Consider the following 288,358-nt stretch of genomic DNA (forward strand, 5'->3'; position numbering starts at 1 on the left):
GCTGTCTGTCTGCCTACCATCACATTCTGTATGGCTGCTGCTGCCGCATGCATCGTACCAATGCTGTCTGTCTGCCTACCATCGCATTCTGTATGGCTGCTGCTGCCGCCTGAATCATGCCAATGATGTTTGTCTGCCTACTGCCGTGTTCTGTACGGCTGCTGCTGTCTCCATCATGCCTAATGTGACCTGCCTACCACCACATTTTGTAAAGCTGATGCCACCTGCATCATGCCACTGCTGACCATCTTTTTTCACAAGGCTGCTGCTGCCTTTATGCCAATATGTACCATATGGCTGCCTCAACTGCTGCTACTCTTCACTGTTAACACCCTACTCCCACCATCATTAATGCAAAGCATTTGCAGCCACTATCACTACTATTACTATTGCTACTACTATTCATAGACAGCCTTGTATGTTTCATGCCATACTGCTGCTGCCATCATTGCGGTCACATGCCACCATATCCGTACTGTACCCTTTCCACATCTACACTGCACGGCTGCTGCTCCCATTTAAAAGGTAGAATTTTTTTAGGCTCGTGCACAACAAGCCACTTGGGGAGGACCCGACCGATCCTTACTGAGCACCAAGAGAATACCTTCCGATAAATATGCTTCTATTTCCAAGGATGAGCAAACCAGTTCGGACCGAGTCAGACTCGGTCCATACGTTGCTATTTTTCGGACAGCAGACGAAACTAAATCTTTTCAGGTTTGTTTTGAACAAATTTATTAAAATGGCGCGTAGTGCCATTTTAGTGTGCATGTCAGCAGGATAAAACCACTGGAGAGGAAGAAAAAGGGTTCTCATATGACCCTGAGAGGAAGTGGGAGGGGCTTGCCCTGATTGGCTCCAAGGCTGACAGACAGCCTGGAAGAGCGAATCAGTGCTGCAGCAGGCAGGGAAGTGCCCGATCAGAACGTCATTCTGTGCTAGGCTGTGAAGGAGGGTGAATGGGTCTTACAGTATTTGCCAGAAAAACTATCTTAGGAAAAGGCTAGGATTTCAAAGAAGAATTGTGTGTGTTGTGTACAATAGAGAGAAGCAGGGCAGCTGACAAAGAGAGAGGAGACAGGATATGTGGCTGTGCCTTCTATCAGAAGTGCAGGTGTAGCAGTGCAGACCTCAAAAGCGGCTAACTACAACACATACTTTTATTTTTTTCTGCATTTTCACAGAAATCCTTTTTTTGTGGGGTTCATTTTAATTAAGCAGCATATATACATGATTACTGCAGCAATACACATGATATAGCCGTAATCTACCTGTAAATGTTAACGTGAAATTGAGCATCAAGCCTCAATCTTCTGTTTCAGTATATTCAGTTTCCACACAGTTGCAATTTAATTAATTTTTTTTTATTTTTTTGGGGGGGGTCATTTTAATTAACCAGCATATATACGTGATTACTGCAGCAATGCACAAGGTATAGCAGCAATCTACCTGTCAGTGTTAACGTGAAATTGAGCGTCAAGCCTCAATCGTCTTTGTGTTAATTCAGTTTCCACACAGTTGAAATTAAATTTTTGGGGTGGGAGGTCCCCACCACCAGAGAGGACGTCAGTTTTTGCTCTTCCTTAAAGTCTATGGCAGCTATGAAAAATGATCAGTTTTTCATTCAAAGTCCTAGCAGTCTCTCAGTATTCATTAATAGAGTTGAGCGGACACCTGGATGTTCGGGTTTGACGGGTTCGGCCGAACTTGAGAAAAAAGTTTGAGTTCGGGACCCGAACTTGACCCCGAACCCCGTTGAAGTCAATGAGGACCCGAACTTTTGAGCACTAAAATGGCTGTAAAAATGGCATGGAAAGGGCTAGAGGGCTGCAAATGCCAGCAAAATGTGGTTGAGAGCATGGCAAGTGCTCTGCAAACAAATGTAGACAGGGAAATGACTTTAAATAACATAAAATAGGTAAAAATATAAAATAATAATCTTGATCTAGGAGGACAAGGTCCATATGGAGTAGGAGGTTGAGGAGGCGGTGGATGTGGCGGTGAAGGAGGAGGAGGAGGCTTTTTGGTTTTAATTTTTTTTTTTATTAGGGTACACCCCAAAACATTGGGAAATATAACCTGTGATAACCCCCTCCAGTCGTGCTAAACACACGTTCAGACAATACACCGGCTGCAGGGCAGGCCAGAACCTCCAAGGGGTAAAGGGCAAGCTCAGGCCATGTGCCCAATTTGGAGACCCAGAAGTTGCAGGGGCTGACCCCTGTCAGTCAGTTCGTGTAGGCGTGTGCACACTTACTGCCCCACCATGTCGCACGTCCCCGTGATGTTCACGATCCAATGTGATATCTGCTCTATCAACTTTCGATGTTCTTTTCTGTGCCTACCATGGTGATTACAGGTGGCGAGGAATCAGGGGTCCAGACCAGAGAGGGAGCGTGAGAAAGAGAGACCACATCCAAGGGAGGATTCATTTTTTCAAATTTAAAATTATAGAGTTGAAATATGGGAGAAATTATTAAAGCATAAAAGTGAATGAAAGGACGTGGTGCGCATTAATTACTGAATAATATATTAAAGGGAACCTGTCACCAGGATTCTGGGTATAGAGCTGAGGACATGGGCTGCTAGATGGCCGTTAGCACATCCGCAATACCCGTCCCCATAGCTCTGTGTGCTTTTATTGTGTAAAAAAACCTATTTGATACATATGCAAATTAACATAAAAGAGTCATATCTTACTTGTTTGACCAGAGAAGAGTCATATTTTCAAGCTCTGACTCATCTCAGGTAATTTGCATATATATCAAATCGTTTTTTTTACACAATAAAAGCACACAGAGCTATGGGGACTGGATATTGCGGATGTGCTAGCGGCCATCTAGCAACCCATGTCCTCAGCTCTATACCCAAAATCCCGGTGACAGGTTCCCTTTAAATGTTATTCCCTGTCACCTATCTGCAGAGCAGGTGTTTAGTCAGGTCTAAAATTGTATAATGTCAACCCAAGAATGTAACAGAAAAATTATTGAAATTTATTAAGCTGTCAACTAGGTAGAGGATATTACTACAACTAGTATATTACACCCAAAAATTGGTGAATTTCACCAAAAAATGTAACTGACAAATTATTATTTTTTAAACCTGTCTAATAGGTATAGCAGTGGTACATCACACCCAAAAATTTGTGAATTTCACCAGAAAATGGAACTGACATTTATTTTTTTTAACCGGCCTACTAGGTATAGCAGTGGTACTATACACCCAAAAATTGGTGAATTTCACCAGAAAATGTAACTGACAAAGTAGTGAAATGATATAAAATAAAATACGTACAAATAAAAAAAAAAATGATTTATGAGGTGGAGTTCCACATGGAGTAGGAGTTTGAGGAGGTGGTGGACGTAGCAGAGTAGGTGGAAGCAGCGGTATTATTAAAGCAAATATTTTTTATTAGGTTACACTCTAAAAGAGTGTGAAATATCCAAAATACAAACATGAGCAATTGCGCTGCAGTATAACAATGGCTGCTTAGTGCCGGTATACATGTCTATTCTGCACAAGGTACGGACAAGTCCCGAGGGATCCAGGCCTGGTTCATTTTAATGAACGTGAGCTTGTCCACGTTGGCTGTGGACAGGCGGCTGCGCTTGTCTGTGATGACGCCTCCTGCCGTGCTAAACACACGTTCAGATAATACACCGGCTGCAGGGCAGACCAGCACCTCCAAGGCGTAAAGGGCAAGCTCAGGCCATGTGCCCAATTTGGAGACCCAGAAGTTGAAGGGGGCAGACCCGTCATTCAGTACGTGTAGGCGTGTGCACACTTACTGCTCCACCATGTTGGTGAAATGCTGCCTCCTGCTAAGACGTTCCATATCAGCTGGTGGTGCTGGTTGTTGTGGCGTGCTGACAAAGCTTTTCCACATTTCGGCCATGTTAACCCTGCCTTCTGAGGTGCTGGCAGTGCCCCAGCTGCGTTGGCGACCTCTTCCTCGTCCTCTGACTTTGCCTTGTGCTTCCACTGTGCCCCCGCTGTCAGGTGGGAATGCCACCAGCAGCGCATCTACCAGCGTGCGCTTCTACTCGCGCATCTTACGATCACGCTCCAGTGACGGATCTAAGGACGGTACGTTGTCCTTGTAACGGGGATCCAGCAGCGTGGCCACCCAGTAATCAGCACAAGTTAGAATGTGGGCAACTCGGCGGTCGTTGAGGAGACACTGCAGCATGTAATCGTTCATGTGTGCCAGGCTGCCCAGAGGCAACGAAAAGCTGTCCTCTGTGGGAGGTGTATCGTCTGTGTCCTCTGTATCACCCCAGCCACGCACCAGTGATGGCCATGAGCTGGTCTGGGTGCCACCCTGCTGTGAACACGGTTCCTCCTCCTCCATCTCCTCATCCTCCACCTCCTCATCCTCCAGAACTGTGCCCTGGCTGGACAATTGTGTACCTGGCGTTTATGGGTGCAGGAACTGACTGGCCGGAAACCCTACGAAATGATCCCTCTTTCTCCTCCTCCTCCTCCTCCTCCTGTGCCAGATCCTCTTCCATCATTGCCAGGAGTGTTTTTTCAAGGAGGCATAGAAGTGGGATAGTAACGCTGAGAACGGCGTCATCGCCACTGGCCATGTTGGTGGAGTACTCGAAACAGCGCAACAAGGAACACAGGTCTCGCATGGAGGCCAGTCATTGGTGGTGAAGTGGTGCTGTTCCGCAGAGCGACTCACCCGTGCGTGCTGCAGCTGAAACTCCACTATCGCCTGCTGCTGCTCGCACAGTCTGTCCAGCATGTGCAGGGTGGAGTTCCACCTTGTGGGCACGTCGCATATGAGGCGGTGAGCGGGAAGGCAGAAGTTAAGCTGCAGCGCTGACAGGCGACCAGCAGGGTGAGAACGCCGAAAGCGCGCACAGACAGCCCGCACTTTATGCAGCAGCTCTGACATGTCGGGGTAATTTTTAAGGAATCTCTGCACCACCAAATTCAGCACATGCGCCAGGCAAGAGATGTGCGTCAAACCGGCTAGTCCCAGAGCTGCTATGAGATTTCGCCCATTTCGCACACCACCAGGCCGGGCTTGAGGCTGACTGGCACAAACCACTCATCGGTCTGTTGTTCAAGGCCCGTCCACAGCTCCTGCGCGGTGTGGGGTTTGTCCCCCAAACAGAAAAGTATTAAAACTGCCTGCTGTCGTTTACCCCTGGCTGTGCTGAAGTTGGTGGTGAAGGGGTTACGCTGACCGGATGAGCAGGTGGTAGAGGATGAGGAAGCGGAGTAGGAGGAGGAAGCAAAAGGAGGCAAACTGAAGAGCCCTGCAATCCTCGGTGGTGGAAGGACATGCGCCAAACTGCTATCCGCCTCAGGCCCAGCCGCCACTGCATTTACCCAGTGTGCTGTTATGGAGATATAACGGCCCTGACCGTGCTTACTGGTCCACGTATCCCTAGTCAGGTGCACCTTGCCACAGATGGCGTTGCGCAGTGCACACCTGATTTTGTCCCCTACTTGGTTGTGAAGGGAAGGGATGGCTTGCCTTGAAAAGTAGTGGCGGCTGGGCACGACGTACTGTGGGACAGCCACCGCCATAAGGCCTTTAAAACTATCCGTCTCCACCAGACGGAATGACAGCATTTCAAAGGCCGGTAATTTAGAAATGCTGGCATTCAGGGCTAGGGATCGCGGGTGGGTAGGGGGGTACTTCCTCTTCCTCTCCAGCGTTTGGGATATGGAGAGCTGAACGCCTCCGTGGGACATTGTGGAGATGCTTGGTGACACGGGTGGTGGTGTTTCTGGCAGATCCTCTGGGTTTGCGGGGTGCCAGGTGGCACTGTCACTCCAGAGGTGGATGAAGAGGCCGCGACTGCAGCAGAAGAGGAAGCAGGAGGAGCCAGAGACCTTTCTTGGTTTTTGAGGTGTCTTCTCCACTGCAGCTCATGCTTTGCACTTAGATGCCTGGTCATGCAGGTTGTGCTCAGGTTGAGAACGTTTATGCCTCGCTTCAGGCTCTGATTGCACAGCGTGCAAACCACTCGTGTCTTCTCGTCAGCACATTGTCTGAAGAACTGCCACGCCAGGGAACTCCTTGGAGCTGGCTTTGGTGTGCTCGGTCTCTTGCTGCGGTGGGCAGTAGCAGGCGTACTGTCTAGAGGACGGCCGCTCCGCTTTTGCACCCTGCTCCCTCTTCTGCTGTGCTGGTGGCTCTGTGCGACCACCGCCTCTTCCTCCAAACTACATAGGTCACTCGCATGACCTTGATTCCATGTGGGGTCGAGGACCTCATCGTCCTTCACATCATCTTCCACCCAGTCTTCACCCCTTACTTCCTTGTCGGTCTGCACACTTTCGAAAGCTCCAGCAGTTGGCACCTGTGTTTCGTCATCATCCGAGACGTGCTGCGATGGTCCTCCCATGTACTCATCTTGAAACATAAGTGGTTGGGCATCGGTGCACTCAATCTCTTCCACTTCTGGGGCAGGGCTAGGTGGATGGCCCTGGGAAACCCTGCTAACAGAGTCATCAAAAAGCAGAAGAGACTGCAGCATGACTTGGGGCTCAGACTGCTTAGCTGATGTGCAAGGGGGTGAGGTGAAAGACTGATGGACATCGGCTGCAGGTGCCAACTGTGGTCTTTCAGCAGGAGACTGGGTAGGAGACAATGCGAAGGAACTGGATCCACTGTCAGCAACCCAATCTACTATCGCCTGTACTTGTTCTGGCCTCACCATTCATAGAGCCGCATTAGGTCCTACCAAATACCGCTGCAGGTTCTGTCGCCTACTCGCACCTGAGGAAGGGGTTTCACTTGTGCGTGTAGCTGGCACAGATCAACCACGTCCTCTCCCTGCAACAGGAGCTCCACCAGCAGCACCACGAACTGGGCCACGTCCCTTATTTGACGCTCTCCTCATATTACTCAAATTTAGGATCTTGCCCTAAATGGGTGTTTAATTAATAGTAGAATAGAACGACAGTATGTAAAGGGTGTATCTCACACGGCCTGAACCAGACTAGGCCTGAATTAAAGATTTCTTTGCCCAAAATGGCTGTATTTCAAATGCCTGAATCAAACCCCTGTATGTAGAGGGGGTATCTCACACGGCCTGAACCAGTGTAGGCCTGAATTCAATATTGGTGCACCAAATGGCGGTATTTATGTTTGTTTAACAACTGAATTTGACAGCAGTATATAAGCCTGTAATTTCACACGTGCTGATGCTGCAAGGCCTGAAAAAAGTGTTTTTTGGCAAAAATGTGTGTTTTTAAAACCCCAGAAAATGATGGGTGTATTTCTAGCTTAAATTGCACACTGACTAATCCAGATGTTGTAGTTTGCCCAAAAAATTGCGATTTTCAATGTCCCAAAAGCTCAGATGCAGTGCTGGTGCACTGAGCTTGCATAAAATGGCCCCCGCCGCCCACCTAACTGACTTATTAAAGTTATTTTTTTTTTCGGTCACTGGGCTCAGGGCAGGATAAAAAAAATTGTGCCCTGCACCCACAAAACACCATGTATGTAGATCGCTGAGTTAGATTCTGATTTTGAGCAAAGAGTCTCTCCTATTCTCTCCCTGAAATCACAAGTCTCCCTACACTAGTAAGAGCAGAGTGACGTGCATCGCTACGTGACTCCAGCTTATATAGAGGCTGGGTCACATGCTGCACTGGCCAATCACAGCCATGCCATTAGTAGGCATGGCTGTGATGGCTTCTAAGGTCAGACAGTTAACCGCTTGTTGATTGGCTGCTCTGCAGCCTTTCAAAAAGCGCCAAGAAAGCGCCGAACACCGAACCCGAACTTTTACTGAAATGTTCGGGTTCGGGTCCGGGGTCCAAAAATCCTAAAGTTCGGTACGAACCCGAACTTTACAGTTCGGGTTCGCTCAACCCTATTCATTAACCCTTTACATAGAGCCTTGCAAATACAGTGATAATAAACAGGATATACACTCACCTAAAGAATTATTAGGAACACCTGTTCTATTTCTCATTAATGGAATTATCTAGTCAACCAATCACATGGCAGTTGCTTCGATGCATTTAGGGGGGTGCTCCTGGTCAAGACAATCTCCTGAACTCCAAACTGAATGTCAGAATGGGAAAGAAAGGTGATTTAAGCAATTTTGAGCGTGGCATGGTTGTTGGTGCCAGACGGGCCGGTCTGAGTATTTCACAATCTGCTCAGTTACTGGGATTTTCATGCACAACCATTTCTAGGGTTTACAAAGAATGGTGTGAAAAGGGAAAAACATCCAGTATGCGGCAGTCCTGTGGGCAAAAATGCCTTGTGGATGCTAGAGGTCAGAGGAGAATGGGCCGACTGATTCAAGCTGATAGAAGAGCAACGTTGGCTGAAATAACCACTCGTTACAACCGAGGTATGCAGCAAAGCATTTGTGAAGCCACAACACGCACAACCTTGAGGCGGATGGGCTACAACAGCAGAAGACCCCACCGGGTACCACTCATCTCCACTACAAATAGGAAAAAGGGGCTACAATTTGCACGAGCTCACCAAAATTGGACTGTTGAAGACTGGAAAAATGTTGCCTGGTCTGATGAGTCTCGATTTCTGTTGAGACATTCAAATGGTAGAGTCCGAATTTGGCGTAAACAGAATGAGAACATGTCTCCATCCTCTGATGGTTACTTCCAGCAGGATAATGCACCATGTCACAAAGCTCGAATCATTTCAAATTGGTTTCTTGAACATGACAATGAGTTCACTGTACTAAAATGGCCCCACAGTCACCAGATCTCAACCCAATAGAGCATCTTTGGGATGTGGTGGAACGGGAGCTTCGTGCCCTGGATGTGCATCCCTCAAATCTCCATCAACTGCAAGATGCTGTCCTATCGATATGGGCCAACATTTCTAAAGAATGCTATCAGCACCTTGTGGAATCAATGCCACGTAGAATTAAGGCAGTTCTGAAGGCAAAAGGGTGTCCAAGACCGTATTAGTATGGGGGCACTAATAATTCTTTAGGTGAGTGTATATCACAACATACATATAAAATGCAGTAGCACAGTATTAAACAGTGCAAGTTAACACTTTTAAGTGAAATAAAGTAAGAAGTTTATAACTTTGCATAGGGGAAATAGGCAAATGTCCACAAATGTACAGCCGTCAAAGTACCCCTGCTCCAGGGTGCTACACTACTACCTATAGACAGCCTTGTATATTCCATGCTATGCTGCTCCTGCTGCTTCCCCTGTGTTTAAACATCATCTGCCCCTGATAAGGGACAATTTTTGGAAGCTTTGGAATATAAAAAAGAATAACACGTGTGGCCGTGCAGTGTGTTTTTTAAACACGCTGTATGTTAATGCCATCAAAAGTGCGTTTCCCCATACCTATGTATGTCAGATTCACTCAGTCATCATTTCAAGGGATCATCTCATGAGGACTGCTCCTGTCTATTCTGTATGTTTTAATCCGGTGTATGAGCGTTATAGAGGTGGGCTTCTGTACAAGCATGTCCTGACATAATGGAGTCAAGCATCCCTTGTATTATATAAGAACTATTAGTTGTCTGAATGGCCTCCATGTAAACTACTGTGATGGACAATGGGTGTGGACCCACTGTGCCAACTAACCAGTTTGGCTTTGGGCTAAACCTAAGGGCATTGTCCTGGTGGTTTCCTGGTATTCACCATTCAACCTCTTTACAGGGGTTTGGACTTCACTGAAGGAAATCCAAATAGGCCACTACCTTTTGGTAGCTGACCTTCAGGGGTCAGAGGCATCGGTGCAAAGCACCAAGGGATCAGGCACAAGGTGTAGTCTGAATACAGTCCAGGTCAGGGCAGGCTGAGTATCTGCCTAATCCTGGGCAGGTGGCAAAAAGCAGAATCACTAGTCAGGCAAGGTATGGTACACAGGTAATCAGACAAGAGATCACACCTTCACTGGTTACTAGACACTAGAAAACCTCAAAGCTCAGGCAAAGAGGTGGAATTACCACCCATCTTCACTTTAATCAGCAGCTACACAGGGAGCAAGAGAAAAGGATTACATCTCACAAGCTGAAAGGAAGTTCAGTGAGCACCAGTGCCAATACACCCAGGGAGAGAGGAGCGATGCCCGCTCCTGACCAGGACCGCAGGACAGTGGTGGGTATGGATTGCTAGCCTAACATCACCCCTTCAGGGGAAAAGCATGACTGGCTTTGGGTTCATGTGCCAATTTTACCTATTTGCTGGGGGTGCTGGAAGTGGGACCTATAACAAATACCTTATCCAGTGGCTGCATTTGGCAATAAACACCTTTAAATATTACTGTAGCTCAAAAAACTAAAATTATTTTATATCATAAAATGCAGAAATAAAATGGTGTTGTCTGCCTTAAATAATCCTTCTGTCAGCACAGCAGGCAGGAAACACGCACACAGTAAGCCATGACTGGAACCCAACCTGCAGTGCAAGCCCTAAGCGGCAAGTCTGCAACTGGTTGATGTTCCCTGTTCTGCTAAGTTCAAGACAGACAGACACAGAGATGCAACCACACAGAGAAGGGTAGCACATGCTCGCTGTGGAGAGTGCATTGCATACTGTTGCTAGGGATGCTGTCGTGTCACGTGGCTTCGCGGTGTCACGTCTCTCCCGGTGTAGTTGCGCCGAAGCTGGAGATCTCTCTGCTGGAGCACAGACAGGTCAGTTAATGACATCTTCCTTCTTAAAATGGTCATTATATCAGGCTATCCTGCTCCAGAGACATCTACTCATCTCATAACTGTGGAGAAACTTCCCAGCAAGTGTTCAATTCTCCTGCAGCACCTCCACAGGAGAAATGAGGCATTGCATCGTGTCCATTGAAATCAAAGGACTGTATAAAATACAAGCAAACTGGGCCATCTAGAGGGACAGATACTCTTTATACTCCTTCTTATTGATGAGAGGTCATGAATGTGGAATCTCGTTTATTAACTCAGAATCCTCTAATGGGGTATTTAAAAATGAATTTACCAAAGCAGACCACCCCTTTAAATGAAGCACAGAGATATCGGATGACTTGTGCGGCATCATTTTTTATTCATTGTGAAATGCACTACTGACCTGATAACAAGCTGGTCATAATCATACAGAAATTTTTACAAAATAATCCCAGTGTCCGGACCAGAGTCTGGTAGAATCAGCCGTCATAGTGTAAACCTCATGCAGGTAAAGGTGGATTGTAGTTTTGTTTAGTTTTTTATCAATGTGATAGTTTTTTGTCTTTTTCTTTCTAAATCTTCAAGTTGCTGGTTGAATGTAAACATGCGTTGGTGATGGTATCGTTCACAGTACACAAGTTTCTGAGGGTTCTGTACATCATCATGAAGATGTGAGGTCATAATTCATCATATATCAATGTGATATACCATACGTATCCATAACACAAAAGACAAACCGCAGCCGAGAAATCATACAACAGAAATATGAAGACAATGCAGTGGTCACATTCTTCTAAGTTGCTTTTGTTACAAATGTATCAGCTTTAAAGCAATGTCTTATAATGTTAAAAGAAAAAATCTCTTGTTCCTGATATTTGTAAAATTTTAAATATTTATATATATTTTTCTTAGCAGGATACGCAGTCAGTGTTTACACGTAATTCACAGTATATTAGAATGCACATTGCCCTTCCTTTTTTGGAAATTATATATTTTAGTAAAAATCAAACTGTAAAAATGAATATGTTTTACGAATTTTCATCAGTTTCCGTTTGAAAATGCACCTCACTCTTCCCTTTATGAACAATTCGAAATTTTAGTAAACAAAAACAATTAATAAACAATAAAATTATCAAAATGAATATGTTTTGTGACTTTTCATTGCTTTTTTTTTTAATACACCTCATTCTTCCCTTTATGAAAGATTTAAAATTTTAGTAAAACAAAAACAATTAATAAAAAAAATCTAATTGTCAAAATGAATGTTTTGTGACCTTTCATCAGTTTTTTTTTAGAATGCACCTCGCTCTTCCCTTTATGAACAATTCTAAATTTTAATAAAACAAAAATGATTAATAAAAAAAAATCTAATTGTCAAAAAGCATACATTTTGTGACTTTTGATCAGAATTTCACTTTCTTAAAAAAAATCGAAATTTTGGGAAAATAAAACCATACAAAGAAGAAGAAATAAGAAATAAAATTGTCAAAATGAATACATTTTGTGATTGTTGATCAATATTTTAGAATGCACATCACTTCCTTTTTGTAAATCTGATATTTTAGTTTAAAAAAATCAATAAATATATGAAATCGTACTGTCAAAATAAAAGATTTTATGATTTTTCCCATGGGAAACTCATTACCGACGCCAGTGGCATACTGTACATAAAGAGGGTTGATTCGTCACAGTCTGATATTTGTTTCCCCTCCATTTGATATTTGGCTCATTCCCATATGCCCAGGTTTGTAATAATAACAGTTCCTCGGAGGAGGGGATACCTGCACGGATTCTTACCATGCAATAGTTAAGTGCCCTATCTCTTCATGTGCCATAGCAGCTGCATGGTTGGCCCCTATTGTATTTATATACACATGTAAAATGGGTAAAATGTTTAAAAATATATTTATATTTTTTATTTGCTAGATGATTTTGTAGATTGTGTAGAATTTTCATTGTATGTAATAAGTTATGATTGTTGGACACACGTGCAGATCTGCATTGTGTGGGTCGTGGATACAGAGCAAGTAGATGAGCTCTCGGCAATTAAGAATTTGCTTTTTCCAATTAAAGGAGTTGTGCGGTGTCATCTATGGCATATGACTAGGATATGGCAATAAGGCTTTATGCACACGTTTTCCGTGATTTTCTGCGGACCCATTGACTTTTTAATGGGTCCGTTGAAAACTCGGAAAATGCACCGTTGTTCATCCGCGGCCGTGATCCGTGTTTCCTGTCCGTCCAAAAAATAGGACCTGTCCTATTTTTTTGACGGACAACGGTTCACGGACCCATTCAGGTCAATGGGTCCGTGAAAAAACACGGATGCACACAAGATTGGCATCCGCGTCCGTGATCCGTGGCCGTAGGCTACTTTCACACATACGGATCCGCAGATCCGTCTGCATAAAAGTTTTTTCAGAGCTGAGTTTTCAGAGTGAAAACTCAGATCCGACAGTATATTCTAACACAGAGGCGTTCCCATAGTAATGGGGACGCTTCAAGTTAGAATATACTATGAACTGTGTACATGACTGCCCCATGCTGCCTGGAAGCACCCGATCTCTTACAGGGGGCTGTGATCCGCACAATTAACCCCTCAGGTGCCGGACCTGAGGGGTTAATTGTGCGTATCAGAGCCCCCTGTAAGAGATCAGGTGCTGCCAGGCAGGAGGGGGCACCCCCCCTCCCTCCTCAGTTTTAAATTCATTGGTGGCCAGTGTGCCCCCCTCCCTCCCTTTCCTGTATTTAACTCATTGGTGGCCAGTGGGCCCCCCTCCCTCCCCTGTATTACTGTACATTCATTGGTGGCCAGTGGACCCCCCCTCCCTCCCCCTAATTAAAATCCCCCCCATCATTGGTGGCAGCAGAGAGTTCCGATCGGAGTCCCAGTTTAATCGCTGGGGCTCCGATCGGTAACCATGGCAACCAGGACGCTACTGCAGTCCTGGTTGCCATGGTTACTTAGCAATTTTTAGAAGCATTATACTTACCTGCGATGTCTGTGACTGGCCGGGCGCTCCTCCTACTGGTAAGTGAAAGGTCTGTGCTATGAGCATTGCGCCGCACAGACCTTTCACTTACCAGTAGGAGGAGCGCCCGGCCGGTCACAGACATCACAGCTCGCAGGTAAGTATAATGCTTCTAAAATTGCTAACTAACCATGGCAACCAGGACTGCAGTAGCGTCCTGGTTGCCATGGTTACCGATCGGAGTCCCAGCGATTAAACTGGGACTCCGATCGGAACTCTCCGCTGCCACCAATGATGGGGGGGATTTTAATTAGGAGGGGGAGGGAGGGGGGCCCACTGGCCACCAATGAATGTACAGTAATACAGGGGAGGGAGGGGGGCCCACTGGCCACCAATGAATGTAAAGTAATACAGGGGAGGGAGGGGGGCCGTACTGGCCACCAATAAGTTAAATACAGGGGAGGGAGGGTGGGGGCACACTGGCCACCAATGAATGTACAGTAATACAGGGGAGGGAGGGGGGTCCGCACTGGCCACCAATGAATTTAAAACTGGGGAGGGAGGGGGGTGTGCCGGCACCTGAGGGGTTAATTGTGCGGATCACAGCCCCCTGTAAGAGATCGGGTGCTGCCAGGCAGCAGGGGGCAGTCATGTACACAGTTCTCAGTATATTCTAACTTGAAGCGTCCCCATCACTATGGGAATGCCTCTGTGTTAGAATATACTGTCGGATATGAGTTTTCACTCAAATCCGATGGTATATTCTAACATAGAGGCGTTCCCATGGTGATGGGGACGCTTCGAGTTAAAATATACCATCGGATTGGAGAAAACTCTGATCCGATGGTATAATAGGGACTACTGAGTTTACATTGAAAGTCAATGGGGACAGATCCGTTTGCAATTGCACCATATTGTGTCAACATCAAACGGATCCGTCCCCATTGACTTGCATTGTAAGTCAGGACGGATCCGTTTAGCTCCGCACGGCCAGGCGGACACCAAAACGACTTTTTTCATGTCCGTGGATCCTCCAAAAATCAAGGAAGACCCACGGACGAAAAAACAGATCACGGAACAACGGAAATCCGTTTTGCGCACCGCAAAAAAAAACGTCCGTGTGCATGAGGCCTAAATGTGAGATAGGTGCTGGTCATAGAGGTGGGACCCGCACCTATCTCCAGAATGAGCACCCTGAAGTGAAGGGAGAGGAAGCCAAGCATGCGCAACCAGCCTCCATTCACTCCTATGGGAGTTCCAGAAATTGCCAAGCAATTGCACAGCTTAGGTGGCTTGCACGACTTGCTCTCATTCACTACTATGAGACTTCTGCAAATGTGCGGTGTGCTCTCTATTCACTGGAGATAGGAGCTGGTCTTAAAGGTGAGACCTTCACTAATCTGATATTTCTACCATATCCTGGAGATACTGTATGCCATAAATTACCTGAATGGGACAATCCCTTTACGACAACCCTGTGTTTAAAAATACAGGGACCCTGATCAAATGACCGACACCCCCTTCCACCCCAGGGTCCAACTTCTGGAACAGCCATGAATTTCCATGGTCATTACAATACATGGATGATCCGTACGTCTAATATTTTGAGATGTCAAATGTTTGATTTATGGAAGAAAGCTATAACATTTTTATATATTTTTTATGATCTGGATTGATACATGTGTTACATATTGTATTACACTATTTGCCATTTGCTTTGATTATACTGATGCAATAAACTCACTTTGTGGATCTACCAACGACAAAAGAAATTGTGCCATAAACCCTACATGGAATGTTTTTCACACTTGGATGGATTTTTTTAGCGGTTCTGCTGACCAGGCAAATAAAAAAAAAATCTAATAGAAAAATTGCTCATTTCATTTCAATTTGGTTGCAGTTAAATTTACAAATTACAAGTAAAAATTGCCTTGAAAAAATATTAAGAAAAGGTTTATTCTGTGTATAGTTTACATTACATGCCAAGGACGACAGGAAGTGTCATTTATTTTTTATTAATTTTTTTTTAATTTTCAGGATGGCTTCTTCTGCAAATGGCATTTATTTTTGGCCTCTTGGCAATTCCAGTGCTGTCACAGTAGATGTGTCTCTGCACCAGCATAGTCAATTAATTGGACTTCAATGTCATGGATGAAGGCCATATGGAAGCACAATTAAAAAAGTTTGTGGGTTTTTTGGTCTTTTTCATGCTTAAGTTAAAAAGATGCAAACCGTTTCAATATTAAATGTTGCTTAAAGGGAATGTATCATCGGAAAACTTATAACGTCTGTTTTTTTTTTTTTGTAACAAGAAAATAATCCTGAATATTACAGTTTTCCTATTGACCAATGGAGCATATAAAACAGGCTGACCTTCCCTGCTCCTTGTATCTCACTCTTCAGCTTTGCTGTGCAGACTGGTGCAGAGTCAGCAGAGTCATCTCATTATTATTAGAGGGAAGGATTAACAGAGTCGCCTCTTTGCCATTGGACTTAATAACCATTCTGTTGTATCACTCAAGCCTGTATATGGAGGACAGTAACATTATGCACCCACATAATTATATGTATGTACCCCCCTCCTGTCTCTGTGAGAAGGGGCTGCACTTCATCTATTCCTAGGCTGTAATAGTCTATCCATTGCAACTGCCATAAAGAGCACACACCCTGCTGCATTGTGTACATTATATAGGAATTAACTGCATGGGCCTCCAATATAGCCGCCCACAACGATGTTTTAAAAAAATCTATTTTTAAAGAAGAACAAACACATTAGTTCCCCTCTAGAGACTGAAATTTCCTTTAAAAAAATCAAAGTCTCATCCATGAGACATTCCCTTTAAGTGACTTGTTCCTGCATTTTCATTCTTTGACATCACAAGATGTATTTAATAATTCTTCTTATTATTCTGCACAAAAAAAAAGTTATGGGCTAAAAATGCAGAAATCTCATGAACAGGAGAAGAATATCCATAAAGTCTGAGTCATAATCTTCACTTTGATCATTTTCTTCTCCTTAATAAAAACCCTCCCTTTAATTACTTTATAGAATTCAATATTAAAATATAAGGCGCCGTCTCCTCTGGGTTTCTATAAGGTTACATAAAATATATTTAAAAGACAACGTTTTTTTTCCTTACATGTAAAATGTGGCCATTTCCCAGTGTATTTTTTTTTTTTACTTTTAAAGTTTAAAGTTTTTTATTTTATTTTATTTCGCTTTCCTGATTTTTTTAAAATTAGTTTAGCTTTAATATAATTTTCAGTGTACAACAAAGTTTTGCCCAAGATATAAAATGGCAGTTTCATCAATCCAGACTTTATCCGGAGGACTCCTTCCTGTCGGCCACGTTGATAGAGTCAGTCAGTGGTTTCAGATCCACTAATGAATCTTCTTGACCTTTTTTGTGCTGTCTGTCCCAGGGACACATTAGAAACGCTCATGGCAACTTTATGACCACAATGCACGCTCCGGCCCGTCCAATGTTCAGAGGGACTTCCTGCAAACAACAGAGATTTCACGTTTCCACTCTTGCTGCAATCCTACGTTGCCACTAGAGGGCACTATAGGTACACAATGAAAAAGCAATCAAAAGTCACATTTTAAGTCCAGGGCTACTACAATAAGTCGCGCGACAAAAAGGGGACAGCTACATTGTGACATATGTCGAGCAAAATTTTTTGTAACGATACTCAGTGGTGTTGCACTGTGACATGCGACAGTTGCACAGAAATTCAACTAAAATGGATTTTTTGCGACAATCGTGCCGCAGCATGTTACACTATAGACTATTATTATAAAAAATGTTGCACGACTTTTCTGCGACAAGAAGTCACGTGACCCATGTCGTCGTTTAGCCCTAGCCTAAGGGTAAGTATGAACAGTAATCTTATCACAGACCTGCTTTAGGGATGTTTCATCTTTCTTTATGGGGTGTCAACTGAACTTGCCATAAAATGATGACTCATTGGGGTCTCATGTCTGATCACCCTCCCCCAGCAATGCCAAAAATGTAACTACAATGCCATTAAGGGAGCTCACCGGTATACAGCTCAGCCTGCTATACTGAAAATGTGTAATTAATGGCTTCTTATAGGGAAAGACAAAAAAAACTAAAGAAACAATATATATAAAACACATAGACCTATTTATTCCTATTATTGTCTTAAAATCAACATATATTTCAAAAGGTTCCAATATTTTACATACAAGACCTTATGTAAACCTTAAAATATAGACTTAAAATGGCCAATTTAATAAATTGCTCCTATAGGGCTGGTATTGCGATGCTAGACAGTTACGGTCCCTCTCTTAGTTCCGTGTGCGGAGCTCTCGCACTCTTTGGAACAAAGTTGTACTCCACAGCGGTATTAGAATTAATTGCACAATATCTCATCATGTGTTGTTTTCTTGTAATATATTAATTGTCAAGCAGTCGTCTCGTTATTGCCACTTTCTGTGTTGTGTTCCCTCTTCACAAGACGAGGTCGATACGTAGTGTGTTCATTCAATCAGCACTTACATTGGATAACATACAGTACTTCTCCTCCTACCAGACTCCCGACATGTGGTGTCACTAGTATCAGGGCACATACGTGTTTGTATCTCTCCCGTACAGCTGCGGATGTCTTGCGCTGCTGATTCCCGTAGTTGGTCTGCGCATCGGTGCCGGCACTTACTTCACCGCGCCGCGCATGCGGGTTGAGAGTTCCGAGACGCTGATTGTATTCAGGGCTTTTCCAGAACAGATTGTGTTTTGTACAAATGCGATTTTTCCTGCTGCCGCAAGTTCTTTGTATCGCTGTGTTCAGATGTCGGCCAGGCGCGTTTCGAAATCTCACTGGTTTCTTCCTCAGTGGTCAGAAAGTTATATGAAAAACAAGGGACAAAATCAATCTTTATATTGGCTTGCCCTGATCTATAGAAAACCTGTGTCGAACTAATGCATTTATATAAAACCTGGACCGGACCGTATATTCACAGCCATCTTACATGCACTAGTCAGACGGTGCGGTTTATGTATTCAAAACATATCAAACTGATTTTATCAAATATTTAAATAAAATGATACACTGGTTCTCGTATCGCCATTTGGCTGTAGATAATTTCTCTCCATATGATACTCTGACATATGCTCATAGTGTTCATATCTGATGATATTTAATGATTTATCCTTTATAGGACTTTTATATACCGTATTTATAGTCCACAATTGAATTTCTTATTATTATTGATTATTTAAAATTTTTATTCTTCTTCTTATTTTTTTTTTTATTTTTTTATTAGCATTTTTTGCATTATTTATTTTTGCATTTTTATATGTATTTTTATTTTTATCTTATTATTTTTTATCTAATGTCTCTTTCTATATATAGGGAAGTGCAATAATGTTATATGTAGGAGGTATAAGTGTATAGATTCTGCAGAAATGTGGAATATAAATACGGTATATAAAAGTCCTATAAAGGATAAATCATAAAATATCATTAAATATGAACACTATGAGCATATGTAAGAGTATCATATGGAGAGAAATTATACGAGAACCAGTGTATCATTTTATTTCAATATTGGATAAAATCTATTTGATATGTTTTGAATACATAAACCGCACCGTCTGACTAGTGCATGTAAGATGGCTGTGTATATATACGGTCCGGTCCAGGTTTTATATAAATGCATTAGTCCAATCTAGTCCGACACAGGTTTTTTGTAGATCAGGGCAAGCCAATATAAAGATTGATTTCGTCCCTTGTTTTTCATATTTGATTAGATTTTTTTGATTTGATTCAACTTTATTGTCATTACACATGTATAAATACAGGGTAACGAAATAAAGTTTGCATCTAATCAGAAGTGCAATAAAGTTATATACAGATAAGGAGAGTGTAGAAAGTAGGAATAGTTATTTACAGATTATGTACAAATAAGATAGATATACAGGTGTTTATATTGTTATATAGAGAGCAAATATACAGATGTACTATGGACAAATATACAGATGTGCTGATGTCTACATATATACAGATAAACTGTTCCATTGCTATACAGACGGCGAATACACAGATGTACTAGATGCGCTACGTATATACAAATTTACAGATGTATAGTAAACAGAAACTTTCTGACCACTGAGTAAGAAACCAGTGAGATTTCGAAACGCGCCTGGCCGACATCTGAACACAGCGATACAAAGAACTTGCGGCAGCAGGAAAAATCGCATTTGTACAAAACACAATCTGTTCTGGAAAAGCCCTGAATACAATCAGCGTCTTGGAACTCTCAACCCGCATGCGCGGTGAAGTAAGTGCCGGCACCGATGCGCAGACCAACTACGGGAATCAGCAGCGCAAGACATCCGCAGCTGTACGGGAGAGATACAAACACGTATGTGCCCTGATACCAGTGACACCACATGTCGGGAGTCTGGTAGGAGGAGAAGTACTGTATGTTATCCAATGTAAGTGCTGATTGAATGAACACACTACGTATCGACCTCGTCTTGTGAAGAGGGAACACAACACAGAAAGTGGCAATAACGAGACGACTGCTTGACAACTAATATATTACAAGAAAACAACACATGATGAGATATTGTGCGATTAATTCTAATACCGCTGTGGAGTACAACTTTGTTCCAAAGAGTGCGCGAGCTCCGCACACGGAACTAAGAGAGAGACCGTGACTGTATAGCATCGCAATACCAGCACTATAGGAGCAATTTATTAACCCCTTAGTGACCACACACAATTTTTTTTTGAAAAGCATTCCAAGAGCTATAACTTTTTTGTTTTTTCCCCAATGAACCTGTTTGAGGGCTTATTTTTTGCCAGACAAGTTATAGTTTTCAATGCACCTTTTTTGGGTACGTATAATCATTGATTAAAGCCAGCTGTTTAGCTTAAACCCCCTTTGTTTACACCAGTAAAATGGTAAATTAGTGGTTACTAAAGGGTTCATTTGGCCATTTTACGTCTATATTTTAAGGTTTACTTAAGGTCTTGTATGTAAAGTATTGGAACCTTTTGAGATATATGTTGATTATAAGATAATAATAGGAATAAATAGGTCTATGTGTTTTATATATATTGTTTCTTTTCTTTTTTTTTTCTCTTTTCCTATAAGAAGCCATAAATTACATATTTTCAAAAATTTAATTATCTTGATCCAAGAATAAAAAATTGCTGGTCATCTGTAGATATTCTCTAACACAAAGAATATCAAGAATGTCACAATATTATTTGAAATATAAAAATCGCAACATTGCTACAGTTCACACATTCCTACTGCTACATTGTTTCAAGACGGGACTAGCAGTTTTTTGGCTGCAGTGTCTTGGAGCCCAGTCCTATTAAAAATATCTGAAATTCTACTGCACTTTTCTACTTATATAATTATAATTGCAATACAAGGAAGATGAACTTAAAGGGGTTGTCCTGGTTGATTCTAAAAACAGTGCCGCACCTGCTGATAGGTTGAGTGGGGTATTGCATTGAAACCTCTTCCACCTTAGACACTTTACAGGAGGGCCGTACGACGGCTGCACCACTGAGGCTGGGGAGTGCCGAGGATGTTCTATGAGCATTGTAATTCTTATTGTTGGACAGAAGATGGCGCTATAACCATTACAGTAATAAAGCTGAACTGTAATCACTAGGTGTGGAGACTCAGGGATCATAGATGGGATTTGAAGGGGTTAATGATTGTTCCTGGGTGTTTGAGAGGACCCTCTATTAACCCCTATGCAGACTCCACAGCCCCCTGGGATGTGGGGATTACACATTACCTGCGTCCACTCATTGCTTTGTGCATCATAAGATTCCACCGTATTAAGATATGTCTGTCCATCGTATCCGCCCACAGCGTACAGTCTGTCACCAAGAGAACAAACGCCAACTGCATCCCGAGGAACGCTCAGCGGCGCCACCGTCGTCCAGATGTCAGTTTTAGGATCATATCTACAATGAGAAACAGAGTAGAATACAACTAACACAACACTTGGGGTACAGGATAAGGACACTGACACTCGGGGTACAGGATAAGGACACTGACAGTCGGGGTACAGGATAATGACACTGACACTTGGGGTACAGGATAATGATACGCTGACACTCGGGGTACAGGATAATGACACTGACACTTGGGGTACAGGATAATGATACGCTGACACTTGGGGTACAGGATAATGATACGCTGACACTTGGGGTACAGGATAATGACACTGACACTTGGGGTACAGGATAATGACACTGACACTCGGGGTACAGGATAATGACACTGACACTTGGGGTACAGGATTATGATACGCTGACACTTGGGGTACAGGATAATGATACTCTGACACTTGGGGTACAGGATAATGACACTGACACTCGGAGTACAGGATAATGACACTGACACTTGGGGTACAGGATAATGACACTGACACTCGGGGTACAGGATAATAACACTGACACTTGGGGTACAGGATAATGACACTGACACTCGGGGTACAGGATAATGACACTGATACTTGGGGTACAGGATAATGACACTTGGGGTACAGGATAATGACACTGACACTTGGGGTACAGGATAATGACACTTGGGGTACAGGATAATGACACTGACACTTGGGGTACAGGATAATGACACTGACACTTGGGGTACAGGATAATGACACTTGGGGTACAGGATAATGACACTGATACTCGGGGTACAGGATAATGACACTGACACTCGGGGTACAGGATAATGACACTGACACTCGGGGTACAGGATAATGACACTGACACTCGGGGTACAGGATAATGACACTGACACTCGGGATACAGGATAATGACACTGACACTTGGGGTACAGGATAATGACACTGACACCCGGGGTACAGGATAATGACACTTGGGGTACAGGATAATGACACTGACTCTCGGGGTACAGGATAATGACACTTGGGGTACAGGATAATGACACTGACTCTCGGGGTACAGGATAATGACACTGACACTTGGGGTACAGGATAATGACACTCGGGGTACAGGATAATGACACTGACACTTGGGGTACAGGATAATGACACTGACACTCGGGGTACAGGATAATGACACTGACACTCAGGGTACAGGATAATGACACTTGGGGTACAGGATAATGACACTTGGGGTACAGGATAATGACACTTGGGGTACAGGATAATGACACTTGGGGTACAGGATAATGACACTTGGGGTACAGGATAATGACACTTGGGGTACAGGATAATGACACTGACACCCGGGGTACAGGATAATGACACTTGGGGTACAGGATAATGACATGCTGACACTTCGGGGGCAGTTATAATTTTCAGGTTTTTCTCTTTAAATCTTTTATTTTGGTTGGTGTTCAGAAATCTTTTGGGGGACACATGTAATAAAAGGGGCTTTGGGGGGTGAATATTATTTCAGACTTTTCGCTGGACTTTGGATATTTTTATATCTGTTATACTGTATAACAATCTGCCCCGATGAAATTTGGAATCTGAAGGGGGGGGTAGCAGAATTCACCCGATCCAGGACCCCGCCCAGTGAACATATATCTGCAGCCGGGCGGCTCTGGTCCGGTGACCGGCTCCTGCCTGTGGGCGCTGCCTCTGCTCCGCTCACCTCTCCATGCAGTCTGACAGCCGAGAACATAGGTTTGATGCTGGCGCATCATGGCCCCCAACGGCGTACAAGAATCCATTGTATGTAGCCACCCCAACGCCTCCCCGCCGCTTGGACATGGGCGCACACATGCTCCACTTGTTCGTGTGAGGATCAAAACATTCCATGGATTTAAGACAGGAGCTGCCGTCTCTACCCCCGACAGCGTACAATCTGGGGGGGCAAGAAAAAAATACATGTAGAAGACATCAGAGACCCCAAAACATTAGAAAACATATCACACTCATCACTGAAAGTTCTGCGACATTGTCAATATTGCATTTCAATTCCTCCATCAGTAAATGGGAACATAAAGGCTATGGACACCTTCCGAGGCAATTTCTTTTTATTATTGCATTTTACCCATTTTGGGCTAAACATATATTTTTTTCAATTGGTCTTTAATAAGAAATATTCAGCCGTTCTATCACAAAGGTTTAACTGTTTTTCTAGCTGTTTGAATCGTACTTTCACTTTCACTTTGTGCCGATCATCTAATAATCTTTATCTCTAATTTACTAAGTAAGATAAGAATGAGTGATAATGAGTGTTTATAATGTCAGAGATAAGGAGCCGTCAGCTGAGCTGCCTGACGGAACAGTATAAAAAGTCATATCCTGCTACTACAGCATCTCAGCCCTGTGCAGAGAAAAGGGCTCCATATTTTTAATAAAGACCAATTGGAAAGATGATTTTTAGCTCAAAATGAGTACATTACAATAAAAAAAAAATGGCCCCAAAGGTTTATACATTTACTGAACTAATATTTCTCAGAGCTGAGGGATTGTTACAATTTGTGCTCGGATCGGCTCATGCTGAGAGGGTCCCCTGCCTAAGCCTATACTCCACCCCCCCAACCTAGAAGCAGCAGAGTTATGCCGGAACTGCTTATCGAAGGGTAGCCTAAAGGGGGCTACCCCAATGATGAGACCTGAAAGAAGGGAGGGCTCCTGGGTGGGTTGAAATCGTTCGAACCGACAAGTGGGGGGAGGAGGGCCAGGTTTAAATAGTGAACGCCCCGCCTCCCCTCACACAAATACGGCACTCTTAATTGCCTACCACTTGTGCTCGGATCGGCTCATGCTGAGAGGGTACCCTACCCAAGCCTATACTCCACCCCCCCAACCTAGAAGCAGCAGAGTTATGCCGGAACTGCTTATCGAAGGGTAGCCTAAAGGGGCCAAAAGAACCATGCATAGGAGTTTGAAAACTAGATAACAGAAACTACAGACCAAAACTCGAAAGCCAATGATATTTCGTATAAGGATCCGGGATATTACGCATGGAACACGTGGAACTGCGACGACCCAAACGTTTGATGACATGTACTGGCACCTTATGCATGGACGCCGCCGCTGCCGCGCCCATGCGGAAGGAATGTCCTGTGATCCAGCGAGGACCGACCCCTGAACCTGTCAACTAACCTGAATGTACCTAAGAAAGGCCGCGGTGGTTAGCCGGGCATTGCCTAGTTCGAGTACGGGAGAACATGCCGCTTGGACTAAATACTACGCAGCCAAGCCTCCAAGGCCTGCACCGGACACCATCTGCTGTCCGTGGGAAAGTATCTGACCGCCACTGATTGCCCCGGCCGTGACGTCTTGGACGAGGCCAAGGTGAGGACATAGATGGACCCGTGCCGGATGAGCTGACCTTTCCGCAATCACCCAGCCAGCGTATTGGTGCCCATGAGCTCGCCTGACCTGAGGAATCCATGGAAAGCCAGGTACAAGGCTGTTTCTGCCAGAGCGCTAACCTGCGGCCCGAACGGTTTACCCTGCAGTTTGCCTGTCACGGCCTGAACAAGCTACCGGTAAATGGCTGACGCCCATGTCATTTCACAACAGACATCTTGCGCAAACCCTTCAATGCCGCTTTGATCGGGTGGGCGGAGAAGAGTGACGGTAGGTCCGGATGTAGCCTGTACCAATGGTGCTGAATACCTGCCAGGTATAGTTAACAATGCTATAGGACAGGTTTAATTGAGAGTGGCAAAAACCCAGACAAAGCCCAATAGGTGAGTGATAGGCCCCCGGCCAGCGGCCGGGTAGGTGTTCTCATATCTCTGAAACAGGCGCCAAGCTGTCTTGTAAGCCCTCAGAGTATTACTGGCCAAGGAATTGGCCATCAGTCTCTTAGCTATGGTGAGATGGGAGACTAGTCCCAGCGCAGCTGGGCCTGGTGAGGAATTTTTATTTATTTATTTATTTATTTATTTTTTACCTCCATGCGCGAGAGACTAATGGCGGAGTCATATGTGTAACCTAAAACGGAGAAGCCATGCGTGGGAGACTCTAATGGTGGAGTCATATGTGTAAACCTAAAACGGAGTAGCCATGTGTGAGAGATTCTAATGGCGGAGTCATATGTGTGAACCTAAACGGAGAAGCCAAGCGTGAGAGACTAATGGCGGAGTTGTATGTGTAAACCTAAAACGGAGAAGCAATGCGTGAGAGACTCAGATGGCGGAGTCATATGTGTAACCTAAAACGGGGAAGCCATGCATGAGACTCTAATGGCGGAGACATATGTGTGAACCTAAACGGAGAAGCCATGCGTGAGAGACTAATGGCGGAGTCATATGTGTAACCTAAAACGGAGAAGCCATGCGTGAGAGATTCTAATGGCGGAGTCATATGTGCCAACCTAAAACGGAGAAGCCATGCGTGAGAGACTCTAATGGCGGAGTCATATGTGTAACCTAAAACGGGGAAGCCATGCGTGGGAGACTCTAATGGCGGAGTCATATGTGTAAACCTAAAACGGAGAAGCCAGGCGTGAGAGACTAATGAGGGAGTCATATGTGCCAACCTAAAACGGGGAAGCCATGCGTGAGATACTCTAATGGCGGAGTCATATGTGTAACCTAAAACGGAGAAGCCATGCGTGAGAGACTCTAATGGCGGAGTCATATGTGTAACCTAAAACGGAGAAGCCATGCGTGAGAGACTCAAAAATGTATTTTTTATTTTTTTTTCACTATCAACCACTTAAGCAGCTCCCGTATGGGCACAGCTCTGAGTACGAGCATGAAGAGCATGGTATAACGCAGATCACCTGCACGGACTAACTAACATCCTGTGCCTAAATAACCCCCTTGGAACCTTATCTACGGCCGGCAGCAGGAAGCCAGCCACCGCCTATGATCTGCTCCCCCTGACCGAGCCTAGTACTCCTTCCCCTGATCCCCGCCTACCTAACGGCACGGCGGCCCATGCCAGACTTTATTGAAGATGAGGAGCCTTACCCCCCAGCCGCGTGGGGAGCTCACGCTGCTCCCTGGCAGAATGCACCAGTGCGGGGGAGCCCCCCTCCTCAGCTAGGGCCGACCCACCGCCGGCTGGACACTCGTACCACGTGGGGAGCAGCGCCACTCCCTGGCAATGTGCACCGGATCAGAGGGAGCCCTTCCTTTACCGTGGGCCCCGGCCCCCGCTGGGTTGAACAGTGTGCCGCGTGAGGAGCCGCACAGCTCCCTGGCATTGTGTGCCGGTGCGGGAGTGCCTCACCTAGGGGCTGGTTATTGTGACTGGAACCCGCTGGGAGACTGAAGCCTAACTGGACCTACCGGTGACCGTGAAGGCTGACCTCCCAGGCCGTGGCTGACCCACGTGCGTAGTTGTGACGCAACTACCCGTAGATGCCCACCCAGTGCCTGTAGTTAACGGGAGTGCGACCGAGTCTGTGGATGTGACCGACTAGCCCCTGTAGTCGTGAGGGGACCCTACATCGAGAGTAGCGGTAACGGACCATCGCCTGTAGACGTGGTAGTATTACCTCATGAGTCTGTTGACATGAGACTAATGCCTGCAGTCGTGGCCGGTCTTAATAATGAGTCTGTAGTCGTAACGGATTTGTGCCTGCAGTCGTGGCAGGGCTTTAGAGCGGGTCTGTAGTCGTGACAGACTGATGCCTGCAGTCGTGGCAGGACTTTATAACGAGTCTGTAGTCGTGACAGACTGATGCCTGCAGTCGTGGCAGGGCTTTATAACGGGTCTGTAGTCGTGACAGACTGATGCCTGCAGTCGTGGCAGGGCTTTAGAGCGGGTCTGTAGTCGTGACAGACTGATGCCTGCAGTCGTGGCAGGGCTTTATAACGGGTCTGTAGTCGTGACAGACTGATGCCTGCAGTCGTGGCAGGGCTTTATAACGGGTCTGTAGTCGTGACAGACTGATGCCTGCAGTCGTGGCAGGACTTTATAACGAGTCTGTAGTCGTGACAGACTGATGCCTGCAGTCGTGGCAGGACTTTATAACGAGTCTGTAGTCGTGACAGACTGATGCCTGCAGTCGTGGCAGGGCTTTATAACGGGTCTGTAGTCGTGACAGACTGTTGCCTGCAGTCGTGGCAGGGCTTTAGAGCGGGTCTGTAGTCGTGACAGACTGATGCCTGCAGTCGTGGCAGGGCTTTATAAGGAGTCTGTAGTCGTGACAGACCTGGCAAAGCAACATTCCTATCTATACCATTATATATATATATATATTTTTATTTTTTTTCCCCCCCACCAAAGGCCACGACCAGCGATGGACTGGCCATCGGGAGTACCGGGAGAATCCCGGTGGGCCGATCGAATTATGGGCCGGCCAGGGCCGCCATCAGGGGGGTAAAGCTCGAGTAACAGCAGGCAGTGTGGGGGCGGCGCTCACTCACTGACGTCACACGCCTGCTCCTCCCACTAGGCGGCGCAGGCGCGTGACGTCAGTGAGTGAGCGCTGCCGCCCGCACTTGTTACTGGAGGCTGGAGGCGGGAGCTGAATGTAAGGTAGTAAAGACTCTTTACTAAAGAGATGAGCGCTGTGCCCCCACGTGTAGTAGAATACCTACCTGGAGCCAGACTGTGCACAGAAAGGGCACTTTGTCACTGTGGACAAAGTATGGCACTTTCTGTGCACAGATTGGCTCTAGGTGGGTACAGTGTGGCACTGCAGTCACTAAGGGCACTATTTATCTGGGCATAGTAGGGCACTATCTGCCCACATAGTCAACATATGGCGCTCTGGGCACTGCCATATAATAGTGTGGGTACGGCGATATTTGGTTCTATGTGGGCACTGTATGATTGTGGGCAGATAGTGCCATACTATCCACAGATAAATGGCGCATTTAGTGCCTGTCGTGCCCACATAGTGCCATATAGAACCCATACTCGGAAAGCGCCATACTTGTGTAGACAGAGTATAATTATAGGCAAAGTATGGCACTTTCTGCCCACGTTTTAGCTCTAGGTAGGTATGATATGGCACTTTGTGGGCACTGTAGACACTAAATACACAACTTATCTGAGCATAGTATGCCCAGGTCTTCCCACGGTCATACAGTGCTCAGATAGCGCCATGTTATGCACAGATAAATGGTGTATTTCTTGCTTATGGTGCCATACAGTACCTACCTAAAGTGAAAACCTACAGTACTTTGGCCACAGTCATACAGTGCCGACATAGAGCCAAAGTATGGCACTTTCTATGCACCTAGGTAGGTACTATATGGGTACAAATGCGCTATTTTTCTGTGAATAGGAGGGCACTATCGTGCTCTATGTGGGCACTGTATCACTATTAGGGCAAATAGTGCCATAGAGACAAAATGTCTCCCAGCACATTATACATGGCTCATCATCATGGTTACGACCTCCCTGTAATCCAGCATTGGTGGTCGAAAAAAGCACCAAACTATGTGCACTCCCACAATCCCGGCTACTCCTATAGTGTGCAAGCATGACCACCGCTGCTGGATTACAGGGTGGTCAAAACCATGGAAACGAGCAGTGCATAATGTGATGGAAAAATGACTCCCGCCAGCAAAGGAAGCAATATGGACAATCACAATACATTAGTAAGTGCCTTGTATTAACTTTCAAGATAAATGCCACTTGCTGAAGAGACATAACCCCTTTTTTGAGTGTGTTTGGGAAAAATAAAGTGGGCCGGTCTGGCTGAAGTCCAGGGCCACTTTATTGTCCCAGTCCATCCCTGGCCACGACTGTAGGCGCCACCCTGTAAGAGATGCGCCAGAGGCCTGGACATAATAGTCCACCATCCCCCGTCCCCCAAGCCTATGCAGGAGAAAAGAGGGGGTTGGCCCCCGCATGCACCACCCCTGACTCACCTGGCGGCCATGACAGCCACGAACCCCACAGTATCGTAAGTTAGCCCACCACCTGTGGACCTGAATAACCAAGGACAGACGTGTGAGTGAGCGCACGCCAGCTGGGCGACCCTTCACTCATGCCACCGCTCCCTAGCTAGCCACCGGATTATTGTGACTGCGCCCGAACCAACCCCCTGACTGACCGTATGGGCTTACGGGCGGCCCGGCTGCGTGCGCAAAGTGACGTGGCCAGCCCCCCTCCTTGAAGCCCTCTTTATATTTGATCCTTGAACATATTCCAAATTTATTTAAATTTTTTTTTTTTTTTATACTCCTGCCTTAGTACCTAGCCACTGTGCCTGAGCAGAGGAGCCCTGCACCTGGACTGCAGTACCAGTATGGGCCTGTAGGTGTCGACCATCCCCCGCCCTCTCTCAAGCCAGGACCTGCTTGAGCGTAGCAAGCCAGTGATTCCCTTCTAGGTTAGAATTAACCATTGAAATCCTAACTTGTTATACAGTGCACATGTCTGAGTATCTGCTTATCTTGTCTTGCCTGAGTTTGGCGCAGTAAAGAAGACGAGTTTATTCTGCAGCGGATTCCTAGACATGAATAAGCATGTCCACCTTCACAGCCTCGCTAATTGTAATTACCAGGAGAACGTGCATCAGGATCGGCTGCGAGGGATTTGCGCTCCGCCATGTGGAACATTGCATCCCGTGCCCACCGCTATCGACTATTTGTACAGGGAAAGCCGCGGCGTATAAATCGCCTATAGGTTTCGGCTTCCGTCCCCTGATCCTGCAGCTGGACCTCCGCTTACTGATTGCAGCTAATGAATAGATCCCTGTGTGAGCGGACGGCGTTTTCCTCTACGGTGGAACGAATGTTTATGTTCTGATACGGGATTGAGTGATATATAACGCTGCGTCGTGGAGCCGACGGCCGGCGTGACCGAAGCTCAGGGTATGCGAGCGGACGTCGGGACCCGTCGCTGCTGAGCCACAGGTGAGGGGTGCCCGCCTGGGGGACGCTGCATGTGGGAGCGGGGGTGCTTAGCGCAGGGCCTGGAGCGGATCGGGGTGCCTGTCTCGGGGTGCCGGAAGCGATCGGGAGTGCGGGCAGTCTCCAGCGCAGCTGGGGACCGGCGGCACGCTCGGCAGCCCCACATGTTATACATAGCGAGACGGGTGTGCAAGCCACCCTGCCTACCTAATCACCGTAGCGACGAGCCCGACGCAGCCGATCCCCCGATCCTCCAGTGACGCACGCCCTTCTCTGGCACCAACCCACAAGCCGATTCGAAATCGTTCGAACCGACAAGTGGGGGGAGGAGGGCCAGGTTTAAATAGTGAACGCCCCGCCTCCCCTCACACAAATGCGGCACTCTTAATTGCCTACCACATATCCAGCCTAGACAATCCTCTGTAGGCTAGACACAGCAGCAGCTGAACACTTGCCTCTGTCCTGGTAGTCTGTTACAATGTATCAGTGCAGGAGAAATGTGTCATTCTTCAGTTCAGGCTGTTTAGCTCTTAGTGGAGTATATGTATGGATACATTGTAACAAACCTATTGTGAACAGTCGAAGAATTTAAAGTCTAATACAAAGATGCAGAACTTGTTTCATTATGTAATAATTAAAGGGGTTGTCTTAGTTTTTGATATTTCTGGTTAAGGCCTCTTGTTCACGAACGTTTTTTCCCCCAGTTTTTTGGCGTTCCGTATACGGACCGTATACGGAACCGTTCATTTCAATGGATCCGCAAAAAAACGGAAGGTACTCCGTATGCCTTCCGTTTCTGTATTTCCGTTCCGTTCAAAGATAGAACATGTCCTATTATTGTCCGCATAACGGACAAGGATAGTGCTGTTTTATCAGGGGCCAGCTGTTCCGTTCCGCAAATAACGGAATGCACATGGACGTCCATATTTCTCAGCATTCCAAGCACCATCGCCGATCAACTTAAGAGTTACATGGCCAGTGATGTCACCTTCATCAGTCACATGGCCAGTGATGTCACATTCATCAGTCACATGGCCAGTGATGTCACCTTCATCAGTCACATGGCCAGTGATGTCACCTTCATCAGTCACATGGCCAGTGATGTCACCTTCATCAGTCACATGGCCAGTGATATCACATTCATCAGTCACATGAGCAGTGATGTCACCTTCATCAGTCACATGGCCAGTGATGTCACCTTCATCAGTCACATGGCCAGTGATGTCACCTTCATCAGTCACATGGCCAGTGATGTCACCTTCATCAGTCACATGGCCAGTGATGTCACCTTCATCAGTCACATGGCCAGTGATGTCACCTTCATCAGTCACATGGCCAGTGATGTCACCTTCATCAGTCACATGGCCAGTGATGTCACCTTCATCAGTCACATGGCCAGTGATGTCACCTTCATCAGTCACATGGCCAGTGATGTCACCTTCATCAGTCACATGGCCAGTGATGTCACCTTCATCAGTCACATGGCCAGTGATATCACATTCATCAGTCACATGAGCAGTGATGTCACCTTCATCAGTCACATGGCCAGTGATGTCACCTTCATCAGTCACATGGCCAGTGATGTCACATTCATCAGTCACATGGCCAGTGATGTCACATTCATCAGTCACATGGCCAGTGATGTCACATTCATCAGTCACATGGCCAGTGATGTCACGTTCATCAGTCACATGGCCAGTGATGTCACATTCATCAGTCACATGGCCAGTGATGTCACATTCATCAGTCACATGGCCAGTGATGTCACATTCATCAATCACATGGCTAGTGATGTCACCTTCATCAGTCACATGGCCAGTGATGTCACCTTCATCAGTCACATGGCCAGTGATGTCACATTCATCAGTCACATGGCCAGTGATGTCACCTTCATCAGTCACATGGCCAGTGATGTCACCTTCATCAGTCACATGGCCAGTGATATCACATTCATCAGTCACATGGTCAGTGATGTCACCTTCATCAGTCACATGGCCAGTGATGTCACGTTCATCAGTCACATGGCCAGTGATGTCACGTTCATCAGTCACATGGCCAGTGATGTCACGTTCATCAGTCAAATGGCCAGTGATGTCACATTCATCAGTCACATGGCCAGTGATGTCACATTCATCAGTCACATGGCCAGTGATGTCACATTTATCAGTCACATGGCCAGTGATGTCACATTCATCAGTCACATGGCCAGTGATGTCACATTCATCATTCACATGGCCAGTGATGTCACATTCATCAGTCACATGGTCAGTGATGTCACCTTCATCAGTCACATGGCCAGTGATGTCACATTCATCAGTCACATGGCCAGTGATGTCACATTCATCAGTCACATGGCCAGTGATGTCACATTCATCAGTCACATGGCCAGTGATGTCACGTTCATCAGTCAAATGGCCAGTGATGTCACATTCATCAGTCACATGGCCAGTGATGTCACGTTCATCAGTCACATGGCCAGTGATGTCACATTTATCAGTCACATGGCCAGTGATGTCACATTCATCAGTCACATGGCCAGTGATGTCACATTCATCATTCACATGGCCAGTGATGTCACATTCATCAGTCACATGGTCAGTGATGTCACCTTCATCAGTCACATGGCCAGTGATGTCACATTCATCAGTCACATGGCCAGTGATGTCACATTCATCAGTCACATGGCCAGTGATGTCACATTCATCAGTCACATGGCTTTAAGATACATTTATAAAAAACTGGAGAATCCCTTTTGGGTTTTTAGAGCTGCTTCTGGGCAGCCTGTGTTGACTCATGAGGTGGAGTAGTCTTTAGTGCTGCCCTGGCTTTCCTCTGCCGCTCTTTTAATTACTAGAAACTGTGCAAATCTGCTCATCTGGTACCCGCTAGTCTCAAAAAGCTGGAGTCACCATCAGGCGCTGGATTACCGGAGTCCATGTTTCCGCAGTGACGGGATTTACTGCGTCGGGGCTGGAGAAAGTTATTTTGGCGCGAGACCTTGGAGAGTGCGCCAGCCATGGTGGTAACCTCAGAGGGGCACCAGATGGGTGAAGTACATTCCGTAGTATAATGAGTGGTCAATTTACTGACGCCTTCCCCGCATACAGATGTCCCTGGCGACCGTTTCGTATATTTGGCGGTTTCCTATGTTAGAAGCAGTGATGAATGGCGGGTGATTGTGATATTGTTCTGTATACACTGGAGCGGGAGCGAGACGACACAAGTGCACATTCAGTCCGCAGCTGCTCACAATGGGCGCATGTGATCTGCAGCTCTGAGGGAAAATAAAATCTGCTGTCATTGCGTTTCCGGAAAACTGCTTAGCGCAGGAATCTTCAGCCATTATTAAATAACCTCCTATATTTATCGCTGCCGCGGACTCCACCGCAGCGGGAGGATTCCACCATCTGATATGCCGGAGGGAGTCAATTAAAAGTGGAAATATTTGGCATCTGGTCCTTAGAGGGCTGGCGTCAAGTCTTCTAAAAAAGAAGCTCTACTCTTCAACTTAAGACACCTGCTTCTTGTCAGTGAATGGGGAATGGCCCACAATCCACTCATGGCGTATTTGTCACAGCTGGGGATCTGTTATAATGCATCAGTGAAGACCAGGGATCAGCAACCTTCGGCACTCCAGCTGCCGTAAAAACTATAACTCCCAGCATGCAAACATGCTTGGCTGTTGTTAGGAGTTGTAGTTTCTGAACAGCTGGCGTGCCGTAGGCTGCTGATCCCTGGTATAGACAATCCTATGGGAGCTAAACTAATCTCTCTCCTGCCTTAAACTACTACCTCACACAGCTGAAGGTTTGTTGCAGTGTATCAGGGTGAGTTAAAGACGGCAGCCAAAGCACAAAATTCTCTTCTGTCTTTGGCTATAGACTATTAGCTCTTTCAGAAAGTGATACATTGTAACAAGCCCATCAGCTGTGTGAGCAGTAAGGCCTTATTCACACGTCAGTGTTCGGTCAGTGATTTCCATCAGATGTAGGTCTAAACACAGAACAGATGCCGATCGTGAACAATTACTTCATCATGAAACGCAATTCTTTGTAATTAGCGCTTGCAATGAACGGTGATTGCGCCGCCCCCGTCATTGAACCCCTTAGGTGCCACATTCATCACTGATCGCGGCAACTGAGATGAACATTGTGGGCTTTCAGGGGTTAATCCGGTGTAAAATAAAAAAATACTCACCTTATCCACCCTATTGCGTAGAGGCTGCCGTGGCCATCTTGATTTAAGACACCGCGCTGTGGCCTGTACGCAGCAAATGGATGAGGTGAGATTTATCTTTTCCCTCCATTTCAGGGAAAATCGATTAGTTAAGACAAAGCACAAGGAAATTCGACTCAGCAGCGAATCGAATTTTCCCAAAAATCCGGATCGAAGTCCACTTCAGATACTTCAATTCACTCAAACCCTACTGATGATGTCACCATGCCCGGCCAGCACGATGACGTGGTGATGTCACACGTCAGCAATCGCGAGATTTGGTGCATTTTCCTCAATCAAGATGGCCATGGCGGCCTCTCCGGGATCAAATAGATGAGATATGTTTGTTTTTTTACCGCCATTTCAGGAAAAATGGATTTTGAAATCACAAAGCGCCAAGAAATTCAGATTCGTGGCCAATTGAATTTTTCCTGAAATTTGGATTGAATTCCACTTTGTCAAATTCTATTTGCACGCCACTAATTGTGAGCCAAAACCGGGAGCGGAGCCTCCAGAGGAAACGGAAGGATTTCCTCCTGTTCCGTGTTCAGATTCGCACCTGGTTTTAGCTCAAAATCACTGATGGTAATAACTGAGCAAATAACTGAAGTGTGAACTCAGCCTAACGAGTTGGCAGCACTTGTTCCTGGCTCTTTTTTCTACAGTTTTGCGGCACATTTCTTCTTCGGATGCGCAGGATTCCTGAGTTCATCTGTTTAGCTGAAAAGGATTTGCATCCAGTATTTCTGCTCTGACTTCTCAGGTGAGCGCCTGCCTTTACATCAGTACGGTATAGCTGTATATGGCGCTCTGCTCTAATGTTTTCTACACCAGTATTTCACCACTAGGTGTCAGCATTGTCCTAAGATCCATCCTGATCCATCCCAGGAACTGCCCTTGTAGCAGTCGATGGAACCACCATCAGTCCAGTGGTTGCTAATGTTGCCGTTACATCTCTGATCCCATTTGCTCCAGTGACACATTGTCAGTGTTTTGCAGAAAAGTGTCAATTGTTTTTTTGTTACAAACAGACCAAAATAAACAAAAGCAACTTGTGAGATCTGAAGGGTTAACTAGATGTTACATAGTATACCAGTTAGGGATGAGCGAATCGACTTCGGATGAAACATCCGAAGTCGATTCGCATAAAACTCTGTTTCAATACTGTACGGAGCGAGCGCTTCACACACTACTATTATTATTATTATTACTACTATTATTATCCCACCTCATCCCTAACCTCAGCACAGGGTTTATCCCACTCATCTCTTCTTTCCATTCAATCTTCCCCTCTGCTTTTAAACACGCTACCATTACACCCATCCCTAAAAAGCCTTCACTTGACCCATCTTCTTTGTCCAGTTATCGCCCCATATCACTTCTTCCGTATGCCTCAAAGCTACTTGAACAACATGTCCATTGGGAACTGTCCTCTCACCTCTCCTCCGGCTCCCTCTTTGACCGCCTATAATCTGGCTTCCGACCCCAACACTCAACTGAGACTGCCCTCACCAAAGTCACCAATGACCTACTGACAGCCAAAACCAAGAAACAATACTCTGTCCTCCTTCTCCTTGACCTGTCCTCTGCCTTCTCCATTACTGTGTCCTCCTTCTCCTTGTCCTGTCCTCTGCCTTCTCCATTACTGTGTCCTCCTTCTCCTTGTCCTGTCCTCTGCCTTCTCCATTACGCTGTCCTCCTCCTCATTGATCTGTCCTCTGTCTTCTCCATTACTGTGTCCTCCTTCTCCTTGACCTGTCCTCTGTCTTCTCCATTACTCTGTCATCCTCCTCATTGATCTGTCCTCTGTCTTCTCCATTACTGTGTCCTCCTTCTCCTTGTCCTGTCCACTGTCTTCTCCATTACTGTGTCCTCCTTCACCTTGACCTGTCCTCTGCCTTCTCCATTACTGTGTCCTCCTTCTCCTTGACCTGTCTTCTGCCTTTGACACTGTTGACCACTCCCTTCTGTTGCAAACTCTCTCATCTCTTGGCATCACTGACCTGGAACGGCACGGACAGCCTTCAATATAAATGCCTATTCTTGTCCACAAAGCGAGGACAAGAATAAGACATGCTATATTTTTTTTAGCTGGGCCACAGAACGGAGCAACGGATGCGGACAGCACACGGAGTGCTGTACGCATCTTTTGCGGCCCCATTGAAGTGAATGGGTCCGCATCCGGGCCGCCAATACAGCGGCTCGGATGCGGACCCACACAACGGCGATGTGCATGAGGCCTTATGCTGACGACACACAGATCTACCTCTCTGGTCCAGACATCACCAACTTACTATCCAGAATCCCACAATGTCTATCTGCTATATCATCCTTCTTCGCCTTTCGGTTTCTAAAACTCAACATGGATAAAACTGAATTCATCATCTTCCCCAACAGACCTATCTATCACGATCAATGGCTGCGCACTCTCCCCGGTCAACCAAGTCCGCTGCCTCCTTGAAGTGACCTTGGATTCTGCCCTTTCCTTCCGACCGCACATCCAAGCCCTTTCCACCACCTGCCGCCTCCAACTCAAAAATATCTCCCGCATCCGCGCTTTCCTTAACTTTGAATCTGCAAAAATGCTTGAACATGCCCTCATCATCTGCCCCCTAGACTACTGCAACGCTCTCCTCTGTGGCCTTCCATCTAGCACTCTCGCACCCCTCCAATCTATCCTCAACTCTTCTGCCCGACTAATCCACCTCTCACCCTGTTACTCCTCTGCCTCTGCAGCGTACTCAAGTTAGGGTTAATAGTGTTCCTGGGTGTTGTAGTGCAATTGTGACCACTAACCTGAGACAGCTGACTCTCTGCAAGGGCAAGTAGTGAAAGGTAGTGTTCGTGACGCCAGTGCCAAGTAACGGTGGCCCACCGTTTGCTGATAGCAGGAATAACTGAGGAACCACGCAATGGTAAAACAGAACTTGAGCTTTACTGGACTTTTTTTGTAGTCATCATACAGGGACATAGTTGGAAACGCAGTTCCGTTGAAGACAGTTGATTTCGGTACATTTAATGCAGGCAATATATAGCAAGGTGATCTCAGAGGGTGAAAAAACAGGACTTGCAGTACAGGCGGCTTGCACTCTATTCCTGACTGATCCTGGAACATGGAAACTATTCTCCAAGGTCCGATGCCCTAGCTCTGGCGTATATCCTTGGGACTGTATTCATCAAGTACCTCCTCTGCTGTCTTTAGTACCTCTTGCTTTACTAGACTTGTCTCTGCCTCCCTCAGTTTCTTCAGGCTGGTTAACTGTGGTGTTCCTGCTTCTGCAAATATGGACTCAGGAGGGGAACCTTCTCCTTGGATCTGGAAACCGGTTACAGGGACTGCAATACCCTCTCCTAGTCTGCAGGCTCTAGGCCTGCTCTGCTCTCACAGGCCCATGGCCTGGCCTTTTCTCAGACACGGTCTAAAACTAACTTTCCCTTCCCTGACTGGGCCTTATATAACCTAGGGCTCCCTATCTCCCTCTAGTGACTTAGAGCTGGAATGACATCCCTAGCAGGCCTGCGCATGCAAATTTCACAGTAACAGGGAAGTACATAGCATTACATTATGAAGATGACTTATACCAACCTCCCCATAAATAAGGGGAAACGACAGCACCACCAGTGACCCTTCTGTAGTGACGGGCATTACAGCTCCCGTACACTACACCTCTCCCCTCTGCCATTCCCTTCACTGCCTCCCCATTGCCCAACGAATTCACTTCAAAGTACTAACAAATACATACAAGGCTGTCCATAACCCGTCCCCTCCCTACATCTCTGAGCTACTTTCCCGATACACCCCCACACGCACTCTCCGATCCTCACAAGACCTCCCTCTCTCCTCTTATCGCCTCTTCCCACAATCACCTCCAGGATTTCTCCCGTGCATCCCCCATACTCTGGAACTCGCTACCCCAACATATCAGACTCTCACCGACAGTGGAATCCTTCAAAAGAAACCTGAAAACCCACCTCTTCAGACAAGCCGACAACCAGTGACCCTGCTGCCTCTATACCGCCATGACCAACTTCACCCGCACCTACTGTGTCCTTCTCCCATACCATGTAGATTGTAAGCCTCACGGGCAGGGCCCTCTCTCCTTCTGTACCAGTCTGTAACTCGTCCTGTTTATGATTAGTGCAATGGTCTGTATTATGTATGTGCACCGCTTATCATATGTACAGCGCTATAAAAATAATAATATTAGAATGTATTGGCTCAGATGAGCCAAAGTTATTACTTCATGAAGACTCATGAGACTTTGGGTAATAATTAAAAAAATTAATTTCTACTGTAAAAAAACTTTTTCCGAACTCGGGTTCAGTTCCAATGTACCACTTGGAGCCGCACCCGAGTTTGGGAAATGTTTTTTTACAGTACAAAATAATATATGAAGTTATTATTAAAGGTCTTGCGAGACTTCGCGAAGTAATAACTTTGGCTCATCGAATACTGCACAGAGCGCTCGCTCGCTCCGTACAGTATTCTGACTAAGTATTATGAGCATCGACTTCGGATGTTTCATCTGAAGTCGATTCGCTCATCCCTAATTATAACCTTGCCTGTCTTAGGCCTTATTCACACATCCATGTAGGTGATGAAATCTATAATAAGAGGGTCAGTGATTCAACCATGAAGATTTCCGTGAAGAATCCGTGTTTAGGGCTCATGCACACGGCTGTGTTTTGCGGTCTGCAAATCGCAGACACTACACAGCTGAAAATGTATTTTCAGAGCACCTCCTATAAATGGTCTGTAAAACATGGACAAAACACGGATGGTGCCCAAGTCGGGTCCCTGTTTTTCCATGGACCCATACGATATAATGAGGGTGATGGTTCCCTAAACACAGATACAAATAGAGCATGAATCCGTGCTAAAACCACAAACCCACAGAGCGTGCTAAAACACGGATGTGCGAACACACCCATTAAATGAATTTGTGCACGTGTGGTTTCTTTGGAGAACATGGACAGCAGCACACATCCGTGACTTAGGCCGGGTTTACTTATTTTTTACATTTTCTGATCCATCAATAAAAGTCCTGCATGCAGAAGAATGGAAAAATAAAGGGGGATGTGAACCCGGCCTTACTGATATGTGAATAAGGCCTTAGAGGGGATTAGACGGGTGCAGCTGATTATCCAAGGAGAGGAAGAGCAGCAATTAAACGGAAAAAGTATAATATTTTTATTTCTTTGGCACAACTTGGCCGTTCCATGATATGCATGTAAAGAAGGTTACAAGCTCCTCTTCCATGAGACGATGTGATCCTGAGTCTTGAGTATTTAAGGGCACCTGTGGAACGTGCTATCTTCCATCTTCAGTTCAGAGTGTGAGCTGGACCCTGGGGAAGCTACTTGATACCTCCGAGGGTTTTTCATTTGCTGTTATTTTGTTTTTATTTTTGCTCAAAATAAATATAAACGTTTTTTTCGCCAAAAACAGAGTGAAGACTTTTTACAACAGCAAATACACCCAGATCTCAACAGTGCTTACTATGATGGACTGCCAGGAGGACCAGCAAGAGGGATGGAGAGGAGTCTCCACGTGAAAGACAAGAAGATGATGTCTGGAGCACGAACGGCTCAAAGAGAAACTGCACAAGAGGAAGAGACTGCAGAGAGCAGCCTCGATTTACTAAGGTATCTGCGCCGACACTCTCTCTAAAAAGTGGTGCAAATCGGAAGCATTTTGTTGCAACTCGGATTCTGCATTGTAATTCTGAGTGAAAGTGAAGATCCTTGGAAATGGATGGATGAAGTGGTTGTGACCAAAGATACGCTGTTTTGCACCAAAACGTGCTACAATGCATGAAGCTCTCTGTTAGGCCTCTTGCACACGACCGCATGGCTTTTTCAGTATTTTGTGGTCTGCAAAAAATACAGATGACGTCCGTGTGGATTCCGTATTTTGTGGAACGGAACAGCTGGCCCCTAATAGAACAGTCCTATCCTTGTCCGTTATGCGTACAATATGAAGGAGTAAAGGTGTACTCCGAAACGCGTCTGGTATGAACTAAGTCACTCACAAATATCTCTGCTCTTTAGACAATTAGATTTTTAAACAAAAAAAAACGCTTCACAATATTTTTTCCCCTCTCTCCCGAGAGCCACGAGATTCCGAATCTACAGCTGGAGGTACTGTAGTGATATCAGCAGCCGGCGAAACTTCTCTAATACCGCCGAGATTTGGACTCAACATTTGGCATTTTAAGATAGAAACTACTCACAAGAGAGATACAAGAGTGGAGGTAAGACGCTAAGTGCCGAGGACCACGTGGGACGCCACGGCAGACAGCGTTTCTTTCACTTACCCGCAACAAACAGTGAGTAACTTGCAACAACTCTATATGCCGGTATATGCATATAATAACGAAAAAACATGGCTAATATCTATTGAAGATTACCAAAGATTTGGAAAGAGTCATTTATTGGTCCAAACCAACAAAGGACATATGTTCCGTCCTGCGACATTCTGCTATACTGCGTAACTCACTGCGGTAACGCAACTACTGTACATGCTGCAGTAAAACACATCAAGGATATTTATACAACTCAGCATAATATGTTAATAAACAATCTTTAAAAACAAGATTAGATACATTTAAATATGTTGTATGAAACAACATAAAGCCTCATGCACACCACCGTGCCGCTTTTTGTGGTCCGCAAACCGCAGATCCGCAAAAAACAGAAGCCGCACGTGTGCCTTCCGCAATTTGCGGAACGGAACGGGTGGCCCATTAGAAATGTAGAAATGCAAAATGGACAAGATTAGGGCATGCTAGATTTTTTGGGCCGGGCCACGGAACGGTGCAACGGATGTGGACAGCACACAGAGTGCTGTCCGCATCTTTTGCGGCCCCATTGAAGTGAATGGGTCCGCACCCGAGCCGCATGTCTACGATGGGCGGATCTGCAAAAAACGGAAGCCGCCCGTGTGCCTTCCTCTATTTGCGGAACGGGCGGCTTCCGTTTTTTGCAGATCCGCGGTTTGCGGACCGCAAAAAACGGCACGGTCGTGTGCATGAGGCCTAATTAAGAGTCATATGCAGGAGTAGTTTTCCATTCATTAGTGGAAGTCATTAGTGGATGTTACTTTTTTTCAATATCTTAGATCACTGATGTTATATATTTTCAGTTTATATATTTTTACTCTTTGTATTTTTAATAAACTTTGATCTTTTATTCATACGGCCCCGACTGTTAGAGCGCCAATCTACATTTTTGACTTAATTCTTTGATCAGGATGTATCAAAAGATTAGAGCACCTTCCCATAGTAGGAAGGGGTGAGCCGTCCTTTAATTTTTCTTTAATAATAGGACATGGTCTAACAGAACGGAAAAATGGAAATACGGAAACGGAAGTCATATGGAGTACCATCTATTTTTTTGCGGATCCATTGAAAAGAATGGTTCCGTAAACGGAACGCAAAAAACGGAACACAAACGGAAAAAAAAAACGTTTATGTGCAAGAGGCCTTAAAGTGTGAAAACGAATAGTTCTATGGAGTAACATAAAAGGGTCTGCATCAAATGTATCATCAGCCGGGGCCCCTGTGATAGATCTGGTGCAGGACTAGACCCCGCTATAAGGAGGTAATGTATCATCAGCCGGGGCCCCTGTGATAGATCTGGTGCAGGACTAGACCCCGGTATAAGGAGGTAATGTATCATCAGCCGGGGCCCCTGTGATAGATCTGGTGCAGGACTAGACCCCGGTATAAGGAGGTAATGTATCATCAGCCGGGGCCCCTGTGATAGATCTGGTGCAGGACTAGACCCCGGTATAAGGAGGTAATGTATCATCAGCCGGGGCCCCTGTGATAGATCTGGTGCAGGACTAGACCCCGGTATAAGGAGGTAATGTATCATCAGTCGGGGCCCCTGTGATAGATCTGGTGCAGGTCTAGACCCCGGTATAAGGAGGTAATGTATCATCAGCCGGGGCCCCTGTGATAGATCTGGTGCAGGTATAGACCCCGGTATAAGGAGGTAATGTATCATCAGCCGGGGCCCCTGTGATAGATCTGGTGCAGGACTAGACCCCGGTATAAGGAGGTAATGTATCATCAGCCGGGGCCCCTGTGATAGATCTGGAGCAGGTCTAGACCCCGGTATAAGGAGGTAATGTATCATCAGTCGGGGCCCCTGTGATAGATCTGGTGCAGAACTAGACCCCGGTATAAGGAGGTAATGTATCATCAGCCGGGGCCCCTGTGATAGATCTGGTGCAGAACTAGACCCCGGTATAAGGAGGTAATGTATCATCAGCCGGGGCCCCTGTGATAGATCTGGTGCAGGTCTAGACCCCGGTATAAGGAGGTAATGTATCATCAGCCGGGGCCCCTGTGATAGATCTGATGCAGGACTAGACCCCGGTATAAGGAGGTAATGTATCATCAGCCGGGGCCCCTGTGATAGATCTGGTGCAGGTATAGACCCCGGTATAAGGAGGTAATGTATCATCAGCCGGGGCCCCTGTGATAGATCTGGTGCAGGTCTAGACCCCGGTATAAGGAGGTAATGTATCATCAGCCGGGGCCCCTGTGATAGATCTGGTGCAGGACTAGACCCCGGTATAAGGAGGTAATGTATCATCAGCCGGGGCCCCTGTGATAGATCTGGTGCAGGACTAGACCCCGGTATAAGGAGGTAATGTATCATCAGCCGGGGCCCCTGTGATAGATCTGGTGCAAGACTAGACCCCGGTATAAGGAGGTAATGTACCATCACCCGGGGCCCCTGTGATAGATCTGGTGCAGGACTAGACCCCGGTATAAGGAGGTAATGTATCATCAGCCGGGGCCCCTGTGATAGATCTGGTGCAGGTCTAGACCCCGGTATAAGGAGGTAATGTATCATCAGCCGGGGCCCCTGTGATAGATCTGGTACAGGACTAGACCCCGGTATAGGGAGGTAATGTATCATCAGCCGGGGCCCCTGTGATAGATCTGATGCAGGACTAGACCCCGGTATAAGGAGGTAATGTATCATCAGCCGGGGCCCCTGTGATAGATCTGGTGCAGGACTAGACCCCGGTATAAGGAGGTAATGTATCATCAGCCGGGGCCCCTGTGATAGATCTGGTGCAGGTCTAGACCCCGGTATAAGGGGGTAATGTATCATCAGCCGGGGCCCCTGTGATAGATCTGGTGCAGGTCTAGACCCCGGTATAAGGAGGTAATGTATCATCAGCCGGGGCCCCTGTGATAGATCTGGTGCAGGACTAGACCCCGGTATCAGGAGGTAATGTATCATCAGCCGGGGCCCCTGTGATAGATCTGGTGCAGGACTAGACCCCGGTATAAGGAGGTAATGTATCATCAGCCGGGGCCCCTGTGATAGATCTGATGCAGGACTAGACCCCGGTATAAGGAGGTAATGTATCATCAGCCGGGGCCCCTGTGATAGATCTGGTGCAGGACTAGACCCCGGTATAAGGAGGTAATGTATCATCAGCCGGGGCCCCTGTGATAGATCTGGAGCAGGTCTAGACTCCGGTATAAGGAGGTAATGTATCATCAGCCGGGGCCCCTGTGACAGATCTGGTGATGGTCTAGACCTCTGTATAAGGAGGTAATGTATCATCAGCCGGGGCCCCTGTGATAGATCTGGTGCAGGTCTAGACCCCGGTATAAGGAGGTAATGTATCATCAGCCGGGGCCCCTGTGATAGATCTGGTGCAGGTCTAGACCCCGGTATAAGGGGGTAATGTATCATCAGCCGGGGCCCCTGTGATAGATCTGGTGCAGGTCTAGACCCCGGTATAAGGAGGTAATGTATCATCAGTCGGGGCCCCTGTGATAGATCTGGTGCAGGACTAGACCCCGGTATCAGGAGGTAATGTATCATCAGCCGGGGCCCCTGTGATAGATCTGATGCAGGACTAGACCCCGGTATAAGGAGGTAATGTATCATCAGCCGGGGCCCCTGTGATAGATCTGGTGCAGGACTAGACCCCGGTATAAGGAGGTAATGTATCATCAGCCGGGGCCCCTGTGATAGATCTGGTGCAGGTCTAGACCCCGGTATAAGGGGGTAATGTATCATCAGCCGGGGCCCCTGTGATAGATCTGGTGCAGGTCTAGACCCCGGTATAAGGAGGTAATGTATCATCAGCCGGGGCCCCTGTGATAGATCTGATGCAGGACTAGACCCCGGTATAAGGAGGTAATGTATCATCAGCCGGGGCCCCTGTGATAGATCTGGTGCAGGACTAGACCCCGGTATAAGGAGGTAATGTATCATCAGCCGGGGCCCCTGTGATAGATCTGGTACAGGACTAGACCCCGGTATAAGGAGGTAATGTATCATCAGCCGGGGCCCCTGTGATAGATCTGATGCAGGACTAGACCCCGGTATAAGGGGGTAATGTATCATCAGCCGGGGCCCCTGTGATAGATCTGGTGCAGGACTAGACCCCGGTATAAGGAGGTAATGTATCATCAGCCGGGGCCCCTGTGATAGATCTGGTGCAGGTCTAGACCCCGGTATAAGGGGGTAATGTATCATCAGCCGGGGCCCCTGTGATAGATCTGGTGCAGGTCTAGACCCCGGTATAAGGAGGTAATGTATCATCAGCCGGGGCCCCTGTGATAGATCTGGTGCAGGTCTAGACCCCGGTATAAGGAGGTAATGTATCATCAGCCGGGGCCCCTGTGATAGATCTGGAGCAGGACTAGACCCCGGTATAAGGAGGTAATGTATCATCAGCCGGGGCCCCTGTGATAGATCTGGTGCAGGTCTAGACCCCGGTATAAGGGGGTAATGTATCATCAGTCGGGGCCCCTGTGATAGATCTGGAGCAGGTCTAGACCCCGGTATAAGGAGGTAATGTATCATCAGCCGGGGCCCCTGTGATAGATCTGGTGCAGGACTAGACCCCGGTATAAGGAGGTAATGTATCATCAGCCGGGGCCCCTGTGATAGATCTGGTGCAGGTCTAGACCCCGGTATAAGGAGGTAATGTATCATCAGCCGGGGCCCCTGTGATAGATCTGGTGCAGGACTAGACCCCGGTATAAGGAGGTAATGTATCATCAGCCGGGGCCCCTGTGATAGATCTGGTGCAGGTCTAGACCCCGGTATAAGGAGGTAATGTATCATCAGCCGGGGCCCCTGTGATAGATCTGGTGCAGGACTAGACCCCGGTATAAGGAGGTAATGTATCATCAGCCGGGGCCCCTGTGATAGATCTGGTGCAGGTCTAGACCCCGGTATAAGGAGGTAATGTATCATCAGCCGGGGCCCCTGTGATAGATCTGGTGCAGGACTAGACCCCGGTATAAGGAGGTAATGTATTATCAGCCGGGGCCCCTGTGATAGATCTGGAGCAGGACTAGACTCCGGTATAAGGAGGTAATGTATTATCAGCCGGGGCCCCTGTGATAGATCTGGTGCAGGTCTAGACCCCGGTATAAGGAGGTAATGTATTATCAGCCGGGGCCCCTGTGATAGATCTGGTGCAGGACTACACCCTGATATAAGAAGGTAATGTACCATCAGCCGGGGCCACTGTGATAGATCTGGTGCAGGACTAGACCCCGGTATAAGGAGGTAATGTATCATCAGCCGGGGCCCCTGTGATAGATCTGGAGCAGGTCTAGACACCGGTATAAGGAGGTAATGTATCATCAGCCGGGGCCCCTGTGATAGATCTGGTGCAGGACTAGACCCCGGTATAAGGAGGTAATGTATCATCAGCCGGGGCCCCTGTGATAGATCTGGTGCAGGTCTAGACCCCGGTATAAGGAGGTAATGTATCATCAGCCGGGGCCCCTGTGATAGATCTGGTGCAGGTCTAGACCCCGGTATAAGGAGGTAATGTATCATCAGCCGGGGCCCCTGTGACAGATCTGGTGCAGGTCTAGACCCCGGTATAAGGAGGTAATGTATCATCAGCCGGGGCCCCTGTGATAGATCTGGTGCAGGACTAGACCCCGGTATAAGGAGGTAATGTATCATCAGCCGGGGCCCCTGTGACAGATCTGGTGCAGGTCTAGACCCCGGTATAAGGAGGTAATGTATCATCAGCCGGGGCCCCTGTGATAGATCTGGAGCAGGTCTAGACCCCGGTATAAGGAGGTAATGTATCATCAGTCGGGGCCCCTGTGATAGATCTGGTGCAGGACTAGACCCCGGTATAAGGAGGTAATGTATCATCAGCCGGGGCCCCTGTGATAGATCTGGTGCAGGTCTAGACCCCGGTATAAGGAGGTAATGTATCATCAGCCGGGGCCCCTGTGATAGATCTGGTGCAGGTCTAGACCCCGGTATAAGGAGGTAATGTATCATCAGCCGGGGCCCCTGTGATAGATCTGGTGCAGGTCTAGACCCCGGTATAAGGAGGTAATGTATCATCAGCCGGGGCCCCTGTGATAGATCTGGAGCAGGTCTAGACCCCGGTATAAGGAGGTAATGTATCATCAGCCGGGGCCCCTGTGATAGATCTGGTGCAGGTCTAGACCCCGGTATAAGGAGGTAATGTATCATCAGCCGGGGCCCCTGTGATAGATCTGGTGCAGGTCTAGACCCCGGTATAAGGAGGTAATGCATCATCAGCCGGGGCCCCTGTGATAGATCTGGTGCAGGTCTAGACCCCGGTATAAGGAGGTAATGTATCATCAGCCGGGGCCCCTGTGATAGATCTGATGCAGGACTAGACCCCGGTATAAGGAGGTAATGTATCATCAGCCGGGGCCCCTGTGATAGATCTGGAGCAGGTCTAGACCCCGGTATAAGGAGGTAATGTATCATCAGCCGGGGCCCCTGTGATAGATCTGGAGCAGGTCTAGACCCCGGTATAAGGAGGTAATGTATCATCAGCCGGGGCCCCTGTGATAGATCTGATGCAGGACTAGACCCCGGTATAAGGAGGTAATGTATCATCAGCCGGGGCCCCTGTGATAGATCTGGAGCAGGTCTAGACCCCGGTATAAGGAGGTAATGTATCATCAGTCGGGGCCCCTGTGATAGATCTGGTGCAGGACTAGACCCCGGTATAAGGAGGTAATGTATCATCAGTCGGGGCCCCTGTGATAGATCTGGAGCAGGTCTAGACCCCGGTATAAGGAGGTAATGTATCATCAGTCGGGGCCCCTGTGATAGATCTGGTGCAGGACTAGACCCCGGTATAAGGAGGTAATGTATCATCAGCCGGGGCCCCTGTGATAGATCTGGTGCAGGTCTAGACCCCGGTATAAGGGGGTAATGTATCATCAGCCGGGGCCCCTGTGATAGATCTGGTGCAGGTCTAGACCCCGGTATAAGGAGGTAATGTATCATCAGCCGGGGCCCCTGTGATAGATCTGGAGCAGGTCTAGACCCCGGTATAAGGAGGTAATGTATCATCAGCCGGGGCCCCTGTGATAGATCTGGTGCAGGTCTAGACCCCGGTATAAGGAGGTAATGTATCATCAGCCGGGGCCCCTGTGATAGATCTGGTGCAGGTCTAGACCCCGGTATAAGGAGGTAATGTATCATCAGCCGGGGCCCCTGTGATAGATCTGGTGCAGGTATAGACCCCGGTATAAGGAGGTAATGCATCATCAGCCGGGGCCCCTGTGATAGATCTGGTGCAGGTCTAGACCCCGGTATAAGGAGGTAATGTATCATCAGCCGGGGCCCCTGTGATAGATTTGGTGCAGGACTAGACTCCGGTATAAGGAGGTAATGTACCATCACCCGGGGCCCCTGTGATAGATCTGGTGCAGGACTAGACCCCGGTATAAGGAGGTAATGTATCATCAGCCGGGGCCCCTGTGATAGATCTGGTGCAGGTCTAGACCCCGGTATAAGGAGGTAATGTATCATCAGCCGGGGCCCCTGTGATAGATCTGGTGCAGGACTAGACCCCGGTATAAGGAGGTAATGTATCATCAGCCGGGGCCCCTGTGATAGATCTGGAGCAGGTCTAGACCCCGGTATAAGGAGGTAATGTATCATCAGTCGGGGCCCCTGTGATAGATCTGGAGCAGGTCTAGACCCCGGTATAAGGAGGTAATGTATCATCAGTTGGGGCCCCTGTGATAGATCTGGTGCAGGACTAGACCCCGGTATAAGGAGGTAATGTATCATCAGCCGGGGCCCCTGTGATAGATCTGGTGCAGGTCTAGACCCCGGTATAAGGGGGTAATGTATCATCAGCCGGGGCCCCTGTGATAGATCTGGTGCAGGTCTAGACCCCGGTATAAGGAGGTAATGTATCATCAGCCGGGGCCCCTGTGATAGATCTGGAGCAGGTCTAGACCCCGGTATAAGGAGGTAATGTATCATCAGCCGGGGCCCCTGTGATAGATCTGGTGCAGGTCTAGACCCCGGTATAAGGAGGTAATGTATCATCAGCCGGGGCCCCTGTGATAGATCTGGTGCAGATCTAGACCCCGGTATAAGGAGGTAATGTATCATCAGCCGGGGCCCCTGTGATAGATCTGGTGACGGTCTAGACCACGGTATAAGGAGGTAATGTATCATCAGCCGGGGCCCCTGTGATAGATCTGGTGCAGGACTAGACCCCGATATAAGAAGGTAATGTATCATCAGCCGGGGCCCCTGTGATAGATCTGGTGACGGTCTAGACCCTGGTATAAGGAGGTAATGTATCATCACCCGGGGCCCCTGTGATAGATCTGGTGACGGTCTAGACCCTGGTATAAGGAGGTAATGTATCATCAGCCGGGCCCCTGTGATAGATCTGGTGACGGTCTAGACCCCGGTATAAGGAGGTAATGTATCATCAGCCGGGGCCCCTGTGATAGATCTGGTGACGGTCTAGACCCCGGTATAAGGAGGTAATGTATCATCAGCCGGGGCCCCTGTGATAGATCTGGTGACGGTCTAGATTGCTGATCTAGATTTACGCCATCTTGAAAATTAGTAAATCCCAGTCAATGACTGCACAGGAGGAAGAGACTGCACAGGAGGAAGAGACTGCACAGGAGGAAGAGACTGCACAGGAGGAAGAGACTGCCCCCGGTACCGGATTTGCTCTTACAATACTTTTGCCTGTGATTCTTCTATCAGTGAGTCCTGCTCTGGAGGCAGCAGATTACTGCTGTCACTGCATTGTGAGAAGTCCTTCTCTGCTGCCTCCTATAAATCCATCCTCTGTATCCAGATCACTATCAGGCGCATCCAGCATCCCGCCGATAAAACATGAGACCGGCTGCCATAAATCTCCTGCACTCACTTGTTATTCAAAGCTGCCACCCCGACCGTACTCCTGGGTGTGGACATACTGGCCACGTAATTCCACTGCCGAGCCTGCGGGTCCCAGCGCTCCACTGTGTTCAGGTAGCTCCATCCATCATGGCCGCCTACGGCATACATGGGACCTTCCAGCACGGCCACTCCTGAAAAGACAAGTGTTACCAGTACCAGAAACCAGCGGCAGCGCGTTGTATGATACACAATGGGCTCCCCAGCCGTCCGCCCCGGCGCGCAGCCTCATCAGTTACTCTTCTTATATCGACACTGATGGATTTACATCCTGTGAAGACATCTGAGATATTAATTGTATATTTCCCAAAATAGCAGCTCCGGAAAACCGCACGCTCTGCGCTGACTGACGGAGGCGAGCGCGGCCCAGAGGTCACAGGGACCTTCTGCTGAGCTGGAGAGTTTTACATTCAGTGAGATCAGATGGATACAAAGTAACTGCCAAAACATTAGCACTTCCTGCAAAGAGAAACAATGTAACCAACGAGCAAGTCAGTGAGATCTCCAAAACCGGAAGGCAGCCCTGAGAAGGCACCATACATGGTAGGCTCAGGCTATTTTCACACTAGCGGCATGGACGTTCGGCAGGCTATTCCATTGGGTGAACATCCTGCCGCTAGGGACCGCGTGCCTCCGGACTGCCGCTCTGTCCCCCATTGACTATAATGGGGGCGGGGGCGGAGTTCCAGCGAGGCACGGCAGCGCAGGGCAAGAGGCTGCCGGAATAAAACTACAACATGTCCGACATTTATTCCGGCAGCCTCTCGCCGTGCCTCGCCGGAACTCCGCCCCCATCTTGGATCCGTTTTGCTCCGCACCACATCGCGGACAGAAAACTGCTGCTTGCAGGATTATTCTGTCCGCGATGGGGACGCAACCAAAAGGAACGGAATGCATCCTGCAGTGTTCCGTGTAGTTCACTTTTGTCCCCATTGACAATGAATAGGGACAAACCGGAATCGTTTTCTTCCGCGATCGAGATCCTATAATGAAAGGGAAAGCGCGAGTGTGAATGTATCCCTAGATACACAGCTCAGCAGGCAGTATCACACATGGCAGGCTTAGATACACAGCTCAGCAGACTGTATCACACAGGATAGGATTAGATACAGGGCTCATCAGACAGTATCACACAGGATAGGATTAGATACACAGCTCAGCAGGCAGTATCACACATGGCAGGCTTAGATACACAGCTCAGCAGACTGTATCACACAGGATAGGATTAGATACAGGGCTCATCAGACAGTATCACACAGGATAGGATTAGATACACAGCTCAGCAGACAGTATTACACAGGATAGGATTAGATACACAGCTCAGCAGACAGTATCACACAGGATAGGATTAGATACACAGCTCAGCAGACAGTATCACACAGGATAGGATTAGATACACAGCTCAGCAGACAGTATCACACAGGATAGGATTAGATACACAGCTCAGCAGACAGTATCACACAGGATAGGATTAGATACACAGCTCAGCAGACAGTATCACACAGGATAGGATTAGATACACAGCTCAGCAGGCAGTATCACACAGGATAGGATTAGATACACAACTCAGCAGGCTGTATCACACAGGATAGGATTAGATACACAGCTCGGCAGACAGTATCACACAGGATAGGATTAGATACACAGCTCAGCAGACAGTATCACACAGGATAGGATTAGATACACAGCTCAGCAGACAGTATCACACAGGATAGGATTAGATACACAGCTCAGCAGACAGTATCACACAGGACCGGATTAGATACACAGCTCAGCAGACAGTATCACACATGATAGGATTAGATACACAGCTCAGCAGACAGTATCACACAGGATAGGATTAGATACACAGCTCAGCAGGCAGTATCACACAGGATAGGATTAGATACACAGCTCAGCAGACAGTATCACACAGGAGAGGATTAGATACACAGCTCAGCAGGCAGTATCACACATGGCAGGCTTAGATACACAGCTCAGCAGACTGTATCACACAGGATAGGATTAGATACAGGGCTCATCAGACAGTATCACACAGGATAGGATTAGATACACAGCTCAGCAGACAGTATCACACAGGATAGGATTAGATACACAGCTCAGCAGACAGTATCACACAGGATAGGATTAGATACACAGCTCAGCAGACAGTATCACACAGGATAGGATTAGATACACAGCTCAGCAGACAGTATCACACAGGATAGGATTAGATACACAGCTCAGCAGACAGTATCACACAGGATAGGATTAGATACACAGCTCAGCAGACAGTATCACACAGGATAGGATTAGATACACAGCTCAGCAGGCAGTATCACACAGGATAGGATTAGATACACAACTCAGCAGGCTGTATCACACAGGATAGGATTAGATACACAGCTCGGCAGACAGTATCACACAGGATAGGATTAGATACACAGCTCAGCAGACAGTATCACACAGGATAGGATTAGATACACAGCTCAGCAGACAGTATCACACAGGATAGGATTAGATACACAGCTCAGCAGACAGTATCACACAGGACCGGATTAGATACACAGCTCAGCAGACAGTATCACACATGATAGGATTAGATACACAGCTCAGCAGACAGTATCACACAGGATAGGATTAGATACACAGCTCAGCAGGCAGTATCACACAGGATAGGATTAGATACACAGCTCAGCAGACAGTATCACACAGGATAGGATTAGATACACAGCTCAGCAGGCAGTATCACACAGGATAGGATTAGATACACAGCTCAGCAGACAGTATCAGAAAGGATAGGATTAGATACACAGCTCAGCAGACAGTATCACACAGGACAGGCTTAGATACACAGCTCAGCAGACAGTATCACACAGGATAGGATTAGATACACAGCTCAGCAGACAGTATCACACAGGATAGGATTAGATACACAGCTCAGCAGACAGTATCACACAGGATAGGATTAGATACACAGCTCAGCAGACTGTATCACACAGGATAGGATTAGATACACAGCCCGGCAGACAGTATCACACAGGATAGGACTTGATACACAGCTCAGCAGACTGTATCACACAGGATAGGATTAGATACATAGCTCAGCAGGCAGTATCACACAGGACAGGATTAGATACACAGCTCAGCAGACAGTATCACACAGGATAGGATTAGATACACAGCTCAGCAGACTGTATCACACAGGATAGGATTAGATACACAGCTCGGCAGACAGTATCATATGGTTAGACACATAGCTCAGCAGTCGGTATCACAGGTGATCGGATTAGATACAGCACGTGTCTCCACTTGTCCTTCTGCTCTTACCCAGTCCATGTCGGTGGGTTGACATTGGTGGCATTATTGTCCACACTTTGGTGATGGGGTTGAAGCACTCCACAGTATTTGATGTCTTCAGTCCGTCTCTTCCTCCGACCACATAGAGCTTGTTGTCAATCACGGCCACCCCAAACTGCAGACGCCGGCCGTTCATGGTGCTGACCTGTATCCAGCTGTTTGTCCTCAGGTCGTACTTCTCAATTGTTGTGGCCCCTACAATACAGAAGAAGCTGCCATCATTGAGTGCACGAGCGGAGCTGAAATCAGGTGTAATCCTGCGGCTCTGCTCCTCCTGCTCACTCTGCTGCTCCTCTGTGTCCCAGCTGCTCATACACGGGAGATAAGGTCTCGGCTCCTGATTGTTACCCAGAGTAAGACGTGCCCGTGAGCACTTAGGGTTCGGCCCACGCCGTCAGGTTCCTGATGCAGCTTTGGAAGCCAAAATCCTTAGTGGATCATAAGAGGAGAGAAGGTATAAAGGACAGATACGACTTCTCCTGACCGTGTGGCCGCTGCCCTAAGGCACATGTTGCAGATTTCGTGAGGTTTTCCTGCACTGATTTTCATGCAGCAAAAAACACAACCTGTCACATCACCAGCAAAGTGAATGAGATTTGACTAATTTCATGTACACGTTTGCCTATATTTTCTGTGTGGAAATTGAGCTGCTATGCAGATTTTAAAATCCGCAGCATGTCATTTCATTGTGCGACTCTGCACCTTCTGTATAGTGGTTTTCCCTATAGATTTCAGGCTGATCAAAAACAGCATAAAGAACTGCTCAAAAAAGCACCAAAATTGAGATAAATAGTGCAGATTTATGTACAGTTTTCCTTCATTTTTCATGCTGATTTTCTTAAAATCTGGACTGTGTGCAGGTACCCTCATGTAGGAGAGAAGCGTGATAGACCCTCAAGCACTGATTGTCTCCAATGTGGGATCAGGGAAGTAAAAAGTGGTGTCAGTATAATTGCCGCAGGACCCGCAGCTCATAGACATAAAAGATCATTACCGAAACAATAAGAGCAAATCCTCTCTGCAGCTTTCTGTCTGTTCTTTACTGCCCGACCTTTCCTGAGTAGTTGCCACAAACATTTACTTTTCTCTGTATACAATCTGCTTACTATTCTACAGATATAACTTGATATTTCTGATCAATATTTTGCAGTTTACAAATGTAATTTATCTCCCCCAAAAGCATAGTACTTATCCTGCTGCAGTCACTGTGTACAGACATTACTTATCCTGTACTGATCCTGAGTTACATCCTGTATTATACTCCAGAGCTGCACTCACTATTCTGCTGGTGCAGTCACTGTGTACATACATTACTTATCCTGTACTGATCCTGAGTTACATCCTGTATTATACTCCAGAGCTGCACTCACTATTCTGCTGGTGCAGTCATTGTGTACATACATTACTTATCCTGTACTGATCCTGAGTTACATCCTGTATTATACTCCAGAGCTGCACTCACTATTCTGCTGGTGCAGTCACTGTGTACATACATTACTTATCCTGTACTGATCCTGAGTTACATCCTGTATTATACTCCAGAGCTGCACTCACTATTCTGCTGGTGCAGTCACTGTGTACATACATTACTTATCCTGTACTGATCCTGAGTTACATCCTGTATTATACTCCAGAGCTGCACTCACTATTCTGCTGGTGCAGTCACTGTGTACATACATTACTTATCCTGTACTGATCCTGAGTTACATCCTGTATTATACTCCAGAGCTGCACTCACTATTCTGCTGGTGCAGTCACTCTGTAGATACATTACTTATCCTGTACTGATCCTGAGTTACATCCTGTATTATACTCCAGAGCTGCACTCACTATTCTGCTGGTGCAGTCACTGTGTACATACATTACTTATCCTGTACTGATCGTGAGTAAAATCCTGTATTATACTCCAGAGCTGCACTCACTATTCTGCTGGTGCAGTCACTCTGTACATACATTACTTATCCTGTACTGATCCTGAGTTACATCCTGTATTATACTCCAGAGCTGCACTCACTATTCTGCTGGTGCAGTCACTGTGTACATACATTACTTATCCTGTACTGATCCTGAGTTACATCCTGTATTATACTTCAGAGCTGCACTCACTATTCTGCTGGTGCAGTCACTGTGTACATACATTACTTATCCTGTACTGATCCTGAGTTACATCCTGTATTATACTTCAGAGCTGCACTCACTATTCTGCTGGTGCAGTCACTGTGTACATACATTACTTATCCTGTACTGATCCTGAGTTACATCCTGTATTATACTCCAGAGCTGCACTCATTATTCTGCTGGTGCAGTCACTGTGTACATACATTACTTAACCTGTGCTGATCCTGAGTTACATCCTGTATTATACTCCAGAGCTGCACTCACTATTCTGCTGGTGCAGTCACTGTGTACATACATTACTTATCCTGTACTGATCCTGAGTTACATCCTGTATTATACTCCAGAGCTGCACTCACTATTCTGCTGGTGGAGTCACTGTGTACATACATTACTTATCCTGTACTGATCCTGAGTTACATCCTGTTTTATACTCCAGAGCTGCATTAACTATTCTGCTGGTGGAGTCACTGTGTACATACATTACTTATCCTGTACTGATCCTGAGTTACATCCTGTATTATACTCCAGAGCTGCACTCACTATTCTGTTGGTGCAGTCACTGTGTACATACATTACTTATCCTGTACTGATCCTGAGTTACATCCTGTATTATACTCCAGAGCTGCACTCACTATTCTGTTGGTGCAGTCACTGTGTACATACATTACTTATCCTGTACTGATCCTGAGTTACATCCTGTATTATACTCCAGAGCTGCACTCACTATTCTGCTGGTGGAGTCACTGTGTACATACATTACTTATCCTGGACTGATCCTGAGTTACATCCTGTATTATACTCCAGAGCTGCACTCACTATTCTGCTGGTGCAGTCACTGTGTACATACATTACTTATCCTGTACTGATTGTGAGTAAAATCCTGTATTATACTCCAGAGCTGCACTCACTATTCTGCTGGTGCAGTCACTCTGTACATACATTACTTATCCTGTACTGATCCTGAGTTACATCCTGTATTATACTCCAGAGCTGCACTCACTATTCTGCTGGTGCAGTCACTGTGTACATACATTACTTATCCTGTACTGATTGTGAGTAAAATCCTGTATTATACTCCAGAGCTGCACTCACTATTCTGCTGGTGCAGTCACTGTGTACATACATTACTTATCCTGTACTGATCCTGAGTTACATCCTGTTTTATACTCCAGAGCTGCACTCACTATTCTGCTGGTGGAGTCACTGTGTACATACATTACTTATCCTGTACTGATCCTGAGTTACATCCTGTATTATACTCCAGAGCTGCACTCACTATTCTGTTGGTGCAGTCACTGTGTACATACATTACTTATCCTGTACTGATCCTGAGTTACATCCTGTATTATACTCCAGAGCTGCACTCACTATTCTGCTGGAGCAGTCACTGTGTACATACATTACTTATCCTGGACTGATCCTGAGTTACATCCTGTATTATACTCCAGAGCTGCACTCACTATTCTGCTGGTGGAGTCACTGTGTACATACATTACTTATCCTGGACTGATCCTGAGTAACATCCTGTATTATACTCCAGAGCTGCACTCACTATTCTGTTGGTGCAGTCACTGTGTACATACATTACTTATCCTGTACTGATCCTGAGTTACATCCTGTATTATACTCCAGAGCTGCACTCACTATTCTGCTGGTGCAGTCACTGTGTGCATACATTACTTATCCTGTACTGATCCTGAGTTACATCCTGTATTATACTCCAGAGCTGCACTCACTATTCTGCTGGTGCAGTCAGTGTGTGCATACATTACTTATCCTGTACTGATCCTGAGTTACATCCTGTATTATACTCCAGAGCTGCACTCACTATTCTGCTGGAGCAGTCACTGTGTACATACATTACTTATCCTGGACTGATCCTGAGTTACATCCTGTATTATACTCCAGAGCTGCACTCACTATTCTGCTGGTGGAGTCACTGTGTACATACATTACTTATCCTGGGCTGATCCTGAGTTACATCCTGTATTATACTCCAGAGCTGCACTCACTATTCTGCTGGTGCAGTCACTGTGTACATACATTACTTATCCTGTACTGATCCTGAGTTACATCCTGTATTATACTCCAGAGCTGCACTCACTATTCTGCTGGTGCAGTCACTGTGTACATACATTACTTATCCTGTACTGATCCTGAGTTACATCCTGTATTATATTCCAGAGCTGCACTCACTATTCTGCTGGTGCAGTCACTCTGTACATACATTACTTATCCTGTACTGATCCTGAGTTACATCCTGTATTATACTCCGGAGCTGCACTCACTATTCTGCTGGTGCAGTCACTGTGTACATACATTACTTATCCTGGACTGATCCTGAGTTACATCCTGTATTATACTCCAGAGCTGCACTCACTATTCTGCTGGTGGAGTCACTGTGTACATACATTACTTATCCTGGACTGATCCTGAGTTACATCCTGTATTATACTCCAGAGCTGCACTCACTATTCTGCTGGTGCAGTCACTGTGTATATACATTACTTATCCTGTACTGATCCTGAGTTACATCCTGTATTATACTCCAGAGCTGCACTTACTATTCTGCTGGTGCAGTCACTGTGTACATACATTACTTATCCTGTACTGATCCTGAATTACATCCTGTATTATACTCCAGAGCTGCACTCACTATTCTGCTGGTGCAGTCACTCTGTACATACATTACTTATCCTGTACTGATCCTGAGTAACATCCTGTATTATACTCCAGAGCTGCACTCACTATTCTGCTGGTGCAGTCACTGTGTACATACATTACTTATCCTGTACTGATCGCGAGTAAAATCCTGTATTATACTCCAGAGCTGCACTCACTATTCTGCAGGTGCAGTCACTCTGTACATACATTACTTATCCTGTACTGATCGTGAGTAAAATCCTGTATTATACTCCAGAGCTGCACTCACTATTCTGCAGGTGCAGTCACTCTGTACATACATTACTTATCCTGTACTGATCCTGAGTTACATCCTGTATTATACTCCAGAGCTGCACTCACTATTCTGCTGGTGCAGTCACTGTGTACATACATTACTTATCCTGTACTGATCCTGAATTACATCCTGTATTATACTCCAGAGCTGCACTCACTATTCTGCTGGTGCAGTCACTGTGTACATACATTACTTATCCTGTACTGATCCTGAGTTACATCCTGTTTTATACTCCAGAGCTGCACTCACTATTCTGCTGGTGGAGTCACTGTGTACATACATTACTTATCCTGTACTGATCCTGAGTTACATCCTGTATTATACTCCAGAGCTGCACTCACTATTCTGCTGGTGCAGTCACTGTGTACATACATTACTTATCCTGTACTGATCCTGAGTTACATCCTGTTATTATACTCCAGAGCTGCACTCACTATTCTGCTGGTGCAGTCACTGCGTACATACATTACTTATCCTGTACTGATCCTGAGTTACATCCTGTATTATACTCCGGAGCTGCACTCACTATTCTGCTGGTGCAGTCACTGTGTACATACATTACTTATCCTGGACTGATCCTGAGTTACATCCTGTATTATACTCCAGAGCTGCACTCACTATTCTGCTGGTGGAGTCACTGTGTACATACATTACTTATCCTGTACTGATCCTGAGTTACATCCTGTATTATACTCCAGAGCTGCACTCACTATTCTGCTGGTGCAGTCACTGTGTACATACATTACTTATCCTGGACTGATCCTGAGTTTTACATCAAGACACGGAGGCTTCGTATTGCTTACTCCTTCTTTACTTCCACCAATAGCAGCAAAGGAGAAATTAACATAATCAAAACAACAATGGATCCTCCCCTAACAGATCCTATAATAAGCAGTGTCCTCTTTATATCTTCCTCTTTCTTTGCTGCTCCACCAAAGCTAAGTGATCTATATGTTCAATTATGTGATTTTAGATTGGGAAGCAATTATGTATTTGCATGGTATTTTATTACTTGCCTAGTATATATAGACTTTTCTGCCTGTAACAGGGTCTCCCCCTTGTTCCCTCATTTGTGGAGTTTTTATCGCTGTATTACTGTATTCCCATACACCTATTGCGGCCTTCATATGGGGGCTGTCCCCCCCCCCCCTCTCTTTCCCCTCTGCTTTGTTTCATCGGCGATTTATCCCCTGAATTGTTTCCTCTTTGGGGTGTTTTGCCTTGACCCCCCTCCTCTCCCACTACCTTAGTCGCCGCTCCGATTCCTTCCCTCTGGTCCCCGGCGGCAGAGGTTCTCGGCGGCATATTTCTGTAACTTCCCGCGGCTCCGAGATCTCGCGAGATCTCGGCGGCCATCTTGGGAGCTCCCGCCCGTCCTATCGCGGGATTTGGGAGCGCTCACCAGTGCCTTGCTACTCTCAAGCGGCTCCGGATCGGCTCCTGCTATAGTGCGGCGCTTGGGGTGATTAACCCCTGTTTAGGTTAGCTTCTGCCTCAATTTAGGCACCTTTAGATTAGGTTCCCCCATTGGTTACCCTGCATTTAGATTTTAGCTATATAATAAACTAAACCATGTCCTCAGACCGCTCTCCCTCTGGGCCTAATCCACCCCCACCCACAGGGGACCCCAGCTTGTCAGTCATGAGTTCACAGGCCCTGGAGCTACAACGCTCAGTGTCTAGTGCCATTGTAGAGGCCATGGGATCCATGTCCTCAATGATCTCTCAGACCATATCTCAGGCCTTATCTGCCCATGCTCCTGGCCCCTCTAATCTAATGCCTACACCCACTATCCCGCAGCCTACCATTGAACCTCCTGCCCAGGAGACTTTGACTGGTGTGATCCAAGCCACCCATGATAGCGCGCTTAGTTCGCGCAAAAGAGCCTTACCGCGCCAGGCAGAAAGGGCGCGAACGTGGAAATGTGCTAGAGCACAAACTGATGATATAGATTCTGATAATGAATCGGACATGGAGGCTTATGCGGAGGCAAGTGACCACTCTGAAGGAGTGTTAGAGATGGAACCTGAGTTTCCAAGCACCTCAGGCCCTAGGCCTTCCACATCTGGGTCCGTGGGCGCATCCACCTCTGCCCCTAACACGGCATCTGCCCTGGTGGATCCTTCTGGCAACCCACTATTTGACCCTGATGCCCTCCACCACCCTAGGTCGGCGGAGTGGATGCCGGTAGCTCATGTGAGCGACTACCTGGAGCATTGGGTGCGTCGTCCTCTCAGCAAAGAGGCGCGCAGCAAGCTCCGTGCAGAATGCCCTAGGCCATTGATCCCCAACAAGGTCTGTGAGACGCCATCTGTGGATCAAAAGATGACGCAGTTTTTGGCAAAAACCGGCTGGAATCCCCGTAAAGGGCTGGATTCCGCTATAAAGAGTTGTCAGGACAAGCTCCTCGACATTTTTGGCCCCCTTGCCAAAATCTTTGAAATGGCCGAATCGGCCAGAGTGGACGGCTCTCCGATTGATCCGGAGGAGCTTACTGGCTGGATACAAAGAGCCATTTGCATTGCGGGCAGCACCTATTCCTCCCTGTCCATTGAAAGGCGTAAAGCCATTCTTTTTAAGATTGACCCAAAATTGGCCAACCTGGCACTCACTGAGACAGGGAAGGATGCCCAGGGTCAGCTGTTCGGGGATTCCTTCATTAAGGACCTCAGCAGGTACGTTGGAGCATTTACCGCATTGGACAAGGCCCAGTCCTCCATGAAAAGGGTATTTCAGGGACGGGTCTCCACTAGGGCCGGCAGTAGTAGGGGCCGTCTGTCCGGCCGCTCCAGTTATCAAGCCCGCAGCTCGGGCAGAGGCTCCTTCAACCAGAGGCCTCCTTTCCAGGACCAAAGGAATCCTCCCTCGTTCTTCCCGGCCAGAGGCGGCCAATGGCGTTCCAGGTCGGTTAGAGGAAATCCGAACTACAGAAAATCTTTCGGTAAGTCTTTCCCCAGTGGGGACTTCTTTCACTCCTTGTGTAGGGGGCAGACTCCGTCTATGTTCCCACGTTTGGTCCAGCATCACATCAGATCCATGGGTGCTGAACACTGTGCAGGGGTTCCACATAGAACTTACGAGTTCGCCAGATCTCGTCCCTTCTCCCCCTCCCCTGGCACTACCGGACAGGGAGCTAGTGGACGTAGAACTTTTTTCCCTCTTGCACAAGGATGCAATAGAAAGGGCCCCTCCTACCCAAAGGGGCGTTCTCAGCCACATTTTTCTAGTTCAGAAAAAAGGGGGACAATTTCGTCCGGTCATAAATCTCCGGGCACTGAACTCTGTGGTGCGCTACCGCCACTTCAAGATGGAGGGGATTCACCTCCTTCGGGACTTGCTGATTCCGGGGGACTGGATGGTGAAGCTGGACCTCAAGGATGCCTATCTGACGGTCCCGATTGCCTCCTCCTCCAGGGATCTTCTGCGCTTCCTGTGGAAGGGCGAAGTGTGGCGCTTCACTTGCCTACCGTTCGGTCTTTCCTCAGCGCCTTGGTGCTTCACCAAGTTACTGCGCCCAGTCATGGCCTGGCTTCGGAGCCGTGGGGTTCGTCTTGTCATTTACCTGGACGACATCCTCATTATGCACCAATGTCAGTCGTCTCTGCTGCAACATCTCCAGTGGACCTCGGATCTTCTGACGGGTCTGGGTTTTCTACTCAATCTCGAGAAATCCTGCCTCACACCGGCTCGACGTATGGAGTTTCTGGGCTTCACGGTGGACTCTGTCGCGGAATCTCTCAGCCTCCCTGCAGAGAAATTGAGGACGATACGCAAGGAGTTGAGACATGCTCTCTCAACTCCCTCTCTATCCCTACGCCACCTGGCTCGCATCATTGGGTTACTTGCCTCCTCTATCCAGGCAGTCTTTCCCGCTCCGCTCCATTATCGGGCTTTACAGCGCCTGAAGATCGCCCACCTCCGTGCCGGGGCCTCGTTTGCAGACACTGTGATTCTGGATCGAGAAGCTCAGGAGGAACTTCGTTGGTGGTTGAGCAATTTGGAAGCCTGGAACGGCAGAGCAATCTTCGGATTCCAACCGGAATTCACGGTAGAGTCGGACGCGAGTCTCCAAGGATGGGGTGCCCACTGCGAGGGTATCTCCACTGGGGGTCGATGGTCGGAGTCAGAGACCCATCTGCACATCAACGCTCTGGAACTTCTAGCGGGTTCGTTTGCCATCAGGAGTTTCACCAAGGGCATAGCTCATGCATGCATCCGTCTACGCATGGACAATGTGTCGGCGGTCCGATACGTCAATCACCTAGGCGGCACTCAATCGGCCACCTTAGCCCGACTGGCGAAGGAGTTCTGGTCCTACTGTCTGTCCAGGGACATCATGATTCAAGCGGAGTACCTGCCGGGTCTTCACAACTACAAAGCGGATCGGAGTTCCCGATGCTTCACGGACGGCAGCGACTGGAGGCTGAATCCGGAAATGTTCTCCACAATCTCGGACATCTGGGGTCCTTGCTCCATAGACCTTTTTGCTTCCCGGCTCAATACTCACCTGTCCAGGTTCTTCAGCTGGCGGCCGGACCCGGAGGCAGAAGCGGTGGATGCGTTTCTACAGGACTGGTCCTCAGGCCTACATTACGCGTTTCCACCGTTTGCCATGATTCCGAGGATGTTGCTACAGACTCGGCGTCAGATGGCGGAACTGGTGGTGGTGATCCCCTTCTGGGGATCTCAAGCCTGGTACCCGATCCTCCTAGAACTCCTGGTCGATGTACCTCTCCTACTCCCGACGCGGACGGATCTCCTCCAGGACCCTCTGGGTGCCCCACATCCCCTGCTGGTCGAAGGCTCCCTTCAACTTCTTGCGTGCCGAATTTCAGGACTCCAGGAGAGGTCGAGGGAATTTCGGAGGCAACTAGACGCCTCCTGGACAACGCTTGGGCTCCCGGCACCCGAAAATCTTACCGGGCAGCTTGGGGATCTTGGGTTAGCTGGTGCATGGAACGGGACCTGGATCCCGTTTCGGCATCTGTAACCCATTTGTTGCAATTCCTGACTTCTCTCTTTGAGGCAGGGAAAGCTTATCGGACCATCAATTTGTTCCGTTCTGCGATTTCCTCGACTCATCAGGGATTTGATGGCGTTCCTGCTGGTCAACACCCTTTAGTGTCTCGACTTTTACGTGGCTCACGCTTGTCTCGGCCTCCTCGGCCACGTTTCACCACTACGTGGGATGTTTCCCTGGTCCTTTCTTTCCTCTCTTCCTGGCCCGACAACGCGGCTCTTTCCCTCCGTCAACTGTCAGCCAAGTTGCTGACCCTTTTTTGCCTGATTTCCTGTAAGAGGATTTCTGATGTCAGGGCTCTGGATCACGATGCCAGATCCTTTACTCCCGAGGGTGTTACTTTTAACATCACGCGGCGCACCAAGACCAATATTCGGTCTGTGTCCTATCCCAGTTTTCCGTCTTCCCCGGCACTCTGTCCTGTAGCTTGTCTACGGGAATATGAGTTGCGCACTCGTGCTCACCGGTCTGCGGACGCTCCGCAGCTTTTCCTCTCTATTCGCCATCCCTTTGGTCCGGTTACCAGTCCCACTTTGGCGCGTTGGATGAAGTGGGTCATGTCCCTTTCTGGGATTGATACGACGATCTTTACCGCTCACTCGGCCAGGGGCGCGGCTGCTACTGCCCTGGCGGTTTCGGGGGCTCGTTTGGAGGACATTCTGCGTCTGGCTGACTGGTCTAGGGCCACGACGTTCACAGAGTTTTATTTCCGTCCTCCCCCTCATGTGTTTTCATCTATTATTGAGCAGCTTTGAACTTGCAATACGAAGCCTCCGTGTCTTGATGTAAAACTTAATGATTTTCCTATTTCATGACGTAAAGTCATAGTTTTATTAAAGACACGGAGGCGAGTATTGCCCGCCCTAGGTTTCTCCTGCCCACCCTATTATTATTACTGTTATGGTATTATTATTGACTATTACGCTGTATCTGTTGTTATTTATGTTATTTTACCGTTGAGGTTTGTTATGGTTCTATTTCAGCGACCTTTTTAATGTACGACCGTTATAGGGTCGAGATTGCGTATTTTTACCCATGTGTTTACACTGGCTATATTATTTATTCTGTTTCAGGTTGAAAACTCCTTGGCAGATGGAATTCCAAGTTGTTCCAGGTTTCCTGAGATGTTAGCCATGTTGGCTTGAGTTCTTCAGTTGGAGGGACAAGAATGGTCGGTGTCGGAGCCAGTTCCAGTTCGGTTCGTTTTCAGTTAGGGTTTGACGGTTGGTGTCGTGGATTCAAAGAAAGAGGAAGATATAAAGAGGACACTGCTTATTATAGGATCTGTTAGGGGAGGATCCATTGTTGTTTTGATTATGTTAATTTCTCCTTTGCTGCTATTGGTGGAAGTAAAGAAGGAGTAAGCAATACTCGCCTCCGTGTCTTTAATAAAACTATGACTTTACGTCATGAAATAGGAAAATCATTAAGTTACATCCTGTATTATACTCCAGAGCTGCACTCATTATTCTGCTGGTGCAGTCACTGTGTACATACATTACTTAACCTGTGCTGATCCTGAGTTACATCCTGTATTATACTCCAGAGCTGCACTCACTATTCTGCTGGTGCAGTCACTGTGTACATACATTACTTATCCTGTACTGATCCTGAGTTACATCCTGTATTATACTCCAGAGCTGCACTCACTATTCTGCTGGTGGAGTCACTGTGTACATACATTACTTATCCTGTACTGATCCTGAGTTACATCCTGTTTTATACTCCAGAGCTGCATTAACTATTCTGCTGGTGGAGTCACTGTGTACATACATTACTTATCCTGTACTGATCCTGAGTTACATCCTGTATTATACTCCAGAGCTGCACTCACTATTCTGTTGGTGCAGTCACTGTGTACATACATTACTTATCCTGTACTGATCCTGAGTTACATCCTGTATTATACTCCAGAGCTGCACTCACTATTCTGCTGGTGCAGTCACTGTGTACATACATTACTTATCCTGTACTGATCCTGAGTTACATCCTGTTATTATACTCCAGAACTGCACTCACTATTCTGCTGGTGCAGTCACTGCGTACTTACATTACTTATCCTGTACTGATCCTGAGTTACATCCTGTATTATACTCCGGAGCTGCACTCACTATTCTGCTGGTGCAGTCACTGTGTACATACATTACTTATCCTGGACTGATCCTGAGTTACATCCTGTATTATACTCCAGAGCTGCACTCACTATTCTGCTGGTGGAGTCACTGTGTACATACATTACTTATCCTGGACTGATCCTGAGTTACATCCTGTATTATACTCCAGAGCTGCACTCACTATTCTGCTGGTGCAGTCACTGTGTATATACATTACTTATCCTGTACTGATCCTGAGTTACATCCTGTATTATACTCCAGAGCTGCACTTACTATTCTGCTGGTGCAGTCACTGTGTACATACATTACTTATCCTGTACTGATCCTGAATTACATCCTGTATTATACTCCAGAGCTGCACTCACTATTCTGCTGGTGCAGTCACTGTGTACATACATTACTTATCCTGTACTGATCGTGAGTAAAATCCTGTATTATACTCCAGAGCTGCACTCACTATTCTGCAGGTGCAGTCACTCTGTACATACATTACTTATCCTGTACTGATCGTGAGTAAAATCCTGTATTATACTCCAGAGCTGCACTCACTATTCTGCAGGTGCAGTCACTCTGTACATACATTACTTATCCTGTACTGATCCTGAGTTACATCCTGTATTATACTCCAGAGCTGCACTCACTATTCTGCTGGTGCAGTCACTGTGTACATACATTACTTATCCTGTACTGATCCTGAGTTACATCCTGTATTATACTCCAGAGCTGCACTCACTATTCTGCTGGTGCAGTCACTGTGTACATACATTACTTATCCTGTACTGATCCTGAGTTACATCCTGTATTATACTCCAGAGCTGCACTCACTATTCTGCTGGTGCTGTCACTCTGTACATACATTACTTATCCTGTACTGATCCTGAGTTACATCCTGTATTATACTCCAGAGCTGCACTCACTATTCTGCTGGTGCAGTCACTGTGTACATACATTACTTATTCTGTACTGATCCTGAGTTACATCCTGTATTATACTCCAGAGCTGCACTCATTATTCTGCTGGTGCAGTCACTGTGTACATACATTACTTATCCTGTACTGATCCTGAGTTACATCCTGTATTATACTCCAGAGCTGCACTCACTATTCTGCTGGTGCAGTCACTGTGTACATACATTACTTATCCTGTACTGATCCTGAGTTACATCCTGTATTATACTCCAGAGCTGCACTCACTATTCTGCTGGTGCAGTCACTGTGTACATACATTACTTATCCTGTACTGATCCTGAGTTACATCCTGTATTATACTCCAGAGCTGCATTCACTATTCTGCTGGTGGAGTCACTGTGTACATACATTACTTATCCTGTACTGATCCTGAGTGACATCCTGGATTATACTCCAGAGCTGCACTCACTATTCTGCTGGTGCAGTCACTGTGTACATACATTACTTATCCTGTACTAATCCTGAGTTACATCCTATATTATACTCCAGAGCTGCACTCACTATTCTGCTGGTGCAGTCACTGTGTACATACATAACTTATCCTGTACTGATCCTGAGTTACATCCTGTATTATACTCCAGAGCTGCACTCACTATTCTGCTGGTGCAGTCACTGTGTACATACATTACTTATCCTGTACTGATCCTGAGTTACATCCTGTATTATACTCCAGAGCTGCACTCACTATTATGCTGGTGCAGTCACTGTGTACATACATTACTTATCCTGTACTAATCCTGAGTTACATCCTATATTATACTCCAGAGCTGCACTCACTATTCTGCTGGTGCAGTCACTGTGTACATACATTACTTATCCTGTACTGATCCTGAGTTACATCCTGTATTATACTCCAGAGCTGCACTCACTATTCTGCTGGTGCAGTCACTGTGTACATACATTACTTATCCTGTACTGATCCTGAGTTTTACAGCAAGACACGGAGGCTTCGTATTGCTTACTCCTTCTTTACTTCCACCAATAGCAGCAAAGGAGAAATTAACATAATCAAAACAATAAAGGATCCTCCCCAAACAGATCCTATAATAAGCAGTGTCCTCTTTATATCTTCCTCTTTCTTTGCTGCTCCACCAAAGCTAAGTGACCTATATATTCGATTATGTGATTTAGATTTTGAAGCAATTTTATGTCTTTTCATGGCGTTTTAATACTGGCCTAGTAGATAGATATATATATGCTGTTCTGACCTATATCCAGGTCTCCTCCCCCCTTTTTTCCCTTCATTGATGAGATTTTATCACAGTATATTCTGTATTCCCTTCATTTGGGGGCCGCCCCCCCCCCCCTCTCTTCCCCTTTGCGTTTCTTCATCGGCGGTTTTATCCCCTGTAGCCTTTCGTCTTGGGGGTGAGTTCTTTTGACCCCCCTCCTCTCCCACTACCTTAGTCGCCGCTCCGATTCCTTCCCTCTGCTCTCCGGCGGCATAGGTTATCGGCGGCAGGTTTCTTTAGCCTCCCGCGGCTCCGAGATCTCGCGAGATCTCGGCGGCCATCTTGGGAGCTCCCGCCCGTCTTCTCGCGGGATTTCGGAGCGCTCTCCAGTGCATTGCTGCTCCTCTCGGCTCCGGATCGGCTCCTGCCTTACTGCGGCGCTTGGGGTGATTAACCCCTGTTTAGGTTAGTTGTTTTCTACCCGAGATTAGCACCATTAGATTAGGTACCCCATCGGCCACCAGGCATTTACTTTTTAGATCTTTAATAACTAGATCATGTCCTCAGATCGCTCTCCCTCTGGGCCTAATCCCCCCCCACCCACTGGGGACCCCAGCCTGCCAGGCATGAGTGCACAGGCCCTGGAGCTTCATCGCACAGTGTCTAGTGCCATTGTAGAGGCCATGGGATCCATGTCCTCAATGATCTCTCAGACCATATCTCAGGCCTTATCTGCCCATGCTCCTGGCCCCTCTAATCTAATGCCTGCACTCACTAGCCCGCAGCCTACCATTGAACCTCCTGCCCAGGAGACATTGACTGGTGTGATCCAAGCCACCCATGATAGCGCGCTTAGATCGCGCAAAAGAGCCTTACCGCGCCAGGCAGAAAGGGCGCGAACGTGGAAATGTGCTAGAGCACAAACTCATGACATAGATTCTGATATTGAATCGGACATGGAGGCTTATGCGGAGGCAAGTGACCACTCTGATGGAGTGTTAGAGATGGAACCTCAGTTTCCAAGCACCTCAGGCCCTAGGCCTTCCACATCTGAGTCCGTGGGCGCATCCACCTCTGCCCCTAACACGGCTTCTACCCTGGTGGATCCTTCTGGTAACCCACTATTTGATCCTGATGCCCTCCACCACCCTAGGTCGGCGGAGTGGTTGCCGGTAGCTCATGTGAGCGATTACTTGGAGCATTGGGTGCGTCGTCCTCTCAGCAAAGAGGCGCGCAGCAAGCTCCGTGCAGAATGCCCCAGACCATTGATCCCTAACAAGGTCTGTGAGACCCCATCTGTGGATCAGAAGATGACTCAGTTTTTAACTAAAACCGGCTGGAATCCCCGTAAAGGACTGGATTCCGCTATTAAGAGTTGTCAGGATAAGCTCCTCGACATTTTTGGCCCCCTCGCCAAAATCTTTGAAATGGCCGAATCGGCCAAAGTGGACGGCTCTCCGATAGATCCGGAGGAGCTTACTGGCTGGATACAGAGAGCCATTTGTATTGCGGGCAGCACCAACTCCTCCCTGTCCATTGAAAGGCGTAAAGCCATCCTTTTTAAAATTGACCCAAAATTGGCCAACCTGGCACTTACTGAGACAGGGAAGGATGCTCAGGGTCAACTGTTCGGGGATTCCTTCATCAAGGACCTCAGCAGGTACGTTGGAGCGTTTACCGCATTGGACAAGGCCCAGTCCTCCATGAGAAGGGTATTTCAGGGACGGGTCTCCACTAGGGTCGGCAGTAGTAGGGGCCGTCTGTCCGGCCGTTCCAGTTATCATGCCCGCAGCTCGGGCAGAGGCTCCTTCAACCAGAGGCCTCCTTTCCAGGACCAAAGAAATCCCCCCTCGTTCTTCCCGGCCAGAGGCGGCCAATGGCGTTCCAGGTCGGTTAGAGGGAATCCGAACTACAGAAAATCTTTCGGTAAGTCTTTCCCCAGTGGGGACTTCTTTCACTCCTTGTGTAGGGGGCAGACTCCGTCTATGTTCCCACGTTTGGTCCAGCATCACATCAGATCCATGGGTGCTGAACACTGTGCAGGGGTTCCACATAGAACTTACGAGTTCGCCAGATCTCGTCCCTTCTCCCCCTCCCCTGGCACTACCGGACAGGGAACTAGTGGATGTAGAACTTTTTTCCCTCTTGCACAAGGATGCGATAGAAAGGGCCCCTCCTACCCAAAGGGGCGTTCTCAGCCACATTTTTCTAGTCCAGAAAAAAGGGGGACAATTTCGTCCGGTCATAAATCTCCGGGCACTGAACTCTGTGGTGCGCTACCGCCACTTCAAGATGGAGGGGATTCACCTCCTTCGGGACTTGCTGATTCCGGGGGACTGGATGGTGAAGCTGGATCTCAAGGATGCCTATCTGACGGTCCCGATTGCCTCCTCCTCCAGGGATCTTCTGCGCTTCCTGTGGAAGGGCGAAGTGTGGCGCTTCACTTGCCTACCGTTCGGTCTTTCCTCAGCGCCTTGGTGCTTCACCAAGTTACTGCGCCCAGTCATGGCCTGGCTTCGGAGCCGTGGGGTTCGTCTTGTCATTTACCTGGACGACATCCTCATTATGCACCAATGTCAGTCGTCTCTGCTGCAACACCTCCAGTGGACCTCGGATCTTCTGACGGGTCTGGGTTTTCTACTCAATCTCGAGAAATCCTGCCTCACACCGGCTCGACGTATCGAGTTTCTGGGCTTCACGGTGGACTCTGTCGCGGAATCTCTCAGCCTCCCTGCAGAGAAATTGCGGACGATACGCAAGGAGTTGAGACATGCTCTCTCAACTCCCTCTCTATCCCTACGCCACCTGGCTCGCATCATTGGGTTACTTGCCTCCTCTATCCAGGCAGTCTTTCCCGCTCCGCTCCATTATCGGGCTTTACAGCGCCTGAAGATCGCCCACCTCCGTGCCGGGGCCTCGTTTGCAGACACTGTGATTCTGGATCAAGAAGCTCAGGAGGAACTTCGTTGGTGGTTGAGCAATTTGGAAGCCTGGAACGGCAGAGCAATCTTCGGATTCCAACCGGAATTCACGGTAGAGTCGGACGCGAGTCTCCAAGGATGGGGTGCCCACTGCGAGGGTATCTCCACTGGGGGTCGATGGTCGGAGTCAGAGACCCATCTGCACATCAACGCTCTGGAACTTCTAGCGGGTTCGTTTGCCATCAGGAGTTTCACCAAGGGCATAGCTCATGCATGCATCCGTCTACGCATGGACAATGTGTCGGCGGTCCGATACGTCAATCACCTAGGCGGCACTCAATCGGCCACCTTAGCCCGACTGGCGAAGGAGTTCTGGTCCTACTGTCTGTCCAGGGACATCATGATTCAAGCGGAGTACCTGCCGGGTCTTCACAACTACAAAGCGGATCGGAGTTCCCGATGCTTCACGGACGGCAGCGACTGGAGGCTGAATCCGGAAATGTTCTCCACAATCTCGGACATCTGGGGTCCTTGCTCCATAGACCTTTTTGCTTCCCGGCTCAATACTCACCTGTCCAGGTTCTTCAGCTGGCGGCCGGACCCGGAGGCAGAAGCGGTGGATGCGTTTCTACAGGACTGGTCCTCAGGCCTACATTACGCGTTTCCACCGTTTGCCATGATTCCGAGGATGTTGCTACAGACTCGGCGTCAGATGGCGGAACTGGTGGTGGTGATTCCCTTCTGGGGATCTCAAGCCTGGTACCCGATCCTCCTAGAACTCCTGGTCGATGTACCTCTCCTACTCCCGACGCGGACGGATCTCCTCCAGGACCCTCTGGGTGCCCCACATCCCCTGCTGGTCGAAGGCTCCCTTCAACTTCTTGCGTGCCGAATTTCAGGACTCCAGGAGAGGTCGAGGGAATTTCGGAGGCAACTAGACGCCTCCTGGACAACGCTTGGGCTCCCGGCACCCGAAAATCTTACCGGGCAGCTTGGGGATCTTGGGTTAGCTGGTGCATGGAACGGGACCTGGATCCCGTTTCGGCATCTGTAACCCATTTGTTGCAATTCCTGACTTCTCTCTTTGAGGCAGGGAAAGCTTATCGGACCATCAATTTGTTCCGTTCTGCGATTTCCTCGACTCATCAGGGATTTGATGGTGTTCCGGCTGGTCAACACCCTTTAGTGTCTCGACTTTTACGTGGCTCACGCTTGTCTCGGCCTCCTCGGCCACGTTTCACCACTACGTGGGATGTTTCCCTGGTCCTTTCTTTCCTCTCTTCCTGGCCCGACAACGCGGCTCTTTCCCTCCGTCAACTGTCAGCCAAGTTGCTGACCCTTTTTTGCCTGATTTCCTGTAAGAGGATCTCTGATGTCAGGGCTCTGGATCACGATGCCAGATCCTTTACTCCCGAGGGTGTTACTTTTAACATCACGCGGCGCACCAAGACCAATATTCGGTCTGTGTCCTATCCCAGTTTTCCATCTTCCCCGGCGCTCTGTCCTGTAGCTTGTCTACGGGAATATGAGTTGCGCACTCGTGCTCACCGGTCTGCGGACGTTCCGCAGCTTTTCCTCTCTATTCGCCATCCCTTTGGTCCGGTTACCAGTCCCACTTTGGCGCGTTGGATGAAGTGGGTCATGTCCCTTTCTGGGATTGATACGACGATCTTTACCGCTCACTCGGCCAGAGGCGCGGCTGCTACTGCTCTGGCGGTTTCGGGGGCTCGTTTGGAGGACATTCTGCGTCTGGCTGACTGGTCTAGGGCCACGACGTTCACAGAGTTTTATTTCCGTCCTCCCCCTCATGTGTTTTCATCTATTATTGAGCAGCTTTGAACTTGCAATACGAAGCCTCCGTGTCTTGATGTAAAACTTAATGATTTTCCTATTTCATGACGTAAAGTCATAGTTTTATTAAAGACACGGAGGCGAGTATTGCCCGCCCTAGGTTTCTCTTGCCCACCCTATTATTATTTTTAATGTTATGGTATTATTATTGATTATTACACTGTTTCTGTGGTTATTTATGACATTTTACCGTCAAGATTGATTATGGTTCTGTTAAGCGACCTTTTTAATGTACGACCGTTATAGGGTCGAGATTGCACATTTGTACCCATGTGTTTACACTGGCTATATTATTTGTTTTGTTTCAGGTTGAAAAATCCTTGGCAGATGGCATTCCGTGTTGTTCCAGGTTTCCTGAAATGTTAGCCATGTTGGCTTGAGTTCTTCAGTTGGAGGGAGAAGAATGGTCGGTGTCGGAACCAGTTCCAGTTCGGTTCGTTTTCGGTTATGGTTTGGCGGTTGGTGTCGTGGATTCAAAGAAAGAGGAAGATATAAAGAGGACACTGCTTATTATAGGATCTGTTTGGGGAGGATCCTTTATTGTTTTGATTATGTTAATTTCTCCTTTGCTGCTATTGGTGGAAGTAAAGAAGGAGTAAGCAATACTCGCCTCCGTGTCTTTAATAAAACTATGACTTTACGTCATGAAATAGGAAAATCATTAAGTTACATCCTGCATTATACTGCAGAGCTGCACTCACTATTCTGCTGGTGCAGTCACTGTGTACATACATTACTTATCCTGTACTGATCCTGAGTTACATCCTGCATTATACTCCAGAGCTGCACTCACTATTCAGCTGGTTCAGTCACTGTGTACATACATTACATTACTTATTCAGTAACTATACAAGTGCACGAAAAAAATTAAAGAAGAGAAGATACAAAAGATTCTTCCGGCATCAGGATTATCCAGAGATCAAACTGCTTCTCGACTGGAGGCCACATTATTAATATTCATCCCGCTCGCCCGGCGGACAGTGCTCATCCGTCTGGAGATCTGCAATTAATTATTGGCGCCCCCCCCCCCCTCCTCCCTGCCTCCCTTGTTATTCTTTTCAAGAACAATAGAAAGTTAAACCTAAATGGTCATTAACATTTATAGTTTCTGGACTTGGAGTGGAAATTAAGACTCCGCTCCTGCAGCAGTAACATCGCTCCTCCAGTCCTCCTGACATTTAAGGATAGTAATGGACGAACATCGGCGAAATGTTCAGGAACCAGGCATTCGCAGCGGACCCTATTGACTTTAATGGCAGGCGAACCTGAAAAACCTTCAGTTTATTTTTGCAGCCACCAAATACTTAGTAGAAGAGCACAAATAGTCCCACAACATGGACAGTGACATACCAGAGGGGATCAATGGCAAAAATTCCCACAAAAAATATGTATTTTAATCATCAGGGGCCATTTTTATGCGTCTTGAAGAGAAACTCTCAAAAATGTACCTTGCTGGAGCCTAGAAATTTTTTATTTTAGGCCACGGTAGTACAGGCCCCAAAAATTAGGCATTCACCTGACAGAAAAGGTATTTTATGCTGCTGTATATACAGTACAGACCAAAAGTTTGGACACACCTTCTCATTCAAAGAGTTTTCTTTATTTTCATGACTATGAAGGCATCAAAACTATGAATTAACACATGTGGAATTATATACATAACAAACAAGTGTGAAACAACTGAAAATATGTCATATTCTAGGTTCTTCAAAGTAGCCACCTTTTGCTTTGATTACTGCTTTGCACACTCTTGGTATTCTCTTGATGAGCTTCAAGAGGTAGTCCCCTGAAATGGTCTTCCAACAGTCTTGAAGGAGTTCCCAGAGATGCTTAGCACTTGTTGGCCCTTTTGCCTTCACTCTGCGGTCCAGCTCACCCCAAACCATCTCGATTGGGTTCAGGTCCGGTGACTGTGGAGGCCAGGTCATCTGGCGCAGCACCCCATCACTCTCCTTCATGGTCAAATAGCCCTTACTTTCAACGTTTTCCAAATTTTTCGACTGACTGACTGACCTTCATTTCTTAAAGTAATGATGGCCACTAGTTTTTCTTTACTTAGCTGCTTTTTTCTTGCCATAATACAAATTCTAACAGTCTATTCAGTAGGACTATCAGCTGTGTATCCACCTGACTTCTCCTCAACGCAACTGATGGTCCCAACCCGATTTATAAGGCAAGAAATCCCACTTATTAAACCTGACCGGGCACACCTGTGAAGTGAAAACCATTTCAGGGGACTACCTCTTGAAGCTCATCAAGAGAATGCCAAGAGTGTGCAAAGCAGCAATCAAAGCAAAAAGGTGGCTACTTTGAAGAACCTAGAATATGACATATTTTCAGTTGTTTCACACTTGTTTGTTATGTATATAATTCCACATGTGTTAATTCATAGTTTTGATGCCTTCATAGTCATGAAAATAAAGAAAACTCTTTGAATGAGAAGGTGTGTCCAAACTTTTGGTCTTTACTGTACATCGTAAAAAGATTTGTGGATAGCTCACCACCCTCCTCAGTCAGGTAAAGGTGCTCTAGTCGAGGGGCTGCTCACTCAAACAGTCCAATAGTGCAAGGTAAAATAGGTGAATGAACGACTGGCACTCACTATGTGGTACACATCAAACAACTATTTATTAATTACCCGTCCGCTCACGGTGGAGTGGTGGCAGGAAAGCATATAATTTAAAACAACATTACATTCAATATAGTTTAAAAAACCCCTAAAAGAATAAAATGCAATATTGTAAAATACAATATAATGCTCTGGTTATAAAAGGAAACGCATATATCTGGACAGAGTTTCCTGAAAAACTCTATGTAGTGCAGCACTATCGATTTGCAGTAGATGTCCTAACAATTCATAAAGAGGGTGCTGTCTCTTTAGATCGAATAGCACTTAAGTCCACTCACATCAAGCTCAGTGTCCACAGTATAATATTGTATGGATATGTAGAGAGAATCTCTAAATCGCACATCCTCATACCTATGCTTCTGATATACAACTGTTTTCAATTATCAGCATTTCTTATGATAAAACATGGCTATACAGCGATGCTATCAATCATTTGCTGTGCACTATAAAGAGGCAATTAGTATACAGTTTGATCAAAGCGCATAGGCCCACTTACCGCGACAAGGTTGCCTCTTGTTTAAGTGGGAACCTACTCTAACCATGGCGCAGAGCCGTGCGGCGACCACCACGCCTCCAATTGTAAACAGTTGTATATCAGAAGCATAGGTATGAGGATGTGCGATTTAGAGATTCTCTCTACATATTCATACAATTTATGCTATAAACTTCTTTTCCCCCCTCCCCTGAATCAGCGCTCCTCCCCATGTGGCTCAGGTGCTTTTTAATTAGCAGAAGTCTGCAAAGGGTCTATAAATTCCTACCACATCTCAGTTGGAGTTCCTGAGAGGCTGTGAACAGGTGAGCCATTTGCACCAGTTCACATGCGGCGCTGGACGGCGGCCGTCTCTGCTTCTGTGCCGTGCCGGTGGAGTGATGGGACCCGGGGCCCAGGTGGCCTCACTGTACAGTGGGGCCGCTGTGCGGCTGCTGGGTCCTATTGCCTGCTGGAGCGGTGTGGAGGCGCGGTGGTCGCCGCACGGAGCCGCGCCATGGTTAGAGTAGGTTCCCACTTAAACAAGAGGCAACCTTGTCGCGGTAAGTGGGCCTATGCGCTTTGATCAAACTGTATACTAATTGTCTCTTTATAGTGCACAGCAAATGATTGATAGCATCGCTGTATAGCCATGTTTTATCATAAGAAATGCTGATAATTGAAAACAGTTGTATATCAGAAGCATAGGTATGAGGATGTGCGATTTAGAGATTCTCTCTACATATTCGTCCACAGTATAATAGTTCAGTTGATCCGGATCCAAAAGAAACTACAATCAACAATGACTTGTGAGGGTAATATTTAGGGAATATAGTATCCTTATATTTAGAATAATCTTCAGCAGTCTTTTCACCGATTTATAATACGGCCTTCAGTAGTTAAATAAGTAATCTATTTCAGGGAGATATCGCTTACCCCTATAGAAACGTCTTCAGCCGTCGGGTTTGACCGCTCACTGCACCGCTCGCTGCTCGGCGTCCTCGCACTCTGGTTTGAACACGTGATAACCCAGAGGTATCGCGGGACTTGAAGACTTACTTCCGCTATTCCTGCAAGAGGGTGCTTGTGATGAGATGAACAAATGGAGCGCTCCACTTATGAAGAATAATCTGAATCCTTTAGATGATATCCAGAATGATGCTGTAGACAGGGATATAACGCTAAACGCGTTTCGAAGACTTCCGTCCTCTTCCTCAGTAGTAGGGGTATAGCTACTGAGGAAGAGGACGGAAGTCTTCGAAACGCGTTTAGCGTTATATCCCTGTCTACAGCATCATTCTGGATATCATCTAAAGGATTCAGATTATTCTTCATAAGTGGAGCGCTCCATTTGTTCATCTCATCACAAGCACCCTCTTGCAGGAATAGCGGAAGTAAGTCTTCAAGTCCCGCGATACCTCTGGGTTATCACGTGTTCAAACCAGAGTGCGAGGACGCCGAGCAGCGAGCGGTGCAGTGAGCGGTCAAACCCGACGGCTGAAGACGTTTCTATAGGGGTAAGCGATATCTCCCTGAAATAGATTACTTATTTAACTACTGAAGGCCGTATTATAAATCGGTGAAAAGACTGCTGAAGATTATTCTAAATATAAGGATACTATATTCCCTAAATATTACCCTCACAAGTCATTGTTGATTGTAGTTTCTTTTGGATCCGGATCAACTGAACTATTATACTGTGGACACTGAGCTTGATGTGAGTGGACTTAAGTGCTATTCGATCTAAAGAGACAGCACCCTCTTTATGAATTGTTAGGACATCTACTGCAAATCGATAGTGCTGCACTACATAGAGTTTTTCAGGAAACTCTGTCCAGATATATGCGTTTCCTTTTATAACCAGAGCATTATATTGTATTTTACGATATTGCATTTTATTCTTTTTGGGGTTTTTTAAACTATATTGAATGTAATGTTGTTTTAAATTATATGCTTTCCTGCCACCACTCCACCGTGAGCGGACGGGTAATTAATAAATAGTTGTTTGATGTGTACCACATAGTGAGTGCCAGTCGTTCATTCACCTACTTTACTGTACATCGCGTTATCTTGAAACAAAAGCCATCGAAAAGCAATTGAAGGTGTTTGCTTAACGCATTTAGTTTAGATAACATGTGTCATAAAGCATGTGTGTTAACTCTACTACATCTGTAAGACAAGGACCATTCTTTGTTCTGGGTGATGGCGGATATGTGTGGGCTGGCATGAGGAAATTCAATTACACGTGGTCGTCACAGGTGTTAAATTCCTCCGAGATCCATGCCTCATTCATTTTTAGAAATGTGAGGTAGTCCACACTGTTGTGAGCTAGGCGAGTGCGCTTATCGGTCACGATATCCCCTGCTGCGCTGAACGTCCTTTCGGACAGGACACTCGACGAGGGACAAGCCAAGAGTTCAATGGCAAATTGTGCCAGCTCTGGCTACAGGTCAAGCCTGCCCACCCAGTAGTCCAGGGGTTCCTCACTTCTCAGAGTGTCCACATCGGCCGTTAACCCGATGTAGTCGGACACCTGTCGGTCAAGGCGTTCCCTGAGGCTGGATCCGGAGGGCGGCTGTCGATGGGTTGGCTGAAAGAATGATCTCATATCCGAAGTTACCAACACATCTTCAAACCGCCCTCTTCTTGCAGACGCGGTAGGATTGGTACCCGCACCTGTTTCGCTGTGGTTGGCAATTCCTCTGCCAGTGCCCGCAACAGAAGAATGCAGCATCTTTTACAGAAAGGCCTGGAGATGCTGCATTCTGCGGGCCCTCTGTGATGCTGGTAACATGTCCGCCATTTTGTGTTTGTACCGGGGGTCTAATTACTTTGCCACCCAGTACTGTGCCCTTTATGCTTTTTATATGGTGGTCCCTCTTCAAACACTGGAGCATGAAGGCCCCCATTTGCACTAAATTGGAAGCGGTGGAGCGCCCTGGCTTCTGCACATAGATGGAGTAGCCCCCCTGAGAATTCATCCAGCATTGCGACTTCCTCATCTTCCTGCTCCTCGGCTTGATCAATGACACGACGCAATGCATGCTCCAGAAAGAAGGCGTGATGTACGATGTCACTGATGTCGCCCTGGCTGCGACTGACCAGTTTGATCTCATCAAATGGCCGCAGAAGTCTGCATGCATCGCGCATGAGCAGCCACTGGCGCGGAAAAAGAAACCAAGCTCCCAGAACCTGTCCTGCCGCAGAGTTTGCACAGGTAGTCGTTAACGGTGCGTTTCTGCTGGAGCAGCCTATCAAACATATACAAGGTGGAGTTCCATCGCGTCAGGCTGTCACAAATCAGACGTCTGACGGCAGGTGGTGTCGCCGCTGAACATCAGCAAGGCGAGCCATGGCCGTGTAAGATCTTCTAAAATGGACAGAGATTTTCCTGGCCTGCCGCAAGACGTCCTGGACCCCGGGGTATTTGGCAATGAATCCCTGCACGACTAAGTTCGGGACGTGTGCCATGCACGGCACGTGTGTCATTTTGCCCTGTTTCAGCGCGCTCAGCAGATTGGCACCGTTGTCGCACACCACTTTACTAACTGTCAAATTGAGCAGGGTTAGCCACTGATCGGCCTGTGACCGCAGAGCTGAAAGCAGTGCAGGACCGGTGTGGATCTTGGCTTCTAGGCACAACAGCCGCAGCACAGCATGGCAACGTCTTACCTGGGACGTCGACTAGTTTCTAGGGAGCTTAGGGTGCGCAGCGGAAGAGGCAGTAGCAGTGGAAAAGGAGGAGTCAGCCGAGGAGGAGACGGAGGATGGAGTAGGAGGAGGATAAGAGGCAGTCCTGCATGCAATCCGTGGTTGCAACACCAAATCCACACGGGAGCCACGGGTTACTTGCTTGACAGCCGTCAGAAGGTTCACCCAGTGGGCAGTAAAAGTTATGTACCTTCCCTGCCCGTGTTTGCTAGACCACGTGTCTGTGGTCAGATGTATCTTGGCACCGACACTGTGTGCCAGAAATATATTCACTTGCCGCTGAACGTGGCCATATAGCTCTGGGATGCCCTTCTGGGAGAAATATTTCCTTCCGGGGACTTCCATTGCGGTGTTCCAATGGCCACAAATTTTCTAAAGGCCTCCGAGTCCACCAGTTTATATGGCAGTAGTTGGCGGGCTAGCCGTTCCAACAAGCCAGCGGTCAGCCGTTGGACAAGAGGGTTATCCGGTGTCGTTAACTTTTTACGCTCGAACATTTAGGCCATGGAAGCCTGCCTTGTGCCAGATGAACGTGACGATGGCACGGTGGAAGGTGAAGTGGAGGACAAATGGGAGGAGAGAGGAAAAGGAGAAGAGGCAGGACGTGGAGCACCGGGAGTGTGGCTTTGTGGGTTCTGACGGTGTTGCTCCCACTGGGCTCGGTGATGGGAGGCCAGGTGCCTTCTTAAGGCGGTCCTCCCTAGGTGAGTGTTGGGCTTACCGCAACTTATGCGTTGACAGCACAGCCTGCAGATGGCAACACTATTGTCAGCAGCTATCACGTTAAAAAAAGCCCACACTGCGGAGCCATGTGCCGGTGTCCTGGGAGCACCAGATGTGACTGTGCATTGTGGATGGCTTGCTCCAGATACATTTGCAGTCTGCTTTTTGCCTCCTGTGCCCTGCGAGCTCTGCCTGCTTCTCCTCCCTATCTGCTGGTCTGTCTCTCCCTCTGAACTCCCCTCCTCTTCCTCTCTTGTGGGCACCCACGTGGCATCCATCGACACGTCATCATCGTCACCTTCACCACCACTGACATTTGAGATCTCAGAGTAGGCAGCAACAGCGGGGACCACACTCCTTGGGCTGATCTGGGTACTGTCATCGGACCGCTGGGTGGCAGCCGTTGCTACCTCCTCTTCCTCATCCAATGTCAAGAATGGCTGCACATCGGTAAGGTCTGGGAATGGATGGGAAAATAATTCCTCGAGTGGAGAGGTTATGGTGGTGGTGGTGGTGGTGTCTTTGGGGGTGCACACAGCAGAGAGTGAGGAGGGTGCAGATACAGAGAATTAGTAGGGTGCAGAAGGCTAAATGAGCCACTCAACCCACTCTGGTGCGTCTTTTGAAGTAATCACACGTGCCTTCTCCAACTTCCCACTTAGGCTCCGGCCTGGTGCACCTGCCCGACCCTACCAGCCCTGTTGAACGGCCTGCATCTTCCTCTGCCTGTCATTTTCAAAATGATCCTGTGCCAAAGTCCCTAGAGAAAAGCAGTATTTTTGGAAGCAGGTATATCGCAGGCCTCAATCAGTATTTGGTGGAAACAGGTATATCAAACCCCTTAATCAATATTTTGTGTAAGCAGGTATATCAATCCCCTTAATCAGTATTTTGTGGAAGCAGGTATATCACAGGCCTCAATCAATATTTTTTGGAAGCAGGTATATCAAACCCCTTAATCAGTATTTTGTGGAAGTAGGTATCTCGCAAGCCTCAATCAATATTTGGTGGAAGCAGGTATATCAATCCCTTTAATCAGTATTTTGTAGAAACAGATATATCACAGAACTCAATCAGTGTTTTCTGGAAGCAGGTATATCAATCCCCTTAATCAGTATTTTGTGGAAGCAGGTATATCGCAGGCCTCAATCAATATTTTGTGGAAGCAGGTATATCAAACCCCTCAATCAGTATTTTGTGGAAGCAGGTCTATCAATCCCCTTAATCAGTACTTTGTGGAAGCAGGTATATCGCAGGCCTCAATCAATATTTGGTGGAAGCAGGTATATCAAACCCCTTAATCAGTATTTTGTGGAAGTAGGTATCTCGCAAGCCTCAATCAATATTTGGTGGAAGCAGGTATATCAATCCCTTTAATCAGTATTTTGTAGAAACAGATATATCACAGAACTCAATCAGTGTTTTCTGGAAGCAGGTATATCAATCCCCTTAATCAGTATTTTGTGGAAGCAGGTATATCGCAGGCCTCAATCAATATTTTGTGGAAGCAGGTATATCAAACCCCTCAATCAGTATTTTGTGGAAGCAGGTCTATCAATCCCCTTAATCAGTACTTTGTGGAAGCAGGTATATCGCAGGCCTCAATCAATATTTGGTGGAAGCAGGTATATCAAACCCCTTATTCAGTATTTTGTTGAAGCAGGTATATCAAACCCCTTAATCAGTATTTTGTGGAAGAAGGTAAATCAATCCCCTTAATCAGTATTTTGTGGAAGCAGGTATATCGCAGGCCTCAATCAATATTTGGTGGTAACAGGTATATAAATCGCCTCAATCAGTATTTTGTGGAAGCAGGTATATCAATCCCATTAATCAGTATTTTGTGGAAGCAGGTATATCACACCCCTCAATCAGTTTTTTTTGGGGGCAACAGGTATATCACACCCTTTGCAAATAGTTGTTCCAATAGTGCTTGGCCCTCTATATAGCTGTGGTATCGCAGCAGAACCGCGCACAACTTCTGCACAATACAAATGCACTATAATATACTTCCTATGTTAGAAAGTATATTATAGGTATATCACACCCTTCAATCAGTTTTTTTGGGGGCAACAGGTATATCACACCAGTTGCATTTAGTTGTTTCAATAGCATTTGTCCCTCTGTATAGCCGCGGTATCGCCTCAGAACCGCACACAACTGCGGCACAATACAAATACACTATAATATATTTTCTATGTTACAAAGTATATTATGAGTATATCACACTCCTCAGTATATCACACCTATCGATAGCGCACCTATACCAGTCCTTATAATGACTTTTGTGGCCCTATTAGCTAGCGTTCGGTGTCCCTAACAGCCTGTCCCTGCTCCACAAAGCAACTTCCACAAAGCAACAGAATGTAAAATGTCGGCCAGATCGGGATTATTTATAAGGTAGGGGTGTGTCCATGTGCTGAAACGTCTCAATTGGCTGTCCTGTACCACCTGATGCAAAAGAATATGGCACCGGCGGACATCGCCATATGTTCGCATGCGCCGCCAAACGACCGCCGGGCGAACCGCAAGGCCATCTCTATTTAAGGACCTTAAAATTGTTTTTTGACATCAAAGCATTTGTCTGAGACCCTGTTTAGTTGAAGGGCGAGGACACTGAGCTGCGGTGGCATTTATAAATAAAAGTCAGTGTAACCTGTGAGCAGCGGCTCCTCGGTGACTTCTCATTGATTGTTTTCGTCTGTCACTTTGGATGAAGGTGACACCACTTGGGGAAATGAATAAAGCCAGCAATCGATGAGGGGCCACCAGAAGAGCATTTTCTTGATTGGATGACTTATTCTCTTGTCTTTTCTGGACATTTATAGACATTGCTCTTCAAAACTCAGTGAATATAATCCCTGAGGTCTCCGGGATGAATCTGCTGGCCTCCTCTACACAACAAAGAACAGACCTTCTATAGGAACGGAACACTGAACAAAAATATAAAAGGAACTCAAGACCCTTCAACTGATAATCTCTATCAAATGGAAGTTCCATGATCTCATCCATAGTAGGTGGGTCAGGATAATAAAGTCAAGAAAACCTTTAAAGCGTCTTTATTGTTCGGATAAGGTGACATTTTCCTCCTCCTCCAGCAACATGTAGACCTCCCTCCCTGCAAGATCTCTGTAAATGTCCTCAGTCACCCAATAATCCATCTAGTGTAAAACAGCAAGAGAAAGGAGGAGGATACAGCAAGATGTGACTGAGAGACTGCATGCTGTGAGAGGGGCCGAGGGGCAGAGCTCTGCAGGAGGAGCCCGTCCACTCAGCAGGCACGGGGACACTAATTACAACATTTTTAAATGACTCCCTATCTTGTCCACATCTGCAGGAGGAGGGAGGGGATATTTTGGCAATGTTCCACAGTGTTTATACTCATCCTGTTCAATCACTTTCTACATTGTATCATTTAGTAACAATTGTATAAAACCCAATGATTCTTGATAATTGCAATTCTTACCTTTGGTAGCATCCATTCCACCCACTGCATAAAGAGCCCCGACCGTGGATTTTCGTGGTTTGGTCCTAGGACTTTGCATCATCGATCTTCTTTCGGGTAAGAGATGGTATTTCATGGCTTCCATCAGAAGTTTCTGACACTCCAGATCATTGGTGAACATTGGGCTGTTTTCTAAATCTGCAAGTAACTGAACCCAAGATTTAGTCAGAAGCAGGAATCACTTCTCGTTTGGAAGGACTACCGACTGGACCTCCCGTTAACGCAGTCCACCCACAGCGACTGCATAAACTCATTAGCACAAAGCTAGGACACGTCCACTAATAAAAAATAATGCTTCTACTTGCTGACATCAAGCAGAGCTCCTGAAAACTTCCATAATGACCTAAATGTCTATAAGAAAGCAGTAGAACGGCTGATTAAAAGACTCACATTAATTTAGAGGGCCAACTATGATTTTTGATTTATTTTTCTGATACAGAGCGCCAAATCCCCTGCCTAGGCAAAGAGTGACAGATGTGCCCTTCCTTACTTGTCCTCTTGGCTTGTCACATCATGAAATGAGAGCCGGGTGCTGATCAGGTTTAAAAAACATGAATTTGCGATGCTCTGTCAGGAATTGTTCATGCTATATGTGTCTATGCAGCGCCACCCTGTGGTTGTGATGTAAATCACAGATGGGCTCGGGCCTCCCATGCATGTTACAGTGGGCTCCTGACCACAGTCCCCTGTGATTGGTCTTTATTACCTCACTAGCTTTCTACCTACTCCTGGATATCGGACCTTGGATTGCCCTGATATTGCCTCTGACTTCTGTTTCTGTTATTGACATTATTTCCTGGTTCTGCCTTGGTGTGGTAATTTGGACTTTGTTTCTCATGCTTTGGTTTGGACCCTGGCTTGTACTTGTATCAGATCTGGTTCTTGTCTGGATCTGACCTGCTTTGTCTAACTATCCTTTTTATCTTGGTTTCTGTGCCTTAGCAAGGTAGGGGCCTTTGCCCAGTTGGAGGCCGCTGTTTATGGTGGGTTGTCCAAGAAGGCAGGGGTGGTGGTAGGTTGGAGACTTGGGGATGCATGGACAGCTACAGTACCCTACGTGACAGAATCACAGGACATAGTTTTACTTTTTGCGGTGCTTGTTCCTTTTTGGAATGGATCCATTGGAGCAATGGAAGGTAAGTACATGAAAATTAAGCTCCTAAGCTCAGTCTAGCGGTAGCTGTATATATATGTATATGATAAACTCCTACATTTTCTATAGTGGTGATTGTACCACTTAGTAGAAGCTCCCACTAGGGGCGATGCTCTGTTGGATCTGGTAATCTCTAATAATGCAGAGCTTGTTGGAAATGTTACTGTTCGAGAAACACTAAGTAATAGTGACCACAATATAATTCTATTCCCCCTAAACTATAAGAAGCAAACTCTGTCAGGCAGAGCAAAGACACTGAATTTCAAAAAGGCTAAGTTCCCTGGGTTGAGGGCAGCATTTCAGGGCATAGACTGGGAGCAGCTATTGTCACATAATACTACTGAGGATAAATGGGAGAGCTTCAAATCCACATTGAGTAATTGCACTAAAAAACCTATCCCTTTATGGAACAAGTATAAACGGCTAAAATTAAACCCCCCATGGCTTACAGCTACTGTAAAAGGGCAATAAAGGACAAAAAGAGAGCATTTAAAAAATACAAATCTGAGGGGTCAGCTGTAGCGTTTGAAGATTACAAAGGGCTTAATAAAATCTGTAAAAAGAAGATAAAATTTGCAAAAATAGAGAAAACGAAAAGTAGGTGGCAAAAGAGAGCAAAACAAATCCCCAAAAATTCTTTAAATATATAAATGCTAAAAAACCTAGGTCTGAGCAGGTAGGTCCCCTAAATAATGGTAAAGGGAGGTAGTCACTGAAGATAAGGAAAAGGCAGAGCTACTAAATGTTTTTTTTAGCTCTGTATATACAAAAGAAGAGAAAGGAGCTGATATCTGTGGTGCTGAGGCTGTTAGTACATCCAGTAATATACTCAATTGGCTAACTGTAGATATGGTCCAAGAGAAGTTAAATAGGGTAAATGTGAACAAGTCTCCGGGTCTAGATGGATTACACCCAAGAGTTCTTACAGAGCTCTGTTCAGTCATTGCTGTGCCCCTGTTTATAATTTTTAAGGATTCTCTAGGTACTGGTACAGTGCTAAGTGATTGGCGCAAGGCAAACGTGGTGCCCAAATTCAAAAAAGGATCAAGGTCCTCCACGGGTGATTATAGACCAGTTAGTTTAACTTCTGTTGTGGGAAAAATGTTTGAAGGACTCTTAAGGGACTATATACAGGAGTATGTGACTGTAAATAATTGTAACCAATTGATTTTTGTTTTGTGATTTTCCATATATCTTTAGGAATTTTGCCCCCTTTTTCGGTTGAATTTGTGTGGGATCTGTGTTGATGTGACATATATTCTAAGGATCTTTATGAGTCCGTTTGAAAGTAGCAGAATATTGGGGTTAACCTGTAACCAATTGATCTCTTTATCATGTGTGATCTCTATTTATTATTATTATTATTATTTTTTTTTTTTTTTTTATATATCTGTCTCACCTAATCAGTTGAATTATAGTTCATCCCCTCCCACTTCATAGCTGAGGGGAGGCGACCCTGTATCGGCCCTGTTGCCTCCCACATTATCGCATTAACAGGAGGGCGGGATTACTGCTTACCTTTGGTACGATGAAACCCGCAGTGAGATTATTTGCGTCTCACCAGCCGGAAGTGTGGTGCATTCCACGTTGGAACGCACCACCTGCCGGAAGTGGTGTGCGTTCCAGGCTGGAGCGCACCTCACAACCGGAAGTCCGGACGTCAGTGGCGCGATTGCAGCACATCAAATGCCAGCTATTTAAATGGGCGCCTTCAGTCTCACCATAGGGCCGCTTCATCTTGGCACCTCCGGTGGGGCTGGACGTATGAGGATATGGACATAAGTGTAAGTACCGTTGGGTTTTCTTTTCGTTTATCACTTCAGATTGTTATGTTCGGACTTACCTATTGACTGTGGTTTCCTCCATTTATCTTTTAGGAGGAACCAGGTCATTCATACAATTGATCACATGTCTACTTCAGATATCTAAGTATCAACCAGCCCCACCTTCTTGGCGTGACCTGTCCCCTGTCCTCCACAGGTTTGGAGACGTGGGGGGTGGGACAGTCACTGCCTTTGACTAGCTCTTTTTTTACCCTGTGTATGTACCCCCTGAGGAACCCAAATGCTGGGGGGAAACGCGTCGGTGTAACAAGGTATTTATTGGCGTTTAGGGCGTTTAAGGGTTATCCAGGGTAGGTATGGGGACAGGGGATCCCCACCATCAGGGGATACCTCCGGGCTGAGGATTCGTTAGGACCTATGTAGGGAAAGAACCTTGCCTTGCATGGTTATATCCTCACATATACCTGCTCCTGGACCCAATGTTTATCTGAATAAGGGTTGATCAATTAGGCTCTTTTTATAGATATCAAGTATATATTTTTTAAGGGTTTCAATATTTTTTTTGTTATTTTCTTTACTCCTTCCCAACACATTCGGAAACCAGTTTTGCTCCTATTTTATATTTTTAACATAATATATATTATTATGGTTGTTATTTTCGTATACGTATGAGGGAGCTTATACAAAATTCATAACCCTGGAGGCTGCAAATATTAACGGCCATAAAGACTTGTGTTGTTGCCACTACCTGAGGAGGGAGCAGTGGGAGCCGGATGTAGGAGAGCAGCATTCCCAGGTCCCTCTGCCGCATCTGTATGTCATGTTTCACCCACTGCATTAACGCCTGGAAAATGGTCTCCTCATCTGGCACGTTGATGTCATCATTTGTGAGCAGTTTGGCGATTTCAGTTGCCGGTAGAAGGAGAAATTCCTGATTCCGGATTACTTCAATAAAATGTTCCTGGAAAAAAAATATTATAGTGGTGCATAAAACAAAATAGAGGTTTTTAGCATTTACACAGCAAGATAAGGATTCAGAGCTCGGCTCCCAGTACTGACGTTTATATGTTCTGCTTTACTAGAAAAATGAGGAAGTAAAAGCAAAAATCATTCAAATTGAAAACGTAAAATTGAATTTTTATCATAAATATGTTCATGAAAACAAACTGCTAGAAAAAAGTCAGAAAATACCACATTACCAGAAAATATGACCAGACACTGGCAGTCTGATTCCAGCGATGAGCTCCCGACTGGACCAAAAGTGTGATGTGCTGTGCAACAAGGTATCAACTGCCGCCCAATAAGTCCATCAGTGGTCTCAGCAGAGGCCGCAGCCCGGTGCCATACTTTTATCATCACCGCTCAGACACCAACTTGCCAGCAGCAGTGATGTGCATATACAGTGCCTTGAAAAAGTTTTCATACCCTTTGAGCTTTTCCACATTTTTTCACGTAACACCCACAAACCTAATGTACTTTATGTGATAGACCAACACAAAGTAGCAAGTCTGTGTGAAGTGAAAAGAAAATGATACATGGTTATAAAAAAATTTAATAAACAAAAATCTGAAAACTGTGGCGTGAATTTCTATTCAGCCTCCTTTACTCTGATACCTGTAAATATAATCCAGCATGACCAATTGCCTTCAGATGTCACCTCATTAGTACATCGAGTCCACCTGTGTGTAATGTATTCTCAGTATGACTCCAGCTGCTCTGTGAAGGCCTCAGAGGTTTGATAAAGAACATAAGCGATCAAACAGCATCATGAAGACCAAGGTACACACCAGACAGGTCAAGGATAAAGTTGTAGAGAAGTTTTAATGCAGAGTTAGGTATAAGAAAAATATCCCAAGCTCTGAACAACTCACGGGGCACTGTTCAATTCATCATGTGAAAATGGAAGGAGTATGGCAAAACTGCAAACCTACCAAGACAAGGCCATCCACCTAAACTGACAGCCCAGGCAAGGAGAGCACTAATTAGAGAATCGGCCAAGAGCCCCATGGTCACTCTGGAGGAGCTGCAGAGATCCACAGCTCAGGTGGGAGAATTTGTCCACAGGACAACTATTAGTCGTGCACTCCACAAATCTGCCCTTGAAAGAGTGGCAAGAAGAAAGCCATTTTGAAAGCCATAGGAAGTCCTGTCTGCAGTTTCCACAAGCCATGTAGAGGACACAGCAAACATGTAGAAGAAGGTGGTCTGGTCAGTGGAGACCAATGTTGAACTTTTTGGCCTAAATGCAAAACGCTATGTGTGTAGAAAATGAACCCTGCACATCACCCTGAACACCATCCCCATCGTGGGAAATGGTGGTGGCAGCATCATACTGGAGGGAGGCTTTTATTCAGGGAAACTGGTCATAGATGATGGGAAGATTGATGGAGCTAAACACGGGGCAATCCTGGATGAAAACCTGGTAGAGGCTGCAAAAGACTCGAGAATGGAGCGGAGGTTCACCTTCCGGCAGGACAACAACCATCAACATCCAGCCAGAGCTACAAAGGAAGGGTTTATATCAAAGCATCATCATGTGTTAGAACGGCCAAGTCAACGTCCAGACCTAAATCCCATTGAGAATCTGTGGAAAGACTTGAAACCTCAGATGCTCTCCATCCATTCTGACTGAGCGTGAGCTCTTCTGCAAAGAGGAATGGGCACAAATTTCAGTTTGTAGATGTGCAAAGCTGGTAGAGATCGACCCCGACTTGTGGGTAGAACTGCAGTGAAAGGTGGTCCTACAAAGTACTGACTTGGCGGGATGAATACAAACACACGTTGTACTTTCAGGATTTTCATTTACTAAACATTTTGAAAACCATGTATCATTTTCTATTCACTTCACACAGATTTGTACTTTGTCTATCACAAAAAATCCCAATAAAATACATTGAAGTTTATGGGTGTAACGGGAAAAAATGTGGAAAAGTTCAGGAATGTGAATACTTTTTCAAGGCCCTTCACACTGTTCCAGCAGGGAATGGAAGCAGAAGAGAAAAGAGCTCAGCAAGGAACTGAAGTGCATAAAACAAAATAGAGGTTTTGAGCATTTACACAGCAAGATAAGGATTCAGCGCTCAGCTCCCAGTACTGACATTTATATGTTCTGCTTTACTAGAAAAATTAGAAAGTAAAGGCAAAAATCATTCAAATTGAAAACGTAAAATAGAATTTTTATCATAAATGTGTTCATGAAAACAAACTGCTAGAAAAAGTCAGTATTATAGACGGTAGTTATATTCTTGTACATAGGAGGCAGTATTATAGTAGTTATATTCTTGTACATAGGAGCAGTATTATAGTAGTTATATTCTTGTACATAGGAGCAGTATTATAGTAGTTATATTCTTGTACATAGGAGCAGTATTATAGTACTTATATTCTTGTACATAGGAGCAGTATTATAGTAGTTATATTCTTGTACATAGGAGCAGTGTTATAGTAGTTATATTCTTGTTCATAGGAGGCAGTATTATAGTAGATATATTCTTGTACATAGGAGGCAGTATTATAGTAGATATATTCTTGTACATAGGAGCAGTATTATAGCAGTTATATCCTTGTACATAGGAGGCAGTATTATAGCAGTTATATTCTTGTACATAGGAGCAGTATTATAGCAGTTATATTCTTGTACATAGGAGCAGTATTATAGTAGTTATATTCTTGTTCATAGGAGCAGTATTATAGAAGTTATATTCTTGTACATAGGAGCAGTATTATAGAAGTTATATTCTTGTACATAGGAGCAGTATTATAGTAGTTATATTCATGTACATAGGAGCAGTATTATAGTAGTTATATTCTTGTACATAGGAGCAGTATTATAGTAGTTATATTCTTGTACATAGGAGCAGTATTATAGTAGTTATATCCTTGTACATAGGAGCAGTATTATAGTAGTTATATTCTTGTACATAGGAGCAGTATTATAGTAGTTATATTCTTGTACATAGGAGCAGTATTATAGTAGTTATATTCTTGTACATAGGAGCAGTATTATAGTAGTTATATTCTTGTACATAGGAGCAGTATTATAGTACTTATATTCTTGTACATAGGAGCAGTGTTATAGTAGTTATATTCTTGTACATAGGAGCAGTATTATAGTCGTTATATTCTTGTACATAGGAGCAGTATTATAGTAGTTATATTCTTGTTCATAGGAGCAGTATTATAGTAGTTATATTCATGTACATAGGAGCAGTATTATAGCAGTTATATTCTTGTACATAGGAGCAGTATTATAGCAGTTATATTCTTGTACATAGGAGCAGTGTTATAGTAGTTATATTCTTGTTCATAGGAGCAGTATTATAGTAGTTATATCCTTGTACATAGGAGCAGTATTATAGTAGTTATATTCTTGTACATAGGAGCAGTATTATAGTAGTTATATTCTTGTACATAGGAGCAGTATTATAGTACTTATATTCTTGTACATAGGAGCAGTGTTATAGTAGTTATATTCTTGTACATAGGAGCAGTGTTATAGTAGTTATATTCCTGTACATAGGAGCAGTATTATAGTAGTTATATTCATGTACATAGGAGCAGTATTATAGCAGTTATATTCTTGTACATAGGAGCAGTATTATAGCAGTTATATTCTTGTACATAGGAGCAGTGTTATAGTAGTTATATTCTTGTTCATAGGAGCAGTATTATAGTAGTTATATCCTTGTACATAGGAGCAGTATTATAGTAGTTATATTCTTGTACATAGGAGCAGTATTATAGTAGTTATATTCTTGTACATAGGAGCAGTATTATAGTACTTAAATTCTTGTACATAGGAGCAGTATTATAGTAGTTATATTCTTGTACATAGGAGCAGTGTTATAGTAGTTATATTCTTGTACATAGGAGCAGTGTTATAGTAGTTATATTCTTGTTCATAGGAGCAGTATTATAGTAGTTATATCCTTGTACATAGGAGGCAGTATTATAGCAGTTATATTCTTGTACATAGGAGCAGTATTATAGTCATTATATTCTTGTACATAGGAGCAGTATTATAGTAGTTATATTCTTGTTCATAGGAGCAGTATTATAGTAGTTATATTCATGTACATAGGAGCAGTATTATAGTAGTTATATTCTTGTACATAGGGGGCAGTATTATAGTAGTTATATTCTTGTACATAGGAGCGGTATTATAGTAGTTATATTATTGTACTTAGGAGGCAGTATTATAGCAGTTATATTCTTGTACACAGGAGCAGTATTATAGTAGTTATATTCCTGTACATAGGAGGCAGTATTATAGTAGTTATATTCTTGTACATAGGAGGCAGTATTATAGTAGTTATACTCTTGTACATAGGAGCAGTATTATAGTAGTTATATTCTTGTACATAGGAGGCAGTATTATAGTAGTTCTATTCTTGTACACAGGAGCAGTATTATAGTAGTTATATTCGTGTACATAGGAGCAGTATTATAGTAGTTATATTCTTGTACATAGGAAGCAGTATTATAGTAGTTATATTCTTGTATATAGAGGCAATATTATAGCTGTTATATTCTTCTACATAGGAGGCAGTATTATAGTAGTTATATTCTTGTACATATGAGCAGTATTATAGTAGTTATATTCTTGTACATAGGAGCAGTATTATAGTAGTTATATTCCTGTATATAGGGGCAATATTATAGCAGTTATATTCTTGTACAGAGCAGGCAGTATTATAGTAGTTATATTCCTGTACATAGGAGAAGTATTATAGTAGTTATATTCTTGTACATATGAGCAGTATTATAGTAGTTATATTCTTGTACATAGGAGCAGTATTATAGTAGTTATATTCCTGTACATAGGAGAAGTATTATAGTAGTTATATTCCTGTATATAGGGGCAATATTATAGCAGTTATATTCTTGTACATAGGAGGCAGTATTATAGTAGTTATATTCCTGTACATAGGAGAAGTATTATAGTAGTTATATTCTTGTATATAGAGGCAATATTATGGCTGTTATATTCTTCTACATAGGAGGCAGTATTATAGTAGTTATATTCCTGTACATAGGAGAAGTATTATAGTAGTTATATTCTTGTATATAGGGACAATATTATAGCAGTTATATTCTTGTACAGAGCAGGCAGTATTATAGTAGTTATATTCCTGTACATAGGAGAAGTATTATAGTAGTTATATTCTTATACATAGGAGCAGTATTATAGTAGTTATATTCCTGTACATAGGAGCAGTATTATAGTAGTTATATTCTTGTATATATGAGCAGTATTATAGTAGTTATATTCTTGTACATAGGAGCAGTATTATAGTAGTTATATTCCTGTACATAGGAGAAGTATTATAGTAGTTATATTCTTGTACATATGAGCAGTATTATAGTAGTTATATTCTTGTACATAGGAGCAGTATTATAGTAGTTATATTCCTGTATATAGGGGCAATATTATAGCAGTTATATTCTTGTACAGAGCAGGCAGTATTATAGTAGTTATATTCCTGTACATAGGAGGCAGTATTATAGTAGTTATATTCTTATACATAGGAGCAGTATTATAGTAGTTATATTCCTGTACATAGGAGGCAGTATTATAGTAGTTATATTCTTGTATATAGGGGCAATATTATAGCAGTTATATTTTTGTTCATAGGAGGCAATTTTTATTGTGAAAACAAACAAAAAAATACAATTAAAATACATTCTTACAAAAACAAAAAATAACAGGCATTGTACACACAATGACTACTCAACTAAAATGACTATAGAATCATATTAAACTTAGAAAGTCCACATTTGCTGGGGAGGAAAAAGAAGAGAAAAAAAACACACAAAATAACATCATATTTTCTGTTTTAAACCAAAGACACATTTCTCCATAATTTCCTATTATTCGGGTTACTCTTTATCTCTAATGACTTAACCCACTGGAGCTCAGACATTATTTGGCTTACGGCTGTGGTGTGGTGGAATGGCTCATTGTGTATAGACACGCGGGTTCTCATGTGCCAATGGTAGTATTTTATGACAGAAATGATCAGGTACATTGTCCCCCTGTCTACATTCCTATTTCTGGATGGAACAGCATAGATTATATCAGCATAAGTCAGGGACTGCAGTAATGGGATGTTTAGCTTTTGCGACACCTCTTCCCATATTCTCCTCCCACCCCTGCAGTCAGATATTAAGTGCTCCATCGTCTCCTCCTGCTGACAACCGAGAGGACAGTTCCTATCTGAAACACTTAAAAATTTCAGGTTACCCCTAACAAATAGCTTTCCATGTAATGACAACCAAGCTATGTCAAATAATTTGGCGGGGAGTCGTTTCCCATTGAGAAGCTTCAGACTTTCTTGTAAAGTGCTAGTCACACAATCCCTCAAGATAAGTGGAGAACAAAAGAAAGCCCTACAGACCCTCACGTATAGATCTTTCCTTGGCTTACCCTCAATGTAGGACTTCTCTATCTTCCACCTTCTCACACACTTCAGCCCATAGTCCAGGTACTGGGGGAGGTAGTCACTCGTCCATCGACCCCTCTTGAGACTGCCGCCTCGCACCCAAGACTCTGCAAAAGGCATTATCCAGTCCCTGATACTATTCACCCACAGGAAGCTGTTCTCTGAGTCCAGGCAACCAAAATTAACTTTTAGAAACATGGAGTCAAAGAACACCCTTGGATTCAGCATATCCAACCCACCCTCTCTCCTCTGTAGGTAGGTGATCCCTCTTTTTATCAGGTTCAACCTGTTCCCCCACAACAGTTGGAAGAACAGGCTAAAGAGCCTAGCGGAGAAAGATTCCGGCAAAGGAAAAACGACAGACATACAAGAAGACAGGGACCAGGTAAGTCTTCAACATTTTAACCCTTTCTCTATAGGTCAGCCTCCAGTTCTTCCATCGCTGAACCTTTGCATTTCCGGCTTCCAACTTCTCTTCCCAATTTAGTTTGGCGTTATCATTCCTCCCAAATTTGACCCCTAGGATTTTAATATAGGTGGAGGCTCTCACAAATTGTGGCAGATCAAAGTCTGGATCACTGTCTGATATCCAGAGAGCTTGACTCTTCTCAAGGTTGACCAGAGACCCCTAGGCCTCCGAGTAACTTCTGATGGCCGCAGACAACATCTCCACCTCACGAGGCTTAGATATCACTACAGTCACATCATCCGCATAGGCAACAACACTCAGGGGCAGGCAATGGGGGACTGGCACCCCCTGAAAACCACACTCCTGCAGTGACCTCAAGAATGGGTCTAAGGCAAATACATACAGCAGTGGACTCAGTGGGCAACCCTGTCTCACCCCTGCCTCAACCCTGAAGGTATCACCCTGCCAACCATTGACCAGAGGAAAGCTCTCAGCCTCGCAATACAGAGTCTTCAGCCAATCGATGAAATGCCCCGGAATACCGTACTTTGACAAAGTGGCCCATAGATACTCATGATCTACTCTGTCAAAGGCTTTAGCCTGGTCAAGACTCACAACATATCCCCCACCCCTCAGGGCTTTACATCTCTCAAACATCTCCCTTATCGAGATGACTGCTCCAGAGATGTTCCGCCCTTCTACTGTGCCAAACTGACAGCCTGCCAACAGTGCTGAGGACAGACAAACTAATCTAGAAAACAGAATTTTTGCCAGAATCTTTCTGTCGACATTCAAGAGGGCAATCGGCCTCCAGTTCTTGATGTCACTCGGCTCTTTACCTTTGGACAGCAGAATCAGCGAGGACACTCTCATGGATGGAGGCATCAGGTGACTTTCTAGACAATTTGTATATACATCCACGAGGATTGGGGCAAAGAGGTCTCTGAATGTCCTATAGAATTCTGCTGTTATCCCATCTGGACCTGGTGCCTTCTTCAGATGTAACTTATCAATTGCCTCTTTAACCTCCGCCACCGTCAAATCTGCTGTCAAAGGAGAAAAGTCCAAATCATTAGTATCAGGGAGCGGAGTTGCCTCCAAGAATTGGGTCATCTTGTCTCTATCCAAAACCTTCCTCTGAAACAAGTCAGCATAGTAAGATCTCACCACCCCCAGGATACCCTCCCGAGATTCTTGCAAAACACCCTGGGGGTCAGTGAGACCGGTGACAGATTTATTTGCCACTCGCTCCCGGCAATTCTCAAAGGGATCAGGAGACCCTAAGGTCCCATAATCCCATTCAAGAACCAGGGAGGTACAGTATACCTGCTGTACTGATACTGCCTTATCTCAGATTTCAGCCGGTCTATCCTTTGTTGGTCATCCCCTCCCGCCGAATATAGTGACTCCAATTCTTTCCGCAGCTTGAGATACTGGCCATACTTACTCTTCCCCTTTATAACTGACAGTCTCTTTAAGAGGGATCTGATCTCATCCTTGACATCCTCCCACCAGTCGGCCATATTGTCATAAAAGTCCACTCTCTCTAGCTGACTCTGTATAAGAGAGTGAACATGACTCTAAACCGAAGGGTCTTCTAATAGACTGGAATTAAGTCTCCATAACCCTCTACCTGTCCCAGAACACTTTGTGACACCCAAACAGAAATATAAGGCCAGATGGTCTGAATAAGGGACGATCTTCTCATCTTTTTCACCAATGGTCTCTGTGGGACTCACCAGAGCTAAATCTATCCGACTTCTTCTTTCACCACAAAAATAAGTAAATTTTGGTTTCCGACCACCCTGCACAAACACATCTGACAAGCCGGCCTGTTGAATAATTCTGTTTAAGACCTTGGAGTCTCTGGTAAGAGGCCTATTAGAGGTCCTGTCACAAGATGTCCTGGTGGCATTGAAATCTCCAGCCATGATGACAGGGATAGATGTGAAGAGATATGGCTTCACTTCATTATAAAGGTTAACCCTTTCAGTCACTGTCTGCGAACCATAGATATTTACAAGACGGAGCCTCCTACCCCGAATAGTAACTTCCAGAATTAGGCACCTTCCCATCAATACCTCTGTCAACCTCTGTATAGTTACATCATTGGTGTTAAAGAGGATAGAGACCCCGGCACTTGGTTCTACAGCCAGTGACCAAAAGGATGGACCAGACCGCCATTCACGCTTGGCTTCCCGTAAGAGACCTAGAGTATTCAAACGTGTCTCTTGTAAGAAAAAGACATCAGCATCAAGAGACCTTAGATGTTCATAAACCGCATGCCTGGTCCTCCTCACTCTGACACTGTTCACATTACTGGAGAACACTTTAAGGGTAAAGTCAGCCATCAAAGCAAAGCAAAGCACAAGTAGCAGAGATATTACCCCCATCATCATAGAGCTGAGTCTGAGCCCACCTGCCGACCACCTGTCTCCATGTCTGATTCGGACAGACGTTTAGCTCGCGGGGGTTTCCTTTTTGTGGGGGGATCGCCCTCTTGGTCCTCATTAAATTCATCTACCACCCTCTTTAACTCTCTCTCCATCTCTTCCTCAGCGTCTGACTCTGATAGGACACCGTACCTATTTGTGATAGTCATGACACCTGACCCGGGGTCTACTTTCTTTTTGGAAGGTTTTTGGACAGTGGTCCATTCCCCCTCAGGCTTACGGCTGGTTTTGTCCTTCTTCCGTTTCTTCTGCGGATTTATTGATGCAGGGGCAGAAGATGACGTGCCCACAACCTGCTCAGTGACCTCCCCGTTCCCCTCAGTGTCTCCTGGCTGGGACTGGTCAGGCACTATGTCACCTATATTGTCACCCATGTTGTGCTGAGGCTCGGGCGGTGTCCCTGCTGACCCTGACAACAGCGTCTCCTCCTCTAGGTCATCTGCCACTTCCAGCAAGTCCTCATCAGGGAAGTCCTTACAAACATTATGCCAGGCGTCTGGACAGTCCCTGTGGGAGTGACCGATCCTACCACAGAGGTTGCACCGGATGTTCTGGCAGGTGGCGCTGACATGGCCGATCTCCCCGCATAAGTTACATTTTACCAGGGTGCACACACTCGCAATATGACCGGCCTTTCCGCATTTAAAACATTTTCTAGGCTGACCCGCATAGAAGCATACCCCTTTCTCCCGGCCAATAAAGAATGAGTTGGGCAGATGTTGGGTGATGTTGTTAACCTGCCGTAACTTTACCAGGACCTTCCACCCCCCAGTCCATATGCCATCCTCGTCCCTGGTCTTGGTCAGATCTGACATTAGGTCACAGTGTCTTTTTAGCCATACAACAATATCCTGGTGTGGTACCGACTCGTTCCAGAATATTATGATGACGTTTGCTGTGTCTGGTCTAGAGATGGGGATGAGGCTGAACTTATTCCAGCCATCAGCATCTCTCACCCGGGCGAAATGAGCCCAGAAGCGGTCCAGGTCAGACATGAGTTTAAAGCTGACGTCATACCCCTGCCTGTCAGGAAGGTTTATCACTGCCAGGATGTTAGATGGCAGGAAACCCATTTGGTGGCACAGAAGTTCACGGACCACAAACCTCCATTCAGGCAACTCCTCCTTGGCCCCTCTATGTTTGAACCTGACCACGTTCTTCCTCTTAAAAGCCTGACCTGTATAGTTTACATTAGACCTGAAGGATGGTGACCCACGGCTCCAGGCATTACCAGAGGAGACACCACCAGTTCCACCCTCCTGCTGTACTTGGGGGCGCTGTGGTGGCTGCTGACCGCCTGCACTATGAGGGTCTGACACTCCTGGTGTAACTAAAGGGGGGAAGTGCTGTGCATCAGACTGTACAGCCCCCTCCCCACCATCATCCATAATACTCTGCGGGTCACAAGCCTCTGAAGGCTGATCTAATGGTGGACCCAACTCTAGAGATGACCCCAAATCCCACACAGACGGTGAAGCGCTCCCCTCTGCAGAAACATCATCAGTAACATCACATACAGTCATATCAATGCAGTCACTAGCAGTATGATCCTGCTCTACAGAGCCCCGACAGTCCTGCTGAGCCATGACCTGTGAGCTCTCTGCTGTACTGCTGCCTTCAGGCGAGAGTCCACAGTCCTGCTGCTCTCTACTGCCCCCCAGGGCTAGTGGTGACTGCACTGCTACTGCAGAGTTACCTTCAGGCAAGAGTGCACAGTCCTGCTGCTCTCTACTGCCCCCCAGGGCTAGTGGTGACTGCACTGCTACTGCAGAGTTACCTTCAGGCGAGAGTCCACAGTCCTGCTGCTCTCTACTGCCCCCCAGGGCTTGTGGTGACTGCACTGCTACTGCAGAGTCACCTTCAGGCGAGAGCCCACAGTCCTGCTGCTCTCTACTGCCCCCCAGGGCTTGTGGTGACTGCACTGCTACTGCAGAGTTACCTTCAGGCGAGAGCCCACAGTCCTGCTGCTCTCTACTGCCCCCCAGGGCTAGTGGTGACTGCACTGCTACTGCAGAGTTACCTTCAGGCGAGAGCCCACAGTCCTGCTGCTCTCTACTGCCCCCCAGGGCTAGTGGTGACTGCACTGCTACTGCAGAGTTACCTTCAGGCGAGAGTCCACAGTCCTGCTGCTCTCTACTGCCCCCCAGGGCTTGTGGTGACTGCTCTGCTACTGCAGAGTTACCTTCAGGCAAGAGTCCACAGTCCTGCTGCTCTCTACTGCCCCCCAGGGCTTGTGGTGACTGCACTGCTACTGCAGAGTCACCTTCAGGCGAGAGTCCACAGTCCTGCTGCTCTCTACTGCCCCCCAGGGCTTGTGGTGACTGCACTGCTACTGCAGAGTTACCTTCAGGCGAGAGTCCACAGTCCTGCTGCTCTCTACTGCCCCCCAGGGCTTGTGGTGACTGCACTGCTACTGCAGAGTTACCTTCTGGCTTGAGTCCATAGTCCTGCTTCACAATACAAACCGCTGGGACTTGTGGTACCTTTTGAGGAGTCTCTGCAGGTCTTTGCTGTTGCTGGACACTTTCTCCCACTTCTCTGTACAAATTCCCTTTCTCAAAAGGGAAGCTGGCTGGTCTGAGGACTGGTCTTGCACAGGCCTGCTGGGTGTCATCTGGACAGGTTGGAGACTTGGGTTTAGATGGAGATGGTTCTGGCGCAGGTCTTCCCCCATGTCCCTCAAGTCTTTGCTGGTTCCTGAAGGATTCAGCGACTGGTCCCATCTGCTCCAGTACAGCCTCCATGTCCTGCACAGTCTCAGCGAGCTGCACAGCGAGGGAGCTCAGCTTCTTGTCATGGACAACCTGATTGTTGGGGTTTGCTGCCTTTAGCTTATAGACACAATCTATCTGTTTCTGCAGCTGTAGTTTTGTCCTTTTTAATGTTTCTAGTCTCTTGACCAGAGCTGGGATCCGCTCGGCCAGACATAGTTCTGGTGCACGCTGAGTATTGGGGGGTTGTGTACTCACAGAATGGCTCCTTACAGGCGTCCCTCTGCTTGGTCCTTGCACTGGACTTGGTGCAGCCGTGGTCACTGCTGCGAGGTCACTATCTCCAGATTGGGGACTGGGCCCCTGGTTCTTCTCAGTAACTGCACTTGTGGCCCCATGAAGCCTTCCTTCAGTATTCCCTCTGGTCTCATCTGTCGTGTTGGCGACTTTTGCGCTGTTCCCACTCCCGTCACGTGTGCGGTCAGACCGTATCAGGACAGGCTGCTGCAGATTCTCCTGCATGGTCTGCTTCTCCAGGGATGTTCTCCTCTGTCTGCCTGCGGGTGGGGTGGATTGCACACCTGAGCCATGGTCTTACTCAGTGATGTCTCCTTCTTTACTTCAAACATTTTCTTTTCATCTTTGCTTCCTGCTGCACTGGGACTGGCAACACTCGGAACATTCCTTCCTTCCAAAGAAACTTCTGGATAATTATCCATGGAGTGAGAGGTCTGGGAATTATTTCCCAGAATAGGCCTTGGAGCCTGGGCCTTGCTTGGGGAGCATCCCCACCCAGAGTGACCCCGCCCTGGGCTTTCTCCAGACATCCAAAGCCTCAGGAGAGCTACTGACACACGTCCTCACAGCTAGGAGGCAGTATTATAGTAGTTATATTCTTGTACATAGGAGGCAGTATTATAGTAGTTATATTCTTGTACATAGGGGCAGCAGTATAGTAGTTATATTCTTGTACATAGGAGCAGTATTATAGTAGTTATATTCTTGTACATAGGAGGCAGTATTATAGTAGTTATATTCTTGTACATAGGAGCAGTATTATAGTAGTTATATTCTTGTACATAGGAGGCAGTATTATAGTAGTTATATTCCTGTACATAGGAGAAGTATTATAGTAGTTATATTCCTGTATATAGGGGCAATATTATAGCAGTTATTTTCTTGTACAGAGCAGGCAGTATTATAGTAGTTATATTCCTGTACATAGGAGAAGTATTATAGTAGTTATATTCTTGTACATATGAGCAGTATTATAGTAGTTATATTCTTCTACATAGGAGCAGTATTATAGCAGTTATATTCTTGTACATAGGAGCAGTATTATAGTAGTTATATTCTTGTATATAGGAGCAGTATTATAGTAGTTATATTCTTGTATATAGGAGGCAGTATTATAGTAGTTATATTCTTGTATATAGGAGCAGTATTATAGTAGTTATATTCTTGTACATAGGAGGCAGTATTATAGTAGTTATATTCTTGTACATAGGAGGCAGTATTATAGTAGTTATATTCTTGTATATAGGAGGCAGTATTATAGTAGTTATATTCTTGTATATAGGAGCAGTATTATAGTAGTTATATTCTTGTATATAGGAGCAGTATTATAGTAGTTATATTCTTGTACATAGGAGCAGTATTATAGTAGTTATATTCCTGTACATAGGAGAAGTATTATAGTAGTTATATTCTTGTACATAGGAGCAGTATTATAGTAGTTATATTCTTGTACATAAGAGCAGTATTATAGTAGTTATATTCTTGTACATAGGAGCAGTATTATAGTAGTTATATTCTTGTACATAGGAGCAGTATTATAGTAGTTATATTCTTGTACATAGGAGCAGTATTATAGTAGTTATATTCTTGTATATAGGAGCAGTATTATAGTAGTTATATTCTTGTACATAAGAGCAGTATTATAGTAGTTATATTCTTGTACATAGGAGAAGTATTATAGTAGTTATATTCTTGTACATAAGAGCAGTATTATAGTAGTTATATTCTTGTACATAGGAGAAGTATTATAGTAGTTATATTCTTGTACATAGGAGAAGTATTATAGTAGTTATATTCTTGTACATATGAGCAGTATTATAGTAGTTATATTCTTGTACATAAGAGCAGTATTATAGTAGTTATATTCTTGTACATAGGAGCAGTATTATAGTAGTTATATTCTTGTACATAGGAGCAGTATTATAGTAGTTATATTCTTGTACATAGGAGCAGTATTATAGTAGTTATATTCCTGTACATAGGAGGCAGTATTATAGTAGTTATATTCTTGTACATAGGAGCAGTATTATAGTAGTTATATTCTTGTACATAGGAGCAGTATTATAGTAGTTATATTCTTGTACATAGGAGCAGTATTATAGTAGTTATATTCCTGTACATAGGAGGCAGTATTATAGTAGTTATATTCTTGTACATAGGAGGCAGTATTATAGTAGTTATATTCTTGTACATAGGAGCAGTATTATAGTAGTTATATTCTTGTACATAGAAGCAGTATTATAGCAGTTATATTCTTGTACATAGGAGCAGTATTATAGTAATTATATTTTGTATTATTGGTGAAGCTAAGTATAAGGCCTCTTTCACACATACGTGTATTTTCACGGACCACTGTCCATGAAAACCCGTCCTGCTGAGTGCACGAGTACACGGCGTCCTTGGTTGCTATGACGCCGTTCGCTTCGTGTCGCCGCCGCTGTACAGTAATACACTCATATAGATCATACAAGTGCTCCAGTGCACAGCGGCGGCAGCACGAAGCGCACAGCGTCACAGCAACTAATGACGCTGTGTGCTCATTCACTCAGCAGGACGGCAGGACAGGTTTTCATGGTCCGTAAAAATCCACGTATGTGTGAATGAAGCCTAACACTCAGTATTGCCCCCCCCTTCCCTCCCCTCTTTCTTTGCTATTTTCATTGTAGCACATTACAGGATTTCAGAGATGAATAATGTAATCCTTTATATCATTATGTAGTTCATTCTTGCATCCCCCGGACTATCCCATTGTCAGCTCCTTTGTCTTTTTTCCACTGTTGGTTTGTTGATGGCGCTTTACACGACACATCACATATTATAGGTGACGTCTATCTGAACGTCATCCCTCTCTGCCAGCTGCCCGCAGGGCATCCTTTACCCCAGAGATAAGATTCACAGCCGCTCTCTCTATAATCACTCTCTGCTGTTACATTGTTACTTTTTTTTTTTTGCAACATTCTTCTCGCTTTATAGAGTCTTTGTTTCAATTTAAATTTAAATTATTAATTCCTGGCTTTGTTCTTATTCCTTTGACCTAAATGTAAATGAAATCACTGAATGCAGTCTATGGAATGTAACTGTATTAATACAATAGGTAATGTAAAAGTAATAATAAGATAATTATGCTATTGTTGTGCACTGTAAATATATCATTTTTTCTGTATTCAGAAGCATTGCTTTTTCTCTGTCTTATGTCAAGTACAAGCAAGGCTACATAAATGTAACACTGAGTAGATAGGAGGCAGTAGTGTCTACAAAACCACAGCAGAATGTCTGCTTGCTTCGAGCAGGTGTAGATTTGTGCTAAATTTGGGCCATTTTCCTACTTAACCCTTCCTTTTTTTTTCTTGCCACTTTTGAAAAGAGCTCCAGAAGAAATCTCTGATTGTGTGCCTGCGGATGATGATGATGATGGTGCCGCGGAAATGAGGGAAGGCAGATCTTACGGCGTCTTTTCTCTGTTTTATAATATTTGACATAAATATTAAGAGACGAGTTTTAGCAGAATCTTCTTGGTGAACGGTAATCCGGGAAAACATGGAATTGGCGCTCCGCGTCTCGTGTAATTTCTCAAATGTCATCTTGGTATTAAATGTTTTACTGAATCTCCTTGTGACATTTCAGGGAATGGAAACAAAGTTTTCTCAGTTTCTGAACTGGAATATCCAGGAAACGTTCAGTTCTGTCTGGGGACGGAGGAAGGTTTTCTTTATTAATGCCCTTTAGATCGGCTTCACACAGTCTTAATACGACCCCAGCCCCTCCGAGGCGTAAGTCCTGTCTTAGAAGAATGGAGGGTTACATAGGACTGCAAGCAATGTAAACTACATTATCTGTACTCAGAGAGTTATCACTGTTATCTGTGGTGTTACATAGGACTGCAGGCGAGATCTACATTATATGCACTCTGAGTTATCATTGTGTTATCTGTGGTGTTACATAGGACTGCAGGTGACATCTACAACATTATCTGTACTCAGAGGGCTATCACTGTGTCATCTGAGGTGTTACATAGGACTGCAGGTGACTTCTACTACATTATCTGTACTCAGAGAGCTATCACTGTGTTATCTGTGATGTTACATAGGACTGCAGGTGACATATACTACATTATCTGTAGTCAGAGAATTATCACCGTGTTATCTGTGGTGTTACATAGGACTGCAGATGACATCGACTACATTATCTGTACTCAGAGAGCTATCACTGTGTTATCTGTGGTGTTACATAGGACTGCAGGTGACATCTACTACATTATCTGTGCTCAGAGAGTTATCACTGTGTTATCTGAGGTGTTACATAGGACTGCAGGTGACATCTACTACATTATCTGTACTCAGAGAGTCATTACTGTGTTATCTGTGGTGTTACATAGGACTGCAGGTGACATCTACTACATTATCTGTACTCAGAGAGCTATCACTGTGTCATCTGTGGTGTTACATAGGACTGCAGGTGACATCTACTACATTAGCTGTGCTCAGATAGTTATCACTGTGTTATCTGTGATGTTACATAGGACTGCAGATGACATTGACTACATTATCTGTACTCAGAGAGCTATCACTGTGTTATCTGTGGTGTTACATAGGACTGCAGGTGACATCTACTACATTATCTGTGCTCAGAGAGTTATCACTGTGTTATCTGAGGTGTTACATAGGACTGCAGGTGACATCTACTACATTATCTGTACTCAGAGAGCTATCACTGTGTTATCTGTGGTGTTACATAGGACTGCAGGTGACATGTACATTATATGCACTCAGAGTTATCACTGTGTTATCTGTGGTGTTACATAGGACTGCAGGTGACATCTTCTACATTATCTGTACTCAGAGACTTATCACTGTGTTATCTGTGGTGTTACATAGGACTGCAGGTGACATCTACTACATTATCTGTACTCAGAGACTTATCACTGTGTTATCTGTGGTGTTACATAGGACTGCATATTGTGTTCCTTGTCTCTGTGTCCAGCAGTGTTGGACGTCTCTTTTTTTCTTGTGTTTTTGAAAAGCTGCTAATTTAGAAAGACAAACAGGCAGATGTCTGGAGCGAGTCTGCGGCTGTGGAGATGTGCTGCGGCTGTGGAGATGTGCTGCGGCTTCCTGTCTGCTATCTCCTGGGGTCTGATGTTTGTGTCTGATACAAGTGACTATTTTCATGCTTTCCAAAAGGATTTCACTTCCTGCCTTTATAATGGAGGTCAAGGAGGAGGCAGGATGTGCTGTAGATGTTTCCGATGGTATTTGTATGTCCATCCTTGGTGTCAGGGGCTCCACATCCCCCCCCTTCCCCCATGCTCCTCCATGTACAGGGTCCCAGGGTATCGGCGCCATGTAGCGGGGTCCTTACTGCCTGAATGTCCTTGTTTAAAGGCTTCTTGACATTTCCTAGGTCAGATTCATGACCTTTTAAGAACCCAGGAAAAAAAATGTTTACTTAACATCATCCTGTCTTCTGTAAGTCACTGTATAAATGAAACATACCGATTCTTTCTAATGCTTGCTGTCAGTGAATGCGAAGATTTATTTACATTCCAAACATAAATATAGGATGTCCTGAGCTAATCTTATTTATTGACTGCAGATTGGGGCAATAAACTGTGAACTAAATACAGCAGCAGAAATGTTTCCTGTCCTGGACCCCAAGGAACATTCTTACTGTTACATTGTAACAAGCCATGTCTGCCACTGCTCTATGTAGGTTACTAAAACATTCAAATAAAAACCTTCAGCTGCATGAGCACAACTAGGTGAGTAATGGGCTACCGCCTCTAATTTCAAGACTGTTTCCATTCACTGACAGTAAGTGCAAATCTTCCCTTATCATATTCTAAACTTTTTTTATTGTAATTGACATGCTCTGCTTGACTGTGACATATTAATTTACTGAGCACCACAAACCTACTGTTGAAAGAGACCAATGACCTAAATGAGATCATAACTGACCCCACGGGGGTCCCACCCTGTACAGAAAACAGAATCAAGCAGGTGGAAAAACCCTTCATACACAATACTGGCACACAGCTGACTTCTGTTTCATTGTATAGAAGTTCTAGGAATCTTACCATAGTGTAACTGTGAGCCACCCGCAGGAGCTCCACGCAGCCTTGTGCATCCCCAAATGACCGAATGCCCAGGCAATTAGAGGGATGAAGCTGCTTCATAAGAAAGTTACAGCAAACTTCTATAACTTGGGAAAGCTGAAGAAGGCAAGCGGCGGCCAGCAAGCTCTCTATGGTGTCTTCCTTGAGTTCTAAAATACCTAAAAAAATAATAATCAGTATTACAAACAGCAGCTGTGAGAAAAGGGGACAATCTGGGCAAAAGAAACAATTTATAGTGCAAACCCTTACAAGAGGATCTGTTTTCCAATCTATTTGTATCATTTATCGTATCAGCAACATCAGGATGAACATATATCACATTACTTATGCTGTACTAATCCTGAGTAACATCCTGTATTATACTCCAGAGCTGCACTCACTATTCTGCTGGTGCAGTCGCTGTGTACATACATTACTTATGCTGTACTAATCCTGAGTAACATCCTGTATTATACTCCAGAGCTGCACTCACTATTCTGCTGGTGCAGTCAATGTGTACATACATTACTTATCCTGTACTGATCCTGAGTTACATCCTGTATTATACTCCAGAGCTGCACTCACTATTCTGCTGGTGCAGTCACTGTGTACATACATTACTTATCCTGTACTAATCCTGAGTAACATCCTGTATTATACTCCAGAGCAGCACTCAATATTCTCCTGGTACAGTCACTGTGTACATACATTACTTATTCTGTACTAATTCTGAGTTACATCCTGTATCATACTCCAGAGCTGCACTCACTATTCTGCTGGTGCAGTCACTGTGTACATACATTACTTATGCTGTACTAATCCTGAGTAACATCCTGTATTATACTCCAGAGCTGCACTCACTATTCTGCTGGTACAGTCACTGTGTACATACATTACTTATCCTGTACTGATCCTGAGTTACATCCTGTATTATACTCCAGAGCTGCACTCACTATTCTGCTGGTGCAGTCACTGTGTACATACATTACTTATCCTGTACTAATCCTGAGTAACATCCTGTATTATACTCCAGAGCAGCACTCAATATTCTGCTGGTACAGTCACTGTGTACATACATTACTTATTCTGTACTAATTCTGAGTTACATCCTGTATCATACTCCAGAGCTGCACTCACTATTCTGCTGGTGCAGTCACTGTGTACATACATTACTTATGCTGTACTAATCCTGAGTAACATCCTGTATTATACTCCAGAGCTGCACTCACTATTCTGCTGGTGCAGTCACTGTGTACATACATTACTTATCCTGTACTGATCCTGAGTTACATCCTGTATTATACTCTAGAGCTGCACTCACTATTCTGCTGGTGCAGTCACTGTGTACATACATTACTTATCCTGTACTGATCCTGAGTTACATCCTGTATTATACTCCAGAGCTGCACTCACTATTCTGCTGGTACAGTCACTGTGTTCATACATTGCTTATCCTGTACTGATCCTGAGATACATCCTGTATTATACTCCAGAGCTGCACTCACTATTCTGCTGGTGCAGTCACTGTGTACATACATTACTTATCCTGTACTGATCCTGAGTTACATCCTGTATTATACCCCAGAGCTGCACTCACTATTCTGCTGGTGGAGTCACTGTGTACATACATTACTTATCCTGTACTGATCCTGAGCTACATCCTGTGTTATACTCCAGAGCTGCACTCACTATTCTGCTGGTGGAGTCACTGTGTACATACATTACTTATCCTGTACTGATCCTGAGTTACATCCTGTATTATACTCTAGAGCTGCACTCACTATTCTGCTGGTGCAGTCACTGTGTACATACATTACATTACTTATCATGTACTGATCCTGAGTTACATCCTGTATTATACTCCAGAGCTGCACTCACTATTCTGCTGGTGCAGTCACTGTGTACATACATTACTTATCCTGTACTGATCCTGAGTTACATCCTGTATTATACTCTAGAGCTGCACTCACTATTCTGCTGGTGCAGTCACTGTGTACATACATTACTTATCCTGTACTGATCCTGAGTTACATCCTGTATTATACTCCAGAGCTGCACTCACTATTCTGCTGGTGCAGTCACTGTGTACATACATTACTTATCCTGTACAGATAGATAGATATGAGATAGATAGTGTGAGAACTGGTTGTGTGCAGTTTGGATGCTGCTCATGAATATACATTGTTGCTGTTGCTTGGTTCCCATCACATTGTTGCAGAACGTCCTGGATGTGTTGTTTCTCCTCTTCCTGCTCCGGTCAATAGGTTTCTTCCATCCTTTACATTCTAATTCACAGATGCAATGTAAGTGAAAGGCAGCGACCGCCGCTGTGCGGAGGAGAGGGGGCAGCCGCTGACTGACAGATGAATGCAGCTGCCCTCAGCCTCCACATCTGGCTGCACTGAGCGCATGATGAATAATTGGCCTCCTCCATTATATCCACAGATTAAAGCCCTCACCTCATGAAATGGAAATCCAGTGCTGGACTGTACTGTGATTATTCTGCTACAGTGTGTCAGCCACTCCGGTCTGTGCCCTCTACGGCAGGAGCGTGCTGATATGTATACCTAACACTGATTCTAGTAACAGCGCCACACGTGCCCACAGGTTGTGTGTGTTACTGCACCTTAGTTCTATTGAAGTGAAATGGGGTAGAGCTGCAATACCACACACAGCCTGTGGACTGGTGTGGCACTGTTTCAGAAAAAAATAGCCATGTGTCCAGCTAATCCTGGACAACACTTAGGACTCAGAGCTGAGTAGCAAAGAGAGAAGGATCCTGCAGGTATCTGCTCTGGAAATACTTGGTTCTTGGATGCAGAACGGTCAGGGCACAAAATGATGTATGCCACAAGGACGGCTGAAGTCCTATGAGATGGAGGGACAGCCTGTGGATTATTACAGCAAATGTCTGATAATGTGGAATGTATGAGAAGGACACCAACCAGACACTGAGTGCCAGACTATTGGAGATCCAGATACAGGACCTGCAATACTTCAGAAAGTGCCTATAGCTTGGAGTTTTATGAATCAGATCCAATAATCAAGAAGATGTAGAATTCAAATAACTATTACTGAATCGCCTGTGACTTTATAAGAATGTCGCTGTTAATATTCTTTATTCTATTATTATTATTATAGGTCTGTTGCTGTTGTTATTAGTTACATCCTATTCTTTCCTGATTCCTATTATCATATTGATACTTCTGTTATTCTTAGATATTGTGATTACTATTGTTACATTCTAACATACACTACTCACAAAACGTTAGGTGAAATGTCAGGATGAACCTAAATCCCTGAATCGCCGGATACTTTTCTTTGTTTAATTAGAATTGGTACTAAACCGTCCTCCTCATCATGCTGCTCACATTGTGAAATCATGAGACCAAGACGACACCTAACAATTAATGGACAGTACCTCGCCATTGTGAGGCTTCAAGCAGGATGTTCTCAGACGGAAATGGCCCCTGCGATTAGAGTGTCACAGAGAGTCATCAGCAGGTTGTATCTGAGATAGAGAGACTGGAAGAGTCACGAAAGGCAGAGAAGTGGGCGTCCTTTGTCCACATCCCACGCTGATGAACAATGCCCTGCTGAACTGGATGATGAATGCCACACAACTCCAGGTGCATTTAAGGGTGAGAGGCACCCAAGTGTCACGTCAGACCATTAGAAACCGTTTACATCAGCGTGGTCTGCAAGCTAGACAACCTGCAGGGTACCTGACCATACCACACAGGCATCATCATCTTGCATGGGCCAGGGAGCATGTACACTGGACGAGGGACCAGTGGGCCTCAGTGCTGTTCACTGATGAAAGTCGATTCACACTGAGCGGAGATGATGGCCACCAACGATGTTGGAGACATCCAGGAGAGCACCATGCATCAGCCACTGTTATCACCAGACGAGCCTGTGGTGGTGGTGTCACAGTGTGGGCAGGTGTGTCTACTCTGTACAGAACTGCCCCACACTGTGAATGGTCCACTGACAAGCCCAGACCACCTGAAGAACATCATTAATCCGGTCATTGTGGTCACATCATTAGGGAACAGCTGCTGTAGACTTGGGGACCTCACATTGAGCGGCCTGCACTTTCTCCAGAACTGAATCCCATTGAAAACCTATGGGATCAGCTGAGTCTCCTGAAGAGGCTTGTAACTCTGTACCTCAGAACCTCAATCACCTGAGGGCCGCCCTTCAAGAACAGTGGGACGCCATGCCTCAGCAGACAATAAGGCGACTTGTGAACAATAGGAGATGTCGTTGTCAAGCTGTAATTGGTGCTCAAGGCCACAGGACAAGTTCCTGAGACACTGACATTTTGTGGCGGTGTACCCAGCACTGGGGTCGGTGAGACACTGACATCTTGTGGCGGTATACCCAGCACTGGGGTCGGTGAGACACTGACATCTTGTGGCGGTATACCCAGCACTGTGGTCTGTGAGACACTGACATCTTGTGGCGGTATACCCAGCACGGGGGTCGGTGAGACACTGACATTTTGTGGCGGTATACCCAGCACTGGGGTCGGTGAGACACTGACATCTTGTGGCGGTATACCCAGCACTGGGGTCGGTGAGACACTGACATCTTGTGGCGGTATACCCAGCACTGGGGTCGGTGAGACACTGACATCTTATAACAGTATACCCAGCACTGGGGTCGGTGAGACACTGACATCTTGTGGCGGTATACCCAGCACTGTGGTCTGTGAGACACTGACATCTTGTAGCGGTATACCCAGCACTGGGGTCGGTGAGACACTGACATCTTGTGGTGGTATACCCAGCACTGGGGTCGGTGAGACACTAACATTTTGTGGAGGTGTACCCAGCACTGGGGTCGGTGAGACACTGACATCTTGTGGCGGTATACCCAGCACTGGGGTCGGTGAGACACTGACATCTTGTGGCGGTATACCCAGCACTGGGGTCGGTGAGACACTGACATCTTGTGGTGGTATACCCAGCACTGGGGTCGGTGAGACACTAACATTTTGTGGAGGTGTACCCAGCACTGGGGTCGGTGAGACACTGACATCTTGTGGCGGTATACCCAGCACTGGGGTCGGTGAGACACTGACATCTTGTGGCGGTATACCCAGCACTGGGGTCGGTGAGACACTGACATCTTGTGGCGGTATACCCTGCACTGGGGTCGGTGAGACACTGACATCTTGTGGCGGTATACCCAGCACTGGGGTCGGCTTCTAAGTTGAGGAAATCACCATTGCTGCTTCTACTTAAATGCCCGACTGTCATCATATAATATCACTGGAGCCGGAACGTTATACGTTTTCGATACGTTTCGCCCAAAAGCCAAATATCCCGAACTGTTTGTGAGTTGTGTAAATGTTCTTTCCTCGGGTCCTTCCTTTGACCTCTTCCCTTTTCTCTACATCATTTCAGCTCTGAGAACAGGAAGCAGCAATTTCTAGGTGTAAAAAATCTCTTTATGATAAGAGAGGAAATGTGTGAATCCGGCAGAAGGTGAGAGTCGTCCTGGGGGGGGGGGGCAGAAGAAAACCTTTCAGAATCTACCCGGGGGATCAGACACCGAGCAAGGCGAGAAAGTGGTGAGGAAATGTGGATATTATTGTGTATTGCCTGGAAGGGTTAAAACAGGACAAAGCTGAAATGAAGGAGTCTAAACTAGGTGTGTGTTATCTGTGGTGTTACATAGGACTGCAGGTGACATCTACTACATTATCTGTACTCAGAGAGTTATCACTGTGTTATCTGTGGTGTTACATAGGACTGCAGGTGACATCTACATTATCTGTACTCTGAGAGTTATCACTGTGTTATCTGTGGTGTTACATAGGACTGCAGGTGACATCTACTACATTATCTGTACTCAGAGAGTTATCACTGTGTTATCTGTGGTGTTACATGGGACTGCAGGTAACATCTACAACATTATCTGTACTCAGAGGGCTATCACTGTGTCATCTGTGGTGTTACATAGGACTGCAGGTGACTTATACTACATTATCTGTACTCAGAGAGCTATCACTGTGTTATCTGTGGTGTTACATAGGACTGCAGGTGACATCTACTACATTATCTGTACTCAGAGCGTTATCACTGTGTTATCTGTGGTGTTACATAGGACTGCAGGTGACTTCTACTATATTATCTGTACTCAGAGAGTTATCCCTGTGTTATCTGTGGTGTTACATAGGACTGCAAGTGACATCTACTATATTATCTGTACTCAGAGAGTTATCACTGTGTTATCTGTGGTGTTACATAGGACTGCAGGTGACATCTACTACATTATCTGTACTCAGAGCTATCACTGTGTTATCGTTGGTGTTACATAGGACTGCAGGTGACATCTACTTCATTATCTGTACACAGAGAGTTATCACTGTGTTATCTGTGATGTTACATAGGACTGCAGGTGACATCTACTACATTATCTGTACTCAGAGCGTTATCACTGTGTTATCTATGGTGTTACATAGGACTGCAGGTGACATCTACTACATTATCTGTACTCAGAGAGTTATCACTGTGTTATCTATGGTGTTACATAGGACTGCAGGTGACATCTACTACATTATCTGTACTCAGAGAGTTATTACTGTGTTATGTGTGGTGTTGCATAGGACTGCAGGTGACATCTACTGCATTATCTGTACTCAGAGAGTTATCACTGTGTTATCTGTGGTGTTACATAGGACTGCAGGTGACATCTACTACATTATCTGTACTCAGAGAGTTATCACTGTGTTATCTGTGGTGTTACATAGGACTGCAGGTGACATCTACATTATCTGTACTCTGAGAGTTATCACTGTGTTATCTGTGGTGTTACATAGGACTGCAGGTGACATCTACTACATTATCTGTACTCAGAGAGTTATCACTGTGTTATCTGTGGTGTTACATGGGACTGCAGGTAACATCTACAACATTATCTGTACTCAGAGGGCTATCACTGTGTCATCTGTGGTGTTACATAGGACTGCAGGTGACTTATACTACATTATCTGTACTCAGAGAGCTATCACTGTGTTATCTGTGGTGTTACATAGGACTGCAGGTGACATCTACTACATTATCTGTACTCAGAGCGTTATCACTGTGTTATCTGTGGTGTTACATAGGACTGCAGGTGACTTCTACTATATTATCTGTACTCAGAGAGTTATCCCTGTGTTATCTGTGGTGTTACATAGGACTGCAAGTGACATCTACTATATTATCTGTACTCAGAGAGTTATCACTGTGTTATCTGTGGTGTTACATAGGACTGCAGGTGACATCTACTACATTATCTGTACTCAGAGCTATCACTGTGTTATCGTTGGTGTTACATAGGACTGCAGGTGACATCTACTTCATTATCTGTACACAGAGAGTTATCACTGTGTTATCTGTGATGTTACATAGGACTGCAGGTGACATCTACTACATTATCTGTACTCAGAGCGTTATCACTGTGTTATCTATGGTGTTACATAGGACTGCAGGTGACATCTACTACATTATCTGTACTCAGAGAGTTATCACTGTGTTATCTATGGTGTTACATAGGACTGCAGGTGACATCTACTACATTATCTGTACTCAGAGAGTTATTACTGTGTTATGTGTGGTGTTGCATAGGACTGCAGGTGACATCTACTACATTATCTGTACTCAGAGAGTTATTACTGTGTTATGTGTGGTGTTACATAGGACTGCAGGTGACATCTACTACATTATCTGTACTCAGAGAGTTATCACTGCGTTATCTGTGGTGTTACATAGGACTGCAGGTGACATCTACTACATTATCTGTACTCAGAGAGTTATCACTGTGTTATCTGTGGTGTTACATAGGACTGCAGGTGACATCTACTACATTATCTGTACTCAGAGAGATATCACTGTGTTATCTCTGGTGTTACATAGGACTTCATGCTGAAACCTCTGTGTTTTATGCTCCTGTTCTCTGAAATAAAGCTTTGAACCCTTCTTTTCTCTGTTGTCTTGGACTTTCTTACATCTGGGGAGTCTTCTCATCTAGCCGCCATTCTTTGCTCTGCTGCATGTTTCCTTTGCTCAGTGCGGTGTAGATGACTATTTCTGCTGTGCAGCTGTGTCGTTGCAGTGTATAATATTCTAGTTTCCTCCTGCTCTGTCTTGCAATCTTCCTATTGTTCCGGGATTGTATCATTTACTAATCGGAGAAGTCCAGCAGGTGCTACGTCGCGCATTCATCACAAAGCAGCTGAATTCACACTTGATGGATTTTTTTTAAAGAAGCGGGCCAGTAAAGAATCGTTCCAGCGAGATTTCTCTTGTCTGTATTGGACCATTTCCGGAGCGGCTTTTCCGTGCACCGTCATACTTTTCCGGGATTTCGACCTTGCACAGTGGTTGGGGGGAGGGGGGGGGGGGGAGATCTAGAGTTGTACTGAGCTCCTGTAATACTCCATAATGTGGCTGCGATTCATTAATTTCAATCTCAGTTTTCATTCTTTAGCATAAACTAGAGCGACTCTCCTGTGATTTTTTTGGCGGATGCTTTGAGGCTCGGTTTGCCTTCCTGCGGCCATTTGTTTAATCTCTTGTAGAGATGAATGGGCGACGGCGGCTTTTCTGCTGATATAAATCCACAAAGGTTCAGTCCCGGGAGACTCCTACAAGATCCGAAATAAATCTGTGATGTCGGCAGCGGGATGAGATACTTGTGATTGAAAAACAGCAACCGAGGCTTTTCTGTCTCATGGAGCTGTCTCTTATGTAATGGAGTGTCTCTGCACCGAGTGTCTCTGCACCGAGTGTCTCTTATGTAACTGAGTGTCTCTGCACCGAGTGTCTCTTATGTAACTGAGTGTCTCTGCACCGAGTGTCTCTGCACGAGTGTCTCTGCACCGAGTGTCTGTGCATCGAGTGTCTGTGCATCGAGTGTCTGTGCATCGAGTGTCTGTGCATCGAGTGTCTGTGCATCGAGTGTCTCTGCACCGAGTGTCTCTGCACCGAGTGTCTCTGCACCGAGTGTCTCTGCACCGAGTGTCTCTGCATCGAGTGTCTCTGCTCTCTATCCAAGCCTTCATCTACACTCTTCACACTCCATTTGTAATGGTAATTCAAGGGGATCTCATGGATCTGTCTCTTATGTAATGGAGTGTCTCTGCACCGAGTGTCTCTGCACCGAGTGTCTCTGCACCGAGTGTCTCTTATGTAACTGAGTGTCTCTGCACCGAGTGTCTCTGCTCTCTATCCAAGCCTTCATCTACACTCTTCACACTCCATTTGTAATGGTAATTCAAGGGGATCTCATGGATCTGTCTCTTATGTAATGGAGTGTCTCTGCACCGAGTGTCTCTGCACCGAGTGTCTCTGCACCGAGTGTCTCTGCACCGAGTGTCTCTTATGTAACTGAGTGTCTCTGCACCGAGTGTCTCTGCTCTCTATCCAAGCCTTCATCTACACTCTTCACACTCCATTTGTAATGGTAATTCAAGGGGATCTCATGGATCTGTCTCTTATGTAATGGAGTGTCTCTGCATCGAGTGTCTCTGCACCGAGTGTCTCTGCATCGAGTGTCTCTGCACCGAGTGTCTCTGCACCGAGTGTCTCTGCATCGAGTGTCTCTGCACCGAGTGTCTCTGCACCGAGTGTCTCTTATGTAACTGAGTGTCTCTGCACCGAGTGTCTCTGCTCTCTATCCAAGCCTTCATCTACACTCTTCACACTCCATTTGTAATGGTAATTCAAGGGGATCTCATGGATCTGTCTCTTATGTAATGGAGTGTCTCTGCATCGAGTGTCTCTGCACCGAGTGTCTCTGCACCGAGTGTCTCTGCATCGAGTGTCTCTGCACCGAGTGTCTCTGCACCGAGTGTCTCTTATGTAACTGAGTGTCTCTTATGTAACTGAGTGTCTCTGCACCGAGTGTCTGTGCACCAAGTGTCTCTGCAACGAGTGTCTCTTATGTAACTGAGTGTCTCTTATGTAACTGAGTGTCTCTGCACCGAGTGTCTCTGCACCAAGTGTCTCTGCACCGAGTGTCTCTGCACCGAGTGTCTCTGCACCAAGTGTCTCTGCACCGAGTGTCTCTGCTCTCTATCCAAGCCTTCATCTACACTCTTCACACTCCATTTATAATGGTAATTCCAGGGGATCTCATGGATCTGTCTCCACAATGACCCGGTTTCCCCAGGCTCTATATACAACCCCATTTACAAAGTCAATACAATGTTGCAAAAGAAATTCTGACTTTTCCCCTTGGGAATCTGTCATCACAAAATGCAGTGCAATCTGCAGGCACCAGGTTATAGAGCAGGAGGAGCTGAGCAGATTGATGTAGAGCTTTGTGGGAAAAGATCCAGCAATTTATCCCTTTAAGTCTTTACATATCAATCAGCTCAGCTCCTTCTGCTCTGTGCCTTCTCCCTGCAGTTGGAATGCATTTTGTGGTGACAGGTTCTCTTTAAATCCCATCACAAATGAAACACGACCCAGTTTAGCCTCTCACACAGCTGGTCTTTATCTACCAGATTTAGGGGCAAATGACTAGGCTACTTTCACACTAGCGTTTCTATTTTCCGATAATGAGATCCGTCATTGGGACTCGATACTGGAAAAAAAACGCTTCCGTTTTGTCACCATTCATTATCAATAGGGACAAAACGTAACGGAACAGAACGGAGCGCTCCAAAATGCATTCTGTTCCGTTCTCATACTGGAGAGCAGTGAATGGAGGACGGATCCGTCTTGACCCACAATGCAAGTGAATAGGGACGTTTTCTCTGACACAATAGAAAACGGAACCGTCCCCCATTGACTTTCAATGGAGTTCATGATGGATCCGTCTTGGCGATGTTACAGATAACACAACCGGATCCGTTCATAAACAGATGCAGATGGTTGTATTACCAATAACGGAAGCGTTTTTTTCTGAACCATGATGGATCCTGTAAAAAACGCTAGTGTGAAAGTCGCCTTAGAAGTGACTTGAATGAACCTCAGCACAGTAGAAGTCATGATAGTTCATCCTCCCAGTTCAGTGTAATGGTCTATCTGGAAACGTCTCCTATTTAATGTATCCACTTTATGTTACATTGTAGCCATGACACCAGATTGCCATTGAAGATCCCAAGTCAACGGAGTTAGAAACATTTGCCTATAAACACACGTACTTCACGCTGAATTGCAGCTTTCTGATTCTGAGCAGAAAATCTCATGGTTTATATCACATCTACAGGTGAAACTCGGAAAATTAGAATATCGAGCAAAGTTCTTTCATTTCAGTAACTTACAAGGTGACACTAACATGAGACTCATCACAGGCGAAGCGACACATTCCAGGCCTTTATTTGGTATAATTTGGATGATTATGGCTCACAGCTTATCAAACCCCAAAGTCACAATTTTGAGGTCCCCTTTGCTCAGGGAGTCTGGAGTAATTATCTGACTAGAGGGCGATACTTTGAGCCGAGAATATTCAACCTTTTCACTAAATTCTAATTTTAAGCTGCATTAATGCAATTCCTTTTAATTTGTATTACTGAAATAAATGGACTTTTGCACAATATTGTAATTTTTCGAGTTTCACCTTAAGGGTATAGAAAATTTCAACAAGGCGTCAAGTGGTCACTACCTGTATAAGCATAATGTACAAGGGATTTAAGGGCATCGGGGTCCACTCCTTCCATCTTTACCTCTTCTTCTTTAGCTTCGCGGACATCACTGGTGAACATAGCGGCAAAATAGTCTGAAACTGCGCTGAGAACCAACCTGAGGGCAGAAATTGACAGGACTGAGCGATTGTGTGCGCGCCTGCAGGAGAGAAGCAGCCTAAGGGCTCAGTCACACGTCAGTGTTCGGTCAGTGTTCGGTCAGTGATTTTGAGCCAAAACCAGGAGCGGCTCTAAACACAGAACCGGAGCCGATCTTCCCATTAAACCTTATGTCTGTGGAGGCTCCAATCCTGGTTTTGGCTCAGAATCACTGACGTGTGAATGAGGCTTAATGCACAAAAGTTTATGGTTTCCAGAGGATGATGAGGGTGGTCATTCTCTGTAAAAGCTTCTGCTCCTGTTTGGCCTCCTCCACTGACAGTGACCATTGCACAAGGGGTCCTCCATCTGCATGGAGCTTGTGCGTCCTCCTCGCGTTTGCAGCAGCTTCCTCCATTTCCCTCTCACATTCCAAAAACATACAGACCGGCTAATTTGGGATTTAGATTGTGAGCTCCAATGGTAACATGTAAAGGACTGCGGGATATGTTGGCGCCATGTAAAATGAATATGAAAAATAAATCCTAATCCTAATTATGATAATGAAATCCATTTTAATGAATATTTCAATCTTGCGGCCATCAGATGGCATTGCATTAATATAAAGTGCTGCCATATGGCGGTATATTGCAGTCCTTGGATCATGGGATGTTATTAGGGCAGGACGGATACAGGGGCCCTTCTAATGCTCAGGTGTAATAGGACTTAAGAGGTCCATCATCGGACAGCCTCACTGACAGGAATCAGAGGAGATGACTGATTGCAGAAGGAGATGCACCTAAATATGGGCCCCTACTGGACTAAAGGTGCCCCAGTCTGACACCACCTTAAAGGGGATGTCCAACCCCAAAACAAATTTTAATGAGGACTGGGAGATTGATTAAATTAAGAAACAAAAGTGCATTCAGTAGACCGGCAGTTACATGCTGCTTGGGGATACATCACTGCTGAGGCCAGAGAATGGCTGCAGCAGTGTAAGTGCAGTAAGCAGTAAAGTTTGCTACATCTGTATAGTCTGCATTATAATTATTATTGCAGAGACTGCGTTAGACGGGAGCTTCATGTGAATTTATCATTTTACATATCATAAAGACATCTGGAATCCAAAAATGAGAGGCTCGAAGGGATTTACAGGACCCCCGCCTGCTATGTGCCAGGTATAACACTTATGTGGTACCAAGGTCCGGATGGGCCTATTATTATATTTTGCAGCCCTACAGGCGCTGGTTTCCTACCTGTGCGCTGGGATTTTGTAGTTTCCGGCAATCAGGAGGACGTCGCACAGCTGCTTCTGCTGGAGGTAGCTCTCCATCTTGCGGAAGGTCTGTTCTGCATGGTTCAAGCTTTGAAAGTATTCATCAGAACCAGTGGGGTTCATTCTATTGGGGGAGACACTCGCCAGCGGAAGCCTGTGAAGCCCAAACCCAGAAGATGTTAGTGAGTGGTCGGCCCGACTGCGCAGATTTATCATCTCCATTGGTTGCTACAACTTAATTACAATGATGTCCCCAGAAGTTTCACTTTCTAATTGTAATTCCCCGACTAATAACGGATGGCAAATGGTCCGGAACTGTTTCCCCCTTTACATACAATAAATGTTCCTCCAGTATATGAAGCTCTGCTTGTTGTCAGTGAATAGGAGCATCTGTTTACCTTCTCCCATCTAAGGCTACTTTCCCACTAGCATTTCTTTTTTCGGTATTAAGATCCGTCATAGCCATAGGATCTCAATACCGGAAAAAAACACTTTCGTTTTGTCCCCATTCATTGTCAATGGGGACAAAAAGTAACTGAACAGAACAGATCTTTCCGAAATGCATTCCGTTCCGTTCTCATACCGGAGAGCAGCGTGCTGCGGATTGCTTTCCGCTCCGTCTGACACAATAGAAAACGGATCCGTCCCCCATTGACTTTCGAAGGAGCTCATGACGGATCCATCTTGGCCATGTCAGAGATAATACAACCGGATCCGTTTATAACGGATGCAGACGGTTGTATTATCAGTAACGGAAGCGTTTTTGCTGAGCCCTGCCGGATCCCGCAAAAAAACGCTAGTGTGAAAGTAGCCTAATACTTCTCACAGCAGAGGGTTTGTTAGAATGTATCCAGTCCATAACTCCTCTGTGAGATATACTCATCAGTAAGGAGATCTCCCCTGTCCTGATAGCTTGTTACAATGTATCAGCGCAGGTAAAAATGTATCAGACTAGAATCACAGAGGACTGTCTAGTCTGGATACAATTGTAGCAAATACCTAGATAGATGAATGGAAACCATAATACTGATATTCACTGAGAGATACAAGAGAAGGCAGCAAAAAACAATCAAAATCATCAAGAAGGGATAGTAACAAAGTAACAAGTGATCCTGGTTCTCCAGACCTCAGTATTGCACAATAGAGGGAACCACCGCGCTCCGTATGCTCACACCATCGGGTACAGCAAGGTATGGACCATGAATGATTGAAAGTCTGCAGAGATGTTGAGGAATTGCAATATATGAAGTCTACTACAAAGCTTAAATTGCTATCAATGAGACGGGGTCACTCCGAGTCACATCCGTGCTACCAACACTGCTAAAACATATTCATTCATTCTCTCTAAATGCCAGGAGGGTCACAGAGGTCACAGTCTGACCTGATGACGGAGGGGGCCCTAAAGACCACATTTTTCACACGGACGATACGGATTGTGTAAGGATCTAACGGTTTTCCATGCAAGATCAGTCAGTTTTTTCTGTGATTGCATTCAGTGTGTGCGGTTTTTCCGTCCGGATTGCATACGCTTTTCACGCGCATGAAGAAAAACTATTTACATCTCATAGCAACCATCAGTCAAAAATGCACTGCATCCGGAAACCATTCATTTCTACGGGGCCAGGGCTTCGTGAAACACGCACAATATAGAACATGCTGAGATTCTCACTGAATGCAAAGATGAGACCAGTACACAGATCACTGGGAGGAATGGTCAGGATTCAGCAAGGACGCTCAGGTACACAGATCACTGGGAGGAATGGTCAGGATTCAGCCCGGACACTCATGTACACAGATCAATGGAAGGAATGGTCTGGATTCAGCCCGGACGCTCAGGTACACAGATCACTGGGAGGAATGGTCAGGATTCAGCCCGGACGCTCATGTACACGGATCACTGGAAGGAATGGTCAGGATTCAGCCCGGACGCTCAGGTACACGGATCACTGGGAGGAATGGTCAGGATTCAGCCAGGACGCTCATGTACACAGATCAATGGAAGGAATGGTCAGGATTCAGCCCGGACGCTCAGGTACACAGATCACTGGGAGGAATGGTCAGGATTCAGCCCGGACGCTCATGTACACAGATCACTGGAAGGTATGGTCAGGATTCAGCCCAGACGCTCATGTACACGGATCACTGGGAGGAATGGTCAGGATTCAGCCTGGATGCTCATGTACACAGATCACTGGGAGGAATGGTCAGGATTCAGCCCGGACGCTCATGTACACGGATCACTGGAAGGAATGGTCAGGATTCAGCCCGGACGCTCATGTACACAGATCACTGGGAGGAATGGTCAGTATTCAGCCCGGACGCTCATGTACACGGATCACTGGAAGGAATGGTCAGGATTCAGCCCGGACGCTCATGTACACAGATCACTGGGAGGAATGGTCAGTATTCAGCCCGGACGCTCATGTACACGGATCACTGGAAGGAATGGTCAGGATTCATCTTGACCGCTCATGTACACGGATCACTGGAAGGAATGGTCAGGATTCAGCAAGGACTCTCATGTACACAGATCAATGGGAGGAATGGTCTGGATTCAGCCCGGACGCTCATGTACACAGATCACTGGGAGGAAAGGTCAGGATTCAGCCCGGACGCTCATGTACACAGATCACTGGGAGGAATGGTCAGGATTCATCTTGACCGCTCATGTACACAGATCACTGGGAGGAATGGTCAGGATTCAGCCCGGACGCTCATGTACACGGATCACTGGAAGGAATGGTCAGGATTCAGCCCGGACGCTCATGTACACAGATCACTGGGAGGAATGGTCAGGATTCATCCCGGACGCTCATGTACACAGATCACTGGGAGGAATGGTCAGGATTCAGCCCGGACGCTCATGTACACAGATCACTGGGAGGAATGGTCAGGATTCAGCCCGGATGCTCATGTACACAGATCACTGGAAGGAATGGTCAGGATTCAGCCCGGACGCTCATGTACACAGATCACTGGGAGGAATGGTCAGGATTCAGCCAGACGCTCATGTACACAGATCACTGGGAGGAATGGTCTGGATTCAGCAAGGACGCTCATGTACACAGATCACTGGGAGGAATGGTCAGGATTCAGCAAGGACGCTCATGTACACAGATCAATGGAAGGAATGGTCAGGATTCAGCCCGGACGCTCATGTACACAGATCACTGGAAGGAATGGTCAGGATTCATCTTGACCGCTCATGTACACGGATCACTGGAAGGAATGGTCAGGATTCAGCCCGGACGCTCATGTACACGGATCACTGGAAGGAATGGTCAGGATTCAGCCCGGACGCTCATGTACACAGATCACTGGGAGGAATGGTCAGGATTCAGCCTGGATGCTCATGTACACAGATCACTGGAAGGAATGGTCAGGATTCAGCCCGGACGCTCATGTACACAGATCACTGGAAGGAATGGTCAGGATTCAGACCGGACGCTCATGTACACGGATCACTGGGAGGAATGTTCAGGATTCAGCCCGGACGCTCATGTACACAGATCACTGGAAGGAATGGTCAGGATTCAGCCCGGACGCTCATGTACACGGATCACTGGAAGGAATGGTCAGGATTCATCCTGACCGCTCATGTACACGGATCACTGGAAGGAATGGTCAGGATTCAGCCCGGACGCTCATGTACACAGATCACTGGGAGGAATGGTCAGGATTCAGCCTGGATGCTCATGTACACAGATCACTGGAAGGAATGGTCAGGATTCAGCCCGGACGCTCATGTACACAGATCACTGGAAGGAATGGTCAGGATTCAGCCCGGACGCTCATGTACACAGATCACTAGAAGGAATGGTCAGGATTCAGACCGGACGCTCATGTACACGGATCACTGGGAGGAATGTTCAGGATTCAGCCCGGACGCTCATGTACACAGATCACTGGAAGGAATGGTCAGGATTCAGCCCGGACGCCCATGTACACAGATCACTGGGAGGAATGGTCAGGATTCATCTTGACCGCTCATGTACACGGATCACTGGGAGGAATGGTCAGGATTCAGCCCGGACATTCATGTACACAGATCACTGGGAGGAATGGTCAGGATTCAGCCCGGACGCTCATGTACACAGATCAATGGAAGGAATGGTCAGGATTCAGCCCGGACGCTCATGTACACAGATCACTGGGAGGAATAGTCAGGATTCAGCCAGACGCTCATGTACACAGATCACTGGGAGGAATGGTCTGGATTCAGCAAGGACGCTCATGTACACAGATCACTGGGACGAATGGTCAGGATTCAGCAAGGACGCTCATGTACACAGATCAATGGAAGGAATGGTCAGGATTCAGCAAGGACGCTCATGTACACAGATCACTGGAAGGAATGGTCAGGATTCATCTTGACCGCTCATGTACACGGATCACTGGAAGGAATGGTCAGGATTCAGCCCGGACGCTCATGTACACAGATCACTGGAAGGAATGGTCAGGATTTATCTTGACCGCTCATGTACACGGATCACTGGAAGGAATGGTCAGGATTCAGCCCGGACGCTCATGTACACAGATCACTGGGAGGAATGGTCAGGATTCAGCCTGGATGCTCATGTACACAGATCACTGGGAGGAATGGTCAGGATTCAGCCCGGACGCTCATGTACACGGATCAATGGGAGGAATGGTAAGGATTCAGCCCGGACGCTCATGTACACGGATCACTGGGAGGAATGGTCAGGATTCAGCCCGGACGCTCATGTACACGGATCACTGGGAGGAATGGTCAGGATTCAGCCCGGACGCTCATGTACACGGATCACTGGGAGGAATGGTCAGGATTAAGCCCGGACGCTCATGTACACAAATCACTGAGAGGAATAGTCAGGATTCAGCCCGGACGCTCATGTACACAGATCACTGGGAGGAATGGTCAGGATTCAGCCCGGACGCTCATGTACACGGATCACTGGGAGGAATGGTCAGGATTCACCCCGGACGCTCATGTACACAAATCACTCGGAGGAATGGTCAGGATTCAGCCCGGACGCTCATGTACACAGATCACTGGAAGGAATGGTCAGGATTCAGCCCGGACGCTCATGTACACAGATCACTGGGAGGAATGGTCAGGATTCAGCCCGGACGCTCATGTACACAGATCACTGGGAGGAATGGTCAGGATTCAGCCCGGACGCTCATGTACACGGATCACTGGGAGGAATGGTCAGGATTCACCCCGGACGCTCATGTACACAGATCACTGAGAGGAATAGTCAGGATTCAGCCCGGACGCTCATGTACACAGATCACTGGGAGGAATGGTCAGGATTCAGCCCGGACGCTCATGTACACGGATCACTGGGAGGAATGGTCAGGATTCACCCCGGACGCTCATGTACACAAATCACTCGGAGGAATGGTCAGGATTCAGCCCGGACGCTCATGTACACAGATCACTGGAAGGAATGGTCAGGATTCAGCCCGGACGCTCATGTACACAGATCACTGGGAGGAATGGTCAGGATTCAGCCTGGATGCTCATGTACACAGATCACTGGGAGGAATGGTCAGTATTCAGCCCGGACGCTCATGTACACAGATCACTGGAAGGAATGGTCCGGATTCTTCCCGGACGCTCATGTACACGGATCACTGGGAGGAATGGTCAGGATTCAGCCCGGACGCTCATGTACACGGATCACTGGGAGGAATGGTCAGGATTCAGCCCGGACGCTCATGTACACAAATCACTGGGAGGAATAGTCAGGATTCAGCCCGGACGCTCATGTACACAGATCACTGGGAGGAATGGTCAGGATTCAGCCCGGACGCTCATGTACACGGATCACTGGGAGGAATGGTCAGGATTCACCCCGGACGCTCATGTACACAAATCACTCGGAGGAATGGTCAGGATTCAGCCCGGACGCTAATGTACACAGATCACTGGGAGGAATGGTCAGGATTCAGCCCGGACGCTCATGTACACAGATCACTGGGAGGAATGGTCAGTATTCAGCCCGGACGCTCATGTACACAGATCACTGGAAGGAATGGTCCGGATTCTTCCCGGACGCTCATGTACACGGATCACTGGGAGGAATGGTCCGGATTCTTCCCGGACGCTCATGTACACGGATCACTGGGAGGAATGGTCAGGATTCAGCCCGGACGCTCATGTACACGGATCACTGGGAGGAATGGTCAGTATTCAGCCCGGACGCTCATGTACACGGATCACTGGGAGGAATGGTCAGTATTCAGCCCGGACGCTCATGTACACGGATCACTGGGAGGAATGGTCAGGATTCAGCCCGGACGCTCTTGTACACAGATCACTGGGAGGAATGGTCAGGATTCAGCCCGGACGCTCATGTACACAGATCACTGGGAGGAATAGTCAGGATTCAGCCCGGACGCTCATGTACACAGATCACTGGGAGGAATGGTCAGGATTCAGCCAGGACGCTCATGTACACAGATCACTGGGAGAAATGGTCAGGATAGAGGGCTGAGGACAGTGACACCACACAAAGTCTGGGGACGTGTTCTGCGTAGAATTGGGGTCTCACCAAGGTCTCTGCTCCCCACATTGTATTTTCCTGGAGACCATTGACTCTGGAAGGTTTCTGCTCCTCCGCGGCTGACTTATCTGTCCATGGCTTACAGAAGTAATAATTCCCCTGAATGGCGGCGCTCTACTCATCGGACGGGGAGAGCAGCCTGGAAATGATCGGCCGCAGGGAATGCAATTATTTTTTAAATTAAAGTTTAAGCTTTGGAAACTGGAAGCCTAAAATCAATTGGACGATCAATCAGTTATTTGGCGCCTCAGAAGCCGGGTGTAGAGTGGATCATAGTGTTAAATAGGAGGCGCTCTGCCCGCGGCTCGTGGTGCGGGGCTCTCACTGCTGACTCCTCATAGAGAAGTAATAATCTGGAGAAGAAACATTCGCCTCGTATCGCACAGAGAAGACGCCCTCCTCCTCGTAGATGCGTACCTCCGGGCCGGCTCGCTCCAGCTAACAGCACTGACGACATTTTGCAGTACACTAATTATTTCGCCTTTAAGCGCACCGCCTTCCTTTTCGCTGCAGCGTTACTCTTTCTCGACGTCGATGAATATTTATCTGGCTAAGTACTCGTTCACACGAGCGGGATGGATTAGATCCGGATGCGTTCAGTGAAACTCGCACCATTTTGCAAGCGAGTTCAGTCAGTTTTGTCTGCGATTGCGTTCAGTTGTTCAGTTTTTTCCGCGCGGGCGCAATGCGTTTTGATGTGTTTTTTACGCGTGTGATAAAAAACGGAAGGTTTACAAACAACATGTCCTAGCAACCATCAGTGAAAAACGAAGCACCATTCACTTCTATGGGGCCACGGCTGCGTGAAAAACGCAGAATATAGAACATGCTGCGTTTTTTCACGCAACGCAGAACTGATGCGTGAAAAAAACGCTCGTGTACACAGACCCTCTGAAATGAATGGGTCAGGATTCGGTGCGGGTGCTATGCGTTCACTTCACGCATTGCTCCCGCACCGAAAAGTTTCCCGTGTGAAAGGAGCCTTAGTGTCTGTGCAGCGATGTGGTGAAGCTGGAGGCCGCGTTCTCCGCCTGGGTCTCAGGAGACGCTTATTACGCAGATACAATAAACCTGCGGAATTTACATCAAACGAAGAAAAATCGCAAATTCAGCAGCATTGAGCTCATTAATAAAGTATGAAAACATCCACTTTAAAGGGACGGTGTCCAGAATCCTGACATCTGCTCATTGTGTTTAACAACTTCCCAATATTCTTTGTGCTTCGATTTCTCATCCTATTCAAGATCTCTGCTTGCAGTCAGTGCATATTTGGGATATTCACTGTTTTGATCCTGGGTCTAACAATCCATCCGGACCTTGTCCTCCTCAAACAGCTGAAATCTTCTTATCAGTGACGTAACTAGAGCTGCCTTGGGCCCCACAGCACACTTTGGAATGGGGCCCCCCCAGCAACCCCCTCCTCCCGTGGAGCCCTCACTCCTGTGGCTAGTCAAAGTAACTCTCTCAGACCAGGCCACGGCTCCATCGCTTCCTATACGTATATGTACTGTATGTCCCTGACAATAACATCCTTCAGTCTCCCTCCTGGCTGGGCCCCTGCTGACTTTGGGCCCCATAGCTGCCTCCACTATAGCTATGCTTCTGCTGCTTGCAGAAAATCCTCTGGGGGAGAGAACAGCAGAAATGTGTCTGGAATCCAGGCTGCTAGCTTCTACCTACACTGATACATTGTAACAAACTCATACATCATTGTTCTATAACTACATACAGCAGGCTGCAGTCAGAATAATGCAGAATTCAGAGCTGAAATCCGTCAGCATCCCCTGCTGCTACAGAGTCTGGAAAGATTCTTCTGGTGACTTACATTCAGCAAAGTGTTGTCTTTACACCGGAATCTTTAAGTCATGTGATGTGGGACATATTAACGGCTAGAGATGGCCTTGCAGTTCGCCCGGCAGTCGTTTAGCGACGAACTTTGCTTGTTCGCGATTCGCCAAACATGCGAACATATGACAATGTTTACATGCGCCATATTCTTTAGCATTGCGCCAAACTTTGACCCATGACACATCCTTCAGGTGGTACAGGACAGCCAATGGAGACGTTTCCGCACATGGACACACCCCCTACCTTATAAATAATCCCGATCTGGCCGCCATTTTACATTCAGTGTTTTGCCAGTGTAGGGAGAGGTTGCTGAGTGGAGCAGGGACAGGCTGTTAGGGACACCAAACGCTGGCTAATAGGGCCACAAAAGTCCTTATAAGGACTGGTAACGTTGTGCTATCGATAGGTGTGATATACTTATAATATACTGTCTAACATAGAAAATATATTATAGTTTATTTGTATTGTGTGCGGTTCTGCTGCGATACTGCAGTTATACAGAGGGGCAAGCGTCATTGGAACAACTAAATGCAACTGGTGTGATTTACCTGTTGCCCCAAAAAAACTGATTGAGGCAGGGGTGTGATATACCTGCTTCCACCAAATACTGATTGAGGCCTGCGATATACCTTCTTCCACAAATTCTGCTCTTCTCTACAGACTTAGGCCTCATGCACACGACCGTTGTGTGCATCCGTGGCCGTTGTGCCGTTTTCCGTTTTTTTTCGCGGACCCATTGACTTTCAATGGGTCAGTGGAAAAATCGGAAAATGCACCGTTTTGCAGCCGCATCCGTGATCCGTGTTTCCTGTCCGTCAAAAAAATAGGACCTGTCCTATTTTTTGGACAGACAACGGTTCACGGACCCATTTAAGTCAATGGGTCCGTGAAAGAACACGGATGCACACAAGATTGGCATCCGCGTCCGTGATCCGTGGCCGTAGGTTACTTTCATACAGACGGATCCGAAGATCCGTCTGCATAAAAGCTTTTTCAGAGCTTCGTGAAAACTCATATCCGACAGTATATTCTAACACAGAGGCGTTCCCATAGTGATGGGGACGCTTCTAGTTAGAATATACTACGAACTGTGTACATGACTGCCCCCTGCTGCCTGGCAGCACCCGATCTCTTACAGGGGGCTGTGATCCGCACAATTAACCCCTCAGGTGCTGCACCCGAGGGGTTAATTGTGCATATCATAGCCCCCTATAAGAGATCAGGGGCTGCCAGGCAGCAGGGGGCAGACCCCCCTCCCTCCCCAGTTTTAATTTCATTGGTGGCCAGTGCGGCCCCCCTCCCTCCCTCTATTGTATTATTTTCATTGGTGGCACAGTGTGCGGCCCCCCCGGCCCCCTCTCCCTCCCTCTATTGTATTATTTTTATTGGTGGCACAGTGTGCGGCCCCCCCTCCCTCTATTGTATTATTTTCATTGGTGGCACAGTGTGCGGCCCCCCCGGCCCCCCTCCCTCCCTCTATTGTATTATTTTCATTGGTGGCACAGTGTGCGGCCCCCCCGGCCCCCCCTCCCTCCCTCTATTGTATTATTTTCATTGGTGGCCAGTGTGCGGTCTCCCCTTACTTAGCAATATTAGAAGCATCATACTTACCTGCTGTCTTGTCTGTGACCGGCCGGGAGCTCCTCCTACTGGTAAGTGACAGATCATTAAGCAATGCGCCGCACAGACCTGTCACTTACCAGTAGGAGGAGCTCCCGGCCGGTCACAGACAGCGCAGCAGGTAAGTATGATGCTTCTAATATTGCTAAGTAACCATGGCAACCAGGACTGCAGTAGCATCCTGGTTGCCATGGTTACCGATCGGAGCCCCAGCGATTAAACTGGGACTCTGATCGGAACTCTCCGCTGCCACCAATGATCGGGGGGGGGGGGGGTTGAGGGGAGGTCGCACACTGTGCCACCAATGAAATTAATACAATAGAGGGGGGGGCTGGGGGGGCCGCACACTGTGCCACCAATGAGAATAATACAATAGAGAGAGGGAGGGGGGGCCGGGGGGCCGCACACTGGCCACCAATGAAAATAATACAATGGAGGGAGGGGGGGCCGCACACTGGCCACCAATGAAATTAATACAATAGAGGGAGGGAGGGGGGCCGAGGGGGTCTGCCGCCTGCTGCCTGGCAGCCCCTGATCTCTTACAGGGGGCAATGATACACACAATTAACCCCTTCAGGTGCGGCACCTGAGGGGTTAATTGTGCGGATCACAGCCCCCTGTAAGAGATCGGGTGCTGCCAGGCAGCAGGGGGCAGTCATGTACACAGTTCGTAGTATATTCTAACTAGAAGCGTCCCCATCACTATGGGAACGCCTCTGTGTTAGAATATACTGTCGGATATGAGTTTCACGATCTAACTCAAATCCGATGGTATATTCTAACATAGAGGCGTTCCCATGGTGATGGGGACGCTTCAAGTTAAAATATACCATCGGATTGGAGGAAACTCAGATCCTATGGTATATTAACTCCTGACTTTACATTGAAAGTCAATGGGGGACGGATCCGTTTGCAATTGCACCATAATGTGTCAACGTCAAACGGATCCGTCCCCATTGACTTGCATTGTAAGTCAGGACGGATCCGTTTGGCTCCGCACGGCCAGGCGGACACCAAAACGACTTTTTTTCATGTCCGTGGATCCTGTAAGAGATCGGGTGCTGCCAGGCAGCAGGGGGCAGTCATGTACACAGTTCGTAGTATATTCTAACTAGAAGCGTCCCCATCACTATGGGAACGCCTCTGTGTTAGAATATACTGTCGGATATGAGTTTCTCGATCTAACTCAAATATGATGGTATATTCTAACATAGAGGCGTTCCCATGGTGATGGGGACGCTTCAAGTTAAAATATACCATCGGATTGGAGAAAACTAAGGACGTTCAGTGCAGCAGGGGGGATCGTGACCGATAAGCGCACTCGCCTAGCTCACGACAGTGTGGACTACATCACATTTCTAAAAAATAAATGAGGCATGGATATCGGAGGAATTCAACACCTGTGACGACCACATGTAAATGAATTTCCTCATGCCAGCCCACACATATCCGCCACCACCCAGAACAAAGAATGGCCCTTGCCTTACGTATATACAGCGGCATAACGGCCTTTTTGGGGCCTCTACTCCAGTGGCCTACAGTAAAATGTTTATCCAGTGACCGCCTAATGTACCTGCAGCCACATAATCACTTGTTCTTTTCTGTACATTGAATGAATAATTTTTGGGGCCTGTACTCCCCTGGCCTGAAGTAAAATTGATATCTAATATACCTCCAGCCACATAATCACTTGATGTTTTCTGTCCGGTGAATGCCTAATGTTTGGGCCCTGTACTCCCGTGGCCTAAAATAAAAATTTTCTAGGCTCCAGCAAGGTACATTTTTCAGAGTTTCCCTTTAAGAAGCATAAAAATGACCCCTGATTAAAATAATTTTTTTGGGGGGGGGGGAATTTTTGCCATTGATCCCCCTCTGGTATGTCACTGTCCATGTTGTGGGACTATTTGTGCACTTCTAGTAAATATTTGGTGGCTGCAAATATGAGCTGAAGATTTTTCAGGTTCGCCTGTTGTTAAAGTGAATAGGGTCCGCCGCGACCGCGCGGTTCTTGAACATTTGAACGCGAAACGTCCAGGCCGATGTTCGTCCATCACTATTAACTGCCCGCAGCATGGTAGAAGTGCAGCTAAGCTGTGTCTCACCCCAAGCTTGCTGACGGTTTCCAACCTGTTGTTCTCTTAGTCGCAGGCAGTCGTTGCAACGGCTTTGTCATCAGTCTCTGCCATCCATTCCTAACATAAAATAAAGCAATAGGAGAGCTGACAGATGATTGTGACGGGAGGTTTGTACCGCTCTGTATTCCTGCTGTTCCGCCACTCACTGCAGGATAATTAATTAAATCTAACGAGACTTCTCCCAGTTTCGTTTTCTGCCACATGACATTTGATGTGAGCTCAGCAGCTCCTCGTCTGTACAGTTTATGTTGAGAATATGTAAAAATAGTGGCACATTAACATAATGTCTGCTCGGCACAGGCCGCTCCGACACCGCGCCTCTATAGAAAACATGTAAATAATCCGCTGCCCATATACATAATCGCCTGCAACCGGCCCACTGCGCCATTTACCACATTATGTTATACAATACATATGAAATCTTATCAGTCACTAGATACTCCGGGAAATTAATGTCTCCAGCCCCAAATGATCTGTACAGAGAGTCCACTGAGGAGGCAGAACATATAACACGTTACAGAGAATGGAAGCCATGATGGCTATTACAGTAGTTATATTCTTGTACATAGGGGCAGTATTATAGTAGTTATATTCCTGTACATAGGAGGCAGTATTATAGTAGTTATATTCCTGTACATAGGAGGCAGTATTATAGTAGTTATATTCCTGTACATAGGAGCAGTATTATAGTAGTTATATTCTTGTACATAGGAGCAGTATTATAGTAGTTATATTCTTGTACATAGGAGCAGTATTATAGTAGTTATATTCTTGTACATAGGAGCAGTATTATAGTAGTTATATTCTTGTACATAGGAGGCAGTATTATAGTAGTTATATTCTTGTACATAGAAGCAGTATTATAGTAGTTATATTCTTGTACATAGGAGCAGTATTATAGTAGTTATATTCTTGAACATAGGAGCAGTATTATAGTAGTTAAATTCCTGTACATAGGAGGCAGTATTATAGTAGTTATATTCTTCTACATAGGAGCAGTATTATAGTAGTTATACTCTTGTACATAGGAGCAGTATTATAGTAGTTATATTCTTGTACACAGGAGCAGTATTATAGTAGTTATATTCTTGTACATAGGAGCAGTATTATAGTAGTTATATTCTTGTACATAGGAGCAGTATTATAGTAGTTATATTCTTGTACATAGGAGCAGTATTATAGTAGTTATATTCTTGTACATAGGAGGCAGTATTATAGTAGTTATATTCTTGTACATAGGAGCAGTATTATAGTAGTTATAGTCTTGTACATAGGAGCAGTATTATAGTAGTTATATTCTTGTACATAGGAGCAGTACTATAGTAGTTATATTCTTGTACATAGGAGCAGTATTATAGTAGTTATATTCTTGTACATAGGAGAAGTATTATAGTAGTTATATTCTTGTACATAGGAGGCAGTAATATAGTAGTTATATTCTTGTACATAGGAGGCAGAATTATAGTAGTTATATTCTTGTACATAGGAGCAGTATTATAATAGTTATATTCTTGTACATAGGAGCAGTATTATAGTAGTTATATTCTTGTACATAGGAGCAGTATTATAGTAGTTATATTCCTGTACATAGGAGCAGTATTATAGTAGTTATATTCTTGTACATAGGAGGCAGTATTATAGTAGTTATAGTCTTGTACATAGGAGCAGTATTATAGTAGTTATATTCTTGTACATAGGAGCAGCATTATAGTAGTTATATTCTTGTACATAGGAGCAGTATTATAGTAGTTATACTCTTGTACATAGGAGGCAGTATTATAGTAGTTATATTCTTGTACATAGGAGGCAGTATTATAGTAGGTATATTCTTGTACACAGGAGCAGTATTATAGTAGTTATATTCTTGTACATAGGAGCAGTATTATAGTAGTTATATTCTTAACCAAATCTCTTTTTATTGAGACAGCAAATAGTTAGAAAGTGCAACAGTACAGCATACGCCATACGCAGATGGCGTCAAATTAGTGCAATCATATATAACCGCAGCCAAATAAATGAGGGGGGGGGTAATAAACCCAAATAGACATACAAGACATCGGATAGAGATAACGAAAACACAAACAAGAAGAGGGGAGGAAAAAGGGGGGGGGGTGGGAAGGGAAGGGGGTAGGTACAATGATGGCAGTATCAGTCAGACCCCTATAAGGTTGTTCAAGGCGTTAGGTGGCGATATGCTTTCCAGGGGCTCCATATCTCTAGGAAACGAGGGCGAGTGTGAGATTCCCAGTGAGCCAGCTCTTCAAAGCGACATATCTGATCCACTTTCTCTTGCCACATCAGCAGCGTAGGCGCAGAATCGTTCTTCCACAGCAAAGGGATTAGCAGACGGGCAGCAGTAAGAAGTAATGTTGGTAGGTTGTTCTTAGAGGGAGTAAGGGACATATTGGGGCACCAAAGCAGAACTAATTGTGCATTTAGACTTATATGGGAGTCACAGATGTGCCTGATTAAGCTCTCAATCTGTGTCCAAAAGGGACGGATTAGACTACAGGACCACCATATGTGAGAAAGCGACCCCTTCTCTGTTCCACACCTCCAGCACCGATCGGTAATTTCCTGATTGAGATTATGAAGGAACTCAGGCGTTTTGTACCAACGTGTGAGTAGCTTAAAGGAGTTTTCCTGTATTTTGATACAACGACTGAATCCATGAGAATTGGAAAGGATAAATGCCTTTTCAGGTTCTGAGAGGTGAAACGAGAGCTCCTTTTCCCAGGCAGTTAGAAAGGACAGTGCCGGGGGTGTGGAAGAGAGGAGTTCCCTGTAGAGAGTCGACAAGGGCTTCTTCGGGGGGACCGGCATAACTATCTTCTTTTCTAGCCATGTGGGTTCCTTCGAGCAGAAGGGAGGGAGTTTCAGGTTCGCAGTATCTTTGCGAAAGGCCGCAAGAGCCAGGAAGGATTGCTTTTGAACCTCCGGTAAGGCCCAAATTGTGTCCCATGCCAAGTCCCCAGCCGCAGATACAATGTCCTGCAGTTTGTGGTTAGACAATTGACGCCAGACCCCGGTAGAAGTAGTGGATTCAGGGTGAGCTAAGTTTTGTAGTAGGTGCAGAGGGAGGTGGGGATTGGGGAATCTTAGATCTTTAGCTCTGTATAATTTGGCCCACTCAACGAGCATGCCCTTCCAAATGGGGGAGGCAAAGGAATGTGAGGGCGTGCAGCTACGGAACCCCCATAGGACGAGAGTGTCCTTATGTGTAACTAGGCCACGCTCTAGAGCTGTGCACAGGTTTGGGGAGCTTCGCGAAAGGAGAGAGAAGCACCTATTCAGGTGCGTTGCAGTGTAATACAGGTGGACATCGGGAAGGCCGAAGCCACCAAACCTCTTTTCCCTCGTCAACGTGGAGTAAGCTATCCTAGATGGTTTATTCGTCCAGAGGAAAAGGGAAAATCTTCTACGTAGTTCTCTAAAGTACGAAAGCGGGAGCCATATGGGTAATGTCTGCAGCAGGTATAGGAGCTTGGGAACAATGAAGGTCTTGAGATAATTCTTCCTGCCTATCCATGATATGAAAGGAAGTTTTACTGACTGTAGATGGGATGTAATTGAGTTAAGCATAGGGGTGTAGTTAAGGCTGAAAAGGTCGTTCAGGTTAGCAGAGATGTGGATCCTCAAAAATGTGATGTCCCGTGCAGCCCAGGTGAAGGGGGTGGAGCGTTTAAGCGACGCAACGAGAGCGGGTTTACAGGTGACATTCAGGGCAAGGGATTTGCTATAGTTTATTTTGAAATTGGAGACCCAACCAAACTCTTCAAAAATAGAGTGCAACCGGGGGAAGGATTTCTCCGGGTTGGTGGTCATAATAAGGAGATCGTCTGCAAACGCAGCCGTAAGGTGGGTGTGGGAAGCTTTCTGGAGACCTTCAATATCGGGATCTTGCCTGATTTTGCACAGGAGAGTTTCCATGACTATCACGAATAACGAGGGGGAGAGAGGGCAACCCTGCCGAGTGCCATTAGTAATGGCAAAGGCAGGTGAAAGAGTGCCGTTGACTTTGACCCTGGCAGAGGGGGCCGAGTATAGAGAGAGAATAGCTGAAATAAGTTGATCAGGAAAGCCAAATTTCGACAAAGCCAGTGACATATACTGCCAGCTCACTCTGTCAAAAGCCTTCTCTGCATCCGTACTCAGCAGAGCTAGTGGAGTTGAAGTAGTCCGTGCCCAGTTCATAAGATGAAGGAGGCGAACGGTATTCTCATTGCCCTGTCTGCCAGCGACAAAGCCAACTTGTTCCTTGTGGATAACATCCGGGAGAACTTTTTGAATCCGTTGAGCCAGGATCTTAGCCCACCATTTAATGTCCGTATTAAGTAGGGAGATAGGGCGGTAGCTACTACATTGCAACGGGTCTTTATTCTCCTTATGAATAATGGTGATATGGGCTGTGAGTGATTGGGGAGGAAGGTGGCCACCCTCCAGGAGATAATTACATAAAGAGCTAAAGTGAGGGACTAGAACAGATTTAAAAGTTTTATAATAGGAGATGGTGAAACCATCAGGGCCAGGGCTACGTCCGGAGGGAATAGTGGCTAGAACTTTAAGGACTTCTGGGCCGGAGATGGGAGCTACTAGTTGGGAGGACTGGTCTGGGGATATGGAGGGAAGCTGAAGGGAGGAGAGGAACTTATTCGAGGCCTCCGCGATGGAGCAAGGAGATGAACCAGGAGGGGCCGGGAGGTTGTAAAGGTCTTCATAAAAAGCACAGAATGCTTTGGCTATGTCAGGGGTGGATTTAAGATGATTGCCCGCAGCATCTTTAATTGCCGGGATGAAGGAATCAGAAAATTGTTGTTTAGTTAGTGCCGCCATAAGCTTGTTCCCTCTCTCACCGTGTGCATATGACTTAAAGCGCGCACGTAGGAGCAACTTAGCCGAGGTAATGTTTAACATATCTTTTAGTTGAGATCGCGCGACCGAAAGCTCCTCCGCGAGGTTTATCGCTTGGGATTGCTTATGGCTGAGCTCGAGAGTAGCGATACGGGATAGGAGGGTAGACATGGCCTGGGCTCTTTGTTTTTTAATATGGGAGCCGAGAGCGAAAAGCTCTCCACGGATTACCGCCTTGTGGGTTTCCCAGATTATAGCAGGTGAGGGAGGGGAGGGACCTGCGGAGTTAGTACTGAAAAACTCCTGGAGGGAGGTAGCTATTTTCTCAGATGACACCTGGTCCTGGATGATGGTTTCATTAAGACGCCAGTTCCGTTCCCGTGTAGGGAGGGCGGACAGCGATACCGTCAGGAAGACGGGGGCATGGTCCGACAACGTGATGCTGCCTATTCGGGTGTTTACAATTTGTTTGACATGTTCAGAGGAGAGAAAGACATAGTCTAACCTGTGGTGTGAGGACTTGGCATGGGAGTAGAATGAGTAGTCACGACCAGTAGGGTTCAGGGTACGCCAGGTGTCAATAACACCTAATTTACGTAGAGCCACCCTCAGGCGTCTAAGACGGACATGAGTGATAGCCGATCTCCCCGAGGAGGAGTCCAGGAGTGGGTCTAGAGTTACATTAAAATCTCCCCCTAGTATTACCATACCCTGTTTGAATGCAGCAAGCGCCGAGAGGGTCTGAACCAGCCATGCAACCTGTCCCCTATTAGGCGCGTAAATATTGGCCAGTGTAACCGGTGTGCCTGCTATAGAGCCCTTCACAAATAAGTACCGGCCATCAGGATCCGAGGAGGAGGCTGTAACCGCAAAGGGCACCTGCTTGTGAATGGCAATACTGACACCCCGGCTAGCAGAGGTCTGCGCACTGTGGTGCCACTGAGTGAACTTTTTGGAAGGAAGATTAGGAATCTTACCTGCCCGAAAGTGCGTCTCTTGAAAAAAGGCGATCGAGACTTTGTCTTTCTGTAGCAAGGAAATCACTTGGGATCTTTTGCACGGCTCGTTCAGGCCCCGGACATTAAGGGATGAGACTACAAGAGAAGCCATTTTAAATCAGTGGGAAAGCACATTGCAATCAAGGTCTGAGCGAACCAAGCAAGAACATTAAAGTGGGAAAGGAGGACACAAGAGGGGAAACACATGAGGGCAAAAAAGGGTAGACAAAACGGCAAACAATTATTCAAAATCACATAATGCAATTCTAAGAGCTCCACGGAGCGCCTGTGAACCAGAGGATCCTTTCTCATCACGGACTGGTGCCGGGATCCATCAGGCGGGGGGTCTCGTAGAGCCGGAATAGGCCAAGAAAAGGCCATCAGGTAACAAGGAAGTCAATGAGGGAAACATTGGCAAACAAATCCCCTGTGCAGAAGGGGTGGGAGGGGAGAGGTGAATAAAACTCAGGAAGGTAAGGTCCACAGGGAGGTGAACAAAGGCCTGAGTACATCCAGAAAGGCCTTATCAAAAAACTAGGCGGCCCTGATGCATGTCCTGAACAGTAAAACAGAGGAAATCTTCAGGAGAACACCGGAACTATGGCCGGCAAGAGATGACAACTTTCACAGCAGAAAGGCTTCAGCGATGAGGAGAGCGTTCCGCAGCAGTGGAGGCTTGAAAACCCAGGCTGGAACGGGATTTCTTCCCGGCCGGTACAAGGGACCAGGTTTCTGCAGTCGGAGGCGAGGGTATAGGGTCTCCCTGGTCTGCTGGCATCCAGGACGGGATTTCAATCGGGGCTATACCCAGTGAGACCCAGGCCCCGGACAAGTCCTGGGGTGTGCGTATGGTGATCTGCCTTCCGTTTTTGAAGACGGCCAAGCCAAAGGGGAACAACCAGCGAAACTGGGTCCCGGAGGATCTAAGCGCTTCTAAAAGTGGACGCAAAATACGTCTTTTTGTCAGCGTGGAAGGTGCCAGGTCTTGAAAGAACTGCAGCTGCGAGCCTTCATATTCTAGACGGTCTGTCTCTCTACTGGCCTTCAAAAGAGCTGCAGTGTCCACAAAGCTGAGGATACCACAGATAACATCTCTCGGAGGATCTGAAGCTTTTGGCTTGGGACGAAGAGCACGGTGTATGCGTTCAATAACAATATTCGCTGCTCTTTCTGGATTCAAAAGATTCGCGAATATTTCTTTCGTGACTTTTTCGAGCGCTTCCGGTGCGAATATTTCAGGTATGCCTCGGATACGAATATTACGTCTGCGGCTGCGATTTTCCTGGTCTTCGATTCGCAGGAGGGCATCGTTAATGAGATCTTTATGCGCACCCAGGGTAGAGCATGTTTCCTCACTAAAGCGAATAATCGCATCTTGCGAATTTTCCAGTGCCGCGACTCTCTGGCCGATGGAACGGAGATCGGTCTTTATTTCCGCCAAATCCTGCTTCAGGGGAGCCAGAGCAGAGTCCATAACTTCGCGAAGGATCGCTTTTGAAAGATTTGGTCCCCGTCGTCTGTTTTTATATTCGGAAGCATCCGAAATACTTCCCGCTTCTGAGCAGTCTTCCGCATCGGAGTGGAGTGAGGGAGCCGGCGCCATCTTAGGCGTCCCTGCAGCGGTGCCCTTGGCAGCTTTCCTCAGAAATTGCTCCATGTCAGGCTGTTTGGAGCGGTTCACAGGTGGGTCGACAGGTTCCCTGGGGCGATCTCTCCCCGTTTTGCCCATTTTTAGCTTCTGAAAAGTGCTATTTAAGGGGGTTTGTGCCGATTAGGAAGAGGAGCTCAGTCACCAGCAGCCATGCAGCTCAGCGGCCAAACTCCGCCCTAGTAGATATATTCTTGTACATAGGAGCAGTATTATAGTAGTTATATTCTTGTACATAGAAGCAGTATTATAGTAGGTATATTCTTGTACATAGGAGCAGTATTATAGTACTTATATTCTTGTACATAAGAGCAGTATTATAGTAGTTATATTCTTGTACATAGGAGGCAGTATTATAGTAGTTATATTCTTGTACATAGGAGGTAGTATTATAGTAGTTATATTCTTGTATATAGGAGGCAGTATTATAGTAGTTATATTCTTGTACATAGGAGGCGGTATTATAGTAGTGATATTCTTGTACATAGGAGGTAGTATTATAGTAGTTATATTCTTGTATATAGGAGGCAGTATTATAGTAGTTATATTCTTGTACATAGGAGGCGGTATTATAGTAGTGATATTCTTGTACATAGGAGGTAGTATTATAGTAGTTATATTCTTGTACATAGGAGCAGTATTATAGTAGCTATATTCTTGTACATAGGAGGCGGTATTATAGTAGTTATATTCTTGTACATAGGAGGCAGTATTATAGTAGTTATATTCATGTACATAGGAGCAGTATTATAGTAGTTATATTCTTGTACATAGGAGCAGTATTATAGTAGTTATATTCTTATACATAGGAGCAGTATTATAGTAGTTATATTCTTGTACATAGGAGGCAGTATTATAGTAGTTATATTCTTGTACATAGAAGGCAGTATTACAGGGAGTGCAGAATTATTAGCCAAGTTGTATTTTTGAGGATTAATTTTATTATTGAACAACAACCATGTTCTCAATGAACCCAAAAAACTCATTAATATCATAGCTGAATATTTTTGGAAGTAGTTTTTAGTTTGTTTTTAGTTTTAGCTATTTTAGGGGGATATCTGTGTGTGCAGGTGACTATTACTGTGCATAATTATTAGGCAACTTAACAAAAAACAAATATATACCCATTTCAATTATTTATTTTTACCAGTGAAACCAATATAACATCTCAACATTCACAAATATACATTTCTGACATTCAAAAACAAAACAAAAACAAATCAGTGACCAATATAGCCACCTTTCTTTGCAAGGACACTCAAAAGCCTGCCATCCATGGATTCTGTCAGTGTTTTGATCTGTTCACCATCAACATTGCGTGCAGCAGCAACCACAGCCTCCCAGACACTGTTCAGAGAGGTGTACTGTTTTCCCTCCTTGTAAATCTCACATTTGATGATGGACCACAGGTTCTCAATGGGGTTCAGATCAGGTGAACAAGGAGGCCATGTCATTAGATTTTCTTCTTTTATACCCTTTCTTGCCAGCCACGCTGTGGAGTACTTGGACGCGTGTGATGGAGCATTGTCCTGCATGAAAATCATGTTTTTCTTGAAGGATGCAGACTTCTTCCTGTACCACTGCTTGAAGAAGGTGTCTACCAGAGACTGGCAGTAGGACTGGGAGTTGAGCTAGACTCCATCCTCAACCCGAAAAGGCCCCACAAGCTCATCTTTGATGATACCAGCCCAAACCAGTACTCCACCTCCACCTTGCTGGCGTCTGAGTCGGACTGGAGCTCTCTGCCCTTTACCAATCCAGCCACGGGCCATCCATCTGGCCCATCAAGACTCACTCTCATTTCATCAGTCCATAAAACCTTAGAAATATCAGTCTTGAGATATTTCTTGGCCCAGTCTTGATGTTTCAGCTTGTGTGTCTTGTTCAGTGGTGGTCGTCTTTCAGCCTTTCTTACCTTGGCCATGTCTCTGAGTATTGCACACCTTGTGCTTTTGGGCACTCCAGTGATGTTGCAGCTCTGAAATATGGCCAAACTGGTGGCAAGTGGCATCTTGGCAGCTGCACGCTTGACTTTTCTCAGTTCATGGGCAGTTATTTTGCGCCTTGGTTTTTCCACACGCTTCTTGCGACCCTGTTGACTATTTTGAATGAAACGCTTGATTGTTCGATGATCACGCTTCAGAAGCTTTGCAATTTTAAGAGTGCTGCATCCCTCTGCAAGATATCTCACTATTTTTGATTTTTCTGAGCCTGTCAAGTCCTTCTTTTGACCCATTTTGCCAAAGGAAAGGAAGTTGCCTAATAATTATGCACACCTAATATAGGGTGTTGATGTCATTAGACCACACCCCTTCTCATTACAGAGATGCACATCACCTAATATGCTTAATTGGTAGTAGGCTTTCGAGCCTATACAGCTTGGAGTAAGACAACATGCATAAAGAGGATGATGTGGTCAAAATACTCATTTGCCTAATAATTCTGCACGCAGTGTATAGTAGTTATATTCTTGTACATAGGAGCAGTATTATAGTAGTTATATTCTTGCACATAGGAGTAGTATTATAGTAGTTATATTCTTGTACATAGGAGCAGTATTATAGTAGTTATATTCTTGTACATAGGAGGTAGTATTATAGTAGTTATATTCTTGTACATAGGAGGCAGTATTATAGTAGTTATATTCTTGTACATAGGAGGTAGTATTATAGTAGTTATATTCTTGTACATAGGAGGTAGTATTATAGTAGTTATATTCTTGTACATAGGAGCAGTTTTATAGTAGTTATATTCTTGTACATAGGAGCAGTATTATGGTAGTTATATTCTTGTACATGGGAGCAGTATTATACTAGTTATACTATTATACTTAGGAGCAGTATTATAGTAGTTATATTCTTGTACATAGGAGCAGTATTATATAGTTATATTCTTGTACATAGGAGCAGTATTATAGTAGTTATATTCTTGTACATAGGAGCAGTATTATAGTAGTTATATTTTTGTACATAGGGGCAGTATTATAGTAGTTATATTCTTGTACATAGGAGGCAGTATTATAGTAATTATATTCTTGTACATAGGAGCAGTATTATAGTAGTTATATTCTTGTACATAGGAGGCAGTATTATAGTAGTTATATTCTTGTACATAGGAGGCAGTATTATAGTAGTTATATTCTTGTATATAGGAGCAGTATTATAGTAGTTATATTCTTGTACATAGGAGCAGTGTTATAGTAGTTATATTCTTGTACATAGGAACAGTATTATAGTAGTTATATTCTTGTACATAGGAGCAGTATTATAGTAGTTATATTCTTGTACATAGGAGGCAGTATTATAGTAGTTATATTCTTGTATATATGAGGTAGTATTATAGTAGTTATAGTCTTGTACATAGGAGGCAGTATTATAGTAGTTATATTCTTGTACATAGGAGCAGTATTATAGTAGTTATATTCTTGTACATAGGAGCAGTATTATAGTAGTTATATTCTTGTACACAGGAGGCAGTATTATAGTAGTGATATTCTTGTACATAGGAGCAGTATTATAGTAGTTATATTCTTCTACATAGAAGCAGTATTATAGTAGTTATATTCTTGTACATAGGAACAATAGAAGTATTACAGTAGATGTATTATTTTTCCTCCTAATACCCGTGACTGTACTATAGTGATGGATGAGTTGCTTGGTTTCACTTGTCTATTGTTCTGCAGCGTTCTTGATGTCCATGTTTTTGCTGAGAACTTCATGTGCTGATGTGATGTGGGGGCGAGCCTGACACGTGTTTTCTGCGGCACCTACATGAACTCAGTCTGTGACAGTGGAGACAAGATGCGCTTCTTTGAACAAACATTGTGAAATAATCAGATGTATTTGGGTAAAAGTATCAGTAAGTACCGCCATCTTTAATGCACTATGCACACACATATTTTACGTGTCTGGAAAAACAGAAGATACGTTTCTTTTTTGTAACCCAGTAATTCTTCCTGGATACATATGAATTGCAAATGCAGATCTGTTTACTTGTGATTGCTTTTATCAGGGAGATGGATTTGGTTTAGATGACTCATCGGCCAATGCAATGAGAGGATGAATCCTGGGGAAGCAGAGGCGGGCGGCCGCAGACAGCCACAATGTATTAGATCTGATATCCGGTGACTTCTGGAAATAATAAGATCGTAAAGTGAATGATACTTAGAGAGATGAATGACTGATGAGCAGCACTGGAAATTGCAAATGTTTCAGTTTTTTCAGGTGGGTTTTATTAATTTTAGGTGCGGCATCATAATTAAAGGGAATGTGTCATCAGAAAATGACTTGCTGTTTAAATCACTCCATATTTTGTAATAATTTTTGATGATGTTTTTAATTTTCCATGTCAATTTTTATATTTAAACTAAAACAAAAAAGTCCTGCAGTTTTTGCACTGGCCACTATATCTAATAATTGGCGCCACTTCTTAGTCTGTACATATCACTTTACTGCAGTTACCTGCTTATTTGCCATTCTAATCCTGCCTGTAATGATACCACCTCTGTGAATAGATAAGACATGATCCACCATTCACAATAGGTGACTGTCAAAGCTTATCAATTCCCTCCCTGTACAATGACCTCTGCACAGGTCACAGAGCCCAGAAAACTCTCCCATAGAAGTCAGTGACGTCCCCTCCTGACCATTGTGAACCCCATAATCATGTTCAGGAAATAAAAAAGAATAAATCTACAATCAGAAAATAAACTCAGATTAGAAAAAAGGAGATGTGTCACTATCTGGTTTTAACTGGAAGATAAAAACTGGTGACACATTTCTTAAATGTTGAAATTGTGGGGGATAATAAGTGAATGGAATCATCCAGTGTTCTGTAATGAAGCTTAAACAAAAGTTCTCCAACCTTGTCAGGACCTCTGCTTGCTGCTTGTGTATAGGAACACTCTCATTTACATCCATAGGCTGACAAATTGTCTTGAGCTAATATTTCTTACAGCAGAGAGTCTGTTACAGTGTTTGATTACAGTCTCATGATTATTGGTCTAGAGTAGAGATGTATTATATACCATGGACAGAGGGAGGGGGCGCCTTCTCCCCACAAGCACCTCTACCCCCCCCCCCCCCACTGACGGGGGCTTGCCAGGTCTGTCATCTCAGAACACCCATTACAACCTGCTGCAGGATACCCCTACACAAGATTTACACAAGCAACTAAGCAAAACTGTATCAAGTTCAGACCTCTAAGGGGATTAAAAGAAAATAGGTAAAAATAAAATATATATATATTTATATAACCCCGCAATATTACAAAAAAAAAAAAAAAATTCCCATTTATTGTATAAATAATAAGAAATTAAACATCATTAATGTTGCCACGTGTATCATGTATTATGAGGGCAGGGTCGCCCCCGGAAAGGTGAGGAACTGAGGTAAATAAAACTCAATTTTTTTTTTAGAATGACTGATTTTCATAAAACAGGTATATTCTCCTCCAGTGCATGTGGCGGGCGACCTCACCGCGCTTCTCTCCTCCAGCGCATGTGGCGGGCGACCTCACCGCGCTTCTCTCCTCCAGCACATGTGACAGGCGACCTCACTGTGCTTCTCTCCTCCAGCACATGTGACAGGCGACCTCACCGCGCTTCTCTCCTCCAACACATGTGACGGGCGACCTCACCGCGCTTCTCTCCTCCAGTGCATGTGGCGGGCGACCTCACTGTGCTTCTCTCCTCCAGCGCATGTGACGGGCGACCTCACTGTGCTTCTCTCCTCCAACACATGTGACAGGCGACCTCACTGTGCTTCTCTCCTCCAGCACATGTGACAGGCGACCTCACTGTGCTTCTCTCCTCCAGCGCATGTGACGGGCGACCTCACCGCGCTTCTCTCCTCCAACACATGTGACAGGCGACCTCACCGCGCTTCTCTCCTCCAGTGCATGTGGCGGGCGACCTCACTGTGCTTCTCTCCTCCAGCGCATGTGACGGGCGACCTCACTGTGCTTCTCTCCTCCAACACATGTGACAGGCGACCTCACCGCGCTTCTCTCCTCCAGCACATGTGACGGGTGACCTCACTGTGCTTCTCTCCTCCAGCGCATGTGACAGGCGACCTCACCGCGCTTCTCTCCTCCAGTGCATGTGGCGGGCGACCTCACTGTGCTTCTCTCCTCCAACACATGTGACGGGCGACCTCACTGTGCTTCTCTCCTCCAACACATGTGACGGGCGACCTCACTGTGCTTCTCTCCTCCAGCGCATGTGACAGGCGACCTCACCGCGCTTCTCTCCTCCAGTGCATGTGGCGGGCGACCTCACTGTGCTTCTCTCCTCCAACACATGTGACGGGCGACCTCACTGTGCTTCTCTCCTCCAACACATGTGACGGGCGACCTCACCGCGCTTCTCTCCTCCAACACATGTGACAGGCGACCTCACTGTACTTCACTCCTCCAGTGCATGTGGCGGGCGACCTCACCGCGCTTCTCTCCTCCAGTGCATGTGGCGGGCGACCTCACTGTGCTTCTCTCCTCCAGCGCATGTGACAGGCGACCTCACCGCGCTTCTCTCCTCCAGTGCATGTGGCGGGCGACCTCACTGTGCTTCTCTCCTCCAACACATGTGACGGGCGACCTCACTGTGCTTCTCTCCTCCAACACATGTGACGGGCGACCTCACCGCGCTTCTCTCCTCCAACACATGTGACAGGCGACCTCACTGTACTTCTCTCCTCCAACACATGTGACAGGCGACCTCACCGCGCTTCTCTCCTCCAGCACATGTGACGGGTGACCTCACTGTACTTCTCTCCTCCAGTGCATGTGGCGGGCGACCTCACCGCGCTTCTCTCCTCCAGCACATGTGACGGCGACCTCACCGTGCTTCTCTCCTCCAGTGCATGTGACGGGCGACCTCACCGCGCTTCTCTCCTCCAGTGCATGTGACGGGCGACCTCACCGTGCTTCTCTCCTCCAGCACATGTGACGGGCGACCTCACCGTGCTTCTCTCCTCCAGTGCATGTGGCGGGCGACCTCACCGCGCTTCTCTCCTCCAGCACATGTGACAGGCGACCTCACCGTGCTTCTCTCCTCCAACACATGTGACGGGCGACCTCACCGCGCTTCTCTCCTCCAGTGCATGTGACGGGCGACCTCACCGCGCTTCTCTCCTCCAGCACATGTGACAGGCGACCTCACCGTGCTTCTCTCCTCCAGCACATGTGACGGGCGACCTCACCGCGCTTCTCTCCTCCAGTGCATGTGACGGGCGACCTCACCGCGCTTCTCTCCTCCAGTGCATGTGACGGGCGACCTCACCGCGCTTCTCTCCTCCAGTGCATGTGGCGGGCGACCTCACCGCACTTCTCTCTTCCGAAGCATGTGGCGGGCGACCTCACTGTGCTTCTCTCCTCCAGCGCATGTGATAGACGACCTCACCGCGCTTCTCTCCTCCAGTGCATGTGGCGGGCGACCTCACCGCACTTCTCTCTTCCGAAGCATGTGACGGGCGACCTCACTGTGCTTCTCTCCTCCAGCGCATGTGATAGACGACCTCACCGCACTTCTCTCCTCCAGCACATGTGACAGGCGACCTCACCGTGCTTCTCTCCTCCAGCACATGTGACGGGCGACCTCACCGTGCTTCTCTCCTCCAGTGCATGTGGCGGGCGACCTCACCGCGCTTCTCTCCTCCAGCACATGTGACAGGCGACCTCACCGTGCTTCTCTCCTCCAACACATGTGACGGGCGACCTCACCATGCTTCTCTCCTCCAACACATGTGACGGGCGACCTCACCGCGCTTCTCTCCTCCAGTGCATGTGGCGGGCGACCTCACCGCACTTCTCTCTTCCGAAGCATGTGGCGGGCGACCTCACTGTGCTTCTCTCCTCCAGCGCATGTGATAGACGACCTCACCGCGCTTCTCTCCTCCAGTGCATGTGGCGGGCGACCTCACCGCACTTCTCTCTTCCGAAGCATGTGACGGGCGACCTCACTGTGCTTCTCTCCTCCAGCGCATGTGATAGACGACCTCACCGCACTTCTCTCCTCGAGCACATGTGACAGGCGACCTCACCGTGCTTCTCTCCTCCAGCACATGTGACGGGCGACCTCACCGTGCTTCTCTCCTCCAGTGCATGTGGCGGGCGACCTCACCGCGCTTCTCTCCTCCAGCACATGTGACAGGCGACCTCACCGTGCTTCTCTCCTCCAACACATGTGACGGGCGACCTCACCATGCTTCTCTCCTCCAACACATGTGACAGGCGACCTCACCGCGCTTCTCTCCTCCAGTGCATGTGAACGGCGACCTCACCGTGCTTCTCTCCTCCAACACATGTGACAGGCGACCTCAATGTACTTCTCTCCTCCAGCGCATGTGACGGGCGACCTCACCGTGCTTCTCTCCTCCAACACATGTGACAGGCGACCTCACCGCACTTCTCTCCTCCAGCGCATGTGACGGCGACCTCACCGCGCTTCTCTCCTCCAACACATGTGACGGGCGACCTCACCGCACTTCTCTCCTCCAGCGCATGTGACGGCGACCTCATCGTGCTTCTCTCCTCCAGTGCATGTGACGGGCGACCTCACCGCGCTTCTCTCCTCCAGTGCATGTGACGGGCGACCTCACCGCGCTTCTCTCCTCCAGTGCATGTGACGGGCGACCTCACCGTGCTTCTCTCCTCCAACACATGTGACGGGCGACCTCACCGCACTTCTCTCCTCCAGCGCATGTGACGGCGACCTCATCGTGCTTCTCTCCTCCAGTGCATGTGACGGGCGACCTCACCGCGCTTCTCTCCTCCAGTGCATGTGACGGGCGACCTCACCGCGCTTCTCTCCTCCAGTGCATGTGATGGGTGACCTCACCGCGCTTCTCTCCTCCAGTGCATATGGCGGGCAACCTCACCGCGCTTCTCTCCTCCAGTGCATGTGACGGGCGACCTCACCGCACTTCTCTCCTCCAGCGCATGTGATAGACGACCTCACCGCGCTTCTCTCCTCCAACACATGTGATAGACGACCTCACCGCGCTTCTCTCCTCCAACACATGTGATAGGTGACCTCACCGCGCTTCTCTCCTCCAACACATGTGATAGGCGACCTCACCGTGCTTCTCTCCTCCAACACATGTGACAGGCGACCCCACCGTGCTTCTCTCCTCCAGTGCATGTGGCGGGCGACCTCACCGTGCTTCTCTCCTCCAACACATGTGACAGGCGACCTCACCGTGCTTCTCTCCTCCAGTGCATGTGGCGGGCGACCTCACCGTGCTTCTCTCCTCCAACACATGTGACAGGCGACCTCACCGCGCTTCTCTCCTCCAGCGCATGTGACAGGCGACCTCACCGTGCTTCTCTCCTCCAACACATGTGACAGGCGACCTCACCGCGCTTCTCTCCTCCAGTGCATGTGACGGGCGACCTCACCGCACTTCTCTCCTCCAGCGCATGTGACGGCGACCTCATCGTGCTTCTCACCTAAAGTGCATGTGACGGGCGACCTCACCCCACTTCTCTCCTCCAGCGCATGTGATAGACGACCTCACCGCGCTTCTCTCCTCCAACACATGTGATGGGTGACCTTACCGCACTTCTCTCCTCCAGAATATGTGACGGGCAGATGTGTTATCTGTGTATATATTGGGGGGTGAGCCTTGTGCAGGGGGGGCACCATTTTATGCAATGCTCATTGCGGCTATGCGGTAACACTTCCAGTAATTGTGCCTCACACTTGCAGCTCATTCCTTCGCCTCTCTGAACACACGGCTCTGCCTTAATCTATATTCAGTGCAGACGCTCATGATAGTCGCTCGTCTCTGCCAAGTAGAATCTCATACAATGTGCAGGGACTAATAGCGGCTCCTAAGCTACAGGTTTACAGAAAGTACAAGGAAGATTATGAGGATCCTTCTGGCTCAATGTCTACTGCGTTAACAATGGCCGATGACTGAGGGGGGGGGGGGGGGATTATATTATACAGATGATTCAAACCTCCCGGACAATAAAGATAAACACTCTGCATTGTAAAGGGGTCATCTGTACACAGCGCAGGCGTGAGAGACAATGTGTGTGCAGCTCGGTGGTCACAATGTGGACGCTGGAGTCTCCAAAGACAAAGATCTGAGGGAGATGATCGGCACAAAAAGATAACAAGATTCATTGTGTGTTCTAATAAATCATGTAATCATCAGAACAAAGCTGGGAAAGAATACAAGATATCAGCAGAGTCCTTCCAGCATCTGGACAGAGAACAGTACAGGATAAGTAATGTATGTACACAGTGACTGCACCAGCAGAATAGTGAGTGCAGCTCTGGAGTATAATACAGGATGTAACTGAGGATCAGTACAGGATAAGTAATGTATGTACACAGTGACTGCACCAGCAGAATAGTGAGTGCAGCTCTGGAGTATAATACAGGATGTAACTCAGGATCAGTACAGGATAAGTAATGTATGTACACAGTGACTGCACCAGCAGAATAGTGAGTGCAGCTCTGGAGTATAATACAGGATGTAACTCAGGATCAGTACAGGATAAGTAATGTATGTACACAGTGACTCCACCAGCAGAATAGTGAGTGCAGCTCTGGAGTATAATACAGGATGTAACTCGGGATCAGTACAGGATAAGTAATGTATGTACACAGTGACTGCACCAGCAGAATAGTGAGTGCAGCTCTGGAGTATAATACAGGATGTAACTGAGGATCAGTACAGGATAAGTAATGTACGTACACAGTGACTGCACCAGGAGAATAGTGAGTGCAGCTCTGGAGTATAATACAGGATGTAACTCAGGATCAGTACAGGATAAGTAATGTATGTACACAGTGACTGCACCAGCAGAATAGTGAGTGCAGCTCTGGAGTATAATACAGGATGTAACTGAGGATCAGTACAGGATAAGTAATGTACGTACACAGTGACTGCACCAGGAGAATAGTGAGTGCAGCTCTGGAGTATAATACAGGATGTAACTCAGGATCAGTACAGGATAAGTAATGTATGTACACAGTGACTCCACCAGCAGAATAGTGAGTGCAGCTCTGGAGTATAATACAGGATGTAACTCAGGATCAGTACAGGATAAGTAATGTATGTACACAGTGACTCCACCAGCAGAATAGTGAGTGCAGCTCTGGAGTATAATACAGGATGTAACTCGGGATCAGTACAGGATAAGTAATGTATGTACACAGTGACTGCACCAGCAGAATAGTGAGTGCAGCTCTGGAGTATAATACAGGATGTAACTGAGGATCAGTACAGGATAAGTAATGTACGTACACAGTGACTGCACCAGGAGAATAGTGAGTGCAGCTCTGGAGTATAATACAGGATGTAACTCAGGATCAGTACAGGATAAGTAATGTATGTACACAGTGACTGCACCAGCAGAATAGTGAGTGCAGCTCTGGAGTATAATACAGGATGTAACTGAGGATCAGTACAGGATAAGTAATGTACGTACACAGTGACTGCACCAGGAGAATAGTGAGTGCAGCTCTGGAGTATAATACAGGATGTAACTCAGGATCAGTACAGGATAAGTAATGTATGTACACAGTGACTGCACCAGCAGAATAGTGAGTACAGCTCTGGAGTATAATACAGAATGTAACTCCGGATCAGTACAGGATAAGTAATGTATTTACACAGTGACTGCACCAGCAGAATAGTGAGTGCAGCTCTGGAGTATAATACAGGATGTAACTCAGGATCAGTACAGGATAAGTAATGTAAGTACACAGTGATTGCACCAGCAGAATAGTGAGTGCAGCTCTGGAGTATAATACAGGATGTAACTCAGGATCAGTACAGGATAAGTAATGTATGTACACAGTGACTGCACCAGCAGAATAGTGAGTGCAGCTCTGCAGGATGTAAATCAGGTTCAGCATACATAACTGTGTGTTCACACTGATTCCTGGTTTGATAGTTAGAGATTCAGCCATTTGCTCTTCTTTTGTTGTAACTATGTTATAATAAATGAACTATAAGGATAATTTGTAATAGTGCAATATTTAATCCCACAGATTTTATGAGCGTTCCTGCTGATATAGTTAATGCTCTGGGTGATCTGTGATACTGCAACAATAAAAGTAAAAAGTGTGAAGTCTCATAAAGCACCAGCATGATATTATTTTCAGTGGAGACGTCAATAGTGCGGTATTTCCCTGCAGTAGACGATGATACAGGGAATATTAGTGTTTAATTACCTTCACTGATTTGGTTAATTACCTGAATCTGTCATTAAAGTATTTTTATTGGTTTGGTGATGGCAGCCGGTGACATTGACGCCTGGAGATGAGAGCACTGAAAGGCACAGCCTGCAGAGCGCGGCGGTATGTCCGCAGACAGTACTGTTTATATGGTCATCTATCCGTGACTGTACAATGGTGAATATTTCCTCCATTTCTGCCCGGCAGGAGATGGTGTAAATTAATGAGGCCTAATACTGAGGAGCTGGGAATCCAGTTACATGAAATATGAAGGGCCAATATCTCTGCCGCACTGACCGCTTTCCCGCCATGTTGGATCTGGGAATGGAGCATTGTTTCCTGCAATCATTTGGATCAGATGAGAGATCAGAAAGGTGAAGGTTTCCCTCCTCAGACCCGTTATAGTCATTCAGGGGCCGCCACTAAAAACACTCAAACCTGTAGTTGATTGTGAAGCCCAGAAATAATTGTCTGCCTGTAGGGGGCGCTGTCTTCAGTGGATTTACCAGTGAATCGTCCCTGCTGATTGGTCGCAGCTTCCAGCCAATCAGAAATGAGACATTGTATGCCAGAAAGATTTCCACCTCCTGGGAAAATTCGATAATAAAAATGTCACAAATCCTCTCATCCCGGGTTCAGGGCAATGAAGATTCATTATCAATGCATCAAATGATTGAGAAGTTATTACAAATATAATGTAAATATCTCACTTTGTTTCAAAACTGTGTATAAAATGTATCATCGCCAATCAATAACATGCACGATAGAGAAGGGCCCCGCTGCCTCCTGACATGTACAGCAGAGAAGGGCCCCGCTGCCTCCTGACATGTACAGCAGAGAAGGGTCCCGCTGCCTCCTGACCTGTACAGCTGAGAAGGGCCCCGCTGCCTCCTGACATGTACGTCAGAGAAGGGCCCCGCTGCCTCCTGACATGTACGTCAGAGAAGGGCCCCGCTGCCTCCTGACCTGTACAGCTGAGAAGGGCCCCGCTGCCTCCTTATATGTACAGCAGAGAAGGGCCCCGCTGCCTCCTGACATGTACAGCAGAGAAGGGCCCCGCTGCCTCCTGACATGTACAGCAGAGAAGGGCCCCGCTGCCTCCTGACATGTACAGCAGAGAAGGGCCCCGCTGCCTCCTGACATGTACAGCAGAGAAGGGCCCCGCTGCCTCCTGACATGTACAACAGAGAAGGGCCCCGCTGCCTCCTGACATGTACAACAGAGAAGGGCCCCGCTGCCTCCTGACATCTACAGCAGAGAAGGGCCCCGCTGCCTCCTGACATGTACAGCAGAGAAGGGCCCCGCTGCCTCCTGACATGTACAGCAGAGAAGGGCCCGCTGCCTCCTGACATGTACAGCAGAGAAGGGCCCCGCTGCCTCCTGACATGTACAGCAGAGAAGGGCCCCGCTGCCTCCTGACATGTACAGCAGAGAAGGGCCCCGCTGCCTCCTTACACGTAGAGCAGAGAAGGGCCCTGCTGCCTCCTGACATGTACAGCAGAGAAGGGCCCCGCTGCCTCCTTACACGTAGAGCAGAGAAGGGCCCCGCTGCCTCCTTACACGTAGAGCAGAGAAGGCCCCCGCTGCCTCCTATGATAGAATCTCCTTTTTTGCTACTTTGTAAGATTCATCTTTCTTTTCACTCTAGAGGTCGGGTAATCGGGCAGTTTAATGGTGAGAGAAGCTTTTATTATGAATTATAAATATCGCCCGCGTTTTTTCCTTACATATTTGATCAATCTTATAAAAATTTCACCAGGTCTCTCTCCTAAATAATTCAGTTTCAAAGATAAACTTCAACATCAGGGGTCTAAGAATACAAACTCCTCCAGAAATCTGCGAGAAGAGGACGGAGGAGGAGGCGGCCGACCGAGAGAGAAATCAGCAGAAAAGCCCATTCTATAAAGTAATCGACAAAACGGAACTCCTGTAACGCAGATCATCGGAGCAAGCGCCGCGCAGACCCTGAACAAGCAGAGAATGGTGGAGGCCTCAGTTCTGAAGCTGCTGAATTTTGTGTGCAGCTCTGGAGTATAAGGATGTAAATCAGGATAAGTAATGTAATGTATGTACACAGTGACTGCACCAGCAGAATAGTGAGTGCAGCTCTGGAGTATAATACAGGATGTAACTCAGGATCAGTACAGGATAAGCAATGTAATGTATGTACACAGTGACTGCACCAGCAGAATAGTGAGTGCAGCTCTGGAGTATAATACAGGATGTAACTCAGTATCAGTACAGGATAAGTAATGTATGTACACAGTGACTGCACCAGCAGAATAGTGAGTGCAGCTCTGGAGTATAATACAGGATGTAACTCTGGATCAGAACAGGATAAGAAATGTATGTACACAGTGACTGCACCAGCAGAATAGTGAGTGCAGCTCTGGAGTATAATACAGGATGTAACTCAGGATCAGTACAGGATAAGTAATGTATGTACACAGTGACTGCACCAGAAGAATAGTGAGTGCAGCTCTGGAGTATAATACAGGATGTAACTCAGGATCAGTACAGGATAAGTAATGTATGTACACAGTGACTGCACCAGCAGAATAGTGAGTGCAGCTCTGGAGTATAATACAGGATGTAACTGAGGATCAGTACAGGATAAGTAATGTATGTATACAGTGACTGCACCAGCAGAATAGTGAGTACAGCTCTGGAGTATAATACAGGATGTAACTCGGGATAAGTACAACATAAGTAATGTATGTACACAGTGACTGCACTAGCAGAATAGTGAGTGCAGCTCTGGAGTATAATACAGGATGTAACTCAGGATCAGTACAGGATAAGTAATGTATGTACACAGTGACTGCACCAGCAGAATAGTGAGTACAGCTCTGGAGTATAATACAGGATGTAACTCGGGATAAGTACAAGATAAGTAATGTATGTACACAGTGACTGCACCAGCAGAATAGTGAGTGCAGCTCTGGAGTATAATACAGGATGTACCTCAGGATCAGTACAGGATAAGTAATGTATGTACACAGTGACTGCACCAGCAGAATAGTGAGTGCAGCTCTGGAGTATAATACAGGATGTAACTCAGGATCAGTACAGGATAAGTAATGTCTGTACACAGTGACTGCACCAGCAGAATAGTGAGTGCAGCTCTGGAGTATAATACAGGATGTAACAGGATCAGTACAGGATAAGTAATGTATGTACACAGTGACTGCACCAGCAGAATAGTGAGTGCAGCTCTGGAGTATAATACAGGATGTAACTCAGGATCAGTACAGGATAAGTCATGTCTGTACACAGTGACTGCACCAGCAGAATAGTGAGTGCAGCTCTGGAGTATAATACATAATGTAGTTTGAGAACATGTCAGAGACAGGCAGCAGTTGTAAGAATGTTAGATAAGCAATTCTCTATAATTATGATTTCACTTTCTTCCTGTGACTTCACTCAAGCTAGTGTTGATACTAATGAGGTCACTTGCATTTGATACGTCTGCATTATTCTCGGCGCCCTCCTCCATTTCCAGCTCCTGATATTATGTTTCCCTCTTCAGTAATAAAATAAATGAGCATCAAAACCGGTTTTATTTACAAACCAATTATCCTTGTGAATTGATGACTCCGCCATTGTAATCTGTCTGTGCTGCTTCTACGTCTCCATATATTTCCGCTAATTGGGTATGATAAGTGATTTATTACCTGCCACGCTCGTTTTTCATGATAATTGTGCGCCAGGATTCCTGCACATGATCAGCTGTGGGACCTGCAGTTCCCTCTGAATTAACGACTCTGTTTCCTTTAATTACTTTAATTTTACTGTTAGGAACGGATCGTCTACTGTTACATCGGCAACAAAGAGGCTCCTCCTGTCCTGTAAACAAAGCCTAATCTGGGAATAAGGAATAAGATCTTCTGCTACTTTCTGATATCCTTTGGGACTCAAGTCCCCACGATTGTCAAGATCTCTGCTTGTTGTCAGTCAACGGAAACATGTTTGTGAGACTGAAAGACTTTCTTAAAGACATTTCTGAGGGTTTGTTACAGATTTGTCCAGTTTAGAGAATGCCTCAGCAGTACTAATCTCTCCTCTGTCCTGATAGTTTGCTACAATGTATCAGTGAAGTTTAAACGTATCAATTTGAAGTCCTGTTGTGGAGTGACGTTTTTTTCCTCACAGAGACTTGCGTAGACTGGATTGAATTGTAGCAAACCCTCAGCTTTGGAAACATGAGCCCTGCCATTTAATCCTGTAATGTCGCATGTCACGACGGGGTGAAAACCAGTACAGCTCCTGTAATGGGGAGAATTTTGCAGCTTCTTCGTGGAAGGTGTATTCTCCTCATGGATATAAGTAATGTGTCTATTCATTCACAACAAGCAGAGATATTGAGAAAATGGAATACAAATGCTATCAGTAAGTTGCAGAACTTTTCATTATATTATGATAAAGATTTATTCGCGCTGGCCCTTTAAAATGGAGTGTGGTTTGTAGGGGTGAGTTCTGAACATCTAGTGCAGGGATCAACAACCTCTGGCGCTCCGGCTGTTCTGGGACTACAACTCCCAGAATCCTCCTTTCCCTTCTGTGGTACTTACAAGAACAGCCGCGTAAGTTTGCATGATGGGAATAGTAGTTTTGCAGCAGCTGGAGTGCAAAAGGTGGCTGATCCATGTTCTAGACGAGCACGGGTCAGCAACCTCTAGCACTCCAGCTGTTGTGAAACTACAACCCCCAGCATGCTCCATTCACTTCTATGGGAGTTCTGCGTACAGCCAAACAAGTGTGCATGCTGGGAGTTGTAGTTTCACCACACCTGGAGTGCGGAAGGTTGCTGATGCCTGCTCTAGAGCCTCCGGATGTGGTGCTGAAGGACAGCTCCTCCTCACACTGAGCATGTCCACCGCCATGAAACCTTCAGCAGAGACTCTTTACTGCAATCCTTTCACATACTTCAATTTTCTAAGCATGACTAATTTCTTCTCCTTTCACATCCAAAGACAAAGCAAGCCTCCTATTATCCAAGCGGAGGCTCCAATGATAGGGCAGCAAACATTCCAGGCAGAAAGCAGCAGGGGAGCATCAGACATAAACCTCGTTTTTGCAAAACTCGAGTGCCCCTTTAAATCTACATACAGTGGATGGTTGGGAAACAGTGAAGATCTTTATTTTATTGCAGTTCTCCTCCACTCACATCCAAAGCAGAAGGTAAAACTGGCCATAGGTGCTGCTTGGCTAGTCATGTGGCCGGTACTGTCACTTTGGTACCACGAAGCCGCTCCTGAATTTTGGTTTGGATGTGAATGGAGAAGTGATATGTTACACTGGGACAAATGTTTTGTACATTTTCATATCTCTCACTTTGCGTCTCCGTATTTAGAGGACCGCGCTCACATAACTGACAATGTTCTGCATTCTTCACCGGACTTAGAGTCCAGATTTGAAGCTTCTAATTTGCTTGCGATAATGAAGCGCGTGAAGCTGACAGCAGCGTAATGTCCTAATCGTTCTCCCTAAGTCAATAGCTGATCGCGGAGCGAGAAACGCCATTATCTGCGGGAATTTGATTAAAAAAAAGAGAAGAGATTCTGATCTAACAGCAACTGAGCGCGAATAAAACATGCGACTCATGTCAGGTCAGTCCTGCAGATTCACAGGAAGGTGGATGACCTGCAGTAAAAATACCCGAGTACAGAATCAATAAACAAAATCCAGAAAACAAGTCAATGTCACTTCAGTTTTGCAGGTTTTATATAAAGTAAGTCTGGAGCTGCACAGAGATCTTCGCTGCAACAACCATCGCACGACCAAAGATCGCTGTGCAGCCATTGTACTGAAAGAGATCAAACCATGACTTGGAAACAGATGTGACGACAAACGCAACATGACAAAAAAAAATCAAACAAATCGAACGGTAATAGATAGTCTGGGGCCCAGTTACATCAATCAGATCAATAGCTGCACTGCTACACAGCGATCATAAATGTTATAGAAAAGATATCTGTGCAGCTCTAGCATTAATTTACAAAAGGAATACTCATCGTATTCAAACAATATTATATCCTGCATCATGCTCCAGAGCTGCACTCACTATTCTGCTGGTGCAGTCACTGTGTACATACATTACTTATCCTGTGCTGATCCTGAGTTACATCCTGTATTATACTCCAGAGCTGCACTCACTATTCTGCTGGTGCAGTCACTGTGTACATACATTACTTATACTGTACTGATCCTGAGTTACATCCTGTATTATACTCCAGAGCTGCACTCACTATTCTGCTGGTGCAGTCACTGTGTACATACATTACTTATCCTGTACTGATCCTGAGTTATGTCCTGTATTATACTCCAGAGCTGCACTCACTATTCTGCTGGTGCAGTCACTGTGTACATACATTACTTTTCCTGTACTGATCCTGAGTTACATCCTGTATTATACTCCAGAGCTGCACTCACTATTCTGCTGGTGCAGTCACTGTGTACATACATTACATTACTTATCCTGTACTGATCCTGAGTTACATCCTGTATTATACTCCAGAGCTGCACTCACTATTCTGCTGGTGCAGTCACTGTGTACATACATTACTTATCCTGTACTGATCCTGAGTTACATCCTGTATTATACTCCAGAGCTGCACTCACTATTCTGCTGGTGGAGTCACTGTGTACATACATTACTTATCCTGTACTGATCCTGAGTTACATCCTGTATTATACTCCCGAGCTGTACTCACTATTCTGCTGGTGCAGTCACTGTGTACATACATTACTTATCCTGTACTGATCCTGAGTTAAATCCTGTATTATACTGCAGAGCTGCACTCACTATTCTGCTGGTGCAGTCACTGTGTACATACATTACTTATCCTGTACTGATCCTGAGTTACATCCTGTATTATACTCCCGAGCTGTACTCACTATTCTGCTGGTGCAGTCACTGTGTACATACATTACTTATCCTGTACTGATCCTGAGTTAAATCCTGTATTATACTGCAGAGCTGCACTCACTATTCTGCTGGTGCAGTCACTGTGTACATACATTACTTATCCTGTACTGATCCTGAGTTACATCCTGTATTATACTCCAGAGCTGCACTCACTATTCTGCTGGTGCAGTCACTGTGTACATACATTACTTATCCTGTACTGATCCTGAGTTACATCCTGTATTATACTCCAGAGCTGCACTCACTATTCTGCTGGTGGAGTCACTGTGTACATACATTACTTATCCTGTACTGATCCTGAGTTACATCCTGTATTATACTCCCGAGCTGTACTCACTATTCTGCTGGTGCAGTCACTGTGTACATACATTACTTATCCTGTACTGATCCTGAGTTAAATCCTGTATTATACTGCAGAGCTGCACTCACTATTCTGCTGGTGCAGTCACTGTGTACATACATTACTTATCCTGTACTGATCCTGAGTTACATCCTGTATTATACTCCCGAGCTGTACTCACTATTCTGCTGGTGCAGTCACTGTGTACATACATTACTTATCCTGTACTGATCCTGAGTTAAATCCTGTATTATACTGCAGAGCTGCACTCACTATTCTGCTGGTGCAGTCACTGTGTACATACATTACTTATCCTGTACTGATCCTGAGTTACATCCTGTATTATACTCCAGAGCGGCACTCACTATTCTGCTGGTGCAGTCACTGTGTACATACATTACTTATCCTGTACTGATCCTGAGTTACATCCTGTATTATACTCCAGAGCTGCTCTCACTATTCTGCTGGTGGAGTCACTGTGTACATACATTACATTACGTACATTGTGTTATGAGGACAGTTTGCTGTCTAGAATGCAGGAAATGCTTCATAAACTTTCCATCATTTTCATATAATTTTCACCTTTAGTTCTGTCATTTCTTATTCTCTGGTGAATTTGTACATTTATGGGGTAGTTACTTTTAGGTAATTGGGTTTCTTTGGCTGCAGATCTCTAAATGGAGCAGCAGAGAAGCAGTTAATGGGGGGTATTCAGCCGCCTGCCCTGTATTACATTCTCTATTACCTGTTGCTCCTCTGATCAGTATATTCTATATTGTTTGTCTAGTGGAGTTTGGTTATCACATCACATGTGGGAGATTTCCGCCAGGGTCGCTCTCCTGCTTCTGAATCTTGGGTTGTAATTCTATCATATATTAAACAGATACATTGTATCCTGTTGTTGTTTAATACACAGGATACATTATGCAAATCCTGTTACTTTCCTTCTATTATAATCTGCTTTATAAATCCTGACAAATCCTCTGATCGCGGACTGTGGGATGGCGGCGGCTGATCCTCTCCTCTGAACCTTCACGTGTTTAGCCTTTTATATTTCATGTCATTATAGATTTGATCATCTTAGGGTACTTTCACACTAGCGTTGTTAGAATCCGGCATTGCTGGAACTGCCCGCCGGATCCAAAAATCCATATGCAAATAGATATCTTTTTTTTCCCGGATCCGGTATTTAATTTTTTCAAAGCTAGAAAGAACTGCGCATCCGGTGATGCAGCAATTTCCGGAACACTTTTCAATGGAAATTAATGCTGGATCCAGCAAGTGCGGTAGTGTTCTGGAATTTTGGCCGTAAAAAATACTGCAGCAAGCTGTGGTATTTTGTCCGGTCAAATACCGTACAAGGGACGGAACGGAAGACATCCTGATGCATACTGAACGGATTGCTTTCCATTCAGAGTGCATTGGGACAAAACAGAAGCGTTTTTTCTGGTATTGAGACCCTTTACCGAATTTACAGGAAAGGAATAACGCTAGTGTGAAAGCGCCCTTATGTACCATGCAACTTCCTAATACATTTAGTGCCTGAAGTTCCAACCATTTTTAAGATCTTTTCTTGTTGTCAGTGAATTCTTGTTTACAAAAACTTAGCAAAGTTGCATTAGCAGCTGATGTGCTTGTTACAATGTATCAGTCTCCAATTCTCCACACAGCGCAAGTCATCAATCCTCAGATTTCAGGCCGATAACCGTTTTCTTCACTGACACATTGCTTGCATTCACTTACAGCAGGAAGAAAACAGATTTATCCTTCTAAAATATTAAGGAGGTTTTTCTAGATTAAAAAGTGTCTGCTCTTTTTTTAGGTAGCCATCACTCTTCCCTGTGGACTGTGCCTGGCGTTCACTTAAATGGGGTTGAGCTGCAACACCAGACAACGCCATAGACAAGAGTAGTGCTGCTACTAGGAAACTACTAATCTATGGCAGCCACCTTCAGTCACCACCTCTGCTTTACCTAGGACTTGGCTTACTGACGACCTTCCTTATATTGCTTATGTGAAGGGCTGATCGAGATACCGAGACCCTGGTAGTCAGTTACACTCATCACTATTAGCAGTCTCGCCTATAGAATTTGCAGTCTATGTGACTGATCGTTCAGGGGATCTGCTCCTTGTGGGCGCTACCAACTCTACATTTCCAGCTGTCAGGTATCTAGACATTTTCCATAGATGGCTTTATAAACTCTTGCCAGTATCTAGAATTTGCCCGATATCCACAAATTCTATGTATTTGAGAATAAAGTGGCTTCTTCTCACCTCTTAGCAAACTGATACAATGTACAGTACAGACCATAAGTTTGGACACACCTTCTCATTCAAAGAGTTTTCTTTATTTTCATGACTATGAAGGCATCAAAACTATGTATTAACACATGTGGAATTATATACATAACAAACAAGTGTGAAACAACTGAAAATATGTCATATTCTAGGTTCTTCAAAGTAGCCACCTTTTGCTTTGATTACTGCTTTGCACACTCTTGGCATTCTCTTGATGAGCTTCAAGAGGTAGTCCCCTGAAATGGTCTTCCAACAGTCTTGAAGGAGTTCCCAGAGATGCTTAGCACTTGTTGGCCCTTTTGCCTTCACTCTGCGGTCCAGCTCACCCCAAACCATCTCGATTGGGTTCAGGTCTGGTGACTGTGGAGGCCAGGTCATCTGGCGCAGCACCCCATCACTCTCCTTCATGGTCAAATAGCCCTTACTTTCAAAGTTTTCCCAATATTTCGGCTGACTGACTGACCTTCATTTCTTAAAGTAATGATGGCCACTTATTTTTCTTTACTTAGCTGCTTTTTTCTTACCATAATACAAATTCTAACAGTCTATTCAGTAGGACTATCAGCTGTGTATCCACCTGACTTCTCCTCAACGCAACTGATGGTCCCAACCCCATTTATAAGGCAAGAAATCCCACTTATTAAACCTGACAGGGCCCACCTGTGAAGTGAAGACCATTTCAGGGGACTACCTCTTGAAGCTCATCAAGAGAATGCCAAGAGTGTGCAAAGCAGTAATCAAAGCAAAAGGTGGCTACTTTGAAGAACCTAGAATATGACATATTTTCAGTTGTTTCACACTTGTTTGTTATGTATATAATTCCACATGTGTTAATTCATAGTTTTGATGCCTTCAGTGTGAATCTACAATTTTCATAGTCATGAAAATAAAGAAAACTCTTTGAATGAGAAGGTGTGTCCAAACTTTTGGTCTGTAGTGTATATTCCCAAACTGCAAGGAACAATGGGCAGCATGGTGGGTCAGTACTTAGTCCTGGTGCCTTGCAGAGCTCGGGTCCTGCTGGGCTTGAATCTGACCAAGGACGACAGCTGCACAGAAGTTACATAATCTCCCCGAGGTTTGTGTGGGTTTGCCCTGGGTCTTCTAGGTTTCTCTAGAACTCAAAAACATATTGATTCGAACAGATATAATTCTATAACCTTATGTTTTGGAATAATGCACGTATAACCTACGCTGCGGTTGTAGCTGGAGTGACGGCTTCACCAAATGCTATCTCGGTCTCTAATTGGAGAAGACAATTCTTAACAGAAGTGAAAGGAAAGGTTACAAAAAATGAGATGTGGAAACGAAGAGGATGAAATGAAACAAAGTCTTCATTCTCTCACTGTCTCATTTAAGGAAGGGGTAACTAATCCAGAATCCTGAGCTCATGAAGGCCTCATTTCATTTGATGCCCCTGGAAGACGACGCATCTCATGTTCTTTTACAAGTTTTCCTTTCACTTCTTGTAATTAACTCGACTTGTTTTTCGCCTTATCTGTCGGCAATGACTTTGTAACGGAGAAGGAAAAAAATTGAAGATTTTATAAAGAAAACTGTCAGAAGTTTCCCTCTTGCCCTGTCCTCGTCTCCCATTGGGTTTGCCAGAAGTCGCTATCAGACTCACCAGCTGCAAGGATTTCAATGGACACAATTAACTGAGGAAATTAATGACACAAGAAAGGAGAAGGCATAAAGACGCTCCAGTGACTGAGACGAAGGTGGAACAAGAGGCAACGAGCTCAACCCTTGTACTTTCTGTGTGATAAATATATATTTCCAGAACTGTCTTATAGCAAACTCCAAATTTAAAACCAATAAAATTTACCAAAACAGTTGAGAAAAAAAGGTTTCAATTTTTCATGATAAATTGCTAACTGTACAATTTACTATATCTCTGCTTGCTTTTAATGAATACCAGTCTATCCTTTTTAGACACTGAACATATTATTTTCGGAATCATACACAATACAGGATATACAAAGAAATTCCTAGGTTGCAATATTTGGGATATAAGGTAAATGACGAAGAAATGCCACAAAGTTTCAGTTTTGTGGTCGCATCTTTCACGTTTGTTGGCAAATTTATAAAGAACTTACAATTTTCTGCTTCTCCAAAGTACCTGGTCGGAGCAGCAAGGTGTCCCCCACATGCAATTAGTGTCCCATATGGATGAGTAAAATCGAAACGGGCCCCTGTTATGATCCTTGGTTTATATCTAGTGCTGATCTCCCCCGACACTTCCTTTCCATGGACTTTAGGTCAATTTCCTCTCCTTTGGCTAACATGGAGGTTCCACTGGAGAAGGGAGTCCTGTGGAGGTTCTCACCACCAGAAGCAAAGAGTGGGAGATACTAAGACTAGGCCCCTGCTCTCCAGGGGCCCCATAGCAGCTGCTTATCTCTGTGGTACAGGGTGCAATATGAAGCTCGCTTTGCATCTCTTGGCCTCATTCCCATTTGCTTTTATCCAAAACGCCGTCATCTCATTCAGACGATGCCCCTGATCCGGGTTTATTATTCTGACAGCCTTCACCCCACACTGGACTCGTGTCCGGAGGAAGAGTCCCCGGGTGACGTTTCCTGTTTGTATGGCGGAGCTGCTCTGCAGTGATGTGCGCACTTCAACTGCAATTACCAAGCTGGCGGCCTCGGCGGGACGGCAATTAGATTGCATTTATTTAGTAGAGACTCCGCTAATTTCTCTGTGGACAGAAGATATTAACACTTCAAATACTATCGAAAGGTCAAAAAAATTGGGATTTGTTCAGATGTTATTTTAAATGTCAGAAGCTGTTACTGAACCGCGAGACGTTAAGTAATAGATAAACGGTGGCTTAAAATAACCCGAAAACATATCCTATAAATAAGAGTGTAGAACGTGCGCCAATCACTGTCCTTAAAGGGACCGCGCAGCAGAACGGACATGAAGCATCTTCTAATGCACTTGAAGCAGTTCCCATCCTGCATTTCTCTAGTGCAGCTCTTTCAAGATTCCTTAACACGTAATAAGGAAAATGTTTGCTGCCTTGAGCAACCACTAGGGGGGGGGGGTGATATACGGTAAATTCTCAGTGGCGCAATGCAAACCACAATGGGACCATGAAGAACATCCCCCGGCCAGCAGTGAAAACAGGTAGACTATATAGGACCAAGCACTGGAGCCTGAGGAGGAAATCAAGTATCACAATAAATGTTAGAAGGTGCAGCATCCCCAGCAGCACAGAGGATTTCAGGAGAGGGGTGTGCGGATCTTGTGGAGGTCACAGGTTGAGAGTTACATAGTGTAAGGAGCAGGGTCCCAGCAGCACAGAGGATTTCAGGAGAGGAGTGTGCTGATCTTGTGGAGGTCACAGGATGAGAGTTACATAGTGGAAGGAGCAGGGTCCCAGCAGCACAGAGGATTTCAGGAGAGGAGTGTGCTGATCTTGTGGGAGGTCACAGGTTGAGAGTTACATAGTGGAAGGAGCGGGGTTCCTCAGCAGCACAGAGAATTTCAGGAGAGCAGTGTGCTGATCCCGTGGAGGTTACAGGTTGAGAGTTACATAGTGGAAGGAGCGGGGTTCCTCAGCAGCACAGAGAATTTCAGGAGAGCAGTGTGCGGATCTTGTGGAGGTCACAGGTTGAGAGTTACAGTACATAGTGGAAGGAGCAGGGTCCCAGCAGCACAGAGGATTTCAGGAGAGGAGTGTGCTGATCTTGTGGGAGGTCACAGGTTGAGAGTTACATAGTGGAAGGAGCGGGGTTCCTCAGCAGCACAGAGAATTTCAGGAGAGGAGTGCGCTGATCCCGTGGAGGTTACAGGTTGAGAGTTACATAGTGGAAGGAGCGGGGTTCCTCAGCAGCACAGAGAATTTCAGGAGAGCAGTGTGCGGATCTTGTGGAGGTCACAGGTTGAGAGTTACATAGTGTAAGGAGCAGGGTTCCTCAGCAGCACAGAGGATTTCAGGAGAGGAGTTTGGTTATCTTGTGGAGGTCACAGGATGATAGTTACATAGTGGAAAGAGCAGGGTCCTCAGCAGCACAGAGGATTTCAGGAGAGGAGTTTGGTTATCTTGTGGAGGTCACAGGATGAGAGTTACATAGTGGAAGGAGCAGGGTCCCCAGCAGCACAGAGGATTTCAGGAGAGGAGTGTGCTGATCTTGTGAAAGGTAGTAGAGTAAATTACACAGCGGAAAGAGTCTGTTGCTTTTTCTGTGCTGCTCACTTTGTATATTATTTATGTAAATTACTCTCGGATTGATCTCGAGTAATTGCTTAAAAATAACAGGACATTCAGAAATAGTCTTTTATTCTTTGCTCACAAAACAAAACTGCGATGATGTCACAAACATCGGAGGTTTACGTCTCTCCTTCCTTCTCTGTAAATGTTTATGAAGACGTGATCTACGCCACAAAACGTATATGACAAGGACGTGGAGCAGAGAGGATAAGACTTGAGGAGATTCAGCAGAAAGTATAAGAACGAGGTCTGAAAATAATGACCAAGGATGTGTCTGTATTGATGATGAACTATCACATCCAGATATATATAGGTTTATATAAACCAGAATCCAACATTCATAAATAAGAAACAATCCCAGTCACTGCAAAACATACAGCGCCTTTCAAAAGTATTCACCCCCTCGACTTTCTCTTGTTTTGGTGCCTCACAACCTGGAATTCACATGGATTGTTTGAGGATTTGCATCATGTCATTTACAGAAGATGCCGGCAACTATGAAGATGTTTTTTTTTTATTGTGAAGCAAACAACAAATTGGACAAAATAACAGAAAAAGTCAATGTGCAGAACTATTCACGCCCCTAAGTCAGTACTTTGTGGAGCCCCTTCTGCATCAATCACAGCTCCAAGTCTCTTTGGATAAGTCTCTATGAGCAGTCGCCACATCTGACCGCTGGGATTGTTGCCTGTTCCTCCTTGCAGAACTGCTCCAGCTCCTTCAGGTCGGATGTTTCTGCTTGTGAACAGCAATCTTTATGTCTGACCACAGATCTTCTATTGGACTGAGATCTGGGCTGTGACTCGGCCATTCCAACACATTTACATGTTTCCACTTAAACCCCTTGAGTGTTGCTGTAGCCGTGTGTTTGTGGTCATTGTCCGGCTGGAAGGTGAGCCTCCTTCCTAGCCTCAGATCACGCACAGACTGGGGCAGGTTCTGCTCAGGAATATCCCTGTATTTAGCACCATCCATCTTTCCGTCAGCTCTGACCAGTTCCCCAGTCCCGTCCCCCCAGTATGATGCTGCCACCACCAGGTCTCACTGTGCGGATGGTGCTCTTTGGGTGATGAGATGTGTTGGGTTTGCACCAGACATAGCATTTTCTTTGATGGCCAAAAAGTTCAATTTTCGTCTCCTCAGTCCAGAGCACCTTCCTCCATACATTTTCGGAGTCTCCCACAGGCCTTTCCTCACACTCACAACGTGTCTTATTGTTTTTTAGCTGAAAGTAATGGTTTCTTCTGGCCGCTCTGCCATAAAGCCCAACTCTATGGAGCGTGCGGCTTATTGTCGTCCTATGTACAGATACTTCAGTCTCTGCTGTGGAACTCTGCAGCTCCTCCAGGGTCACCTCAGGTCTCTGTGCTGCCTCTCGGATTAATGCCCTTCTTGCCCGGTCCGTCAGTTTTGGTGGGCGGCCGTCTCTTGGCAGGTTTGCTGTTGTGCCATGTTCTTTCCATTTGGTTATGATTGATTTGATGGCGCTCCTGGGGATCATCAAAGATTTGGATATTTTTTTATAATCTAACCCTGACTTGTACTTCTCAACAACATTGTCCCTTACTTGTTTGGAGAGTTCCTCGGTCTTCATGGCAGTGTTTGGTTAGTGAGGCCTCTTGCTTAGGTGTTGCAGCCGCTGGTGTGTATATGTAATGACAGGTCATGTGACAGATTGCAGACAGGTGGACATCATGTCACTAATTATGTGACTTCTGAAGGTAATTGGTTGCACCAGAGCTTTTTATGGGCTTCCTAACAAAGGGGTGAATACATACGCACGGGACAATTTTCTGATTTCTATTTCTGAACAATAGTTTTATTTATATAGTTTTTTCATTTCACTTCACCAATTTAGACTATTGTGTTCTGATCCATCACATAAAATTCAGATTTAGGGTCCATTCACACGTCCGTAGAATGGGTCCGGATCCGTTCCGCAACATTGCGGAACTGATCCGGGCCCATTAATTTTCAATGGGGCCGGAAGAGATGCGGACAGAACAAAGTGTGCTGTTCGCATTTTCGGTGCACGGCCCCGATCTTCTGATCCACGGCTCCCCAAAAAAATAGAACATGCAATGCTTGTCCGCAATATACAACGGACGTGTGAATGGACCTAACAAAACATTGAACTCAAGGCTGTAATGTAACAAAACCCTAAAAAAAAGTCAAGGGGGGTGAATACTTTTGCAAGGCACTGTATCAAGGTAAACATCTATTCAGCTACAAAAACATGTGTCCAGAACAAAAGCAATAACCCGTGAATGTGAACCACACAAAGAGAGCAAGAGAACAAAAACCCTCCTAGCTGATAATAGCTGTAAATACTTCAAAGAACTAAATTTCAATAACTAATAATTCCAAGGTTTTACATATTTTTTTTACAATGAAAAGAGATTACATTTATTCCAAACAATGTCCATAGTCAAACAGAGGCTACAACTATTAAAAAACCTGCCTTCTAAAGCAAGAATATAACTACTATAATACTGCCCCTATATACAAGAATATATCTACTATAATACTGCCTCCTATGTACAGGAATATAACTACTATAATACTGCTCCTATGTACAAGAATATAACTACTATAATACTGCCTCCTATGTACAAGAATATAACTACTATAATACTGCTCCTATGTACAAGAATATAACTACTATAATACTGCTCCTATGTACAAGAACATAACTACTATAATACTGCTCCTATGTACAAGAATATAACTGCTATAATACTGCTCCTATGTACAAGAATATAACTACTATAATACTGCTCCTATGTACAAGAATATAACTACTATAATACTGCTCCTATGTACAAGAATATAACTACTATAATACTGCTCCTATATACAAGAGTATAACTACTATAATACTGCTCCTATGTACAAGAATATAACTACTATAATACTGCTCCTATGTACAAGAATATAACTACTATAATACTGCTCCTATGTACAAGAACATAACTACTATAATACTGCCCCTATATACAAGAATATATCTACTATAATACTGCCCCTATATACAAGAGTATAACTACTATAATACTGCTCCTATGTACAAGAATATAACTACTATAATACTGCTCCTATGTACAAGAATATAACTACTATAATACTGCTCCTATGTACAAGAACATAACTACTATAATACTGCTCCTATGTACAAGAATATAACTGCTATAATACTGCTCCTATGTACAAGAATATAACTACTATAATACTACCTCCTATGTACAAGAATATAACTACTATAATACTGCTCCTATGTACAAGAATATAACTGCTATAATACTGCTCCTATGTACTAGAATATAACTACTAAAATACTGCTCCTATGTACAAGAATATACCTACTATAATACTGTGTCTATGTACAAGAATATAACTACTATAATACTGCTCCTATATACAAGAATATAACTACTATAATACTGCTCCTATGTACAAGAATATAACTACTAAAATACTGCTCCTATGTACAAGAATATACCTACTATAATACTGTGTCTATGTACAGGAATATAACCACTATAATACTGCTTCTATGTACAAGAATATAACTACTATAATACTGCTCCTATGTACAAGAATATAACTACTAAAATACTGCTCCTATGTACAAGAATATACCTACTATAATACTGTGTCTATGTACAAGAATATAACTACTATAATACTGCTCCTATATACAAGAATATAACTACTATAATACTGCCTCCTATGTACAAGAATATAACTACTATAATACTGCCTCCTATGTACAAGAATATAACTACTATAATACTGCCTCCTATGTACAAGAATATAACCACTATAATACTGCCTCCTATGTACAAGAATATAACTACTATAATACTGCCCCTATGTACAAGAATATAACTACTATAATACTGCCCCTATATACAAGAATGTAACTACTATAATACTGCCCCTATGTACAAGAATATAACTACTATAATACTGCCCCTACATACAAGAATATTACTACTATAACACTGCTCCTATGTACAAGAATATAACTACTATAATACTGCCTCCTATGTACAAGAATATAACTACTATAATACTGCTCCTATGTACAAGAATATAACTGCTATAATACTGCCTCCTATGTACAAGAATATAACTACTATAATACTGCCTCCTATATACAAGAATATAACTACTATAATACTACCTCCTATGTACAGGAATATAACTACTATAATACTGCTCCTATGTACAAGAATATAACTACTATAATACTGCTCCTATGTACAAGAATATAACTACTATAATACTGCTCCTATGTATAAGAATATAACTACTATAATACTGCCCCTATGTACAAGAATATAACTACTATAATACTGCCCCTACTTACAAGAATATAACTGCTATAATACTGCTCCTATGTACAAGAATATAACTACTATAATACTGCCTCCTATGTACAAGAATATAACTACTATAATACTGCCTCCTATATACAAGAATATAACTACTATAATACTGCCTCCTATGTACAGGAATATAACTACTATAATACTGCTCCTATGTACAAGAATATAACTACTATAATACTGCCTCCTATGTACAAGAATATAACTACTATAATACTGCTCCTATGTATAAGAATATAACTACTATAATACTGCTCCTATCTACAAGAATATAACTACTATAATACTGCCTCCTATATACAAGAATATAACTACTATAATACTGCCTCCTATGTACAGGAATATAACTACTATAATACTGCCCCTATATACAAGAATATAACTACCATAATACTGCCCCTACATACAAGAATATAACTACTATAATACTGCTCCTATGTACAAGAATATAACTACTATAATACTGCTCCTATGTATAAGAATATAACTACTATAATACTGCCCCCTATGTACAAGAATATAACTACTATAATACTGCTCCTATGTACAAGAATATAACTACTATAATACTGCTCCTATGTACAAGAATATAACTACTATAATACTGCTCCTATGTACAAGAATATAACTACTATAATACTGCTTCTATATATTAGACTATAACTACTATGATACATATTATATACGTGTACTGATGTGGTAGAGTTCTTATACGTCATCAGCTGTGCTCAGGTTTTCTCCACAATATCGCCTATTATTATTATACTGGGATCTTGTAGATGTCTCCAGTTGATTCCAGTGTTTTGTATAATGTATCACTTGTTTCCTCTTCATATAAATAGATCCTCCCGGGGCTCCTATTGATTTCAGTGTAATATCTCTTCTTTTGTTGGTTTTCTCAATCACTCCTCTCTATATCTCTATTATGCAGTTCTGGATACTCGAAGAATCTTTCTCTATTTTCCACTGATCAATGGTAATATGATGAGTGGGGTTTGTATATTGTTGGGGGTCATCTTCTTTGCGGCTCCTAGGGTTCTGTTCAGAACTGATGACTTTCTATATAAGAGGCTGTAATGTGATTTTGCTGCCTGATTGTTCTCTTTCATTTCATAACTCTCTGTAGATTGTTGTATGGAATGTGATACTTTTATTTGATTTTAGGATTTCTCTTGTGTCTTTCCTTGAATGATAATTACTTCAAACAATGTTTGTGAAGGTTCTCATTTATCCAGGTCATGGTATATCTATAAAGAATAAATCAAGGCAACTGGACTTACTGTAGATTTCTTGAAAACGTTTCACTCGTTCTTCCAACGAGCTTTCTCAATTCTGAGTGACTGTACAAGAATTCTCTGGGAATAAATATGTAACTGAATCAACATCTGGTAATTATACCCAGCATGGGGTCAGAGGTCATTATACCCAGCATGGGGTCAAAGGTGTTGATTCCATTATCCTAATTGGAGTCAGTAGGTGATAATGACCTCCCAGAAAAAGGTCTCAAGACAGCATTGTATGTGGCAGACAATTCTTGTACAGTCACTCAGAATTGAGAAAGCTCGTTGGAAGAACGAGTGAAACGTTTTCAAGAAATCTACAGTAAGTCCAGTTGCCTTGATTTATTCTTTACAGATATTCTTCAAACAATATTAAGGTTACTAAGAAATCTGAGATAGTTGACCCCCTCCTATGTACCCTGCTATGGTATATGGAGGTGTCCTTGGGTCAGGATGTCCCTACATTAACCATATCATCACACCTTCTGATTGTGAAGCGCTGCACCCCCTTCTGCAGTTCCAGAATATATTGTGACAAGATATATATATAATGCTCCCCTGCAATGCCGGTATATATGTATTTCTCCCCTGTAGTGCTAGTACATATAATCCTCCCCCTGCAGTGCCAGTATATATATACCAGTTTTCCTTGCAATGCCAGTACATATAATGCTCCCCCTGCAGTGCCAGTATATATATAACAGTCCTCCTTGCAATGCCAGTACATATAATGCTCCCCCTGCAGTGCCAGTATATATATAACAGTCCTCCTTGCAATGCCAGTACATATAATGCTCCCTCTGCAGTGCCAGTATATATATAACAGTCCTCCTTCCAATGCCAGTATATATATAACAGTCCTCCTTGCAATGCCAGTACATACAGTACAGACCAAAAGTTTGGACACACCTTCTCATTCAAAGAGTTTTCTTTATTTTCATGACTGTGAAGGCATCAAAACTAGGAATTAACACATGTGGAATTATATACATAACAAACAAGTGAGAAACAACTGAAAATATGTCATATTCTAGATTCTTCAAAGTAGCCACCTTTTGCTTTGATTACTGCTTTGCACACTCTTGGCATTCTCTTGATGAGCTTTAAGAGGTAGTCCCCTGAAATGGTCTTCCAACAGTCTTGAAGGAGTTCCCAGAGATGCTTACCACTTGTTGGCCCTTTTGCCTTCACTCTGCGGTCCAGCTCACCCCAAACCATCTCGATTGGGTTCAGGTCCGGTGACTGTGGAGGCCAGGTCATCTGGCGCAGCACCCCATCACTCTCCTTCATGGTCAAATAGCCCTTACTTTTAAAGTTTTCCCAATTTTTCGGCTGACTGACTGACCTTCATTACTTAAAGTAATGATGGCCACTCGTTTTTCTTTACTTAGCTGCTTTTTTCTTGCCATAATACAAATTCTAACAGTCTATTCAGTAGGACTATCAGCTGTGTATCCACCTGACTTCTCCTCAACGCCACTGATGGTCCCAACCCCATTTATAAGGCAAGAAATCCCACTTATTAAACCTGACAGGGCACACCTGTGAAGTGAAGACCATTTCAGGGGACTACCTCTTGGAGCTCATCAAGAGAATGCCAAGAGTGTGCAAAGCAGTAATCAAAGCAAAAGGTGGCTACTTTGAAGAACCTAGAATATGACATATTTTCAGTTGTTTCACACTTGTTTGTTATGTATATAATTCCACATATGTTAATTCATAGTTTTGATGCCTTCATAGTCATGAAAATAAAGAAAACTATTTGAATAAGAAGGTGTGTCCAAACTTTTGGTCTGTACTGTATAATGCCCCCCCCCCCTGTAGAGCCAAAGGGCCTCCTTATGTTGGGCTGGAACATTGTGTTCTGTGGTAATGATACTCACCATCCTTTCACCCCCTTTTCTTCAATTATATAGAGATATATTAATCTATAGATATATATATATATATATATATATATATAATGCTTCCCCTGTGTTTGCTTATTATGGATTTGGATTCTTAATGAACCCTTTGAAAAGATTCTGATTTCATAAGGAAATCAGGAGGAAACGAGAAATATTTGATTATGAATTTACTGCTAATGATTGTAACATTCAAGTAAATGAAACACAAACACACAATCCATTAGAGCCGCGGAGAGCCATTTTCCCTGTTAACACCTTCACCCAATTACGTCTCTCTGCAGACATTTAATCAAATTTACTAGCACAGTGGCAATCAATAAGCGACTTACTCTAAAGACGTCTAATATATTATCCCCGAGAAGGCACTAGACTCCATGGTTCTACGCAGGATCTAGAATGGAATTTACCCTCTATAAGTGTGATTTATGTTTAGAATGACTGTCTATTCTTAAAGGAACGGTCATCCTAAAGCTTATGTACAGTACTGCCATTTAATACCCAAATGATACTGCCATACAATGTCTAAATAAAACCTCCATACAGTATTTACTTATTACCATATAGTGGCCACATAAAACCGACATATATTTCTTCACATTACTGCAGTTAAATCAACAAAGGCATCATTTTAATTCTCTAAATAATACTGCCATACAATGTCTAAATTGACACCCAACACTCCAGTATATAAATAATACTACCACTATGTGCTCACATAGAATTGCGTACTGTATATTTTACATACAATCCTGCCATTCAGTACTGAAATAAGTTATCACTAATAATACCGCCTGTTTCTGATACATTGTTAAACTCCCTGAGTGTCTAATTTACCACTTAAGTGACCCCTCGCCCTTCCTCCAGAACAGGGTCACCTTTCCTCAAGGGCCATTATGACCAGCACATCGGACCCATCGAAAAACCTTTTATTCCCATGATTTATTTCTTTATCGTTGCGATGTAATATTAAGACCAAAAGGTTCCAAGCAAGCAGCTGCTACAAAGACATTCTGTGAAAAATGTGGTTTCCTTAGCAACAGGAAATGTCTCAAAATAGACGCTCTCGCACTCTCGAAACTTTTTTATTTTTAAGATTTTAGTCATTCACACGTCTATTCCTCGGGACAGGCAGGTGCCAAAGCTCCAAGAGTCCCACAAGGGAGGAGAAGGTGCCAAGAAGATGGCACCTGCTGGACCCTGGGTAATGTCTGGATGGAGATTTACTGTGCGCGGTGCTTTGCTCTGAAGACATAGAGAGCTTCATTAGTGCTTGTGGAGTCTCTTCAAGCTCTGGCGCTCTCTTCCCCTGAGACACCTCTAATTCACTGCCCATGGCTACTTTGTTCTTTGATCAGGCCCCCTTTATAAGAGACTGGAGGGAGCGGTGCAGCCATAGAAGACACCTATTATATCCTATATACGGTCAAATGAACATGACATCGATGACGCCTAATGACCGCGTATTCTGGATTACCGGACTGTCATAGAAAGATTCAGAGACCTCTTGTCCTTGCTGGTTCTGCTCAGTCTTTTAGTCTCGGGGTATTCTATATTAAATTGCAGCTTGGTTCTGGATCATCAGACTTTCAGCGCTTTAATAGCAGCCATGATGGTTGTCATCCTGCTTTCCTAGAAACAGATCTCAGACATGACTGAGGATTGAAGGATTTATATTTGCTGTAATTTTGGCATAAATGGCCTTTAAGGGAGTTGTCCAGTTTTCCAATATTGATGGCCTACCTAGTGTTGAGCGATTCGAAGCGTACAAAGCGGAATTCGATCCGAAGTTTAGGAAATTTTTGATTCACTGCAAAACCGAATTTCCTTGCACTTTGTGGTAAGGAATCAATAACCCCTGAGGACCTGAATGTGAGTCTCAGATTCCACGATCAGTGTTGAACGCGGCATCTGAGGGGTTAAATGTTTGGGGGCGGCTTGATCGCTGTTCCCTGTCATTGCACCTGCTCCATACAATGGAAAGTGGTTTGTGACAAAGTAATACTCAGGACAGTATCTGATCGCTGAGAGTCTGACTCCTGACACCCCAGCTGACCAGCTGCATGAGGAGGCCGCGGCACTTGTGGACATTCTGAAGTCTGGACATTTGTGGACATTTTCCCCTGTTTCCTCTATGCAAAGTTATAAACTTCTTACTTTCACTTGAAAGCGTGAACTTGCACTGTTTAATACTGTTTAACTGCATTTTATATGTATACTGTGATATCCGGTTAATTTGCACTGTATTTGCGAGGCTCTGAGGAAAAGGGTTAATGAACACTGAGAGCGTTTTGGGACTTTGAATGAGAAGCTGGTAATTTTCCACAGCTGCCATAGGGTTTAATGAGAAGCATGTTTTGGAGGGAAAAACCCAGATGTTGTGTACCACCAAAACCAGACAGACTGACCTTGTGAATGTCTGGTTTAGCTCTGTTGTTATGTCTGGGGAATTATTTTTGTCTGGAAAAACTGCTGTGTCATTGCCATTGAGTATCATTGAAGCTCTAATAAAATTCTATGAGAGACTGAAAGTGTAACATTGTATCTGTTTGTGCTGAGTCTCTCCACTCCACCCCTCCCACTAGAAGGTTCCAGTCTAGCTAAAACCGAATATAAGGAGAGCAGTCAGAGTCCTTAGTAATCTGCAGTTAGGGACCAGTGCTTGGAAGAGGAGACTCTGCCAGACTACTGAGTGACTAGAAGACAACGCTGAGATGGGGACACAGACCCTGGGCCTCCAGCCTTTAACCAGGGTTCCAGCCTTCTGAGAGAGAGGGACATCTAGCTCAGGCCTTTCCTCAGCATCAAACCCCTCTTCTGCCAGGGAGGAGACTGGAGAAGCCAGCCCTATACCTCGTCTCAGGGAGGAGACTGGAGAAGCCAGCCCTATACCTCGTCTCAGGGAGGAGACTGGAGAAGCCAGCCCTATACCTCGTCTCAGGGAGGAGACTGGAGAAGCCAGCCCAAAGCCTCGTCCTAGGGAAGATACTGGAGAAGCCAGCCCTATACCTCGTCCTAGGGAGGAGACTGGAGAAGCCAGCCCTATACCTCGTCTCAGGGAGGAGACTGGAGAAGCCAGCCCTATACCTCATCTCAGGGAGGAGACTGGAGAAGCCAGCCTTATACCTCGTCTCAGGGAGGAGACTGGAGAAGCCAGCCCTATACCTCGTCTCAGGGAGGAGACTGGAGAAGCCAGCCCTATACCTCGTCTCAGGGAGGAGACTGGAGAAGCCAGCCCAAAGCCTCGTCCTAGGGAGGATACTGGAGAAGCCAGCCCTATACCTCGTCCTAGGGAGGAGACTGGAGAAGTCAGCCCTATACCTCGTCTCAGGGAGGAGACTGGAGAAGCCAGCCCTATACCTCATCTCAGGGAGGAGACTGGAGAAGCCAGCCTTATACCTCGTCTCAGGGAGGAGACTGGAGAAGCCAGCCCTATACCTCGTCTCAGGGAGGAGACTGGAGAAGCCAGCCCTATACCTCGTCTCAGGGAGGAGACTGGAGAAGCCAGCCCAAAGCCTCGTCCTAGGGAGGATACTGGAGAAGCCAGCCCTATACCTCGTCCTAGGGAGGAGACTGGAGAAGCCAGCCCTATACCTCGTCTCAGGGAGGAGACTGGAGAAGCCAGCCCTATACCTCGTCTCAGGGAGGAGACTGGAGAAGCCAGCCCTATGCCTCGTCTCAGGGAGGAGACTGGAGAAGCCAGCTCTATACCTTGTCCTAGGGAGGAGACTGGAGAAGCCAGCCCTATGCCTCGTCTCAGGGAGGAGACTGGAGAAGCCAGCCCATAGCCTCGCCTGTATTGTTTTACACCTGAATTCCTCCAGTAAAGAAGCACACTGGTTACTGCAGACCCTGACTCTCTGGACTTATCTCCCATTGGGGTGCACCATGCCTTACCATCCCTTCCGGAGAGCAGAAACACGTGGTGACACCTCGACGGTGTCCTGGGGCCATCTCAAACCCGGCCACTGCACTTGCGTGAGCTCTGCGTTCTCTTCACTGTCTACCTGCTCACCATCAACATTGCAGCAGAGGTGCAGTGTAATTGCAGCGGCTTTGTCCCATTCACCGCAACGCCATGTCGACAGCACGGCAGGTTCACACAGGGTTTTTTGGGAAAACCAGAACTGGATTTGAAAGGAATCGGAAACATAGAAGAAGGACTTATACTCTTCCTTCTTGTCGGATCTACTTCTGGCTTTGGCTGAAAAACCTACAGGAAATTTTTCCTTAAAACCTCCTCAAAAACCTCTCTGTGAACAGTGAAGAGAATGCAGCACTCGCATGTCTGAGTCGGACCCCTGCCAATATGATACTGATGACCTATCTTGATGATGGGTCATCAATATGGAAAAACTGGACAACCCCTTTAAGGACTGTGATTTTGCTCCTCAGCCGCGCTCCCCTATCAGTAACCAGAAAATGGCAAAAAAAAATTTTTTAAAAGTAATTATTCAAGAAAATTCCCTCTTTAGATTAAAAAAAATATATATAAAATTGCTCCCTATTAACCAGAAGCCGTTGAATACTAAACTCTTGTCTGTGCGGCCATGTTTCTGGGTGGCAATAAATATCGCGCCCGTCATGGCTGTACCCAACTCAGGCAGCTGGGCGACAAGGGGAATGTCCGTGGACACGTGGTGGGGACTTGGCTGCAGTCCTCATGGGGAACTTCACATCTGGCTGTAAGTGGTCTAGAATTCATTATATAGAAATGATGAGAGTTATCCCCTGTAGAGAGGGGCAGGTGCAGACACCGCAGGAGTCGCTGACTCTCCTCCTCTGAAGCGTCTGACTCTTTGCAGGTGATTTTCTTGGTCTCGGCTCGTAGATTGAGGTCAGACCCCATTTCAGGCTCCTTGGAAAGAAGCGCTCGGCTCAGCGTGAAATTGACAAGTGTCGGCCGTAAAGTGGGGCAATCGGTTACTTTTATGGGATTTTGAGTATTTCCCTCAGCCCCGCAGTGGGTCACCCAGCTTTCCAGATCACTGATTAATCTGCCTGTGCAGTCATTATAACACCAAAATATAGCAACAACCGGAGACATAGAAATAAGTAAAAACATACATTAAAACTCACAGATGGTCGTAGAAAACAAGGGGCAATCTGCCCTAGCAGGTCACGTAGGTCACTTATAAAGGGATTTCATTCTTAATAAGCAGCGTGCACATAGCGCCGATACACAGTATTATACAATACAGCGCTTGTGCTGGTAAACATATACCATTGGGATGTCAATCCTATAGCAGCCGCATCAGTCACAGAACAGCAGTGTTATAACATCAGCCACGTGTCTTCATTGCTACATTATATGCGCAGGGTGTATACACACAGATGAGGCGGGTCACCTCACCACACCCCGTGCAGGGTGTAAACACAGATGAGGGTATGTCACCTCACCACACCCCGCGCACGGTGTATACACACAGATGATGAGGCGGGTCACCTCACCACACCCCGCGCACGGTGTATACACACAGATGAGGCCGGGTCACCTGACAACACCCCGCGCAGGTTGTATACACACAGATGAGGCGGGTCACCTCACCACACCCCGCGCACGGTGTATACACACAGATGAGGCGGGTCACCTCACCACACCCCGCGCACGGTGTATACACACAGATGATGAGGCCGGGTCACCTCACCACACCCCGCGCAGGTTGTATACACACAGATGAGGCTGGGTCACCTCACCACACCCCGTGCAGGGTGTATACACACAGATGAGGCGGGTCACCTCATGACACCCCGTGCAGGGTGTAAACACAGATGAGGGTATGTCACCTCACCACACCCCGCGCACGGTGTATACACACAGATGATGAGGCGGGTCACCTCACCACACCCCGCGCACGGTGTATACACACAGATGATGAGGCGGGTCACCTCACCACACCCCGCGCACGGTGTATACACACAGATGAGGCTGGGTCACCTCACCACACCCCGCACAGGGTGTATACACACAGATGATGAGGCTGGGTCACCTCACCACACCCCGCACAGGGTGTATACACACAGATAAGGCCGGGTCACCTCAGCACACCCTGCGCAGGGTGTATACACACAGATAAGGGTTACTTTTTCATATCTCACATCATTTTCTAAAGAATGACATCACACTATTACGTAGCACCAAATCTCCTGCACTGGCAAAGCTTTACATGATAACATTTGATGCCGTCTCAAGCAACTAACAGGGGAAACTTAATGAATACTGTGTGATAAGTCTTCAGAAAGCTCCTCGTCCCCCCCTAGTGGTGGCTGCTGTGTGAATACTGTCATGTAACAATGTCCATCCAGGGGATTTGTAGCTCTGTATTAGATAACGGCCTCACTGAAATGTGTAACTAAGGCTTCGTTCACACTGGCGTTTTGGCTTTCCATTTGTGAGATCCGTTCAGGGCTCAGCGGTCCAAAACGGATCAGTTCAGCCCTAATGCATTCTGAATGGAAAAGGATCCGCTCAGAATGCGTCAGATTGCCTCCGTTCAGCCTCCATTCCGCTCTGGAGGCTGCTTGCAGCGTTTTGGTGTCCGCTTCACGAAGCGGAGGCAAACGGATCCGTCCTGACTTACAATGTAAGTCAATGGGGACTGATCCGTTTTCTATGACACAATATGGTGCAATAGAAAACGGATCCGCCCCCATTGACTTACATTGTAAGTCAGGACGGATCCGTTCGGCTCCGCATCGTCAGGCGGACACCAAAACGCTGCAGGCAACCTCCAGAGCGGAATGGAGATGGATCGGAGGCAATCTGACGCATTCTGAGCGGATCCTTATCCATTCAGAATGCATTAGGGCAAAACCGATCCGTTATGAACCGTTTGTTAGAGCCCTGAACGGATCTCACAAACGGAATTCAAAACGCCAGTGTGAAAGTAGCCTAATACAAATGAATCCGTTCATAACGGTGCATGCGGTTGTATTATTGTAAGGGATTAGTTTTTGCAGATCCATGACGGATCCACCCAAAACGCGAGTGTGAAATTAGCCTATATTGTATATAGAAACATAGAATGTATATATTGTTTAATATATTGTATAGATTTATAGTGGCTCATATATTGGATATATTGTTTACTAATGTTTTTAGAGACCTTTAACTATGTTTACCTCAAACCAGACAGGCCCCATATATACAGTGACTGCACCAGCAGAATAGTGAGTGCAGCTCTGGAGTATAATACAGGATGTAACTCAGGATCAGTACAGGATAAGTAATGTATGGACACAGTGACTGCACAAGCAGAATAGTGAGTGCAGCTCTGGAGTATAATACAGGATGTAACTGAGGATCAGTACAGGATAAGTAATGTATGTACACAGTGACTGCACCAGCAGAATAGTGAGTGCAGCTCTGGAGTATAATACAGGATGTAACTCAGGATCAGTACAGGATAAGTAATGTATGTACACAGTGACTGCACCAGCAGAATAGTGAGTGCAGCTCTGGAGTATAATACAGGATGTAACTCAGGATCAGTACAGGATAATTAATGTATGTACACAGTGTCTGCACCAGCAGAATAGTGAGTGCAGCTCTGGAGTATAATACAGGATGTAACTGAGGATCAGTACAGGATAAGTAATGTATGCACACAGTGACTGCACCAGCAGAATAGTGAGTGCAGCTCTGGAGTATAATACAGGATGTAACTCAGGATCAGTACAGGATAAGTAATGTATGTACACAGTGACTGCACCAGCAGAATAGTGAGTGCAGCTCTGGAGTATAATACAGGATGTAACTCAGGATCAGTACAGAATAAGTAATGTATGGACACAGTGACTGCACCAGCAGAATAGTGAGTGCAGCTCTGAAGTATAATACAGGATGTAACTCAGGATCAGTACAGAATAAGTAATGTATGTACACAGTGACTGGTCCAGCAGGATAGTGAGTGCAGCTCTGGAGTATAATACAGGATGTAACTCAGGATCAGTACAGGATAAGTAATGTATGTACACAGTGACTGCACCAGCAGAATAGTGAGTGCAGCTCTGGAGTGTAATGCAGGATGTAACTCAGGATCAGTACAGGATAAGTAATGTATGTACACAGTGACTGCACCAGGAGAATAGTGAGTTCAGCTCTGGAGTATAATACAGGATGTAACTCAGGATCAGTACAGGATAAGTAATGTATGTACACAGTGACTGCACCAGCAGAATAGTGAGTGCAGCTCTGGAGTGTAATACAGGATGTAACTCAGGATCAGTACAGGATAAGTAATGTATGTACACAGTGACTGCACCAGCAGAATAGTGAGTGCAGCTCTGGAGTATAATACAGGATGTTACTCAGGATCAGTCCAGGATAAGTAATGTATGTACACAGTGACTGCACCAGCAGAATAGTGAGTGCAGCTCTGGAGTATAATACAGGATGTAACTCAGGATCAGTACAGGATAAGTAATGTATGTACACAGTGACTGCACCAGGAGAATAGTGAGTGCAGCTCTGGAGTATAATACAGGATGTAACTCAGGATCAGTACAGGATAAGTAATGTATGTACACAGTGACTGCACCAGCAGAATAGTGAGTGCAGCTCTGGAGTGTAATACAGGATGTAACTCAGGATCAGTACAGGATAAGTAATGTATGTACACAGTGACTGTACCAGCAGAATAGTGAGTGCAGCTCTGGAGTGTAATACAGGATGTAACTCAGGATCAGTACAGGATAAGTAATGTATGGACACAGTGACTGCACCAGCAGAATAGTGAGTGCAGCTCTGGAGTATAATACAGGATATTACTCAGGATCAGTACAGGATAAGTAATGTATGTACACAGTGACTGCACCAGCAGAATAGTGAGTGCAGCTCTGGAGTATAATACAGGATGTAACTCAGGATCAGTACAGGATAAGTAATGTATGTACACAGTGACTGCACCAGCAGAATAGTAAGTGCAGCTCTGGAGTATAATACAGGATGTAACTCAGGATCAGTACAGGATAAGTAATGTATGTACACAGTGACTGCACCAGCAGAATAGTGAGTGCAGCTCTGGAGTGTAATACAGGATGTAACTCAGGATCAGTACAGGATAAGTAATGTATGTACACAGTGACTGTACCAGCAGAATAGTGAGTGCAGCTCTGGAGTGTAATACAGGATGTAACTCAGGATCAGTACAGGATAAGTAATGTATGGACACAGTGACTGCACCAGCAGAATAGTGAGTGCAGCTCTGGAGTATAATACAGGATGTTACTCAGGATCAGTACAGGATAAGTAATGTATGTACACAGTGACTGCACCAGCAGAATAGTGAGTGCAGCTCTGGAGTATAATACAGGATGTAACTCAGGATCAGTACAGGATAAGTAATGTATGTACACAGTGACTGCACCAGGAGAATAGTGAGTGCAGCTCTGGAGTATAATACAGGATGTAACTCAGGATCAGTACAGGATCAGTAATGTATGTACACAGTGACTGCACCAGCAGAATAGTGAGTGCAGCTCTGGAGTGTAATACAGGATGTAACTCAGGATCAGTACAGGATAAGTAATGTATGTACACAGTGACTGTACCAGCAGAATAGTGAGTGCAGCTCTGGAGTGTAATACAGGATGTAACTCAGGATCAGTACAGGATAAGTAATGTATGGACACAGTGACTGCACCAGCAGAATAGTGAGTGCAGCTCTGGAGTATAATACAGGATATTACTCAGGATCAGTACAGGATAAGTAATGTATGTACACAGTGACTGCACCAGCAGAATAGTGAGTGCAGCTCTGCAGTATAATACAGGATGTAACTCAGGATCAGTACAGGATAAGTAATGTATGTACACAGTGACTGCACCAGCAGAATAGTGAGTGCAGCTCTGGAGTATAATACAGGATGTAACTCAGGATCAGTACAGGATAAGTAATGTATGTACACAGTGACTGCACCAGCAGAATAGTGAGTGCAGCTCTGGAGTGTAATACAGGATGTAACTCAGGATCAGTACAGGATAAGTAATGTATGTATACAGTGACTGCACCAGCAGAATAGTGAGTGCAGCTCTGGAGTATAATACAGGATGTAACTGAGGATCAGTACAGGATAAGTAATGTATGCACACAGTGACTGCACCAGCAGAATAGTGAGTGCAGCTCTGGAGTATAATACAGGATGTAACTCAGGATCAGTACAGGATAAGTAATGTATGTACACAGTGACTGCACCAGCAGAATAGTGAGTGCAGCTCTGGAGTATAATACAGGATGTAACTCAGGATCAGTACAGAATAAGTAATGTATGGACACAGTGACTGCACCAGCAGAATAGTGAGTGCAGCTCTGGAGTATAATACAGGATGTAACTCAGGATCAGTACAGGATAAGTAATGTATGTACACAGTGACTGCACCAGCAGAATAGTGAGTGCAGCTCTGGAGTGTAATACAGGATGTAACTCAGGATCAGTACAGGATAAGTAATGTATGTACACAGTGACTGCACCAGCAGAATAGTGAGTGCAGCTCTGGAGTATAATACAGGATGTAACTCAGGATCAGTACAGGATAAGTAATGTATGTACACAGTGACTGCACCAGCAGAATAGTGAGTGCAGCTCTGGAGTATAATACAGGATGTAACTCAGGATCAGTACAGGATAAGTAATGTATGTACACAGTGACTGCACCAGCAGAATAGTGAGTGCAGCTCTGGAGTGTAATACAGGATGTAACTCAGGATCAGTACAGGATAAGTAATGTATGTACACAGTGACTGTACCAGCAGAATAGTGAGTGCAGCTCTGGAGTGTAATACAGGATGTAACTCAGGATCAGTACAGGATAAGTAATGTATGGACACAGTGACTGCACCAGCAGAATAGTGAGTGCAGCTCTGGAGTATAATACAGGATGTTACTCAGGATCAGTACAGGATAAGTAATGTATGTACACAGTGACTGCACCAGCAGAATAGTGAGTGCAGCTCTGGAGTATAATACAGGATGTAACTCAGGATCAGTACAGGATAAGTAATGTATGTACACAGTGACTGCACCAGGAGAATAGTGAGTGCAGCTCTGGAGTATAATACAGGATGTAACTCAGGATCAGTACAGGATCAGTAATGTATGTACACAGTGACTGCACCAGCAGAATAGTGAGTGCAGCTCTGGAGTGTAATACAGGATGTAACTCAGGATCAGTACAGGATAAGTAATGTATGTACACAGTGACTGTACCAGCAGAATAGTGAGTGCAGCTCTGGAGTGTAATACAGGATGTAACTCAGGATCAGTACAGGATAAGTAATGTATGGACACAGTGACTGCACCAGCAGAATAGTGAGTGCAGCTCTGGAGTATAATACAGGATATTACTCAGGATCAGTACAGGATAAGTAATGTATGTACACAGTGACTGCACCAGCAGAATAGTGAGTGCAGCTCTGGAGTATAATACAGGATGTAACTCAGGATCAGTACAGGATAAGTAATGTATGTACACAGTGACTGCACCAGCAGAATAGTGAGTGCAGCTCTGGAGTATAATACAGGATGTAACTCAGGATCAGTACAGGATAAGTAATGTATGTACACAGTGACTGCACCAGCAGAATAGTGAGTGCAGCTCTGGAGTGTAATACAGGATGTAACTCAGGATCAGTACAGGATAAGTAATGTATGTACACAGTGACTGCACCAGCAGAATAGTGAGTGCAGCTCTGGAGTATAATACAGGATGTAACTCAGGATCAGTACAGGATAAGTAATGTATGTACACAGTGACTGCACCAGCAGAATAGTAAGTGCAGCTCTGGAGTATAATACAGGATGTAACTCAGGATCAGTACAGGATAAGTAATGTATGTACACAGTGACTGCACCAGCAGAATAGTGAGTGCAGCTCTGGAGTGTAATACAGGATGTAACTCAGGATCAGTACAGGATAAGTAATGTATGTACACAGTGACTGTACCAGCAGAATAGTGAGTGCAGCTCTGGAGTGTAATACAGGATGTAACTCAGGATCAGTACAGGATAAGTAATGTATGGACACAGTGACTGCACCAGCAGAATAGTGAGTGCAGCTCTGGAGTATAATACAGGATGTTACTCAGGATCAGTACAGGATAAGTAATGTATGTACACAGTGACTGCACCAGCAGAATAGTGAGTGCAGCTCTGGAGTATAATACAGGATGTAACTCAGGATCAGTACAGGATAAGTAATGTATGTACACAGTGACTGCACCAGGAGAATAGTGAGTGCAGCTCTGGAGTATAATACAGGATGTAACTCAGGATCAGTACAGGATCAGTAATGTATGTACACAGTGACTGCACCAGCAGAATAGTGAGTGCAGCTCTGGAGTGTAATACAGGATGTAACTCAGGATCAGTACAGGATAAGTAATGTATGTACACAGTGACTGTACCAGCAGAATAGTGAGTGCAGCTCTGGAGTGTAATACAGGATGTAACTCAGGATCAGTACAGGATAAGTAATGTATGGACACAGTGACTGCACCAGCAGAATAGTGAGTGCAGCTCTGGAGTATAATACAGGATATTACTCAGGATCAGTACAGGATAAGTAATGTATGTACACAGTGACTGCACCAGCAGAATAGTGAGTGCAGCTCTGCAGTATAATACAGGATGTAACTCAGGATCAGTACAGGATAAGTAATGTATGTACACAGTGACTGCACCAGCAGAATAGTGAGTGCAGCTCTGGAGTATAATACAGGATGTAACTCAGGATCAGTACAGGATAAGTAATGTATGTACACAGTGACTGCACCAGCAGAATAGTGAGTCCAGCTCTGGAGTGTAATACAGGATGTAACTCAGGATCAGTACAGGATAAGTAATGTATGTATACAGTGACTGCACCAGCAGAATAGTGAGTGCAGCTCTGGAGTATAATACAGGATGTAACTGAGGATCAGTACAGGATAAGTAATGTATGCACACAGTGACTGCACCAGCAGAATAGTGAGTGCAGCTCTGGAGTATAATACAGGATGTAACTCAGGATCAGTACAGGATAAGTAATGTATGTACACAGTGACTGCACCAGCAGAATAGTGAGTGCAGCTCTGGAGTATAATACAGGATGTAACTCAGGATCAGTACAGAATAAGTAATGTATGGACACAGTGACTGCACCAGCAGAATAGTGAGTGCAGCTCTGGAGTATAATACAGGATGTAACTCAGGATCAGTACAGGATAAGTAATGTATGTACACAGTGACTGCACCAGCAGAATAGTGAGTGCAGCTCTGGAGTGTAATACAGGATGTAACTCAGGATCAGTACAGGATAAGTAATGTATGTACACAGTGACTGCACCAGCAGAATAGTGAGTGCAGCTCTGGAGTATAATACAGGATGTAACTCAGGATCAGTACAGGATAAGTAATGTATGTACACAGTGACTGCACCAGCAGAATAGTGAGTGCAGCTCTGGAGTATAATACAGGATGTAACTCAGGATCAGTACAGGATAAGTAATGTATGTACACAGTGACTGCACCAGCAGAATAGTGAGTGCAGCTCTGGAGTGTAATACAGGATGTAACTCAGGATCAGTACAGGATAAGTAATGTATGTACACAGTGACTGTACCAGCAGAATAGTGAGTGCAGCTCTGGAGTGTAATACAGGATGTAACTCAGGATCAGTACAGGATAAGTAATGTATGGACACAGTGACTGCACCAGCAGAATAGTGAGTGCAGCTCTGGAGTATAATACAGGATGTTACTCAGGATCAGTACAGGATAAGTAATGTATGTACACAGTGACTGCACCAGCAGAATAGTGAGTGCAGCTCTGGAGTATAATACAGGATGTAACTCAGGATCAGTACAGGATAAGTAATGTATGTACACAGTGACTGCACCAGGAGAATAGTGAGTGCAGCTCTGGAGTATAATACAGGATGTAACTCAGGATCAGTACAGGATCAGTAATGTATGTACACAGTGACTGCACCAGCAGAATAGTGAGTGCAGCTCTGGAGTGTAATACAGGATGTAACTCAGGATCAGTACAGGATAAGTAATGTATGTACACAGTGACTGCACCAGCAGAATAGTGAGTGCAGCTCTGGAGTGTAATACAGGATGTAACTCAGGATCAGTACAGGATAAGTAATGTATGGACACAGTGACTGCACCAGCAGAATAGTGAGTGCAGCTCTGGAGTATAATACAGGATATTACTCAGGATCAGTACAGGATAAGTAATGTATGTACACAGTGACTGCACCAGCAGAATAGTGAGTGCAGCTCTGGAGTATAATACAGGATGTAACTCAGGATCAGTACAGGATAAGTAATGTATGTACACAGTGACTGCACCAGCAGAATAGTGAGTGCAGCTCTGGAGTATAATACAGGATGTAACTCAGGATCAGTACAGGATAAGTAATGTATGTACACAGTGACTGCACCAGCAGAATAGTGAGTGCAGCTCTGGAGTGTAATACAGGATGTAACTCAGGATCAGTACAGGATAAGTAATGTATGTATACAGTGACTGCACCAGCAGAATAGTGAGTGCAGCTCTGGAGTATAATACAGGATGTAACTGAGGATCAGTACAGGATAAGTAATGCATGCACACAGTGACTGCACCAGCAGAATAGTGAGTGCAGCTCTGGAGTATAATACAGGATGTAACTCAGGATCAGTACAGGATAAGTAATGTATGTACACAGTGACTGCACCAGCAGAATAGTGAGTGCAGCTCTGGAGTATAATACAGGATGTAACTCAGGATCAGTACAGAATAAGTAATGTATGGACACAGTGACTGCACCAGCAGAATAGTGAGTGCAGCTCTGGAGTATAATACAGGATGTAACTCAGGATCAGTACAGGATAAGTAATGTATGTACACAGTGACTGCACCAGCAGAATAGTGAGTGCAGCTCTGGAGTGTAATACAGGATGTAACTCAGGATCAGTACAGGATAAGTAATGTATGTACACAGTGACTGCACCAGGAGAATAGTGAGTTCAGCTCTGGAGTATAATACAGGATGTAACTCAGGATCAGTACAGGATAAGTAATGTATGTACACAGTGACTGCACCAGCAGAATAGTGAGTGCAGCTCTGGAGTGTAATACAGGATGTAACTCAGGATCAGTACAGGATAAGTAATGTATGTACACAGTGACTGTACCAGCAGAATAGTGAGTGCAGCTCTGGAGTGTAATACAGGATGTAACTCAGGATCAGTACAGGATAAGTAATGTATGGACACAGTGACTGCACCAGCAGAATAGTGAGTGCAGCTCTGGAGTATAATACAGGATGTTACTCAGGATCAGTACAGGATAAGTAATGTATGTACACAGTGACTGCACCAGCAGAATAGTAAGTGCAGCTCTGGAGTATAATACAGGATGTAACTCAGGATCAGTACAGGATAAGTAATGTATGTACACAGTGACTGCACCAGGAGAATAGTGAGTGCAGCTCTGGAGTATAATACAGGATGTAACTCAGGATCAGTACAGGATAATTAATGTATGTACACAGTGACTGCACCAGCAGAATAGTGAGTGCAGCTCTGGAGTGTAATACAGGATGTAACTCAGGATCAGTACAGGATAAGTAATGTATGTACACAGTGACTGTACCAGCAGAATAGTGAGTGCAGCTCTGGAGTGTAATACAGGATGTAACTCAGGATCAGTACAGGATAAGTAATGTATGGACACAGTGACTGCACCAGCAGAATAGTGAGTGCAGCTCTGGAGTATAATACAGGATATTACTCAGGATCAGTACAGGATAAGTAATGTATGTACACAGTGACTGCACCAGCAGAATAGTGAGTGCAGCTCTGGAGTATAATACAGGATGTAACTCAGGATCAGTACAGGATAAGTAATGTATGTACACAGTGACTGCACCAGCAGAATAGTGAGTGCAGCTCTGGAGTATAATACAGGATGTAACTCAGGATCAGTACAGGATAAGTAATGTGTGTACACAGTGACTGCACCAGCAGAATAGTGAGTGCAGCTCTGGAGTATAATACAGGATGTAACTCAGGATCAGTACAGGATAAGTAATGTATGTACACAGTGACTGCACCAGCAGAATAGTGAGTGCAGCTCTGGAGTATAATACAGGATGTAACTCAGGATCAGTACAGGATAAGTAATGTATGTACACAGTGACTGCACCAGCAGAATAGTGAGTGCAGCTCTGGAGTATAATACAGGATGTAACTCAGGATCAGTACAGGATAAGTAATGTATGTACACAGTGACTCCACCAGCAGAATAGTGAGTGCAGCTCTGGAGTATAATACAGGATGTAACTCAGGATCAGTACAGGATAAGTAATGTATGTACACAGTGACTGCACCAGCAGAATAGTGAGTGCAGCTCTGGAGTATAATACAGGATGTAACTCAGGATCAGTACAGGATAAGTAATGTATGTACACAGAGACTGCACCAGCAGAATAGTGAGTGCACTGTATGTACACATTTAGAGACTATACAGTATGTATTTTACATTTACTTTACATATTGTATGTGTATAAAAGAGTGATCTTATGTTTTGAATTTCTCCTTCTACATGGCTCCTTTGCACATAAACTTTGCTTCAATGCTTCATGGAGATGACTCAGCTCGGCTTTATTTTCAGTGAAAAGTACTTTTTATTAAATAGATATCTCTCCTGATTTCCCGCTGGTCACAAGTTCTCAGCAAGAGGAAAAATAAAGAGTATAATGTATGAAGTCAAGGTTTCATTCTGAGGTTCTGCTGCATCCTGCAGGCTTCACGCGGATCCCGCTCTCTGCTGCAGTTTCATTTTTAAGACCTTTTTATTTGACGTTTATCAACAGAAAAATGTCCGTAAGTCAAAACACTTAATTTCTAAAATCTTCATCTCCTGCAAGCACAACACAGCTAAATGCAGAATTACTCACCCCTAAATACTGCAGAATGTATTCCTGCCATGCACTACAACATTGGCGCAGAACCCTGGTGCACCGCGGCGCTAGATCTGACGCAGTTCCTGCCGCTCTCCTCCACATTTATGCCGTATTTACACAATATTAACACATTGTTCCTATCACTTTTACGAATTCCTGGTCTGTAGTTTTAGACTTCTATGGGGAGACTCTGGATCTGTACTTTCTTACTGGCAGCGATCACTAGGAAGACCATCACTTAGACGCCCGCACATGATCTGGCAGAAGTAGACAATTTAAGGGGTTAGATAAAGTAGAAAGGGGTAAAAATAATTGCGGCAGTTATTAAAGGCAGCGACTGCGCAGCGCAGACTCGACCGGAAAAAATCTGCTCAGAATAATGGAAAAGAAGTTTCCATTTGTCTTGTTGTTTCTGACAGCTGAGCTCAGGATAAGGAGGGATCTCCAGGGAGAACGGCGCTAATGTGTGCGAGGAGAGCGGCGGGAACACAACACATTTCATAAAGCCGCACTGAAAGGCAATTATCCCCCATAACGGCACAGACCACCCCTGAATGCTGCGCAGACGCGGGCGATTCTAGGACCCCATTATGTGAAAGAAAGCTATTACCCACTTCACACCATAAGTCCCCCGTCTAATACCACCAAGCATAAATAATACCCCCATCTATTACTACCATATACATAATACCCCATCTATTATCACCATATACATAATACCCCCATCTATTATCACCATATACATAATACCCCCATCTATTACCACCATATACATAATACCCCATCTATTACCACCATATGCATAATACCCCCATCTATTATCACCATATACATAATACCCCCATCTATTACCACCATATACATAATACCCCCATCTATTACCACCATATACATAATACCCCCATCTATTACTACCATATACATAATACCCCATCTATTATCACCATATACATAATACCCCATCTATTACTACCATATACATAATACCCCCATCTATTACCACCATATACATTATACCCCATCTATTACCACCAAGCATAAATAATACCCCCATCTATTACTACCATATACATAATACCCCATCTATTATCACCATATACATAATACCCCCATCTATTATCACCATATACATAATACCCCCATCTATTACCACCATATACATAATACCCCCATCTATTACCACCATATACATAATACCCCCATCTATTACTACCATATACATAATACCCCATCTATTACTACCATATACATAATACCCCATCTATTATCACCATATACATAATACCCCCATCTATTATCACCATATACATAATACCCCCATCTATTACCACCATATACATAATACCCCCATCTATTACCACCATATACATAATACCCCCATCTATTACCACCATATACATAATACCCCATCTATTACCACCATATACATAATACCCCCATCTATTACCACCATATACATTATATCCCCATCTATTACCACCATATACATAATACCCCATCTATTACCACCATATACATAATACCCCCATCTATTACCACCATATACATAATACCCCCATCTATTACCACCATATACATAATACCCCCATCTATTACCACCATATACATAATACCCCCATCTATTACCACCATATACATAATACCCCCATCTATTACTACCATATACATAATACCCCCATCTATTACTACCATATACATAATACCCCCATCTATTACCACCATATACATTATATCACCATCTATTACCACCATATACATAATACCCCCATCTATTATCACCATATACATAATACCCCCATCTATTACCACCATATACATAATACCCCCATCTATTACCACCATATACCCCCATCTATTACCACCATATACAAAATACCCCCATCTATTACTACCATATACATAATACCCCCATCTATTACCACCATATACATAATACCCCCATCTATTACCACCATATACATATTACCCCCATCTATTACCACCATATACAAAATACCCAAATCTATTGCCACCATATACATAATACTCCCATCTATTACCACCATAAACATAATACCCCCATCTATTACCACCATATACATAATACCCCCATCTATTATCACCATATACATAATACCCCCATTTATTACCACCATATACATAATACCCCATCTAATACCACCAAGCATAAATAATACCCCCATCTATTACCACCATATACATAATACCTCCATTTATTACCACCATATACATAATACCCTTATCTATTACCACCATATACATAATACCCCCATCTATTATCACCATATACATAATACCCCCATTTATTACCACCATATACATAATACCCCATCTAATACCACCAAGCATAAATAATACCCCCATCTATTACCACCATATACATAATACCTCCATTTATTACCACCATATACATAATACCCTTATCTATTACCACCATATACATAATACCCAAATCTAATGCCACCATATACATAATACCCCCATCTATTACCACCATATACATAATACGTCCATTTATTGCCACCATATACATAATACCCCAATCTATTACCACCATATACATTATTCCCCCGTTTAATACCACCAAGCATAAATAATACCCCCACCTATTACCACCATATACATAATACCCCCCTCTTTTGTCACCATATACATAATACCCCCATCTATTACCACCATATACATAATACCCCCATCTATTACCACCATATACATAATACCCCAATCTATTTCCACCATATACATGATACCCCCAGGGCCAGCATCAGAACTCGGCACACACGGGCAAGTGCCAGGGCCCACTGCTCCTGGGGGGCCCACTGTGCCCGCTCACTCTTGCAGCTGTATCCTGGTTTTAATTAAACTTGCTGTTCTGAATTCTAGGGCAGCTTACCCCAGCAATGCAGACAATTATGGCCATGTGCACTGCTGGCGTGGGCGACCCCAGTATGGAGTCCGTTGGAGAGACACAGGGAGGCACACTAAGGATGTAGGTAACACTACCACATTATCAGCACTAGTGTTATCTGTGGTTTTACATAGGACTGCAGGTAACACTACCACATTATCAGCACTAGTGTTATCTGTGGTTTTACATAGGACTGCAGGTAACACTACCACATTATCAGCACTAGTGTTATCTGTGGTTTTACATAGGACTGCAGGTAACACTACCACATTATCAGCACTAGTGTTATCTGTGTGTCCCCCATAACAGTGTCATCCACAGATACCCCATAACAGTGTGTCATCCACAGATCCCCCATACCAGTGTCATCCACAGATCCCCCATAACAGTGTCATTCACAGATCCCCCATAACAGTGTCATCCACAGATCCCCCATAACAGTGTCATCCACAGATCCCTATAACAGTGTCATCCACACATCCACCATAACAGTGTCATCCACAGATCCCTATAACAGTGTCATCCACACATCCACCATAACATTGTCATCCACAGATCCCCAATAACAGTGTCACCCACAGATCCCCCATAATAGTCTCATCCACAGATCCCCCCATAACAGTGCCATCCACAGATCCCCCATAACAGTGTCATCCACAGATCCCCCATAACAGTGTCATCACCAGATCCCTCATAACAATGTCATCACCAGATCCCTCATAACAATGTCATCACCAGATCCCCCATAACAGTGTCATCCACAGATCCCACATAACAGTGTTATCCACAGATCCCCCATAACAGTGTCATCCACAGATGCCCCATAACAGTGTCATCCACAGATCCCCCATAACAGTGTCATCCACAGATCCCCCATAACAGTGTCATCCACAGATCCCCCTTAACAGTGTCATCCACAGATACCCCATAACAGCGTCATCCACAGATCCCCCATAACATTGTCATCCACAGATCCCCCATAACAGTGTCATCCACAGATCCCCCATAACAGTGTCATCCACATAGCCCCATAGCAGTGTCATCCACAGATCCCCCATAACAGTGTCATCCACAGATCCCCATAACATTGTCATCCTCAGATCCCCCATAACAGTGTCATTTACAGATCCCCATAACAGTGTCATCCACAGATCCCCCTAACAGTGTCATCCACAGATCCCCCATAACAGTGTTATCCACAGATCCCCCATAACAGTGTCATTCACAGATCCCCCATAACAGTGTCATCCACATATCCCCATAACAGTGTCATCCACAGATCCCCCATATCAGTGTCATCCACAGATCCCCCATATCAGTGTCATCCACAGATCCCCATAACAGTGTCATCCACAGATCCCCCATAACCGTGTCATCCACAGATCCCCCATAACAGTGTCATCCACAGATCCCCCATAACAGAGTCATCCGCAGATCCCCCATAACATTGTCATCCTCAGATCCCCCATAACAGTGTCATCCACAGATCCCCCATAACAGTGTCATCCACAGATCCCCATAACAGTGTCATCCACAGATCCCCATAACAGTGTCATCCACAGATCCCCCATAACAGTGTCATCCACAGATCCCCCATAACAGTGTCATTCACAGATCCCCCATAACAGTGTCATCCACATATCCCCATGACAGTGTCATCCACAGATCCCCCATATCAGTGTCATCCACAGATCCCCATAACAGTGTCATCCACAGATCCCCCATAACAGTGTCATCCACAGATCCCCCATAACAGTGTCATCGACAGATCCCTTATAATAGTGTCATTCACATATCCCCATAACAGTGTCATCCACAGATCCCCCATAACAGTGTCATCCACAGATCCCCCATAACAGTGTTATCCACAGATCCCCCATAACAGTGTCATCCACAGATCCCCCATAACAGTGTGTCACCTACAGATCCCCCATAACAGTGTCATCCACAGATCCCCCATAACATTGTCATCCACAGATCCCCCATTACAGTGTCATCCACAGATTCCCCATAACAGTGTCATCCACAAATCCCCCATAACAGTGTCATCCACAGATCCCCCATAACAGTGTTTCATCCACAGATCCCCCATAACAGCGTCATCCACAGATCCCCCAGATCCCCCATAACAGCGTCATCCACAGATCCCCCATAACTGTCATCCACAGATCCCCCATAACAGTGTCAGCCACAGATCCCCATAACTGTCATCCACAGATCCCCCCATAACTGTCATCCACAGATCCCCCCATAACAGTGTCAGCCACAGATCCCCCATAACTGTCATCCACAGATCCCCCCATAACATTGTCATCCACAGATCCCCCATAACAGTGTCATCCACAGATTCCCTGGATGGGATTTAATATCATATTCGGTTGCTATGGCTGCAGAACAACAGTAAATGTATCCAAATGATATTATTATTGACATTTCTGCAGATTCCAGTTCAGCAGCTAGTTGGACCAGTATAATGTATTTGCTTCAGCTGCCGCCGGCTGCTGGAGACCTGGAGGACATTCTGCAGGATTAGCGTTGTTCCATATTACAGTTTTAGTAGTAACCATCACATCATTTCATGTACATATGAATTTCTTGAGGATACGGATAGATTGTAAGCTCATGTGGTCAGAGCTATCTCCTTGTAGGTCACATTGCTTCATATTTGCAGCTCTTCTGGCTCAGGTTAGTGTTAGTTTTGGATCAAATGAAAATTTTGGAGTTTTGATACCATTCGGATTCACTGGTACATTTTACTAATCTGTAAAAAGTATTAGGTTTGGTAAGAGTTTTTTTGCTGTAAATAATTCTTTTCATTCACTAACAGCAAGCAGAGATCTTGAAAATGGTGAGAAAGTAAGACACAAAGCCTGTTGGATAGAATGCTTGCTTATTTATAGGATTTACAACTGCAATGAAGCCTCCAATTAAAAGTCAGCCAGGGCTGGGCCCCCTCCCTCCAGGGGCCACATAGCAGTCCCATGCTCTTCCTCTGTAGTACGTTTGCTCCTGGTTGTCGCTCATTACTGTGTTGATACAATGCGGGATCATCTTGTACTGCTGTCGGCTCCCGCACACTGCAATAAGGTTCTGTGTGATGTGTCCTGGCCGTGGAGATATCTGCAGCGTCAGCGCTCTGCTGCTCCGGTCTCTTCTGGAGAGAATGACGTGCGGCCGAAAAATTACCATCTCCTACGCTGGAGAGACGGAACCGGTCGTCTGACAAGGTATACTTCAAGGACAAGCGACCCCCAACACACATGACTGTGATGTCACCGCCATCACCGGTACAATGTCACCGCCATCACCAGTACAATGTCACCTCCTCACCAGTACAATGTCACGATCATCACCAGTACAATGTCACCGCCATCTCCAGTACAATGTCACTGCCATCACCAGTACAATGTCACCGCCATCACCAGTACAATGCCACCTCCTCACCAGTACAATGTCACGATCATCACCAGTAAAATGCCACCGCCATCACTAGTACAATGTCACCGCCATCACCAGTACAATGTCACTTCCATCACCAGTACAATGTCACCACCTCACCAGTACAATGCCACCGCCATCACCAGTACAATGTCACCGCCATCACCAGTACAATGTCACCTCCTCACCAGTACAATGACACCGCCATCACCAGTACAATGTCACCGCCATCACCAGTACAATGTCACTGCCATCACCAGTACAATGTCACCGCCATCACCAGTACAATGCCACCTCCTCACCAGTACAATGTCACGATCATCACCAGTAAAATGCCACCGCCATCACTAGTACAATGTCACCGCCATCACCAGTACAATGTCACTGCCATCACCAGTACAATGTCACCACCTCACCAGTACAATGCCACCGCCATCACCAGTACAATGTCACCGCCATCACCAGTACAATGTCACCTCCTCACCAGTACAATGACACCGCCATCACCAGTACAATGTCACCGCCATCACCAGTACAATGTCACCTCCTCACCAGTACAATGCCACCTCCTCACCAGTACAATGTCACCACCTCACCAGTACAATGCCACCTCCTCACCAGTACAATGTCACCACCTCACCAGTAAAATGCCACCGCCATCACTAGTACAATGTCACCGCCATCACCAGTACAATGTCACTGCCATCACCAGTACAATGTCACCACCTCACCAGTACAATGCCACCGCCATCACCAGTACAATGTCACCGCCATCACCAGTACAATGTCACCTCCTCACCAGTACAATGACACCGCCATCACCAGTACAATGTCACCGCCATCACCAGTACAATGTCACTGCCATCACCAGTACAATGTCACCACCTCACCAGTACAATGCCACCGCCATCACCAGTACAATGTCACTGCTATCACCTGTACAATGTCACCACCTCACCAGTACAATGCCACCACCATCACCAGTACAATGTCACTGCCATCACCAGTACAATGTCACCACCTCACCAGTACAATGCCACCGCCATCACCAGTACAATGCCACTGCCATCACCAGTACAATGTCACTACCTCACCAGTACAATGCCACTGCCATCACCAGTACAATGTCACTGCCATCACCAGTACAATGTCACTGCCATCACCAGTACAATGTCACCACCTCACCAGTACAATGCCACCGCCATCACCAGTACAATGTCACTGCCATCACCAGTACAATGTCACGATCATCACCAGTACAATGCCACCGCCATCACCAGTACAATGTCACCGCCATCAACAGTACAATGTCACCGCCATCACCAGTACAATGTCACCGCCATCACCAGTACAATGTCACCGCCATCAACAGTACAATGTCACCGCCATCAACAGTACAATGTCACCGCCATCACCAGTACAATGCCACTGCCATCGCTAGTACAATGTCACCGCCTCACCAGTACAATGCCACCACCATCACCAGTACAATGTCACCGCCATCACCAGTACAATGCCACCGCCATCACCAGTACAATGTCACCGCCATCACCAGTACAATGTCACCACCTCACCAGTACAATGCTACCGCCATCACCAGTACAATGTCACTGCCATCACCAGTACAATGTCACGGTCATCACCAGTACAATGTCACTGCCATCAACAGTACAATGTCACTGCCATCACCAGTACAATGTCACCGCCATCACCAGTACAATGTCACAATCATCACCAGTTCAATGTCACTGCCATCACCAGTACAATGTCACTGCCATCACCAGTACAATGTCACTGCCATCACCAGTACAATGTCACTGCCATCACCAGTACAATGTCACCGGATCACCAGTACAATGTCACCGCCATCACCAGTACAATGTCACAATCATCACCAGTACAATGCCACCGCCATCACCAGTACAATGTCACCGCCATCAACAGTACAATCTCACTGCCATCACCAGTACAATGTCACTGGATTACCAGTACAATGTCACCGCCATCACCAGTACAATGTCACAATCATCACCAGTACAATGTCACCGCCATCACCAGTACAATGTCACAATCATCACCAGTACAATGTCACTGCCATCACCAGTACAATCTCACCGCCATCACCAGTAGAATGTCTGTATGTTTATGTAGTCTAATAAAATTGCTTTATTGATTTTATACTTTATGGATGTGCACTTTATAATGGTTTTCTGGGTACTCTTTTTTTGGGTGTCTCATCACCAGTACAATGTCACTGCCATTACCAGTACAATATCACCGCCATTACTGATACAATATCACAGTCATCACCAGTACAATGTCACCGCCGTCACCAGTACAGATCTCTTATCTATCCATCTATCTACCATCAAGGGGCGAAGCTGTAGCAGCCGTAGTTGTAATAATGGTTGCTGTGTATGCCCATCATCCACTACGGCCCAAGCCTCATTACCCAGCCATGCTCTCCTCAGGCCAAGGACAGGCCGGAGAAGGATCCTTGGCCCATGTGCTCTTCTACTTAGCAGGTGCCATTATATCATTGCATCCGGCCTTCTGGACTGAGTAGAAGAGAGTACGGACTGAGGATCATTCCCCATCCTGTCCTCAGCCTGTTCACATCCTAGACCCCCACTCAGCCGAGCAGGCATTGCACCTACTGGGGAGGGCGAGATGGGCTCCGATCATAAGGGCAACAAAGCTAGGTGAGTATTAGTGTTTTAAATTTTATTTACACCACAGGGGCTATAACTAATGTGTGGGGGCACCAAGGAGCTATAACTACTGATTGGGGCACTGGGGGGTAATAAGTACTGTATGGGGGCACCAAGGAGCTTTAACTACTGAGTGGGGGCACTGGGGGGCTACAACTACTGTATGGGGGCCCTGTAGACTATAAGTAATGTGTGGGGGCACTGGGGGGCTATAGCTACAGTGTGGGGGCACCAATGGGCTATAACTATTGTGTGGGGGCACTGGGGGGGCTATACATACTGTGTGGGGGCGCTGCGGGGCTACAACTACAGTGTGGGGGCACCAAGAGGCTATAACTACTGTGAGGGGGCACTGGGGGGTAATAAGTACTGTATGGGGGCACCAAGGAGCTTTAACTACTGTGTGGGGGCACTGGGGGGGCTACAACTACTGTATGGGGGCCCTGTAGGCTATGGCTAATGTGTGGGGGCACTGGGGGGCTATAGCTACTGTGTGGAGGCACTGGGGGGCTATAGCTACTGTGTGTGGGCACTGGGGGGGCTATAACTACTGTGTGGGGGCACCAAAGACCTATAACTACTGTGTGGGGGCACCAAGGGGCTATAACTACTGTGTGGGGGAACTCAGGGGCTATAACTACTGTGTGGGGGCACTCAGGGGCTATAACTACTGTGTGGGGGCACTCAGGGGCTATAACTATTGTGTGGGGGCACTCAGGGGCTATACCTTCTGTGTGGGGGCACTCAAGGGCTATAACTACTGTGTGGGGGCACCAAGGAGCTATAACTACTGTGTGTGGGCACTGGGGGGGCTATAACTACTGTGTGGGGTTACCAAGGACCTATAACTACTGTGTAGGGGCACTAAGGGGCTATAACTACTGTGTGGGGGCACTCAGGGGCTATAACTACTGTGTGGGGGCACTAAGGGGCTATAACTACTGTGTGGGGGCACTAAGGGGCTATACCTACTGTGTGGGGGCACTAAGGGGCTATACCTACTGTGTGGGGGCACTAAGGGGCTATAGATCAGTAGTCGTTATTGTCAATGATTGGGCGGAGCGGACAACCAGTTCTACTAAACTAAAAAAGAAACCAAGTAATTTGTGTTGGATTGTATGAGGTCGCATGACCGTCCGCCTTTACGCAAATGACAATGTAGTGCGTGGATTTGCTTATGACCCCCGACCACCCCAGGTGATGGGTCGAGACTCAGCCCTGACCAATGCGCTATAATGCTGCGTCATCATTCTCCTTGGCTATGTTCCTCAGTAATGTGTGGCGGTCATCATGCAAGTAATTGCACCTTCTTCTTATAAATCTCTCTGACACATAGGATTACCCTGACTCCGACAAGAAAAAGCTGATCTCCCAGACAAAAATTAAAGGGTTAAAGATGGAGCTAAAATAAATGCAAGATGGCTGAACCTGTTATATGGACCACCCCTCCCACCTCCGGGACTATGGGTTGAAACCCCATGTGGGTAGTAATGGCTGTCACAGTGGATTTCACCCAGTTTCCAGAGACATTCCTAAAACCAGCTGGACAATAACCCCTATCGGAGCTGCAATGCTAACCACACTGGGTGTCTCTTATCTTCCATAGAACTGGTGACTTGCATTTACTTAACCATGCAGATCCATCTCCCGCCCGTTCTGTGCCGCGTCCCGGGGCTTCATCAGCAGTCAGCACACGTCTGGCTGGTGCCTTGTAGATTCAGCTAATTACATAATCTCTCAGGCTCCTGTGACATTTCGGCACTCGCTGCCATTAGGCGCTGTTTGTGGATGGGTCGTTATTTCATTGTTTTTGTGCCAATTATTCTGTGACTGATGTAGGTTATGCCAGTATTCAGATATTGCATCTTATGCTCAGACAGGGCCATTCTAAAAAAAAAATACAAGACCCCTATCGTTATGCAAAAAGACTGCGTTCCTGAGTGGTTAGATAGCTTAGGACATGCATATTCCACAATGGACATCCTCAGTAGGAGGGGTCATTAAGTTAGAAATCTCTATGCATGAAATAAAGCTTTCAGCTCCACTTATGGTATCAATCAGGTAAGATGGTGTTGTCTGACTGTCTGTCTCTGTATTACCATGAGGCTTTGGCCATGTACCATGTTGGTAGTGTGAAAACAGACACTCACCACATTGTTGTTAAAAGCCAAGTGATTGATTGTTATTTACTTTTAGTCTGTATGTGATTTGTATCACATTAAGTAAATATGTTTATTCACTTAGCCTTGTTAGGCCTATTTTATTCTCAAATCTTTGAATTCACAGTAAAACTGAATTTGCGATGCCACAGTTTTACGGTAATGCCTTGGCAACTAGGTGTCATTATAGAGCCCAAGCCAAAAACCTAAGATTTCTTTTTATCATACAAGACAAATGTTGCATGTATTTATTTCATATGTGAACCCCCCCAGGACTGCATGAAAGTAAAATGTTCAGAGGTGTTAATGGAAGATATTGACCCTGAGACATATCTCAGATGTAGCTATAAAAATATTTCACGTTTTAGTCAAAAATCCACTTTTAGCAGTAAAGTAAAAGTTGACATCTCCAGAGAGGATCTCCCTCTGAGATTAACAGCCTTTTTATTTTTAATTTCTTGTAATAAAGTTGATATTTCTATGTTTCTATGTTTCTATATTGCAAAGCAGATCTGTATGAGGTGTGGGCCGACAGCGAGAAGAATTGAACATACACTGCACATGTCATGTTACAGAGCCGAATAAACAGCGTTTCTTTTGTTCACTTTAACCACCTCAGCCCCCAGTGCTTAAACACCCTGAAAGACCAGGCCACTTTTTACACTTCTGACCTACACTACTTTCACCGTTTATTGCTCGGTCATGCAACTTACCACCCAAATGAATTTTACCTCCTTTTCTTCTCACTAATAGAGCTTTCATTTGGTGGTATTTCATTGCTGCTGACATTTTTACTTTTTTTGTTATTAATCGAAATTTAACGATTTTTTTGCAAAAAAATGACATTTTTCACTTTCAGTAGTAAAATTTTGCAAAAAAAACGACATCCATATAGAAATTTTGCTCTAAATTTATAGTTCTACATGTCTTTGATAAAAAAAAAATGTTTGGGTAAAAAAAAAATGGTTTGGGTAAAAGTTATAGCGTTTACAAACTATGGTACAAAAATGTGAATTTCCGCTTTTTGAAGCAGCTCTGACTTTCTGAGCACCTGTCATGTTTCCTGAGGTTCTACAATGCCCAGACAGTACAAACACCCCACAAATGACCCCATTTCTGAAAGTACACACCCTAAGGTATTCGCTGATGGGCATAGTGAGTTCATAGAACTTTTTATTTTTTGTCACAAGTTAGCGGAAAATTATGATTTTTTTTTTTTTTTTTTTTTCTTACAAAGTCTCATATTCCACTAACTTGTGACAAAAAATAAAAAGTTTTATGAACTCACTATGCCCATCAGCGAATACCTTGGGGTCTCTTCTTTCCAAAATGGGGTCACTTGTGGGGTAGTTATACTGCCCTGGCATTCTAGGGGCCCAAATGTGTGGTAAGGAGTTTGAAATCAAATTCTGTAAAAAATGACCTGTGAAATCCGAAAGGTGCTCTTTGGAATATGGGCCCCTTTGCCCACCTAGGCTGCAAAAAAGTGTCACACATCTGGTATCTCCGTACTCAGGAGAAGGTGGGGAATGTGTTTTGGGGTGTCATTTTATATATACCCATGCTGGGTGAGAGAAATATCTTGGCAAAAGACAACTTTTCCCATTTTTTTATACAAAGTTGTCATTTGACCAAGATATTTATCTCACCCAGCATGGGTATATGTAAAAAGACACCCCAAAACACATTCCTCAACTTCTCCTGAGTACGGGGATACCAGATGTGTGACACTTTTTTGCAGCCTAGGTGGGCAAAGGGGCCCATATTCCAAAGAGCACCTTTCGGATTTCACTCCTCATTTTTTCCTGAATTTGATTTCAAACTCCTTACCACACATTTGGGCCCCTAGAATACCAGGGCAGTATAACTACCCCACAAGTGACCCCATTTTGGAAAGAAGACACCCCAAGGTATTCCGTGAGGGGCATGGCGAGTTCCTAGAATTTTTTATTTTTTGTCACAAGTTAGTGGAAAATGATGATTTTTTTTTAAATTTTTTTTTTCATACAAAGTCTCATATTCCACAAACTTGTGACAAAAAATAAAAACTTCCATGAACTCACTATGCCCATCAGCGAATACCTTGGGGTCTCTTCTTTCCAAAATGGGGTCACTTGTGGGGTAGTTATACTGCCCTGGCATTCTAGGGGCCCAAATGTGTGGTAAGTAGGTAAATGACCTGTGAAATCCGAAAGGTGCTCTTTGGAATGTGGGCCCCTTTGCCCACCTAGGCTGCAAAAAAGTGTCACACATCTGGTATCTCTGTATTCAGGAGAAGTTGAGGAATGTGTTTTGGGGTGTCTTTTTACATATACCCATGCTGGGTGAGATAAATATCTTGGTCAAATGCCAACTTTGTATAAAAAAATGGGAAAAGTTGTCTTTTGCCAAGATATTTCTCTCACCCAGCATGGGTATATGTAAAATGACACCCCAAAACACATTCCCCAACTTCTCCCGATTACGGAGATACCAGATGTGTGACACTTTTTTGCAGCCTAGGTGGGCAAAGGGGCCCATATTCAAAAGAGCACCTTTCGGATTTCACAGGTCATTTTTTACAGAATTTGATTTCAAACTCCTTACCACACATTTGGGCCCCTAGAATGCCAGGGCAGTATAACTACCACACAAGTGACCCCATTTTGGAAAGAAGAGACCCCAAGGTATTCGCTGATGGGCATAGTGAGTTCATGGAACTTTTTATTTTTTGTCACAAGTTAGTGGAATATGAGACTTTGTATGAAAAAAAAAATAAAAAAAAAAATAAGCATTTTCCACTAACTTGTGACAAAAAATAAAAAATTCTAGGAACTCGCCATGCCCCTCACGGAATACCTTGGGGTGTCTTCTTTCCAAAATGGGGTCACTTGTGGGGTAGTTATACTGCCCTGGCATTTTCCAGGGGCCCTAATGTGTGGTAAGTAGGTAAATGACCTGTGAAATCCTAAAGGTGCTCTTTGGAATATGGGCCCCTTTGCCCACCTAGGCTGCAAAAAAGTGTCACACATGTGGTATCGCCGTATTCAGGAGAAGTTGGGGAATGTGTTTTGGGGTGTCATTTTACATATACCCATGCTGGGTGAGAGAAATATCTTGGCAAAAGACAACTTTTCCCATTTTTTTATACAAAGTTGGCATTTGACCAAGATATTTCTCTCACCCAGCATGGGTATATGTAAAATGACACCCCAAAACACATTCCCCAACTTCTCCTGAGTACGGCGATACCAGATGTGTGACACTTTTTTGCAGCCTAGATGCGCAAAGGTGCCCAAATTCCTTTTAGGAGGGCATTTTTAGACATTTGGATACCAGACTTCTTCTCACGCTTTGGGGCCCCTAGAATGCCAGAGCAGTATAAATACCCCACATGTGACCCCATTTTGGAAAGAAGACACCCCAAGGTATTCAATGAGGGGCATGGCGAGTTCATAGAATTTTTTTTTTTTTGGCACAAGTTAGCGGAAATTGATATTTTTAATTTTTTTCTCACAAAGTCTCCCGTTCCGCTAACTTGGGACAAAAAATTCAATCTTTCATGGACTCAATATGCCCCTCACGGAATACCTGGGGGTGTCTTCTTTCCGAAATGGGGTCACATGTGGGGTATTTATACTGCCCTGGCATTCTAGGGGCCCTAAAGCGTGAGAAGAAGTCTGGAATATAAATGTCTAAAAAATTTTACGCATTTGGATTCCGTGAGGGGTATGGTGAGTTCATGTGAGATTTTATTTTTTGACACAAGTTAGTGGAATATGAGACTTTGTAAGAAAAAAAAAAAAAATTCTGCTAACTTGGGCCAAAAAAATATCTGAATGGAGCCTTACAGGGGGGTGATCAATGACAGGGGGGTGATCAATGACAGGGGGGTGATCAATGACAGGGGGGTGATCAATGACAGGGGGGTTGATCAATGACAGGGGGGTGATCAATGACAGGGGGGTGATCAGGGAGTCTATATGGGGTGATAACCACAGTCATTGATCACGCCCCTGTAAGGCTTCATTCAGACGTCCGGATGCGTTTTGCGGATCCGATCCATCTATCAGTGCATCCGTAAAAATCATGCGGACATCTGAATGGAGCTTTACAGGGGGGTAATCAATGACAGGGGGGTGATCAGGGAGTCTATATGGGGTGATCACCACAGTCATTGATCATGCCCCTGTAAGGCTTCATTCAGACGTCCGGATGCGTTTTGCGGATCGGATCCATCTATCAGTGCATCCGTAAAAATCATGCGGACATCTGAATGGAGCTTTACAGGGGGGTGATCAATGACAGGGGGGTGATCAGGGAGTCTATATGGGGTGATCACCACAGTCATTGATCATGCCCCTGTAAGGCTTCATTCAGACGTCCGGATGCGTTTTGCGGATCGGATCCATCTATCAGTGCATCCGTAAAAATCATGCGGACATCTGAATGGAGCTTTACAGGGGGGTGATCAGGGAGTCTATATGGGGTGATCACCACAGTCATTGATCATGCCCCTGTAAGGCTTCATTCAGACGTCCGGATGCGTTTTGAGGATCGGATCCATCTATCAGTGCATCCGTAAAAATCATGCGGACATCTGAATGGAGCTTTACAGGGGGGTGATCAGGGAGTCTATATGGGGTGATCACCACAGTCATTGATCATGCCCCTGTAAGGCTTCATTCAGACGTCCGGATGCGTTTTGCGGATCGGATCCATCTATCAGTGCATCCGTAAAAATCATGCGGACATCTGAATGGAGCTTTACAGGGGGGTGATCAGGGAGTCTATATGGGGTGATCACCACAGTCATTGATCATGCCCCTGTAAGGCTTCATTCAGACGTCCGGATGCGTTTTGAGGATCGGATCCATCTATCAGTGCATCCGTAAAAATCATGCGGACGTCTGAATGGAGCTTTACAGGGGGTTGATCAATGACAGGGGTGTAATCAATGACAGGGGGGGTGATCAGGGAGTCTATATGGGGTGATAACCACAGTCATTGATCACGCCCCTGTAAGGCTTCATTCAGACGTCCGGATGCGTTTTGCGGATCTGATCCATCTATCAGTGGATCCGTAAAAATCATGCGGACATCTGAATGGAGCTTTACAGGGGGGTAATCAATGACAGGGGGGTGATCAATGACAGGGGGGTGATCAGGGAGTCTATATGGGGTGATCAGGGGTGATCAGGGGCTAATAAGGGGTTAATAAGTGACGGGGGGGGGGGTGTAGTGTAGTGTAGTGGTGCTTGGTGGGACTTTACTGAGCTACCTGTGTCCTCTGGTGGTCGATCCAAACAAATGGGACCACCAGAGGACCAGGTAGCAGGTATATTAGACGCTGTTATCAAAACAGCGTCTAATATACCTGTTAGGGGTTAAAAAAAACACATCTCCAGCCTGCCAGCGAACGATCGCCGCTGGCAGGCTGGAGATCAACTCTCTTACCTTCCGTTCCTGTGAGCGCGCGCGCCTGTGTGCGCGCGTTCACAGGAAATCTCGCCCATCGCGAGATGACGCATATATGCGTGACTCTGCGCAGGGCTGCCACCTCCGGAACGCGATCCTGCGTTAGGCGGTCCGGAGGTGGTTAAAAGGGGGTGTCCAGTTTGAATCAACATTCCTTACAATATTCATTTATGGAGGTTTCAGTGATTTTGCAATGGATTTCTTTGACCTTTATCTCTCCTGTCTTCCGTTTTGGGTTGTGGTCACATGACCATGTCCATGCAGCTCTTTCTTATTTCCTGTGATGTTATGTCCATGGATGGGGCAGTGATAGGGTAGTGTCTACTTCACTAGCTGGTGGGTGGAGCTATAAACTAGCCGGGCAGTCATAGGGGATTATCTATGTCACTAGCTGATGGGACGATCTATAAACGAGTTTTTTTGGTTGTTTTTTTTTAGGGACAGTGATTAGGGGAGTGTCTACGTCACTAGCTGCTAGGTGGAGTTATAAACTAGGAGCAGTGATACAGGAGAGTCACTAGCTGGTGGGACAAACTGTAAACTAGCTGGGCATTGTTACTGTCGGTGCTGGAGCTATGGCAGAGAAAAGAAGAAGCGCAACATGGGTTTGGTTGAATACAGCAACAGCAAGTGCTATATACAGAATGCAAACCGAGTTTGTGGTTTACATGGTAAAAACCGATCAGAAGAGTCCATATAAAAAACAAATAGAAAGATGTACATGAGGTAAGCAACTTCATGAGCATATCTGTTAAAAACTCTAGTAAACCTGGGAAACCCCTTTAGGCTACATGTGCATCCATATTTAGGTCTGTAAAGAACGGATCTACAAAATAAAGCTGCCTTCTGTGTACATTCCACTGCCCCATCACTAGAAATTAGTATTCTGCACTGTGGACCAGAATAGGACACGTTCCATATTTGGTGAAATGAATGAATGGGTCAGTGTGCTAGCCACAAAAATGCAAATAGCACATGGACGAAAAATACAGTTGTGTGCATGAGGCCTTAAGCAGATAGGAACTTTTGTTATGGAAAACCTATTTTTCTTCTTTTTGTTTGTAGATCTGCTTTCTCTCACACACTACTTGTGGAGCTGCAGATTCAGAGATCAGGGAGTGTTCCCTGCGACTTTCCTCTCTCCTACCTTCTCCAGTGCTCTGATCTCTGTGTCTTTTTCTCTCTGACATGTTACTTGTGAAGCTGCAGTTTAAGAGCTCTGTGGGTGTTCTCTAAAGTTGTCCTCTCCCCTCCTCCCTTCTCTAGTGCTTTATTCTCTGTCTCTTCCTTGACATGTTACTTGTGGAGCTGCAGGTTCAGAGCTCAGTAAAAGTGCTCTCTATAAAGCTGTCCTCTTTTCTCCTACCTTCTCTAGTGCACTGTTCTCTGTCTCTCCTTTCCTCTCTCATTCTGACGTGTTGCTTGTGGAACTGCAGGTTCAGAGCTCAGTAAAAGTGCTCTCTATAAAGCTGTCCTCTTCTTTCCTACCTTCTCTAGTGCACTGTTCTCTGTCTCTCCTTTCCTCTCTCATTCTGTTGTGTTGCTTGTGGAGCTGCAGGTTCAGAGCTCAGTAAAAGTGCTCTCCATAAAGCTGTCCTCTTCTCTCCTACCTTCTCTAGTGCACTGTTCTCTGTCTCTCCTTTCCTCTCTCATTCTGACGTGTTGCTTGTGGAGCTGCAGGTTCAGAGCGCAGTAAAAGTGCTCTCTATAAAGATGTCCTCTTCTCTCCTACCTTTTCTAGTGCTCTGTTCTCTGTCTCTCCCTCTCTCATTCTGACATGTTGCTTGTGGAGCTGCATGTTAAGAGCTCAGTGAGTGTTCTCTATAAAGCTGTCCTCTTCTCTTCTACCTTTTCTAGTGCTTTGTTCTCTGTCTCTTCCTCTCTCATTCTGACATGTTGCTTGTGGAGCTGCATGTTAAGAGCTCAGTGAGTGTTCTCTATAAAGCTGTCCTCTTCTCTCCTACCTTCTCTAGTGCACTGTTCTCTGTCTCTTCCTCTCTCATTCTGACGTGTTGCTTGTGGAGCTGCAGGTTCAGAGATCAGGGAGTGTTCCCTGTGACTTTCCTCTCTCCTGCCTTCTATAGTGATCTGTTCTCTGTCTCTTCCTCTCTCATTCTGACATGTTGCTTGTGGAGCTGCAGGTTCAGAGCTCAGTGAGTGTTCTCTATAAAGCTGTCCTCTACCATCCTATCTTCTTTAGTGCTCTATTCTCGGTCTCTTCCTTCCTCTCATTCCGACATTTTGCTTGTGGAGCTGCAGGTTCAGAGCTCAGTGAAATGTGTTCTCTCTAAAGCTGTCCTCTCCTGCCTTCTCCAGTACTCTCCTCTCTGTGTCTTCTCTCATTCCGACATGTTACTTGTGGAGCTGGAGATTCAGAGCTCAGTGAGTGTTCTCTAAAAAGCTGTCATCTATCCTCCTACCTTCTCTAGTGCTCTACTCTCTGTCTCTCCCTTCTTCTCTTAATCCGACATGTTGTTTGTGGAGCTGCAGGTTCAGAGCTCAGTGAGTGTTCTCTCTAAAGCTGTCCTCTCCCCTCCTCCATACTCTAGTACTCTATTCTCTGCCTATCCCTTCCTCTCTCATTCTGACATGTTACTTGTGCAGCTGCAGGTTCAGTGCTCAGTGAGTGTTCTCTATAAAGCTGTCCTCTATCCTCCTACCTTCTCTAGTGCCCTACTCTCTGTCTCTTCCTCTGTCATTCTGACATGTTGATGTGGAGCTGCAGGTTCAGAGCTCAGTGGATGTTCCCCATGAAGCTGCTCTCCTTCCTCCACCCTTCTGCATCCTCCACTCTCTCACTCTGAAATGGCTCTGCAAACTTGAATTTCTAGAAGAAAAAGGAGCTCGGGAGTCTCCTCAAGGGTATATAACCTGCTGTATGTCCACACTGACCTGCACTGACCACAGAGGTCTCTACAATGCTCAGGAGGAGTTCGGCAAGAAATATGGGGAGTAATGAGGGCAGGATCAAACGATAAACAAGGATAGGGCCATGGAGACACATAGGTCTGCATAGGGACTGCATACCTAAAAAATGTTATCCAAAGTAGCTTGAAAGATCCTTATTTCAGATTAAATGGAGCAAATTATTGTTGCAGAGGAGAACATAGCCTTAAGCATTCTACATAAATGACTCATGACTATTATTCACGCTCCGTCCCTCCTCCATGCTTTACATTCTCGCTCTTCTTGCTTTTATAGGCAGAATATCAGCAGTTAGTCAGTACATTGAGAGATGATTTTTATTACACCAAGAACAGAAAGATCACAGACAAAAGTAACTTAAGAGAAGATTGAGGGAGAGGTAACAACAAAGTTACCTCTAGACTACTTAAGCTGCAGTCCCATGTAAGACCCCTGATAACATATGGCAGTATCAGCTCTATCACATACAGTAGATATATACAATATATTCCCTTTCTCTGGGCTTCTGGCTTCCATGCCTGCGATCCCCATGGACCTGGCTTCACTCCTCCGTCTGACTGATGCTCCAGGTGAAATGTGCTGCTTGAAAAATGTTGATTCTTTATTTTATTTTATTTTTTTCATTTATACGGTAAAGAAATCTCGTGAGATGCAAAGAACCTCCATCTATTCCAGATCTGCAGCATCTGCTGCGTGTCAGTGAGTGGGGGCAGGAAAACTCCATCCCTTGAGCGATTTTTACACTTCTGCTGCTTATTTTATCTCTTCTATATTCTGAGAAGTGCACCTCTGGCTCTTACCCATGATCATCGCTGCACATTTGTAATAGACTATATTTTATTCTATCACTGTTTTCAAGATCTCTGCTTGCTGTCAGCAAACAACGAACACTCCTTTTTTTACATCCCGAAGCTGAAAATCCACATGGACCAAACACTTTTCACAGCTGAATGGTCGTTACAATTGTATCCCAACTAGACAATGCTCTCTGAACAGGAACAGCCTGGACTTTAGATTGATACATTGCACTGATACATTGTAGCCAATTACAAGAGCAAAAGAGAGATTGTTAAGGGGATGTTCACACGGCAGGCTTTCCACGCCAAAATATGCTGCAAAATTGTTCTGCCCGCCATTACTTCTTAAAGGAAATAGATGTTGTTCATGTCCAAATTACTGTTATTGAAAGTGAATACTCTTCGTCAATTCTTGCCCTGGTTTCTGCAGGAAGATCTGGGCCACGTGCCCCAGGGGCAGACTCAGATTCCTGCAGCCCGTTAAAAATATGGACGCACCATATCAATAAAACTGCAAAGCTTCTTCATCTGTCAGGATGTTTTTGAGGTTTTATTAGCTTCTCAATGTAAACAAGAGTGTTTCTATTCTCTGGCAGCAAGCAGGGGTCTTGAATATGGTGAGGAATTGATGCATAAAGTTTATTAGAAAGTTGCAGGACTTCGTCGTTCACATCAGACTGGACAATCCCTTTGGATTATAATCTGCATTACAAGCTCAGTCCTCGTCGTACTGAAGGATTCTGCAAACGCGCAGCGAGACCGGAGATGAGGGCACGGAATGAAGGAGAGTGCAGGCGCTCGGCTATACATTGTGAATGCGTTTTCCGTGCTTCTCTCTGCCAAAGCAATTACAGAGAAGTACGGCCTTGGCACCCCAGCGCATTGACATTGGCACCGCGTCGGCGGCGGGTGCCTTGACTGTTGATTACCAGCTGAAACCGTAGGTAATGAGATGAACCAGCCGCCCTCCCCAGTTAATAGTCCTGACTCCATCACCAACTCCACCAACCGTTCAGTTCCTGTGACCTCTAGCGCGGTCAGCACAAAGCAGAGCGCCACTTCATTGTGTGACCCGGCCCGTCTGTCCGGCCACGGGCCGCTGATTCCCATCCAGAATCACCTTCAGCTGGTTGTACTGGTGCCGTGTGCAGTGACTGATATCGCTATTAGGCCTCATGCACACGACCGTATGTATTTTGCAGTACGCAAAACACGGATCCACAAAAATTACAGATGACGTCTGTGTGCATTCCATATTTGGCGGAACGGAACAGCTGGCCCCTAATAGAACAGTCGTATCCTTGTCCGTAATGCGTCAGAAATTGGCATTGGGAGGTTGGGGCGCTGTTTCAGTTTTCGCAGCAGAAAGACTAGGTGCACCCCTGTCCTCTGGCAGCGCAAAGGGGAGACAAACAGCGGCGTACAAAGCGTGTCTTTGTGAATGACCCCCTATGAATTTGGGGACAAGCAATCACTGTATGAATACAATGGAAGCGACTGCAGCGTGTAAGTGCAGCTCTCATCTCTGCGGATGATCAGGCGACGATCAGGAACGTCTGCTTGTAATCTGCGAGGTCAAGGGTCCGTCAGATGATTGGAAATCCTCAGATCTGTTGGGAAAATGCAAACCTCAGGGTGACCACAGGGAGGCGCCTTTTCTGAGTTCTCAGCCATGAAGGGAACTGCGTGGAAAGTCCTTAGCGCAGACAATGCTCGGTGTGGTCTCCTTAGCGCAGACAATGCTCGGTGTGGCCTCTCTTCCCACAATGTCACCTCATGGGAGTAGTAGTAGCAACAGCAAACTATTTTTTTGTTTTAGGAATTCACTAAGCGCCTGGAAATCCTATTTTAAGGGTCATGCAAAAACTTTACATAAGACTGGCTGCTGCATCGAAGCAAATAAGCAAAAAGTCTGAATTTACGAAATCACCATTTTGTTTCTCCAGCTACTGTGCAAACCTGTGCGTTTCCATGGTTGCAGACTACAAACAAGCCCTGCGTAGTCTGATCCTGACCAGAAATGCATGCTGCTGGTCTGTGAAGGTTGACATTTCGGATAGTGCCGCGTCGCTGCATTCTGTCGCCATTTGGCACAAATTACTCTCTAACAACTACACCCGATAACGGCGATAAAAATCCAACGCGGCAGGAAAACCTTTCCACGTTTCTGCAGGATGCTTATAATTTGCCAACGTGGAGACACATTGGTCGGCACAGGAGCTGTAAACACAAAACGGAAGCAGATTTTGATAGGATCGCTTGTAATCCTGCTTCATTTTTAACACTGCGGCAATGAAAATGGTCGCACACCTCAGCAGTGATAAGTCACAGCCGCTGACTTACTTATTACAGCTTATTACTACTGATACACCGGGACCGGGATGAACGGGAACCTTCACAGAGAAAAACGGTCACGGTTTTGCACGTTCCTTCCGATCTGAGATCTCAGCAAATGCGTCGCCTGATCCTCATTGACAGATGAAGCAACTTGTTTGCTTCCTTCTCTTATTCACGATATTTTATATGGAAATTTCCAGCATCTCAGCCGGGATCCCATTATAAGAGGCGCTTGACGTGTGCGCTGTTTGGATTACGCTTCAGCGTGCCAGAATCAGTGCCGTCTCGTCGGTGGCGGCTCCATTTACCGCCTGCTAACAGTAAATATCCTACCGCTTTGTAAGGTTCCTTATCTACATGAGGCAGACATTTCTATCAGGACGAAGCCTCGCAGATCGTCTGACCCCGGCCCCGTATTCCTGCCACCCAGATGCCGGATCCAAGCTTTCATTTTACAAGAGACTTCCTGCTTCCGATTTCCAAGAACCATTAAAGGGGCGCTCTGTTTATAATAAAAGTTCAGCAACTTTACTGGGAATTTAGTTGCAGTTTTTACTCTTTTAAAAATGTCTGCTTTCTGTCAGTGAATGGGAAAGTTTTTCTTTAATGCTTTAGGCTGAAGACCCATATTGACCTGGTCCTGCTCACGGCTGAGGGTTTGCTACAATGATATCCTTAGGACACAATCCACTGCAGCACAAATCTCTCCCCTGTGCTGACCATTAGTTACAATGTTTCAGTGCAGATGAAACTCAGTGGACACAATTGTAGCCACTGAAGCATTTCACTCTCTGACCCTCTCACACCAGCGGGTTTTCCGTACGGGTGCAATACCGTCAGTTCAGGCTCTGCACCCGCACTGAATCCTGAACTATTCTATGGGTCTGTGCACATGAGCGTTGTTTTTTACGCATCATCTCTGCGTTACGTGAGAATCGCAGCCTGTTCTATAATCACGCAGCCCTGGCCCCAGAGAGGTGAATGGGGCTTCAATGAAAAACGCATTGCGTCCGGATGCTGATGGTTACTTGAAGATGCTACTTGTAAGGCTACATTCACAGGACTGTACACAAAACACGGATACCAGCCTGTTTCTCGGACAGCACATGGCCGCCACTGTCATAAAAAATGCTTATTCTTGTCCTCACTTGCGGACAAGAATAGGACATGCTCTATATTTTTTGCGGGGCCGCATTGAGATAAATGGGTCTTCACGCGTTCCGTAAAATAAGGGAGCGGATGCGGACTCATTCATACGGTCGTGTGAATGAGCCCTAATTCTTTTTATTTTTTTTTAACACCCGGTAGTCAAAATGCACTAAATTCAAGAACTGCAGTGAATTTTCAAAGCCATCAGATCAGTCCCCTACTGGGACTTAAAAAAAAGGAAGAGGTCAAGAAAGTTTGAAAAATGTTTTAGAAAAAAAAAAGTTTCAAAAAATCACCCTTTTTCTCCACTAAATACTTTTTTTTTAAGTGGGATAAAACATAAAAAAAACTACATGTAAGGCCTCATGCACACGACCGTATGGCTTTATCAGTATTTTGCGGTCTGCAAAAAACGGATCTGCAAAAAATACGAAATGACATCCGCGTGCACTCCGTTTTTTGCAGAACGGAATATCTGGCCCCTGATAGAACAGTCCTATCCTTGTCCGAAATGCGGACAATAATAGGACATGTTCTATCTTTGAACGGAAATATGGAAACGGTATGCATACGGAGTACATTCCGTTTTTTTTGCGGACCCATTGAAATGAATGGTTCCATATATGGACCGCATACAGAACGTAAATGAAACACAACCATATGGCTTTTTCAATGTTTTGCGGTCTGTTTTTCTCGAATCCGCTGTTCCGTTTTTTGTTTCCATTGTGTTTCCGTTTCTGTTCCGTTTTTCCGTATGGCATATACAGTAATTACATAGAAAAAATTGGTCTTGGCATAAAATTTTCAATAGATGGTTCCGCAAAAACGGAATGGATACGGAAGACATACGGATGCATTTCCGTATGTATTCCGTTTTTTTTGCGGACCCATTGACTTGAATGGAGCCACGGAACGTGATTTGCGGGCAATAATAGGACATGTTCTATCTTTAACAGAACGGAAAACAGAATGCATACGGAGTACATTCCACTTTTTTTGCGGAACCATTGAAATGAATGGTTCCGTATACGGACCGTATATGGAACGCAAAAAACGGCCAGTAAACGGAAAAAAAAAAACGGTTGTGTGAAAGAGGCCTAATTTGTATCATCACATTTGACCCATACAATTAAATGAACCCATTTTATCCTGCAAGTTGTCAGTAGTTTTTTTCATCCCGTCTCCCCCTACACAAAATGGAATAAAAAGCGATGAAAAGCTGCGTGTAAAACCCCAAATGGTGCCAAAGAAAACTATAAGATATCGGAAACATAAAAAGTTGTGGATTTTGAGATGTGGAGATGAAATATTGATGAAATACGCCGCTAAGTACTGAACTGGGTCACAATGGTTAAACTTTGCATGAGGCTGGCGAAAAAGTGGGCAAATATAGAACCACACATATATTTACACTAAATGGCGCGGTTTGGGTGACACTTATTTTCGACCAGGGTATTTATCAACCTCTCTGGATGAGCCACAATTGAGGGGGGGGGGGGGGGCAGATTTTGTAAAGAGTTTACAGGAGCCAATTTGCAAATAAAAAAAGGTTGTGGTTGCGGGAACTTTTATTCCATCCATTCTTTGTATGAATTATCCTAGTTACACTATATGGCGATACACCGCTGTTCTGTACTCCAATAATACAATAAAGTATTATCAATAATTATAGAACCACAACAGCAGCCCTTCAAAACCTATTACAGAGCCCACACATAACTCAATATACCATATAATACCGCCATATGTTACATCACTGCCATAGAGTGCAAGGACAATGCCCACACAAGTGGCATACAGTGCCCAATCAATACCAATGCACAGACTAGGAAAACACCGCCATATCGTTCTTAAATAATACGGCCATATAGCACTTACATAGCAGTTTCATCAGTTGCTCAAATAAAGGTCCTACAGGACCATGCCGCACACTGCTGAAATAGTACTGCCCTACAGTCCTCAAATAACAGTGCCATATAATAAAGACTGCCAGAAAGTCCAAATAATACCAGCATATAGTGCCCCAAAAGCCGTTGTTTGAATGTGCCATATACTTCCCAGATATTACTTCCAGTGCCCAATAACCAACCCCAAAGTCTGCCATGTGTCACTATAGTAAGATGGGGAGTCGAGGCCCCTTGGGTATTGGCTTCTACCCTCCATGTGTCACTATAGTAAGATGGGGAGTCGAGCTGTTGGAGGCCCCTTGAGTATTGGGTTCTACCCTCCATGTGTCACTATAGTAAGATGGGGAGTCGAGCTGCTGGAGGCCCCTTGAGTATTGGCTTCTATCCTCCATGTGTCACTATAGTAAGATGGAAAGTCGAGCTGTTGGAGGCCCCTTGGGTATTGGCTTCTTCCCTCCATGTGTCACTATAGTAAGATGGGGAGTCGAGCTGTTGGAGGCCCCTTGAGTATAGGGTTCTACCCTCCATGTGTCACTATAGTAAGATGGGGAGTCGAGCTGCTGGAGGCCCCTTGAGTATTGGCTTCTACCCTCCATGTGTCACTATAGTAAGATGGGGAGTCGAGCTGCTGGAGGCCCCTTGGGTATTGGCTTCTTCCCTCCATGTGTCACTATAGTAAGATGGGGAGTCGAGCTGCTGGAGGCCCCTTGAGTATTGGCTTCTACCCTCCATGTGTCACTATAGTAAGATGGGGAGTCGAGCTGCTGGAGGCCCCTTGGGTATTGGCTTCTTCCCTTCATGTGTCACTATAGTAAGATGGGGAGTCGAGCTGCTGGAGGCCCCTTGGGTATTGGCTTCTACCCTCCATGTGTCACTATATTAAGATGGGGAGTCGAGCTGTTGGAGGCCCCTTGGGTATTGGCTTCTACCCTCCATGTGTCACTATAGTAAGATTGGGAGTCGAGCTGTTGGAGGCCCCTTGAGTATTGGCTTCTACCCTCCATGTGTCACTATAGTAAGATTGGGAGTTAAGCTGTTGGAGGCCCCTTGGGTATTGGCTTCTACCCTCCATGTGTCACTATAGTAAGATGGGGAGTCGAGCTGCTGGAGGCCCCTTGAGTATTGGCTTCTACCCTCCATGTGTCACTATAGTAAGATGGGGAGTCGAGTTGCTGGAGGCCCCTTGAGTATTGGCTTCTACCCTCCATGTGTCACTATAGTAAGATGGGGAGTCGAGCTGTTGGAGGCCCCTTGGGTATTGGCTTCTACCCTCCATGTGTCACTATAGTAAGATGGGGAGTCGAGCCTCTGGAGGCCCCTTGGATATTGGCTTCTACCCTCCATGTGTCACTATAGTAAGATTGGGAGTCGAGCTGTTGGAGGCCCCTTGAGTATTGGCTTCTACCCTCCATGTGTCACTATAGTAAGATGGGGAGTCGAGCTGCTGGAGGCCCCTTGGGTATTTGCTTCTACCCTCCATGTGTCACTATAGTAAGATGGGGAGTCGAGCTGCTGGAGGCCCCTTGAGTATTGGCTTCTACCCTCCATGTGTCACTATAGTAAGATGGGGAGTCGAGCTGCTGGAGGCCCCTTGGGTATTGGCTTCTTCCCTCCATGTGTCACTATAGTAAGATGGGGAGTCGAGCTGCTGGAGGCCCCTTGGGTATTTGCTTCTACCCTCCATGTGTCACTATATTAAGATGGGGAGTCGAGCTGTTGGAGGCCCCTTGGGTATTGGCTTCTACCCTCCATGTGTCACTATAGTAAGATGGGGAGTCGAGCTGCTGGAGGCCCATTGGGTATTGGCTTCTACCCTCCATGTGTCACTATAGTAAGATTGGGAGTCGAGCTTCTGGAGGCCCCTTGAGTATTGGCTTCTACCCTCCATGTGTCACTATAGTAAGATGGGGAGTCGAGCTGTTGGAGGCCCCTTGGGTATTGGCTTCTACCCTCCATGTGTCACTATAGTAAGATGGGGAGTCGAGCTGCTGGAGGCCCCTTGAGTATTGGCTTCTACCCTCCATGTGTCACTATAGTAAGATGGGGAGTCGAGCTGTTGGAGGCCCCTTGGGTATTGGCTTCTACCCTCCATGTGTCACTATAGTAAGATGGGGAGTCGAGCTTCTGGAGGCCCCTTGGATATTGGCTTCTACCCTCCATGTGTCACTATAGTAAGATTGGGAGTCGAGCTGTTGGAGGCCCCTTGAGTATTGGCTTCTACCCTCCATGTGTCACTATAGTAAGATGGGGAGTCGAGCTGCTGGAGGCCCCTTGGGTATTTGCCTCTACCCTCCATGTGTCACTATATTAAGATGGGGAGTCGAGCTGCTGGAGGCCCCTTGAGTATTGGCTTCTACCCTCCATGTGTCACTATAGTAAGATGGGGAGTCGAGCTGCTGGAGGCCCCTTGGGTATTGGCTTCTACCCTTCATGTATCACTATAGTAAGATGGGGAGTCGAGCTGCTGGAGGCCCCTTGGGTATTGGCTTCTATCCTCCATGTGTCACTATAGTAAGATGGGGAGTCGAGCTGTTGGAGGCCCCTTGGGTATTTGCTTCTACCCTCCATGTGTCACTATAGTAAGATGGGGAGTCGAGCTGCTGGATGCCCCTTGGGTATTGGCTTCTATCCTCCATGTGTCACTATAGTAAGATGGGGAGTCGAGCTGTTGGAGGCCCCTTGGGTATTTGCTTCTACCCTCCATGTGTCACTATAGTAAGATGGGGAGTCGAGCTGCTGGAGGCCCCTTGGGTATTGGCTTCTACCCTCCATGTGTCACTATAGTAAGAAGGGGAGTCGAGCTGCTGGAGGCCCCTTGGGTATTGGCTTCTACCCTCCATGTGTCACTATAGTAAGATGGGGAGTCGAGCTGCTGGATGCCCCTTGGGTATTGGCTTCTATCCTTCATGTATCACTATAGTAAGATGGGGAGTCGAGCTGCTGGAGGCCCCTTGGGTATTGGTTTGTACCCTCCATGTGTCACTATAGTAAGATGGGGAGTCGAGCTGCTGGAGGCCCCTTGGGTACTGGCTTCTACCCTCCATGTGTCACTATAGTAAGATGGGGAGTCGAGCTGCTGGATGCCCCTTGGGTATTGGCTTCTATCCTCCATGTGTCACTATAGTAAGATGGGGAGTCGAGCTGTTGGAGGCCCCTTGGGTATTTGCTTCTACACTCCATGTGTCACTATAGTAAGATGGGGAGTCGAGCTGCTGGAGGTCCCTTGGGTATTGGCTTCTACCCTCCATGTGTCACTATAGTAAGAAGGGGAGTCGAGCTGCTGGAGGCCCCTTGGGTATTGGCTTCTACCCTCCATGTGTCACTATAGTAAGATGGGGAGTCGAGCTGCTGGATGCCCCTTGGGTATTGGCTTCTATCCTCCATGTGTCACTATAGTAAGATGGGGAGTCGAGCTGTTGGAGGCCCCTTGGGTATTGGCTTCTACCCTCCATGTGTCACTATAGTAAGATGGGGAGTCGAGCTGCTGGAGGCCCCTTGAGTATTGGCTTCTACCCTCCATGTGTCACTATAGTAAGATGGGGAGTCGAGTTGCTGGAGGCCCCTTGAGTATTGGCTTCTACCCTCCATGTGTCACTATAGTAAGATGGGGAGTCGAGCTGTTGGAGGCCCCTTGGGTATTGGCTTCTACCCTCCATGTGTCACTATAGTAAGATGGGGAGTCGAGCCTCTGGAGGCCCCTTGGATATTGGCTTCTACCCTCCATGTGTCACTATAGTAAGATTGGGAGTCGAGCTGTTGGAGGCCCCTTGAGTATTGGCTTCTACCCTCCATGTGTCACTATAGTAAGATGGGGAGTCGAGCTGCTGGAGGCCCCTTGGGTATTTGCTTCTACCCTCCATGTGTCACTATAGTAAGATGGGGAGTCGAGCTGCTGGAGGCCCCTTGAGTATTGGCTTCTACCCTCCATGTGTCACTATAGTAAGATGGGGAGTCGAGCTGCTGGAGGCCCCTTGGGTATTGGCTTCTTCCCTCCATGTGTCACTATAGTAAGATGGGGAGTCGAGCTGCTGGAGGCCCCTTGGGTATTTGCTTCTACCCTCCATGTGTCACTATATTAAGATGGGGAGTCGAGCTGTTGGAGGCCCCTTGGGTATTGGCTTCTACCCTCCATGTGTCACTATAGTAAGATGGGGAGTCGAGCTGCTGGAGGCCCATTGGGTATTGGCTTCTACCCTCCATGTGTCACTATAGTAAGATTGGGAGTCGAGCTGTTGGAGGCCCCTTGAGTATTGGCTTCTACCCTCCATGTGTCACTATAGTAAGATGGGGAGTCGAGCTGTTGGAGGCCCCTTGGGTATTGGCTTCTACCCTCCATGTGTCACTATAGTAAGATGGGGAGTCGAGCTGCTGGAGGCCCCTTGAGTATTGGCTTCTACCCTCCATGTGTCACTATAGTAAGATGGGGAGTCGAGCTGTTGGAGGCCCCTTGGGTATTGGGTTCTACCCTCCATGTGTCACTATAGTAAGATGGGGAGTCGAGCTTCTGGAGGCCCCTTGGATATTGGCTTCTACCCTCCATGTGTCACTATAGTAAGATTGGGAGTCGAGCTGTTGGAGGCCCCTTGAGTATTGGCTTCTACCCTCCATGTGTCACTATAGTAAGATGGGGAGTCGAGCTGCTGGAGGCCCCTTGGGTATTTGCCTCTACCCTCCATGTGTCACTATATTAAGATGGGGAGTCGAGCTGCTGGAGGCCCCTTGAGTATTGGCTTCTACCCTCCATGTGTCACTATAGTAAGATGGGGAGTCGAGCTGCTGGAGGCCCCTTGGGTATTGGCTTCTACCCTTCATGTATCACTATAGTAAGATGGGGAGTCGAGCTGCTGGAGGCCCCTTGGGTATTGGTTTGTACCCTCCATGTGTCACTATAGTAAGATGGGGAGTCGAGCTGCTGGAGGCCCCTTGGGTACTGGCTTCTACCCTCCATGTGTCACTATAGTAAGATGGGGAGTCGAGCTGCTGGATGCCCCTTGGGTATTGGCTTCTATCCTCCATGTGTCACTATAGTAAGATGGGGAGTCGAGCTGTTGGAGGCCCCTTGGGTATTTGCTTCTACACTCCATGTGTCACTATAGTAAGATGGGGAGTCGAGCTGCTGGAGGCCCCTTGGGTATTGGCTTCTACCCTCCATGTGTCACTATAGTAAGAAGGGGAGTCGAGCTGCTGGAGGCCCCTTGGGTATTGGCTTCTACCCTCCATGTGTCACTATAGTAAGATGGGGAGTCGAGCTGCTGGATGCCCCTTGGGTATTGGCTTCTATCCTCCATGTGTCACTATAGTAAGATGGGGAGTCGAGCTGTTGGAGGCCCCTTGGGTATTTGCTTCTACCCTCCATGTGTCACTATAGTAAGATGGGGAGTCGAGCTGCTGGAGGCCCCTTGGGTATTTGCTTCTACCCTCCATGTGTCACTATAGTAAGATGGGGAGTCGAGCTGCTGGAGGCCCCTTGAGTATTGGCTTCTACCCTCCATGTGTAAGAAGCATTAGGAGAAGCCGCCATCTCCACTGCACTTTGCCGTCTATTACAGGCCAATGCTGAATGTTCTGATCTCTTATCCTCTGTAATAAGAACTTAGATACAGGAAGCCAGATGTGCAGAGCAGAAATGTGCCCCACAGGCTTCAGTCCGCCGGTTCCTCCATAGTCTTATAGAAAAGGGATCTCCTGAGATTAGTGCCGGCGGCAGCACCGATATACGGACCATCCAGTCTCCAGAATACCGGAGAACAGAACCTTTATCTGCAATGTTCTGAGAGCACAAAGAACGACACGGATCAGCAGAAACGTTACCAGACCTTATAATGGGATCGTGCATTCTCAGAGTATTATAAGACTGTACATGTTGTCAGGGGTGTAACAAGAAAAGCTGTCACATGTCACGGGTATAATGCACTCAGTGATGTCACAGTACAGTATAATGTACACAGTGATGTCACAGTACAGTATAATGTACACAATGATGTCACAGTACAGGTATAATGCACTCAGTGATGTCACAGTACAGGTATAATGCACTCAGTGATGTCACAGCACAGGTATAATGTACACAGTGATGTCACAGTACAGTATAATGTACACAGTGATGTCACAGTACAGTATAATGTACACAATGATGTCACAGTACAGGTATAATGCACTCAGTGATGTCACAGTACAGGTATAATGTACATAGTGATGTCACAGCACAGGTATAATGTACACAGTGATGTCACAGTACAGTATAATGTACTCACTGATGTCACAGTACAGTATAATGTACACAGTGATGTCACAGTACAGTATAATGTACACAATGATGTCACAGTACAGGTATAATGCACTCAGTGATGTCACAGTACAGGTATAATGTACTCACTGATGTCACAGTACAGTATAATGTACACAGTGATGTCACAGTACAGGTATAATGCACTCAGTGATGTCACAGTACAGTATAATGTACACAATGATGTCACAGTACAGGTATAATGCACTCAGTGATGTCACAGTACAGGTATAATGTACATAGTGATGTCACAGCACAGGTATAATGTACTCAGTGATGTCACAGTACAGTATAATATACTCAGTGATGTCAAAGCACAGGAATAATGTACACAGTGATGTCACAGCACAGGAATAATGTACACAGTGATGTCACAGTACAGGTATAATGCACAGTGATGTCACAGCACAGGAATAATGTACACAGTGATGTCACAGCACAGGTATAATGCACACAGTGATGTCACAGCTATAATCCTCTCAGTGAATACACCACAGGCATAATGCACACAGTCATGTCACAGCACAGATATAATGCACATAGTGATGTCACAGCACAGGTATAATGCACACAGTGATTACATCACAGGTATAATGCACACAGTGATTACATCACAGATAGAATGCACACAGTCATGTAACAGCACAGGTATAATGCACACAGTCATGTAAAGAAGAAATATTCAGGGATAACCAATGGGCAATAAAACTTAGAATTTGGCCAAGTTCAATCTTCTAATCCCCCCCATTTCATCCTCCATAATCATCACTAACTGCACTTCATCTCTGAGTGGAAATGGCCCCTAAGGTTGCAAGGCCCCATATTAGAGGCTACCCTGATAGGTAGGTACCTCTGTGCATGCTGTATATTGCTCAGTACATATCATCGCATCCCTATATACAAACTGCATGCAGCATGGAGGACTGGGATATCACTGGTTTAACCCTTAACATCAAGAGCAGAATCACTTCAAGTAGAACCCCCCTGTCTGCAAATGAGACTTGAGAACTTCAGCCATTGTCTCGGCTGCTTCCTGTCTGACCCTGTATCCTGTATACTAGAAGCTATATATATATATATATATATATATATATATATATAGTGCCTTCACACCTAGTGAGCTTCTACCAGTAAAGTCCAGTCCCCTTGCTTACCCCTGGCCTGAGCCCCATCCATCTCCCACAGTCCAGGGACACAATACTCTCCTGGAATCACATGGCTGAACCTCTGCATAAACATCTGCACTGTGAATGTGAACAGCTGCATGTGAAGCCTCAGACAGGACAGAAGTTGTGTCATTTGTCATGGCTGAAGGTTAATTGGATGAAGCAGGAGAACAATCAGATCCCTGCAAACAATCTGCCCGACATCGTATGCTTTTCTGGTTAGGTCAGATGGAATACAGGATTTGGGAGATTATTATCACAAGGACAGAGGATTACTAGATATAATATCCAGAAACTGAAGAGAAAGGGAACTGGATACTAAGTAGCAGCACAGAATTCTGGGATCTAATTGTTGTGACAACAAATAGAATGTTGGGATCTAAGCGAATGTTGCAATGCAAGGGAGATTGTTACAATTAATAAAGTGGATACAAAGCAACAAGAACCTGCCCAGGGTGGAGTAGTAAATACAATGTATCGCAGTGTGAATAGAGCTCAGCCCCAGACCCTACCTGTCGGCGGTTTCCTCCCTGCTCTCCTGGGAGGGGATGGCGACCTCCTGGACGCTGTTGTCCTCTTCTTTCCCCAGTTTCTCCTCTGTGCTGTTGGCTTTGGGGATTTCCTCACTGGCTTGCAAGTGCTCTATCAGGTTCTGTTGTTGCCAGGACTGGATGGACCGATGGTGGACAGGGGTTGGACCTGGCACCGGTGCCAGGATGTTGTGGACAGGGCTGCTGGTCTTCTTTAGTCCATTCCTGTCCCGTGAGTGGTTTTTGAGCCTATTGTGAACCGGAGTCCCCCTGTGCTCATATCCTTCCTGCTGCAGGCACCCCCCAGATCCTGGAGAACCTTGTGAGGGGTGGCTGAACCACCTCCAGCGCAGCCTGAGGATCTGCTTCACATCGAACTCTTTCTTCCCAGACACTGACATTTTCTCCTTTTTTGCAGTGAATAAAGCCAGTGGAACCTGGAAAGGTGCAGATATCAGTGGATCCCTCTAGTGCATGAGGAGCCAAGGACTGGAGACTGGTCCCTGTGCCTGGTGCATGCTGCAAGCACCTCCAGCCCATGCTCTGCTACTGCTGCTGTGTAGGTGGGATTCCATACTGACAGGATGATGAGGTCAGACCTTAAACAAGTAAATCAGCTTAGCACAGGAAAGTAGCAGCAACACCAGTCAGCTGCTGGCTCCATTACAGGCACATAGGCTCACAGTATCTCCAGAGAGAGAGGCTGAGATTGGAAATGCAAGGAGGCAAAGCAGAAGAGAACAGAGTGATGATGGCAAAGCCTGGAATCAGAGGAGGCGAGCCTGCCTACATACAAGCTGCAGCTCTCCCCAGCCAAGGAGCCAGCTATAGATTCAACTCCCTCCACCAAATCATTATCCAGTGAATTTATTACTCACAAGATGAATCAAGACATTGGGGGAAGGGTTACACTAAAGTAATGGACCTTAATGTAGAGCATTCACTGCAGGACCTATACAGGGTGCAGAGGTTCTGGGCTGGAGTATTCATAGGAGGCAAGCACATTTCCCAGGAAAATATACAATATTAGTAAAAAGATAAATAAAGGTGTTAAAGAAGTTACACTAGAGGCCACAGTCATTGATCTGCCTGCCATTAAGATAGGTTGGATGAACTAATAACAGTTAATTGAATTTGGCAGTAGCTAATCTGCAATTATAGATCATTGTAGGGTAAAAAGTCAGAAAGGTAAATCCTAGCACTAATTACTTTATTTAGTGCACCAAAAACAAAGAGGTGATCTCATTTAGGAGAACTGATTACTACATTACTTATCCTGTACTGATCCTGAGTTACATCCTGTATTATACTCCAGAGCTGCACTCACTATTATGTTGGTGGAGTCACTGTGTACATATATTACTTATCCTGTACTGATCCTGAGTTACATCCTGTATTATACTCCAGAGCTGCACTCACTATTCTGTTGGTGCAGTCACTGTGTACATACATTACTTATCCTGTGCTGATCCTGAGTTACAGCCTGTATTATACTCCAGAGCTGCACTCACTATTCTGCTGGTGCAGTCACTGTGTACATACATTACTTATCCTGTACTGATCCTGAGTTACATCCTGTATTATACTCCAGAGCTGCACTCACTATTCTGCTGGTGCAGTCACTGTGTACATACATTACTTATCCTATACTGATCCTGAGTTACATCCTGTATTATACTCCAGAGCTGCACTCATTATTCTGCTGGTGCAGTCACTGTGTACATACATTACTTATCCTGTGCTGATCCTGAGTTACAGCCTGTATTATACTCCAGAGCTGCACTCACTATTCTGCTGGTGCAGACACTGTGTACATACATTACTTATCCTGTACTGATCCTGAGTTACATCCTGTATTATACTCCAGAGCTGCACTCACTATTCTGCTGGTGCAGTCACTGTGTACATACATTACTTATCCTGTACTGATACTGAGTTACATCCTGTATTATACTCCAGAGCTGCACTCACTATTCTGCTGGTGCAGACACTGTGTACATACATTACTTATCCTGTGTTACATCCTGTATTATACTCCAGAGCTGCATTCACTATTCTGCTGGTGCAGTCACTGTGTACATACATTACTTATCCTGTACTGATCCTGAGTTACATACTGTATTATACTCCAGAGCTGCACTCACTATTCTGCTGGTGAAGTCACTGTGTACATACATTACTTATCCTGTACTGATCCTGAGTTACATCCTGTATTATACCCCAGAGCTGCACTCACTATTCTGCTGGTGCAGTCACTGTGTACTGTACATACATTACTTATCCTGTACTGATCCTGAGTTACATCCTGTATTATACTCCAGAGCTGCACTCACTATTCTGCTGGTGCAGTCACTGTGTACATACATTACTTATCTTGTACTGATCCTGAGTTACATCCTGTATTATACTCCAGAGCTGCACTCACTATTCTGCTGGTGCAGTCACTGTGTACATACATTACTTATCCTGTACTGATCCTGAGTTGCATCCTGTATTATACTCCAGAGCTGCACTCACTATTCTGCTGGTGCAGTCACTGTGTACATACATTACTTATCCTGTACTGATCCTGAGTTACATCCTGTATTATACTCCAGAGCTGCACTCACTATTCTGCTGGTGCTGTCACTGTGTACATACATTACTTATCCTGTACTGATCCTGAGTTACATCCTGTATTATACTCCAGAGCTGCACTCACTATTCTGCTGGTGCAGTCACTGTGTACATACATTACTTATCCTGTACTGATCCTGAGTTACATCCTGTATTATACTCCAGAGCTGCACTCACTATTCTGCTGGTGCAGTCACTGTGTACATACATTACTTATCCTGTACTGATCCTGAGTTACATCCTGTAATATACTCCAGAGCTGCACTCACTATTCTGTTGTTATATCACTACTCGGACACTGTTATTTGCAGTATTACAGTTTTTGAGAAGGTTTTTACATCTTCCTCCTCTGACCACTAGGGGCGCAGTGCTTTGCTTATCACTATTATTGGGCAGTGTTTATAATTGGGCTCTCGGCAGATACTTTTATATGTGGAATAATCGATAATTAGTATTTGTGAGAATTCCACAGATTTTCTCTAGAGATTACGTAATGTTTCCTTTAATTCCCTGTTGTGCAGAACGCTCACTATAACTGTTCTAGGATTACATAACGCTTGGCATTTCGTACAAAGAGCATAAAGGGCATTAGATAAAAGGCGAGGGGCGCATCTCCGGTGCCATAGAGAGAAAATGTTATTAAATGCTACACTGCTGGACAATGCAGAGGTGGCCGCTCGTTACTTTCTGCTTTGTTTGTCTTTATAGTAATATATATATATTTAATCTCAATCACAGTTTGGATGAAATTAACCAGGAGAGCGACAGAAACGAGGACGGAAAGCTGCGGCTGCGCTCAGACCTGGGGGATCCTGATCCTGGATACAATATCGATGACTAATCCCAATTTTTTTGGGATCAGCTCATTAGCATATTGGTGATGTGACCCCTGCACCCCCACATCTAGACTCCCTGGAGCTCTCCATTAACACATTAAATTATGTGTCATGTCTTCACCTTACCACTTATAGGCACTATTTTAGTGCTGTTCATCCTGGGCCTCCTGATTCATGAGGGAGGGGAGCAGGAAGAATGTAAAATTCCCTTACAAAGCCATTCAGAATCTGCGGTCTCGCACCATTTTGCAAGGAAGCTCAGTCAGTTTTGTCTGCGATTGTGTTCAGTTGTTCAGTTTTTTCTTTGCGGGTGCAATACGTTTTGATACGTTTTTCATGCGCGTGATAAACAACTGAAGGTTTACAAACAACATCTCTTAGCAACCATCAGTTAAAATCGCATTGCACTCACACTTGCTTCCGGATGCGATGCGTTTTTCACTGAAGCCCCATTCACTGCGATGCGTGAAAAATGCAGAATATAGAACATGCTGCGATTTTTACGCAACGCAGAACTGATGCGTGAAAACCAACGCTCATGTACACAGCCCCATTGAAATGAATGGGTCCGGATTAAGAGCGAGTGCTATGCGTTCACGTCACGCATTGCACACGCGCTGAAAACTCTCTCGTGTGAAAGGGGCCTTATAAGAGGTCATTGGTTGATTTTATGCTATGATACATTGTTGCAGAGTTAGGACCTGGGACGATGTATATATATTCATCTAGAAGATCTTCTCTCACCAAAAATATCCCATAGAATTCAGCACAGTCAGGACCTCGCCTCGTGACGCCAGCAATGGAGGAATTAATCATCCTCTTATATTTAGTTTCTGCGGGAGCTGAGGATCTACAGAAGGTGCTATTCCTGCTCCTCACGTCAGGGCCCTGGGGGGAGGGGCACAGAATTAAAACATCATTAACATCATTTGGCGAGCGTACAGCGAAGGTATCGGCTCCTGCCCGGATCTCATGTGCCGGCGGCTCGTTAGAAAAGCAAATCAGGTGAGATGGTAAATCCAACTTCATGAATTTTCCATGATCTCAGAAAAAGAAAGAAAGGAAGGACAGATAAAAAAACAAATGCAAATGAGGCTGTGCTGAGACAATGCAAGATACAAAGTATCCGCTTTATGAATTCATCACTCTCCTGTCAATCAAATGTCAACAGATGAATCCTCTAAAAGGGTCTTCATCGAGCATCACAAATTTTCAGGTCGGTTATTAAACACTTACCTCATATATTTCAGAGAGGAGTCTGACACATAACCACGCCCCTTTTACAGCTTAAAAATTTCAAATCCTGAAAATGGACATTTACAGGCTTATCCTTGATATGATTACTAATTGCAAAACTGTTTGGAAATGTCATCGTATTATAATATTTTGGAACCATATATGATGGACCATCTGCACTTTGTCTCTGTAGATTCAGTTTAGAGGCTCGGGCCTTTGTGAGTCCTCTTCGACAGTCTTGGATTCTCCTGACGCTTTCCAATGTTCTGGACCATTGAAAACAATGAACTAAGTAACAGTAACTAAACCTCGACACCTTGGATTGGCCTTCGCTATGAAGTAACTTCGTTTTCACTTTTTTCTTAACTTTAACAAGTAAATCCCAGAATGAGATCCCACCCTGAACGTATGTTCCTACCATAATGTGACAATTTCTGGGAAACATTTGCTACATAATTACCGTAATCTTTGACATTTTGAAAGTTTAATCATAATTAAGGACTAAATTAACCAAGGAAAGCTCCCAATGCACAGGAAGTTCTCTGCACTTGCGGCATCTGCCCTGTTCTGTCTTCTACCAGCAGAGATGATGGGGTAGGTTTTTGGCTCTTGGGTCGGCAGCCTGCAGCGCCTCATGTAACTGGAACAAGCTCTGCAGATTCTGTTTACTTCCTGACCCACATGATATTCTCCTCAATTAATCAGCGAGCTCTGCGACTGTCTCCACTGGGATCCAGCATTCCAATAAGTGGTTCTTCTTTAATAATATTGACAGCCGGCAGCGACAGAACTCACAAGGAAAATAATAAACCGTCACTGTGATCTCCGAGGAGAATGCAACAGAACATACGGAGAGTGTCCAATGCAGAAGAGAGATAAACCAGCACCTCCAAACTATGTATAAAGGGAGCTAAAGTAGAAGCAAAAACTGCTTTATGTACAAAGAAACATTCAAACATTGAAAGCATGAAAAAATATAAACGACATTACTGCTATACTTACTATCTGAAAATTAGAAGCTCTTTGCATATATTTTTGATGAAGAAAATGTCGGGCCCATCTACCAGCGACAAGGTGGCTTCTATCTGATGGAACCTATGGCTATATCTCTCCTTACAAATTTATACCGCACATGTGGCTCTGCCTCCTTCTCTCTTTATCTTCTATAATGCTGTATTAAACCAACCTGCACACAGCTTCCTCATCCTGATTATAAAAAGCTACACACAGCTTCCTCATTCTGATTATAGCAACCTGCACACAGCTTCCTCATCCTGATTATAGCAACCTGCACACAGCTTCCTCATCCTGTATTATATCAACCTTCACACAGTTTCCTCATCCTGTATTAGATCAACCTTCACACAGCTTCCTGATTATAACAACTTGCACACAGCTTCCTCATCCTGTATTATTTATAACAACCTGCACACAGCTTCCTCATTCTGATTATAACAACCTGCACACAGCTTCCTCACCCTGTATTATATCAACCTGCACACAGCTTCCTCCTTCTGATTATAACAACCTGCACACAGCTTCCTCATCCTGTATTATAACAACCTGCACACAGCTTCCTCATCCTGATTATAACAACCTGCACACAGCTTCCTCATCCTGATTATAACAACCTGCACACAGCTTCCCCATCCTGTATAATAACAACCTGCACACAGCTTCCTCATCCTGTATAATAACAACCTGCACACAGCTTCCTCATCCTGTATTATAACAACCTGCACACAGCTTCCTCATCCTGATTATAACAACCTGCACACAGCTTCCTCATCCTGTATTATAACAACCTGCACACAGCTTCCTCATCCTGTATAATAACAACCTGCACACATCTTCCTCATCCTGATTATAACAACCTGCGCACAGCTTCCTCACCCTGTATTATATAAACCTGCACACAGCTTCCTCATCCTGATTATAACAACCTGCACACATCTTCCTCATCCTGATTATAACAACTTGCACACAGCTTCCTCATCCTGATTATAACAACCTGCACACAGCTTCCTCATCCTGTATTATAACAACCTGCACACAGCTTCCTCCTCCTGATTATAACAACCTGCACACAGCTTCCTTATCCTGGTTATAACAACCTGCACACAGCTTCCTCATCCTGATTATAACAACCTGCACACAGCTTCCTCCTCCTGATTATAACAACCTGCACACAGCTTCCTCACCCTGTATTATAACAACCTGCACACAGCTTTCTCATCCTATATAATAACAACCTGCACACAGCTTCCTCATCCTGATTATAACAACCTGCACACAGCTTCCTCATCCTGTATAATAACAACCTGCACACAGCTTCCTCATCCTGATTATAACAACCTGCACACAGCTTCCTCATCCTGTATTATATCAACCTTCACACAGTTTCCTCATCCTGTATTATATCAACCTTCACACAGCTTCCTGATTATAACAACTTGCACACAGCTTCCTCATCCTGTATTATTTATAACAACCTGCACACAGCTTCCTCATTCTGATTATAACAACCTGCACACAGCTTCCTCACCCTGTATTATATCAACCTGCACACAGCTTCCTCCTTCTGATTATAACAACCTGCACACAGCTTCCTCATCCTGTATTATAACAACCTGCACACAGCTTCCTCATCCTGATTATAACAACCTGCACACAGCTTCCTCATCCTGATTATAACAACCTGCACACAGCTTCCTCATCCTGTATAATAACAACCTGCACACAGCTTCCTCATCCTGTATAATAACAACCTGCACACAGCTTCCTCATCCTGTATTATAACAACCTGCACACAGCTTCCTCATCCTGATTATAACAACCTGCACACAGCTTCCTCATCCTGTATTATAACAACCTGCACACAGCTTCCTCATCCTGTATAATAACAACCTGCACACATCTTCCTCATCCTGATTATAACAACCTGCGCACAGCTTCCTCACCCTGTATTATATAAACCTGCACACAGCTTCCTCATCCTGATTATAACAACCTGCACACATCTTCCTCATCCTGATTATAACAACTTGCACACAGCTTCCTCATCCTGATTATAACAACCTGCACACAGCTTCCTCATCCTGTATTATAACAACCTGCACACAGCTTCCTCCTCCTGATTATAACAACCTGCACACAGCTTCCTTATCCTGGTTATAACAACCTGCACACAGCTTCCTCATCCTGATTATAACAACCTGCACACAGCTTCCTCCTCCTGATTATAACAACCTGCACACAGCTTCCTCACCCTGTATTATAACAACCTGCACACAGCTTTCTCATCCTATATAATAACAACCTGCACACAGCTTCCTCATCCTGATTATAACAACCTGCACACAGCTTCCTCATCCTGTATAATAACAACCTGCACACAGCTTCCTCATCCTGATTATAACAACCTGCACACAGCTTCCTCCTCCTGTATTATAACAACCTGCACACAGCTTCCTGACCCTGTATTATAACAACCTGCACACAGCTTCCTCATCCTATATAATAACAACCTGCACACAAATTCCTTATCCTGGTTATAACAACCCGCACACAGCTTCCTCATCCTGAATATAACAACCTGCACACAGCTTCCTCCTCCTGTATTATAACAACCTGCACACAGCGTCCTCACCCTGTATTATAACAACCTGCACACAGCTTTCTCATCCTATATAATAACAACCTGCACACAGTTTCCTCATCCTGATTATAACAACCTGCACACAGCTTCCTCATCCTGATTATAACAACCTGCACACAGCTTCCTCCTCCTGAATTATAACAACCTGCACACAGCTTCCTCATCCTATATAATAACAACCTGCACACAGCGTCCTCACCCTGTATTATAACAACCTGCACACAGCTTCCTCATCCTGATTATAACAGCCTGCACACAGCTTCCTCATCCTATATAATAACAACCTGCACACAGTTTCCTCATTATAACAACCTGCAAAAAGCTTCCTCACCCTGTATTATATCAACCTTCACACAGCTTCCTCATCCTGATTATAACAACCTGCACACAGCTTCCTCATCCTGATTATAACAACCTGCACACAGCTTCCTCATCCTGATTATAACAACCTGCACACAGCTTCCTCATCCTATATAATAACAACCTACACACAGCTTTCTCATCCTGTATTATAACAACCTGAACACAGCTTCCTCACCCTGTATTATATCAACCTGCACACAGCTTCCTCACCCTGTATTATAACAACCTGCACACAGTTTCCTCATCCTGTATTATAACAACCTTCACACAGCTTCCTCATTCTGATTATAACAACCTGCACACAGCTTCCTCATCCTGATTATAACAACCTGCACACAGCTTCCTCCTCCTGTATTATAACAACCTGCACACAGCTTCCTCCTCCTTTATTATAACAACCTGCACACAGCTTCCTCATTCTGATTATAACAACCTGCACACAGCTTCCTCCTCCTGTATTATAACAACCTGCACACAGCTTCCTCATCCTGATTATAACAACCTGCACACAGCTTCCTCATCCTGATTATAACAACCTGCACACAGCTTCCTCATCCTATATAATAACAACCTACACACAGCTTTCTCATCCTGTATTATAACAACCTGAACACAGCTTCCTCACCCTGTATTATATCAACCTGCACACAGCTTCCTCACCCTGTATTATAACAACCTGCACACAGTTTCCTCATCCTGTATTATAACAACCTTCACACAGCTTCCTCATTCTGATTATAACAACCTGCACACAGCTTCCTCATCCTGATTATAACAACCTGCACACAGCTTCCTCCTCCTGTATTATAACAACCTGCACACAGCTTCCTCCTCCTTTATTATAACAACCTGCACACAGCTTCCTCATTCTGATTATAACAACCTGCACACAGCTTCCTCATCCTGATTATAACAACCTGCACACAGCTTCCTCCTCCTGTATTATAACAACCTGCACACAGCTTCCTCATCCTGATTATAACAACCTGCACACAGCTTCCTCACCCTGTATTATAACAACCTGCACACAGCTTCCTCCTCCTTTATTATAACAACCTGCACACAGCTTCCTCATCCTGATTATAACAACCTGCACACAGCTTCCTCATTCTGTATTATAACAACCTGCACACAGCTTCCTCATCCTATATAATAACAACCTGCACACAGCTTCCTCATCCTATATAATAACAACCTGCACACAGCTTCCTCATCCTGATTATAACAACCTGCACACAGCTTCCTCATCCTGATTATAACAGCCTGCACACAGCTTCCTCATCCTATATAATAACAACCTGCACAGTTTCCTCATTATAACAACCTGCAAACAGCTTCCTCACCCTGTATTATATCAACCTTCACACAGCTTCCTCATCCTGATTATAACAATCTGCACACAGCTTCCTCATCCTGATTATAACAACCTGCACACAGCTTCCTCATCCTGATTATAACAACCTGCACACAGCTTCCTCATCCTATATAATAACAACCTACACACAGCTTTCTCATCCTGTATTATAACAACCTGAACACAGCTTCCTCACCCTGTATTATATCAACCTGCACACAGCTTCCTCACCCTGTATTATAACAACCTGCACACAGCTTCCTCATCCTGATTATAACAACCTGCACACAGCTTCCTCATCCTGATTATAACAGCCTGCACACAGCTTCCTCATCCTATATAATAACAACCTGCACAGTTTCCTCATTATAACAACCTGCAAACAGCTTCCTCACCCTGTATTATATCAACCTTCACACAGCTTCCTCATCCTGATTATAACAATCTGCACACAGCTTCCTCATCCTGATTATAACAACCTGCACACAGCTTCCTCATCCTGATTATAACAACCTGCACACAGCTTCCTCATCCTATATAATAACAACCTACACACAGCTTTCTCATCCTGTATTATAACAACCTGAACACAGCTTCCTCACCCTGTATTATATCAACCTGCACACAGCTTCCTCACCCTGTATTATAACAATCTGCACACAGTTTCCTCCTCCTTTATTATAACAACCTGCACACAGCTTCCTCATTCTGATTATAACAACCTGCACACAGCTTCCTCATCCTGATTATAACAACCTGCACACAGCTTCCTCCTCCTGTATTATAACAACCTGCACACAGCTTCCTCCTCCTTTATTATAACAACCTGCACACAGCTTCCTCATTCTGATTATAACAACCTGCACACAGCTTCCTCATCCTGATTATAACAACCTGCACACAGCTTCCTCCTCCTGTATTATAACAACCTGCACACAGCGTCCTCACCCTGTATTATAACAACCTGCACACAGCGTCCTCACCCTGTATTATAACAACCTGCACACAGCTTCCTCCTCCTGTATTATAACAACCTGCACACAGCGTCCTCACCCTGTATTATAACAACCTGCACACAGCTTCCTCATCCTGATTATAACAACCTTCACACAGCTTCCTCCTCCTTTATTATAACAACCTGCACACAGCTTCCTCATCCTGATTATAACAACCTGCACACAGCTTCCTCCTCCTGTATTATAACAACCTGCACACAGCTTCCTCCTCCTTTATTATAACAACCTGCACACAGCTTCCTCATTCTGATTATAACAACCTGCACACAGCTTCCTCATCCTGATTATAACAACCTGCACACAGCTTCCTCCTCCTGTATTATAACAACCTGCACACAGCGTCCTCACCCTGTATTATAACAACCTGCACACAGCGTCCTCACCCTGTATTATAACAACCTGCACACAGCTTCCTCCTCCTGTATTATAACAACCTGCACACAGCGTCCTCACCCTGTATTATAACAACCTGCACACAGCTTCCTCATCCTGATTATAACAACCTTCACACAGCTTCCTCCTCCTTTATTATAACAACCTGCACACAGCTTCCTCATCCTGATTATAACAACCTGCACACAGCTTCCTCATTCTGTATTATATTAACCCGCAGAATCCTGTAGCCCAGGTCATATTCACGGGGCTGTAGATCCTTCCCTTTTCATCAGATGTATAATTCATGGGCTCGTTCATTATTTAGGTCTTCAGGAGCCGGGCAGGAGGCCACTTTCATGTTTAATATCAATATGTAGGTTTTTAGGCTGCAGATGATTCAGAGGAAAGAAAATTTTCTCTAAGAACTGACATGTTTACAATAAAAATTCCAGGCCTGTTGTAGGCGCAGCCGGTGCCTCTCCCTCCCGGGTTCTGACGGTGCTGATAAATAATGTATGGACCCTTGTACACAGCACAGAGGACGCCTCCGGCTCAGACGTCTCATCAGTCTCCTCCTCAGGACCAGGATCCAGTTATCGCCTCTGTTTACCGACCTGTAATTTACAATGTAACAAAGGATGTTACTATTGATACATTTATAGGATACAAGCTTCCTGTGCACAATATGCAGGGTGATCTCCTAATATCAGATGATATAATGCACTGTTGACAGCGATGACTGGTTCTCAAGGACCTGGGATGATGGGAGTATCTGTGCACTCAGAAGACAAGGACACTTTGTAACGTTAATTACAGGTTTTCTTTTCTGCCTCTTATCTTCATCATTCTCCTTGCTCTTTTTTGAGTCAAGAAAGACATGTTGATTTTTAGAGGGAATGATGAAGAGATTTGCTCCCCCCCCTGTGACCACCGCACCGAGACAGGAGCAACCAGCTGACAACCCACGAGGGACCTGGAAACAAACAACTAAAACTGAGCCAATGTCTGGTAAACAATATAGAAATGAATGCAAATCACTTTTCACCGAGCAGACCTGGAGAATCTCATATTTTAATATTTCTACACTTATAAATGTGTCGGTAAGATGAACGACCTACAAATTGGCGTCTTGGATCCTGGGACAAAGTTTTGATTAATCGTCCCTTGTTCTAATTCTTCGCTTCTGAATATATTACTTATGGCAGATGCTTTGTTAAGGCCACATTTCCATTTTTATCTCTGTGGGTATATGTATATATCATTACGGTGTGTAATATCGCCGGCGCCGTCAGCGCCCATCCATCACCCGGCAGCTGTGTCATCAGTCAGCGGATTATTAGCTAACTGCGCCACATTGTTTGTGTGGTGAAATATCAAGGGGACGTATTTTAGCTGATATTGTGTGAACCTTGTGTATCTGATGAATTGCACATAAAACTTCAATCCTTTCAGGTTATCCCTCTGGTTCTTCTGGGTGTTTGCCCTCTTAAAGGAGAAGCGTACCATTTTCATGTCATTTGCATTTTGAATCGGTGCCTCTAACGATTTCCTCCATCCGTAGACTATGTATTACGTATACTCCTACCTACAGCACTGCTTTGTCCTACACTGTGTATGGGGCTCTTTGGATCACATCTATGGGCCATGGTCCATCAGGATCAATTTAAAGGGACATTAAACCTATAAGCAAAAGTAAAAAAATAAAATAAACAAGCAATTTGCTGTCTACATTATACTTGCTTAACCTCTTAAAAAGAGCATTTTACAGAGCAGTCAGGCTTATTCTTGCCTCTTCATATTTCCCTTTTCCATGTGTATAGATAGATATATAGAATCTTTCAGACACTTGACAAAATCTGCCATCTTGGAGCCATTTATCTAATATCAGTGCTCAGGGGAGGACGGCCATACAATCTTTAAAAAACAATAAAGAAATCATTATTAAACCAGCGGACAAAAGAGGAGCTATAGTCATAATTACAGATGAGCGAATTTTTCAAAAAGATTCGATTCAGTCGGTTCCCCGAATTTCCCAAAGAGATTCGATCCGAATGTATAAGCGGTGAATTGTGTTAAAAAATAGCTATTTCCGGGCTGCACGAAGCCTGCATAGTGGTGTAGAACACTGTGCCTGTATAGTGGTGTAGAACACTGTGCCTGTATAGTGGTGTAGAACACTGTGCCTGTATAGCGGTGTAGAACACTGTGCCTGTATAGCGGTGTAGAACACTGTGCCTGTATAGTGGTGTAGAACACTGTGCCTGTATAGTGGTGTAGAACACTGTGCCTGTATAGTGGTGTAGAACACTGTGCTTGTATAGTGGTGTAGAACACTGTGCCTGTATAGTGGTGTAGAACACTGTGCCTGTATAGTGGTGTAGAACACTGTGCCTGTATAGTGGTGTAGAACACTGTGCCTGTATAGTGGTGTAGAACACTGTGCCTGTATAGTGGTGTAGAACACTGTGCCTGTATAGTGGTGTAGAACACTGTGCCTGTATAGCGGTGTAGAACACTGTGCCTGTATAGTGGTGTAGAACACTGTGCCTGTATAGTGGTGTAGAACACTGTGCCTGTATAGTGGTGTAGAACACTGTGCCTGTATAGTGGTGTAGAACACTGTGCCTGTATAGCGGTGTAGAACACTGTGCCTGTATAGTGGTGTAGAACACTGTGCCTGTATAGTGGTGTAGAACACTGTGCCTGTATAGTGGTGTAGAGCACTGTGCCTGTATAGTGGTGTAGAACACTGTGCCTGTATAGCGGTGTAGAACACTGTGCCTGTATAGTGGTGTAGAACAATGTGCCTGTATAGTGGTTTAGAACACTGTGCCTGTATAGCGGTGTAGAACACTGTGCCTGTATAGTGGTGTAGAACAATGTGCCTGTATAGTGGTTTAGAACACTGTGCCTGTATAGCGGTGTAGAACACTGTGCCTGTATAGCGGTGTAGAACACTGTGCCTGTATAGCGGTGTAGAACACTGTGCCTGTATAGCGGTGTAGAACACTGTGCCTGTATAGCGGTGTAGAACACTGTGCCTGTATAGCGGTGTAGAACACTGTGCCTGTATAGCGGTGTAGAACACTGTGCCTGTATAGCGGTGTAGAACACTGTGCCTGTATAGCGGTGTAGAACACTGTGCCTGTATAGCGGTGTAGAACACTGTGCCTGTATAGCGGTGTAGAACACTGTGCCTGTATAGCGGTGTAGAACACTGTTCCTGTATAGCGGTGTAGAACACTGTGCCTGTATAGCGGTGTAGAACACTGTGCCTGTATAGCGGTGTAGAACACTGTGCCTGTATAGCGGTGTAGAACACTGTGCCTGTATAGCGGTGTAGAACACTGTGCCTGTATAGCGGTGTAGAACACTGTGCCTGTATAGCGGTGTAGAACACTGTGCCTGTATAGCGGTGTAGAACACTGTGCCTGTATAGCGGTGTAGAACACTGTGCCTGTATAGCGGTGTAGAACACTGTGCCTGTATAGCGGTGTAGAACACTGTTCCTGTATAGCGGTGTAGAACGCTGTGCCTGTATAGCGGTGTAGAACGCTGTGACTGTATAGCGGTGTAGAACACTGTGCCTGTATAGCGGTGTAGAACACTGTGCCTGTATAGCGGTGTAGAACACTGTGCCTGTATAGCGGTGTAGAGCACTGTGCCTGTATAGCGGTGTAGAACACTGTGCCTGTATAGAGGTGTAGAACACTGTGCCTGTATAGTGGTGTAGAACACTGTGCCTGTATAGCGGTGTAGAGCACTGTGCCTGTATAGCGGTGTAGAGCACTGTGCCTGTATAGCGGTGTAGAACACTGTGCCTGTATAGTGGTGTAGAACACTGTGCCTGTATAGTGGTGTAGAACACTGTGCCTGTATAGTGGTGTAGAACACTGTGCCTGTATAGAGGTGTAGAACACTGTGCCTGTATAGTGGTGTAGAACACTGTGCCTGTATAGTGGTGTAGAACACTGTGCCTGTATAGCGGTGTAGAGCACTGTGCCTGTATAGCGGTGTAGAGCACTGTGCCTGTATAGCGGTGTAGAACACTGTGCCTGTATAGTGGTGTAGAACACTGTGCCTGTATAGTGGTGTAGAACACTGTGCCTGTATAGTGGTGTAGAACACTGTGCCTGTATAGCGGTGTAGAGCACTGCGCCTGTATAGGGGTGTAGAACACTGTGCCTTCCAGTAACACACATAGGGAGTCTGCTGTGGTAGTGAAATAATACTGTGAGTCCGTATGACATGCAGATGACAGGCGTCGCTCTTAGAATCACTGCACACCTCACTTATTTGGGCCAAAACTGACCACATAACTCAAGTGTGAAATTACATGATTTTCCTAGTTTATGACGTAAAGTCATGATTTTATGAACGACACGGAGGCGAGTATTGCATTCTCAATCTTTACTGTAACCATAGCAGCAAAGAGAAAAAACACACAGAAACCATCCCACAAGGGTAACCCCTCCCGTAGTCCAGTCCATAAGTAGAACCTCCCACAGGAACTCTTCCTCTTTCTTTGTAGCGAAGAATCTCTAAACTGTACCACCGGACCGGAAAAAACTTGCATCAACTCGTTCCAACAGGAAAACTCAACCAATCAGGGTAGAAACGAAACAGGATCCGTCTGGAATGACATCAGAAACGAACACCACTGGAGGGCATCGACCAGACCAGCCACCAGAAGGCCACCTGGAGAAACACGGCCGGTAAGGCATCAACCTACAGGAATTAAACATAAAGGACACATGGTAATCCGCTAGAATATCAATTCTTTTCAACGGTACAATAAACCGACTGAAGATAATGAGTAATAAATAAATAATGAATACTGAGAGAAAAACATAAGTTAGTTCAATCCAAACATATATACATTGTAATGACAATAAATATCATAATAAATATAATAATGATAGAACCATAAATGGAAGAACCACAGAAAACAAAAGGGAGGGAACATTAACATTTTATTAAAAAGTAGTAATAAACGGTAGCAAAGGGAGGGGCAATACTTGCCTCCGTGTCGTTCATAAAATCATGACTTTACGTCATAAACTAGGAAAATCATGTAATTTTATATCACGACCGGAGGCTCATATTGCAAGTTCAAAGTGTGGAAATAACAGACTCGAAAGCATGTGGAGCCGGCCTAAAATAAAACTCCCGGAAGGTAGAGGATCTAGACCAGTCCGCCAATCTCATGATGTCCTCCAAGCGAGCACCCGCTAACACCATAGAAGTAGCCGAGGCTCCTCTGACCGAATGGGCGGAGAAAACGGACGTGTTCACCCCGGACAAGGAAAGGATCCATTTCACCCAGCGGGAAAGGGTGACACTAGTAACCGGACGGAATGGTTTTTCGAAAAGAAATGAACAGGTTAGGAGAAGAACTCGAACGGAGGGAAGAAGTACGAGATAAGTATTCCCTAAGACAACCTACCGGACACAGAGCCGGAGAATTAGGAAACTCCGGATACCAGACCGACTTGATGTTCGTTTTTGTACGGCGGGAGATGTTGAAGGAAACGCCATCCGGGGAAAAGGAGAGAGCATTAAAGTCTAGAGCTCTAACATCCGAAACTCTCTTGCACGAAACAAGGCATAGCAAAGACACTAGTTTCGCCGAAAGCTGCCGTAGGGAGAGATCAGAATTGGAAGGCCACTGAGAAAAGAAATCTAGAACCAATCTGACGTCCCAAGAAGAAGAGAAACGAGGTTGTGGGGGACGAGAGAGACGAGAGCCCTTGAGGAGACGACAAATTAGAGGGTGCTGTCCAATTGGAACACCCGCAACTCCTTGGTGCCGTGAGGAGATCGCCGACCGGAAAACATTCATAGTCCTGTAAGCCTTACCTTCATCAAAGAGAGATGATAAAAACTGAAGAATCTCGGTCACAGGGGCCGAAACGGGATCCACACCCCGTCCAACGCACCAACGAGACCAGATGCCCCAAGCTGATCCATATGCCCGTCTAGTACCGGGAGCCCAAGCGTTGTCCAGGAGGAACCTAGCCGTTCCCGATATTCCAGCGATCTTGTACTGTCTCCCGAAACTCTGCTACCTAGGAGTCGGAGGGATCCGTCTAGCAGGAGAGGATGTTGTTGGCCTAGAGGGCCCAGGAGAAGAGTCCGGGAAAACGGGAGGAGACGAGGGTCCTCTATCAGGAGATCCAGGAGTTGAGGAAACCAGACCTGAGCCCGCCAAAATGGGACTATTAGGACCAATTCCGCTGACTGGCGGCGAATTTGAGATAGTACCCGAGGAATCAGCATGAAAGGAGGAAAGGCATATGAAAGATGTTCTGACCAGTTCTGAAGGAGAGCGTCCACGGCCTCTGACAGAGGATCCGGCCTCCAGCTGTAGAATCTGGGAAGATGGGAATTCCAACGTGAAGCAAAGAGGTCCAGGGAAAAAGGACCCCAAAGAGAATCGATAGAGGCAAACACCGCCGGATCCAATCTCCAATCGCTCAAGTCCGAGGTGTACCGAGAACTCCAATCCGCGAAGGTATTGTGAAGACCCGAGATATATTCTGCGATCACCTTGAATCCATTGTCCAGGCAGTAGGTCCAGAACTCCTTCGCCAAATGAGTCAACATAGCCGAGTGAGTCCCCCCCATGGAGTTGACGTATCGGACCGCCGACACATTGTCCATCCTGAGCTTGATGCATGCCGAAACCCTGCTGTTGGCGAAACTGCGGATGGCAAACGATCCCGCCAGGAGTTCCAGCGCATTTATGTGGAGATGGGATTCGAGTGCTGACCACGGACCCCCAGTGGAGACTCCCTCGCAGTGGGCACTCCAGCCTAGAAGACTGGCATCCGCCTCTATGATGAGATCCGGTTGAGGACCTACAATGGCTCTGCCATTCCATGCATCGAGGTTGGAAATCCACCATGTCAGCTCGTCTCTTGTTTCCTGATCCAGGATCACCAAATCTGCGTACGCCGCTCCCGTTTGAAGGTGAGCGATCTTCAGCCGTTGAAGAGCCCGATAATGCAACGGGGCCGGAAATATTGCCTGGATGGAAGAGGATAAGAGGCCTATCACCCGAGCTAAATGACGTAAGGAAACTTGGCGGAGTTTCAGAGTATGGCGCAACTCTTTGCGGATGGATTTGACTTTGGCGCTCGGAAGACAAAGACTCTGAGTGGACGAGTCCACCACGAATCCCAAAAATTCTATGGACCTGGTGGGTTGAAGAGAGGACTTCTCCGAGTTGATAATAAACCCCAGATCCGTGAGAAGAGCAATTGACATCCGTAGGTGAGACAAGAGAATCTTGGGAGACTGTGCCAGGATCAGGATATCGTCCAAGTAAATTATTAAACGAATCCCTTGAAGACGGAGCCAAGCGACCACCGGCTTCATCAGCTTGGTGAAACACCAAGGGGCTGACGAAAGGCCGAAGGGGAGGCAGGTGAACCGCCAGACCTGACCGTTCCACAGGAATTGAAGGAGATCCCTGGAAGGTGGAGCAATGGGAACCGTAAGGTACGCGTCCTTCAAATCCAACTTCACCATCCAGTCGTATGGAGTCAGAAGGTCTCTGAGTAAGTGGATACCCTCCATCTTGAAATGGCGGTATCGTACAAAATGGTTGAGGCGTTTGAGGTTTATGACGGGTCGAAATTGACCCCCTTTTTTCTGTACTAAGAAAATGTCGCTGATGATTCCTCCTTCTGGAGTCGGGGCGAGCTCTATGGCTCCTTTCGCATGGAGTGAATGAAGCTCCGTGTTCAAACAAAGGCGGGATTGCCTTGAAAGCACTCTCGGGTGCGGATAGGGGAGGAATAAAGGAGAAACCGTCAGTTCTATATTGAAACCTTGGACCGTGGCAAGGATCCAAGGGTCGGATGAGATGCGGGACCAAGCATCCAAAAAATGCAGGAGTCTGCCTCCTATGCAATGGTTTGAAGAAGACATTAGATTCTGGCAACTTACCAAAAGGGCGTCTGGAACCAGCGAATCCCCTGAAGGACCGGGATCTTCCGGATGAACCTCTGGATGGGAAGAAAGAGGATTGAGGCCTCTGATCTTGGAAAACTTGTTGTTGACTGAAGGAGCCTCGACCGCTGCCGCGGGTCTGGAAATGGGCACGGCCGGACAGACGGCCCCTAGAACTGCAGGCCCTGGAAGAGACTCTCCCCTGAAAGACCTTTCGCATGGAGCTTTGGGCCTTATCCAATGCTGTGAAAGCTCCTACAAATTTGCCCAGATCTTTAATAAAAGTATCTCCGAATAGGAGCCCCTGCGCCTCCTTGCCCGACTCAGTGAGAGCCATGTTGGACAATTTAGGTTCTTAATGAGGATTGCTTTCCTCCGTTCCATGGAAAGTGATGCATTCACGTTTCCCACCATACAGATGGCGCGCTGAGCCCAGCCACGCAGTTCATCTGGGTCAATAGGAGTGCCCTCAGATTTGGCGGATTCTGCCAATTCAAAAATTCTGGTCAAAGGACCTAAGCTATCCAGTAATTTGTCTTGGCAGGCACGCAGTGCCGAATCGAGACCTCTACGGGGGTTAAACCCGGTCTTGGCCAAAAATTGGATCATTTTCGGATCTACATTGGGGGTATCACAGACTTTGTTTGGGACTAAGGGACGCGGACACTCAGCTTTCAGTTTGCTGCGCGTTTCCTTAGAGAGGGGTTTCCTAACCCTATCCTCTAAATATCGGGCCACATGTGGGGTTGGTACCCACTCAGCGGATCGTGGATGGTGTAAATTATCCGGGTCGAACAATGGTTCACACGCAGGGTCTAACAGGGTAGTAGATGATCCGAGGGTCTCAGGGGCCGTACTAGTTGACGGACGAGACCGAGGGACTTCAGGGATAAAATCCTGATCTTCCCCTAGGACCTCTTCTGGGTCTAGGTCAGAGGCACTATGGCCATCACTATAAGCCTCCTCCTCGGACTCCAAATCTGAGTCTGAACTAGGGACGGGCTGAGCCCGAGCCGACTTCCATGGGCGCGCTTTTTCTGCCTGGCGCGTGCAGGCTCGTTTGCGTGAGCTAAGCACGCGGTCTTGCGATAGAACTAAGCTATCTGATTCATTAATTCTGGAGGCATTTGTAGGAGGAATAGGTGCAGGGTTCTGAACCTTCAGTGCTTGGGCAATGGACTGTGATATGACAGTGGACATGGATCCCATAGCACTGTTTATGGCCTCAGTGATTGATTGCTGTAAATCTGCCTGGGGCATAGCAGATGAGGCTGGGATAGGCACTAGAGAGGGGGCAGATAAATCGGATTGTGCAGGAAGGGACATGGTAAGGAGTTAGTCACTCCTGTGAGAACTGCAAACCTGAAGGAATGGGAGACGCAGAGGCGCTGTAGCAGACAGGGAGCAGGAGAGCAAGCTGACTGTGGTAAGACTCCGCCCACCCGAAGCGCGGGACGGAGAGAACACGCCCCCAATCCGGCTCAAGAGAAGCAGGCCGGAGGGAAACAGAGCGCAGGGAACCGTGAGGATGAAATCTCGTCTCGCGAGATTACGGCAGTAGCGTGTGTAGGCCGGAATGGAGCCGGCGCCGGTGAGAGACTGAGGTAAGGAGGGAGGGAAGCGACGCTGTAGAAACCCGCCCAAGGCGGGTAAGGAAAGGAGGGCAGTAGCGGTGGCTAAACCGGAGCCAGAGGGAAGAAAATCAAATCAAGAGGGGAAAAATATATATACATATAGTCGCTCCCCAGATAAAACCAAGTACATGCAAGCGATGATAATACATGTTGGTAAGGCTGATTAGTCAGCCTGCATTTGTGGGAGGGGCGGAGGCTCTTCATATACAAGCCACACCCTCACTTCCAGGCGTGTGTTCTCAGGTGCACAGCTGCTGCTGGGTGTCATTAGCAGACTAGCTTCTCTGGTGGTAGGAGTCTTTCTTTGCAGCATGGAGCTTGTTATTTGGCTCTCTGCTACCGTAGCATGCACGCGCCGTACTACGTAAGTAGGTTGTGCCGGGGCCGTCTCTCCTGGCCGGTCGGAACCGACTTTGCTAGCGAACGGGAGGCTTTGCCTCAGAATCTGCTACCTCAGGTTTGCTTGTTGGGCCTAAATACTTCTATTTTCTTTTCAACTTTGTTTGTTGGTAATAGGAGTTAGCTCCTATAAATCTTACAAGTTTCACTTTGTTTCGTTCGTCTCGTATGAAAAGTTACTTCAGCCGGTTTGCTGTAAAGAAAGTTACCCGGGCTGCACGTGACGTCATGTTTGGAGATCAGACGCAGCTGTTATTGTTTAGGCCTCTTGCTGTAGCTGTTCCTTGCGATGTGTCTCCCCCCCCTCCCCCCGCTACCACCATCTTTAGACTTCATGTATTTCACTGCTCCATGTACTTAAAAACCCTGCCGCACTTTCATGCTCTGCTGTTATCCTGAGCTGCATTTACACTTTCGGCTTTTATTTCATGTCTTATGCTGCATCCGCACGTCCTTACTGTCCTGTACTTTTCCACTCTTGGTTCGTATTCACTCAGATTGGTCTCACATTCAAGCTGCGTTCACCTGTTGGCTGTTACATCTCATTCTGTCCCCAGCCGACAGCCGGATCCGTATTACACGCCTGTTATTACATGTTGTATACTCGGCTTACAGCCATAGCTGCTACTGTTACTCTGTTTTCATGCTCTGGACGCACCACCCTGGTGTTCCCACCTTGCTCCACTCACAACCAGAGCTGCGTTTATACCAAATTTCATGCTCTGCTTATACCCAAAGTTGTGTTCACACTTCTACTGCTACACCAGGTCGTATACCCCACTCACCAAAGCCGCTTTCCATGTCTGCTGCCACATCAAGTTAATATTCTGTTCACATCCAAAGCTGCGTCCGCATGTCTGCTTTCGCATGTTGTCCTATACTCCTTTCACTACTAGAGCTGCGTCCACGTGTCTGCTTTCGCATCACGTCAATACTCCGCTCACTTCCAGGTTGCATTTATACGTCCGCTTTATACCATGCTTTTCATGCGCTACCCATACTCAGAGCTGCGCCCATACCATGTTTTTTAGGTACCACTCGCATCCAAAGCTGCATTCACCCATTTGTTGTTACATCATGTGTTGTACTCTGCTCCCACTCAAAGCTGCATTCTCCTGTTCATTGCTACGTCATGGTTTTGCTCAATCTCATTGGGGCAGTCTGCACCCACCGCTCTGGTACCTCTCTCCCGACAAACATAACTGCGTTCTTTTCAGGCTTACGTTCCCTTCCTCGGTGGTCTGTTACATTCCATAGGCCTACTTTCTGTTTTAATCCTGGTTCATATTCACTCAGACTGGTCTCCTTTTACTTCTGGTTCGTATTCACTCAGATTGGTCTCCTGCCCCAGTTCACCAAACAGCTCCTCAGCAGAGGTCAGTGGGCCAGTAAGTTTCCTGCTATGTTTTCACAAACCGTTTATTTGTTCATCACGATAAGAGACTTCTCTTAGCGAACTTGCAATGCCTCAGGCTCTTGTTTTTTCTCCCATCTCTGTTTCAATTTCATGTTTACGTTTATGGTTCGCGGTGGTTAGTGTTTTATGTATGCACGTGCTTCGGATTACTAATGACTATATTTTTAACGCCTGTTGGCAGTCATCTTCCTTAGGCCACCTTCTAGCCAATCTAATCATTCAAGTCGCTTCATATGCCATCAGGTCCGGCTTACGCTTTAATTACTTATAGTCATCCCTCTGTCTTCGGGGGCCCTATGACTGATCCGGCCTCATGGCTCCGGGGGCCCCATGACCGTTTTCTCATGTTCTGTTTGTTAGGGGTACAACATGGTTGTAGGCTGGTTAGTGTTTCCAGGTTTGCTGTTGGAGGGGGTCATGGTTATGCGAGTCCCCAAGGCATTCTGGTGCTGCATAAGTGGTTTATAAAAAATAATAATAATAAAATCATAAGAGGCTCGCACGAGTGGCTCTTCGCTTATAGGACCTCACGACTGGCATCGTCATTCGTAGTTCGCACGGTCATCTGATACTTGTTCCGCCATGAGGGGCTCTCACGCATGGCTCCCGCCATGAGGGGCTCTCACGCATGGCTCCCGCCATGAGGGGCTCTCACGCATGGCTCCCGCCATGAGGGGCTCTCACGCATGGCTCCCGCCATGAGGGGCTCTCACGCATGGCTCCCGCCATGAGGGGCTCTCACGCATGGCTCCCGCCATGAGGGGCTCTCACGCTTGGCTCCCGCCATGGGGGGCTCTCACGCTTGGCTCCCGCCATGGGGGGCTCTCACGCTTGGCTCCCGCCATGGGGGGCTCTCACGCTTGGCTCCCGCCATGGGGGGCTCTCACGCTTGGCTCCTGCCATGGGGGACTCTCACGCATGGCTCCCGCCATGGGGGACTCTCTCGCATGGCTCCCGCCATGGGGGACTCTCACGCATGGCTCTTGGCTTAGAGGATTTCACAATCGTCATCGACATTGGTAGGTCATACGGCCATCTGCTACTATTTTCCATGGCACACCTTTCAGAAGTTTTATTTTGTTCATTTATATTTTACAGATTAGTACTTGCAGTTCATTTCAGCCTCATTTCATTAAGAAGCTTTACCCCATGTCTTTGTCTTTCTAGGTTATCGAGTCCCGGTTGATTACTAAACCCGTTGGGTTAAGCCCCAATCTTTTCCCCTGCCGTCCTTAATTCTAAGGTTCGCATCCTGGCGGCTGCCCGGCCCCATGGGCCCCTGGTGGTTGCTTCGGCCCCATGGCTTCAGGGGTCCGACCAATGGTTGTCTGTCCACCTGTGCATCTATGCTTTTGAATGACTCATATCTTTACCTGCTTGCCAGCTTATTTTATTCAGGTTTAATTTTACTTTGTCCGTTATTATCTCCATTTTCTGTCACGTTTCCCTTCGTCTTTTCAGGTCATGCAGTTGAACTCATATTGGGGTCACCTTCCACGTCGGTCAGGTCTCATTCCTAACGATATTTCGCCTTGCATGTCATTCAGGCCACGTAGTTTATCTTAGGTATCGCCTGCCACATCGGTCAGGCTCATGGTTTAATTTAACCTGCACCTTTTATTCAGGTCCGATGACAGCTTCGGCCCCACGCCTTCGGGGGCCCGATGACAGCTTCGGCCCCACGCCTTCGGGGGCCCGATGACAGCTTCGGCCCCACGCCTTCGGGGGCCCGATGACAGCTTCGGCCCCACGCCTTCGGGGGCCCGATGACAGCTTCGGCCCCACGCCTTCGGGGGCCCGATGACAGCTTCGGCCCCACGCCTTCGGGGGCCCGATGACAGCTTCGGCCCCACGCCTTCGGGGGCCCGATGACAGCTTCGGCCCCACGCCTTCGGGGGCCCGATGACAGCTTCGGCCCCACGCCTTCGGGGGCCCGATGACAGCTTCGGCCCCACGCCTTCGGGGGCCCGATGACAGCTTCGGCCCCACGCCTTCGGGGGCCCGATGACAGCTTCGGCCCCACGCCTTCGGGGGCCCGATGACAGCTTCGGCCCCACGCCTTCGGGGGCCCGATGACAGCTTCGGCCCCACGCCTTCGGGGGCCCGATGACAGCTTCGGCCCCACGCCTTCGGGGGCCCGATGACAGCTTCGGCCCCACGCCTTCGGGGGCCCGATGACAGCTTCGGCCCCACGCCTTCGGGGGCCCGATGACAGCTTCGGCCCCACGCCTTCGGGGGCCCGATGACAGCTTCGGCCCCACGCCTTCGGGGGCCCGATGACTGTTTTTTCAGTCCTGCTGGGCTGATTGCCTGGTTGGTTGTGCATCTGGGCTGATTTGGCCCCTATGTATCGCATACATACCTGCTTCCCTAATTTCCTAATAATCAACGTTGATTGCTCACTTTATGTTTTGACCACAAACTGGTCCGGTTCGCCCTACAGCATCATTGTCATGTCTTACGCAGATATTTAGTCTTTCTTTAATTGTTCATGCTTTCGTTCAGGTCCTGCCAGATGAAGAACAAGTAGGGCAATTCCCTCTAACATTTCAGTCTCTGATCGTAGTCGATCATATCTTGTCAACCAGGTCCCCGCGCAAAGTCTTTGCCTTTTTACCATGACCAGGAACTCATTTTCGTCGGTAGCTTCATTGCATTGCATTTCCTCACTCATGGGAGGGCATAGACAGAATCTTGTATATTATGGCTTCGTAGCTTCTTGCCGCACTAACCTCAGACTCCCTACAACCACGCTAAATCGGATTTTGGACAAGGTCCAGCATTTCCTCACGGTAGAAGTTTCAGATTGTAGGTCGGTCTTCACGTCTCAAACGCAAAATAATTCTCGGGCACACAGTAGAACAACGCGCGGACCACGGCTAGCAGATAGCTGTTGTCTGGGGAACTATTCAAGGATTCTCTTCCTATCTTCATGGTTTCTTTTTGGCCCTCATTTCTAAATAGTCTAGGCAGTTAGGTTGCGGTCCCACGATCTCCTGAGGCTAGGGCATTGCCAGTACTCGCACTAGAGCCAAACTTTACAAGTTTCAGTTGGTTTTTATGATCCATTTCACAACGTATTCCCGGTCCTCCATTCCGCTTTGGGGCAGTATACGCAATATTGAGAATCATGTCTCTGGCCTTGTCATCCACAAGATGGGTTGTAGGTCTCTTACTGGTCTTGCCTCGTATACCCCGAATTTTCGCTCTAGATCCCTGACGCCTTGCAGTTGGCCTGGGGATTAGTTTGCACATGCCATTCGAATTCCTTTTCTACCCTACTTGGCTTGGTTTTTGCCCACTTATAGGCCTACCCACGATCGTGGCTCAGGGCACACAACAAGCCATTTAGTCAGGTCAGCTAAGACACGCCTAGCTGGGTTAGGTTGTTCCTGTTGTTTCTCTCCCTAGGGTTCTTCGGATACCTCTTGGCCGTAGCCATGACCACAAATATATATATATAGCAATGACTAATACCACAAATATCAGTAAATATAGACAATATATAGCAATTCAGCAAAATGAATATGACAGTCAAAAGGTACACTTATCTTGCCATGGAAAGCAGCAAAGAAAGAGGAAGAGTTCCTGTGGGAGGTTCTACTTATGGACTGGACTATGGGAGGGGTTACCCTTGTGGGATGGTTTCTGTGTGTTTTTTCTCTTTGCTGCTATGGTTACAGTAAAGATTGAGAATGCAATATGAGACTCCGGTCGTGATATAAAATTAAAGACTAACTAAACTTTTGAATAAAATTTTAATGAGATGTTCCTAATGCCCTAATAATAGTTTTTCTAATATACTAATTTTCTAAAGCATTTTCTATTTTCATTACAGTTTCCATCCCCTAAAGCGCACCATACCTTGTAGGCTTAAAACTGACATTTCTGGACACCGCTGAGCGGAGCGGCTCCTTCCTATGCCTGCTCCGCTAAGCTAAGAGACAATATGTAGGACTCTCAGTTTAGAGAAGCAGGCATAGGAAGGAGCCGCTCCGCTCAGCTAATCCTGGCATAGTAATGGTTACAGGGCACCCATGTGCTATGCCAGGAGTTAGTAAACCTCCGGGTGACACAGGCAGGAGCGGCAATATGCGCTCCTGCCCATACTCATTACTGCTGTGGCCCCATTCTTAAAATGTATACAGCCCATACTCCCTACACCGCTGATAAGTCAGCAGTGTACAGATATTTCAGTTGTAAGCACACAGGGAATGGTCAGTCCTCATAGTGGTCAGTAACAGAGTGGTGAGGGTGGCAAATGCATAAGGAGTCAACATAGTGGTCAGTCACAGGGTGGGGGGCAACAGCAGTGGTAGTAACAGCACAAGATGGTGGGTGACAGTAGGAGAACATGGCAGCAGAGGCAGCAGGTGTGTGACATCAGGCGGGTGGCAGCATCAGAATAGTGGCTGAATCAGGTGTGTGACATCAGGCGGGTGGCAGCATCAGAATAGTGGCTGAAGCAGGTGTGTGACATCAGGCGGGTGGCAGCATCAGAATAGTGGCTGAAGCAGGTGTGGGACATCAGGCGGGTGGCAGCATCAGAATAGTGGCTGAGGCAGGTGTGTGACATCAGACGGGTGGCAGCATCAGAATAGTACCGGAAGCAGGTGTGGGACATCAGGCGGGTGGCAGCATCAGAATAGTGGCTGAGGCAGGAAGCCAGAAGAAACGGGTCTCTTTTCTCAAAGTTTGGGTGTGGCACCCGGAATGATCTAGTCTGATGCATCAGGCATTGGTGGGTGGAAGTCCTGGCTGATCCACGCCTGATTCATCTCCACAAAGGTCAGTCTCTCCACATTTTGGGTGGAAAGGCACTAAACACCCTCTGATGCCACACTACTGGCCGGGCAGGAAAGCTTGTCCAGAGAAAAATCCAGGGCCCCGTAGTCCAGGGGATCTTTGATGTCGGGTGGCAGGGTACAGTCTTAGTATGCAACCACCTGCTGGTTCAGGTCCTGCTCCATGTTTTGCTGCTGCTGATGGGTGGTTTCTTCATTAGGTGAAGAAAACTGCTCATTAGAGACTCCGGACTTAAGGTGCTGCTGATGGAGCTGGTACTGCTCCTGCCCCCCCCCCAAACCCCTCCAGCAGCCATGGCAGTGGAACATGAGCGCAGAGGCCCCCCCCCCCCCCCCGCGCTCAGACCTTCGTGAGGATGGGCGATGGCGCACGAAGGTCTCAGCGGGTGGAAAAAAGGCTCCCATGTTGGAGCGGTAAAGAGGGTCTAGTATGGTGGAGAGCCAGTAGTCATCCCTCTGCTGAATAGTGATAATACAGCTGTCACTATGCAAGCAACTCAGCATGCATCTGGCCATTTGCACAAGGGACTCGGAGGGATTCCCTGCCTCCATCTTCACTGCATACGGCCACGTGTGTCGGGGTCATCTGCCTGGTCATCTGCTTCATTGCCCTCCAGCTCCTCCTTCTCCTCCTCTCCTGTCACTTGTGCAGAAAAACCACCCATTTCTACATTGCTTGTGTGTCAATGTCCTCCTTCAGTTCAGTCCCCACAGGGCTCAAGTGGCTGTGAGATGTAGGTGCCATGTATCCTGTCCCCTGGCAGAGCAGTTCCTCCCCTGTGTGACTCCGTTCGGCCAGGCAAACCAGGTGCAGAACAGCAAGCCACCGCCATGCTCTGCACAGGTGGTATGCTGGAGGAGCACTCCAAATTGTGCCTGCATTGGAGGCTGAGGACAAGATGGAGGACGAGGAGGCAGAGGCGGACATTGGTGTAGGACCCACAGCTTGAGAACATGGAGGTGGCAGTGCCATCACCTGGCCAAGTTGCTGGTTTGGCTGGGCAGGAAGCACATTTACCCAGTGGGCCATAAAGTACATGTATTGTCCTTGACCGTAGTTACAGCTCCACATGTTGGCGCTACCATGAACCTTAGCAGACACCGACAGGCTCAAGGACTGGCCCATCTTCTGTTCTACATACTTGTGCAGGGCTGGTACTGCTTTTTTGGAAAATAAATATTGGCTTAGGAGTAGAGTTGAGCGAACCCGAACTACGGAACTTTGCGAGTTTGGGTACCCAGACCCGAACCCGGACTTTTTCACTGAAGTTCGGGTTTGGGTTCGGTGTCTGGGTGATTTTATTATCTTCCGTTATAACATGGTTATAATGGAAAATAATAGCATTCTTAAAACAGAATGCTAAATAAAATGTCTACAGAGGGGTTAAAAAAAAAAAAAAAAAACTCACCTCATCCACTTGATCGCGCAGCCGGTATCCTATTTTCTTTAGGACCTGCAAAAGGACCTGCGGTGACGTCACTGCGCTCACCACATGGTGAGCGCGGTGACGTCACCGCAGGTCCTGCTGAATGAAGACACCATGTGGTGAGCGCAGTGACGTCACCGCAGGTCCTTTTGCAGGTCCAAAAGAAAAGAGGATACCGGCTGCGCGATCAATTGGATGAGGTGAGTTGTTTTTTGTTTTTTTTAACCCCTCGGTAGACATTTTATTTAGCATTCTGTTTTAAGAATGCTATTATTTTCCGTTATATGCATGTTATAATGGAAAATAATAAAGTGAATTTCTAGTCCCCATTGACTCAAATGGGGTCCGGGTTCAGGGTGAAGTTCGGGTCCCAAACCCGAACTTTGATCTGAAGTTCGGCCAAACCCGGTGAACCCGAACTTCCACGGGTTCGCTCAACCCTACTTAGGACTCTCCATCTCGGCTGGGCACAAGCCATCAGTTCTCTGAAAGGTGCAGAGTCCACCACTTGGAAAGGGAGGGACTGCAGCACCAGCAACTTGGACAGGAGCACGTTCAGCTTCTGCGCCGTTGGATGAGTGCGCGCCGACTGCTGTCTTTTTGCAATCGCCTCTGTGATCGATTGCTGAGAAATGAATTGCAAGGAGTAGGAGGAGCAGGAGCATCAGGACCAGTAGATGATGGGAAGGAAACACAGCTCCCTTCTGCTGAGGTGGTGGAGCCTTGCGGTCGTGCCACTGGGTGATGCAGCGGTTGCTGCGGCAGGCTGTACCACTGCATTACCACCACGGTTATCCCAGGCCACTTTATGGTGATGCAGCATGTGTTGACGCAGGGCCGTGGTGACAACATTGTCACCCTGGCCACCCTTCTGCCCACAGATTCTGCAAATGGCCAAGCTGACATCCTCCGGTGGCTTGATGAAAAATTGCCACACCACTGAGTATGACATTTTGCCCCCACCACTCCATGCTGACTGCCTGCTACCGCTGCCTCCGTGAACCCATGTACCGCTAATTCTTTCCGGCCAGGTAGGCTCCTGAGTAGCAGGCGGTCTACCCTGGGCAAGTTTGCCACCTTGCTGACTCACGGCCATGCTATCACCCTGCTGGCTCAGCCGCTGCCGGATGAGCAAGCTGCCACCCTCTTCTCCTAATAATGATAAAGCCCCCTCTTCACCCGGCTCTCACGCACGATCGGCCACATCATCATCGGCTACTGTCTGCATCTCACAGATGTTACCCTCACCAGTCTCAGGGCCACGTGCCTGACCGCTCGCAACACCAGCTCCCGTGTGACACTCCTCATCACTTCTTGCCCGCCTACCGGAGGAAGCGGCGGATGTCTCCTCCACATCCTGGCTGGGCAGTAGATGCTGACGGTCCTCTAGTAGCTCGTCCTTGCTGTATAGTGGAGCTGAGCCCACAGCATATAATACTTCTCTGGCTGAGGGAACAGAAAATGACAGAGGCAGGTTGAGGACAGGTGAGGGCACAAGGCCCGGGCCATGCCAACTAAGGGTTGTGTCTGACAAACCCACCGACTCTTGGCTGGGGGTGTCTGATGTCACTTGGGACGAAGTAAAAGACTGAGTCAACCATTCAAGGACAGCCGGGTTCCTTGTCAAAACACGACCGCTAGATGACACTAATACTGTAGCTCTGGCCTGTGGCTGCTGCTACCACCCCATTCTTCTGGTGCTACTTCCAGTTCCAGAAACATTTTGGCCTTAAAAGGACCTGTCACCTCTCTGTCCGATATACTGTAAATTAAAAGAAACTGCAAGGGCAAAGGAGCAATACAATTAACTGATATATTTACGTATAATATCATTTGAGCACCCCAAAATCTGTAGTATCAGACCGCAATTTACCCCCAGAATCAAGGATGAATGGATGAACTTATAGATACAAAATTAACACCCCAAAACTTGTAGGATCAGACTGCAATTTCACCCCAATAACAGAATCAAGGATTCCTGGACTTACTGATGTATCGAAGAATGCAAACAACCTAAAATCTGTAGTAATAGATCACTTTTAGTAACCCCAATTAGTGCAGCAAAGTGTAATAGAATTGCTCCTATCATCCAGGCTGTAACCTCCACTATTGGTCCCTGCTCTCCCTACAGTGTAGATGAGGCCTCCCTATCCTTTCCATACACCAGGAATAATTTTTCCCTGAACTGCTCAATAGTTATTTTTGGTGAATAAAGTATTTTCTAAACACTGTCCCTAGTGCCTGTAATGTCTCTCCCTGCACTAAGTTCACTGGAAAATGGTGGAAATCAAGCAGGCTGAGACTTTTTATCGGGCTGTGACATCACAAGGCTGTCTGGCTGCTGATTGGCTGTCTGCATGGCATTCTGGCTGATCCCTCATTCCGGGGCTTCTTACTTTCACTTTGTAACATGTGCAGCAGCCATTTTAGAAAAAATTTGATTCGTTACCACTTCAGGACAAATCAAAAATCACTTCATCAACTTCAATTTGCTTATCTTTAGTAGTTATATTCTTGTACATAGGAGCAGTATTATAGTAGTTATATTCTTGTACATAGGAGCAGTATTATAGTAGTTATATTCCTGTACATAGGAGCAGTATTATAGTAGTTATATCCTTGTACATAGGAGGCAGTATTATAGTAGTTATATTTTTGTACATAGGAGCAGTATTATAGTAGTTATATTCTTGTACATAGGAGGCAGTATTATAGTAGTTATATTCTTGTACATAGGAGCAGTATTATAGTAGTTATATTCCTGTACATAGGAGCAGTATTATAGTAGTTATGTTCTTGTACATAGGAGGAGTATTATAGTAGTTATATTCTTGTACATAGGAGCAGTATTATAGTAGTTATGTTCTTGTACATAGGAGCAGTATTATAGTAGTTATATTCTTGTACAAAGGAGCAGTATTATAGTAGTTATATTCTTGTACATAGGAGGCAGTATTATAGTAGTTATATTCTTGTACATAGGAGACAGTATTATAGTAGTTATATTCCTGTACATAGGAGCACTATTATAGTAGTTATATTCTTGTACATAGGAGCAGTATTATAGTAGCTATAGTCTTGTACATAGGAGGCAGTATTATAGTAGTTATTTTCTTGTACATAGGAGCAGTATTATAGTAGTTATATTCTTGTACATAGGAGCAGTATTATATTAGTTATATTCCTGTACATAGGAGCAGTATTATAGTAGTTATATTCTTGTACATAGGAGCAGTATTATAGTAGTTATATTCTTGTACATAGGAGCAGTATTATAGTAGTTATATTCTTGTACAAAGGAGCAGTATTATAGTAGTTATATTCTTGTACATAGGAGGCAGTATTATAGTAGTTATATTCTTGTACATAGGAGCAGTATTATAGTAGTTATATTCTTGTACATAGGAGCAGTATTATAGTAGTTATATTCTTGTACATAGGAGGCAGTATTATAGTAGTTATATTTCTGTACATAGGAGCAGTATTATAGTAGTTATGTTCTTGTACATAGGAGGAGTATTATAGTAGTTATATTCTTGTACATAGGAGCAGTATTATAGTAGATATATTCTTGTACATAGGAGCAGTATTATAGTAGTTATATTCTTGTACATAGGAGGCAGTATTATAGTAGTTATATTCTTGTACATAGGAGCAGTATTATAGTAGTTATGTTCTTGTACATAGGAGCAGTATTATAGTAGTTATATTCTTGTACATAGGAGCAGTATTATAGTAGTTATATTCTTGTACAAAGGAGCAGTATTATAGTAGTTATATTCTTGTACATAGGAGGCAGTATTATAGTAGTTATATTCTTGTACATAGGAGACAGTATTATAGTAGTTATATTCTTATACATAGGAGGCAGTATTATAGTAGTTATATTCCTGTACATAGGAGGCAGTATTATAGTAGTTATATTCTTGTACATAGGAGCAGTATTATAGTAGTTATATTCTTGTATATAGGAGCAGTATTATAGTAGTTATATTCTTGTACATAGGAGGCAGTATTATAGTAGTTATATTCTTGTACATAGGAGGCAGTATTATAGTAGTTATATTCTTGTACATAGGAGCAGTATTATAGTAGTTACATTCTTGTACATAGGAGGCAGTATTATAGTAGTTATATTCTTGTACATAGGAGGCAGTATTATAGTAGTTATATTCTTGTACATAGGAGCAGTATTATAGTAGTTACATTCTTGTACATAGGAGGCAGTATTATAGTAGTTATATTCTTGTACATAGGAGCAGTATTATAGTAGTTATTTTCTTGTACATAGAAGGCAGTATTATAGTAGTTATATTTTTGTACATAGGAAGCAGTTTTATAGTAGTTATATTCTTATACATAGGAGCAGTATAATAATACCATATTTTTCACCATATAATACGCACCTAGGTTTTTGAGGAGGAAAATAAGAAAAAAATATTTTTAACCAAAAGGTGTGGTTTTGGTGGGTTTTGAACTAATGGTGGTCTGTGGATGACACTATTCTGGGGGATCTGTGGATGGCACTGTTATGGGGGCATCTGTGGATGGCACTGTTATGGGGGCATCTGTGGATGGCACTGTTATGGGGGCATCTGTGGATGGCACTGTTATGGGGGCATCTGGGGATGACACTGTTATGGGGGCATCTGGGGATGGCACTGTTTGAGGGGCATCTGGGGTTGGCACTGTTTGAGGGGCATCTGGGGTTGGCACTGTTTGAGGGGCATCTGGGTATGGCATGACACTGCTATGGGGGGATCTGTGGATGACACATAGCATCTTATACTATGTGTCATCCACAGATCCGCCCCATAACAGTGTGCCTGTGTAGTGAATGACCCCCAATACAGGGGGTGGGGGTCGGCATCTTGTTTTGTAATGGCAGCGGGGCCCGATGCAGTCACTGTATTGTATTACACCGGGCCCCGCTCACTGTAGTAATCATATCGGCAATGTTAAACTGTAGAATTCCTCTCCAATCCAGCCTGTAGTAATTACTACAATCTTCCGTAGCAGTCAGGAGGCCGGGCTGCGGCAGCGTAACTCACTACGTCACGTGCCTGCTTCATTTATAAAGTGGGAGGAGCAGGTGTGCGTGACGTAGTGAGTTACGCTGCCGCCTCCCGCCTGCCCGCCCGGCCTCCTGCCTGCTACGGAAGATTGTAGTAAGTAGTACAGCCTGGATTGGAGAGGAATTCTACAGTTTAACATTGCCTATATGATTACTACAGTGAGCGGGGCCCGGTGTAATACAATACAGTGACTGCATCGGGCCCCGCTGCCATTACAAAACAAGATGCCGGCCCCCAGCCCCTCCTCCCTCCCCGCTGACACACACGCCGGCCGCGCTGTGCAGCAGCACGGCGGCGGTGTATCAGTGTAAATTGCAGCATTCGCCCCATAAGATGCAGCGCTATTTTTCCTCCACTTTTCAGTTCAAAACATCAATCAAATTCAGGGCTTATACAATGATTACTCCATAGAAAACAAAATGAAAATTTTAACTTAAAGGGAATCTGTCACTAGCAATTTACCCAAAAAAATTTTTCTCATGAATCCATGTTTAACAGAGTACCTTTTTTCCATCTGTCTTATTCTTTTGATTGTCCGTCTTGTCATTTCTTCAAAAAATCGATTCTTATGATATGTAAATGACGCTGTAAGGAGCCCAGAGGGGCGTTCTTCTTTCTCCACGGTGCCCAGGAACGCCCCTCTGAAGTGCCGTGCCCGGCAAAATTTGAAAACTAATAACACCTCCAAGTTCATCTAAATCGCCTCCCAGAGGCGCGGCTAAGTGCTCAACACCCCCGCTCCTCAGCGCCGCGCTCTGCGGCAAACACCCCTATCCTCCTCTCGCCGGCATCCCAAATCCCGCGCAGGCGCAGTGCCGTCACTCATCTCATCATAGCGCAGGCAATCGCCGGCACTGCGCCTGCGCGGGATTTGGGATGCCGGCGAGAGGAGGATAGGGGTGTTTGCCGCAGAGCGCGGCGCTGAGGAGGGGGGGTGTTGAGCACTTAGCCGCGCCTCTGGGAGGCGATTTAGATGAACTTGGAGGCGTTATTAGTTTTCAAATTTTGCCGGGCACGGCACTTCAGAGGGGCGTTCCTGGGCACCCTGGAGAAAGAAGAACGCCCCTCTGGGCTCCTTACAGCGTCATTTACATATCATAAGAATCGATTTTTTGAAGAAATGACAAGACGGACAATCAAAAGAATAAGACAGATGGAAAAAAGGTACTCTGTTAAACATGGATTCATGAAAAAAAAAATTGGGGTAAATTGCTAGTGACAGATTCCCTTTAAGGAGTCCATGTCTGTTGAAGAAAAAAAAAAATAATATAATACAAACTGAAAAATAAGATAATAATTTCTAATTGAGAGATACATTTCTCCACTATTTTTGTTGTCGTGGTTCCTACTTATCTCTAATGATCTAACCGACCTGAGCTCAGACAGTATTTGGCTGACGGCGGTCATGTATTGGAAGGTCTCGCTGTGCAGAGAAACCCGGGTTCTTGCGTGTCAATGGTAGTATTATAATGGTGGTTATTATTACATAGTCGATGGAACACTATAGATAATGTCAGAGTATTTCAGGGACTACTACCTCGAGATCTTTAAGTTGTCAGACACTTCCCACCATATTTTCCTTCCTCCCCTGCACTCCGTTATGAAATGTTCTATGGTCTCCTCTTGTGGACATCCCAGGGGACACTTCCTATCTGACAGAGACAAGTACTTTATATTACCTCTGACAAAGAGCCTCCCATGTAGTGACAGCCAGGCAATGTCATAGAGTTTAGCAGGGAGTCAATTCCCACTGAGACTTTCCTGCATCGTGGTGGTCAAACAATCCCTCAGAGCAAGTGGAGAGCAAAAGAAATCCCTACGTATCTTAAAGTGCAATTCTTTCTTTGTCTTACTCCCTATGAAAGACTTCTCTAGCCTCCACTTCCTAACACACTTCAGGACATAGTCCAGGTACTGGGGGAGGTAGTCCTGCGTCCATCTCCTCCTCTTGAGACTACCGCCTTGCGCCCAAGACTCTTCAAAAGGCAATATCCAGTCCCTGACACTGTTCACCCACAGAGGACTATTATTTGAGTCCAGGTCAACAAAATTAACTTTTAGAAACATGGAGTCAAAGAACACCCTTGGGTTTATCATATCCAGCCCACCCTCTCTCCTCTGTAGATATGTTATACCCCTCTTTATCAGGTTCAATCTGTTCCCCCATAACATTTGGAAGAACAGGCTAAAGAGCCTAGCCGAGAAAGATTCTGGCAAAGGGAAAATGACAGATACGTACAGGAAGACAGGGACCAGGTAAGTCTTTAACATTTTAACCCTTTCTCTATAGGTCAGCCTCCAGTTCTTCCATTGCTGAACCTTTACATTTCCGGCTTCAAAATTATCTTCCCAATTTATCCTGGCGTTATCGACTCACCCGAATTTAACCCCTAGGATTTTAATATAGGTGAAGGCTTTCGCAAATTGTGGCAGATCAAAATCAGTATCAGTAGCTAAAGTCCAGAAAGCTTGACTCTTCTCAAGGTTGACCAGAGACCCGGAGGCCTCTGAGTAGCTTCTGATTGCTGCTGACAACATCTGCACCTCATAAGGCTCAGATATCACCACAGTCACATGATCTGCATAGGCAACAACACTCAGAGGCAAGCAGTGGGGGACCGGTACCCCCTGAAAATCACACTCCCGAAAATCACACTCCTGCAGCGACCTCAGGAACGGGTCTAAGGCAAACACATACAGCAGTGGACTCAACGAACAGCCCTGTCTCACCCCTGCCTCAACCCTGAACGTATCACCCTGCCAACCATTGACGAGAGGAAAGCTCTCTGCCTCTTTATACAAGGTTTTCAGCCAATCAATAAATTGTCCCGGAATACTGTACTTTGACAAAGTGGCCCATAGATACTCATGGTCCACTCTGTCAAGCACTTTAGCCTGGTCAAGACCAACAACATATCTCCCACACCTCAGAGCTTTACATCTCTCAAACATATCTCTTATCGAGTTGACTGCTCCAGAGATGTTCCGTTTTTTTTACTGTGCCCAACTGACAGCCTGCCAGCAGTGCCCGGGACAAACAGACTTACGTAGAGAACAGAATTTTTTCCAGAATCTTCCAGTTCTTGATGTCACTAGGCTCCTTACCTTTAGGCAGCAGAATTAATGAGGACACCCTCATGGATGGAGGCATCAGTTGATTTCCTAGGCAATTTTTATACACATCCATGAGGATTGGAGCTAAGTGGTCTCTGAATTTCTTATAAAATTTTGCTGTTATACCATCAGGACCTGGTGCCTTCTTCAGATGTAACTGATCAATGGCCACTTTAACCTCCTCCACCGTCAATTCTGCTGTTAAAGCAGAAAAATCCACATCATTACTATAAGGGACTGGAGTTGCCTCCAAGAATTGAGTCATCTTCTCTTTATCCAAAACCTTCTTCTGAAATAAGTCAGCATAGTAAGATCTCACCACCCCCAGGATACCTGTCACCGCCACTTCTGTGAGAAGGTCTGACAGACGTCTTTCTCTACCTCTTGCATGATGTTATTTGTTTTGGTTTCACTTTCTCATCTCATTTCCTTCTCCAGGTGTCACCTTTTTAGACTAATCCTCTTTCCTTTATATTCCCTCCCATACTGCCTCACTTTGCGGTTTATACTACTTCCTGGATTGAAGTGTTCACTGCTGGAGGCTTCTGCTACTGCTTGCTCAGATAAGTCCTTTCATGTATTGTGTTTCCTTGTTGTCTTGATTCTAGGTGACCCTGACTTCCTCCGTACAAAGTGCAGGGAGCCGGTGGTCGTGTCCCCTCACTATTATAGGGTTTTCAGGTGTCATCACAGTCTAGGTACGGGGGCATACAATCGTCTACCTTTGAGACCCTTGTATGTGCTTAGCAGCCAGGGTGAGCTCTTAGGGTTTTATAGGGGTCACCTATATGCTCTTTAGTTTGGGATCAAGCCAGTCGGACGTTTATTCATAACTTCCAGCTATCTGCAACATCATCCGTGACAATACCCTCCCGAGATTCCTGCAAAACGCCCTGGGAGTCAGTGAGAAAGAACTGTGACCACTTTGTTTGCCACACGCTCCCGGCAGTTCTCAAAGGGATCAGGTGACCCTAAGGTCCCATAATCCTGTTCAAGAACCAGGGAGGTGTACCTGCTGTACTGTTACTGCCTTATCTCAGATTTCAGTCGGTCAATCTTTTGATCCCCCCTATTTGCTGAATGTAGTGACTCCAATTTTTCCCGCAGCTTGAGATACTGGCTATACTTACTCTTCCCTTTCTTAAAAGACAGGTTCCTTAAGAGGGATCTGATCTCATCCTTGACATTCTCCCACCAGTTAGCCACGATGTCATAAAAATCAACTCTGTCTAGCTGACCCTGAAGAAGATAGTGGGTGCAGCTCTGGACATGAGGATCATCCAAGAGACTGGAGTTGAGTTTCCATAACCCTCTCCCAACGTAAGGGCGCTTAGTGGCTCTTAAACAGAAATACCAGGCCAGGTGGTCAGAATAAAGGACAACTTTTTCACTCCTCTCACCGATGTTTTTGGAAGGACTCACTAGAGCTAAGTCTATCCGACTGCTTCTGCCAGCACAAGAATAAGTATTTGCATATGTTGTGCCAGGCGTCAGTACAGTCCCTGTGGGGAAGACCAATCCTACCACACAAATTACACCTAATGACCTGGCAGTTGGCACTGACATGACCAACCTCCCCTCACAGGTTGCACTTCACCATGGGCCATGCCAAGTGACCAGTCTTCCCACACTTAAAGCATTTCCTAGGCTGACCTGCATAGAAACACACACCCTTCTCCCGGCCAATGAAGAAAGAATTAGGCAGCTGTTGTGTTATAATATGGTGTTGATGGAGCTTCACCAAGACCCTCCACCCCCAGTCCAGATACCGTCTTCATCCCTGGTCTTAGTGAGTTCAGACTTGAGGTCACAATGTCTCCTCAGCCAGACTACAATGTCCTGGTGGGGAACCGACTCATTCCAGAAGATGATGGTGACATTAACGGTATCTGGCTTAGAGATGGGGATAAAACGGAACTTATTCCAACCCTCTTCTTCTCTGAACCTGGTGAAGCTAGCCCAGAAGCAGTCCAAGTCAGACATGAGCTTGAAACTGATGTCATAGCCCTGCCTTTCCGGGAGGTTTATCACGGCCAGGATGTTGGACGGCAGGAAGCCCATTTGCTTACATAGCAGCTCTCTGATGACAAACCTATCGGGCAGCTCTTCCTTGGCACCTCTATGCCTGAACCTGACCACGCTCTTCTTCTTAAAAGCCTGGCTGGAATAAGTGGTCTTTGATGTACTGCCCCCTTCCCACCATCAGTGTCAGCAATATACACAGAGGGAACCACAGACTGGCCCGATTTCCCAGATGATCCCAGATCCCACACAGACTGTGGTGCAGCCTCCCCTGAATGAGTATTATCACAAACAACATCACCAATATCATCAGACACATGAATGTCCTCAGCAGCACAGTCCTGCACAGCAGAGCCCTGAGGGCCTGGCTAAGAAATACCAGTCTGATATGCTGCTGCACTGTTACCTTCTGGTAGGAGTCCACAGTCCATCTGCACAGTGCTGCCCCCTGACTCTTGTGGTGACTGCACTGCTACTACAGTGTTACCTTCAGGTAAGAGTCCACTGTCCTCCTGCAGAGTGCTGGATGCTGGGACTTTTTTTTGCCTTGCTAGGAACTGCTGCAGGTGCTTGCTGGTGCTGGACACTTGCTATACAAGCTTCCTTCTATAAAGGAGAAACTTGCTGGCTGCAGTAGAGGTTTTCCATGGGACTGCATAGCGCCATCTTGGAAAAATTCATACTCAAAGCGCTGCTGGTTCCTGTAAATTTCTCCAACTGGTCCTAGTTGTTCCAAGACAGAGTCCATCTCCCTTACGGTGTCAGCGAGCTGTATGGCCAGAGAGCTCAGCTTGCGGTCATGCATCTCCTGACGGTGTGGGTTTGCTGCCTTCAGCTTGTACATGCAGTCTATCTGCTTCTGAAGCTGCAGTTTCTCTTTCTTCAGCGTCTCCATTCTCTGCACCAGTGCTGGGATCTAATCAGCCAGGCAGAGCTCAGGTGCGCGCTCTCCCCCTCTAGCAGACTGTCCAGTGCTGGGTCTTGCAGGCTGTGGACTCACAGGATGGCCTCTCACAGGTGTAGTAGTTGTTGCTCCGCTTGTTTCCAGCCCAAGCCTATACACTGCTGGTGAAGAAACTTGTGGCTTTGGACTTGCTGTGGTCACTGCGGTGGGTGCACAATCTCCAGATTGGGGCCCGGCTCCCAGGTTATTTCCAGTGGCTGCACCTTGAAACCTTCCTGCTTTTCCACCTTTGGTCTCATCCATACTTTTTGCAACTTTTTTGCTGCTGCTCCCAGATCTTGTACGGTCAGATTGTATCAGGACATGTATGTACACAGTGACTGCACCAGCAGAATAGTGAGTGCAGCTCTGAAGTATAATACAGGATGTAACTCAGGATCAGTACAGGATAAGTAATGTATGTACACAGTGACTGCATCAGCAGAATAGTGAGTGCCGCTCTGGAGTATAATACAGGATGTAACTCAGGATCAGTACAGGATAAGTAATGTATGTACACAGTGACTGCACCAGCAGAATAGTGATTGCTGCTCCGGTGTATGATACAGGATCAGTACAGGATTACTTAGGTATGTACACAGTGACTGCACCAGCAGAATAGTGAGTGCAGCTCTGGAGTATAATACAGGATGTAACTCAGGATCAGTACAGGATAAGTAATGTATGTACACAGTGACTGCACCAGCAGAATAGTGATTGCTGCTCCGGAGTATGATACAGGATCAGTACAGGATTACTTAGGTATGTACACAGTGACTCATTTGGTACCATTTATTAAAGATCAGCATTTCATACGCTGGTCTTATAGTAAGGTCCATTAGAGAAAGATGCAAGTAATTTATTAAGAAAATAGTACATTTCTCTCTAATTCTGTTGTCTGGACTGTTATCCCGTCACATGCTGATTAAAGGGGTTGTCTCACTTTGTCTGATAGGTGCGGGGCACATGTGGCAGGCGCAGCGCTATGAAGTGCCTTTTGCGCTTTGACATTAGAAGAATTTTGATATCTCAGACTTCTAGTTTAACCAGACTGTCTATTGCTCTGTAATTCCTCTAGCGCCGTTCTAGGGAAGCAGTAGATTTAAAGAGCACACCAAATGCTTGAAATAACTTCTTTATTAACTTCAACTTTTCTTCATATAACACTGCCGCCTCCGCAGCAGATAGTCCATGTACAAAACACGTGTTGAATAAAGATTCATAAAATTCCGATATGCATAAGATGGTGGTTTAACTGTTCAATCTTGTCATTCAACATAAAATGGTGGATATATTTCTCTCTTCAGTATCTGTACTCTCACTTTAAGATATCTAAGCACTTTATGATCTCTCTGAGAAGTATATCTGAGGTTAACCAAAAGTTCACTTGCTCTACTTTGTTTTCAGTTTGCTCTATACAATTGCTTATGATCTGGTATGAGCAGTTCACATTTGTATGCAATTTGTTTGGGTTGTATGGTATTTGCAATTGGTGAAACTGTAAGTAAACAGACATATAAATGGTTCAGTATACAGTTCTAATCACTACATTAACAATAGGAACATTATATAACGGTTCTAAGTACCTATTTTGGCCTCTCTGCTTCCATAAAACACAGCTCTTAGTGGAGTGAATGTCTGTTCAGCTTCTGTCTCTGGTGAATAATAATTTCTTGCAGCTCCTGCTAGGGAATTTCCCACATAGGATGTGTGTGAGGCTGGCTGTGATTGGCCAAGACTCCTGCTTTGTGTGAGGCTGGCTGTGATTGGTCTATACTCCTGCCTAGCAACAACAGTTTAACTCTATGCTTTCTGTTGTTTCTGCTGTGTCATTGAGCTTACCTCACATCCATATAATGAATCTTAAAGGCATATTTTCTTTTCTGCTTCTGTGAACACAATATATATATAACAGTTATATGACATCCAAACATGAAGTCACTGTAAATAACTCTGCTTTTGTCTTTAACACACAAACATAGGAACTGTATTAAGGTTATTGGCAGGTCTAGCTGTATAAACACACAAGCTATACTAGCAACCTAGGACAGGTCTTAGCTGGCCAGCTACAGCCCAGCTCTGGGATCCATACCTACCTTTAGAACAGAGCCCACAAAGCCCCTATATGAGCGCTGAAGATAGCTGAGCAGTACGCTTGGTTATTTTTGCCAGTCCAATTGCCGAAAGCACAGCCACTGCTCCTTTTACTTATACGGGGATGATGGAAGTAGCCGATCCAGCACTCGACTATTTTCAGTGCTCCCATAGAAATGCAGGTCGGACCCCCTACTATCAGACATTGGGGGCATATCCTAGTGATATGCTCCCAATGTCTAAGGTGAGACAACCCCTTTAATAAGTCTAATCCTGCCTACACCCCAACCACTTATTTGAAAGTGAGGTGGGCATTGTAAAAACACCTACTGCACCTAAATTTAGACACAATGGAATTTAGAAAGTTGGAAAACGGTAGTTTGTAACATTTTTGTACCAGAAAGCTGGCGCAGGGGCAGAGTAAATGAAGTGAATGCCCCAGATATACTATATATGTCTAGACCTGCACCAGATCTATCACAGGGGCTCAGGCAGGATGATCGATGTGCTACAGGGATGGACGCTTTTCTCTGACTCTATAACATCCCTTGGTTGTTTGACTTGTGGCACTTTTTTTTTTTTTTTCACTAAGACCCAAAAACTATATCGGAAAATGGTGTATAAACCCTAGATGTGCCAAGTTGCGCCACTTTTAAGTTAGGAGCAGGCAGTGCGGTAGAATTGGGCCAGTGTCTTTTGTAGATTACTCGTTAAGTGATGTCAACAGGTGACCGTCTGGTTTGTGTATAAGAAGTTCTTATCATTACTTTGATTATTTAGTAATAATGTGCCGTTCAGCTCACAGACAGCGCACATTGGAGGCTTTGTATGTTATTGCACATTTCGGAGGTTCACACGACACAATGTGTAAATTGACTTCAAGATAATTTGTCACCATAATCAAGCCTAATAAACCTGACATACTGCTCGATAGGGTTGATGAGTAAAATGAGTCCTTTCTCTCTGCAATAGGTATTACCTCTGCAGAGAAATTCTTATTTTTAGTTATATGCAAAATGGTGTTCGGAGCACTTGGGGCGGTCCTAGACCCTTGGAGCACCGCTTCACCTTCGCCTCTGCACGTTGCCACTTGTCCTTCCAGTGAGATTGAGACGACCAGGCATCCACTGCTCTGATGCTTGGCCCTGACATTCTGCACTTGCACCAGCGCAGTGAAGATTGCTTGTGGTCTGAGATCTTCGCTGCACATGGTCAGATAGTAATGCCACTGGTGCTTCTGCAAGATCTCAGGGCTTAGCATCAGAGCAGTGAAGATGTCTGGCCCTGTCAATCACACAGAGAGGGAGAGTGGTAACAGGCAAAGGCAGAGGTGACCTGGTGCTCCGAGGGCCTAGGCCAGCCTCCAAGTCCTCCGAGCACCTCATCTGCATATAACTAAAAATAGGGTGCCTGATAGGGTTGATCAGTGACTTAAATGATCACTTTCTTATATAACATTTGCAGAGAGAAAGGCATTGCTTAAGTTACCATGATTAACCCTATTGGGAAGTTATGTCGGGTTTATTAGGGGTCATTAGGATGACAGATGTTCTTTAAGTGCACCTAAACCTTGTTGTAAATTGCACCAAAATGAGTTACGTTTCAGGCACATAAGTTTAATACTTATCTATCAAGCCAATGCTCCAAGTGGAATTATCCGCTCGCTGTGCCTACGTAGCTTGTCTTTTTCAGTTTTCTATCTTGGCTTCACAGGAAGGAACATGGTGTCATTTGAGTCAGGTTTTTCCAAAATGGTGCCAAAAGTAAGGAAAGTAAAGGAGTCAATTGTTGGTATGAGATTAGTGAGCGGAGTTTGTCCCCACAGCAAATGTACCATCCAGCAGGAGTCCCTATGATAAATGTGGCGGCTCCATAGACAAACTGCTCTAAGTTTGCGCCATTGACATTTTATGCTGGATTAGTGAATCTGATTAGAAAGTGAATTTTGCTGCAATATAAATAACCGGAAAACATCAGCCAGGGCTCGGAGATATTAGAGGATTCCCAAAATAGTCACCTCTGAAATATTCAAATGGAACGGAAGCCATCCGCTGTCAACATGATCTCTCAAACTTCCTACATTTCCTGTTATTCTATTTTTTTCTGCCCAATAAAGAAGAATCCTAATGAGCCAAAGTAACTGAGTATTCATTAACTGAGCCGGTGCTGCAAGAGCAGAGTTCATATGACGAGCCAGTGATTGGATGTTATAAAGTCTTCCTAAAAGAAGGCATGACACAAGACCATGCCAGTGAGACCGTCTCTGCTGTCACATAATCAGATATAAGACAACAGCCTGTGTTCACATCCGGCATTCCTGCTGAGGTTTTACGAGGAGAGTACGCATGTTTCCATGCAATATTGGTCAAGCTATGAGACGCGTTATTCCTGATATGATGAGACGTGCTGTGAGATAATAAGTGACTGCTGTGAGGTGATGATTCAGTATTATAAGGCAGCAGGATATAATCAGAGCTACGGAGTAAGAGGCGCTGTCATCTGACATGTCTGTTAGTAAATAATTGCATCCCTCATGACATAATAGGTCTTCCATGTGAGATAATCAGTCTTCTCTGAGATAATAAGTCAGCCCTGAGAGATAATAAGTCTGCCATGTGACGTAATAAGTCTGCTCTGAGAAATAATAAGTCCGCCCTGTGAGATAATAAGTCTGCCCTGTGAGATAATAAGTCTGCCCTGAAAGATAATAAGTCTGCCCTGTGAGATAATAAGTCTGCCCTATTAGATAATAAGTCCGCCCTGTGAGATAATAAGTCTGCCCTATTAGATAATAAGTCTGCCCTGTGAGATAATAAGTCTGCCCTGTGAGATAATAAGTCTGCCCTGTGAGATAATAAGTCTGCCCTGTGAGATAATAAGTCTGCCCTGTGAGATAATAAGTCTGCCCTGAGAGATAATAAGTCTGCCCTGTGAGATAATAAGTCTGCCCTGTGAGATAATAAGTCCGCCCTGTGAGATAATAAGTCTGCCCTGTGAGATAATAAGTCTGCCCTGTGAGATAATAAGTCCGCCCTGTGAGATAATAAGTCCGCCCTGTGAGATAATAAGTCTGCCCTGTGAGATAATAAGTCTGCCCTGTGAGATAATAAGTCTGCCCTGTGAGATAATAAGTCTGCCCTGTGAGATAATAAGTCTGCCCTGTGAGATAATAAGTCCGCCCTGTGAGATAATAAGTCCGCCCTGTGAGATAATAAGTCTGCCCTGTGAGATAATAAGTCTGCCCTGTGAGATAATAAGTCCGCCCTGTGAGATAATAAGTCTGCCCTGTGAGATAATAAGTCTGCCCTGTGAGATAATAAGTCTGCCCTGTGAGATAATAAGTCCGCCCTGTGAGATAATAAGTCCGCCCTGTGAGATAATAAGTCCGCCCTGTGAGATAATAAGTCCGCCCTGTGAGATAATAAGTCCGCCCTGTGAGATAATAAGTCTGCCCTGTGAGATAATAAGTCTGCCCTGTGAGATAATAAGTCTGCCCTGTGAGATAATAAGTCTGCCCTGTGAGATAATAAGTCTGCCCTGAGAGATAATAAGTCCGCCCTGTGAGATAATAAGTCTGCCCTATACAATGTCATTTCTCCTACACATTCTGCTGGACCGGTAGTATAGACGGCTCCATCCAGCTGCTCCACTTTCTCACTGCTGCAGAGACATTTCCAGTGACCTGTACGGTGGCCAGTAAAGGGAATTAAACCAGAAGACGCCTCCCAGGACTCAGGAGTCACATGACTGTCCAGAAGACAGCGGCTCCTGAATATAGTTCTGTCCTGAGATTACAGCAGAATGTAAACGGCAGGAAGCCCCCGCTCCTCCTCCGCGAGCACACGGGTCCCTCTATAATGCAATTGTTTACTCAACGTCTTTAAATAGATGCAAAGGCGTTTCTGAAACCCTCCGCAGCTTTTCCTCCCGTCGTAGTGTCAAAATATTTTCACTGTGACGTGCGTGTTGTGAGCGCCGCGCCAATGTGTTTACAGTTTAAAGGAAACGGCAAAAAACAAAGCGTGGAAGACGCAGTCACCCCGAGGATAAGGAGGAACGTTCCTGGAGAGACAGCCAAAGAGACCACCGAAGAATTTCATAGGTTTCATAACATTTCCTAGTTATATGGCTGTGGTCGCTGGGTGACAACCACTATGGCCACCATTTCTGCTCCTACAGGGGTTGTCAATTAGGCAGCAATACGATGGCAAGAGAAGTTAAATCATATTGAACAACCACAGGAAAAAAATATTATTTGCATAAAATATTCATCCCCGTAAAGTATGTTTTTCTAGAGCTGAATTTGACCGCCATTAAGAACTTGATCAGAGATCTGGGCCACTGAAGATATTCCTAGGTAGATTTGGCTTGAAGTTTTATATTGTTGCTTTTCTGGAAAAAGACAATTGCCAAATTGCAGTTTTCTTGCAAGCTGCAGCAGGTTTTTGTTGCAGTTCTCTTGCAGGCTGCAGCAGGTCTTCTTTGCAGTTTCCTTGCAGGCTGCAGCAGGTTTTCGTTGCAATTCTCTTTCAGGCTGCAGCAGGTTTTCATTGCAGCTTTTCTTGCAGGCTGCAGCAGGTCTTCTTTGCAGTTTCCTTGCAGGCTGCAGCAGGTTTTCATTGTAGTTCTCTTGCAGGCTGCAGCAGGTTTTCGTTGCAGTTCCCTTGCAGACTACATCATGTTTTCATTGCAGTTCTCTTGCAGGCTGCAGCAGGTCTTCTTTGCAGTTTCCTTGCAGACTACATCAGGTTTTCGTTGCAGTTCTCTTGCAGGCTGCAGCAGGTTTTCATTGCAGTTCCCTTGCAGACTACAGCAGGTTTTCATTGCAGTTCTCTTGCAGGCTGCAGTTGGTCTTCTTTGCAGTTTCCTTGCAGACTACATCAGGTTTTCATTGCAGTTCTCTTGCAGGCTGCAGCAGGTCTTCTTTGCAGTTTCCTTGCAGACTACATCAGGTTTTCGTTGCAGTTCTCTTGCAGGCTGCAGCAGGTTTTCATTGCAGTTCCCTTGCAGACTACAGCAGGTTTTCATTGCAGTTCTCTTGCAGGCTGCAGTTGGTCTTCTTTGCAGTTTCCTTGCAGACTACATCAGGTTTTCATTGCAGTTCTCTTGCAGGCTGCAGCAGGTCTTCTTTGCAGTTTCCTTGCAGACTGCAGAAGGTTTTCTTTGAAGTTCTCTTGCAGACAAAACCATGTATTTCTATGTAGTTCTCTTGCAGACGAATGCAGGTTTTTGTTGCAGTTCTGCCAGCACAGTGAGCCCTAAGTGGAACCCAGCTCTCTTTCCCTGCCTATATGCAGCTGCAACCCCTAGGTGGTTAGTCCTCAACTGGTCGATGTTCCCTACTCTGCTAGGTGAAGAATCAACATGCTGTGTCACAGTCGCAGCATGTCGCGAGTCCCAGTACGACTATCATTATAAAAAATGTCACAACTTTTCTGCAATAAGAAGTCGCCTGAGGCCGCTTTCAGACGAGCGAGTTGCACACTCCGGTCTTGCAGCGTGAGTATGAGACAGCTCCAGTCCTGACCTCCCAGCACTGCCGGGGTCGCATAGCATTATATTGATTTATGATGCTATGTAACCCTTAGAGTTCTGGAATGTACTGGATAATACTGACAGCATTAAACCATCTTCTCGGCATAGTGGCGCCGCTTCTTTATGGTGAGGATGGTGTGTTTTTGGCACTGTGTAGGGTTTGGGTTAGGCAGATGTAGATAGATTGGTTAGGTGATAAATGCTAGCTTGGTGGTTGTCTGTCTTGTCCCTCGTCCCCCTCTCTCAGCTGCAGGACGGTGGAGGAGTTTGAATGGAGCAGGGATGGAGCATACACCCTGCCACTCTATCCAAAGTATACAGCCAAAATCCTCTGGTGATCGTGGGGGTCCTAGTCCGTGGACCTCTCCCCTAATGTGGCATTTATCATCTATATCAGTGATCTCTAACCTGTGGCTTTCCAGGTGTTATATAACTACAACTCCCATCATGGCTTGATAGCTGCAGTGTGGGAGCTGAAGTTTTGCAACACCTGGAGAGCCCCCGATTGGGGAACATTTTTCTATACAATGGAGAGGTGACGTGCTTCAGGCCAGCGGTTCTGTCCCAGTAACAGGGGCGAATACTTCTGCATTCAGGAATTTGGAAATTAATCATTCTACTAATTTATTCTGCAGATGAAGCCTAATTAAATCCACAGTGAATCCGCGTGGTAACAAATAAAATGTCTGAAAGCCCGAGAGCGGGGGTGAATACTTTTTATAGGCGTATTGCATTAAAAAATGATACTATCAAGATAAACTACGGACTCTTGAAAGACGCAGGATAAAGCCTTCTGCTCATTAAGCACCCGCAGCCAATAATCCCGTCAGATTGAGACAATTTATGGCACATAAATGATGGAATCTTTCCGGAGGGCCTCGTAAAATTTTTTATGGTGCAATACATGAATAAAACAGCAGCGCACGGAACGCTTGTATCCTGAGGGGCAATTCTGTCATCTGGCAGTTTACTGATTGCTGCATTTAAGAATATCCGACGGTCCAAAAAGGTTCAGTGAAATTCAAGAAGGGCAGCTGGCAGCTCATGGGCAAGCCCCGTCCAGGCAGCACCCAATGAACATGTTACAATGTATCATCCATGCGATATTCTGTGGAAAACAGGACGCCAACCAAAAATGGAAAAATTTACCAAAATTTTCAAAATCATCAGAATCCAGTGTAATGTTTATATAGAAATAAATCTTTTATTTAACTATTAATATTATTATTATTATTATTATTATTATTATTATTAGCCACATTTTTTCCCTTTTTTATTTTGTTTTTGTTACTTTTTATTTAAACCCTCTCTGGCAGGAACCTCTCTCCACTAATCTGTTATAAAAAGCTAAGCCCCGCCTCTATAGCTAAGCCCCACCCATCCATCAGTATCGAGCCAATTGGAAAGAATTATTGTCTGTTTTATCGGCTTGATTTCTCGGCAGAAAGTCGGGCAGAACAGCCAAACCTGTATTCTTTTTTCAAAGTTTTTTTCTATTTTCCTTTTTTATCGAGGTTAAGGTTTAGGGTCCATTTAAAAGGAACCACAATAAATTCTGATTCGAATGCCTGCAGGATGCCCCTTAAAAAAAAATAAAAAAAAATAAATGCAATTGCAGCCACTAAATATTTCCCTTAGGCCTCTTTCACACGGGCGTCATGTTTTTGGCCCGGATAAGATGTGGGTGCGTTGCAGAAAAATGTGCGATTTTTCCACGCAAGTGCAAAACATTGTAATGCGTTTTGCACGCACGTGAGAAAAATCGGCATGTTTGGTACCCAGACCCGAACCCGGACTTCTTCACAGAAGTTCAGGTTTGGGTTAGGTGTTGTGTAGATTTTATTATTTTCCCTTATAACTTGGTAAGTACAATAGGGCTGGAGGGGTTAAAAAAAAAATAATAATTTAACTCACTTTAATCCACTTGATCGCGCAGCCCGGGTTCTCTTCTGTCTTCCTCTTTGAGGAATAGGACCTTTGATGACGTCACTGCGCTCATCACATGGTCCATCACATGATCCATCACAATGGTGATGGATCATGTGACGGACCATGTGATGACCACAGTGACGTCACCACAGGTCCTTTTCCTGTGCACAGCAAAGATGAAGACAGAAGATTAAGGTGAGTTAAATTGTCATTATTTTTTTAACCCCTCCAGCGCTATTGTACTATGCATTCTGTATTAAGAATGCTATTATTTTCCCTTATACCATGTTCCATGTCCCCATCCCGATCGTCTCCTAGCAACCGTGCGTGAAAATCGCACCGCATCCGCACTTGCTTGTGATTTTCACGCAGCCCCATTCACTTCTATGGGGCCTGCGTTGCGTGGAAAACGCACAAAGAGGAGCATGCTGCGATTTTCACACTCATGTGCACAGCCCCATAGAAATGAATGGGTCCGGATTCAGTGCGGGTGCAATGCGTTCACCTCACGCATCGCACCCGCGTGGAAATCTCGCCCGTTTGAAAGGGGCCTTAGGCTTCCTACACAATTTTTTGAGTGCACCAAGGGGGAGATGTACTAAGACATTACAAACGCCAGTCTTAGTATTGGCGCAGAATGCGTCAAGATTACATAGGCCTATTAATAAATACGGTGCAGTCCATGCACCTCTTTCGAATCTACACCATCTATGAGCCAGCGCAGATTTGCAGTTTCTGGCATAAATGTTAGTAAATCCGGTGAGATCCCTTCCAATAAGCCCCCCAATTTTAAAAAGTGGCAAGAGAAGCAAATAATGGTGTCAATGTGGCGTGTGCCATAAATTGCGACTTTGTTACTCCATAAGAGCGTCAAGACAAAAACACAGAAATGAAGTGGCAATTCTGGAGGAGCTGCTCAGCCCCTGACACTGTGGCGTGTCTATTTATTGGGGGAGCAGCCCCACCGCATGTGGACCGCAATAATCGACTAACCCCAGCAAAATATGCATACAATGGAGGATGTCGACGCGGTCCACATGCACCACAAGAAGCAAACTACACAGAATGTAGCAAATAAACATATGAAACACAGAGAGGAAATGCACCAAACAGAAATGCTACTGACTATACTGGGAAGTCATACATGCAGGTATTAAAAGCTGAGACTTTCGCCAATATGTTCCAGTCAGGAAGATATCGGAGCCCATCAATGCACCACGTCACGGTCACTCAGCATGGCAAAGGGTCCTAGCCGCTACTCTAACTATGGTGTGAACATGGTCTGGGGGTGATATAATTTCTGTGTTTTTGTCTTGTTAGATTTGAGTGTGTTTGGACACTCTGTTGCACCTGGTAACTTCCATCACATGGTCTGGCATAGGTGTGGCTCACGGCCTGGCCTCATTCACATTGTACTACCACAGTATTCATGCTGGGCCTTTGTGTGGAGGCTTGGCTGTGTGCTGAATTATATCACCCCCAGACCATGTTCACACCATAGTTAGAGTAGCGGCTAGGACCCTTTGCCATGCTGAGTGACCGTGACGTGGTGCATTGATGGGCTCCGATATCTTCCTGACTGGAACATATTGGCGAAAGTCTCAGCTTTTAATACCTGCATGTATGACTTCCCAGTATAGTCAGTAGCATTTCTGTTTGGTGCATTTCCTCTCTGTGTTTCATATCCATAAGAGCGTCATAAGCACTATGATAAATGTCTTGTTTTATATTTTATTTACATTTAGTGTTTTCAGGTGGTTTTAAACTCCCATAGAGATTCCTATAGGACAAATGCCAGAAAAAACACCTAGAGAATGCAAAACCACTAAACACACAAAAACTGCAAAAAAACTCAGCGAAAAATGTCACCCAGCAGCAGGATTTTCCTGCACACTGCCAATGAGCTGAATGTGGGATCAACAAAATACCGTAAGTGTCTGCCGTGTGTTGGGAGGGCACCACAGGCACTGTTTATTGGGGCGTGGTATGGCGCTCCGCTCCCTCGGCACTGGTTATCATGATTGCTGTATTCTGTAGGCACTGTACAAGTTACAGGTGCAGCCAGCCAGTCGCAGGGGCAACACGTGAGGTGCACGGTGGACCGATGAGGGGCCAAATGATATAAAACACAGTTCATCAGTTTACTCACGGTTAGCAGAAAGCCTCCCTGGGCCGGCAGCACAGTGTTGACAGCACGAAATCCTCCGGGGCACGCTCTGTGGTAGGGAAGCATCAGCCAAGATGGTGGTTGAGGTGCCCTTGATGTTAGGGGTGCTTAGGGTGCTTGTTGCGGCTGAGTCCCTTGATGGTTTTTGTCGTGACGCCAGTACCGTTAATGGTGGTACAACCATAGGTAGTAATAATGAGGTAGACAGTGGTAAGATGCAACTCACAACTTTCACTTTGGATGTGTCTTGGTTGCAGCAGTACAATTATGCCGTCTCTAGATGGTAACAGAGTTAATTCTGCAAATCCACTGTTTTAGGCTTTTCAGGTTTCTTGTTTTTTTGGAGCAGTGGGTTTCTTCTATGTCAGTGGAACTTCTGGTGAGGAGGCCGGAGGCTATGGTATCCTTCACCCAAAATATCCCAAAGGTCCTTTATGCCTGGGTTACGGCTTTTATCCTTTGGATGAATTTAGATCTGTCCTTCTCTCTTGTCCCTTTCTGGACTAAGACTTCTTTTTAGAGCTGAAGTGCTGGATCTGCACCTATACACTCTCTGATCTTCACACTGACCTGTGGTCTCACTCTATTCAACTCTCATCTGCCTCATCTGATCTGATCTCCACCCACTAACTAGGCCTGACCTGAATATATATAGGACCTGAACTTTATCCCCATCTAGTGGCGGGATGTATAAATTACACCTAATAGGCCTGTTAACAGGGATTTTGCAGATACATAAATGCAAAGTTCTACATGACAACCTAGTGTTCTTAATAATATAAAAAAAATGCTTTTAAGCAGTGCCCACACACACGTAGTGGGACGCTGCATACCCACCTAGTAAAATATAAGTCGACCTCGACACATTCTTGACTCAATGTTGTATCGTCCTGAAAGATATAAAAAAGGAGAAGCATGCATGCATAGGGAAATAATGCCATAACTCACATTCTTGTACTTCTTGTACCTATGAATAAAACGGGTTAGGCAAGTATATCTCAGGCAACAACGAAATGCATCAAATGGGGTAACACATTTTTCTCTGGATGCTGCTGTTATACCGGCAACCAAAATAGTCCATAAAGATGAGGAAAACACAAATAAATATCTCAGAAGGCTCACAGAGTTCCCTGGGCACAATAAATATCAAAATGGAATAGCACGGAGGCTCAGGTATGTGAAAGTCTATCTCCGGGTGCGGACTTGAATGTTGCAAAACAGGCAATTAGTCCCTTAAAAAGTCCTTTAAGGCAAATATAACACGACAACAGAATATTTGTCCTTTTGCTGAGTCAGTAGCACTCCAAACAAATTAAGGGTGTCCTCGATGTTGGACTGGCAGAGCTGGAAGTTGTCTTCCCGGCTGCTGGAGCAGGAAATCTCCATAACGGACTGGTGGTTGTCCTCTGGCACTCCTTTCAGATCTCTGAAGTGGCTGTGATTCTTCTGACCTTGTTTCCGGGGAACTTGGGGTTTCCTGAGTTGTAAAAACTTCAGTTTCTGGTTGAAGTGTTGGGGTATTAGTTTTAGCAGGCACTAGAATGCTGAGCCATGGGGTTAAGAACCATTGCAAAGGATCAGAAGCTAGCAATGTTTTTCCTAAGGACTGTATTGTTCCCTCTGGCTCAGTTGGTTTTTACAGTTCTGGCTCAATGGGTTGAATTTCCTCTGGAACAGCTTCTTCCTGAGAAGTTTCTACTGAGGCGTCCTCTTTAAGGCACAATTTTAGACGATTTCTGTGTACTACATGGGATTTATCCTCTTGGGTAATCTCATATGTGTCAGTTTCTGGATTTAAAATAGCAGAAATGGTATAAAGTTCTCTCTCCCATTTGCTATCAAGTTTGCTGGTTCTATTGTTATTTTTTAACCAGACACGATCCCCAATTTTGAGAGGTTCTACCTTGGCAGATTGGTTGTAGTCCTTCTGTTGTTTTTCTTGGGCATGTCCCATGCGTTGTTGAACAATTTCTTGCGCGTTAATCAAACGCCTTTGGTGTTCAGTCACCCAATCAGTCTTTGGTAGGGGGTTGATTGCATCAGGCACTTGTACGCCCAAAGTGTGGTCAGCAGGTAAGGTACCTTGTCGGCCAAACTTAAGGTATTAGGGTGTATACCCAGTAGAACAATGGATAGTGTTGTTGTAGGTATACATCAGTTGAGGCAATAAAGTAGGCCAATCATTTCTTGTAGCAGGTGGGACTGCTCTTAACATTTCAATAAGAGTTTGGTTCATCTTCTCACAAAGTCCATTCCCTTGGGGATGATATGCTGTGGTCCCGATTTTCTGACAATTGTGAAAAGCACATAGTTCCTTGAAGAGTTGTGATTCGAAGGCAGATCCTTGATCTGTGAGGATTCTCTCTGGACATCCATATGGCAACAGGAAATGTTTCCAGAAAGCATCTGCAGTTGTTCTTGCGGTCAAGTCTTTTACAGGCACAGCTACAACAAACTTTGTGTAGTGGTCAATGATGGTCATAGCATAAGTAAAACCTGAGCTACTTGGTTCCAATTTCATATGGTCGATTGCGACTATTTCTAATGGTGTTTTGCTCACTATGGAATGTAAGGGAGATCTTTAGTCATGCTTCTCACCTTTTCCAACAGCGCAGGTGGAACATTCTCGAAACCATTTCTCAATATCTCCTCCCATTCCGATCCAATAAAATCTTCTACGGATGGTGGCTTCTGTTTTCTGCACGCCAAAGTGTCCTGATTGGTCATGGTACATTTCTAAAATGATCCTTGCATCACGGCGTGGTATTAGGATTTGGTATAGACGATCCCATGTAACTGGGTCAAGAGTTCTTCTTAGTAGTAGGCCTTTTTGTAGAAAGAGGTGTTTTCTATGCCTCCATAATTTGGACAACTCTAAGTCTGCATTCTTTCTGCGAATTCTTTCTGGGGTTCTTCCACTGGTGAAGAAATCTTGTAATTCTCCTAACACTCTGCTTTCATTCTGTAATTTGATCCATCTTTCGTTGTCTACATGAGATTTTGGATCCACTTGCAGTTGAGAATTGAAAACCTTTTTCCCTCTTACAGAGATGAGGTCTTGATGGCAAAGTTGTTATAGAAGGACGGCATTTCCACTTCTTCTCAAATGTTTTCTTGTGAAGTCGGGTCTTCTTTGGTTGGCAGACGGGATAATGTATCCGCATTTTCGTTTTCTTTTCCTGTTCTGTACTTTACAGTAAAGTTATTGTTAGCAAGGCGTGAGGCCCATCTTTGCTCCAACGCTCCTAACTTGGCAGTGTTAAGATGTGCTAGTGGATTGTTATCAGTGAAGGCCACAAAGGGTGTTGCAGCAAGATAGTCTTTAAATTTTTCTGTGACAGCCCACACGAGTGCGAGGAATTCCAACTTAAAGGAACTGTAGTTTTGGTCGTTCTTTTCACTAACTCTAAGAGATCTACTAGCGTAGGAAATGACTCTTTCTTTACCTTCTTGTACTTGTGACAAAACAGCTCCCAGGCCTTTCTTACTTGCATCTGTGTAAAGATGAAATGGCTGTTGATAATCCGGGTAACGCAAGATTGGTGGTTCGGTTAATTTCTTCTTCAGGAGCTGGAAGGCAATCTCTCTTTCAGTGTTCCATTCCACTGGTATGGGAGTTTTCTGGTATCTTTTAGGATGCCCTCTCAAAAGTTCCAATATTGGCTCTGCAATTTGGGCAAAATGAGGAATGAAACGTCTGTAATATCCTGCGAAACTGAGGAAACTTCTTACCTCCTTCACCGTAGTGGGAGTAGGCCAATTACGGACTGCGGCTATCTTCTCTGGATCTGGTTTAACACCTTCAGAGCTGACGATATGCCCTAAGTATCTAACTTTAAGTCCATGCTTAATAAGAACTTGGAAAACTTCGGCCAGATGTTTCAAATGGTCTTCATAAGACTTGGAATAGATGATGACATCATCTAAGTATAGCAGGACGGTTTAAAAAAATATGTGGCCCAGACAACGTTCCATGAGTCTCTGAAAAGTCCCAGGCGCATTGCAAAGTCCAAAGGGCATGCAGTTGAACTCAAATAGGCCCATAGGGGTGGTGAATGCAGTCTTTTCACGATCTTCTGGTGCCATTGGTACTTGCCAGTATCCACTGGTTAAATCAAGAGTAGAGAAGTAGGCTGAAGATCCTAAAGCTGTCAAGGATTCCTCTATGCGCGGTAAAGGATAAGCATCTTTGTGTTCAATTTGGTTGATTTTTCTGTAGTCTACACAGAATCTGATGTTGCCGTCTTTTTTCCGGACTAGGACTAATGGTGCAGCCCATGGGCTATTGCTGTCTTTGAGTCTTTCATCTCTTGAATCATTTGCTTGACGGATTGATACATAGTAGGTGGTATAGGCCGATACCTTTCTTTGATCGGTGGGTGTGAACCTGTAGGAATGGAGTGTTTTATGATGTCCACTTCTCCATAGTCTGTAGAATGTTTACTGAAGGCACGGTGATGTTCTTTCACGACTTGCAATACTCGTTCTATTTGGTGTTCTGGTGTGGAAGCAGTGGCGTAGGGATCGCCATAGCAACCATAGCAGTGGCTATGGGGCCCTACGCCACTGGGGGCCCGTCCGGACCGCATTCTGTTTTTTTTATTTTTATTTATTAACACACTACACACAGGCAGCCAGGCAGTGGCGTAACTACCGGGGAAGCAGGGGAAGCAGCTGCTTCGGGGCGCAGCGTGTGTGACAGTTTATTTTCAAGTTAGTTAAATATCTTACTGTCTCCTAAAGTCTCCTGATGTGTCTGGGATTCAAACCCACAACCTCCAATGTCTGAGTGTATCAGAGGCAAAGCATTTACCCTCACAGCCATAAAGGCTGCATTACAACTGATTGAAAAAATATGAGACTTCTACTGTTATAGCTGGCTAAGTGTACATCTATACACATGACAGCTGCCCCAACACACCCAGCACTGCTAAATCTCTATATGACAGCTGTCCCAGCACACTCAGCTCTGCTATATCTCTATATATGAGCAGCTGTCATGTGTATAGATGTACACTTAGCCAGCTATAACTGTAGAAGTCTCATATTTTTTCAGTTGGCAGCAAGGCATCTCTTATGGTCGTGTGGTTAGGTGCTTTGCCTCTGATACAGAAGGTCGTGGGTTCGAATCCCAGCAGAAACTTTTCTGAAATGAAAGCACTGACTCCATATATGGACATACAGGGCGGGACACAGGAAGAGGCTGCATCGCATCGCTGACATGGAGGTAAGTAGAAGTGTTTATTTTTTTTTTTTAATACCCGACTGTTACTGCCATGGGGGGAGTGGGGGGGCACTTGATACTGGCACATGGGGGAGGGGGGTTGGCACCTGATACTGGCACCTGGGGGGGGTTTGCACCTAATACTGGCACATGGGGGGGAGAGGCACCTGATACTGGCACATGGGGGGGGGTTGGCACCTGATACTGGCACCTGGGGGGGGAGGGTAGGGGTTGGCACCTGATACTGGCACATGGGGGGGAGAGAGGCACCTGATACTGGTACATGGGGGGGAGAGAGGCACTTGATACTGGCACTTTTTTGTGGGGGGGGGAGATGGCACTATGATACTGGGACATGGGGGGAGGAGAAAGGCACTTAATACTGACACCTGGGGGGGTTGGCACCTGATACTGGCACATGGGGGAGGGAGAGGCACCTGATACTGGCACCTGGGGGGAGGGGGGTTGGCACCTGATACTGGCACCTGGGGGGGAGAGAGGCACCTGATACTGGCACATGGGGGGAGGGGTTGGCACCTGATACTGGCACAAGGGGGGGGAGGGAGAGAGGCACTTGATACTGGCACTTTTTTTGTGGGGGGGGAGATGGCACTATGATACTGGGACATGGGGGGAGGAGAGAGGCACTTGATACTGGCATGTGTGGGGGTTGGCACTTGATACTGGCACATGGGTGGGTTTGGCACTATGATACTGGCACATGGGGGGGAGAGAGGCACTTGATACTGGCACTTTTTTGGTGGGGGGAGATGGCACTATGATACTGGGACATGGGGGGGGGGGAGGGGTTGGCACCTGATAGTGGCACCTGGGGGGGGAGGGTAGGGGTTGGCACCTGATACTGGCACATGGGGGGGAGGCACCTGATACTGGTACATGGGGGGGAGAGAGGCACTTGATACTGGCACTTTTTTGTGGGGGGGAGGAGAGAGGCACTTGATACTGACACCTGGGGGGGGGGGGGGCTGGCACCTGATACTGGCACATGGGGGGGGAGAGGCACCTGATACTGGCACCTGGGGGGGAGGGGGGTTGGCACCTGATACTGGCACCTGGGGGGGAGAGAGGCACCTGATACTGGCACATGGGGGGAGGGGTTGGCACCTGATACTGGCACAAGGGGGGGAAAGGAGAGAGGCACTTGATACTGGCACTTTTTTTGTGGGGGGGGGAGATGGCACTATGATACTGGGACATGGGGGAGGAGAGAGGCACTTGATACTGGCACATGGGTGGGTTTGGCACTATGATACTGGCACATGGGGGGGAGAGAGGCACTTGATACTGGCACTTTTTTTGGGGGGGGGAGATGGCACTATGATACTGGGACATGGGGGGGAAGAGAGAGGCACTTGATACTGGCATATAGGGGGTTTGGCACTATGATACTGGCACATGGGGGGTGGGAAGGAGAGAGGCACTTGATACTAGCACATTGGGGGGAGATGGCACTATGATACTGGGACATGTGGGGGGAGGAGAGAGGCACTTGATACTGGCACATGATAGGGGGGCATCTATGGGGACACTTACTGGCACATTATTGGGGGGCATTATGGGGACACTAGGCCGGCAGGCCGGACACTGAGGGGCATCTACTGGGGCACTATATATGGGGCATTTTATACTGGTACATTATGGGGGGCACTAGCAGGAAGGGGGGAGAGGAGCACTATGGGGGAATTTACTGGGGGCACTATATAGGGGTATTTTATACTGGGACATTATGGGGGCACTATGGGGACATTAACTCAAGTGGGGGCATTACAAGGGGGTATTTTTGCACTGTCACATTATAAGGAGAATTATTACTACTGGGGGGGCATTATAGTGGGCTTTATTACTCCCCCATGGTATGACCCCCTAGTAGCAGTACCAGCCTCTCCCTGCTCTGCTATCCCTCTGCCCCTTCTCCAAATCCTTATTATGAAATCTTTATCATTAGGATAAAGCACAACATCAGCTCCGCCGAGCCCCCGGCCAAAGTGTGGAAGTGGCGTCCGAGATCCCCAAGGGCCAAGCCAAGTAACTGTAAGTTTTCATGTGAAATATGTTTATGTTATACACATATAGCATCCACTGTGCCACACAATATACAGTATACCTCTACACTGTGCCACACAATATACAGTATACCTCTACACTGTGCCACACAATATACAGTATACCTCTACACTCTGCCACATAATATACAGTATACCACTACACTGTGCCCCACAATAGACAGTATACCTCTACACTGTGCCACACAATATACAGTATACCTCTACACTGTGCCACACAATATACAGTATTCCTCTACACTGTGCCACACAATATACAGTATACCTCTACACTGTGCCACACAATATACAGTATATCTCTACACTGTGCCACACAATATACAGTATACCTCTACACTGTGCCACACAATATACAGTATACCGCTACACTGTGCCCCACAATATACAGTATACCTCTACACTGTGCCGCACAATATACAGTATACCTCTACACTGTGCCACACAATATACAGTATACCTCTACACTGTGCCACACAATATACAGTATACCTCTACACTGTGCCACACAATCTACAGTATACCTCTACACTATGCCACACAATATACAGTATACCTATACACTGTGCCCCACAATGTACAGTATACCGCTACACTGTGCCCCACAATATACAGTATACCTCTACACTGTGCCGCACAATATACAGTATACCTCTACACTGTGCCGCACAATATACAGTATACCTCTACACTGTGCCACACAATATACAGTATACCTCTACACTGTGCCACACAATATACAGTATACCTCTACACTGTGCCACACAATCTACAGTATACCTCTACACTGTGCCCCACAATATACAGTATACCTCTACACTCTGCCACACAATATACAGTATACCTCTACACTGTGCCACACAATATACAGTATACCTCTACACTGTGCCACACAATATACAGTATACCTCTACACTGTGCCACACAATATACAGTATACCGCTACACTGTGCCCCACAATATACAGTATACCTCTACACTGTGCCACACAATATACAGTATACCGCTACACTGTGCCAAAGGAGTGGGGTTTACACAGGAGGAGGGAGGTGCGAAGCGCGCTGGCGGTGCCCTTACAAATATTGGCTGTGGGGCCCAGTCACTTCTAGTTACGCCCCTGCGTGGAAGCATCTCCCACATTAAGTTCTTTCCACCACGGGGTGTTTAAGTTTTGGCCCTGTGGGTGTTGTTTCTGTAGAGCATGCACGACATATTACTATAGACTGAGCTTTATGTCAGTATTAGTACCCTATATACTGTATGCACTTGTAGTCTACTTGGGATCAATGTGATCCAGCACATTATGAATTAATATAGGTTATGAATTAGAGATTTTATATGAATTATTGTGTCTATCACTGTGTCTATGAATTGTTATGGACTTTTTTTATTGGGTTTTTTATGTGTTTTTTTTTTTTTTTTTATCTTTTATTGTAATATCTATTTAACTTTGATCATGTGATATACCACCATATTAACATTGTATTGTAATCATGTGAATTGGCGGTATTATTTAACCTTGTGTATTAATTGCTGGATGTTTCGCTTCGTTAAGCATAGTGTATATAGAGGAATGGTGCTGGTACACCCTAATATGTAAATATCAGCACCCATGAATATGGGATCATCGTAACCCTAATGTGGATGACTTTTATATATAGGGATCCCGTATTTCCCCCAAATTGTACTAGCCACCCCTGAGATGTAATCACATCCCCTTTTTAATAGGATCCATCTGCTGGTGTTTGCGGGTCACTTGCGTTCCACTGGGTCGCGGTTCTACGCATGCGCTGCACGGCGCCATCTCAGCGTGCTCCGTGACGTCAATATGCGCCGTGCATTGGCGGGGACGCGCTGAGAGATGGCTCCGTGGATCATGGTGCTTCCGCGCCCTCTGTGTTGGACCACAGGTGTTCGCAACCCAGGTAAACCCTCCCATGTCATAGACTAGGCTGTGGATATATTGTACTAAGCCTGCCAGTTACATGTGGTCTATGACCGTTTAGGACGTTGCTGTGTATTGCACGGACATCCAGGGATATTCCATTGTGTATCGCGTTACTTAGTCTCCTAATGGGGTGGTATTTATCATCAGTGATACAGATTTGGGTGCCCGTGAGTCACAGTATCTGACCTGATACCCACCAAGTGCTGAACTTCCTTGTGGAGATACATAAGAGCTCAGCTGTGTATATTTTGCCCTTCGCTTCTCTGTATACTGTTTTCCATCTTGCCCTTTTTTTCTACATATTTTAATATACAATAAATTGATGTTATTTTGGATATATGATCTCCACTTGCTTTTTTGCTATGATATTGGATGTTTTTCCAGGTGGAATGTTGTGCTGTCAAGTATAGACAGAGAGGTTTTGTAGGTTTACATGTCCTATCATTGCCTGCAAATCATGTTCCGTGGCTCCATTCAAGTCAATGGATCCGCGAAAAAAAAGAAACACATACGGAATGTACTCCGTATGTGTTCCATATCCGTTCCGTTTTTGCGGAACCATCTATTGAAAATTTTATGCCGAGACCAATTTTTTCTATGTAATTACTGTATATGCTATACGGAAAAACGGAACAGAAAAACGGAATGGAACCGGAAACACTACTGAAACAAAAAAAGCGGCCCGCAAAACACTGAAAAAGCCATACGGTCATGTGAACAAGCCCTAACACTGAGCAATTTAGCGCAGGTTGCGCTACAAACATATATTGCTGCTGTCACACATAATAGTCCTTACAAGGACTTTTTGGTCTCTGAAGAGTTTTTCTAACAAAAGTATTCCTATTTCACTCTCTACACTATCTCTCCCTTCTGCTCTCCAGCTCTCCCTGACTAAGACTGAGCCGAACACGTGTCATCGGGAGCTTATAGCACCTGATGAGGCGTTCCGGCCGGCCAATCACTGTAACGACAGTAGCCAACATGGCTACGGCATTACAGTGCGTGCCAGTACCTTCCTGCACATTTATTGGCTGCTTAGCAGTCGCGAAACGTGCGGGAAGGAGACTCGAGCATTGTGATCGAGCACATGCGGTATTCGGCCGAGTACCGCCATGTGCCGAGCATAGTGACGCTTGAGCCGAACTGGTATTCAGCCGAACATGCTCGCTCATCACTAGTAATAAGTTCTTATCACTATATTGATCTATAGACCTGGATTACTTATCATTGTTATCATTTATTATGATTTTCCAATTTGTCCATATATAATGTTGGATGTCTATGATTTTGGGATAGGTTGTCAAGAAAAAAGAAAAATTCTGGTTGCGAATCCTAGTGGGAGGATGAAGGACAGGTAGGAAAATTCTGCAGAGACAAGAGATGGATGAAAGAAGTCATCATGGTGGTCTGGTTTGTATGGAGAAGATAAAGAAAATGTCTAATGACATCACAGGATATAAGAGACATGTGGCGCTGTATGTAATGTTTTCTAAGTATGCCTTTAACAGCAGGGCTGGAGGGAAGAAGGGGTTAGGTAGTACATTTGGCATGGGAGTGGGGAGAGGCACATTGTTTTAATTTTCACCTTAGGCAGCAGAAAGGCTAGGTGCACCCCTGACGCCGTCATGGAGAAGCAATCAAAATGATGGCCAATGATAAATGTGGTATCACTGTAATCGTACTGACCCCGAGAATGAAGGGAACAGGTCAGTTTTATCTCATGAGGAATCTGTAAAAACAAAATGCATAAAATGTATCAAGGCTATGTGAAAATAAAAATAAAAAAAGTTATGGCTCCGGGAAGGCAGGGAGTAAAAAAAAGGGACAACAAAATGAAAAACCACAAGATCTTGTATTAGGTCAGGAGTGGATGTTGGCCTCTGGATTTAAAGGGAACTTGTCATCAACTTTATGATGCCCATACTAACGGCTGAATAAAGTAGAGACAGGTGAGTTGATTTCAGCGGTCTGTCATTTATAAGTTAAAAGTAAGTGGTTGCCGAGGACCAACATCACAATCATTGCTGACTGGGCCTGGAGAAGAGTCCTGGCCTCCTGAGAAGAGTCCTGGTTATTCATGATCTCCTGCTCTCCCTGTCCCACCTGCTGATGACTGACCGGCTTCTACCTAGTTGTCTCCCTTTCTCTCTCTAGGAGAGAACTGCCAATCATCAGCAGATGGACGGGGAGAGCAGGAGATTATAATAACCAGGACTCTTCTCAGGTAGATGTGACTCTTCTTAAGGCCTGGGCTGCAATGATTATGATCCTGGTTCTCGGCAAACACTTACTTTTAGCTCATGAGGGACACACCGCTGACATCGGCATTTCTGTCACTATTTTATGCTGCCCTCAGTGTGGTCAGCATAAAGTTGATGACAGGTTCCCTTTAAGAATGTGTCAAGTCACTGATAGCAAACAGAGATCTTAAGAAATCTAAGGAATTGGAATAGAAATTATTTTAGAAAATTAGAGAATTTCAAGTATCTGATTCTTAAACTATGTAAAGGAGAGTTAGGCCTTTATTAGACTGGCTGATTGTCGGCCAGTTCATCAGTGGCAATCGTTTGTATGAACGCTCGTTACGACTAGTCTTACAATGTCAGGGCTCATGCACACGACCGTATGTATTTTGTGGTCCGCAAAAAACACAGATCTGCAAAAAAACAAACAAAAAAAAAACTGATGAGATCTGCGTGTGACATCCGGGTTACATCCGTTTTTTTTGCAGATCCATTGTAACAATACCTGTCCTTGTCAGCAAAACAAAAAAGAATAGGACATGTTCCATTTTTTTTGCGGAACGGCCATGCGGACATACAGATACAGAATGCACACAGAGTAGGGTTGAGCGATATACCGGTATCCATGATATACCGCAATATTAAAACACGGCGATATGGGGATATCGCAGTTTCCGAATAACCACGGTATTTAATGACGTCATAGGAGTTGTCGCATATGTGCTGACCACTTCTAAAATGTCCGATTCCTGCCACCTGCTTACGTTCCCCGGTCACTGGCCTCTGCCTCCTGCATTACTACTAGCACGCGGAGGGCTGAACCTGGCTGCAGGGACGAGCAGGCTTTTTTTTTTCACTTTATATAAACCTGTCATAAACTGCCGCACAAGTCTGGTGCTTCGCAGCCGCCGCCTTTCACCTTGCTCTGCTCCTCCTCCACCTTTCACCTTGCTCTGCTCCTCCTCCACCTCTCGTCTTGCTCTGCTCCTCCTCCGCCTTTCACCTTGCTCTGCTCCTCCTCCGCCTTTCACCTTGCTCTGCTCCTCCTCCACCTCTCGTCTTGCTCTGCTCCTCCTTCGCCTCCCGTCTTGCTCTGCTCCTCCTCCGCCTTTCACCTTGCTATGCTCCTCCTCCACCTCTCGTCTTGCTCTGCTCCTCCTCCACCTCTCGTCTTGCTCTGCTCCTCCTCCGCCTTTCACCTTGCTCTGCTCCTCCTCCACCTCTCATCTTGCTCTGCTCCTCCTCCGCCTTTCACCTTGCTATGCTCCTCCTCCACCTCTTGTCTTGCTCTGCTCCTCCTCCACCTCTCGTCTTGCTCTGCTCCTCCTCCGCCTTTCACCTTGCTATGCTCCTCCTCCACCTCTCGTCTTGCTCTGCTCCTCCTCCGCCTTTCACCTTGCTCTGCTCCTCCTTCACCTCTCGTCTTGCTCGGCTCACCCTCCGCCTTTCACCTTGCTCTGCTCCTCCTCCACCTCTCGTCTTGCCGTCATCTGCTGCAACATTACCAAGACTTTGTACAAACATTAATATATGTCACCAATACGTGTCTTCACTCCAGTGTTACAGGTTGTCCACCTGTGATGTAATACGCATATAAATAGAGAGGTCACTGTGTACATACATGACGTGTATATCTGTATATATCGTGTGTACTGGGCTCCGGTAGACTAAAGAGTGACAGCAAAGTCTCCTTGTGGCTTCCCCCATACAGTATAATGTCTCTTTGTGTCCCCCATACAGTATAATGTCTCCTTGTGGCTGCCCCCATACAGTATAACGTCTCCTTGTGGCTGCCCCATACAGTATAATGTCTCCTTGTGGCCGCCCCCATACAGTATAACGTCTCCTTGTGGCTGCCCCATACAGTGTAACGTCTCCTTGTGGCTGCCCCATACAGTATAACGTCTCCTTGTGGCTGCCCCATACAGTATAACGTCTCCTTGTGGCTGCCCCCCATACAGTATAATGTCTCCTTGTGGCTGCCCCCATACAGTGTAACGTCTCCTTGTGGCTGCCCCATACAGTGTAACGTCTCCTTGTGGCTGCCCCATACAGTGTAACGTCTCCTTGTGGCTGCCCCATACAGTATAATGTCTCCTTGTGGCTGCCCCCATACAGTATAACGTCTCCTTGTGGCTGCCCCCATACAGTGTAACGTCTCCTTGTGGCTGCCCCATACAGTATAATGTCTCCTTGTGGCTGCCCCCATACAGTGTAACGTCTCCTTGTGGCTGCCCCATACAGTGTAACGTCTCCTTGTGGCTGCCCCATACAGTATAATGTCTCCTTGTGGCTTCCCCCATACAGTATAACGTCTCCTTGTGGCTGCCTCCATACAGTGTAACGTCTCCTTGTGGCTGCCC

The 288,358-nt window shown here is 45.6% G+C and overlaps 1 protein-coding gene across 1 annotated transcript; it reads right to left on the minus strand.

The window, feature by feature from the left end:
- Positions 1-16,566: 16,566 nt before the first annotated feature.
- Positions 16,567-223,312, minus strand: KLHL4 (kelch like family member 4). The gene is made up of 11 exons (XM_040442447.1): positions 222,511-223,312; positions 118,599-118,772; positions 117,225-117,361; positions 105,600-105,796; positions 86,963-87,175; positions 83,239-83,425; positions 53,085-53,309; positions 49,747-49,909; positions 23,207-23,419; positions 21,370-21,541; positions 16,567-17,082 (listed from the first exon to the last, which is right to left on the minus strand). The coding sequence occupies exons 1-11, from the start codon at positions 222,927-222,929 to the stop codon at positions 17,023-17,025; spliced, it is 2,160 nt and encodes a 719-aa protein (XP_040298381.1). The 5' UTR covers positions 222,930-223,312; the 3' UTR covers positions 16,567-17,022.
- Positions 223,313-288,358: the final 65,046 nt, after the last annotated feature.

Source organism: Bufo bufo, chromosome 8 (genome assembly GCF_905171765.1).
Source record: "Bufo bufo chromosome 8, aBufBuf1.1, whole genome shotgun sequence".
In the NCBI taxonomy this organism is placed as follows: domain Eukaryota; kingdom Metazoa; phylum Chordata; class Amphibia; order Anura; family Bufonidae; genus Bufo; species Bufo bufo.

Bases quoted from the DNA above. Each gene is read 5' to 3' on its own strand.
- KLHL4 (XM_040442447.1), bottom strand. From the start codon at position 222,929: ATGTCAGTGTCTGGGAAGAAAGAGTTCGATGTGAAGCAGATCCTCAGG. The intron at 118,773-222,510 runs GTAGGGTCTGGG...TGGGCTTCACAG, and splicing joins AGGGAGGAAACCGCCGACAG to GCTTCCGCTGGCGAGTGTCT. The intron at 87,176-105,599 runs GTAAGATTCCTA...TTTTTTTTCCAG, and splicing joins TGGCTCACAGTTACACTATG to GAACATTTTATTGAAGTAAT.